General features: G+C 47.8%; 5 protein-coding genes and 1 long non-coding RNA gene across 8 annotated transcripts; 2 read left to right on the top strand and 4 right to left on the bottom strand.

Moving 5' to 3' along the window:
• Positions 1-9,138: 9,138 nt before the first annotated feature.
• JPH3 (junctophilin 3) lies at positions 9,139-54,613 on the top strand. The gene is made up of 5 exons (XM_041459070.1): positions 9,139-9,619; positions 23,663-24,440; positions 39,127-39,251; positions 43,917-44,836; positions 54,457-54,613. Exons 1-5 carry the CDS (start codon positions 9,238-9,240, stop codon positions 54,535-54,537), a joined length of 2,286 nt encoding a protein of 761 aa, XP_041315004.1. The 5' UTR covers positions 9,139-9,237; the 3' UTR covers positions 54,538-54,613.
• A 1,063-nt stretch (positions 54,614-55,676) lies between these two features.
• LOC121349008 lies at positions 55,677-57,729 on the bottom strand. Its single transcript, XR_005954450.1, has 3 exons — positions 57,578-57,729; positions 56,553-56,620; positions 55,677-55,801 (listed from the first exon to the last, which is right to left on the bottom strand). It is a non-coding gene; the product is annotated as an uncharacterized LOC121349008 (long non-coding RNA).
• A 1,458-nt stretch (positions 57,730-59,187) lies between these two features.
• On the bottom strand, positions 59,188-79,575 carry KLHDC4 (kelch domain containing 4). 2 transcript variants are annotated; one of them, XM_041459013.1, is made up of 12 exons: positions 79,122-79,575; positions 78,068-78,159; positions 77,197-77,275; positions 76,269-76,367; positions 74,157-74,293; positions 68,787-68,879; positions 68,262-68,421; positions 63,925-64,006; positions 61,997-62,205; positions 60,518-60,929; positions 59,977-60,099; positions 59,188-59,725 (listed from the first exon to the last, which is right to left on the bottom strand). In XM_041459013.1, exons 1-12 carry the CDS (start codon positions 79,218-79,220, stop codon positions 59,541-59,543), a joined length of 1,770 nt encoding a protein of 589 aa, XP_041314947.1. In that variant the 5' UTR covers positions 79,221-79,575; the 3' UTR covers positions 59,188-59,540. The 2 variants fall into 2 exon arrangements, with proteins under 2 accessions (XP_041314947.1, XP_041314949.1); XM_041459015.1 differs by lacking the exons at positions 76,269-76,367; positions 77,197-77,275; positions 78,068-78,159; positions 79,122-79,575 and adding an exon at positions 75,613-75,733.
• A 19,789-nt stretch (positions 79,576-99,364) lies between these two features.
• SLC7A5 (solute carrier family 7 member 5) lies at positions 99,365-129,494 on the bottom strand. Its single transcript, XM_041458721.1, has 12 exons — positions 129,279-129,494; positions 128,928-129,082; positions 125,939-126,895; positions 114,833-114,958; positions 107,516-107,621; positions 107,094-107,138; positions 105,535-105,658; positions 104,313-104,416; positions 103,594-103,690; positions 102,998-103,147; positions 102,008-102,185; positions 99,365-100,281 (listed from the first exon to the last, which is right to left on the bottom strand). Exons 3-12 carry the CDS (start codon positions 126,519-126,521, stop codon positions 100,226-100,228), a joined length of 1,569 nt encoding a protein of 522 aa, XP_041314655.1. The 5' UTR covers positions 126,522-126,895; positions 128,928-129,082; positions 129,279-129,494; the 3' UTR covers positions 99,365-100,225.
• Positions 129,495-135,044: 5,550 nt separating this feature from the next.
• CA5A (carbonic anhydrase 5A) lies at positions 135,045-144,711 on the bottom strand. Its single transcript, XM_041458988.1, has 7 exons — positions 144,553-144,711; positions 143,303-143,500; positions 139,437-139,555; positions 138,388-138,483; positions 137,860-137,922; positions 136,434-136,589; positions 135,045-135,520 (listed from the first exon to the last, which is right to left on the bottom strand). Exons 1-7 carry the CDS (start codon positions 144,680-144,682, stop codon positions 135,386-135,388), a joined length of 897 nt encoding a protein of 298 aa, XP_041314922.1. The 5' UTR covers positions 144,683-144,711; the 3' UTR covers positions 135,045-135,385.
• Positions 144,712-156,648: 11,937 nt separating this feature from the next.
• Positions 156,649-267,286, top strand: LOC121348930 (BTG3 associated nuclear protein). 2 transcript variants are annotated; one of them, XM_041458947.1, is made up of 13 exons: positions 156,649-156,783; positions 167,245-167,385; positions 168,193-168,287; positions 169,476-169,675; positions 182,541-182,663; positions 184,467-184,642; positions 192,721-192,960; positions 206,405-206,572; positions 212,608-212,738; positions 214,731-214,793; positions 216,643-216,687; positions 262,787-262,930; positions 266,238-267,286. In XM_041458947.1, the coding sequence occupies exons 2-13, from the start codon at positions 167,316-167,318 to the stop codon at positions 266,307-266,309; spliced, it is 1,527 nt and encodes a 508-aa protein (XP_041314881.1). In that variant the 5' UTR covers positions 156,649-156,783; positions 167,245-167,315; the 3' UTR covers positions 266,310-267,286. The 2 variants fall into 2 exon arrangements, with proteins under 2 accessions (XP_041314881.1, XP_041314880.1); XM_041458946.1 differs by having other exon boundaries at positions 214,722-214,793.
• Positions 267,287-284,120: the final 16,834 nt, after the last annotated feature.

Below are 284,120 nucleotides of genomic sequence, written 5' to 3'. Positions count from 1 at the left end.
GCAGGTTTCTTCTCCTCACATGATGTCAGCATTTCCTGACAATCCCAGCAGGAACACGCGGGTGACAGATGTCCCTTAATTATCGGCAGCGTTCCCGCTCCTCGGGCTCAGACAGAGAATTCTGAGCCTTGAAATGAAGGCCCTCTTTGGTGTGGGTAAGCCTGGCTACCTCAGGTTTATCCACAGGCATCTTTCAGCTGTGGGAAATTGGTCACCTTGGGGTTTGTGCCCTGCCAGGGGGTGTCCCAGAGCTCCCGGCAGGTGAGGAGGGTGGGAAATCCAAGGGGATGGGAGTGGCTGGGACAAATAAGGGGATTTTCCAGCTGGGATGAGAAAGGCAAAGAAGAGCCACTCCCTGTGTCCTCCTTGAGATGGACCTGGGGTTTATTATGGACAAACAGCTCGACACTCATTTTTTGTAGGGTGATCCAATAAAGTAAAAGGGCAAATTAAGTGTGTTGGGGGGGAAATACCATTGTTTTCCCTTGGTTTTATTTTTCACTTTCCAAGAGCACAAAAAATGTACCTCTGTCCCTCAGCAAACATGAGAGAGGGATGGAGGGAAGGAGGATGGGATCCCACCACCTGCAGAACCATGTCCTGCTCCTCTTCTCCGTGGCTGATACTTCCTTCACAGCCCTTACATGGGAGAGCTGCTTGATCTTACTGAACACAGCTGCTGGGTGTGTTCCACAGCACACAGGAACTCAAATCCATCATCCCTCATCCATCCATCATCCATCCCCATCCATCCATCCATCCCTCCATCCATCCCCATCCATCCATCCATCCCTCCATCCATCCCCATCCATCCATCCATCCCTCCATCCATCCCCATCCATCCATCCATCCCTCCATCCATCCCCATCCATCCATCCATCCCTCCATCCATCCCCATCCATCCATCCATCCCTCCATCCATCCCCATCCATCCATCCATCCCTCCATCCATCCCCATCCATCCATCCATCCCTCCATCCATCCCCATCCATCCATCCATCCCTCCATCCATCCCCATCCATCCATCCATCCCTCCATCCATCCCCATCCATCCATCCATCCCTCCATCCATCCCCATCCATCCATCCATCCCTCCATCCATCCCCATCCATCCATCCATCCCTCCATCCATCCCCATCCATCCATCCATCCCTCCATCCATCCCCATCCATCCATCCATCCCTCCATCCATCCCCATCCATCCATCCATCCCTCCATCCATCCCCATCCATCCATCCATCCCTCCATCCATCCCCATCCATCCATCCATCCCTCCATCCATCCCCATCCATCCATCCATCCCTCCATCCATCCCCATCCATCCATCCATCCCTCCATCCATCCCCATCCATCCATCCATCCCTCCATCCATCCCCATCCATCCATCCATCCCTCCATCCATCCCCATCCATCCATCCATCCCTCCATCCATCCCCATCCATCCATCCATCCCTCCATCCATCATCCATCATCATGGAATGACTCTTAGCAGATGGAGAGCAGGTTTAGATGAGATTTTAGGAAAGGATTTTGTGAGGGTGGTGAGACCAGAGCAGCTGTGGCTGCCCCTGGATCCCTGCACATGTCCAAGGCCAGGTTGGACACTGGGGCTTGGAGCACCCTGGAACAGTGGAAGGTGTCCCTGCCCAGGGCAGGGGTGGGATGGGATGAGTTTTAAGGTCCCTTCCAACCCAAACCATTCCAGGGTTGTATTCCATACACCTGCCTCCTCTCATGTGTCCCTTCCAGCTGATTCCAGCCGTGTTCCTTCTCTCCTGAGAGCACATGGCACATCCATGCTCTGAGGAGCTCCCAGCCTGCCTGTGAGTGATTCCCACACTCCCCAGCTCCTTCCTTCAGGTTGCCTGAGGAATGCTGGGGAAAATCCAGCCCTGGGTGGAAAAGATCCACCTGCCCTAAGGAAAAACCATCCCAACCCATTTCCTGCTGCAAACCTTTCCCTCCCATGTGCTTGGCTGATCAGGATCAGCTTCTTTGCTGCTGTTTTTGTGCCTCTTGATTTCCACACGGAAACTGGCTCTATTTTTACCCGGCTGAAGCTGATTAGATTGGCAGTAATTGGCAGGATAAACAGACACGTCCTGCGTGCAGCAGGTTAATGCGATACAGGCAGTGACCAGGGAATGCTCTCAGCCCATGCCCAGCACGGGGAGCACAACTGAGGTAATTTATTGTCCACATGCCTGGAACATGCCCATTATCCAGCCCCATCCTTCCTCTCCCTGCAAACCCATTTCCCCTCGCAGGGTTGTTGCACAGTGCCAAACGTTTCATCCTTTTCTCCTCAGCTCTTCACAGCCCTGCAGAAAAACCCAAGGACACACAGGAGTTTTCCTTTCTGGTTAACCCAGGTCTTGGCTTTTCCTGACCTGTGAGATTATTAGCATTGAAGCAGCCACATATTAAAAAAAGAAGAATGCTACTTACAACTCCAAGGCTGACCTCGTCCAAGTAATGTAATTTCCCACCATTTCAATCACTTCCATAAGTTCCAATCTTCCAGAAGATTAGCAGCAGTTCTGCTTGCTGCAATATCCTTCTGGGCTTTAATTGGTTTTGGGAGTAATTTAGCCAGAGACCAAGTGAAGAAAAGAAAACTTAGGGGCAACATCAGGTGATGCTACACCCCTGGAATTCAATTCACTGGGGGAAGGATGGAGCAGGAACAAAAAATAAAAATCATTCTGCTTTCCAAAGCTGCACATTTCAATTTAATGGTGGGAGACCTTGGGAATATTTTGGCTCTTGTGCTTGGTGGTGGCTGCACCTGGTTTAATCCCAGGAGAAGAGTGGAAGGTGAGCAATCCTCAGAAAGGTTACGAGCCAGGGAGGGAGGTGTCCTGTTTATTCAACACCTGTACATGCAGCAAGTTTGAGCCCATCTCAGAGGGCTTCTCATCCCTGCAGCTGCTGCAGGATTCCACAGCCACCACTGACTCCTCCCCTGCTGCCAGAGAGGTGATTTTTGGGGAGTCCCACTGTGCAGGGCTCTGAGTTGGAGGTAGGGAGTAAACCCCTCCTTTTTCTTCCTGCCTGCTCCGAGCCCCAGCCTTTGCCTCCATGCAGGTGGCACAGGCAGGATACTGGAATCATGGAATTGTTTGGGTTAGAAGGGATAATAAAACAATCCAGTCCCACCCCTTTCCATGGGCAGGGACACCTTCCACTCTCCCAGGCTGTTCCAGCCTGGCCTTGGGCACTGCCAGGGATCCAAGGGCAGCCACAGCTTCTCTGGGCACCTGTGCCAGGGTCTCCCCACCCTCACAGGGAGAATTTCATCCTAATATCACATCCAAACCTCTTCTCTTTGGGTTTAAAACCATTCCCCCTTGTCCTGTCACTCCATCCCAGACCTGTCCTGCTGGGTGCCTCCCTCCTTGTTTACAGCTGAGCCTTGAGCCCTCTCACTTTTGCAGTTGAATTTATTTCATGCAGGCCCTGTTGATTTGGTATTTTTCCCAATCCATCCATGGCAGGGACCGAGCCCAGGGCTGTGTGCAAGGCTGAGGAATTCCATGGTGTGGTTATCCCTACCTCACACCCCCATCACCCCACAGGTGAAAGCCAGAGCTCTCCACTGCCTTTTCCCTCAGACTCCTCTTTGCCACTCATTACACCACCCTCTCTAATTACCAATTATACTGCCCTCCTTTAATTACCCAGCTCAGCCTTTGTGGTTCCAGCAATTGTCCAAGAAACCTCCCAGCCGTAAACACTTCAGTCCCACAGTGTCCTGTCCCCCTTGGAGCGTGGTGCTGGCTTTTTCCCAACCCTCTGAACTTTCCCAGTCCTCTGGCACTTCCAGTGGCTCTTCCAAGGCCTCCTGGAAACCACCATGAACTGTCCACACAGCTCCTTGGCCACCTCTTCACAGCCCTCTCAAGTTACCTGGATGTGCTGGGTTAAAACCACTGGGCTCCATCAGCTGGATGCTCCTGGGCTCTCCTGGGCAGTATTTCCTTGGCATGTTGTCTTTTTCCCCACCAAACTCCAGGATAAATCCCTCACTGAGCATTCCTGCCTTGTCTGTGTCATTGATAAACCTCCTGTTTCTGTGTGGGATCACCCCACTGCTCAGAGCTCATGGAAAATATCCTTCTGTCTTTAATTTCCCCAGCTTCTGAGGTTTATTAATTACAACCAGTTTCCCTTTTCTTCCTTTTGTGTGTTTATATTTTGTGTGTCAGTCTCGGCAGCTCTTTCCCTTCCTTTCCAAGTGATGTTGGTCATTTCAACAAAGATTCCTGCCTGTGTTGCTGCTTTTTGGATAAAATATTCTTAAAGGTTTTTCCCTTTTCATCACAAGTTTTAGTTAAAGCCCTTCTCTGAATTCATCTGACTTGTAATTATTTTCTGATTTGGTAAACAGGACCTTTTAAAGTGGCAAGTAAATATATAGATTTTTATACATTACTGCTTTAAGCTTTACTTCATTTGCACATAACAAATAGAATCAAGCCACGAAGGCTCATGCCTGGCCCAGTGAGAAATCCACCCTCACCTGCTGGAGTGAGGATAAATGTGGAATTCCCTCATGCTGGAGACAATCTTTTTTTTTTTCCACTAGGATAGTATCTTCCCCCCTCCCCCAAAGTTCTAAGGATATTTTATTTTGGCAGCTCAGGACCTCCAGCATCCACCGCTCAGCCAGAATTCCCCAGGGATCCCAAGGTTTTTATTAGATATTATGGATGTGGCTGCTTAAAGGAGCAGAATGTGTCGAGTCCCTGCTGCAGACCCTTCTTGCCTCGTGCTTTATTTCCCAGGATATTGATCCAGAAACTCTCTGGATCATTTATTTCCTTGTTGTTAATGATTCAGAGCCGCTCCCAGCCAATCCCAGTGGGATGCCAGTCAGGACTGGCAGGTCAGGACCTCCAAGCACGAGTGGAAATCAAATGGAGAGGGTGGTTACAGCCCAGGGCTGCAGCATTCCAGGCAGGAATTCCCTGCCACCCTGAGGCACTGGGAGCAGGGTTAAGGTGTGGATTTAATGGCTCAGTGATCTCAGAGGTGATGGAGAGAGAGTTTATACAGGAGCATGGAGTGACAGGACAGGGGAGGAACGGCTTCAGACTGAAAGAGGGGAGAGTTAGATGGGATATTGGGAAGGAATTCCTAATTAGGATGGGATACTAAGAAAGTGAGGCCCTGGCACAGGTGCCCAGAGCAACTGTGCTGCCCCTGGATCCCTGGCAGTGCCCAAGGCCAGGCTGGACAGGGCTTGGAGCACCCTGGGATAGTGGGAGGTGACCCTGGCATGGCAGGGGTGGCATGGGATGGGCTTTAAGGTCCCTTTCCACCCAAACCAGTCTGGGATCCTGGGATTCCAGGATTCTATTCAGCAATTCCACCTTGTTCCACTGTTTTAATGCAGCTATTTTTCTTTGCATCCTGTCATTTCCCAGTTGTAATTTATTTAAATTTTTTTGGAGTGTGGACTGGTTGCATCATTCCTCCTCCTTTCCATCACCAGCCTGGTGCCCCCAGCTTGGCTGGCAAGGATAGCCCCAGGAGCTGCTCCCTTTGGAGCTCTGCATTTCCACCATGGATACAAAACACCCACTGCTCCCACTGCCCAATCCTCCTTTTTCTTCCCCCATCCACACTCAGTGATTTATTAGAAGCTGATTTGCCTTTTATTGTATTTTTTCGTCATTATTTTTTTACCCCAAACTTCATCTCCTCATCCACACATGCACCAGGTATTTAAAGAAAAAACCTGTCAGCCCTATCTGACACCATCTGCATCCTGTGGTGGAAAAGTCCCTGCAATTAGTCACATCTCCTGGAGAAATCCTGCAGCCCAGCTTTCCTGACCTGGCATGGCAGGAGGGAAAAGCCCGCTGGCATTCAGGGCTGGTGTGAAATCCAATCTGGAATTTCCTCTCCCTCAGCCTCCTGCACATCAGCAGCACGGAGGAAATATGAACTGCTCTGGAGAGGACTCCCAAAGCTGCTCACTAGGGCAGGAGTTTTTATTTTAAACTAAACCCTGACCTTTGGAGAAAGTCTGGGACAAGCAGGTTTATTTGGGGAGAAGCTCAGGGCCAGCAGTGTCAGGGTTGGCCACCACACCACAGCTACTCTGGCACCTGTAAGGGTCCATCCAGGCCCTTCCCCTGGCATTCCCACACTCAGAGAATCGTGAAATGATTTGGGTTGGAAGGGATTTTACAGCTCAGCTTTGGGTTGGAAGGGATTTTACAGCTCAGCTTTGGGTTGGAAGGGATTTTACAGCTCAGCTCATTCCACCCCTTAGGGACACCTCCCACTGTCCCAGCTTGCTCCAAGCCCCGTCCAGCCTGCCTTGGACACCTCCAATTTGCTTTATTTGCCTCCTAACGTGGCTTTTGGAAATTTTTGGAGCCTCATGGAGCCCACCTTAAACCCTTCAATGACCAGAATGTCCCTTTCTGACCAAACCCTCTGCTCCAGCCATGTCAAGCAGGGGACACCCCAGGAAACCTAAATCAGCTCACGACCAGAAGATTTGTAGATGCATTTTTAGAGTGGAACCTGCCCATTCCTCAGCTACAAAGGTGCTGTTCCCAAAATAACCCTCATTTTAGAACCACACACCATCCTAACAGCAGATCCCATTCTCCTCTCTTCCTTCAGCAGATTGTTGGGAGTTTCTTTTTCACCAGTACCGTTAAACTTGCTGTTACTTTAAGCACCTGCTTTATGAGGAGCAGCATCCCACGTTGGTCAGAGGGGTGTCACACCTTGGTGCCTGCCTCAGATCCCTACACCCCACCAAATCCCCCCCAAAAGAACAGCTGGACAATAATTAGTTGGCTAATTAACATGTAAAATGACTCTAAGTGTTTAAAACTACTGAGAAAGCAACAGAAGGGGACTGGAATTTCTTTTGTTCCCTGCCAAAATTTTTATATGTGTTTAAGCAACTTCAGTTCTGGTGTTTTTCTTGGAAACTTTGGGGGTTCCCACCCAAATTCTCCCTCTGTGAAAAAAAAAAAAAAAAAAAAAAAAAAGGAGTTTGCAGTTGCCAAAAAATGCAGCACCTGGAGTGTGGGATTTTTAGGGAAGGAAACAATAAAGCCCCCCAGTGTATAATGAGTCCTTGCATTCACAAAGGACTCGGTGTAGTTTGAAAAGACATTTTCTACTGGAAAGAAATGCTTCAGTGGGAAAATTTCCACCCACTCCAGTTGCATCTCTTCCCTCCAGCTCCGAGAGAGAGAGAGGGGAAGGTTTTCTTCCAGAGGAGGGTGGTGATGTGTTTCCATGGATGGACAAGAAAATGCATCGAGAGAGAAAAAAAAAAAAAAACAACCAAAAAAACAACTGAGTGGGAAGACACAGCCTGGAAGTTGCCGGTGGGTGGGCAGTGAGGCAGGTACCGAGCACAAGCAGCCTTTCCAGAGGGGATGCACAGCCTAAATCCCGCGGGTTTCCATCACCAGCAGTTACACACAGTTTGTTGTTTGTTTGTTTTTTTTTCCTTTGAGTCCTGGCCAGGCTGGGTCTGGCTCAAAACCACCACTCCAGTAACGCCGGTGGCGATGGCAGGGTGCAAATCCGAGATTTTGGGGAAGAGCCGAGTTTTTCCTCCATCTCCCAGGTTTTGCTTTATAAGCACTTGTGAGCATCTTTTAAATTACTCTCCAGCAGAGCTCTCCCTTTAATCCCGGTGCGTGAATCCCCTGGTGTGTTAACACAAATATATCGATATTTGCAGGCACACGGACCCGCACACGCGTCCCGCTGCCAAAAAGATTCGGCACGTTCCGGTCCAGGGGGATGCACCAGCGGACCGGACCCCGCCTGCTCCAGGGACACAACGCGAGCCGCCGCCGCTGCCCGGGGAGGATTCCAGGAGAGAAAAAACCCAGGGAGAAAACAACCCAGGGAGAAAAATAATAATAAAAAAAGCAGTATCTGCGGAGCGGAGCGCGGAGGGCCTCCCGATGGACTGGGAGCAGCCCGATGGGATGCGCTGTGCCGGAGGGAGGGGAGCGGGCTCGCCGCAGCCCGGCTGGAGCGGGAGCCAGCCCGGAGCGCTGCCCCGGCCCGGGGCGAAGCACAGCGCGGCCTTTCCTTCCATCCATAAACAGCCCGTGCTGCGGCTGCGGCGTGCGGAGCCGGCACGGAGCGGGCTCTGCCCGGACGCTCGGGCTGGCCCATCCCCGCTGTCCTCCCACCCAGCTGCCCACGGGGACCCCCGGCTCCGGCGGGAGATGCCGGCCCGGGAGCCGCGGGCGAGCGGCGGGGCTGGGGAGAGCCGGAGGATAAATAAAACCGGAGGGATAAATAAAACGGCGGGAGCATCCCGGGAGGCTGCGGGGGGCTGCGGCCCTGCTGGCTGCCAGGCGAAGGCGACGCAGTTCCTGTCTCTTTAAATCCACCCCGAGCCCGGCGCCGGGAGCCGAGGCAGAGCAGAAAGCCCAGGCTCCCGCTCATTAACGAGCGGGATTTATCCCCGTAGGGAGCCGCCGAGGAAAGGGGTGGGGGGAGGCGGCGGGGCGAGCCCAGGCCCCCCCAGCACCCCGCAGCCCCCGGGGCCGGCAGCCGGGCTCGCCGTGAGCATCCTCGGGCCGGGATGCGGGCTCGGCCGGGCGCGGCCCCCCGGCTCTGAGGTTTGCGGCGCGGGGGAGGCGGCGGGAGGGGGCGCGGGGCGTGCGCGGTGCGGGAGCGGCCGGGAGCCGTGCGGGAGGGCGGCGGAGGAGGCTCCGCATTGCTGCTGCTGCTGCCGCTGCCGCTGCCGCTGCTGCTGCTGCCGAGCCCCGCGATGCCGCCGCGCCCGCCGCTGCCCCCGGCCCTGCGCCCCAGCCAGCCTTTTTTTTTTTTTTTTTTTTTTTCTCCTTTTCCCCCACCCCCGTTCCCTGCCTTGGATGGTTTTTAGGTGGAGTCGTTTGCACCAAAATCCAATAGCTGCTGCTGTTCTTGCTGCTATTTTTTTTTTTTTTTAATGATCCTGTTTCCACAGCAGGGGAAGAGAGAACTGATCCTCAACATACTCCCAGAGAATGAATAATCACAAGAAACTGGCTTAAGCAGCTCCCTGGATCTGGTGCATGATTTCAATTGAGTTCAATTTGATTTAAATTTTTAAATTTTTATTTATTTCTTTTTCCCCAAGTCATCGTTCACATTTTATTTCCTGCATTTCTTCCTATTCTTTTTTTTTTTTCCTTTTTTTTTTTTTTTTTTTTTTCACCTTTCGGGAGATTTGCAAACCGAATTACATGCATGTCCAGTGGGGGAAGGTTTAATTTTGACGATGGAGGGTCGTACTGTGGAGGCTGGGAGGACGGAAAGGCTCATGGCCATGGAATCTGTACCGGCCCGAAGGGTCAAGGTGAATATTCGGGCTCCTGGAGTCACGGCTTTGAGGTGCTGGGGGTCTACACTTGGCCCAGTGGCAACACTTACCAGGGCACCTGGGCGCAGGGCAAGCGCCATGGCATTGGCATGGAGAGCAAAGGGAAGTGGGTGTACAAAGGAGAGTGGACCCATGGATTTAAGGGACGGTACGGGGTCCGGGAATGCACTGGAAACGGGGCCAAGTACGAAGGCACCTGGAGCAATGGATTACAGGATGGCTACGGGACAGAGACCTACTCGGATGGAGGTAGGTGATGCATTGATCCCTTCCTGGTGGGCTGGAGGGTGGTGGGGAGAACCTCCCAGCGGGGTTTGGGTTGGACTCTGGGAGTTTGTAACCTGCTGCCTTGGATCAAGGGATGCTCCCACCCTGCAGGAGAGAAGGAACCAGCCCAGCGTGGCACCGGCCCAGCTCTTTGCCACAGGTAGCCCCATATGTTCCATGGGGTCTCTGGGCGCTGGGTCCTCCCTCCTTCCTCTCCTGGAGTAGGATTTTAGGATGTGGAAGGGGCTGTGCTGCTGGGGGGACGCCCAGCTCCGGCCCAGAGGGGTCGGAGCACGGGGTGGGCCAGGCCTTGGGGACACAACCCAAGTTGCACATGGGATTGGCACTTCTGACTGCACCACTGGAACCTGTAGGATTTGCATGGGAACGACGCGGGGCAGGATGGAGGCGAGCGTGTGTGTGGGGGGATCCGGGGCGGATGGGGCAGCTCCAGTGCTGCCAGCGCTCCCAGCCAGCGCCGGGGGGCTCTGCTCCTCCTCCAGCCCCTCCAAAGGCAGCCCCACGCTCAGCCATGCCAGGGAAAAGACTTTAATTCAGACAAGAGTCTTACATTCCTAGTTTACGGCTTAATGCTTAGCGTAGGGGCTCAGAGGGATCACCAGAGCTCTTCTCTGCCGTCAACACGGCTTAACGAGATGCTGAGGGAAAACTGGGATTAGAGGAAAAACAAGAAAACCCAATTGGAGCGATCAAACCCCCAAAAAATTGCTGGGCTAACAAGCTTTAGGGCTGAACTGGGAGAAACAGCTGGTGCTGTGCTGTAAGTGGCTGTATCATCCTCTCTCCTGGGCTGGGGCTACTTCCACAATCGGAATTGCCACCATAATCCGAGGCAGGCCTACCTGCCGGCAGCCAGGGGCACTGGGCTCCGCTGGCCCCTGCTTTTCCCGGGAATGGTGGCCTCCTGAAGCAGGCTCCGGGGTTATTTTTAGGATGTTATGGTTTTCCATACGGCTCCGGTGAGGAAATTGCAGCGTCGGGGAGCTCCATCGCAGCCCTGCCGAAAGGTGCTGCAAGACCTTGCTCTGGAAAAGCCAGTTTGCTGCTTTGTGGTTGCACAGGGAGGGGAGGTTAAACCTCACCTGCAGCTGCTTTTTTTTTGTGCTCTCGCAGGGAGAGGCGGAACCACCTCGGGATTTTTAATGATAATTTGGTGCCGGTTGTTTTCTGCCAGAGAAAAAGAGAGCTGCAACCTTTTGTTTCGGCTGCCTGGAAGGATGCTGGGGACTAAGCTGGGATGTGCCGGGTGTGTGTTTGGAAGCCATGGATAAATCCCAGCAGTCCTTCAGTCAAAAATAAAGCTTGGGCAGGGAATCGTCGCCGTCTCCCACATCCAAGGCGCTCAGGAGGGGCTGGGGGGGGATTTCTGCTTGCTCCCAACGTGGGTGCTGTCTCCTCCTGGCACCCAGCCCCTGCCTGGGAGGTTTGAGGGAGGACAGACACAAGTCTGGACTAACTACAGGTCTCTGAGGGCTGGGTGTTGCAGGGCTGGCCCTGTCCCCGGCCTCGCACGTGCCCCCGCCCCGGCACACTCCCCATCCTCTGCAGCACAGCGTTTTTTAGGGAAACCTGGGCAGCATCCCCACCCTGGGGTGGCTTAGCAGCACTTTCAGCGTTTTCTGAGAAGCTACCAGAAGCAAAGAGCTTTTCCTTCCATCTTGTCAGGCCAGCCCAGCTTCCCTGTGCTCAGGGACCCGAAAGCGACGTCGTCGTGTGTTTGTGATTTCAGGAGAAGGGAAGAGGAGCAGTGCTGGGAAAGGGCAGGGTCTGTGGCAAAATGCTCCCCCTGGGACTCTGCAAACCTTCCAAGGAGGAAGGAATGCCGTGCTGGGGAAATGCAGAGTGCTGGTAACTGTGGATGCTGCTCCACACCAGCTTTCCCCACCTCAGCTGGGCCACAAACACCCCCAAGGCCACTTCCACCAACTCAGCTCCCAGCACCCAGAGGCCACCTCCCTTTCCCGGTTGCCTGGCTCTATTTTTGGTGGAAACCACCAAAGCCGGGCATCTCCAGCCTTCTTGGACACCAAGCCTTGCTGAACTTTGTGTGTTTGTGTCCCAGAGGCCGCTGCGTGCAGGAGCGGTGGCACCGGGGAGGCAACTGTAGGGAAGGATGTTTCTCATTAATCTATTCCAGTTATTACCTCCAGCAAACTGAAGTATCCAAGAATCCTCGCCCCAGCATCTGTCACTTGCCACCCACAGATAAATATTCATCCCTTGCACATCTTTTTTTTTTTTTTTAGCTCCCCAGCCCTGGCTTGGGGATGAGGCCCTAAATGCGCAGCGAGGCTCGGGGAGCCCCAGAATCCACGGATTTTCTCCCGTTTTCCCATTCCCTGGCACGGCAGCGGGGAAGGGCACGCTCCCCGTGCCCCAGCACTGTGCTGGGAGGGGTGTTGGTGTCACCGCCGGGCTCTTGGGCGCGTTGGGTGTCGTGGGTGGCACACGGTGGCCTGGGCGCTCCTGCCAGCCCCGCGGGCGGCGCGGGCAGCGCCGTCCCCACGCGCGGCTTGCCGAGCTCACACCTCCCACGCCGCGCACGCCGCGCGCCCCACGCCCGTCCCCCCACGCCCACCGGCCCCCCACGGCCTTCCCACGCGCTCCCTGACCCCCGGGGAGAGCAAATCCTGCTCCCCCGGCCCGGGGGATTCGTGTCCATCCGTGCCGCTCCCCCAGGAGCCCGCGCGTCGCCGATGGCCCTGGCATGGCTGGCACGCGGCCTCGGCGCCGTCCCGCTGTCCCCCCGGCCTCACGCACTCAGACACCCCCAGCACTGCTGCTACAGCCTCGTCTTGCTGCCAAAAAAACCTCCTGCCCCCCTCCAGAGCTCCTGATATTACATAAAGCAGCTCCCAAGGGTTGCTCGGTCGGGTGCTGGAGTTGAAGCACTTGTCTGATTCAGCCCAGCTCCGGAGTGGGAGCTGGAATTGCTCCCTTGCTCCAGGGAAAGGGGCTGCATCCACCTGGACCAGCAGCTGTGTGGGGCTGGGGATGCTGGCACTGCAGCTGGGGGCACCTGGGGCAGAGGGTTGGAGACCCTCTTCTGGTCAGGTCTGGAGATCAGGAGGCATCGCAGCTGCTTCCTGCCTGGGATGTTTGGGGATCTCAGGGATTTCACCCCGGGGACAGCTGGAGCTGGAGCTCCAGACTTCCCATGGGAATCCTCTGTATTGGGTTAGGGTTGAGCTGCTGAAACCATCATGGCTGTGGGAGTGGGTGAGGCGGGGTGGCTGAAGGGAGCCCCCAGTCTGGTTTTGCCCTTTCCATCCCTAGCAATGCTGTTTTCCTCCTCCTCCCACCTCTTCCCAGCTGAACAACTGGGATCCTGAACCAGACAGGGGCTCTGGCATGGGACCAGCCCCATCCTGGGCACCCACTGCCCAGCGTCCCTGAGGGAATGGGACAGGTTAGGGATGCCTTCTGTGAGCCAGCCTCACCCTGTTGCCAGTCTTCTCCCATCCTGAATGTCCCACGCTCCCTAAATCCTAAATCCTTGTTTCTCGGGAGGGCTACCCCGAAAGGGCCGGGCGGTGGCATGGTGGTGTTCATCTTGTGTAATCTCCGTGCCCACTCACCTAAAATGAATCATCCTTTGATAGGTGAGGGAAATATAATTAGTGTTTGCATTGTTAGCACTGGCTGAGTAGGCAAGTGGGTTTTCTTGGCCCGGGCTGGGAAATATTCCTGCCGTGGGGAGAGGGAAGCGGAGCACTGGGAGCTGCCCTGCCAGCCTGTCCTGCTCCATGTCCCACTTTCCCACCCCTGCAGTGGCACTGGTGACACCTCTCCTAGCAGGTGCACCAGGAGCTACCCACCAAATGGCTGGGGAGTGGTTGAGGAGGGGAAAAGCATGGAATATTTCCCAAAAGCCAGCATAAAGGGCTGCTCTGGGGGGATGGAGCAGGAATGCTGGGCGGGACCTACCTGCCTTGGAGGGGGCTGCATCCCCTCACCTGAGCTCAGCCATGCTTTGGGATGAGCCACCACCAGCCAGGAGGGTTGGAATGGGACATCTTTAAGGTCCCTTCCACCCCAAGCCATTCCCACATTCCACAGTGCCTGGTGCCTCTCCCCAGCCCTGCCTTCTCCCGAGCTCCTGCACAGGGAACCCAGGAGAGAGGGCAAATTTCCCTCAGGATCTATTCATAGCACAGATGTCAGAATTACCTTAAAAGTACCAGCTCTTCCCTTGTTTTGCTGCCGGGAAGGAATTGTTGATGCACTTTAAACAGTGGGCGGAAACAAGCAAATACAAGAGCGCCCTGATCCTCGATCCTCCCGTTCCTGCAGCACCCAGAGCTGCTCCTAACAGCCCCCCAGAACCTGATAATCAATTTAAAAAGTCAAGATTTTGGTGATGGAGCATCTCGCTGTCTGGGCTGGGTCTAGAAGCTGCTTGCAGTGGTTCTAGGAGAGCAAAACCGGAGACGTCAGGAGCTGCCGAGCACAGAAAAATGAATCAAAATACTAAATGAAGATTCTGACCAGCCTCATTAAAAATAAATGCTATGAACTCATGGTAATTACTTCTCTCACTGGAACATGCTGCTTAGTTTCAGGTACAGCTCAGGACAGAGGAAAAAGGATTTTGACCTCAGAGAAAAGAACATGAGACAGAAATTGCCAGACAGGCCTCACACCCTCAGTCCATCTTCCCGAGCCTTTTATCCAGGCTGAGATTCTCCAGGGAATTGTGCAGGACCCCAGCCTTGGGCAGCCCATCAAGCCCCTCTCCCTGGCCCACAGCAGAGGCTGACCTCAGCCCTGAAGCACAGCGCTCATGCCATTTCACTGGGGTGGGTTCTCATGGCTTTGAATGCAAATCTCAGGATATTTGCATGTGATTTGATATCCCATGGAGCTCCTCGTGGTTGGGTGACATCTGCTCCTGGAGCTGAACATTTTTTTTTTTTTCCCTTTAGAAGCTCCAGCTTGTGGAATCATGTGATTTTGCAAGATTTTTCAGCTTCGGTTTGGAAGCAAGGTTTCCACCCAGGCTATTGCAGAAAAGTCATTCTTCCAGGCTTGGGAAGCAGCAGACAAGAGCTAAAAATGCCTTCTGTTTAAAAATGCCTCGATTTTAAAATGAACCTGATGAATTTTGAATGCTTTGAGTCAGGTAACGCTGACGTAGATGAATGAGCTGTATTAAAGCAGGCGTGACTGGGAGATGGAGGAGCTGGGCAGGGTGAGCTTGGGGATGGTCTCTTAGGGGTGAACTCTGGGGTTTAGCATCTGCCTGGTGAGATTTTTTGTCTCTTTGGGTCTGGTTTTGGCATTGATTGAACTCCTGAGCAGGAAAGGGGTTTTTTGCAAGAGTTTTCAGGAGTTACAGGAGAGTCCTGATGGTCATTTGCCCCTAGATTCAGCTGTTTAACTCACAATTAAAGTATTTTTAACAAAAAAAAAAAATAAAAATTAATGAGCTTGCAGAAAACAAAACTTGAAAGGCAAATGTTTATATTTTGGGGCTTGATATTGGCTTTTCAAAGACAGATTCTGGCCTTTGCATCAAAAATCCTTACAAATTGCATTGGATGCATGAGCATTCCCCAAGAACAGCCACTGCTTTCCCAACATTATTCCCTGAAGAGGTTCCACTCACTCTCAGCACACAGCAGAGCATCATGAATTTTCATGAATGAGTGAACAGCCAGAGCAAGGCCCCTCATTTTGCTGATTTCCACAAGAAGATGATCTCTGCAAAGGTATTATTTCCTGCTCAGGGCATCACTTGTGGCCTGCAAGGTGTTTCCCTGGCATGAATAAGGGTCTGGAAGTGTCCAAGGCCAGGCTGGAGGGGCTTGGAGCAATCTGGGACAGTGGAAGGTGTCCCTGCCCATGGCAGAGATGGAATCAGATGAGATTTAAGGCCCCTTCCAACCCAAACCACTCAGTGATTCCATGATTTATTTCACAGGGAATAAATAAACCCTGTTCTTGCCTCATCCCTCCTGGAGCAGCCTCCCAGCCCTGATCCAGGGGGAGCTGAGCCTCATCCCAGCCCTCTGAGCACCTCCCACACTCGGGGGGGTGCAGCCCCCAAACCCATCAGGCTGGGAGAGGCTGGGAATCAGCCCTTGCTCCTGGATCTCTGCTGGGAGCAGGAGAGATGCCAGAGTTTGGGGCAGGATTAGAGCACGGGGGGATGAAGGGGATCAGCATTAGCCTGATTTCACTCTGCCTTCTTGAGAGAGGCACATTGGCCTTAACAAAGGTGCTGAGCAATATCCTGACGTGGTTTGCATCCCTGGGGATAAAACCTCGTCCTGCTTTTGACCCCAGCTGAATCTGCAGGGGTTCAGCTACCCTGGGAAAACCGTGGCCCCATTTCACCAGGGGATGATGGGGATGATGCCTCCTTGGCTTTCCCTGTGTCTGACAAACCCAGCCCTTCCCACTCCCTGGACAGGCAACAAGAAATGTCTTTCTTTGGTTGTTTCCTTTTAAAAGTTGTATTTCCCCTGACTGCAGGACCTGGAGCTTTAAGGGGAATCACAACTGGCCTGAGAGGCACCATGAGCCCCATCAGAATCAGTGAAGCCAAAATTTGATTGCCTTTATTGTGGGTTTTTGAAGCCTTTCCTTCAATTCTGGCTGGAAAAGGCACTTCCCAAGCAGGTTTGGGGAAGCAGGAGATGCAGCAGCAGCGAGAAGAGGGAGGGGATGCTCAGGACAGGCTTGGTTCTTCCTGAGGAACAGAGGAACAGAGTTTTTCCCCTTGAAGCAAATAGCTGAAATGCCTTGGAAAACATTCATTTCCACACAAGATTTTTTTTTTTTAATGTTTCCAGTGAGGGAGGAGCCTTCACCTGCTGCTTGCAGAGTATCCCTGGGCCAGGCAATGAGGACATAAATGTGTCCCCACGTTTGGGATGGGGCTCGTACCCCCCAGAGGAACATTCTTGCCACCTGTGATTTCCCAGTGATTTTCCCCAAGGAGAAGGGCTCAGCAATCCCTGTTCCATGGGATTTCAGCCAGAAGTACTTTTGTTGTTATTTGCATCCAGAGGAGGAGGAGGAGAAGCAGGAGAAGGAGGAGGAGAAGGAGGAGGAGGAGGATGAGGCGTGAGGCTGTAGAAATCCATCTCCTCCCTGCAGCCCCCGGCTCCTGCAGAGCTTCTGGCTGTTCCAAACCCATCCCTGCTCCCATCCCTAACCCTTCCAAATCCACCTCCTTCCAAACCTCATCCAAACCCGGCACCTCCACTGCTTGATCCCTTTAGATGGAGGCTCCCTGCCCTTAGAAGTACGAGCTGACCGCGCTGACACGAGCTGTAATTCCTTCTCATTTATTGGCCCTCAAACCAGATTTCATTCTGCACCCAGGCAGGAGCACAGCAGCCCCTGGCAGCCCTCATCCTCCTCATCCTCTCCTCCTTGCCCTCCGTGCCTCCCTGGCTGCCCAGGCCTGGCTGTGCCCACCATGTCTGGATGCACCCAGCATTAGCACTATGACTAACACCCATCACGTGCTCCTGCCTGCAGATTAGATTTGCATACTCAAAAATCCATACTTTATTCCTTCCCCTGTGTAAGCAGTTACCAGAGCATATTTTTGGCAAATTAGCAGCCACAGCAGAAGCATCTGACTGTGTTTTTAGCGTGGCTTGGTGCTGGAAAGCCTTGGCAGGGCTGCAGGGGGATCGTTGCTGTGGATTCCCAATCCCTGTGGTGCTGGACACAGGCAGCATTCCCACCTTCCAAGGTGGCACCTCCCAGCTATCCATGCCATGCCTGGGGGGGGTTTAGGGCAGGGTTTGGGGGATGAGAGCAGCAGCTGGGCACAGGGCAGGGCGTGGAAGTCACCCAGCAGGACACAGTGTCCTGGTGCCACGAGGGACAGTGCAGGAGGGGGGTCCTGGCAGAAAATTTGTTCCCACGTCCATGCAGTGACCAGGGGGTTGAGGCAGGGGATTCTCCCCCTCTGAAACCCCACCTGAAGTGCTTTTCCAGCTCTGGGGCTTCCCAGTGTGAGAAGGATGTGGAGCTGCTGGAGCAATTCCAGAGGGGAGCACGGAGCTGCTCCAGGGCTGGAGCCAGGCTGGGAGAGCTGGGGGTGCTCACCTGGAGAGGAGAAGGCTCCAGGGAGAGCTCAGAGCCCTGCCAGGGCCTGAAGGGGCTCCAGGAGAGCTGCAGAGGGACTGGGGACAAGGGATGGAGGGACAGGACACAGGGAATGGCTCCCACTGCCAGAGGGCAGGGATGGATGGGAGATTGGGAATTAGGAATTGTTCCTTGGGAGGGAGGTGAGGCCCTGGCACAGGTGCCCAGAGCAGCTGTGGCTGCCCCTGGATCCCTGGCAGTGCCCAAGGCCAGGCTGGACAGGGCTTGGGGCACCCTGGGACTGTGGGAGGTGTCCCTGCCATGGCAGGGAGGGCGAACAACAGGAATTTTAAGTTCCCTTTCCACCCAAACCATTCTGGGATTCTGTGCTGCTGTGCTCAGGAGTCCCCATAGAGTCAGGCAGAACATTTAGGGGCACATTTTTCCCAACAATTCCCTGGGATGGCCAGCAAGGGTGTCCCCATTGTCACACCATCAGAGCTGAGGCTGGGTGAGCACCCTCCAGCCCTCTCTTTTCTCCCAGACTTTTTCCCTTTGGGATGGGTTCCTGGCTTGATTTGTGTGTGAATCCTCCTGGGCTCTGTGATATTGAGCAGCTGGAAGAGGATATCTGTAAAACTCCCTCCTCTGGTTGGAATTCAAGAGCCCGGCCTAATTATTGCCATCGGACATCTTTAATTAATATGCTGCAGAGGCCAGAGATAAGAGGGGGGCTGAGCACGCCAGGAAGGATCCTTTGCGAGATAAATCAGCAATTTGTAAAACCTAATTACTCTGGCTTGGAAAAGTGGAGGGGCACTTTGGACCACTTCCCCCTCCTGGCTGGGATTTTGGGGAAGGAGAGCTGGGAATGCTGCTGCTGCTCAGCACAGTCCCTGCACCAGGAGGACCTGGCTGGGATGGGACAGAGCTCCTGCCCTTTGGAGCCTGCTGCTCCCCTTTTCCAGGCAAAGCTGGGAAGCTGTGTCCCTGTTGCTGATGATTTTATCTGACCTGGGAATATTGACCCAGCGTGCTTGGGTTTTAACTCAGTGTTAGGGATGGAAAAGGAATTTTTTCCAAACGTTTGTCTTTTTCTGAGGTCAGGTTGTGATAATGACACGAGTGTGTCTGCTGCCCTCAAAGTGCTTCACAACATCCCAAATTCCTACCTGGATGTCTCCATGTGAGGAAGGGGAAGAGGGCAGGTCTGTGCAAACCTCCCGTGGGCTTTATCCATGTGTTTGCCAAAGGGTTCATCCTGCAGGACACAGAACCAGCCCTGTGGGTTTGGGAAAAGCCTGGGAGCAGCCATAAAGCTTCTCCTTAATGGTGTTCCTGGAGTGGGGCCAGAGGGCTCAGTGACTACAAAATGCCAAATCTTGGATATGGGCAGAGCGGGGAGAGAAAACGCAGTCATTCCAACCCAAAAAATCCTTATTTTTATCTCCTTCCAACATCATGGACTAGGTTTATATCCAAGTGCATGATCTTGCCTTAAGCCAGAGGAAGCCCCACATACCTGAGCAGCCCAACATCCTCCCTTTGGGCTTCCTCCTGTGTTGTTCAAACTCCAGCTATTCCTGGGGGAGCTCCTTGGGATGTTTATTTGTTATAAAGCTGGATTTCACTGGAATAGATGCTGCACAGCCCCTTTATCCAGTGGCTGGGCATCACTGTGAGGTTTCACCATCTCTCCATAAGCAGGAAAGGATTCCAGGTCCGGGAAATTCCAGGTCCAGGAAATTCCTCCGTTTGGGACAGCAAGCCATGGCTTGGTTGTCCCTTCCCAACCATGGAGAAGAAAGACCTTGTCAGCATGAGGGAGCAGTCCTGGCACCCCACAGTGCTGTATCCCAGAGGGATGAGCCAGAGCTCCTCCCCTCCCCAGCAAATTCCCCAAAATCTCTGTGGCAGAGGAAGGGAAACACACGGAGTCACTGCTCCTGCAATGCCTCTGATCCCCACGGAGAGCTTTGCAAGCAGGAGCTGCATCAGAGTCCCCAGCCCAGCTGAACTGCTGGAATGCTGCTGCCTTATCCCTGTTCCCAGCAGGGAATATGGAGCTGCAGGGTCCTGCTCACCTCCCCTCTCCTGGTTTGCTGCAAGTTGCAAACCCAGCCCAGCCCTGATTTTGGGGATTTTGGCGTTATGGGGCCACCAGGAGCTGCCCTGCAGGCTCTCAGCTCTCTTCCCAGGGTGGGTTTTAGCCAAATGCTGAGGCAGTGCTGCTCCCTGACTGCTGGAGAACCAGGAATGATGCTGCCCAAGCCAGGGACTTCCTGCTGTCTGCTCTCAGCCCCGCTGCCTCTGGCCAAGGATGGGGCTCTGCACACTCCTCAAGGCCATGGCAATTCCTGCAGGAGCTCTGGAAACAAGCCAGCCCTGCTCCAAGGGGAATGAGCCAAAAAAAACCCCAAATTCAGCATTAGGAACACCGGTGAATGTGTCCAACAGCACTGCCCTTTGTCTTCTCTCCGTGTTTCCACTGATCCCTGTCTTTCCCATGAGCCTGTTCCCTTTCTTGCACTTTGTTATTTCTGAATTAGGGTTTTTCTCTCCAGTCCATCTTTTGGGATGACTCCAGTTGTTTTCTCCTAGCCTCAGGCTGTGCCCTCTCCTTAGCTCTGCTTGGCATGGACGTGGCTTTCCTCACCTTTATCTTGACTTTCCATGTCCAGGGCTTTCTTCTCTCTCTTTGTCCTTTTTGCCCCATGCAAAAGAACCACACAGAGGTGGGATGGATATTTGTGGCATCTTGGAGGCATCCACAGGAGTGCCCTGCATGGCTGAGGGAAGAGGCTGGGACTTTTCCTCCCCAGGGATTCTCCTCCATCACAGAGGCTTTGGCTCTTCTCTGGCTTGGGCAGTACAATGGGTTTGTGGCCAGGATTGCCCTGGATTGCTCTCTGCCTCCCATCCTGAGGGAAGCACCTTCCCCTCCTGCATCCCGACCCTGTGAGGTGCTCAGAACCAAAATCCTTGGAATTCTCCCTTCAGCACCTCAGCAGATGGTTCTGCTCCATCAGAAATGCTCGTTCCACCCCTCCCAGCCCCACCCTGCTGTCCCCACCGTGCCAGATTCCTGCTGCACCTTCCCTTTCCGTGTCCAGAGCTTGGAGCAGCTGCAGCCGGTCCATCCTGGCATGTGAGGGGGAATGTTGTGAAATCCTGTTTGCTCTGCAGGGACAAGGGCTCTCTGGGCTCCTTGTGAGACCAAGCTTTGTGCACATATCTGCAAATGTTGGGGCAGAGGTTAAGCTGAGCAGGGCTCGGGGAGGAGGTGGCTTAGCAATGCAGATCAGATGGCTCCTGCCAAATCCTGGAGATCCAGGCTTTAAAACATCATGAAGTCAGGGAAGGAAGGAGAGCTGCTGGCTGAGGAAGGGCTCAGCTCCCTGACAGGAAGCTCTTTGATCTGCTGGTGGCCATGAAGCTGCCCAGATGCCTTGGTGGCCTCTGGGGCAATCCCTAGGGATAATCCATGCTGCTGCCTCCTGCAGGGAAGAAACGACACCCACGAAAGCAGAGCTGGGGGTGGGGAGGTGCTGCACGGTGCTGGGGGAGGACAAGCAGGATGGAGTGGCTGGAAAATCCACCTTGCCAAGGAAATGCCACTCCTGGCAGCTGTGCCATTCCAGGAGCAGGGATGGGATGGCAGCATCCCGGGCACCTGAGCCTGCCTGGGGACAGGCACGGGCTGCAGCTGTGACCTGCTGTGACCGATTTGCCGCCGGTGCTCCAGCCCTCAGCGCTTTGTTCTGCTCCCTGCCGGTCCCTCTGGTTTCAGCACAGGGCTGTGATCCTTCACGCTGCTCCAGCTGAATCCAGGGAGGTTTTTCAGCTGCACTTTTGCCGGGAGATGAGGAGGCCGAGGGACCTGTGGGTCAGAGATCGAATGAAGGGATTCACCAAGGGAAAGGGAGATCAGGATTTGGGCAGGGTGGGATCTGGTGGATCTCATGTAGGAACTGTTCTCTCTGTGCCCCTGCTCACACTGACATCTTTCCCTGAAACCCACTGTATCCATCTCCAGGGAGGCAGGAGCACGGTGTGAGGACATCCCAAGCCACCCTGAGGGCTCCTTGGCAGGGGCACTTGGGGCTTTGGGGGGGAATCTTTCCCCAAGTTGCTCCATTGTCCTGGTGAGACACTCTGGGATGGAGCCAGAAAGGGAAGAGAGGTGCTGCCAGTTGCCCAGGGAATGCAGGGACACCTTGGCAGGCTCTCCCCTGCCACAGCCACCATCCCAGGCGTGGGAGAGCTGTGGGTGCATGGCACTGATTGTTCCCCATTCTTGGGGACACCACAGGGGACAAGGCAGGCTCAAACCCCCACACAGGACATGTCTGCTGTGTCCCCTGAGCTGCATCTCACAGGTTGTCCCCCATCCTTCTCCCTTCTCCCTGCCCTGCCAGTGCCTGCCCTAATCCCAGTGCTAATCCTATAAACCCTCAGTAAATCCTGCCTGCCCCTGCCTCTCCACGTCCCTTCCCCAGGGCAGGCTCTGTGGGGTCCCCACCTTGGGTCTGCTGGTTTTTTGGGGTGCACAAAGCTGTCACCCCAATAATGTAATGCCATTGGAGCACAGGGAAGGATGCCCAAATCCTGGGGGATTTGTTCAAAGCACTGGCAGCTAAAAGACAGTTGAAGAACCCCAAAGTACACCCCAAAATGTGGCCAGGTGCTGGTTTCACGCTCTCAGGAAGCAGTTCCTGTGCTCAGCATGAGCTGCTCCAGCCCAGATCCCTTCTCCACTGCCGAGCCCCAGAACTGGGCAGGGGAATTCCTCAGGGAGTGCTGGGGTAGGACTGGCCTGATTCAGGCAGGGTTCACTATTTCAGCAGGTCTATTTTGAGGTTCCCTGGGCATGTGGAGGGCTGGCACAAAGGGAGGTCCCACTGCTGTGAGGTGCTGCCTGTGCCCATCCCAGCTCCTCACATCCTGGGGCTGGGACTGCTCCCAGCATTCCAGCAACTCCAGGGCCCGGCTCAGAGCCATCCTCGGGCTCCTCAGCCTGCCCCAGCAGGGCTCACAGTGGATCACTGCATCTCGAGCTGGTCTGGAGAAGATTAAACCGACCTAAGAATAAAAACAAGCCCTTCACTTCAATGGGCTGGGATAAAGCCTGGAATTGTGCCAACCTCTGAGCTCCAGGAGGGGATGGGATTAGGAACCCTGAGCAGATTACCACCCACCCCACATTTCAGTGCACAGGGAGGGTGCTGAGGTCCAGCTGTGCCCCCCGGGCTGGGTGGGCTCCTTGTCCCCCTGTTCCAGTGCTGTGCTGGAGGCCTGTGTGTGTTTCGTGCCACCAACAACCAGTTAAGAAACTCCAGGAAGTGCCCACACAAATGTAGGAGCTCCAACAGGGGCACAATTCCAAGGGGAATATCCAAATGGATCTCTCCCCGTGAGGCCTTTATTTCTATGGAGCTGCTTCCTTCCCCAGCACCCCGGATGAAGGCTCTGTGTGTATAAATAAATGTATTGTTATGCATTATCCATCCACTGTGAGATGCCAGCAGCATGGACAGGATCAGAGTGTGCTCCTGGATAACCATTCCCCCATTCCACACCCCTGCTCCCTCCCTTTCACGTTAGGGATTGATCCAAGGGGCAGTTCCTTGATGCCTTGCCTGGTTTCTAACACCCCCATGCAAGCCTGCAATCTGGAATGGCTGCCCGGGGAGGTGGTGGAGTCACCATCCCTGGGTGTGTTTAACAAAGCCTGGATGTGGCACTGGCTGCCAGGATTTAGTTGGACTCGATAATCTTTAAGGTCTCTTCCAACCTGGTGACTCTGTGAATTCTGTGAATCCAATCAATTTTTCCCTCCACAACCTGACATTGCAATCCCCATCCTGGAGCTGGGACTGGGATCCCAGAGCTGCTCCCGGAGGAGTTTGATGCCATGACCGCCCCTCTCCGTTTGCTTTTGTCTCCCCTCCGCAGGGACATACCAGGGCCAGTGGGTCGGGGGGATGCGCCAGGGTTACGGCGTCCGGCAGAGCGTTCCCTACGGCATGGCTGCGGTCATCAGGTCACCCCTGAGGACATCCATCAACTCCCTGCGCAGCGAGCACACCAACGGCACGGCGCTGCACCCCGACGCCTCGCCCGCCGTGGCCGGCAGCCCCGCCGTGTCCCGCGGCGGCTTCGTCCTCATGGCCCACAGCGACGCCGAGATCCTCAAGAGCAAGAAGAAGGGAATCTTCCGGCGCTCGCTGCTGAGCGGGCTCAAGCTCCGCAAGTCCGAGTCCAAGAGCTCCTTGGCCAGCCAGCGGAGCAAGCAGAGCTCGTTCCGGAGCGAGGCCGGCATGAGCACGGTCAGCTCCACCGCCAGCGACATCAACTCCACCATCAGCCTGGGCGAGGGCGAGGCCGAGCTCTCGGTCATCGAAGACGACATCGACGCCACCACCACCGAGATCTACGTGGGCGAGTGGAAGAACGACAAGCGCTCGGGCTCGGGCGTCAGCCAGCGCTCGGACGGGCTCAAGTACGAGGGCGAGTGGGCCAACAACAAGCGCCACGGCTACGGCTGCATGACCTTCCCCGACGGCACCAAGGAGGAGGGCAAGTACAAGCAGAACATCCTGGTCAGCGGCAAGAGGAAGAACCTCATCCCGCTGCGCGCCAGCAAGATCCGGGAGAAGGTGGATCGGGCCGTGGAGGCGGCCGAGAGGGCGGCCACCATCGCCAAGCAGAAAGCGGAGATCGCGGCGTCCAGGTAAGGGGGTTCCTGCCCATCCTGGTGTGTCTGAGCTGGGATCCCGCCCTGGGGGCTTGGGATAAATGGGGTGAGAGTTAGGAGGGGTGCTGCTGGAGGAAAGCAGCCCATGGTGAGCATCTGCAGGTTGGTGTTACGTGGACCTCACTTGCCCAAGCCTTGCAGTGCTGTTCAAAACAGGGTGGATCCAAGCCCAGTTGTCCCTCTGGTAATTCCCGGTGGGCTGGGGATGCACAACCTCCCCAAATGAGGCAGGGAGGCCACGCAGGGTCACCAGAGCAGGGCAGCCTGTGCAGGGGGTGGTGGCACCTTGGTGGCTGTCACAGGCTGAGCGCTGTCACTTAGGGGATGCTGGGTTGTTTATCCCATTTTTCCCTCTCCTCTTGGATGAGCAGAAGAGCTCCTGAGTTTGCCCAAATCCTCTGCCTGACTCACAGCCAAAGGCTGGCCTGAGCTGGGAGGATTCCCAGCCATTTCCATTCCCAAAAGGGTTTTTTTGAGTGGAAAACCAGTCAAATATGTGGCTTCAGCCCTGGGGAGGCTCTGCTGGAAAACAGCAGATCTGGGTGCCCTACAATGCCCTGGGCAGCCCTCATGGAACTGCTCAGAGATGCAGAGCTGGGATCTGCTGAAAACCAGCAGGAGGGGAGGGGGAAACGAGCCATGTCTAATTTAAATTGAAATAAGGTCCCAGCTCAAAGCAGGACCAGCTCAAGCACCCTGTAGCTGACTCCCAAAGGCACCTGGAGCTCTGTGCCTTGCAGGAAGCTCCCAGAGCAGCAGTGAGATGAGGAGGAAAAGCTCCTCTGGAGAATTCACATTTTGGGGTGGTTTATTAGAGCATGTCATTCCTTTCTGTTTTCTGAGCAAGGGCTATATTTAGCAACCAGGCTGGGAAAAAGGGCTGGGGTTAGGGGAAAAACCCAGGTATCCTCAGCCTCCTGTGCTGGATTAATTGTTGGGTCTGGAATATTTGTATGCAGAGTCACACTTGAAATCTTTATCAGCAAGTCTGCCAAGGGCTTATCTGCAATATGAATGAGCCTCCCGGGCCTGCTTTGGGAGCACATTTGGGCTTGATGATGTTTTTGAGCTGATGGTTGGAAAAAAAATGAAAAGTCCCTCTAGAACATCAGGTAGGAAGCAGACTGCAGAGGAGTGGGAAGGCCAGATCTTTCCCTGTGGTCTGGGGATGGATGGGAATGCCTCAAAAGGCTGCAATCCTGGAAATATGGAGCTCCAGGGTGCTGTGGGATGGATCCTGGAAATGTGGAGCTCCAGGGTGCTGTGGGATGGATCCTGGAAATGTGGAGCTCCAGTGTGCTGTGGGATGCTGGGTCTGAGAACCTGAGCATCCTCAATCCCCCAGTGGTGATGATCCTGGAATGCCATGAGAGTGGGATTGGAAGAGATGCTTAGTGAGCTCTTGACATGTAATATTCCACCTCTAATTATGGGAGAGAAGGGGGAAAAAATCGAGTCAGGAATGCCAGTTGTGAACAGCTCCCTGCCCTGCACTGACTGGGTGGCCCAGGGCTCTGCTGGAGGAGTCCAGGGAGGCTGGGGAGTGGAGGGTGGAGGTGGAGAGTGGAGATGGATGGGATTAGGTGGGTCCAGGGAAGGATTCCTTTCCAATATCCCATGTAAATCTCTGCTCTTTTACCTTAAACCGCTTTGTCTGAAACCTCCAATCCCTCAGCTCGAGCTCTCCCCCCTCGCGAGGCTTTTGGCAGAGTCCCTGAGCCTGCAGAACCAGAGCACAGCAAGGTTTTACATACTGAGATCCAGCTGGAAAAGCTTTCTTATTAATCTTAGTCCGATTTCATTTTAAAGCTTCCTAATGAAGGAACCCTCCCCTGCAGTGCCCACACCAAACTGCATCGTCCAAATGCCACAAAGCAGAGCTGGGGGAGAATCCTGGTGCTCATTCCCGAGGTTTTGGGGCTCAGGGTTGGAATATCCCCCTCTAATGCCAACATAAACTCCAATTTCCCAGCACCTGGCGTGGCTGTGGCTGTGTGTGTGTATTCTTTTCTGTCTGAGTTCACTCTGCAGCCTTTCCCTTGGTGGGGGAAAAAAAAAAAATATGTGCCCACCCACGGCTTTCATTAAATTTGTAAGAATTCAGTATTTTTGAAAACTCTGCCGCTCTGTCAGATTTGGTTGGAATTGGCCAACACGTTCAAAAGTTATTAGTGTGGGAGTGATGGCATATAGATATATAAACAGCACAATCACAGGAGTGAGCCCCATTTCCTGAGGAAAGTAGGCTAAAAACACAGTGTGCTGGAGACAAGGAAATTGCTTTCCCAAAGTTGTTGGAGTCTGAGTAGAGCACAGTGATATCTGCACCTTTAAGGGATTTCTTTTAGGGTCGAGAGGAGATTCTCCTAAATGTTCTTTGCTGTAATTTAATGGGAGAACACACAATTCCCTCTGATTCTCTGGAATTGTTCAGTGAAGTGAGCGGGGAGGAAGGGATGTGAATGAGGGTGAGGAGCTCCTGTTGATAGCAGCTGGCCCATCCCTGGGAGGGTTCAAGGCCAGGAGAAAGTTTGGAGCAGCCTGGGGTAGGGAAGGAGTCCCTGCCCATGGCAGGGGTGGGACTGGATGAACTTTAAGGTCCCTTCCCACCCAAATCTTTCCATGATTCCATAGCCAGTTTTCAGAGGGAGACAAGGAGGGAACTCTTCCCCAGCCTGTGTAGAAAGAATGTTCAGGGTGTTCTCTGCGTGCTCTGGGAGATTTTCATTCCCTCTCAAATCAGTCAAGAGCCTGCACTCTTTCTGCTGCCACCCTGGAAGGACGAAGGACGCACTGGACACCCTGAGCCCCATCTCATTAGTGCTAATTGACACCTCAGGCAAATTATCTGTAGGCTCTGGTGTGTCATCATCCAGTAAAATAAAATATGCAGGCAACAAAGGTGGGCCAGGGAGCTCATCCCAGCCCCTGGTTTTTGGCACAGCCATCTGCTGGGGGGAGATGGGTGCACAGGGAATGTCAGGGGAGATCAGGGCTGACTCCTGCTCTCCAGGATGGGTGATGGCAGCTCAGACAGACCCTACATCTGTCCTGCTTCCACAGTTCAGGGGTTTGGAACTAGTGGCTGGGCTGGCTATGGCAGGAGGGACCATCCCTGGATGAGTCCCAGGGATGGGTGGCACGTGGCAGACACTTCACTCCTCTCCAGCATGGGGGATCTGCTGCCCAGCACCTTAAATCAGAATTCCTGGGAGCAGCCAGTGCCCCAGCTCCCAGAGGGAATGCTGCTCCCAGGTCACTCCTAAGTAATGCTCTCCCTGGCATAATTATAGCCCAGCCTTGCACCAACCAGGAGAAAAATATAATTAAAGCTCCACCGTCTCAGGAGGAGCTGGGCCACAAATTAGCACAGTGTCATTCAACTCCAGACAGGGAAACTGGAGGGAAATAGGAAAAGGAAGGAAATAAAGGCAACCTTTCAGTGAGGAGGGGACAAGGGGGATGGTTGGACCCATCCTGGATGCTCCTTTGGGATGCTGCAGCCAGGGCTGACGTGGGGCAGGAAAAGCCCCCAAGAGCTGAGCAGCAAAGTGCAGGAGGTTCTTAGAGCCAAACAGGTATTTTTGTGAGAAAAATGGAATTACAGCTCAGGCAAAACCCAGAGAATAGCAAAGCTGCTGCAGCCGTGCTCTGAGAGTCACAGGAGTCTGTAAAATAATACATGTGAAAGTGTTCTTGTGCTCAGTAATGTCCCCACCGGCTCTCCCCAGCCCCGGTAATGTCCCCACCGGCTCTCCCGGTCCCGGTAATGTCCCCACCGGCTCTCCCCAGCCCCGGTAATGTCCCCACCGGCTCTGCCCAGCCCCGGTAATGTCCCCACCGGCTCGCCCAGCCCCGGTAATGTCCCCACCGGCTCTCCCGGTCCCGGTAATGCTGCTTCTTAATGCTCTGCCAGGCCTGAGCCCGCAGCTCTGCCATTGTCTGTGCTGCCTTTGATTTCGGGTTGTTGCTGCTGCTTTTTGGGTGCCTGGGGGTGCTGGCTGCTGATCCCAACCCTGCCTCGTGCTGCCCCAGGGGCTCCTGCTGTGGATGGAGAGGGACAAGGAGAAGGAGGAGGGGTGGGAGTTAAGGACCCCCAAAGGGTTTTGTGTCCCCTTTTTTGGGTCAGGGCAGCAGGGACACACAAAGCCAGCATGGGGCAGAGCTGAGCTGGCTGCAAGGATGGGCTGAGCTGATGCCCAGGTAGGGCAGGGACTCTCACCAGCCCCTCTCTGGGCAATTTTGAGTCCAGGGAGGATTCCTCTGCTCATGGCCCTCTGGAGAAGTGCTGCTGCTCCCTGCAAGGGCCCTGCCAGCAGCTGGAGCTGGGGATTTGCAGGAGTCACCTCTGCCCATGAGCTGGGCACTGATGGGGTCACTGAGGGCATCACCTGGAGCCCCCAGGCCTCGTGTGGGGTGAATGTGCTCCCTCCACCCCTTCCTGGTCTCCCCGTCCTTTCCTTGAGGGATGCAAAGGGTCAGGGAGGGAAACACTCAGGGGTGACTCCAAGGCTGACAGCAGCTGGGGCAGGAGGTGATTCTCCTCACAGCAGCTTTTCCTTCTTCCCCCAGCCCCCTCTGCCCCAAACCTCCCCTGTGCAATGCAAGAGGAGCAGAGCCTGGGCTGGCAGCCTCCACCGGGCTCTGCTGCTGCTGGAACTGAGCATTCCCTCCTTCCCTGCCACTTCCCTGCCACCTCCCTGCCACCTCCCTCCCTGCTCTGCCGTGCTGCCAGGGGTCAGGGGATCCCATTAGGGATCCCATTAGGATCAGCTGTCGTTCCCGCTGGGATTCAGCCGGGATGACAAGGACACCCCTGGCTCACGGCAGGCACATTCCCACCTCCAGCCCGGGCTCGGCCATCCCGGAGTGTCCCGTCCCTCCCTTCCTCCCCAGGTCCGGCTCCTGCGGGATGCGATGCGACGTGAGCACCGTGGTTGTTGACGTGCTCCAGCCATGCCAATTTAATAACTTCCTGCTCAGACGGGATTTGCAGCCTTAAACCCTTTTGCGGCCGTGTCAAAAGTCCGGAGCAGCCTCCAGGCTTGTGCAGGGTCAGCTCGGTGTGTCCCCAACAGCCACCCCGCCACGGGGGACAGCCTCCAGGGCAGGGCCAGGCTGGACAATGAAGTGCCTTTTGTAGGGATGAAGATTTGCGAGGTAATCCGGCTGGAAAAACCTCAGCAGATCATTTGTACTCCTGGCAGAGCGGCTCAGTGGGGTTTTGGTTTTCCCATCCCTCACCCACCACCTTTGATCCGAACTTGGCCATTCCCACCCCTTCCCTCTCCAGCAAGCTAAACGTGAGCCAGAACATCCCGTACCCACAGCCCCGGTGTGTGACAAACATTCCCAAAGCCATTCCCAGCTTTGCGGGCTCTGCTGAAGCCGCACAGACATTCCCAGCCCCTCGGATTCTCGCTGTCCCCGCGGTTCTGTCCTTGTCCCCGCCAGGAGAGATCTCCCAAACCCGGTGCTCTGAGCAGTGCCAGTCCCGCAGCCAGACACAGCTGGGAGGGACGGCTCAGCCACAGAATGGGGCAGGAAAGGGGATTTGGGATGCAGGAGGGGTATTTGGGATGCAGGAGGGGCATTTGGGGTGCCGGAGGGACGGCTGAGCCAGAGAATGGAGCAGGAAAGGGATTTGGGATGCAGGAGGGGCATTTGGGATGCCAGAGGGACGGCTCAGCCAGAGAATGGAGCAGGAAAGGGATATGAGATGCAGGAGGGGCATTTGGGATGCAGGAGGGGCATTTGGGATGCCGGAGGGACGGCTCAGCCAGAGGACGGAGCAGGAAAAGGATTTGGGATGCAGGAGGGGAGAGCCGGGATGGGGGAGCGGTGCCAGCAGCGGTCACCTGTGCGGGGCCAGCAGATGGAGGGGACAGGGAGGGGTGGCACGGGCTGGCAGCGATGCGGGGAGCACGGGGGGTGATTCAGGGCTGGCAGGCAGCGCTTCCATGGGAAGGGGCTGCCCCGGAGCGCCGGGCAGGAGGCGAGGGCAGCGCCGGGAAAGGAGAAGCTGCCGGCTCCTCTTCCTCCTCCTCTTCTTCCTCCTCTTCTTTCTCCTCCTCCTCCTCGTCCCTGGCATCGCACCGCAGCCCATCGCAGTGCGGATCATCCGAATTAATTTAATCCAGCCCTTCCCGGGGGGGAAAGGGACCATTCCAGCCCCCGGAGATCCCCCAGGAACCTCCTGCCTGCCCGGCACAAAGTGATGGAGCCTCTTCCTGCTGCTTTGGGTGGAGCACCCATCACACGGGGAGGGAAAGCAAAATACACCAAAACCACAACACAAACACAAAATACACCAAAAAACACAACACAACACAAACTGCTTTTCCTTTCTGCTGTTTTTCCTTTTCCTTTCTGCTGCTTTTCCTGCTCAACGAAACTGCAGCGCTGCTTTTCCCTGGGATTTTGGGCAGGGAAGGAGATCTCCCTTCCCCTGGCAGCTGCCGCCCTCTCCATCCTCATCCTCACCCTCCCAGGGGTGGGGGGAGTGCTGGGATAGCCAGTCCCCCAGCTGGGCCCAGGGCTGGGAGGGGAGATGCTGGCAGCCCCTCCTGCTGTGTCCCAGGCATGCTGCATCCCAAAATTTGAGGGTGGAGAAAAACCAAGAGGAAGGGCTGGGGTCTCTCTGCTGCTTTCCCAGCTCCTGAGAGAGGTCTCCGTGCTTTTTTTCTTCTCCCAACTCCCATTTTGGGTTTCCTGGTTGTTCCCACCCTTTTCCCTTCAGCAACGTCCCCAACACCATCCTTGTCCCTCCCCACACCTTTTCCTCCCCAGGGAGAGGCAAAATTAATATCAGGAGCACAAGCAAGAGGAAAACACAGAGCTGAGCCAAATTATTGGGTATTTTCCTTGCTGGTTTTCCTTCCTCTGAGTTTGGGATGCTGGAGGCAGCACAGGGAATGAGCTGGGGTATTCCAGGCTCTCCTTTCTCTTATTCAGGTTTGAAAAGCCCCAGGCAATGAGGTTTCTGTCACCTCCTTCCCACAGGACAAATGACAAGCTGCCCTGGCTTCCTAATCCAGGAAATTAAAGGATTTGACTGTCGACCCTGCTAAGCAAATTTCCCCCCTGAAAATCCCACGGGGATTTAACCCATGGATCGGACTGATTATCCCTTTATTGTTGTGACTGAGAAAGTCCCAATTCCTCTGGTGGCACCTACTTCTCAATTTTGGCCCCTCTCCACCCCCCTTTTTCCATGGTGGGCAGCTTCCTTTGCTGCAGCCCTCAAAGCCACCCTTTCCCAAGGCCACTCCCGGTGTTTTCACCCACCTGCCTCCCCCAGAGCTCCACTCCAAGTGACAGATGGCCAGGGATGAGGCTCCCTCTCCAGATGTTGATTTTCTGGCCAGCTGTAGACAACACCCAGGGCAGCATCTCCCTGCAAAGCCCATCAGGTCTGTCCTTGCTGGGGGCACAAAGTTCAAAGGAAGAGAAATACAGGAATTTGCCTGGCCCTGCTTATTCCATGTGTTTCTTGGCCAGGGAGATGCTGGGAGCATCCTGGTGCCAGATGTGCCTCTGGGTACCAGCTCCACCTGGCCCAGCCTTTTAAAGTCGATGGATTTGGATTTTCTTGTCTTTTTTTTTTTTTTAAGTCGATGGGTTTGGATTTTCTTGTTTGTTTGGGTTTTTTTCAGCAAAAAACAGAGATAAAATACAGAAATCCTTTTTGGGATGGTGGGAATAATGTGAGCTGGAGACAATCCTGGCATTTGATGCTCTCATCTTTCTCCACTGGGAATGACCCAGCTCAGGGATGTGGTTTGAGCTGTTTCTCCCAGAATTTTGGGGACTTGGCCCATCCCTGTCACCCCAGTCACTGAGACTTTGCATCTTTCCACGTTGTGAATTCAGTTCTCCAGCAAAATTCCTTTTGGCCACTCCAAGGCAAGACACAGGACACAAGGACACAGCCTGGGATACTTTTTTTCCCTTTACTTGGACTAAAAAATGAAATTTCAGTGTAAAGTGGCAAAAGATTCCTTGGTGAATTCACTCCCCATTTGTAACTCCAAAAATATAAAGATGGGGAAGGCTGTGACTCAGGTGCCTGGAGCAATGAGCTAAACAGGACCTGGCTCCAGCCCTGTCCCCATAAATTTGGGAGACCTGGATCATTCCATGTCCCAGCTGTCCACAAGCTCTCCCAGCTGCCTTGTAAATGATTCCCCCCCTAACGTGACATTTCCTGCTGTAAAAAACTACAGGGAAACTTGGATTTGGCCTCCTGACCACAACATTTTCTGTGCTTCTCTCTAATTTGCTTTCTTGGGCAGCAAGAAACGCAGTGAGGGGATTTTTTTTTTTTTGCCCAGTATTAAAGGGTTCGAGTGTTTATTTTTCCTTAATTTCTTTTTGCCCAGGATTAAAGGGTTTGAGTGTTTATTTTTCCTTAATTCTCTTGAGTTGTGACTTCCAGAGCCATTTTTTTCGGAGCGTGCCATCACCATTCCATCCATCCCAGCCATCCCACCCTTCCCTGCTGCTGCTCCCCAGAGCCCAGGGGTGATCCATCCATGCTCCCAAACCCAAATCTCCATCTGGAGCTGCCAAGGCTGGCTCTCTCTTTGCTATGCACAGCACCTGCTCCGTGTCTGGCTGCAAAGAGCCCCAGCAGACGTTCGGGGCTGCATTACGTCATGTCAGAGGTCACATTAAGCAGCTTTTTTTTTTTTTTCCCCTTAATTAAGAATTCCAGCCATGATGGGGCAGGGGGGAGAGGGGGAAACAGAGGGGAAAGCAGATGGAGGGAGCAGGCTGGGAAAAATGCCTGCGCTGAGCAGGTAAATGGGAATTTCTCCACAGCCAGCTAATTGGTGTGTCTAATATTGCACCCCCTGAGGACCAGCGCGGTGCTGCTGCCTGCACAAATCACTCCCGGAGAGCCTGGTGCAATAACAAGGAAACCGGGAGAGCTGTGGGAAGAGCCAAGCTGGAATTAGGAGAGGGTTTGATCGGGGTAATAAACGCCAGATAGGGAAAATAACAAACAGGTTGTTAATTGCTGCCATCTCCTCGTTCCCTCGGGGCTGTGTCTAGACAGAGCCTGGCTCCGGGCTGCGCTCATCCCGACCCTCCGGAGGGGGATGGATGCGGGATGCGGTGCCCGGAGAAGCCCCTGGCATGGGAAAGGGAGGCAGGATGGGCACTGCAGCTGTGCCCTAAATCAGAGAGGCTCCCGCAGAGGTGGAAACCAGACAGTCTGCAGTGGTTATTAATAATTCAGTCCCAATTTGTCCCATCTAGGAGAGCACGAAGCCCAGCCAAGCCTCCCCTCCTGGCTGCCCGGAGCAGGCAGAGCCTCCCGGGGCTGTTGCAGCGATCGATTCCAGGCTTTGCGAGCTGGGCTCGCCTGTCCTGCCCCATCCCCGAGCGATCCCAGATCCTCGGCAGAGCCGCAGCAGCGTCCCCAGGGCTCGGGCTGGTGGCCGGCATCCATCCCTCGGGGATGGTGCTTTGTGTTCCTCGCTGGATGCAGTCAGGGCTGGATCCTGCTGTGCCACAGGGACTGGAAAACAACCCCCGTGGAGCCCACACAGCCGAGGGATTCCCGCTGGGGAGGCTGCACTGAAAATCTCCTTTTCCTCACCTCATCCAGACATCCCTTCCCAGCCTGGGTTTTCCAGAAAATCTCTTTTTTCTCCTTCATCCCTTCCCAGGACAAGGTGCATCCCAAGGCTTTCCTGACCCCAGGGTTTGGATGAGTGAGTCTCAAACGCCCTGCAAATGCTCTCTCTGAATTTTTCCTGAAGTATTTCCTTGCAGCTGGCGTGTGTTTTAATTGAATTTTGCCATTTGAAAAATACATGAAGCTCTGTAATGGAGGGAGAGAAAACATTCCCTCCTATAGGAAGATAAAGATGCATCTAAAGAGAAAAAAAAAGAAAAAAACAGCCCCAAAGCTGCCTGATGAAGTATTGACCTGGAGACAAAGTGGATCAGATGGAGCCAACCTGGCCCCTTAGGAGAACTTGAGGCTGTTCATTAGGGATGAGCTCACTGCCAGCTTAACTCCATCCTCACCACTCCCAGAGAAGCCTGTAGGAAACATGCCAACTTCCAGGTTTTCCATGAAAATAGGGACCACGGGGTCCTTTCGTGGGCTGGAAAGGGTTTGGGACTTGTTGCAGCCTGGTGGTGCTCCAGGAGTTGGGATAATGGGAGAGCTCTGGGTGTGGGGGGGAGGAGAGCTGAGCATCTCCATCCCTGCACAGGATCCCAGCAATAAAGCAGGAATTTCATACTTCCCTCAGGGAAGCGAGAAGTTTGCTTGGAAAAGAGCAGCCAGAGCTGCCATGTGAATTTTGGGAAATAGCCCTTCTTTCCCAGAAATCTTACCCATAGGATGCTTTTTAACATTCCCAATAATTTTTATTTCTCTCTGTGTTCAGCACAGAGCTCCCTTTGACCCCAAGCATGAGTTTGCTCAGTGTCTGCTGCCTGGTTTTTATTGGAATGTATTTTCTGTACAAAAACGCTGGAAAATAGGAATAAAGGGGGCAAGTCCCTCCCCTGGATGGACTCAAACAGCAAATGGAGAAGGACTCACCAGTGATCCAGGTTTTTTGTGGCTTCGGGTGCCATCCTGGCAATTCCAGGTGTCACATTCACAGCTCTGAAACCTTTCTGGGCTTCTGCAAACTCGCTCTAATTTCCAGACTAATTTTAAAGCACTTTGTCCCACTTGTTCTCCTGCCAAAGCATTCCTGGAACCAAAACACCTCTCAAGCCTCACCTGGTTTGAATTTTGCTTCCTTCCTTCCTGAATCCCTGAGGGTTTTGCTGGGAGTTCACCCCTTTTTGGCTAAACCAGCCCCGCAGTGGCTTTGCAGCAGAATCCTTGGATCCACTCCTTGCTCACTCCAAGCCAGCCTGGAGCCACTGTTAGAATTCCTAAAAAGCCAAGTTCTTCCTTGCAAATCAGTTGATTCCAGCTTCTTATAGATTATCTGGAGCTGATAAACTTGGCATTAGGAAGCAGGCCCAGGTATTATCCCTTCCCCTCCCAGCTCTGGCCAAATCACAGGAGATCTGCAAAGATTTCCGGGAATCTGGTTGGTTGGGATTTTTCCCTGCCTCCTGCCAGCTCCCCTTGCCAGTTTGACCACTTGCCCGTTCATCCTCCGAGAAGAGTGAGTCAGCTTGGCAAAAAATTAATAAATAAAATATTCCAGGCCAGCCCCAGCAGGGACTCCCTGCCCTCAGACCCAAACTGGGGTCTCAAAAGCCACAAACCATCCTGGTCTTCCCTCCCTCTGACTCTTCCCAATCCCAATCTTTGCCTCAACACCCTCCTCCACCTCAGCTTGGATGGTGAAATGCACTAAAATCCTGGAATCATAGAATGCTTTGGTTGGAAGGAGTTTAAAGCCCATCCCATTCCCCCCCTGCCATGGGCAGGGACACCTTCCACTATCCCAGGCTCTTGGATTCATCCCAGCTGGAGGAGGAGGCTGGGGATGCTCAGAGGTGGGAGGAATTAAACAGCTCCTCTTGCATCACTCTTCCCTCCATCCCTTCATGAGCCCACAGGAACAGGATGATCTTTAAGGTCCCTTCCAACCCAAACCATCCCATAATTCTGTTTTATGGGGAAGGCCTCAGCCTTATTTTCACTGTGGTCTCCAGTTTGGCGTCTCCATCCCAGAAAAAAATTTATGGCAGTGCTTAGGGAAGGAGGAACAGAGCAATGAGATCAGGCCCTGTCCATGTGTCAGGGAAGAAAAAACCCCACTTTTCCAGGGAAATAAACTCCAGGCAATTAAGTGGGAATTAAGATTTAGCACACGCCACGAGCAGCAGGCATGGAGAAAGAAGACAGCTGGTAAATTTAGGATGTGACAAAGTCATGCGAGCACTAACTGGATTACTGGCATTTATTTGGGAATACTTATGGATTTTATTATGCAATGTATGGATCTCCATAATTCTGCTTTTCACTCCTGCCAGCGTCTCAGGGAGCTTTACAAACAATTAATTGGTGACGCTCCGGGGAATCCAGTGTGTCCCATCTGCTCTGGGGAATCCAGTGTGTCCCCTCTGCTCCAGGGAATCCATCTCTCCCCCAGTGTATTTGGATCATCCCTTCATTGATGGGATTGATTTTTAACCTTTTCTGAGCCAAAGCCCCAAGTTTTCATTTTCTAAATTCCCTGCACTTCCTGGGCTGATCCTGGGAGTCTGTGGGGATGAGCAGATCCAGGAGTCTTTGGAGTGAGTTTTCCAGGGGTGGAAATGCATCCATCCCCCAGGGGTGGTGATTTTAATCCATTTAGGTTGGACATCAGCAGGAATTTCTTCCTGGAAGGGGTGGCAAGGCACTGGAACTGCGCAGGGAGGGTTGAAGTGCCCATCCCTGGAGGTGTCCCAGGAATTCCTGGAGGTGGCACTCAGTGCTCTGGGCTGGGGACAAGGTGGGGATGGGGCACAGGCTGGATTTGGTGATCCTGGAGCCCTTCTCCACCCTCAATGACCCCGTGATTCCATCAAGGAGTGCTGAATGCCGCAGGGAGGAGCAGAGTCCGGGCCATCCCAGGTGCCCAGCCCAAGGTGGTGACTCCGTGTGGGCTCCTCCAGCGTCACCTCCTGCTCTGCCACCACCCCCGTGTGCCCCAGCCCCTGGAACAGCACAGGCTGCTGCTCCAGCCTCCTTCCCTGGCAGGCAGAGAGGGCTGAGCGGCTCCAGCCGCCTCTGCAGGGAGGGTGTGGGGAGCAGAGTGTAATCCCGGCTGCTGAGCACAGGCCAGGCACTCCCAGAGCTGTTCATCCTCAGCTGGGCCAGCAGGGACCTGGGGAAGGGCTGCAGGGAGGCAGGGACAGCCCCAGCCAGGGGATAAATGGATGGAGGAGCTTCAAATCCGCGTTCCCGAGAAGCTGCCCTGGAAGATGCCAGAGGTTTAAGGAGCTCAGAGAGGCAGAATGTGAATTTTAACCTCCTGGTGGCTCAGATGGTTTAATGCACAGGTTTGATGCACCAGTGTTTCCCATAGAGCATGCTGGTGCCAAAAATGTGGCTGGAAAGAGACGTGGAGAGGGACTGTGACAGGGCATGGAGGGACAGGAAGAGGGAGAATGGCTTGAAGCTGAAAAGGGGTGGATTTAGATGGGATATTGGGAAGAAATTCCCAATATCTGTGAGAGTACTGAGGCCCCCAGCACAGGTGTCCAGAGAAGCTGTGGCTGCCCTCGGATCCCTGGAAGTGTCCAAGGCCAGGCTGGAATTACCTGGACTAGTGGAAGCTGTCCCTGCCCACATCAGGGGTTGGAATGAGATGGATCTTAAAGTATTTTCCAACCCAAACCATTCCATGATTCCGTGAAAAACGGGAGCAGTCTGCACCTCCTCTCCCAGCAGTTTGCTGCAGCTCCTCCTTGGGGCATCCCTGCTCCTCCTCAAAGAGCAGGACTGGGATACCTGACAGGGAATGGGCTGTGACACCTTTGTCCCCTCCTCTGACCCCACCGAGTGCTGGGCAGGGAGAGCTCTGGACTCCAGTTGGGTAAAAACCCATTTAAACCAAATTTTTGAGTGCATTAATCACAGATAACCCTCAGGACCTGCAGCAGCATCACCACAGCCCCTCCACCACCCCCAATAACTCTGGAAAACAGCTCAGATTTTCTTCCAGGGCTACTCCAAAGCAGCCAATGGCTGGGAATAAAGCATTTATTAGAGCAAAGAGACCTGAGAAGTGTCAGGAGCGAACACAGGTGACAGCACAGCCACACTCACACCCTGTTCCCCAGCCCTGGTGATGCTTCCAACCAAAGCAGGCACATTCCTGGCCCTGTTTTCCATTTTTAGGAGCCTGTCAGAAATGGCACTCCCTCTCCACGCAGATGTCGAGAAATTAGAGGGAATTCAGAGAGAGGCAGAAAAAAATGATTAAAGGAGATGGAGGGCCTGATTTTGGAGGGAAAAGAAATCAGCGGAGTTATTTATAACCCTGCCTGCACTAGGGTGGGAGCAGGAATTTTTGAAAGTGCCTGGATAGCTCGGATAAGGGGAAAAGGGGGAAAAGCAACCTCCGGAGGATGCTCTCAGAGAAGCTGTAAATCCTGAGTGATGGGATGAAATGCCATCCAAAAAAAGCCTTTGGGGAATCATCAGCGAGTGCAGGGGACAGTTGTTGATCCAGAGGGAAAAGTGCCCTGATCAAAATGTGTGAAGGGATGGTGGAGGCGGCTCCAGAGCCGAACCCCCCGCTCCTACCTCTGCTCCCAGTGTTTATTTACATCCAGCATTTTACGCAAAACCTGGGGGTGGGCGTGGAAATGTTCTTTTTTTTTTTTTTTTTTTTTTAATCCCCAAAAAACGGGTTTGGTTAAAAAAACAACCAAACCAGCTTTAAATTCAACCCTGGAGGCTCGTGGGAGATGCACGGAGAAGCTGCTGGGATGGGGTGGGAAATGGGATGGAGGGACCCTGGGGGAATAAATCTGAATTTCCTGGGTGATTTCCAGGCTGAGGAGCAGCTCGTGAAGGTGTTGGAAAATCCCCCATTCCCCAGCCAGCCCCAAGCTCTGCTGGCAGCTCCTCCCTCACAGCCAAAGGGTTTTGGAGGAACCTGTGGGGGAAATTTGGGGTTTCCTGTGGCAGAGAGGAGCTGCCTAACGGGGTGCTGGTGTCTCTGTTGCCTTGCAGGACCTCTCACTCCAGGGCCAAGGCGGAGGCGGCTGTGACGGCGGCGCAGAAAGCGCAGGAGGAAGCGCGGATCGCCAGGATCACTGCCAAAGAGTTCTCACCTTCCTTCCAGCACAGGGAGAACGGTCAGTCCCTGCCAGGCCCTGCCCTCGCAGCCCTCACACGCCCCAAGCCCTCCAAACTGCCCTGGCTGGAGGCTCAGCCTGTGCCCGCAGCTCCCCATCCCCACCGGAGCTCCTGGAGGGGGAAAGCTCCATGGAACACCAGGGTTTGGGAGATTTAGGGCAGGGCTGTCAATATCCAGCAGTTCCACCTTGTTCAATACTGTTTTCCCAGTGTTTTTTCTTTCTCCCCAAGTTTTTAGTTCATAGCCCTTGATGGTTGCAAAGAAAGAGCCCAACAAGGGCTCTGGATGCAAAACAGGTGATCCCAGAGGTCACCAATGACTTTACACCCATGGCTTGTGCAGTTCCTGATTGCTTTGGAAAATTTGAACCCCGTGGGACCTGACCCTTCCCTCGGCCATGCAAATCAGTCACTGGGAAAATCCACATTTGATATTCCTTCCTTCCTTCCTTCCTTCCTTCCTTCCTTCCTTCCTTCCTTCCTTCCTTCCTTCCTTCCTTCCTTCCTTCCTTCCCCTCCCTCCCTCCCTCCCTCCTTCCTCCCATCATTTTCACCATTCCTTGTTGATTTATTCACATTTTTGCTCACCAAAGGCTCGGGGAGGACAGAGCCCAAGCCGAGCCGGGGTCGGCCCGGGGTCTGCAGCCGACTGGGAATGGGACGCTCTAGCCCCCCCAGCAATAATTAACATCATAATTAAAGTGTGGCTGGGTTTATAGAGAAGTTTTCCAGCCCCGAGCCCTCCTCGGGAGGCGGCTGTCATCGTTCTCCCCCTCCCAGCTCAGCGAGGATTACTCACTGGCTTTAATTGCTCCAGCGGCTGCCGCGGTGACTCAGGGCTGCTCCCGAGCTCGGGGACAAGGGACCATCGGCTCTGCTGGCCCAGCCCGGCCCGGTGCTCGCCTCACCGCGCTGCGGGGGCGGCCCGGGGTATCCCATGGCTCAGCTTTGGGGCTGCAGCAGCCTGAGCCGGGGCACATCCCCAGGCAGGGCCGTTCCGAGCATCCCCTGCATCCCCCGCATCTCCCGGCTGCGGGAGGAGGCTCAGCCCGCTCCACACCCGCCCATCCCTCCTCCTGCCCAGCCCCATCTGTACACGGCAGATCTGAGCTTTCTCGCAGGGCTGCGTGCTCCCAGGGGCTTCTCCAGCCCTGAGATATTCTTCATCTCCATTTCCTCCTGCCAGGAGACTTTGCTGGTTTAAATCACCTCTTGGAAAGATATTTTTAGGTAATACATTTTTTACTAGCTCCTGGACGGGGCCGTGGCGCTTCACTCGTGCTGGGGTTTGTGTGGTTGGAGCTCTGTCTGGGGGGTTGTGTGAGAGGTGAGAGGAGGGAAGGAAGGCGGTTCCACTTAGAGCGCATTAAAAAACAAGCACAGCATCCCAGATGTGCCGGGAGAGCTGGCAGCGCCCGCGGAGCCGCTCGGGCAGGTGATGGGTGCGAGTGGCTGTGTCACCCACAGAGCCGCCACCTCGGGCTGGGCACAGCCGGGGCGGGGATGAGGGAGCTGCCACCACACTGCGGGCATTGCAGGGGCTCTGTGTGCCCACCCTGCACAGGATCGTGGGTGCTGGGTGTGCCCCCATTTTTCAAAATTTTGAGTGCTTGATGTGCCCCCCATATTCAGAATTATGGGCGCTGGATGTGCCCCCCTTATACAGAATTGTGGGTGCTGGATGTGCTCCCCTTGTTCAGGATTGTGGTGCTGGATTTGTCACCCTTGTACAGGATTGTGGGTGCTGGCTGTGCCCCCCATATTCAGAATTGTTGGTTCTGGACGTGCCCTCCTCGTTCAGGACCCTGGGTGGTGGCTGTGCTCCCTTGCAGGGTGCTGCAGGTTCCAAGTGCCACCCACAACGTGCTGTGGTGGGTGCTGAGTGCCACCCACCCCCTGGGTGCTGGCTGTGCTCCCTTTCCACGGGATGCTGGGTGCTGGATGTGTTCCTGGCAGGGAGGTGGGTGTAGGTACCACCCACCTGGCACAGGGAGTGCCAAGGGTGCTGGGTGCCCCCCTCGGAGGGGTTTGTGGGTGCTGTGGGACACCACAGAGGGGTCTGTGCCCACCTCACCATCAGCCCTGGGCACCCCTGGGCAGCTGCATCTCCTGGAAAGTAAAAACAAAACAATTCCTGTTTTGTATCCTGGAAAGTAAAAACAAAACTATTCCTGTTTTGTATCCTGCAACGCCCTCTCGCCCACGGTTCCCATGCCCATCAGCTGTGGGCATCTCCAGCTGCCCATCAATCCCAATTCCTGAACACAGCAGGATCACCCAGGCTTGGGTGGTGCTGCAGAACCGAGTCCCCCCCGGAGACAGCAGCACACAGAGCCAGAGGCTCCCAAATCCCAAACGTGGCTCCTCAGCTTTGGCTTTGAAGCCTCGGAGGCTGGGCTCGGCTGCCTCCATCCCGCTGGAAATCCACATTCGGTGCTCTGCATCCTCCTTCGCTCTCACAACCCTTCTTCCAGGAACATCACGTGCCCGGGGCTAATTTTAGCTCCGGATAATTGTTGCACATCCTCGGGTGCCGAAAGGGCCCCGGTGCATCCGCGGAGTTCCTGCGCAAGGAAACGCCTCCATCCCTGCGGGTTGTGGGGCTGGGGGGCAGCAGTGCCCCAGCTGTGCCCCAGCTGTGCCCCAGCACCCCCGGTCCTGCTCCTCCCAGAGCCCCAGCCCTCAGGGATTAACCCAGGAAAGGCAGAGCCCCCTGCGGATTGGGGCTGGGGAAGGTTTGGGATGAGGGGGATTCAATGACATCTCCCTGGTGTGGCTGTGGGGAGCATCTCTGGGGCTTCTTGTCCCCTCTCTGGGGCTCTGGGAACAGCAGCAGTGGGTGTAGCCAGGCTGTGGCTGGTTGTGGGGCTGGACATCAGCTCTGGAGGCCTTGGAGCTGGTGGGAAGCCTGCAACTCCCTGGAACTCCAGCAAAATCCCTGAACTGGGGAAGATAAAGCCCAAAAACCAGGGACACCCCAAATCCTGGGTGAGCCTGTTTCCACAGGTGACTTTCCAGCTTTCTCACATTAAATCCTTTATTCCCTCTGTGCCTCAGCTTCCCATTTGGGATCTTGGAAGGTGGCTGGGACAGGAATGACTGGGAAAGAGCCCCCAAAAATCTTGTCTTTTATCCCAGAGACAGATATTCTGCAGAAAAACAGAGGGGTGAGCTCCACCTTTCTCCTCAGCAATTTCCCACCAATACCAGGATTTTTCAGGGGCTCTGGATAAATCCCAGGAGATTCAGTCTCCCACATACAAACAGGGAAAAAATGAATGCTGGACTATGCGAGTATCATCCCAAAAACTCGAGTCATTAGGAGACCATTTCCCATAAATTGCTTGGGTAGATTTCCAAGCAGTTTTTTTACTATTTCTCTCCCTGCCAGTGCTCCAATGGAAACTCCAGCATTCTCTGTGTGTATCCCAATCCTGGCAGGGGTGAAGACACATCCCAGCAGCTCCCCAAAAAGATCCAAGAGAGAAAATTGCTCAGCAGAAGTGGAGAGACCCGAGCAGGCACTCCTGAGCATTTATTTTTAACGATGGCACGAAAATTGAGCTCTCCCTTTTCAAGACTTTTTTCTTGTCTCACCATAGCAATCACAATTAGATGCATTTCAGGGGCATTAGGCACTTAATATATTTATCAAATTATTCACCTAATTTAGCATGGCTTTAGCTGGGAATGACTGGAGAGGGGGAAAGGAGAATTAACCACTATTAGCTCGCTTGAAATCATTTGGTGTTTCATCAGTGATGAACACGTTGGAGGTTTTTGTTCCGTGTTCCTCCAGCAGCAGAAGGCATTCAGCCCCTCCAGAGATGCCCATCCCAGGGTGACCCTGTCTGGGAAGTCTCTGAGCTGAAGGAATGAGGAGCCTCCAGTGGGATGAGGAGGATGGGGGGTGCTGGCCTCATGTGGCCCTGAATGGGGCCAGCCCAGTCCTTCCATCCCATCCTGGGGCTGAGCATGGAAATCTCCATGTCCTGCTGGGCTGCGTGGGGCAGGAAAGCTCTCAGATGTGAGATTTGTGGGGTTTTTCTTGTACGCCTGCCTAGATGTGGCCATTTCCATCCTGCACCTAGCAGATGAAAACTGAGGTGGTTCCCATGTAGGAGTGCGGTGAGGGCTGTTGGTGTGGAGTGATCCCAGTGACACCCAGGGTGATCCTGGTGACACCCAGCACACGCAGGGTGATCCCAGTGGCACCCAGGGTGATTCTGGTGTCCCCCAGCACACCCAGGGTGGTCCCAGAGTCACCCAGCACACACAAACACAGAACATAGGGTGTGCCACCAGCCACATCACACATTTCCCTTCCCATGCTTCCACACTGGGAACTGATAGGAAATGTGCTCAGATGGATCCCAAAAAACCATCAGAACCTCTTCCCAGCAGCTCTGCGTTGCTGGTGGCTTCTCCACACCTCTGGGGTTGGAAAACCATTGCTGCAGGGCAGGGCTGAGGGCAGCTTTGGTGTCACACCAGTGCTGCCAGCAGTGTGACACTGCTGTCCCAATGCCACCCCGCTGCTCCCCACTACCCAAACCTCTGCTCCCTGTTCCATGCCACGAAAAATCCTCGGGGCATCCACGCACCAGAAATAATCCTGTTGTCTTCCCCTCTCCCTTCTCTCCTCTCCACGACTGCCCCCGAAGGGCTCGAATGCCAGCGGCCGAAGCGGCAGAACTCGAGCGATGACATCGAGGTCCTGTCCACCGGGACGCCCCTGCAGCAAGAGAGCCCCGAGCTGTACCGCAAAGGGACCACCCCGTCCGACCTGACCCCCGAGGACAGCCCGCTGCAGAGCTTCCCCGCCAGCCCCTGCTCCACGCCGCCCCTCGGCCCCTCCTGCAGGAACAAGAGCGCCCACTTCTCCAGGCAGGTCTCGGTGGACGAAGAGAGGGGCGGCGAGATCCAGATGTTGCTGGAGGGGCGTGGCGGGGATTACCTGCGCCCCAACAGCTGGAGCGAAGAGAAGGTGGGCGGGAGCCGCGCCGGGAGGAGCGGGACGATGCGCAGCGGGCAGCTGGGCTCCACCGCTGGCCCCGAAGACTACAGAGGTCGGAGCGGGGGACACAAACATTCGGCCTCCAACCACAAGCCGAGAGAGAGGTGGACAGATTCCCCAGCCACGGTTTCATGGACTTCCCACCACAGGTCCCACAACCACAGCTCAGGGAGCTCCAAGCTGCTTGAGCTGGACGAGGAGAAGATGAGCAATTACGAGATGGAGATGAAGCCCCTCATGAGGATGGATTCTTATATGCAAGAGATTCACACCCAAAAAAGACACTACAGCAAAGGGGGAGGCTGCAGGAGCGTGGCTGACGAGCACCGCGGGGAAGAGCGGGGCTTCGGGGTTCAGAGACTGAGGTCTAAGTCCCAGAACAAAGAGAATTTCAGGCCAGCTTCCTCTGCTGAGCCCACAGTGCAGAAACTGGAAAACCTGAGATTCGGGGACAAAGCTGAACCTCGGCTACTGAGGTGGGACTTAACCTTCTCCCCACCACAGAAATCTTTACCTGTTGCACTAGAATCTGAAGAGGACAGTGGGGATGCGCTCAAATCCAGTACGGTGAGTGAGGGGACTGGGTGTGGAATTCTGGCCTGAAAGCCTCGGGCTGTTGTGGGGCTGAGTGGAGCGGGATGGGAGGGAAATTCGGAAAATGTGAATTATCATGGGTTTGTGCCTTGAATCCCCTCTCCTCCCTTCTTCCATCCTGCTGGATGTTGGTGTGGGGTGTTCCCTGCAGACTGTGGTGGGAGCAGTAGGGTTTTCCCTGGAGGATGGAGTTTGGCAGCCCAGCCCCTGGGCCAGCAATAAAAAATCCATTATTGCTGGGAATTTGGTGGGAAAGCTGCAGGAGCAGGCAAGGCATTGGTGATGTTCCTTGGGTTATGGTTATGGCCACAGAGCTTCCTGCTGCTCCAGCTCCTTGTGACACATCCCACCCCAGGCTCCTCATTTTGGGGGAGATAAGGACACTTTGGGCATGAAGTGGCTGCTGGGAAGGTGTTCAGGAGAGAAGACAGAGTGATCTTAAAAGCTGTTGCAGAGTGGAAGGGAATAATCTGTTCTCCACGAACAGAATTAATGGGCTTAAAGTCAAGGAGGGTGAGCCATTAACCATGGCTAATGAGGTGAGGGCTGTAATGAACTGCCTGGAGAGGGGGGCTCTGAGGTTGGACATCACCAGCTCAGACAGGACCTGGACAGAGCTGAACCTCCTCAGGAGAAGGCTGAGCTGAGTGGGTTTTAGGTTTTTTGCAATCTTGTTTTTTGAGGATTCCTGGATTTCCCATTAGAAGCTTCCTCACTTGTTGTCCCTGTAGGTTTGGCATTGACAGGAGAGGTGATAGGGTCTGCTGGGAGCCCTGGGGAAGCCACCACTGCCCCAAACTGTCCCTTGTCAAGTCAGTGCCAAACAGAGGGCAGGGCTGGAGGTGTCCCATGAGGATGCCCCAGACCTACCCAGGAGAAATGGAAAACCTGTCACGCTCAGGAGGTGACATTTCAGCAGGAAGGAGCTAAATCTCCCTGTCAGGGGAGCACAGGATGGTGCCTGGTCACGAAACTGAAATGAATTTGTCAGTCAGGCCGAAAATTCAGGCGAGAGGCATCGAGGTGTGTGAGGTGTGGTGACATTTGCCATGGCTGCAGTGTCCCTGCTCCTCCAGCACCTGCCAGCAGAGCCAAGGTGCAGAGAGAGGAGGGAGCAGCTCAGGATGCAGGAAGGATGGATCTGCCCCAGCTTCCCTGCTGGAGCTGTGGATAAATCCCCCACAGAACAGCCTGGGTTGCAGGAAGGATGGATCTGCCCTAGCTGGAGCTATGGATAAATCCCCCCCAGAGCAGCCTAGAATGCAGGAAGGATGGATCTGCCCCAGCTTCCCTGCTGGAGATGTGGATAAATCCCCCCCCCAGAGCAGCCCAGAATGCAGGAAGGATGGATCTGCCCCAGCTTCCCTGCTGATAAATCCCCCCCAGCAGCCCTGGAGCTCTCTGCCTCCCCGTCCCTGGGCTCAGGCTCAGCAGCTCCCACCCAGCACCGAGGGGAAGCTGAGCACGGGGGCTCCACAGAACACATCCTGCAGCCCTGGAAAACCAGAACCATGCAGGCTGTCCTTGCCTGCCTGGGAAGCACTGGAGACATGACAGGCAGCATTAGGAGCCTGACAGGCTCCCAGAGGGGAAGAGCAGCAGCAGTAATTGCACAGACACAGCCCTGGCAGGGCTGTGGGATGCACAGATGTTCCAGCACCTTTGACAACACAACCTGGGAGACAGAGGGTCCCCAGGAGGGATGAAACCACAGTTTCTCCTCGCTGAGAGCCACGTGATTTTGGGGAGATCAGTGGCACAAGCAGTCCTGGACTGTGTCCCCACCCAGCCCATCAGATGTGCTCCCACCTCAGAGCTGTCACAGTAAACCTCTCTCCACAAGGCTGGAGGCAAACTGCCACCAACACATTCCTGGCTATTCCCAGTGAGTCCTGGCCACTAAGGAAGGGCCCAGCCTGCGTGGAGAAGTGCATGGAAAAGCCATTAGGATGCACATCCTACTTTGGAAGTGCTGGAGCTGTGGAGCAGCATGTTCAGTTTTCTCACATTCATAACCGAGGGAGGAACAGATGGCGAAGGTTTGGGAGGAAGCTAATGTAATACAGAGGAAGAGATAATATGTGGATTTAAATAACCCACAATGCCAGCAACAATTTGTTCTAGCAGGAATTGCACAGTGCTAGCAGGGTTTTGTTCCAGTGCCCTGGCAGAGAGGGGGTGGCTGGACAGGAGCAGGGGAAGGTGTAGGGGAGGAATGGGAGGTGCAGGATCTGTGCTCCAACCTCCTGCCCAAACCTGTGCCCTCACCTGCCATCAGAAGCATTTCAGACTTCAGGGAGTGGTGAATCCCTGAGGAGGAGGAGGGGAAGGCTGAGGGGGAAGGATTAATCCCACAGACCCCACATCCATCTCCACGCAGCACAGGACACTCACACACTCCATCCTGCAACCCCCCCTGCATCCTGCTCCAGCTCCACATCCCCCCACAGCAAATCAAGGCTCCCCAATCCTCCCAAAAGCCCAGTTCCCCATGCTGGCCTGAAATATCCCTTCCCTGCGGCCTGGCAGGGCAAGACAGCTGTGGGCAGGTGTGTGAGAGCCCACACTGCTCCAGCCTGCTCACTGCCTCTCCTCTGGGTGCCAGCAGTGCCAGCTCCCTCAAAAGGAGGGGCTCAAAGGGCAGCTCCCACCAGCTGGGCTCCCAGAGAAAGGAGCTGCCATGAGCAGGAGGGATGCTCGGAGCTGAGCGTGGCTATTTTTGCCCTACCTGAGGTATCCCTGAGCAGAAGTGAGGTCACCCTCACAGCTTAGCTTGTTTTAAAAATAATCTGCCCTAAACCAGCTCTGCACAAGCTATCCATGAGCCCAGGGCTTGGCTCTGTGTTGGAGTGGCAGCTCCAGCTTCCAGAGGCAGCACACCTCTGGCAGTGCTGGAATGGGTGGGGGGTGCAGGTCTCACAAAAACACAGCCCAAAAAAATCACTGCTCCTCATTCCTGTCTGAAAAACAAGCTGGGAGCCACGGGGCCTTGAATCCAAGTTTTCCAAAGCTACACAGGCAGGGATGTAGACTCCACAGAAGAGTCTGTAGGAACTTTGTTCTCCTCTGTCACTTTTCCCCAGTCCTTTAAAAGAAGCTCCCAGAACCACCCCCCTTTGTTGGGGTTGCACACCAGGAATTGAAAAACCCTCGCATAAAGGTCATTTCTTGAGGCCACGGCTCAGTAACGTCAATGAAATTCAGCACTGCTTCGTGTTGGCTCTCAGGGGATTTGGGGGTTTTGGGGTCACTGAGCCACACAAATGCTTTAAAAGACATTTAAGGCCACCTAATCTCTCTGTGCCACTGTGGGCACTGACCCCAGCACCCAGAGGACAAACTCTGAGCAATTGTCAGCACTGGGGCAGAGGAAAACAGGAGCCAGTGTGGCAGGACCAGTGCCAGTGCTGTGGGATTTAGGGATTTATGGGAACGTCCCCATCCTTCCTGGCCTTAAAGGCCCACAAGACACAAAGCCTGGGCCTGGATGGTTTCTTTGAGAACTAAAACGGGAAAGGAAAAAAGGAATTGAGAGACTGGAAAGGGAAAGGAGCTTCCTAAAACGCCAGTGAGCGTTTTACCCACAAACCACAGCCCGTGGCAGGGCTGGGGAGGAAGGGAAGGGAGCAGATTCTGCTTTCCTTCAGGTGCTGCACATCTGCTGCTTCTGGAAGGGAGGAGAAGCGTTTTGGGCACGGAGCAGCTCAGTGGGAAGGGCCGGGCTCGGGCACCGCCTGATCCATCGTCCCCTGTCCCCGCTCAGCAGCGGCCAGGGGACAGAGTCCTTCAGGGACTCTGGCTGAGGGCACCGGGGCTGTGAGGGGGCTCCAGGTCCGGCCCCTCACGTTGCTCTGTCTCACTGCACCGCAGGAACACGAAGGCAGCAGCCCAGAGCCTTCAGGGACCTCCCTGCTCTGGCTGAGGGCACCGGGAGTGTGAGGGGGCCCTACACCCGGCCCCTCACGGTGCCCTGTCCCATGGCATCCCAGGGACGCGAGGGCAGCAGCCCAGAGCCTTCAGGGACCTCCCTGCTCTGGCTGAGGACACCGGGGGTGTGAGGGTGCTCCAAGTCCGGCCCCTCATGGTGCTGTGTCTCACTGCACCGCAGGAACACGAGGGCAGCAGCCCAGAGCCTTCAGGGACCGCCCTGCTCGGGCTGAGGGCACCGGGGGTGTGAGGGGGCTCCAGGCCCTGCCCCTCACGGTGCCCTGTCCCATGGCATCCCAGGGACGCGAGGGCAGCAGCTCAAAGCCAGCCCCGGCTGCTCCCCGCAGCATCACACGGAGCAAACCCCAGCACAAATGCAAAAATTCACGGGGAAAGAAACGCAGCAGAGGCTCTAAAGGCATCTCCCGGCTGAGGGATCTCCGAGAGCCCCCCGTGCCCCCGCGGGGGTGGCGGGGAGGGATCCCGGCAGCCTCTCCCTCCCTCCCTCCCTCCCTCCTCCGGCAGCGAGCGGCAGAGGGGCGGATTTGCCAGCAGCTATTGCGGGCAGGTTTCGCTGTCGCTGGGGAAGGCAGGAGCAAGCAGCCAATCTGCAGGGAGCTGCCGAGCTGCCGGAGCCGGGGGTGCGGGCAGGGGGCTCGGCACAGCCTCCCCCGGCACGGGAAAAGGGATGGAGCCCGGCACCGGCACCTCCCCGCTGGATCTCCCCTTGTTGTTGCAATACGACAAGAAATGAACGACGCTCACACGCTGAGATGTCTAAGGCAAAAAAAAGGCACGTTTATTTCTGACTTGGGTGTTTATAGAATTCCAAAAGTGACCGTGGATTGGAGGATGAAATTGCTACCTTTCCAACCACACTGGTCAAACCAACAGCCTATCAGTTCTCTTTTCCTCCAGAAAGGAAAGCAAAACAATCATTATTTATACGAAAAGTGCGTGAGAGACTCCATTACAAAAATGTAAATATCAGAAGGCTTAGAAGAACTTTAGAAGAACAGGGTGACATGCTTGCCAGAGCTGCCAGGTTATTCCTGAGGGGATTCATCCCAGGTGGAGATGAATTTCCCTTTTTCAGGCACCTTTAGCCCTAAAGGTTGTAAAATGAGTTAGAAATAAAACCTGGGTGTTTTCTCCACCCCAACCTGTTTGGGGTGTGAAGCTTCCCTGTGCATGGAGGTGTTCCCATTTGGCTGCTTTGGGATCAAGGGACCTAGGGACTTGTTTGGCATTAACCTCCCTGGGATTAAACCCTGTGATTTATCCCTGTGGCCTTTCAGGTTTTCCCATTTATTTCTTTCCCCATTGGGAGCCATCCCCAGGTATCCCAGCACAATCATTCCTGGGTTTTCCTTATTCCTCTCAGCCAACCAGATTCACCTCAATCCCAGCTGGCAACCGTGTGCCCAGACAAACAGAAGCCAACACTTCATGGCAGGAAGGAGGAAGAGGAGTCCTGTTGCCATCACAGCTCTGGAATGGGGCAGGGCTGAGCATTGCTGCAGGGGTTGTCTCTTCTTAAGACAAATAATAATCACAAACTGTTCCTCCTCTAATCCCTTTCGTGTTCAGACAACCTGAGGTAAATAATCTTCAGAGAGAAATGGGATGTTCAACTCGACAGGGTCCTTTTCAAAGCCTTTTCATCTCCAGGGCCTTTGATGTACTTGGGAGCACCTTCCTGGCTCTGCTCCTATCACTGGATATGAGGGTTGAGCCCAATTCCATACCTTAGCTTGGAAAATTTGGGGCCAAATACCAGCTTTTGACTGCATTAAGAACTAAATTTTGACTGCTGTTTTTAGAATAAAAATCTTAAAATGAGAGCTTCAAACATCCCTAAACAAACACTGAGCTCAGTCCCAGCACCTGGAAGGTGAGGACTGAACCAGGGGTGACAAATCAGTTCTTTAAGAGGCTAAAGGATCTCTAAGAGGATAACCTCTCATTTTTTTAGCCTTTTTTCCCCCCTAGAAGCAGGTTTTCCATCCCACCCAACTCACTTTCACTCACACAAGCACTTCTAGCATCTCCTGGGCCCCTTCCTGGAGCCACGGGAGCTGCTGCAATCCGCTGGAGAAAGCCAAGTGGCTCCCTGATGTTTTCTTTGCTAAATGCTTCTTAACTATTTCACAGAGCCTGTTCCTGGCAAGGATGTGACAATTCAGCACAAATGTCACCAAGCTGCTAAGTTTGCAGCCCTTTCTGCAGTGCTGAGGCTGGAAAATGGTGCATATCTTTTTTTTTTAAATTTTTTTTTTTTTTTTTTTGCTGATCCAAGTCCTTAGTAATTACACTTAATAGATCCCGGAGGGATTCCTAGGTAACCTGCACTCTGGTTTCCATGGCAGAGAGGCAGAGCTTGTACCCTGTGATAACAGATAATAATGGATTGCTAATGCTTAAATTAATTATGCCACAATTGCATTTGTAAACCAGCTGTCCATCGTATTCCCAGAAAAACTCCGGAGTTGCTACACAACAGTTCCAGGACAAAAACAAACAAGGCAGAGGGGGCAGGAATTACTCTACAGCTACAATTACCGTTATTACTCCTGGGCCATAACCATGGCTTATTCCTATTTTAGTGTTTCCATGGGGTTAAGGTCTAAGTTTCTGTTCTTTAAGCTTGGAAACAAAGTTTAAAAATCCTTGAAGATCCAACCTGTTGATAGAGAAGGATCCTTTTGCCCAGCTGATATTGGTGTAGATTCTCTTTCTTGGCAGATGTTTTCCTCCTCCTGTGAAGGACTCCAGGGATATTATTGTAAAAAAAATTGAAATTTGGCCCCATCAAACTGTGACAGCAACAGGCAAAGCTGCAAATCAGGGGCTGTGTCTCCTCTTTTTAAAGGCTCCTGTTGGAGGTTGGAACACAGTGGGAAGGGTTTAAAAGCCACTGGTTTTAAAGCACTGGTTCTTTGCTGCAGCAAAAGGGAGTTCAGTGCCCTGCAGCCAGGCTGGGCTCAGCAAAGCCTCTCCCCCAAGCTCAGCTCCAGCACTGATCCATCTCCTGCCCAGGCATGGAGCAGGAATGATGCTCAGTGCTGTCACATCTGCCAGGCCATCCCTGCCATGGGAGGGGAGAAGGGCAAACCTTCCCCCTGAGCAGAGGGGAAGGCAGTGAGACCTCATGAGACAGAAATCAGGCAGACAGAAGCATTGAGAAGTGCAGCAGGATCCATAATTGTAGCTAAAACAGAAGCTTTGGAGGGGCAAAACTGCAGCTGCCATTCCCTGCCATTCCCACCTGGACAGCAGCACAGGGAAGAGGGGGTTAAAAATAGGGAGCTGTAAAAAGGAGGCAGAATTTGTGTGCTGAATTTGAGTTGGTTGGTTCCCACCCCAGCCTGGTCATCCTGTTCCTGGGATGGGAAATGTGGCAGATCCCATGGCTGCAGTGGCAAAGGAAGGATTTTCTCCTGCCCCTGCCCTGCCCAGGGCTGCAGGATGCTGGGATGAGGATCCCAGCCTGAGCAGAACCTCTGTGCACGGGGATCCAGGGGTGCTGCTGTGAGCAGGTGTTGGATCCCCCCAATTTTCCAGCTGAGGGCACAGCTTTGATGCCCTGTGTGTAAATCACAGAACCGCAGGATCATTTACCTGGAAAATGCTCTGGAATTGAGTCCCACCATTCCCCCAGCACTGCTCTATGTCCCCAAGTGCCACATCCACGTGGCTCCAGGGATGGGGACTCCACCACTGCCCTGGGTGAAGAATTACTCCCGAATATCCAATCTGAACCTCCCTGGTACAACTCGAGGCTGGTTCCTCTTGTCCTGCTGCAGTTTCTTGGGAGAAGTGAGCAGTGAAGGCTGAGCTCCCTCCCCAAAGGGCTGGACCTCGGCTGCATCCCAAAGTGAGGGAACAGGGAATTGGAGCAGGGGCAGCACTGGCTGTGCTGTTTTGGCAGGGAATTCCTCCATGGAACAGCTCAGGAATGGGGCTGAGCCCTCTCTGGCTGCAGGGCCGGGGCAGGAGCTCGTTCCGTGCCTCGGCGGGGCCGTGCCAAGGCAAACAATGACACTGATAATCGCCTGCAATCTGTTATTATATTACCAGCAGCTCAAAAACCCTAAAACCCAATAATCTTCTGAAATGCAGCTAATCCCTCCCAGCGCCAGCAAGGCTGGGCTTGGCACGGTCGGGCTGGGGAAGGGAAGGAGCAGCGAACAGGGGGTGGTTGCTGCCTTTGGAAGCTTTTCGTGGCACAGGAGGAGAGGTTTGCCGGGAGCAACCAGCCCTGGATGGGTACCTGGCTGCTCTCCGCAATCCCTGCCTTGGCTTGGCTGCCTTTGACCCTGTTGCTAAGCTACAAATATGCCTTTCCAGCAGGCTCCAGCATCCTCGCTCCCACCCACTCCCAAACGCCAGCTGAATCAGGCTGCTCGGAACAGAAACCATCCCCGGGCAGCCGGGAGCTACTTTTTCCCGTTCCTTTTCCAGCAGCTCCGCAGAGCCACCCAGGAAAAGCTCCCAGGGGGTGCCCAGCCCTGTCCCCACTCCATCCCAGCGACGTGGGGAGCGCCAGGAGGGGGCAGGAGCCTGGGGAAAAGCGTTTGGAGCATGCCAGGGCTGGGATGCAGCAGGAATAGCTGAGGATCCCAGCGGCTCCAAGAAAAAGCAACCACCCACCTGCTGCCAGCAGCACCCGCCCTGTGCGAGCCACGCTCGCGCCGTGGCACCAGGGATGAGGTGCCAGGCTGGATGAGGTGCCAGGCTGGATGAGGTGCCAGGATGGATGAGGTGCCAGGGATGTTTTCCTGACCGGTGTCCTGCAGAAGGATGTGTTGCAGGGCTGGCTGCAGTGCCCTGATGTTCCTGGGATGTTGGTGGGGTCCCACGGGATTGTCCAGCACGTGCTCCAGGGGAAGCAATGGATGTTCCCCAAGGGACTGAACCATTTCTGGGATGTTCAGCCCAGCTGGGGTGGGGGTGTGCACAGGGCAGCTGCAGTGGGGTTCCTGCAATACTTTCCAGGTGAAATCACAGAATCCTGGGATGATTTGGGTTGGAAGGACCTTAAAGCCCATCCCATCCCACCCCTGCCATGGCAGGGACGTCGTCCACCATCCCAGGGTGCTCCAAGCCCCGTCCAACCTGGCCTTGGACACTGCCAGGTGGTTCCCAGGAGCTTCATTCGGTCCATATAAACTCAGGAAAGGTTATTAGAGCATTCCCAAAATACTGCCTGAACATGGACCCCCATGTGCTGGCCTGATGTCCAGGATACCTGGAAAACAACTGTGTTTACTGGGAAATGTCCTGGACACTTCAAGCCATCCCCAAACCACTCTAAGATCCCATATAACCCGCTTTTTTAGTTTGGTTTTTTTTTTTTTTTCCTTTTCATTGACCACCTAATAAACAATCAATTTTAGTTGTGTTTTTAAGGCCAGAATTCCTATGGAAGTGGCATGGGATGGTCCATGATCCATCAGGGGGTACAGCCAAGTGTTTGTTTGGCAGCTTCAAAAATCCTCCAAGGGTTCCTGGGCACTTTGGGAGGTGTCACTTGGGATCTGTTCATCCCCAGAGCTGCCTGGACTCCCCAGAGCAGATTCTCCTGGATTCTCCCCAGATTCTCCTGGAATCCCTGCAGAATTCCAAGGATCCATCTAACTCCTGTCTTTCTTTTTCTCTTGCAGGGTTCAGCTCCCATCCTGGTAGTCATGGTGATCTTACTAAATATTGGAGTCGCCATTTTGTTTATTAACTTTTTCATCTAATTCAAGACTGTCTTGTTTGCAAAAATAACAGTTACATGTATGAATGGGGGGAAAAAAAAAAACAAAAACAAAACAAAAAAAAAAACCAGAACCAAACAACAACAACAACAAAACAAAAAAAAAAAACAAAGGGAAAAATCGTAACTCGAACTGTCCTCTGACAATTTCCAAGTCTTTTCACAGAAGAACAACAAATGATCGAGTCTCACTCACAGTTTGCCTTTTTTCCTGGGTAATGTTTTTTGGATTTTAGCCAAAATTCTTTGCTTGTATAACACTATGCTGTGTGGCATGGCAAAATGCTATCAACACTCTGCCCCCCCAACACTGGGAAGGATGAGAAGGAATCCCAACAAAAGAAAAAACCTTGTTTCCCTTCCCTTCACCCCCCCCCCGCCCAAAAGGAAATAATTGTCTTTGTAACAACAGCAATGAACCCCAAAATGGAGATGAGACGAGGGGACCATGGGGAGAGTTTGGGTGGAGTGGGGACGGGTTCTGGGATGCTCCAGGCTGAGTTTCCCAGGAAAATGCACAACAGCTTTAATGATAAATGGGAGAGAAAAGCAAAATCAGGCTTTTCACCTTTTGGAAATGGAGGAATGCTGCTGTGAGAAGGAGGAGAGGAGCACAGGGAAGGAATGAACCCTGTCTGGATGGGAAAATGGCAGAACAGGCCCTGTTCTGATCCTCGTTTATAAAACAAAAATTGGCTTTTTGCAGAATTCTTCGGGGCAGGGGGGGAATAGGGAACACGAGGTGTGAGCAGCAGCCCCAGCACCCTCCTGCCTTCACTCCTCCTCCCCAGGCTGCTCCTCACCCATGGCAAGGCAGGAAAACCACCCAGAGCTACTTTTAATTCACAGCCAATTTCTCCTGGCTAAAAATTCCCAAAAAAAAAAACCTTGGAGGCACCTCCAGCAGCACAGATGGAGTGGCTGGTGGTGCCGTGCTGGTGAGGAGCATCCAGCCCATCCCAAAAAATGTGCACAGGGAGCAGGGTGGGGAGGTTCAGGGGACAGAGGGCTCAATTCCAATCCACTGAGGATGACAATAAAACAAAACCAAGCAAAAATCCAACTGTTTCTCAAAGGCACCTGGGGAGGAGCACCTGGAGCATGTCCCAGAGAGGAGGAGGAGGAGGGTGGTGGGTTTGTCTCTTACATCTTGCTGTGGACTGTTTCAGACATCATGCTTGGGCTCTGAGCATGTAGTATTTTGCACTTTGTAATGCAGGATGTATATTCCAGCTTCCAACATGTCCCTGTATTAAAAAAAAAAAAAAAAAAAAAAAAAGGGAAAAAAAAGAAAAAAAAAAAAAAAAAAAAGAAAAAAAAGGGAAAAAAAAGAAGAAAAAAAAAAAAAAAAGAAAATCAAACCAAACATCATTGGCAATGGCAGCCTCTAAAGATGTATTTTCTTTCTTTTTCTTTTTTTTTCTATGTCACTTAATTTGTTCGTTTCTACCATCTTTGTACTATGCCTGCCTTGATTTTTGTCCCCTCCCTGTCCCCACGGATAATCTGCATACTCATTAAAGATGCGTATCCCTGTTCTGAGCTGTCCTGGTGCCGATCACAGCGTGCTCACAGCTCCAGCCCTGGGCAGCGGCGTTCCCAGAGCTCCCATCCCTCCCCTCGGTGCTCCCCCACCAGCAGCTCCCACGGCTCCTTTGGGATTTGGCAGGACCAGGGACCAAATCCCACCCTCATCCCCCCCTGCAGCTGCAGCAGGAGAAGGGTGCAGGAGGGTGGCAGCTCCCGAGGGGGGTGAGACCCTCCCAGGAGATTTTGGGGGTGGGGAAGGAGGGAAAAGCCCTCCCCGACATTCACGTCCAGAGTTGTTGGATCCAGCCCGGACTCGTGGACTCAGCTTTGCTTTGCTTCTGTTTTAGCTGTTTCTCTGCTACCTTTTCAGCAGATTTCTTATTACACTGCACTGGATTGCTATATTTTTAACCAGAAATAAACTAAGGATTAGAGCATGTGCCAGTTAAATTCAGTTCTTTTCCTTACATGGTCTGATTCCCTCCTGTCGCAGTTTTGCTTCCTCTTCTCCTTCCTTTTCCTTTCCAGGCACAAGGCTATGGGTGGACAGGGGAAAGGATAATTTTGAAATTCCATTTTCCACAGTAACTGTCCATCATCTTCCCACCTCTTCCTTTTTTTGTGTTGTTTTGGATTTTCCTTTTGGGTCCTTAGTCATAATTTTTTTTTCCCCTCTTCAAGGCTTGCTGCACACTTGAACCAAAAAACCCATATATTGGGATTGCAGCCTTGGGAATTCACCCCTGGGATTTGGATTTCTGCTTCTACTCTTTGGAAAGACTCTCGAGGATTTTTTTTTTTTTTTTTTGGTGCATTTGAGTGCAGGGCACAAAGGTCCTGTCAGGAGCAGGTTAAACAGAGCCCTGCAAACACAGATATTTAGATATCTGTAAAACAGCACCAAAATGCCTCTTGTTATCCATCAAATAAAAGCACTGGTGGTTTCCTGACTGGATTTTTCCCCCTGCTGCCTGCCCAGTTATTCCTGCTCTTGCCCCTGGACCAGCACAGGATTTTTCAGCTCTGTTCCACTCAGTCAAGCTGAAGTTTGCTCAGTAGGAAAGACAGCCACAGACTAATATTAATTGGCTTCCAATCCACACGGTCCAAAATAATGATTCCTTTCTTAATCCCGGGGAGCTGAGCAATTTGTCTCAGTCCTGGTCTTTTCACATTTGCCCAAGGCCAGAAATATTCCTGAGAAGTAGCCCAGAGAGAGAGGTAATTCAGTGTATTTCCCTGTCTTATGAGCCTGGCTCCTGCAGATCTACCTAAGGCCCATAGAAATGCCCATCAAGGTGGGCCATAAATCCAGGGAAATTATCCAGCCCTGCTGCTTTATGTCCAGGCTGGCAGCTGCACTTGGTCAGTTGAAGGTTTGGATCATTTTTTAAGGCTGCACTGGAATTTTTATGTTCTGCCAGCACGAGAAGGAGCTGGTACAGCAGAGCCATTGGGAAGGGGGAATTTGGGAAGGGAGATTTGGATCCCACCTGTGTGAGAGGGGCTGCTCCAGCACTGCATCCTTGGGAAAAGCAAGAAGGAAGGAAGACAAACCCTCTGTGCCACATCAGCTGCTCCCAGCCCATCTGGTGTCTGGGTGGTTGTACCCAAGACCCAGATTCCAGCACTCCCCAGAGCCCCAGCTTGCAGAGATCCCGAGCTGTGGCAGCATCCCTGCCAGGAAAACAGCCAGACTGCATCGGAAGGGGAGGAGCGACAGGAGAAACAGGGTGGGACCCACGGCGAAGGGCTTAATTGAGACCTAAGGACTAATTACACACGGCAGCTTTGGAAGTCCAGGGAGGATGGAAAGCCGGGATTTTTGGAAGCTGTCACCCAGAACGGGGTGGCTCCAGAGGGCTGTGCTGAGGCAGGATGGAGCAGGAATGGGATGGGATCTCCTGAGCTGGGGGTGAGGGGTTTGCAGAGAAAAGAATCCTGACAGCTTTTCCTGCTTTAGGGAACAGCTCAGCTCCTTGCACAGCTCCTGAATGACTGCAGCAGCTGTGGGATCATCGAATCATGGAATGGGTTAGGTTGGAAGGAATCTTAAAGCTCATCCTGTCCCACCCCTTCCATGGGCACCTTCCACTGTCCCAGGGTGCTCCAAGCCTCATCCAGCCTGGCCTTGGGCACTGCCAGGGATCCAGGGGCAGCCACAGCTGCTCTGGGTACCTGTGCCAGGGCCTCCCCACCCTCCCCAAAACTCTGCACAGAAAGATGTGAACTTACCCAAGTGAAAGAACAGGGTGAGTGACTGAGCAAGCTGAGGGATTCCTTCCTGGATTAACAAGAAATGCTTTTTCACCTTTCGAGATCATCAATAAATGCTTTGTTTTCACTTTTCCCAGATCATCAATAAATGCTTTGTTTTCTCCTCTCCCAGGTTATCAGTAAATGGTTTGTTTTCACCTCTCACCTGTTATTTCATGGGGAAGGTCCCTCCCTGCCAGCCATGTTTTTATCTCACCAATTAAAGCTCCCTGTCAGCTCTATTTAATCTTCCTTCTAATTAGCCCGGCAGATCCCAGCCCTGCTCTCCGGAGAGCTGCATCCCCAGGGATGGCCCTGCCACAGCAATACCCAGGGCACCTGGAATTCCCTGCACAAGGACAGCCAGTCCTGGTGGCACCTCCAGGCATCACTTGGCTGCAGCAGCACACACTTGGATCCCATCTGTTGTCCCCAAGGACACAGCACTGCTCTGCTGGGAAGGAAGGGATGCCTTGAGGAGAGGGGTTGAAAACCAAAGCCTTGGAGCAGCTCACTCCTTCCTGGCCTCAGTGAGGTCTGCAGGTGGACATTTCACTGGTCATCAAGAGGTCACCTGCAGGACAACTGGGCCAACAGGGGGAAGAACTGAACTGGGACATTCCACAAAGGCAAAACTACAATGAACATGGAAAAGGAAGAGGTTTCTATGAGTGCATCTCACAGGTAAGGCAGGAAAGGATTCCCAGGTTTTTCCAGGCATCTCAGAGCTGCTGGTGCACTTTACACTGCCTGCAGATGTCACAGCAGGAACTGCAATTCCTCTTCCACACCAGGAGGAAAACAAGAACAAAAGCTGGGATGGGAATTACTGAGCAAAACAAGGTGATATAACCAAGTGAGTTTATTGTAGGAAAACCTGGAGACATGTCCTGACCCCAGTCAGGAATCTGGGACCAGTGAACCATTGTCATGTGCACAGTTGTCCTGAAAGACCCCAAACAACTTTGCAACAACAAAGTCAGTGTTTTACAGCCCAGAACAAGCAGAACAAGTGCTTGGACAGCAATCCTGTTCCTCAAGAGCCTCCCACAGCATTCCCAGGAGTACCAGTAGATGCAGAGCATCCCTCCAGGATGGTCAGCCCAGAGCAGGGAAAGGCTGCAGCCAGCATGGACATGGGGCTGAGCTCAGCAGGGCTGGCCGCTGCTCCCAGCACGTTCCTTCACTCCAGGAGCAGCCTCAGGACATCTGGATGGGATCTTCATAGAAAGTCTTGGCCATGGCATGAGCCACCTTGAGCACCTTCTTGTCCTTGGCCTCGGGGCCCATGTGGCTGCGGGCCAGCCCGAGCCAGTACTGCTCTGTCCTGGCCAGGTACTGGGCCTGGGCCTCCCCAGGCTGCACTGCTGGGTGCTGCTGCTCCCCTGGGCAAAGAGAGGCACACACAGGTCACACACAGCTCACCAGGACCACGTGAGGCTGAACGTAACAGCCTGAAAATCTACCAGCAAGCAGGAACATTCCTCTTTTATTCCAAAAGGAATGTGTTAGGAAAGCTGCTTCTGCTGGAAACTCACCTGGATGCCAGGGAGACCCTTCCAGGCTCACAGCACAACCAGGCACTGCACTAACCCCACTTCAGATTAGTATGGAGACAGCATTTATTAGTAATTACCTTCCTCATCTTCACTCTCCTCTTCAGAGCTCTCCTCTTCTTCTTCCTCCCCTCCCTCTGCACCTTCCACATCATCATCCTCCTCTTCACCTGACTCTGACTCCTCCAGCCATTCCTGGGTTTCTTTGATGAGAAAGGAAAGAGAAGAGAGGCACAGAGAGAATTAAGGTACAAAGAGATAACCCCAGGTTACCCCACATGCTCTGCAGGACCCAAGCCCTTCACTGCCCTGAGACAGTGGGGACAGGCAGGAGCATCCCAGTTCCCTGGAGGAGTGGACAAAGCTGGCACAGCAGGATTCCCAGGATGGCTCATGCCACCACAACTCGTTTACAGCTCTTGGATTTCCAAGTCACAGGGCAGAGCTAACTCTGCAGTGACCCCAAAACTCTGGGCCACACAGGTAAGACACTTTTCCCTATCCAGAGAAAACCTCCACTCTAACGCTCTCCACCACCCATGAGAAAACCCCACAGTTGTTTTTTTCCCCCAGTGTTGCTGCCCTGAAGGCACAGGGAGAGCTCCCAGCAGCAGAGCTTACTTGGATCCATCTCCAGCAGCACCTTCCACTGGTCCATCCTGTGCAGGTCGATGCTGTGCAGGTCACTGAGGGTCACCTGGCGGTCACCCACCTCGAACATGCCCCCATAAACGTAGAGGACCCCGTGCTTCACTGCCACCATGGCACTGGAGCGTGGGCATGGCTCCACGGGCTGGCCGAGGGTTCCACCTTCCTCCTCCTCCTCCTCCTCCTCTGAGCAAGACCTGTCCTTGTCTTCTGCAGCTCCAGGGATCACCTGTTTGATGGTCATGACGGTGCCATCTTCTGCCACCACCTCCTTGACGATCTCCAGGGGGCCCTGGGGAGGTGGCAGCTGCAGCTCCTCCCCTCCAGCAGCCTCTGCCTCAGCCTGTCTGCCACGCCTGCGCTTCCTCCTCTCTGATTTTGGGCCCTGAGAACAGGAATTGAAGGTGATTTTGTGGGATTGCATGCACCTAACATATTCATACACAGAGGGAAGGGACAATTCCTATTTTTCATCACAATTTAAAGTCTCGAGTGAGCAGTGCAGTTCCTCCTACAGCATGAGCTTCTCCCAGCCTACAACAAGGAACAGTGAAGATCCTGGAGAATCCAGGGTGTGGAATTGTTCCCTCTGTTAAGAGAGGAGCAGCTCTTCTGCTCCCAGGTGCCACAAACACACAGAGGCCACTGTTCTGTGACAAGGGAAAGTAACCCACGATTTCCTGAAATCACAACAATTGCTGGGTGCTAAATTACAGCCCATTACCAGGCAGCACTCCAGGTCTTGGAAGAACTCTCTGAAAGGGCTGGGAAACAATCAGTTTGGGAAGGCTGAAGCAACCAGCTGAGTGGCTGTTTGCCTGTTATTATGGGATTGACTTCTCCATTTGGAGAACAAAGCCAGGAAGGGGCAGGGGGAAGGAGAAGCTGAACCAGGTTTGCACCTCCCTTGGCCTGTGAGAGTGGTTCAAACAAAATCAAAGAGCTGAGCTGAGCTCTGAAGCTCTTGGTTAATATTTCAAGGTTAATATTTCATCTCTTCTGGTAGCTCATCAGAACTGGGGAGAAAAGGGAGGGGCTTGATCCCAAAATCTTTTCACAACAGCTTTGAGTGAACTCTCATGTCAGACTCATCTGGCCTGGAGAGGATTTTCAGCAAAACACCAGAAATATGTTTTCAAGCTGCTTTGCTTCGTTTTGCATTCCACAATAATGGGGCAGCCTGATTCCTGGAGGAGAGGGATTGCTCAGGTGCACCCTGAGCTACCAGAAATACAGGATTCCTTCAAAGAGAGAAAAAACCTTGCTCCATCCCTGGCAATGTCCAAGGCCAGCTTGGAGCTCATGGAAGGTGTCCTTGCCCATGGCAGGGGTGGTATAAGAGAATCTTCAGGGTCCCTTCCCACCCAAACAATCTGTGAAATCCCAAAGAGGCCAACCCAGCCATAAATGATGTGCCAGGCGATGAAATGACTGAATTATTGAACCTCAGACCTTGAGCTGTGCAGGGAACCAGCGGTTCTTCCCGATGTCATAGAAATAAATGTCATTGAAGAAGTCCCCCTCAAGGCTCTCCTCCTCCTCCTCATCGTGCACCCCCCCAAAAAGGAGGCAGCGGTTGTTGGGAGCAGCGGCCACAGCAAAGCCAGACCTGGGGCTGGGCTTCACTCCAGAGGGGCTGAGCCTGCTCCAGCTCCACCTGTCTGAATGGAGAGAAGAAATGTGAGCACCAGCAGAGGAGAATCCTGCCTGGTTTGTGTATTCCAAGGCTCTCAGAATTCCAGCAAAGAATTCTGATGCCTTGGAAAGCTGAGCTAGAACAGAGGCTGGGCAGAGCTAAAGAATACAGCAGGGATTTATTAACAGGATCTCCTCAATGGATCCACCTTGGGCAGCACAAGAGCCCAGCCAGGGCTGCACCCAAGATGAACCAAAATGGTCCCAAAATGAACCCAAGATGAACCCAAATGGTCATAAAATGGACAACCAGTCACAAGATCTGTCACTGTGACCAGCTCTGCTCCATGTGCACATTGCAGTTCATTGTCCAATTCCAGCTCAGCCCCTGCACTCCCATCCTGCTTGTTTTTCTCTCTCCAGCCCACGGGGTTTGTGCTCTTGGGCTGAGATTTGGATCATTTGTCCTTGGTGCCCAGCTGGAGCAGGAATTGTTTTGTGTCCCTGCTCTGTGCACAGAGCTCACCATCCCCTGATGTGAAGCTCAGACCCACACACTAAAGCAGCACAGAATCTGAAAAATATAAAAGCTAAAACCTGAGGCATGAATTCCACGCCCTGTTTTGGATATTCTCATGGCATCTTCAGGGTATTTCCAGCGCTTTCTGGAGCAAGGAGACTCTAGAAACTGTCTGCACCTTTACTGGAATGTGGAGCTCAGATAAGGCCTGATCAGATGCAGCCACCAAGCACCAAAAAATGTCCCTCAGTTATCCCATGGAGCCCTCCCACCTTCCATCAGTTTTCTCTAGCTCTTCTGCCAGCCTGCACCGTTGCCTTACCCCCAAAAATAAACACAGATCATCCCAAAAAGCCCCAACCAGGCTTTAAAAGAGGGCTCAGCAGCAGGACAAGACTTGTGCTCTATCCCTCTGCTTTTCTCCAATCCCTTCTACTCTGACTTCAGAGCAAATCCCTGAAATGCAGCTGGGAGAAGCACTGCCAGGCCCTGTGCTTCCAAAGGAACTGCAATCCCAGCAAGGTAAAACTATAAATAGGAATAATGCAAACAGGACCTGGAGTCCAGACAGTGCTGGTGAACAACCCTCCTCCCCAAATCCCATCCCAGACAGTCAGGTTTGGAGAAATCAATCACAATTTTAACATTTTAGAAATTCAGCTCCAAGAAAATTGTCCCACTGCCTGAGTCAAGGAGAAAATCTCCTAAGGAAAGTGATGGAATTCCTATTCCAATCCTAGATAACCAAAGAGCCACCATGGATCAATCTGTCCCAGAAGGATTGTACCCCATGGAATGGGCCCAGCCTGGAGCAGGGAAAGAGCTGAGTGATTCTCCCTGTCCTGTTCTCAATCCATGAGTCTCCCTTTGGATTTTCTCTCCCTTCTCCAGCTGGGGAGGGAGGGATGGAGCAGCTTTAGCAGGTCCCTGGCATCCACCCAAGAATACCCCACCACAGGAAAATTCTGCAATCCCAAAGATTTTCTGTTGTGAACAGGAAAGTACTGATCAAAATGTCCCAGAAACAGGAATTTGGAAATGTTGTTTTAATTCCCTCCCACATACAAACTGATAAAAAAAATCACCAAATTCTCTTTTCCTCCATTTCTGCCTGAGCCAACACTGGGGCACAGAGGTTATCACTGAGAGGGGAATTTGGTTCCAGGTTTTTTGGTGTGTTATTCCAAGGAAGGGAGAGGATTTGCATTCCCAGGGCAGTGCTCACCTTCCTCCTTGCCTGCCCCTTCAGCCTTCAGCAGGAACATATCTGTGTGCAGGGTGCCTTTGTCCACATCTTTCTTGATCCTCTGCAGGGAAGGGAAACACAAGGATGCTCAGGAAACAGCTTCAGTGGCCAAACCACAGAGGGATCCAACTGGAAATGCAAATACTGGCACTGGGCAAGGAGAGGCCCCTCTGGAGCATCAGGCAGCTCCAAACCATGGCATTCAAAGCAGGGATACTCCCTGGGATGTGCCAGAATTCCTGCCTGTAGCAGCAGGAAGGGCTCTCCAGGCTGCAGCACGGATTTCTGGGGATTTGTGGCTGTATGGAGACTATGGGATGCAGGAATTTTGGCACCCAGAGCAGAAGAAATTGTCACAGGAGAGTAAAACCAAGTGGTTTGCAAACAAAGGAAGGGTGGGCAGCACTGAGGGAACAGAAGAGCCAAGGTCCTGCCTTTTACTCTGCCCCAGACAGGACCAGGTGCTCTCAGGGCTGATTTAACTCCTGTAAAAGGAGCAATTCCCATTCCCCAGAGTGGGACATGACAACCTTCCAGGGCTTGCAAAAGGCCCCCTGGGATTCTGCCCTGGATGTTGAGCAGCTCGGACCTGCAGTGACCTCATGTGGCCCACCCCTGTGACCAGCCCAGGCTGTGGGTCTCTGTCACCCCCCTGAGCCAGCACAGGAGGGGCAGAGGTGACAGCTCTGTCCCCCATGCAGCTGGCAGCTGTGCCATGCGTCCCACACAGCCCTGAGCAGCATGTTCATCCCCCTAAAGAGAAGCAGAAACTCCACTCCCATCCCTACAAAAGGCAGCAGCAAGGACAAGGTGAAAGCTCAGCAGAAGCCATGAAATGCCTGATTTTCAGTGTGATTTCCCTGCTCCTCTCCCTGGAAGCCCTGGATTCCAGTGCTCATGGCAACACAGCATCCCAAGGCAGCTCTGTGCCACACCACACGGGAGCTGTTAATAATGTCATTACCAGCCATCCTTCCTGCTTCCTTGTTATTCCCTTCCTCCTGGGATGAGGAACTCTGCTCCCAGGATGCCAGCAGTGCATCCCAGCAGTGCATCCCTGCAGTGCATCCCTGCAGTGCACCCCAGGGTCCAGCCCTCAGCTCTATGGAAACTACAGGATGCAGGAATTTTAGCACCCAGAGAAGAGAAATAAATTGTCACAGGGGATTAAAACCAAGTGGGTCCAGCCCTCTCCTGCTGCACACGTGTACCTGGCAGGTTTTGTTGTTGCTGCAGGGCCTGGTACCCAATTCCTGGGACTGGTGTTCAGTTCTTAGGGAGAAGAGAGGGAAGTGTGCTCCAGGCACAGCACAACCCCACCCAGGTGAAGTGTGAGGAGCACAGCACTGCCTGAGAGGCAGGAGAGCAAACACAGAGAGAGCAGCTAGCTGCACAGCCATCCAAGCTGTGTGGAAAATCCACATTCCTTTCTCCTGAAAAGCTCCCTGTAGTAAACACACTGTGTGTGTAATATGACAAAGCTCCCTGGGCTCAGAAAACCCCCATGAGGTGGAGTGGGAGTCAAGTTTTTGTTGTCACAGGCACTTCCAGCTGCTGGAGAGATCCATCCCCTCCCAGGCAGGACAAGTCAGCCCTGAGCAAATCATTCCATCACTCACAAGAGGCTCCTGCTCCCCCCTAGTCCTTGGTGCTTTCCAGTTCCAGGTGTTTTGTTTTCCAGCACAAAACTGGCTGGGATACCCACAGTGGGCAGGCTGTGCTTTGCACATGCAGGCACGGTGGGGAGGTACAAGAGCCTTACAGGAGGCATCAGCTGAAAATTCCAACTCTGCTGCCAGCCTGCAAAGGAACCGAGGCACAGAAAGCCTGAGAGGTGGAATCAGGATTCTCCATGTGCTAAAATTGCCTGATAGGAGATCAACAGTGTTCAAAAACATCCAAATAGCAAAAGTGTTCAGCGGGCAGAACACAGAGGGAACCAGTCCCAGCAGACCTTACAATCCAGGCACTCCACATCTCCCAGCAGAATCCACTTCAGCTTTGTGATGACTGCCACCAATAAAAAACCAAAACAACAACAAGATCCCACACCCCAGCTATGTCTGGCATCCCAAAGCCCTGCCCACGTGTAACTCCTGCCCTCCCCTGGCCTGTAGGCTGCACCTGCAAGGTGGAGCAGCAGCAGCTCCAGCCCCTCTGTTGCCTAGCAATGGAGCTTCAGACAGCCCAAAATGCAGCTCGCTGCAGCAAGCCCCATCCCCAGCGCAGGAAAGGGCTGAGGACATCTTTAGGATCAGCAGGAGAGCAGGTCTGAGCTCCTCTGGGCATTGTGAGGTCTGTTCTAGGCAGAGCTGGCAGCACCCACAACATCCCCTTCTGCAGGAGATGACAGAAATTGTCTTTATCATCTCCAGGCTGCTGATGAAAGAGAAACAGAGACACCACTGTGCTGAGAATCCTGCTCTTTAAAATACCAAGCACCAGCATCTCAGTCACACCCAGGGTTGGAAAGCTCCTTTTTCACCATTTGCAGCCTGGTTTGCTCAGGAAAATCCACAGCAAAGGTGTGTGGGGACCAAGGTGCTGGCCCTGGCTGTCCTGCAGTGACAGCCAAATTATGTCCCAATTCAAAAAGAAGAGCTATTATGATTTTCCTCCCCTCTTCCCTTCAAAATTTCCCATCCCATGTGTGACTTAGTCCTGCCTCTCCTTGGAATACTCTGCATTTGATGAATGGTGCTTTCCTTGGATATTTGCCTGGTTTCAGATGTGAAAATGTCTTCAAACCTCCCAAAATGTCTTCATAGCAACCCTGACAGGAGTATCCTGACCCTGTAACTGGAGACAAGAGTAAGTCCTCTCCTGTAGCTGCCCAACTCCAATTAAGTATTGTTTTCTCCATGTCTACCTTCTCCCAAGAGTATCCCAGGCAAACACATTTTCTTCACTTCAAAGCAAACCCAGACACTCAGCTCCACAATCAGCTCTAAGTGAAGACACAATGAGAATTAAATAGCCACACATTAACAGAAGTGGGTCTCTCCTGGAGGGGCCATATCCTGCTGAATTTAATTTTCAGGAGCATGCTGAAGGCTGCAGAGAAAATTCTGTTCAGAGCTTTGGTCAGTTTGTGCTACAAAAGCAGAGCCTGGCAGAAATGGCCCATCAGACAGAAGCACACAGAGCTCTCCACATGACAAAGGAAGGAGATTTTTAACATCTGTGAAAAATGTCTTGTTTTAATGGAATGCCTGTTTTGCTTTAATGGAGTGCCTGTTCTAATGGAAAAGCTGTTTTCCAAGCTGCAGTGAACTTCTCCCAGCTCCCATCCTTGCCCAGTGCCCTGCCAAAGGCTGAGAGCAGCTTTGCATTCCCCCATCCCTCCTCCTCCATTTTCACCAGCTCACAGCAACCCAGAGCAGCAGTGGAGCAGACCCAACTGCAAACATGTGTGACTTTTATATTCCCATGGGGCACCTGGAGCCCAGCTGCTTCCAGAAGAGCTCCACACCTAGCAGAGCATGCAGGCTCCTGCTCCCTCCCCACCCTCAGGAGTGAGGACACAGCACAGGGAAGGGAAGAGGACAAAGCCCTTCAGGTGGAGAAGGCTCTGTGTCGTTACTGCTGCCGAATCCAAGGCACATCTGATGAGGCAGAGCCCAAAGCTCAGGCCCTGAGGAGGCACAAATGCTTCTAAATATACAGAGAGACCAACTCCCTTCTCTCCCCTCTCCCTGCTTCCCTCCTTTGTTCATGTATTCCCCTCAGAAGAACAAGGCGTCCTCCTCCCCTGCTGCCTTTCCACGGGAGCAGCAGGATCCAGGGCCTCTGCCTGCATTCCCAACATGAAAAGCTTCTGCAGGAGCCTTCTGCTCAATGAAACACTTCCTTCCTGCAGCCCACCATGGACACAGGGATACCTGCTCAGTGAGGAATGCGCTCTCTGGTATAAAATCCCAGGATTAACGGAGCAAGGAGCAGAGCTGGGGGAGCCTGTGCTTGTCAAAAGTCTTTTTTGGCTTATTGAGTTTGCTCTCTCACCTCTGCCACTGATGGCACAAAATAAAAGTCTCCTGGCAACTGCTGCTTTTAACCTGCAAGTGCTGAAGCACAAAGGAATACCTGAGAATGCTTTAAGTTGCCAAAAAAATGTCATTTCTCCCAGTTGCTTATTCCTCCCTCAGTGACATCAATTCCTTCTGTTGGATAAGAACATCATGGAAAATAAAGAAATCACCTGAACCAAGATTAGTCCCTCAATCAGCAGAACTGCATGAAAAAAAGGCAGAATGAGAAGATGCCTGTTTTGGTTCCCAGCCTGTGGACAACACCTGACAGCACAGAGTGTCCCCTACCTGCTTGGAGTAGCCCCCATAGATGATGATGTTGCCCTCAGGGGTGGGAGTCATTTGACAGCCAGACCTTGGAGCAGGCCCCATCCCTGCAGGAGCCAGCTTGCTCCAGGTGAAGGAGTCCAGGTTGAAGGCGTACACATCGTTGTAGTATATGAAATCTCTGCAGAGAGCACATGGGCACAGCACATTTTGTGATGGGGACGCTCAGGACAGGATAAAACAGCATTTCAGAGCTCTGCTCACAGCCCCCATTTCTACAAGACAAGGATCTGACAAGACTGAGAGACCAAAAGTGCTGGACTGAGCTTTGGCTACAAGGATGGGCAGCTGCTTCAATGCTACCATGGTTTCTCCCACACCTGAAGACTTTAAATCAAGATCCCTTGTCTTTCTAACACAAAAATCCAGTTCAGTCCCAGTCCTGCTGAGGACAGCTCTCCCATTCACACCCAGATTTCTGTTACTGGTGAAATTTTGTTGCCTTTTTAAGGAGGACTTAAAATTCGAGCCACCCCAGCAACCCACCTTGCACTCTCATGGAAACCTCCAAAGATGATCAGCTGCCTTTTGCACACAACCATCCGATGTCCACTTCGTCCAGAGGGCCCTCCTGGTGCCCTGAAACACAAAGAAATTCCATTTATCAAAATCCCCTGCCCTAATAGTGCCTCAGGCCATTTTTACTGCAGCCATTGGCAGCTGAGCTGGCTGAGCTCAGCCTCTCCTGGAAATGGGCACCATTGGAACGAGGTGGACTCAATCCCAATCCCTGCTCTTCCCCAGGACAGGATGGGTGCTCTTCCTGGAACTCTGGGGACTGCAGCACAGGCAGTTCTATTCCTAGAGATGAACCACCCTAAGAGCACCCAGAGTCTTTCCATGATGACTCAGGAGCTAATTCTTCAGGAGAGTTTAATGAACAGCACTTCACAATTGCAGGGAAGACACTCCAAACGGAGATGTTTTCTCCAAGCACCAAGAGACAAAGCCTGGCTCCGACATCCCCCTCCCTCAGTGTCTCAGGAAATCAACACCACCTTCACTCATCCACCTGCAGTTTGGGTATGACTCCAAACCAGTGAAAACACTTCATGAATTACCCAGATTTCCTCAAGAACAAAGGCACTGCAGCAAAACAAGTCATCATTATCAGCATTATCCCACTGAAGGAGGGCAGGGACACATGGGATGTTGGGAAGGAATTCTTCCTGGCACAGGGTGCCCAGAGAAGCTGTGGCTACCCCTGGATCCCTGAAGTGTCCAAGGCCAGGCTGGACAGGGCTTGGAGCAGCCTGGGATGGTGGAAGGTGTCCCTGCTCATGGAGGGGGAGGAATGGGATGGGATTTAAGGTCCCTTCCAACCCAAACCATTCCATGACTGTGTGACTCACTCCATGATCCTACACACTCAAAAGCAGTCACACATGCCTGTTGTGCTCTTCCAACCTTTCCTGACCTTTCAGTTAAATGTGCAGCTTCCATTTCCAGGAACAAGAAACACCCCCTCTATCTGTCCCATCCACAAGGCTCCTGAGGAGCTGGGCAGCTGGACACCATTCCAACATGGATCCACCCTCCTTCCTCCTCCTTCACCCCCAGCATCACACAAGAGACAACAAAAACAACCCCAACAACTTGCCAACACAGCCAACTCTAGACCAAAGAGGGTTTGCTGTGATGAATCCATCCTGCTTTCCCCCACTGAGGAGTCTCCCAAAGCTCCCAGCTGGCACCACTGAGCCCAGCAAGACTCCTCCAACAGGCAGCCCTAAGGTGTGGAAGTGACTGCACAATCAGGGCCTAAATAAATAAAGATGAAAACAGCAGCAAAACCCAAAGCCATAACCCCCCAGCCACACTTGGAGTGGCAGCAGGGAGCTGGGAATGTGGTGATGGATTTCTGTGGAGAGAGAAAATGAGGGCCCTTATTCACCATGGAAAATGACAACCTCACCCCGGTGATAATGAGAAACTCCACCAGAACAGCAGCGTTTGGGGAAGACTGAATTAATATTGATTGCTTGGACTCTTTATTCTAACAGAGAGGAGGTTTTTCCAAGCATTTACTGGATCTTTAAGTATCACCCTGCAGAACAGCACCTCTGGTATTAATTTCATCAAGACCTGAAATCATTATTTTCTCTTGCTGTAACAAAGCTCCCGTGTCATTACTCCAAAAGATGGCACTTTTTAAATCATCTTTTTATTTTTTTAAGGGGAGGATGAATTAAACCCAACATGAGCATTAAAATCCTCTTCTCAGAGAATATATTGTGCCTTGTTTCTCAAACAGGTTTCCTCTGAGTTCAAAATCAATAAAAGTTTATTCATTGATGTGTTTTAATAAAGCTCCCACCAATGTAGATTTAACTCCAAGGCACAAATGGCACAGTCAGGCAGGACTGGCAGTGATGCAGAACCTCATTCCCACTCCAGGAGGATCTTCCTGCAACTTGTTTCCCAAACACAAACTATTTCCTTTTACCTGTTTCAGTGCTCCTGGTCCCAAACATTTTGGAAATGGCTTCCCAGACTTTGTGATTAATGCTCTATTTCATGGGGTTGACACCAGAAGGCAGACATGTAGGAGGGAGCTGTAAATTCTCCAGACTTTTTTTAAAAATAGATTAAAAACTCTGGCTAAGGACTGGCTCTGCACATGTACAGCATGAGGCTGATCTGAGCTGCTCCAAAAGAAATTTTCTTTTGCCTGTGGAACTACTCTGGATTTGTAGTAACAAACCAAAGCTGAATTCAGCCCCCAGATTCATTAATTACTTGTCCCAGTGGCTACAGACTGCAGGAGCTGCCTCTTCATCCACAGGATGCTCAGGTGAAGCTTGGGAATGCTCAGTAATAATAAAAATGGGATGAAGAGAACATTCCATCACAGGGGCACTTGAGGACAGAGCACTTTTATCCTGCAGAGGAATCTGAACTCAGGATTTGTGATGTTTTACACCTTTCCCTGGAAATGTCCCAGTGTTGGGGTCAGTGACACACACAGATCCTGTCCCTTTGTGTCTGGACACTCAGGTGGAAGTAGAGAAAGGAAAACACAACTGGCACAGGGCCCAAAATCCTCAATTCCAACCCCCTGCAAAGTCAATCCACAGTTGTACACCTGGATCCTGATCTACCAAAGAACAAACTCATTTGTGGCCTGACCATCTACTTGATTTACACCAAAACACCCTTTTCTTTAAGCACCTCCCACCTGCTGTGGCAGAAGCTGATTTTTCTGGTGAGCAAGAAGAGGCATCCATCAGACCCAACCCTGTGCTGGGCCATCCTCCACTGCAGGGACTGCTCCAGTTAAACAGACACTGGTGAAACTGGGAAATTTACACCAAATCCCACAGGAAGCATCACCAGCACTCCAGAATCTCAGTGAAGGGAGCTGCAGAGGAGGAATGTGGCAATTCCCAAGCACAAGTCCCAAGGATGCTCCCTGTCTCTCCCTGAGGGAGGGCACTGGGACTCAGAGAGCTGACTGGGAATGTTCTCTCTAGGAAGGAATGAGGCAATTAGGTTAAAATATTGCTGCTCCAAGGCAGGGTAACAAACAGTTCATGGACTGAGGAAACCTCGAGCATCACACACAAGATAAGGTGGCTGCACTAAGTCAAAGTCAGCTGCTGGCACGGCTTCTAACGGGCTGGGATTTGCTGTGTTTGGATCATCTTTGTGCATGCAAAATGCAAGGAAACACAGCTAAATCCTGCTAAATTTAGCAACTTTTAACTCTGTCAGGCAGCCTGGCACCACTGTGCTCTGTGCTAGGAGAAAATGGAGCTGCACTTCCCCAGCACAGGGAAGTTTTCAGAGTTAGTCAAGGTTTGCTCTTCCCAAGTGTTTCAGAATCAAGCCCCTCACGGCACCAGGGTGGGTTGTGGCAGGAATTGTAGGCCAGGAAGGACAACCTCATTGTCTAGAATCTGAACTGGGGGGCTGCAATAACCAGATTTCCTAGAGTTTCATGTTTATATCACAGCAGGGTCATCTTGGACAAACCAACACATCAAACCCACCTGGAATGGGGCACTTGTGATCCTTTCCAAGGGAACAGAAAAAGAAACTTTGCCTCTCTTGTCCAGACATTTCTTCAAAAATAATTCATTTTATTACTTTATTATTTGCACTAAAATGACATTTTCTAAACCCCAGAGTACTCTGTACCCCATGTGTGTCACCTGGCATTTATTCAGGTAACACTGGCAGCACACTGGATACATGGAATTATTCCTTGGTCTGTGTGAAGGCTCTTGGCACCAGGGATGGCTCCTCACCATGACCCCAAAAATGGGAAATGCTGAAGGAAGTGAACTGCAGGTGTCATGATCAGAGTTTGAAAAGAAGCAGGATAAAATCCCTTGTAGAACTCACCAATCACCTCTGTCCTTTCCTGTTTCCCTTTCCAAGCAGCCTCCTGACCAAGATGCTGTATGGAAAAGCAAAGAGGCAGCAAAACCTGCATTTTTGTGCTCAGCCAGGTCAGCATTAAAACAAAGCCATTCCCTCCCTTTGCCTCATTAATGCAGCTCCAGGAGCAGCCCAAGGATGGGGAGGAGATGTGCTTTGTCTGATTCCAACACTGGGACCAGAGCATGGGTGTTCCCAAAATTCCAGCAGGGCTGAAGGACAGAGGGCCACCCAAACAAGGCAGGAAGCTCAAATAGAGTAGACTCCAAATTCCCACTTGTCAGGCACTATCAATGCTCCCACCCTGCAGGGAGAGGGAAAAAGGTGAGACAGGCACAGTGAGTCACTGTGTGACCTCAGGATTGAGTCCCTGGCTCCATCCCTGCACAGCTCATCCCAAACAGCCTCAGCTACTTGTGCAAGGACAGCAGGCAGAGCTAACAGACCCCACAGCCTCTAATGCTGAGCCAAGGGAAAAATTCCTGGGAAAACACCTACTTTGAACACATAAAGGTGTAAATAGGGGTTGAAATGGGATCAACCTGGACAGATTTGGTGTTCCCATCTGAAGGAAGAAAATGGAGCTCCTAAGTGATCAAAAGCTGCTGCTTTTCTGCTGCACTTTGAGGGTGATCTGGAGCTCCAGCCCACCCAAAGCTGTGTCCTGGTACAAGACAATCCCAAAGTCCAAGAGGAAGCCAATGCCAAACTCAAACCCAAAGCCAATCTCCTGCCTCTCAGTCCACTGGATATCACTTTATATATATATAAAACTCCTTTTTCATGCAAATACAAACAGGAACAGCCAAAGCAAGGAGTCAAAGGTTAAAGAAACATCAACAGAGGACTTCGGGCCAGATCCACTGAAAATATTTACACTTTCACTCCTGTCAAAAACTTTTGGCACCTGTTTCCTTTGACAGGCCTGAATTACTGGCGTGTTTATCCTGAGGAATCTCAAGGCAGCAAATGCCAGGAGTGAAGCTGGGTGGATACAAACTGCCTTCTCCAGTGGTGTTAAAATTGGGAGATCCTTGCACTGGCCTTGTACAGCCCCCACTGGAGGAGCCCAGGAAAGCAAAGCACCAGTTTTGGACATCTGCACCTGCCAGGGTTGGGAACAGAGAGCTGCTTGTGATACTCTTCCCTTCAGTTAAGCAACACCAAGGCACACCCACACCCCAAAAATCAGGTATGAAATAAGCCAGCTTTGGTCTCAACAGACTTGGAACACATCTCTCATTCCCACTTCTTTCTGGGGGTGTCTTCTCCACCCCTTTGAGCATGGGCACCTCTGTATTTAAGAGAGAGCTGGGAAATCACAGCACTGAACCAGGAATCAAACTTGGATCACACTGGCACAGCTCCTCATGAGGCCAACACCAAAGAGTTACTGAACACCAGGATCTCAGGGATCAGAAATCCAAATTTCTTGGCAAAAGAATGGTCCAGACACGAGGGCCCAGCACTTACTTGATCTGCTCCCAGGTCTTGGTGGCCAAATGCAGGACCCAGAGATCTTTGTAGTGGTAGAACTGCTCCCCGTTGGGAGAGGCAAACTCGCCGCCGAAGATCCAGAGCTGCCCCCCAGCCGTGGGCACCACAGCTGCCTGCAGGACAAGGGACAGCTGGGTCAGAGCAGGGCTCCAAACCAGGCACAGAACTTCCCCCTGTGTCGAACACACAGCTCCAAATCCCAGGGAACAGCAGCAGCAGCTCCCTGGGGCTGAAGGAAGGAGAATTTGGATCAAAAGTGTTTAGCACATCTTCTCTAGAGCAAGGGAAAGCTGGCCTAGGAGCTGGGCTCTTCCCACCTCCTGTGGGAAGTTCAAAGTTTCCTAGGAAACATCTTGGGATTAACGTAACAAAAACTGTTCAACTCTCTCTGTTCAAAACCAAACAAAAGAAAGAAAACAACAACAAAAAAAACCCCAAATGCAGAAGGAAATGTGCAGCATTTGGACAAGAGGAGAGACTTACTGCTTTGATTGTGCCATAGCAGAGAGGGGGTTTTTTATATTTTTTTTGCACAGAGCAGCACCAAAACACCTCTGGCATGCAAGGTGCCAGTTAAAAGCAGGGAGAAGAGCAAGACTCCACTTCACTGAAGTTATCTGTGCTAGGACCAAAGAAGAAGGAATCCCAAGGAGGAAATGCTGTGGCTGTGCAAATTTCGATTTGTGTTTTCTCCAGGGTACCCATCACAGCTCAACATTGGGATAAGCCCAAACATGAAATGATTAATGAAGAAAATCCAGGGTGTGCTTTCAGGCAGGATTTGTGGGAACATGAAGTTTCTTAAACAAAGGGGATGTGTGCCTGAATTCCATGGGCATCCAGTGCTTAAAAGCTTAAAGGGAAGGTTTATGCTCATACTTGTGGGTGACCTTTCCAAGAGCTGGCTTGAAATTCATGAAAAAACCAAACCTTTTTCCTTGAACAACTGCCAAAACCTGCCCATAGCTCCTCTCACCTCAACTCCAACAGTGGATTGTGTGTCAGAGACCAGGGATGACAAATAAAACTAAAAACATGCACCTGGCACCCAAAGGCACACTTCTGTTTAGCTCTGAGCTATGCATTAAATATAAAGCCACAAGGAAGACAAACCAGTCAGCTCATGAGGCTGAATCCTGTGAAACCATAATTAATTATCAGACAGAAGCACTGCTGAAGCAGGACTCCTCAGTTTATTGTTGTTGCAATCCAGCTGCAGCTCCTGAGCTGCTCCCTTTGGACTGAGCTGCTCGACAGCCACCTGCTGGCTGCTGGAATGTGGCCTCTGAAACCAAGCTCTATTTTAAACAGCACAAAGCAGCCCAAAAATCAAGGCAGAACCTTTCAATTCAAGGATACACAGCTCAGAGCAACACTGGCACTTAGTAACATAACAAAGGGAGACGAACCTAACTGGGGGGTTGGATCTTACCAGGGAGCTTTGGGATGGGTAGGAAAAGGACATTCACATCCTGTATGGCAGCTTTGGGAAGGCAACAGTCACCCACTGGCTGCAGCAGGTAAGAAAATCTATCAGCTGGTGAGGGCCAAAGACCTGCAAAAAATACAAGTCTTTGGTCCAGGTTCTGCTGTGCAGGTGTTCACATAAAGTAAACAAACCCAAATTCCTCATCCTCACAAGCAGCCAGTGACCTGGATTTGCAGAGAGGTGGAGAAGAGCCCAAGTGCTCCCTGCTGGCAGCAGTGGGATGTTCATGGATGAGGGTTGTGGCCATGAAGGGAACAATGGATTTTGGCCAAATTCCAGTTTGGAAATTCAGGGCCCCTGGCATTATGGATTTGAGCTGGTCCTTGTACAATACAGCAAAGAATTAATTTCTGAAGAAGAATCGTTCTGCCAAATCAACAGACACAACCCCAAATCTTCATTCCACACTGAACACTGCCAGAGGACACCCAGTGACCAGAGCACCTTGGACAGAAAAGCTGAAGTGACACCACTGGCAGCCCATTATGAGGAGAACAAAGAGAGGCAAGAAACCCCCAGGAGGTGCAAAAATTCAAACCCTCCTCCCAAAATCACGTTCAGAACAATCCCAGCTGCTGCTCGGGCAGCCAGAGCTTTACCTGGTGAGCACAACGCCTCGGAGGTGGATTGGGGATGTCCAGCTTGGCCCAGCTGTTCTTCCTGATGTGGTAAATGTACAGCTCATTGTACAGGTAGGTCTGTGAGACAGGGAGAGGAAAGAGCAGCTCAGCCCAGCTCAGCTCTGCACGAGGGGATTTGGGGTGAAGATTGCAAACACAACCTCCTCAGAGGGCAGGGAAGGAGGACAGCCAGCTCCTGCACTGCACTGGGAGGCAGCAACTCTTCCACTGGGCTGGAATGTTCCTTCCCAAGCCCTTGGTGACAGCTTGAGATAGGAGGACTTAAAAAGCTGGAGCTTAACACAGATGTTCAGGTTAAAGCTGCACAACTCCCGAGCAAAGAACAGCTCCAGGAGGTAAAAAAGCAGAATTAGCTCAGCTCATCACACTGGGTAACTCTGAGGTGGCCAAATATCACTGCCAGGCTGGAGTTTTCCAGAGCAGTTTGTCTCCAGGAGAAAAATAACCACTTGCAACCTGCAGAAATTCAGGAAAAAGGAGTGTTCCTGAGTGCAATAATTTGCTGCTGCTCCCATCTCTAAGGCAGCCAGCAGCAAAGGTGCAGAAATATCTTGTTTTGAGAAGGACAAGAGATTCTTCACTAGTTATCCCAAATGAGGGGCAGATATGGCTGCAATTAAGTCTGGAGAAATTATGAAGCCCTGAAATATTGATGCTGAGACAATCACTCTGACTCCTTAATGGGTTCCAGCGTGTCTCCTTCCTGCCAACTGCTCAGCCATGAGACAGAGCCATGGCAGAATTAAAAGGCTATTTTGCTCTCATTCAGGGACAAATGCATATTTTATGACTCTGCCTTGAATTTCCCTTCAAATGAGACCCGTGCAAATTACAGGAAAAGGAGGGAGGGGGGAGATAAAGAAGAAGAAAATGAAGTATACATTACTTTTTGGCCATTGAAATATTCACCTCCAAAAAGGATCAGCTCGTCTCTCTCAGGGTGAGCACAGAGGGAGCAGTTCAGCCTGAAAAAAAAGAGGATGGAAAAAATAAAAAAATATGTGAAAGTCCTTAAAACCCTGAATCTTGGAGCCTTTAACTCAGGCAGCAGCACCTCTGCCCTCCAGCCCCAAAGGTCTCTCCATCATCTGCCAAATTACCCTGCTGTGATGTTCACCCCAGGGCTAAAAACTTCTCCAAAGAAATTAATTTCTTCCAAAACTTCCAGCAAGATGAATGGGGCACTGTCTGAGAGGCTCTCCTATTTCAGGAGCACACGTTACTCTGTGATTTAACTCCCCCTTTGACGTGAGCTCCTGAATTTTAATGCTGGGGTGGCAGGAACAAAAATGACTTTTATGAGGGCACAGAACTCTGGGCTGTCTCCTCTCCATTTATCTGTGTCATTATTCTGCACTTGCTGCTGGTCACTGCTCTCCTGAACACCCCAAGTCTGTGAGCCCCACTTAACAAAGAGGTTTTCACCTCATGACACGTCCTTTTGCCTCTGAATTCCCTTCAGCCCTCTAGTCCAAACCCAAAACTTCCTCTTCACTTTCATTTTCCCTCAAAGCCCTGAAATCTAATCCTGCTTTGCCTCTTTTGTGCTGATGTGGTGGTTAAAAAATTGATTTTGATGCCCAAAACCAGGCTTGTGGTCTCTTTTTAACCATGAATTTGGTATTCCAGGTGTTAAATAACTCCAGATATCATCTATATCTTCCACTCTTGGGAAATAACTTAACATAAAGAAATTACATTAAAAGCACTCCCAGCTGCTCTGCAAGTGGCAGCCAAAGCCTCACACAATCTCTCACCTGGGTGAGGGGGGTGGGCAGGAAGACTCAATTACTTGGGTCTTTTTAGCATCCAAACTCTGGAATTCTGCTATCAGGGCTTCAAGATCCTCCTGGAAAGAAAAAGCCAGACATGAGCAGCTTGACATGCACAGGAGCACACATGAAAGCAGCACTCACTCACAGAGTTTCCCTTTTTTAAAAAGAAAAATAACCGCCCAAATGTAACTGGAAACTCTTTTATCTCCAGAGAAACCTCGTGCACCTTTATTCCCTTTCAACTTCACTCGATTAAAATCAAAATGTGCCCCCCAAAACTGCTGACAGGCCAAGGGCAGAAGCAGGACTGCAGCAATGGGAGGTTCTGAGCCAGGGTCTCTCCTACCACCCCATTCCAGGTCACCTTGCTGAAGGTGTGCTCCAAGCAGAACTCTCCAAAGCCTGGGAATTTTGGAGCATGGAATCAGCTGTCCCTGCAGCCAGGAGGCTCCACAGGGGCACCTTCCAAGCCTTGGAGCTTTGAATGAGGCCATTAACAGCACTTTTTACCAGGGAAGAGTCACTGCTTTGAGCCTTAAACACAAGCAGCTCCTCTAGGAGCACGAGAAACAAAGGCTCTCATCTGCTTTCAGGACCAGAAGGATGAAGGAGATGGAAAAGCAAAAAAGAGCCTTAAACTGTGTTTTCCTCTCCTTTTACACCTGCTGTCACACACAAGGGATCAGAGGGGATTTAAGCAAGATTCTGCTTGGAATCGGAGAATGAGGGACCTTAAATCCCACCCAGGGGCAGGGACACCTTCCACAATCCCAGCTGGCTCCAAGCCCCGTCCAGCCTGGCCTTGGGCATTCCCTGAAGTCCAGCTTCAAGGAGGTTTGGACAAAGTTCTCGGGCACATTGGGATTGCTGCGGTATCTCCGCAGGGCCGGGATGATCCACGTGGATCTTCCAACCCATTACATCCTTCACTTTCCCTGGGCAGCCCAGCTTCCCTTTGGATTCGCTCCTTTGCTCCCAGCGCTGTCCTCAACCTTCCCCTCAAGCCCAGAGCGGCCCCCCCCCTGGCGCCACACACCTCGTCCTTCTTGGCTCGGCGGGACACCTTCTTCTCCATCTTCGCCAGCGTCTTCTCGGCGCCTTTCCCCTTCTTGTCGCGCTTCCCCTTCTTCCCCATGGCGGCGGGGCCGGGATACGCCGGGATTCCAGCGGGATCACAGCGGGACGGGGCCGGGATACGCCGGGATCACGGCGGGATCACAGCGGGACGGGGCCGGGACGAGATCACAGCGGGATTCCAGCGGGATAACACCGGGGTCACACCGAGATATCCCGGGATTGCACCGGGATTCCAGCGGGATCAGAGCGCGACGAGGCCGGGATACCCCGGGATCACAAGGGCATCACAACGGACCGGGCCGCGATATCCCGGGATCACAGAGCGACTGGCCGGGACACGCCGGGATACCCCGGGATTGCGGCGGGATCACACCGGGATACCCCGGGATCACATCGGGCCGGGATACCCCGGAAGGCCCCGGCATGGGGCCGCTCCCGGTGTCGCGCGGCAGCGCCCCCTGCCGGCCTGGAGGACTGATGGCGCTCAGGGCGCGCTGCGGGAGCTCCGCGGGCTGCGGCCGCTGCGAGCCGGCGTCAGGAGCCCCGCAGGGCCGGGGAGAGGGGTTCATGCAGCCCCGCACACCCGCTGGCACAGCCCTGGCATGGCTTGGACACGGCGGGGTTGATGCTCGCCCTGAGGAGAACGTGGAGCCCACAAAATGGCCCCCTCCCCTCACACAAAATGGCCCCCCCTCAGGGGAGGGGAGGACGTGTCTCGAGGGGAGGGTCAGGCTCTGTTCAGTGGTGCCCACGGACAGGACAATGGCCATAAACTACACCGCAAGTTCCACCTCAGCGTGAGGGTGGCAGAGCACTGGCACACTGCCCAGGGAGGTTATGGAGTCTCCATCTTCGGGGCCATTCCAAACCCACCTGGACACGTTCCTGTGTCACCTGCTGCAGGTGGCCCTGCCTTGGGGTGGATGATCTCCAGAGGTCCCTTCCAACCCTAAATATCCATGATTTTGTGATTAGGAGGAATTTCTTCACAGAAAGGGTGGTTAAACTTTGGCAGGGCTGCTCAGGGAGGTTTGGGGTCCGCATCCCTGGGGGTGTCCAAGGAATTCCTGGACGTGGCACTCAGTGCTCTGGGCTGGGGACAAAGTGGGGATCAGTCACAGGTTGGATTCGGTGAGCCTGGAGCTCTTTTCCGACCTCAGCGGTCCTGGGATTCTGTAATTTCATCACCTGAGACATGAGCCAGGCCTGGGGGAGGCCCTGTGCAGAAATAAAATGAAATTAAACCACGGGCAGAATTCCCCAGGGCTTGGGGCACTGTGCGAGTGTTTTCATTTCCAGCTGCAGACCTTTGGGAATGGGATTTATCCAGGCCACTCTCCAAATCCTGAGTTGTTGGAGAGCCAAAAGAAGTACAGGCACTGTCAGGCAATGCCAGGCAGCTGCTTTTTCCCTCCATGGTGGAGAAGGAATAATGATCATTTATGTGGTATTTCACGCAGAAATGCTGAGCCCAGGGAAAAATTCCTGGGAAAACACCTACTTTGAACACCTAAGGGTGCAAATAGGGGTTGAAATGGATATTTCAGCTGCAAGTTCATCCCACTGTGTATCAAAATTGCCACCATGATTGTTTCTTGTGGAGGAGAAGGAATAAAATCATTCTGTTTTTCACCAAATTCCCACAAAACCCCTAATTTCCTGGAAGCAGAGGGGTTATCACCACCCCAATCCAGCGAGGATCTCCACTAAGGTACAGTTCAACACCCACTGATTTATCCCAAACATCCAGCACGTGCCATGGAATTGCAGGATGGATCCTTTGCTGGGAACATCCACCTACACTTGAACCTGGGATCAGGGAAAAACACAGAGGGAAGAGCTGGGAAAGTTATTTTGAGGTTGCAGACAATGCTCACCATGGGCAGCACTTTGTATTTCTGTTTGTTCTGAAAACATTGTGGTTCCAGCTCGAGCTGCAGCGTGTTTATGTGCAGGAAGGGGAACAGAAACCCCAGAGGCACCGGGGATGGGACAATTGCAATTCCCAGATGTGGGAGCTCTGCCGAGTTCCCTGGCGCTGCAAACGGGCTCGGAAGTTTCCCCGCTGCTCCTTGGGCTTCAACCTCAAAGAGACATCAGTGTGTGAAAACACATCCCCTCCTGGTGTCTACAGGTCAACAATTCCTCTGGGTCCAGATCTTGCAGCACTTTTTAGGAAGGCTTTGAAATGAAAAAGCTGCATTTTTAGGAAATTAACCCTTAAAGGCTGCACCTGCTGAGGGAGTGAGAAGTTTTTCACCTCCCGCACACCCAGCTCCACTCACCTCCTTTTGGTGCTTCATCATTCGTGGTTATTTCCATAAGTTCAGAGATTCTCTGAGCTCAGATTGCTTTCTCACCCCTTTATTTTCCATGTTTCTGGTGCAGTTTGGGATGGGGGGTCATTTGGAGCTGGCTCCCACGTGAGGCAGGACATTGCCTGGTGTGAGTTCTCTGATCTCTTGAACTCCCCAGTCCGGCTTCTCACGGGGGATGTGAGAAAGGAGGATGGGGGGACAACCAAAGCTCTGCTTTGAAAATGCAAAGCACAACAGGAGCGTGAAACAGGGCAGGAATTCCTCTGGGAATTCAGCCCTGCTCCACTACTGAGGATTGCTGTGTCCACAGTGGTGACTTCAGGGATGAGTTTTCCTCAGAGGACGAGGGTAAAGATGAGACTGAATACCTGAGAGCATCAACCTGCCCTAAAACATCAATTTAAAACTGACTCAGGTGAGCTCTTTCCACAAGCTTCCTATCACCCAGGATGGGAAAGGCCACTCCACATTCCCACAGTCTCACCAACATCTGCACACAGCTGGCAGACAGCTGTGGCTCCGAGCTGGGGCACACACACACACGGAGCTCCCACGCTCGTTTTCTGCGGTGTCTCAGGTTTGGTCCCTGCTTTGTTTGGAGGAACACAGGCTGCACTTTGGCTGCGTTTGCACATTTCGTGCTCTGAAGTCATCCTGTGCTGTTGTCTCTGGCAGCCCCTCTCCAGCTCTGACCTATACAAAGCCCACGTGGTTCGACTTTGTTATTTTTTTATAGTCTGGAATATGCTCATTCAACAGGATGGTAAATCCAGCTGTATCAGCAAAGTAAAGAATAACAGGCATGAGAGCCTCAGAAAAGGCTCAAAAGCTTTTTCCCACAAGTCTTCTTTGTGCTCTAACACTTGATTTATTTTTCCCTTGTTAATGCTTTCTGAAGCCAGTAGCAAGGAAGGAATTAATGCCACAGATTAAGCGGGAGGACATGCTGACAGAACAGGAACTAAATCAACCAAAAAAGCATTGCAATGGTTGGAATTGCTGGTGTTGGAGAGTTCTGCCTCTGTCTGTATGGAAAGGGGAGGATAAAGATAAGCCCTGCAAACAGAGAGAGCTGTGGGCTGCTGATGGTGAGTGTTTTATAGAATCATGGAATGGTTTTGTTGGAAGAGATCTTAAAAACCATCCCATCCCTCCCCCTGCCATGGCCAGGGACACCTTCCACTGTCCCAGGTTGCTCCAAGCCCTGCCCAGCCTGGCCTTGGGCAGTTCCAGGGATGGGGAGTCAAGTGATGCTGGTGGATACACTGCAGTGGGAATGGGGAGCACTGCCAGGGAACACCAACTCCCAGCAGTGACACCTGGGAACACGGGGGTGTCAGAGAAGTTCAGCACAGCCAGGGCTCAGAGTGCCCTGGGACATGCCAGCATGTCCAGGAAAAATGATTTTCTTTCACTGCTGTGTGGTGAAAAACCCAGAAAATCATGGAATCATTAGGGTTGGAGCAGGCCTTTAGGATCGTCAAAGCAGCACTGCATTCACTCCTAGCCATGTCCCCAGGTGCCACATCTACGTGGTTTTTACACAGTTACAGGTATAAGGACTCCAACACTGCCCAGGGCAGTCTGTGCCAGTCTGTACCTGACCCTTCCCAGGAAAAAATGCCCCCGATATCCAATCTAAACCACCCCTGGCAAATCCTGAGGTCATTTCCTCTTGTCCTGTCGCTGGAAGCAGCTTCATGCAGGAAAACTTCACAAAATGAATCAAAATAACCTTTGTTCTCAAGGCTCAGGCTGCCATTTTCCTCCTCCACACAGATAAAATAGGGAGAAAACCACCCAAAATGTGCCCTCCAGGCTGTGGTGGCAGCCAGAATCGGTCATCTCCAAAGGCAAATCCAGCTGAGGGACAAAGGTTGTCCATAACCAGGGTTCACTTTGAAAAAGTTGGGAATTCTTGTTTTTTCTCCTGGCTGTGCTGACAGTCCAGCAGAGGCCCCTCATTCCCTGCTTATGCCGGAGAACCTGGAGCTGGATTGGGAGCTGGCAGGTGGCTGCTGCTCCATTCAAGGCTCATTTATAACCAGGAGCTGATAACATCTCCCAGCCATTGAATTGGCTTCCTGGATTTTCTGTTTGGAAATCGGTGCTTTAATATCTGGAGAACAGAGGAAGCCAAGGAAGGCAGAGGCTTCCCTCGAGGGAAGTACAAAGCGTGGCTCTATCCAGATACACGTCCCAAGGGACATCCATCTAAATCCATCAGCAAAGTGCCAGGCTTGAGGCCAAAAATTCCCCATGAAGCTGTGGAAGCCCTTACTTTTGCCATTCCAGTAGGATTTCCTTGAAGTTTCTGCACTTTTTGAGGGAAAAATCAGAGCAAATTAATAAGAATGTTGGAGCAAAGGAGTCTGAGACTCCCCCATCTCTGATCTCTGGCTTTAACTGGTTATGGGTTGGCAGAAAACCAGAATTACTGATTTGAGTAAAGCAGACCCTGTCTCTGACTGTGCTGGGATCCTGCATGGAGCACCTTCTGTGCCAGAGCAGGGAGATTGTGGAATTATTTCAGCTCTTCACCAGGAGCAGCTGCCACAAGAAAGGGTTCTGCTCCCACTGTTCGCTGGCTTATCCCCACCCTCTAAAGCACCCAAATCCCAAAATTCCTTCAGGGAAAGGCTCTGGTGGCTCAATCCCAGCACACGTGTGTGCTCACATCTGAGCAAGCACAGGAGGACAGGGCTCTTGGAGGAATGGCTGTTTCCATGCTGCTCCAGCCAAACGTCCTCGTGGAGCAGCCAGATTTCTCTGCCTGTGTCACTGCCCTCCTTTGCTTGTCCTCTCTCAGACAGCAGGGGTTGAAGCAGGGCTTTGGTGCCATTGTTTCATCAGGGCAGCTTTGGGGTGTTTCTGGTGGTGTCACTGAGCTGTGACAGGATTCACCAGCCCAGAACCGAAGTGCTTCTGATTGAAACGCTCCAGCAGCTCTGTCCAGCTCTTGTCACATTTTCCAGAACACTGACCCCCATCAATCTGCTCCTGCCGTGTGCCAGCACCACAACAGCCATGAGAAAGCAGAAATCTTACACTGTCTTTATGTCTGTCCCGGATCTTCTTTAATTAGGCTGGTGAACAATTAATTAGGCTACCTAAGCTTCTTTAGAGATGCTTAATCTTCCTGGGCAAGCAGGGCTCACAATATCAGGGATGGATCCAGCTGACACCAGCTGAAACTGCTTTTCCGTACCTGTCACCAGCCTTGTTTTGCTCTATTCCCAATTTGCTGATGAACAAGTTTTGATATTTTTCCACTTATTTATGTCCCAAGCTGACCCAGAAGCACTTTAATGCCAGCGTCATTACACAGGTCCCTGGGGTCAGGGGTTTGTAGGGGCACAACTTGGGGCTCAACCCCGTATCTCTGAATCCCCTTTGAGATTTATAAAGAAATAATTGAGTGAACCTGAGAGAAATTAAGTGAGTAAAAGGAAACCCTGGAAAATCAGGGGTGAGGATGACAAGTGAGTCCCGGCCAGTGAGATATATTGCTCAGAAAACAAACCAGCCAATAATACCTTAAAATCCACTTCCCTTCTGCAAAGGACCATTTTTTCCTCGCCAGTATTCAAATTCGGAGTCTGATGCAACCCGGGCTGGAGTGGAGTCAGGCTGCAGTGGCTGCGGAGCCCCACGAGGTGTCAGCGCCAGTGCAGCCCCGCTGCTGCTGCTGCTGCTGCTGCTGCAACACCCGCCCCGGCCTTGCATCAGCTCCGAGCAGGGCTCGGCGTTCAGGGATGCGGATATCCCGGCTCCAGGCACAGCCTGGATTCAGGGATGGGAATATCGCCTGGATTCGGGGATGTGGATGTCCCAGCTCCAGGCACAGCCTGGATTCAGGGATGAGGATATCGCAGCTCCAGGCACAGCCTGGATTCAGGGATGAGGATATCCCAGCTCCAGGCACAGCCTGGACTCAGGGATGTGGATATCCCAGCTCCAGGCACAGCATGGACTCAGGGATGTGGATATCCCAGCTCCAGGCACAGCCTGGATTCAGGGATGTGGATATCCCAGCTCCAGGCACAGCCTGGACTCAGGGATGTGGATATCCCAGCTCCAGGCACAGCATGGACTCAGGGATGTGGATATCCCAGCTCCAGGCACAGCATGGACTCAGGGATGTGGATATCCCAGCTCCAGGCACAGCATGGACTCAGGGATGTGGATATCCCAGCTCCAGGCACAACCTGGATTCAGGGATGCGGATATCCCAGCTCCAGACACAACCTGGATTCAGGGATGAGGATATCCCCTGGATTCAAGGATGTGGATATCCCAGTTCCAGGAGACTGGCAGGGAAATGTTCTCCAGTGAGCAAAGCATGTTCAGATGGAGAAATCCTTTGTATTTCAGTTTGTCCAGCATCAGGACATTTTTGGGAATTTGGCAGTGGAGAAAGTATTTCCACTATTAATCCCATTGCTCTGCTGAGAATGTGTCCAAGCACATTCGGGGACACCTCCTCTGCCATGAGGTGCCTGCACAGCCCAGGGCTGGTTTTTGGGATACACCATCTCCAGAGAGCTGAGGGCTGGTTTTTGGGATACACCATCTCCAGAGAGCTGAGGACTGGTTTTTGGGATACACCATCTCCAGTGCAGAGCCTGCAGTGGGTGCTGCACAGGACTGGCCACAGTCCTCAGCACTGTTTGCCCTCAAAAAGCAGATACAAATTCACTTAAAGATAACATTAAATTCTGTATGGACATCCAGTTATCTTACAGCCAACACTCAGTTCCCAGCACAAACCCTTCCTCACAGGGCTGAGAATGTTTTAGAGATGTTTCTCTTAGATGGGGAAGGAAATGCTGGGGGCAGATGAAATCAGCAGTGAGACACAGCCAGGCTAGGGCAGGGCTTAGTGTCCTGCTGGCTTTTGTTACAATCCAGGAAAAAATGCCCTCATCCAGCTGTTCTCCAATACCAATTTTCCTCTGTCACTTGCTGAGGGAGCCTTAGGAACCTGGGCTCAGTGGCTTACCTGTGTTCAGGGGGAGCAATCTCATGGCAGGGAGGGTGAGGAGGATTTCTTATATTTTATCAGAAAAAAGGTTTCATTTAAACATCACAGAAAAATCAATGAGTTCTAGCACAGTGAGACATGAGAAGAGACTGATTGTGGAATTTTCAGAGCTGTGTCCAAGCCCCTGTCAAAGAGGGTTGGAGGGAATCAAGCTGTTCTGTGGAAAGGCTGGATCTGGATCATTTCTCCCTGTCCTGCCATGCCCAGCTGAAGAGGTAAAGGACAGGGCCTGACCCTCAGTGTTTGATTTTTACCTCCCTCAGCCCTGACAACAGTGCCACTGATGCCATTAATTCTGATTTATCTCCACAGAAACCAGTGCCCCTGGCCTGATGGGTGAGCAGGTTTTCCCACATCTGATTGGCATTGCTTTTCCCGGTGGTGCTGTGACAGCCTTTGGGATCAGATGGATTTCCTGCCCTAGTGATGCTGTCAAGGCACTTGACAAGGCTTTACCAGTCAGAGCAAGGCTGGGGAGGGTTTGGTGAGTTCTGCTCCAGTTCAGTCTGGTTCCCCGAGCCCCTCAGTGGAGATAACTCCTTACCTCTCTTATCTTGCTCAGCATTTACCCTCAGGAAACGATGACCCTGGCAAGATTCCTTGTGGTTTTGCAAAAGGAAAGAAAATATTTGTTCATTCTCAGCAGCTTAAGAAGGTACAAGTGGGTGTGTTAACCACTCTCTGAGCAGGAATGTTCTCCTAAAGCAGTAACCTGCAGGAGGAGGAGCTGCTGTGCTGGGGTCAGTGCAGGAGACATGGGAGAGCTCTTCCCCGTGGTTAAAATGATGTTGAATTTCCTTTCTCACTCTTCCCTGAGAAGACCCAAAATCTCAGCAGAACCTCTAAGGATGAGTGGCAGTTTAGGGACCGTGCAATGTAAATAAAACTTTGCTTTTCCTTCCAGCAGGACATGGAGTGTCATCTGCAGAGCCCCCCACCTCCTCCCAACACTGCTCCTGCATGACAGCCCGCATGGATTCAACTGCAGCAATTTAGATTTTAAAAGATGACATCATGAACACGTCTCAGGGTGTTTTTACAGACATGATGTAACAGGTGATTGTCCCATATCTCTCTATCACTGACTCAGATTTAAAAGAAAAGGTCTAATTTTAACCTGCAACCTCAGTTAAGTGTTTCCATCCTGTTCTCTCTGAAAATAACCACCTTGGTTTCCTGATCTGTCATTTCTGTTGTTAGAAAAGACAGAGTCACACAGGAAGGCCAGCCCCAGGTGTCAGGGACTCATCACAGCTGGAGTTTTCTGTGCTGCCTGCATGGAAAGCAGGGGTTTCATGATGACCACGTGAACAACAGCCTGACCCACCACACTCCATCCATCCATCCCACTGATGAGGCAGGTGGGAATTAGATCCCATTGCAAAACCAATATTTACTCAGCTCCCTGCTGGGCAGCTCTGCCTGGCTTTTCTTGGAGTGCAAACGGGGTTTCTATGGTGGCTCCTGGCACCCAGCACAGCTTCACTCTCCCCACAGGGTAAACTGGCACATTCTGGGGAGAAGCAGCCCAGGAGGGATTGGCATTGGGATTGGGATTGAGATTGGCTCTGGCAATTCTTCAGGAACTGGTGAATATCACACAAACACATGGAGCAGGGATGCTCTGAAGTGCAGAGCAGCTGTGAGGAGGGGCTGCAGCTCTGCCCAGGCACAGACTTGCCTGGAGAAGGGCTCAGCTGGAGGCAGGCATGGGCTGGTGCTGCTGGCCTCATTCCTCCCAAATCCCTCACCTTTGTCCCCTGCAGCCCGAGGGAAGCAGGGTTTGAACAGGCAGTGCATTTTTACTGGGGAGAGGCAGTGAGTCAGGCCCAGCCAAAGCTCTGCCTGCACCCTCACAAATCCCTTCAGCCCCAGGTGAAAACATGGCAGCTTCACCCAGGTGCTGCAGGCAGCCTGGGCTGGCCTCAGAGCAGCTGTGTCCAGAGCCTTCCCTTCCCCAGGTGCTGCAATCCAAAGGTTGTGGCCCAGTGCTTGCCATCACTCTTTGGGGTTCTCTGTGCAGGGATTTCTTCCTCCTTCCCAACACCGAACCACCAACAGGGAATCTCCTCCTGAACTTCCTTTTCCTGTTTGTAGGATCAAATCCCTTTTTGTTTCCAGGCCAATTTTCCTCTTTGTCTCCAGTTCCACAGCTCTTCCCAGGCTCTGTTTCTGTCACACCTGGCTGGAGCCAACCCCCCCTGAGATCCATTTTGTCCTTGCTGTGTTCTCAGTCTCCCCCATGTGCATCAGGGGGATGGATCCCCATCCCAGCAGGATTTAGGAATGGGGCTGGAGCAGATCAGCCCTCAGTGATCCTTGCAGGGTCAGGCCTGGCGCCTGCGAGGCTGTGGCACACAAAGCAGCGTGTGCAGCTCCACAGAAAAGCTGGAATTCATTTAATACAGCCAAGGAAAATCAAATGAAAGCCTCCTTCCCTGCCTAATCCCCTGCATGAATCAACAGAGCTGCAGCATCCAAAGGCTCCAGGCTGGAGCCTTTTTCCAGGTGGAGAGCAGGCCACAACAGGCAGCTGGGAAAGTCCAAGAGTTGCCATAAATTCTGTTCCTGAGGGAATCTTCTTCTGCAGCACAGCTTCCCTTTCCTGAGACAGCTCTGCACTCAGCAGCCTCGTGGCTCTAAGTCCCTCTCCTCAAAATAAAAAAAAAAAAAAAAAATTTAAAAAAAAAAAAAAAAAAAAGGAAGAAGAATCAGAAGAATCTGCAATTTTGGGGGAAAACGGGGCAGAGCCAACTGTTTCCTGCTGTTTTTTTCTGATGCAACAGTCCCTGAGGATGCTGCAAGCCCCTGGCCAGAATGAGGAGAGTGTCAAAGTGCTTTTCAGGCTGATTTTTCTGTGTGAAGGGCAGGAGAGAAATCCAGATGGTATTTGGCCCACACAGCAAGAAGCAAATCCCAGGGAGAATATTTTGCAGGATTTGTGGGTTTATCTTGTTTGCCTTGGGTACAGGAGCTCCTCTCGGATTTGGTTTCGTGAATAAGACAGACAAAAACCTGTTTAACCTTTGCTCAGCAGTGATAGCACCTGCTCAGAAATTCCACGGGGTACTAGGAAAAAGGCTGATTTTGCTTCAATTTCTATTGATTTTAATTAAATGTGGAAGATGAAGAGAGAATGGTTTGAGGCTTGCAGGATTTTTGACTAGGCAATACCAGGCTTCTGGTTTTTTCTAGAAAATATTACAGGTACATGAAGAAAACAAACATAAACAAGGGACAGAAGGATTTTCCATCCCCAAATGCTCCTCCTCAAGAAAAAAATTGTCACCAGCAAGAGTAACTTTTGATTAATCAGAGGGTCTGGCATACACTGGGATTAATGTGGCTCTAAATGACTTTCTTCTGTGAGCTGGGATTTTTCTTTTGAACACTTTATTTCCTCTACCTGTGGAAGGACTCCCCAGTTAACACAGCCCAGAGCTCTCCATGCAGCTGCTCCCCCAGGATCCTGCTCTCCCCTGGAATGGGCTGCCCAGAGCTGATTGCTGCAGCACTTGCACAGCCCGAGCCATCATGTGAGAGCTTAAACTCCTTACATTGTGGGGAGCCAGTGCCTCTTGGAAAGCCTCTTGCAGGCAGCTCTGTCAGTGTGGATTATGGGGGGCTTTTTCCCCCTAATGCAAACCCAGGGACAGATCCCATTTAGGAGGAGCAAGGCTGTGGACAGACAGACAGACAGACAGCCAGGAGACTGCAGCCACCAGCAGGGAGCTCAGCCCAGCATTCCCAGCCCTGCAATTCCTGCAGTCCACCAGGAAAGATCCACCATTCAAAGATCCAGCTGCCTCCAAACATGCAGGAAAAGCTGGGATTACCCCAGAACCTTCAGCTTCATCTTCCCCAGAAATATTCCATGGGCTGCTGGCTTTAGAGCCACCAGGTGATACCAGGTTTCTGGTTTTTCTAGAAAATATTAGAGGTACATTAAGAGAAAAACATAAAAGGAAAAAGGATTTTTCCATCCCCAAATGTTCTTGCTCAAGAAAAAATTGTGACCAGCAAGAGTAGTTTTTGCCCTGGTGCCTTTTGGCTGCTTTTGGGAGCTGGGGCCAGCAGGAATCTCCTTCAGGTCCTCACAGGCTCCAGGAGTGTTTGGAATATTGTCCACAGAGAGCCTGGCAGGGCTGAAATCCCAGTGACTGAGCAGGAGCTTCACCCCCACCCTGCTCCTGGCACAGGCACCACGGCCCCTCCAAACATCTGAATTGTCTTTTAGCTGAGCTGATGGCTTTTTGCTCCCAGATCCAACATGCAGCAGCTCATTGCAGCACAAAGCTCCCGAATTCCTGAGGTGCCCAGACCTGATTTCTGTGCAGCCCAAGGGATGAGGCTCCCAGCTGGTTACACAAGTGCAGGAGCTGCGTGAGCAGAGGGGCAGCCCTGCTTTTCTGGGCAAGTCAGAGCAGAAATGACCTCACTGAGATCCAGAGCCAGGCTCCTGGAGGTGTTGACCAAACCAGCCAGGAATGGCTCCAAAGTGGAGCTCACCACGCTCCTGGGGTATTGCAACATCCCGAGGGTTTGCTTAGGCTCAGGGCTCTGTGCCTTTCATTCCTCTCACTCATTTTGGGATGATTCTGGGCTGCTCTGGAGGCTGCAGATGGATGTCACCTATGCTGTGACAGTCCCTGGAGAGGTCCCTGGTGGTGCTGGCACGATGCAGACACGTGGGGGTGGATTTGGGTGAGCTTTAACCTCCAGCCCCAGCCATTCCATGGTTCTGAAGGCAGGCAGCATGGCCAAATGCACTCCCACCCCCCTGGTGGCTCTGTGACCTGTGGGTGTCTCTGTCACCCTGAGGGACAAACACAGTGACAAGTGATGCCAGCTCATGCAGAAAAACTGGGAGAGCAGGGTGGCATCCTGGAGCTGGCCACTGCTGTGCTCCTGCCCTGGCTGCAGAGGCAGACAGGCAATCACTGCCAAAAGGAGGTGCTGGAAAGAGCTCTTAATTTAAAAAAATGAATTATTTTCCCTACATAATGTGCCCATAATCCTGCCTGTTCCCATCTCTTGGGCACTGTCCCTCACTCCTGCTGCCTCCCCAGCTCCATCCCTGCTCTTTGCTGGCTCCCACAGCTCCAGGTGCACACGTGGATAATTTGGCTCAGCTCCCCCAAATCCAGGAATAGGCTCTCCAAGGCATGGATTGCACTGGCCTAAGGCAACAGGGACATTTTCCCAGCAAACCCTGCCTGCAAACTGGTTTTTGGGGACAGGGTCCTGCATGGCCACCCCAGGACAGTGGCTGAAGGACACATTAATTAAATCAGGAAAGAGGCTCAGGCAACAGGAATTGCCATTTCTTGCTGCCCTGGTCTCTGATTCGATGGAGGGATCCAAATGTGGATTCACCTTTCCTGTTGTGCAGCTTGGATGAAGAGCAGGGGAATTTCCAGCATTTATTGTTCCAACTGATTGAGACAGAGCTTTCAGTCTGTTCTGGGAGGATGAGCAAGGCCTTTCTCAGTGGGGGAAACAGAGGCACAGCCAGGAACAGCGGTGGTTTCCGTGGATTTCCAGGTCCCTCCTGCCCACCCTGCTGCTTCCTGTGCCACCCATTCCCAGCTGGGAGAATTGCAGTCCAAGACAGGCAGGAAATTTGCATCTCCAGGAATTCCGCAGGGGGAAAACCATACAGGGATCTCTGAAAAATCCCTGTTACATTCCAAGGTCTGGAATCAGGGAGTTGAATAGATCCTTTTGTTAAAGATCTTTAACACCCATTTTTCAAAAAATCCTGTGCTGCTGAGCTCTGACACCTAAAAAATAATCTAATGAAATAAAAATAAATCTCCAGCAAAATCAGCTGGAAAGACACCTTTATTTCATGGCTTTGCAGGTTAAAATCAGCAAATCCTTTAAAAAAATTGTAAAAAAACTCCTTCAGGCACTTCCATTGCCTCAATGTTAAAGGAACAATTTTGTTACTGGGTGTTATTTTGCCGCAAGGAAGTTTGTCAACATCAATGCTCCTTGTCTCCAGTTTCCCTCATACCTGGAGCTCGTTCTCACTGTATGAATTTATTTCCCTCCGAGGATCCCTTTATTAGTTCCAGCCACAATTCCCTGTCAGCTCGTTGTTTTGATTTATCTGAGCACCCTTGAAGCTGTTCCCGGCCCGTGTCACACCCCGCCCTTCAGTGGCTTCTTCCCAACCCAAACAGATTTAGGGCCTTTCATCTTCCACACAAATCTTCAAAGGAACAACAGTTTTTATGTGTTTTGCAATTCCCTCCAGTCCTGGGACATTCCCACCTGCTGCTCCAAGGGCTCACCCTTCCTTGGTGGCATTCCCTGTCCTCCCACACAGGAGCTCCTGGGTTTGGGGAGAAAAATATCCTGGGTTTGGTCTGAGGGTGGGAAAATGTCAGCCTGGCTCCCTGTGTGTTTTCCAGAGGGATGTGTTCCCATGCCTGCCCTCTCCCAGCACCTCCAGCCCCCAGGACAAAACCAGCAGCCACAAGAGCAGAGCTGGGGACGTGTCTGGGGCCACATGTGGCTCCCATTCCAGGAGTCCTTCCCAGGAAAAACCCTCCAGGAGCCTTCCTCTGCCACGCTGGCACCACTGATGGATCCACATCCATTCTCTGGAGGCGTTTCCAGCTGTGGCTGCTCCATCCCTGGGGGTGTTCAAGGGGCTTGGAGCAACCTCCAAGATGAGCTTTAAGGTCATTTCCCACCCAAAGCATTCCGTGGCTCTGTGAGGGCACAGTGGCACCAGGGAAAGGTCAGCTGGGGGGAGCCAGGAGCCAAAGGGCCCTGTCTGGTGACCAACCATGATCTGGAGGGAATGTGTGGAGCAGGAGTGTGATCCCACAAAAAAACCCTTTTGTCTGTGCTGTGGGAGCTTCAGTGCACAAAGCAAAGTGGTCTGAGCACATCCCCAGCCCCAGGGTGTGCAGACGCTTCCTGCCTTTGTTGGGTGTCCAGGTCCTCTCCTGCTCCCACCCAGAGCCCAGCCCTGGAGGGGTCACTGGTGGGGCAGGAGCAGCATCCCACAGATCCAAGGGGATTGCCCAGATCCAGTGGGATTTCACTCCCTGGCTTTGTATTTCCTCGTTCTCCAGGCCCTGCCAGCCTGTCCATCTCCTTTTCCAGGCCCCGTGTGCAGGAGATGATCCCTGGGTGAGCCCTGCAGACCTCCCTCTGTTAGTAACTACTTCTGTCAGTGCTCCCTCTCTCCCAAACCAGAATTCCCTTTTCCAACCCCCATGGGAAGCTCAGTGAGTCCCTCCTTGTCACTCCTGAACTGGCTGTGGAATTTGTGTGACATTTGCTCAGCCCATGTGGCACCACTGAAGTCCCACTTCACTGGGATTTCTCCACAGCTTTTCCTGCCCATTTCTTCCTCTGGGATGTGTTTGTGTCCCAAGGGAACAGCCCCAGCACCACCCTCTCCTTTAGGAAGGAAAACCTTGGAGTTCTGCCCTCTGCAACCCAAAATCAAATCCTCCACCAAGCCCTGGGAGCCTGAGCATCCCTGCCCTGCTCCTTTCCCACTGAAACTCCTCTTCTCCAGCCTGAAATGGACAGGGAAGAGGAATTGCAGCATTTCTCCCATAAAAACTTGGTCCCTTCCTACTGCTGGACATTCCTTTTGCTGCACAGAACTATGGACACACCCTGGGAACTGGGATATTCCTCCTCTGCTCCCTCCTCGTGTCCAAAGTTCTCCCACTTCCCCATTCCCTTAGTTTTAACCTCAGGAAAATGACCTAGAATTTAAAAAGGAGGATGGAGGCATGGATGCTCTCATTGCTCCTAAATCCAGCTGCAAGAGGAGTATTTGGAAACCCAGGTGCTGATGGATGTGGGATAATCATGGAAAAAGAAAACTTTTTGAGGCAAAGACCGGCAACCAGAGTGTTGTAATTCAGCTTTCTTTGTTAAAAAAACAAAACAAAACAACCCAGAACATAGAACAACCCAAACATTGAACAGATTTGTTAAACCACAGACATAAAAGAATCAAGAAATACTACAAAAAAAAAATTACATTGCAAGAGACATCTTGTTGTCCAAGGCCATTGGATTCAGGAGCTGCTGGCTGCCCAGCCCTCAGTCAGTGGAATTGCTGTGCTGCCAGGAACACAAACATTGGGAATACACAGCACTTACTGGAGAAGAATTAAGACTAAAAGATATTTACCCCTTTCAAATAAATATAGTGTCATCTACAGATATATTTAAATTAGTAAAACAGGTTTTTTAAAGCAACCAAATATAACAAAATCGTAAATCAGGTTCAGGTTTTCTTGTGTATGTTAAGAGCCTTTTTTTTTTCCTGTGTTTAAAAAAAAAAAAAAAAACAACAAAAATACAAAGCAAAGTGTCTCTGAAAAGTCAGATTCTCCACCAGGAGTGAAGGTCACCCTCCCTTTGTTCTGAGGGTGGGAGCCAGGTCTGGGAACCACCCAAGATCCTCCCTCTGCAAGGATTTTGGTGGAGCTCCCCGTTCTCTGAACAAAGCAGGAGGTTTTTCCCGTGCCTGCCGTTGATCCCAGCACAGCCAGAGCCCGGGATGAGGGAGAGCCCCTGTGCTGGGCTGAACCTCAGCCCTGGGGAAGAACTCAGGTGTAGCTATAAAGTCTCTTTTAGGCAGTCTAGAAATTAATTCAGTGTTTAAAAAAATACTTTATTTATACTCATTACCACTTCCACAGCTGGAGAAAGCAACACCCCTTCTCAGGCAAGGAATAATCCTCTGGATATGGGATCCTTTGGGATCAGGGACCCCGAGCCACGTTTCCTACCACTGCACCAGCAAACTGGGAGCTCTGGGTTGCACCAGCAGCATCCCCCACAAATTCCCAACCCAGTTCCAGTTCCAACTGGGAAGAACTCGAGCCCAGGCAAAGCCAGCACAATCCTGGGTGTAACTCCTCAAGGAGACACCCAGAATGAGGAATCCCTGGAGCTTCCCTCAGCACCAAGATCTCCAGGATGTCCTGGCAGGGATGAGGAGCAGATTCCCATCCCTGCAGGGATGAGGAGCAGATTCCCAGCCCTGCAGAGATGGAAGAGCAGATTCCCAGCCCTGCAGGGATGAGGGAGCAGATTCCCAGCCCTGCAGGGATGAGGAGCAGATTCCCATCCTTGCAGGGATGAGGAGCAGATTCCCATTCCTGCAGGGATGAGGAGCAGATTCCCATCCCTGCAGGATCTCCCTCCTTGGCAGCCAGGCGTGGCTGGCTGTGCCTCATCCCAGAGCTGGGGATGCTCCCAGGCTGGGATTCAATCCCAGCCAGAGCTCGGCACCAGCCTGGAGCCACCCTGCCCTGGGGCTGCCCTTTCCCAAGCTCCAGGAGCTGCTTTGTTCCAGCCCTTTCCCAATTTCATGTCATGAGGTTGCCGAGTGGATGGAGGAAGAGCTGGCATCCCACGGGAGCAGCCCAAGTTGTGTAAGGACAATGTCTGGCAGTTTCAAGGGTTTGTTTTGTAATTTGATTTTCTATTAGAACCTGAGAGCGCCGTGGCCTCGGCTGAAGGCACAGGTACCTTCCCAGACTGGGTGGAAACATTCCCTGGGATTCCCTGCAGCCACACCAGGGCTCTGCCACTGGGAATATCTCTCCAGGTTTGGGAAGTCACAGCTCCAGGGAACAGCCCCACCACGGAGCAGCCCCTGGAGGAGCCCAACTTATTCCCTTGCCTGAGCCACCCACTGGGAGAGGACTTGGACAACAACAAAGCCACTTCCCAGGAGTTCCAACCCAGCTGAAGGGCCTTTAAAGTTTGTTCAACTGTGCCAGAGTCCCTTTGAACTCCGTGGCCACCGAGGGGCCGTTCCAAACAAAAGCCTGTTTACCAGAACACGGTGTCTGAGATGGAAACCACTGCAAATTCTGCAGGAAGTTTTAAAAAAAAATCATTAAAAGTCCATCAGGATGACATAAATCCCCCTGGTTCTTGCAGGGCTGGTTCCCCTCCCAGCTGGAGGAAGGGTTCATTTAGAAAGAGGAACCCAACGGGTATGGAAGTGCCTGGCCAGCAGCTCCTGCTCTGTTTAGCAATCCCTGCGGGATGCAATTCTGTGAACACCCAAACAGCTGCCAGCCTGGGAGCCTGAACTCACAAACAACTGGAGAGGAGCAGGAATTGGAAGCTGGGGTCAGTTCAGGAGCACGGGATCATGGCACAGCTATGGCACCCTGACCTTCAAGGTGTTTTCCAACCTCAATTCCATGGACAGAACAGCTCCAGCTGGGCTTGCAGGGAGCTGTCAAAGGAACAGATTCCTGTGGAACCTCTTGTAGGTCACTGTGCTTGCAGGGTCCTTGTGGGGAGGGTTCATCTCCCTCCCTGTCTGACCACAGGCTCCAAAGAGCACAACAGAGAAACAACAGGAAAAATCCCAGCTCCAGTGCTGGGAAGGATGGGAAATGGGGAACTGTCGCTCCTCTGCCCTCCCTGACATCTCACTCCATGTTTGAGGAAAACAAGCAGCAAGGATGTCTTTCCCCGGGGTGAATTCTCCCTTTTCCATACCCAAACCCATCAGAACAGCACAAGATGGGGGCAGATGTTGCTGATCCAAGGGAAAAGCTGCCACAGCAGACAGCAGAGGCTGTGGCAGCTGTTTCCATGATTGCAGAAACGACTTGTTGTCTTTTCTTTCTAAAATGAAATTCAGTTTTATCCCTTCCCTCATTATCTCCCAAACCTCCAGGAAAATCCAACCCAAGCTCTTCCAGCTGTGCCACCAAGCTCTGGTGGAGGGCAGCTGTGGGGGATCAATGACTCCAAGGTGAGAGAAATCAGCTTTCTGGCAGATCAACTTTGAGATGTGAGCTGTGGCTGACCAAATTCAGCCTTTTTGTGGCTCTGTGCTGGTACCTGGTTCAGTTTCTTGCTAAACCTCTATTGCCAAGGAGATGCTGATGAGATGCCCACGAAGGTGGGGTCAGTGCCAGAGCCTCAGTTTAGTACAAGAGAAAATCTTCAAGAGCAAGTGAGAAATCATGGAAATCCACAAAAAGCAAAGCAAGCCAGTTAAGGATTTAATTAAAATCCATTGATTGCTTAAAAAATAGTTTTTAGTGTGACAGCTCCTCTTTCAAAGCAGTGTGAAAGGGTCACCAGGACACTGGGATGGTCATCACCTGATGGACAGTGTCCAAGCCAGCCTTTGGGAGGTCTGGCCCCAGTCCTGAGCTCTCTGTGGAGAGAGCTGACTGCCAGCTGATTTTGGGTGGAGGTGGCTGAGATTCCAATGCCTTTGCTTTGCATCCCAAGGAATTCTGCTGGTGGGTTTTTGCACTGAGAGCCCCCATGCTGAACCCAGGCCCTGCAGGAGCTGCCCTGAGACCTCACAGGCAAAAAAACCTGCAGCATGAGTGGCTGCAGGACAGACTGAGGTCCCCTCTCCATGGAGCAGGTCCAGCAGGGGCTGTGATCTCCCATCACTGCTCAAAACCATCTCAGCCTTCAGCTGGAAGAAGCCAAAACTCAAGTTCAGGTTTTGTGATTCATGACCTTATTTATGCCAAAGCCTCTCCACTGGCATTGGATCTGAGATGCTCCAACTCATTGCACTGGCCAAAAACCTTGGGGTCTGCCCTCTGGATATTCCCAAAGCAGCTGCAAATCCTCATGGATTAACTCAGCTCCCAGAAAGCTGCGTTGGGAATCTCCACACTGTCACTGGGAATCTCCTCGCTGTCACTGGGAATGTCCACTGTCACAGAGCTGGATTGGGAATCTCCACACTGTCACTGAGCTGATCTGGGAATCTCCACCCCAGCTGCCATGGAGTAAAGAGCTGATTGTCTCCCCTTTTCCTGCCTCAGAGCAGGACACGGGGCTGGCAAAGTGGGAGTGTGGAGCTGCACCTGGACACGGCCACACAGCTGGGCAGGAGCTGCCCCTGCCCCAACACACCTGCAGTGCTGCAGAACTTCCCAGGACAAAGCCTGAGGAGTACCATGGTGTCCTTAATGCCCCTTCACCCCAAAGAACTCTGCTACAAGGAGAATCCACGGGAAGCGACAGCTCCCGGAGCACCCCGGCTTCCCAACGGCCAAGATTTAAAAAAAATGGGAACTAGTTCACCAAGCCACCTGCACAAAGCACAAGCACAAAGATCTGCAACAGAGACAGCAAAGCAGCTCCAGTGGGGAAAGATCAGAATTCCAGGTGAGAATGAATTCCAGGTGATGTCAGAGCACAGAGACACAATGAGCAAATGATTCAGGAACTGCAGCTTTTCCAAAAGGTGACACTTTGGACCAAAGAAAGCAACGTGTCCCTAAGGGGACAGTGCTGACTAGTCAGGAACTACAGGAATTCTGGGGGTGCTCAGGGATGGGATGGCACCACCCACAGCAGCAAACCAGGATTTCACATGCAGATCATGGATTGTGCTCAGGGATTGCTCCTGGAACGGGAGGGTGGTGCTGGGATCTCATCAAGCCAGACCTGATGCACGAAGGAGGATCAGGCCCAGGCCCTGCTCCTTAGAGCAGAGCTCACTTTCCTTACTCAGAGGTGGGGAGGCCCTGGCACAGGTGCCCAGAGCAGCTGTGGCTGCCCCTGGATCCCTGGAACTGCCCAAGGCCAGGCTGGATGGGGCTTGGAGCAGCCTGGGATAGTGGAAGGTGTCCCTGCCATGGCAGGGGTGGCACTGGGTGGGCTGTAAGGTCCCTTCCCACCCAACCATTCCATGATCTCCAGCAGCCCGAGGTGGCTCCAGCCAGCCAGAACATCTGCCCTTCTCCACAGCCCAGAGCCAGTGGGTCCCATCTCCGTGGCACATTCCAGAGGAAACACAGCAGGACAAAGGGAACAGCGCCAGGCAGTGCACGGAGAGACCCCAGGGAATGTGCCAGGGCAATCCCCACCCTTTATTTCTCTCTGCTGATGGTTTAGGGGCAAACATGGCTCCCTGAGCAGGGCCATGAGGAGAGAGAGCACAGAGCTGCTCATCCCATGCTGGATGAAAGCCTGGCACAGAAAAGCATGGAATGAGCAAGCCAAGGACTTGGCCTCAGCTGACTGCAGCTCCTGGGTTTCCCAGCAGGAACTCCCCCCTCAGTGCTCATTCCCAGGGATGGGCACTGTGGGGAAGAGCATCCTGGAGGACTGGCTCAGCAGCAGGGAGCTGGCTTGGATCTGAGAGTGGTGATCCAAACCCAAAGGGTGGCAGGGGCCCGAGTGAGGAGCACAGTGACACTCACATGAGGCCCCCCCATGTCCAGTGTCCAGCAGCACATGGGGGTGTGGGTTTGGGGGAGTGAGACAACACCAGCCAACCTCTGCTTCCCACCCCCACCCAGGCCAGGTAAGGCAGCTCAGAACCCTCCCAGGGCTCTGTGGCAGCCCCAGCCCTCCCCAGGCACTCTGAACACTCAAACCAGGCTCCAGCAGATCCCAGAGCCAAAGCAAAGGAGCCCCCCAGAGCCTGGCACAGCCCTCACACACACACAGAGGGCACTGGCAGCACCCCCCTGGAAGTGCCCTTTGGAATTCCTCCTCCTGGCTCGTACCAAGGACTTCTGGCTGCTCTGCAGGGCTGGGAGGGGCTGGAGGGGCTGCAGGAGGTGAGCAGAGCCTCGGGGCAGTGGTGGCAGCAGGAGGCAGCTCCGGTGCCTGGGACTGGGGAGTGAGGGGTGGGATCCTTGTGTCATCTCAGAATAACGTTGTGCGTTTCCTCGAGCTCAGAGTCCCTGCTTTTCCTGCCTAGGATTCCTGAGGAACCACTTCCATCAGCTTCTGGCACAGCACGGTGGTGGAGACTGCAGAGAAAGCAAAGGAAAGGTCAGGGATCACCCCCAGCAGAAACCTGGGTCCATGAGGGAAGGGCTGAGCCCTCTGCCTCCCCACCCTGACTCCTCTGCTCCCTGCTGCTCCACCCTGCCTGGAGATCACAAACTATTCCTGCACGGCAAAACTAATCCTAAGCACAACCAAGTGAGGCTCAGATCAGTTAGAGGTGATCAGATTATCTGCAATGTATCAATAAATCACTTTTACAAGTTCCTGTGTTTCTCCCCCTGGACATTTGCAAAATTATCACTGTCTGTTCCCAGAATATTTTCAATATTCTCCTTACAATCCTTTGGTGGAGGAAAACAATGAATATGGTAATTTACCACCCAGGCATTGCAAAAATGACTTTTCCAGGAACTGAGCCTAATACCCAGGATAAAAAAAATGAGTGTGGGACAGAGGGACAGAGAGAGACAGGGGAAAAGAAGAATAACAAGTGCTGAGTGCTGCTGAAAGCTTTTCTCTTCCTCATGAAACACCCAGCTAAGGCTGGGCACTTCTCCTTGCCTGCTTTTCTAGGTCAGCCCCTTGCAGCAGAGCAGGGAGGCAGCTGCTGAGCTCAGTTACTTGGGCAGCAGGGACTGACTTTCTGGGCTCAGCTGAGGTTCTGTGTGCCAAGCACAGCCTCTCCATCCCTCCAAACACACCCTGGCCTTGTGGCAGCTGGTGGGAAACCTTGGAGCAGATACCTTAAAAATAAACCCGAGAGAAAGCATCCAGGGGAGCTTCCCTTCCCTCTGCTCTGCTGCCACAGGGGGATGCCAAGGAAAGCTTTGCCTGGATCCCAAATATCAGCACTGCCTAAGCCATGGGTTGGGACTAATTGTGGATTTTCAGCTGTCAAACTGAGGCCAGCTGTGCTCAATCCTTCCTACACCACTGGAAGGGATTCTTTGCTGAGTACAAGCTTGGCCCTGAGCTCTTCCAGGAGCAGGGAATTTTGCTCTGCTGCTAACAACCTCTTTGGCAGGATTAAAACCCCCCAAAAACATGGTATTGGTCCCAGACTTTGCCATTACTGCATTCTGGATGCTTGGCACACATGGCAATCATCAGGATAAACTTGTTCCCATGAAAGAAGAATGGAGCAGGGCCAGGATTCTGGAAGCTCCTCCAGAGGAGGAGAGCCTGCACTGCCAGCTACAGCACAGCACTGGGAAACTTTTTGGGAGCCAAAGCTGCTCCTCCTCCCTGGAGATACTCACAGATGCCTTGGAGAACCCACTTGGGCTTGTTTTGCCACCAGACCCCGAAGAAGTAAATGGGGATCCCACTGAGGATGATGGCAAAGCCGATCCCACATTCCTTGGGCGTCATCCAGAAGGAAACGGCGATGAGGAACAGGCAGGCCAGGATGAAGAAGATGGGCAGGCAGATGTTCACCTGAGCAGGGAGCAAGGGACAGCTTAGGAGATGTGCCAGGGGAGGCTTTCCAGGAGTTTATCCAGCCTGGGAGGGACAGAATTATCGGTATTGGTCCCAGACTTTGCTGTTACTGCACATTACTGCATTCTGGATGCTTGGCACACATGGCAATCATGAGGATAAACTTGTTCCCATAAAAGAAGAATGGAGCAGGGCCAGGATTCTGGAAGCTCCTCCAGAGGAGGAGAGCCTGCACTGCCAGCTACAGCACAGCACTGGGAAACTTTTTGGGAGCCAAAGCTGCTCCTCCTCCCTGGAGATACTCACAGATGCCTTGGAGAACCCACTTGGGCTTGTTTTGCCACCAGACCCCGAAGAAGTAAATGGGGATCCCACTGAGGATGATGGCAAAGCCGATCCCACATTCCTTGGGCGTCATCCAGAAGGAAACGGCGATGAGGAACAGGCAGGCCAGGATGAAGAAGATGGGCAGGCAGATGTTCACCTGAGCAGGGAGCAAGGGACAGCTTAGGAGATGTGCCAGGGGAGGCTTTCCAGGAGTTTATCCAGCCTGGGAGGGACAGAATTATTGTTCCCCCATGGCCAAGAGCCTTTCTCAGCACCTCTTTGGATCTCAGTTCCATAATTCCGGATCCAAATCATCAGCACCAAACACCACAGCCAGCAGAGGCACAGCACAAGCTGGGGCTGTTTCCCAGGGGACTCCAAGCAGGGCACCCACCAGAGCAGCCCAGCTTTGAGAAGAAAACCCCAAAACCTACGGGAAGAGCCAGCAAAGATTCCCTTTGGGAAGGCACCAGTCCAGGCCTGTGGGTTTGTCTCCCTGTGGGTGCTGCTGCCTGGCATGGACCTGAGTGTGCCATGGGATGAGGGAAAAACAGCTTTTGGGGGAGAGGCACCGGGGGCTGACAGGATCTTGGCCTCGCCCCAGATGGTACACGGGGCTGCCAAGCTGGCCAAGGACACCAGGGACAGAGCTCGGCTGCTTTAGCAGGAAACTATTTTAGGGGAATTCCATGGGGGAACAGAGTGTTACACTGAGAGCCACAGCCCGGGATCTGTCCTGGCACTCATGGAGAGTAATCCCACCCTGTCCCTGTCCCCCAGAGCTCCCTCACTGTGCTGCTCCCAAGGCAGCTCTTTGTGCTCCTGCATGGATTCAGCAGCAGAGACACCTCCTTTAGCTACAACACAGCACTGCCCTGCAATCCCAGCCCCTTTTCCATGCAGGACCAGCAGCTGAGCCTCCCCTGCTGCTGGGGAGGGGTCCCCTGGCAGTGCCCACCCCGTTCTCACCTTGATGGGCCTCTCCAGCTCCGGCTTCTTGTAGCGCAGCCACATCATCCCGATGATGGCCAGGGCCACACACAGCCAGTTGAAGAAGCTGAAGAAGTTGATGACTGAGAAGATGTTGTTGGAGAAGGCATAGAGCAGGGTCATGACACACTGAATCCAGGGAAAAGGCCATTAGGAAAGGCAGCAGACAAAACCATCTATGTTACAACACTAAATGGGGATATTTAGGGGAAATACCTGCCAGGAAAGGGATCACACTGACTATTTTTTACTTATTTAAGCTATTTTCAATTGGTGCCTGGAACCATTTCATAGGGTCATGCAATGGTTTGGGTTGGAAGGACCTCAAAGCTTAAAGGACCTCTAGTTCCAACCTCCTGCCATGGGCAGGGACACCTTCCCCTATCCCAGGTTCCTCCAAGCCCTGTCCAGGCTGGCCTTGGATACTTCCAGGGATGGGAAGAATTCAAGACAGAAGTGGACAGTGAGGACATGATGGGAAGGGTCCATCTCCTGTGGACATGCAGGAATGGCTGTGGCTCCATTGCAGTGGGATCCCAGCCCTGCTCCATCCCCTGCCCGGCCCCAGGGCTCACCGTGAACACGAGGGATGGGACGGGGGTGAGCAGCCGGGGGTGGATCATGGACAGGATGGAAGGCAGGTGCCCCTCTCGGGATCCCACGAAGAACAGCCTGGGAGGGGACACAGAGAGGGGACACAGTCCAGTCACAGCCCTGCAGGGCTCTGTGCTCAGCACAGAACAAGTGGGACCAGCCCCAGCTCAGCCCTGGTAGCCCGAGGCAGGACTGGAACAGCAGGACTGGAACAGCAGTCCCTGCTCACCAGGGAGGCTGGACATGGCCAAGGAATGCAGGAAGGATGGATTTCTACCCTGCTCTCCAGGGACAGCAATTAAGTGACTCCTCAGGCAACCCAGGGATGTGTCAGAGCCAGAACCATCTCAGTCCTGCCCCTGCCCAGCCTTTCACCCCTTCCCGAGGGATTCTCATCCCTGAAGTTTCCCAACTTTCTGCTTCTCATGAAAGGCACTTTCTCTCGAGCCCTGAGCCTGTGTCTGGTTCTGTTTACTGACCTCACCAGGACTTTGCCTGAGGAACAGAAGATTGACACCACTGAAAGGTTGCCTTTAATCTGGTTTTAAGTCTGACTTTGTCTTCCTGCATTCCCCACGTGGCCTCCAGGCCCTCCAGACTTTGTGTCTGCCCACAGCCACTCTCTGGAGGAGAACTCCAAAGGGTGAGGAACTGAGCACAGCTTGTAAACAAAACCCACAGGATTGAGCAAGGAACCTACCGGGAAGAAGTGAAAAGAGATCCATTGACAGACCCAAAGCACGAGAGCCCAACAAAGACAGGGATGATCCAGGACATGACACCGAGGTGGTAGTTCCCAAAATCCTAAATGGGGGACAACAAGAGACATTTCACACTCACAATGTCCCAAAAAACTCAGAGCTGCCTACAAAGAGTATTTGGAGAAATCTCAACAAATGCCACAGCTCAGTGCTGGAGCTGTGACAGTCTCCCATATTCCCACATGCTGCTCCCCTTTCCTGAAAAAGCAGACTGTGGAATTGCTAAAATACATCAGCAGCCAGCCCTTCCCTCGGGGCCAGGACACGACATTTATCCACCAGCTATCGGAAAGTTCAAGACCAAACGGAAACTGGGAGGAAACTCAGACAGCAGCTCCTGCCAAGTGCTGAGTCAGGAGCTGGGACCCAGCCCTGGGGACACGCAGGGACCTGGCCCTGCAGCTTTTTGTCGCAGGCTGAGCCTGTGCTGCTCCACTGCGGGTTTGCACCAGCAATATGGGATTGATTTCCAGCCCCTGCTGCTCCACACCAGGGCTTGGAGAACCTGGGATAGTGGAAGGTGTCCCTGCCTGTGGCAGGGGGTGGGATGGGATGAGCTTTCAGGTCCCTTCCCACCCAAACCATTCCAGGAGTCCCTGCAGCACAGGCTGTGGCTGGAGCAGGGCCTCAGTCCCAACCCAAAGGATGGAGCAGTGTCACCTGAGGGGCTCAGCTCATCCTGGGCTGGGAGATTCCCCCTGAAACCCTGAACAACCCTGGTCAGGCTCAGCCTGCAAGGTCTGCTCCATTCTGAAGCCATCAGGGTTCCTGACCACACTGGCATTTTAACTAATAGAAGTATTACTTTTCTCTCTTAATTAAAAGAAGGAAGACACAGAGAAAGAACAATCCAGTTCAGTGTTGACTGAGTGACCTTTCCCCATAAATATCAAGCTCTGGGAACTGATGGGCAGTCACAAGGCCAGCAGCAACCTTCCCTAGCTCAGAATGAAGAGCAGCACTGAGTGCCACCCTCACTGCTGCCCAGGATAATCCCCTCAGGATCACGCTGTTCTTCCCTGCTCTTTATCTCCTGCTCAACATCAGGGATTCTACAAGCAGCCCTGAGCAGCCTGGAACAAAGCAGGAGATGTGTGCAGTGATTCCAAGGCTGATTTCACCTGCCCTGGGATGAGTCAGGCTGGAGCAGCGGGGTCTTACCACAGCCACGGCCTCGGACGTCAGCATCTGCTCGGTGCTCAGCGTGGTGAAGTAAGCCAAGTTGGTCAGCACATACACCAGCGTGACGACAGGCAGGGAGATGATGATAGCCAGGGGCAGGTTTCTAGGAAAAAAACATCCATTGTCCTGGAGCAGCTCGCAGGAGGGAGCTGCTGGTCCCAGGGATTGCCAGCTGCCTGAGCTCGCTTTGAGCCGCTCTGTTCTCTGGCTTTGCTGGTGTGCAGCACTCCAGGCACACACTGCTCCCATGGGACAGGGGATATCCACAAGGGAACAGGCTGCCCAAGGAGTGGGGCACTCCCCATCCCTAAAAACACGTGGATGTGGCACAGCTGGGCACTCTTGAGGCCATGGTTAGTGGTGAACCTGGTGCTGGTTCACAGCCTTAAAGGGTTTTTCCAGCCTCAAGGACTGCATGGCCCCTGGACAGCCTGGAGGCTGCAGATGGAGAGGGAAGGATGATGGCAGAAGGGATTTTTTGCATGGAGAGGCCCTGGCTGCCTGGGCAAGCAGGAATCCAAGATCACTTAATTAGAAATACCCAGTGGCACCAGCACAGGGATTCTCTCTCGGCAAAGGAGCTCCCTTGTGCTGGGGGGATTCCTGGGGGAGATGGGAATCTCAGGGATGCACTGGGCAGTTTTAGCCTCTACCTAAACTCAGCTGTCTGGACTCAGGGAACTCAAAGAAAAGGAGCTCAGGCACAGCCTAAGTAGGTCTGTGAACAGCCTGTGTTGGTACAAACTTGCCTTTCCCAACAGTTTAATTTCATTTGTGAAGGGAAAGTGCAAAAGGAAACCCTGCTTGGTGCCACTCTAATTGCTCCAGCAGAGCTCCAAGCTGCAGGAGCAGAGTCAAATACCACAACTGCATCCAGCAGACATGAAAATAATTGCAAAATGCAGCCCCCCTTTTGCTGTTTCTCTGGGAAGGGGCGGATCCAGCCCCGTGCTTCCCAGCAGGACCAAAGCACCCCCAGGGTCAGCCAGGATGGGCTCTTGCACAAGTGCCCCCGAGGCTCAGCTCCCAGCAGCTCCCAGACACCTTCCCAGGATCCCAGAAAGGATTTCTCAGCACTGTCCTGCTCTGCTGAGGGCCCCAAATAACCCTGAGAGGCACAGGCAGAGCAGGAAGCAGCTCTTGCTCAACAGGATGGGAAGAGCACGGGACAAACACATGGAGAGCAGCACAAACACATGGACAGCAGCACAAATGCCCAGTGGGAGTTGAACCAAGGCAGAAATAAAGCCCTGAGTGCTCTTTCCTGGCCCATAACTCACAGAGGTGTCAGGCCAAGGAAGCAGAGATTTCTCCCAGCGCTGATAACATGGCACGGGAGAGCAGGGAAAACAACAGCCCTGCTCCTGCAGGGATTATTGTTCCCTGATTCCAGGGAGGTGGAAGGTCATTAACTCATCTTGTTTTCTCTTTTTTCAGATGAAGGCCTTGGCTTCCTCCTCTGTTAAACACACAAGGAAGGGGCTTCCCCAAAACAGCAGCTTTTCCCCCAGGGAAATCATGCCAGGACTCATGCCTACCTGTAGGGATTTATCATCTCTTCTGTCACAAAATTCAAGTAATTCCTGTAATTTCAAAAGGACAGGGGTTAATTCTGGTTAAATAAACCCCTCCAGGTTAACTCGTCTGCACAGGGATTCCAGGAGGGGCACAGACACTGATCCTGTGGGAAAACTTAGGATGGCTGATGTCCAAGGCCAGGCTGGACAGGGCTTGGAGCAGCCTGGGATGGTGGGAGGTGTCCCTGCCCATTGGATGATCTTTAAGGTCCCTCCCAAAACCCAAATCATTACATAATGAGGATGGCTACAAGTGTCCTCTTTTCAGAGCAAATTGAGAGCAGGTGCTCAGAGGACTGACAAAGGAGCCCTGCAGGAGCTTCAGTTTGGAACTGGAGTTGGAATTGAGCTCAGTGTGGAAGGAAGAGAGGGCTGTGCCTTACCATCCTCCATAGGCAAAGAGGCCACTGTACAGAGCCAGCACGATGTTCCCAACGCCCACCTTGGTGCCCTCGAAGGATTTCTCAGGGGTCAGGTTTTCCACGTCACCTGCAGGACACAAACCCTGCTCAGTGCCATGGGCTCTGAACCCCAAAGGCCTCTGGAGAAACCTGGAGGCAAGAGCTGCTCTTAGGATGAAATTATTTTAATTATCACCCCGCTGCTTTTTGGGTTATGTTGAGCACGGGCTCATTTTCCCTCCAGTTTTCCAGGGATCAGTCCAGCTGGGTTCACCCCCACATGATGACCCCAAAAACTCATCTCAAGCAAGGACTGACTCCTCCAAACTTTCTCACGCTGCGACGTGCTGTCACCAAGGTGATGTCCCAGGGACATCCTGGGGACCTTCCTGCTGGAAGATGCTTTGCAAACAGAGATTGTCACATTGTCCTCTCAACTCCAGGCTGCTGGCCTTCGATAAAGCCCCAGGATTTCCTGCACTTCCACCAGCCACCCAAACCCCCAGAAACCCAGGATTTCCTCCAGTCCCACCAGCCACCTGATAAAGCAGAGGCCTGTGGCAATCCCTTTGATTGAGGGAAGTCAGGTTCTAGGGGTTTGGATATCAGAAGTCACCTTCTTTATGGCCTGATGATCAAAAGTTCCTGTTGTGGATCTGCTTTTGAAAGAAAATGCCAGAAATAGAAGATTTGATTGTGCCTCTGGTCCCAGCTCTCCCCGAGCAGCCCCAGGTTTATTTATTTTGCTTTCAAATGCTCTGCAGTTGTTTTGTTCCCTGTCTTTGATGGAGGGGCTGGCTGTGGGACAGGGATGGCAGAGCCACGCTCCCAGAGGGAGTGCAGGGAACGTGGTGGGATCCAGAGGGGCACCTCTCCACCCAGGGGGAGCCCATGTGATTCCTCTTAGGACACAGAGCTCTCCTAATCACCCCAGCAACTGCATCACAAGGCAGTCAGCAGGGCCTGCAGCTTAACCCTTCATCCCTCGGCACTGGGCACCCAGGAGGTGCTGCTGGAAAGGCTCTGGGATGCTCCAACAAAGCTCAGGTGTGCAAGGCTCCTCCTGCCCAAATCCCAATCCCAACTGCTCTCTGCTGGAGGCACCTCTTTCCCAGCAGCTCCTTGCATCAGAAAGGTCTTCCCTGCATCTCCCTTGGGATGTGCTGGATGTATTTGATCCTCCTCAGCAAAATGCACCAATCCTTTTTAAAAACAAATCGGAGTGCAAGAGGAGAGCCAGGAAATGCAGAGACTGATAAAAGGCTGAGCTTAACCTCAATTCCTGCCTTGCAGGTTCTGCACAGAATCCCAGTTTAGCCCAGGTGAATGAGAGGGCTGAGCAGGAGGGGTGGAATGTGATCCCCTGCATCCGTCGGGCTCAGCTTTCCCCACCTCATCTTCTGCCCTTCCTGAATAATTACCAGTCTGGTTCTTTCCAGGCCTTTTGTTATGGGAATAAGAGACACATTTTGTTCACAGTGCCTGCAATTAGCTACTGCAACAGCACATGGATGGACTGGGAGAGCAGGAGGCTCTCCAGCATTTCAAACAGCCCTCAGGATATATCTCTTCTCAAAGGTTTCAGGCTCTCCATGTTCCCACCCTGATCCATGGACCACCACCTTCACCACCCAGGAGGATGCTCCCATCTTGGGAGCAGCACTCCATTTCTGGTCCAGAGCTCTTCCAAAATCCTCCTGGTCTGTCACAGGCAAAACCCTCTCAGGCCAAATGTTCCTTCTCCTGAGGCAGCCAACACCTCACTGCCCTTCCCACCTCACCTTAGGAGAGCTGGAGCTTCCCAAAACCTCCCAGTGAATTGTTAAATTTCCCATTTCTGTGCCCCAGGGTCAAATGGATTTAGCAACATGTCAGGACACAACGAAATAACCAGAGGAGTGCCTGTATCTCACCATCCACAGCATAAAAGAATTCTTCCTTGTATCTAATCTAAACCTGCCACTTTAAAACCTCATGCCCTCAACAAGCCCTGCTAAAAGATCCCGGAATTATTTAGATTTGATCCTAATTTGGACCTTTGATCCAACCCCACCTTGTGAAGCTGGGGTGTGCAGGGGGAGGATGGAGAGCGGCTGTGCCACACCATCTACACAAGCTCCCAGGCACTCCATCCTTCAAGCCTCGACAATTCCAGCCCCAGGCTTTTGGATCTGGCTGAAATTAAGAGTTACAAATGTGCAGGTGAGGCTGCCAAGCACGGCCTCGGGGCATCCCCAGCTCATCCCGGCCTCCAGGCACTGCCCTGCCCGTGCCCGGCACCCCGGAGAGCCGGAGCCTGGTTTGAACCGGCTGTTCCACCGCACTCTGCTCTACAATTAACCAAATTAAGGTAACGAGCTGTGACACAAAGCCCATTTGCGGCTCCTCCAGCTGCCAAGACTGCGGTAATTGTGCCGGGTCAGCCGGGGCCCTGCTGCGGGAGGGCTGAGGGAGGGCCCGGCCCGGCTGAGGCGCTGCGTGTCTGTGCCGGGCCCTAACTTCAGAAATGTTCATTTGCTCCCCAGTCATGTCTAGTCTGGTTTTAATAGCACAGCGATCTTCTCCTGCACAAAGCATTGCAGGATAATTAAATATTTTCAACTTGCCCCAACAGCGAGGAGAGGGAACACGGCCATGGGGAGAGGGGGCCCTCAGCACGGGGTGTCTGCACCCAGAGCCCCAAAGGAGGAGGAAAAACAGCGACAGTTCAGGGAACTGAATCAGGAAAAGAAGCGTCTGACACCTGATCGATCTGCAGCAGGAGGCTGCTGTGATTTAGAGGGGAAGAGTGTGGCAGCTGTCCCTGCTTTCCTTGTCCCATCCCTGCTACCAGGGGAGGATGAGGAAGGAGCCTCCCTGCCAAGCTCCCTGCTGGAGAAGCATGGCAGGCGGTGGCATTTGGGATGCCAGGGGCACAGCAGCAGCAGGGAGGGCTGTCCCTGCCATCCTCCTGTGCCCTCCTCAGGCAGGGATGTTCCCCATCCATCGGGTTTGGTCCAGGGAGGATCCCTGGAGGGAGCCAGGCTGGGCTGAGTGGGGACATCCCCCTGCTCAGGGCTCCAGACTCCTGTCCCAGCTCCAGCCTTGCGCCAGGAGCCCTGGCTGACCATGGAAATCCTGGACTGCTTTGGGTTGAAGGCACCTCCAAGTTCCTCCCATCCCACCCCTGCCATGGCAGGGACACCTCCCACTGTCCCAGGGTGCTCCAGCCCTGTCCAGCCTGGCCTTGGGCACTGCCAGGATCCAGGAGCAGCCACAGCTTCCCTGGACACCCCTGCCCCAGGGCACAACCCCAGCCAGCTCTGCCACCCCCACCCCAATATTGCTTGTAAAAAGCTCTTTAAAGGTAATATTGTGGCTGGAAATCCTGAACACTGCTGGGAGGCTTCTGAAAGTACCAGAAGGATGATTCAGACCTTCAGTGAGCAGAGCTTGGCTCTTAAAATGCCATTTTTAGTACTCCAGGTGCAAGGAAACGTCTGGTACTGTGGGGTTGAGACATCTGGGTGCTGCTTTCACTTACCAAATCACTTTTGCTACAAAACACCCCTTGGCCTCTGTATTTCTCCCTGGGATTTTTTTTTTAGTAGTTTCCAGTCCACATTTTTTTCCCTGCCTTTTTTTTTTTTTTTGGGTGAAGAATCCCATGATTGAGAGAGAAGGAAGGAAAGTTGAGTCTCTCTTCCTTTCCTCCCAGACTTGAAGCATCCTAGGACAGGGGAAGGTGTCCCTGCCTATGGCAGGGGTGGGACTGGAGGAGCTTTGAGGTCCCTTCCTACCCAAATTATTCCATCATTCTACAAACAAACAAACACAAAAAAAAAAAAAAAAAAACAAAAAAAAACCAACCAAAAAAATAGCCCAAATTAAACCCAAATCTTCTGCTCTGGAGTTAAACCTGCCTGCTCTGTCCTTAAGTGACCCCGAGCTGCTCTGGCAGATGCAGCTCTGCATCCCTGACAGCCCAAGGAAGGGAGGCAGGGAGAAAAATGCTGCTGCCACCAAAAAGCTCCTGGAGGCACCACAGACCAGGAATTTTACAGCCAGGATAAAGAAAAGGGACAATAAATAAAGTGACAATAAATCCAATAAAAGCAATAAAATCAGTGTTAAATTCTATTTCTCTAAGTCCCAAAGGCCCAATTCCAGGTTTTTAAGCAGAACTGCTGGTGAGAGATCACAGCTGCATCCCTGCTCCAGCTGCCTGAGGGCACAGAAACATTCCAGAAACCCTGAGGCATCATCCACAGGAATAAATAGATGTCAAACATGTCAGTGATATGTTTATTTCCAGTTTTTTGACACCAAAACCTTTCCTGAACTTCCTCACTGTAAAAAGTATGAGGGTGTCCTAAAGAAATACCCAGATTTTTTGACCATTTCAGTCAGTTTTAAGGGAAATTTTAAGGTGTGGGTATGGGGAGGACAAAACCACACACCTCTGTGTCACACCCAGGGCAAAAATATCCCTGAAACCTGCTGTCCAAACCTTCTTCATGATCCAGTCCCAGGTATCCCACTCCCCAGCTGAGGAATATGGCCAAAAAATACCCAGCTGGACAGAAAGCCAATTGATAAGAGTTGGTAAAATAAGAGAACCAAAATAAATCTTGTTTTCATAATACTGGAGAGAAAAAAACTCTGATTCTGTATTTTAAGTTATTTCTATTATTTGAGTAAGTTATTTCTATAAGTAAGCTATTTAAATAAGTTATTTATTTCAAATTAATTAATTAATTTCTATTATTTGCAGGCTATAATCTGGGGACCATACATAAGATTTTACAAACCAATACCCAAATCCAGGACTTTTCAAACCACACATCTCCAGCCCCAAAAAGGCTTTTGAAAGTTTCATTCTTGGATTAATAAAATAATTTCATCCCAAGCAGCTGAGTTCCACTGAGTCAACCTCCAAGCACTTGAAAGGCTGAGTAGGAAACCAACTTCCAGCCTGCTCCTTTGGAAAGGGCAGGGAAGGAGTGATGGGAAACAGCTGCTGACAGGGAAATGTTCTTCTGTGGGGCAAAATTGCCACAGAGTCCTTTGTCCTTGAGAGATCCCTGCTCTTCTGCAAAGCAGGAAAAGAGCCAAGCAGAGGATAAAAAGAGAAAAAGCCAAAGGCTGAAGGTGGGAGGTTAATGCAGAGAGATTTCTGTGAAATCACAGAAATTTCCACATTTGAGCAAAAAATGTGGTGTTGCTCCTCTGGTTTGTTTATGGATACTGGGAACACAAACCAGCAGTGGGACAGGAACCAGTAAAACCAGTTCATTGTCCAGAACCTCCCAGGAATACACAACCCCATCCCCCTGAAAACCAGCTGGGTGCAGATCTCACCCCAAAAGTGCTGCCAGCTTGGATGGGGTCACCCAGCTGCTGGTGGGAAGAGTCCTCTTTGTCCAAAATAAACAACACTGGAATGGGCACAGGGTGTGGAAATGTGGGACAAAGCTGGAGGACAGGGCAGTGCTCTCCCATTGTCACTGAAAAGGGGAATTTTGGTGCTTTTTTTTGAATTAAAAAAAAAAAATGAAGAAAAAAGACAATTTCTTGCTGTATCCCTGCTAAAAGTACAGTACCTGGAATGATTGAAAGGAAAATGGAGCAAGGTGCAAACTGCAGGTGGGAGCTGAGGAAGGGACAGGAAAGGAACTTGCACATTCTTAAGGACTTTTAGCAGAGAGCCTGGAACTTCCCTAAGGAGATTAATAAAATCCATGCTGGAGCCCAGGCAGAATCCCAGCTGTGGAATTCTGGACAAGCAGGAATGGGCACTTGGGACAAAGTGGGAACCAGGATCTGCTGTGGATCCTGAGGATCCCACTCTGATCCAGTCAGGTTTGAGGGCTGGCTGCTCAGACAGGAACAAAAGTCTTTGCTGACAGGTGTCACTGTCCAGGAATTGCTTTTGATCTCCCTGCCAAGGTGGATCAGCAGAAAAATAAATCACACGGAATTCTCTGCCCTGCAAGGTCTGCACAGCCACCTGAAACTTCAAAGGAAATAAAACAACTCCTGGGACACATTAAGGGGAAGGGGAGTTTTATTGTAACAGGGCAGAAATCCCTTCTAGGTTACAGAGAAGTCAAGGGAAATCTCATGGATTTCCACCTGAGGAAGCAGGGCAGAAAGTGGCTCAGCTTCCCCAAAAAGGCCAAAAGAACAGCACATTCTGAAGATGCAAATTAAGATTCTATCTGCAAACAAAGCCCAGTTGTAAAGATCTTCATGGTAAAATGTTAACCAACTAAAAGAGATTTATCATGATTTACCCTTTTCCTCCTGGGAGGGAATCAAAAGGTCCAGCAGAGCAGGCTGGGGAGCTGGGCAGAGGGAGGAGGTGTGTTTTGTGATAAGCCTCAAACAATGTCCCTGTTGAGTGTCTGCACTGAGTTGGAAGAAAATAAAACCTCTGACAAAGCAAGAAATTCTGCAAAGACAGCACTGGCTCCCAGAGCTGAGACAGGAATTAGAGACCCACGAGCACACACAGACACACCCTGTGCAGGGACATGAGCCCCTGGAGATTTATCCCCTTTCAGCAAACAAGGACAGGACTGTTCCCCAAGAAACATTTATTCCCACAAAACTTGCACAAAAAAAGCCACACTTTGGTTTAACTGTGAGTTAATCAGGTTTGGAACAAACTCAGATGGGTTTGGAACAAACTCAGATGGGTTTGGAACAAACCATCTCCCTGCTTTGAGAGGATTTTATGGGTGCATGAAGCAAACCAGCAGAACCACCAGAAAATCTGCTTTATCTTCCCATTTTTATCTCCTTTTCCAGGTGCCAGTGCCAGCTGAGAGCTCCAATGTCTGTTCCTCGTGGGCTCTGTGTCCCTGGGTGACCCAGAGCTGGCCTGAGCCACTGCACACCTGGAACAGGATGAAGGGAAATGTGCAGGGGGAGTTTGTGGAAGGATTAAGATGACTGGGAATGGTTTGCACATGCAGATAATTCTCTGTGAGCAAAATGTTACAAAGAGATTTCCCAGTGCAGCAGCACCAACATTTTCAATCCCAAAGGGAGAAGGCACAGTCTCTGTGTAAGTGGAAAAGACCTCAAGTGGTTTCAGGAGTATGAAATCAAGCCTGGCAGTGATATAAAATATAAAATCACACAAATAAAACACAAAACCCCAGCCTTTGGCCAAGCTGGGAACATCCCCCAAGCACCTGAGAGAACAGGGAGGTTTGTAAAGCTCTGGAACACCTGGGGTTGGAGTCCTGGGCTTTGGCCCTCACCCTGCTTTACCTGCACAGCCCCAAAAGGAGGAAAAGGAGCAGAACTCACCCTTTGCCAGCTGCACGAAGCCCAGGATGATGATGAGAGCCAGCGCCAGCAGCTTGGCCGCAGCAAAGGCGTCCTGCACACGGGTGGCAGCTTTGACACTGTAGCAGTTCACAGCTGTCAGCAGCACTGAGGGGACACACAGGGACAAGGTCAGCACCCAGGGAGACACACCAAATGCACCAAGAATCACAGGGAATCTTTAGGAGGGATACATGGAAGGAACTCCTCCCTGTGAGGGTGGGGAGGCCCTGGGTGCCCAGAGAAGCTGTGGCTGCCCCTGGATCCCTGGGCAGCCAGCTTGGATGGGACCTGGGGCACCCTGGCGTAGTGTCCCTGCCATGGCAGGGCGTGGAATGAGATGTTCTCCAAGGTCCTTCCAACCCAAACCATTCAGTGATTCCCTTTTGCTAAAACAACCAACCAGAGCCTCTTCCAGAAGAAAAACTCACTGAGAGCTCTGCAGCCTCACACTTCTCAATTGCACCTTTATTTTGGCAGGAAGTGCTTTGAATAATGCCTGCGGTCCTTGGGACATGGAATGGCACTGCTCCATGCTCCAGAAGTGGCAATGACACTTTTTCCATCGGAAAACACTCCTGAGGGCTTGTAAATAAAAGGACTGACTGCAGCCCTCAGCACCAAAGTGCCTGTCCCATCAGCCCAACTTAGTGCTGCTGGTGTGTGGAAACCCCTCAGGGAAGTCAGGCTGAGCCTCCAGGACTGATCTGTGGTGATTTTATAACAGCAGCACCCCAAAGGCTCTGAGGCCACACCACCATGATCCTGCCCTGCCCGTGGGCCAGAGACAAAAACCTGCAGGGCACTGGGGCAGGTGGGAAGGGGAGCTGGGGAAAAACCCATCCCTGCTCAGCCAGCAGTGCCAGGGACGCTGTGGGGCAGTGCCAGGGCTCCTAGGGATGCAGGAGAAGCTCTCCCAGCATGGCACTGCCTCCCCAGCAGTATTTGCTTGCTGAGAAGCTCCTGCTGCCCACAAGTTGCCCTGTGGTTAATGCAGCTACTGGGGATTAATTCCTGGTATTTTCATGCCACATTCCCCCCAGCTCCTCTGTATCTCACTCCTGGCAGTGTGACATCCCTGCCAGGCAGGGCACAGCCTGAACTAGGCTTTGAAGCCTCTGCTTCTGCTTGAGCTTCACCTGCTGAAGAGCAAATAATGGCAAAGCTCTGCTGCCCTCACAAATCATTGACTATTTTGGTGCCCTGCTCCCTCCCCAGAGCCTGCTGCTTGTAATGGACACAGGCAATGTCACACTGAGGGTGACAGTGCCCACATGCTGCATGCCCTCCCTCCAGCCCAGTGACCCCTTGCTGTCCCCCTGGCTGTCCCCTGGCCAGCCCCAGCCTGAGCACTCACCAGCAGCTCAGGGAAGAGCAGATCCCAAACCTCCTCCTGGAGCTGGAGGCTTTTCCCTGCAGGATCCTTTCCCAGCTCACTCTGCCCCTGTGCAAAAGCCTTCCCAGAGCCTGCAGCTCCTTTTCACAGGAGCTCTTGATCAGAGCCAAGCAACTGCTCCCCAAAACATCCCAGTGCCTCTCCTGAGGGTGTGAGCTGGAGCTGCACGCCTACTTTAGAGCCCAGAGCTGACCCCAGAGTGGGTGGGGTTGGAAGGATCTCACAGATCCAGTCCCAGCCCTGCCATGGCATGGACACCTTCCATTGTCCCAGGCTGCTCCAATCCCCCTCCAAGCTGGCCTTGGGCACTGCCAGGGATCCAGGGGCAGCCTGTGCCAGTGTCCCAGGATCCAGTGGCTTCCAGGATCATTGGCTCCTTGCCCCACCCTCCCATCTCCAGGATCTGCTGCCATTCCAACACAGGAGCACCTCGAGTGTGGAGAAGTGAGATCTGCGTGTCAGGGAGGAAAGCACATGATCCAACCCATCCCACATGGGTGACAGCCAGCAGCAAACAGGGACTGGAGAGGGATTTGGTGCCGTGCCCTTGGAGCCCCTTTGGGAGTGTGGCTGAGGCTGAAATGACCCTGAGCTGTTTCTGGGGAAGCAGAGCCGTGCTGGGGTCACAGGACAGCACGAGCTGGGCTCTGGCCAGGAGCAGGGGTGAGTGACTGTGGTGACAATATGCCACACCACTGTCCCTGAGCCAGGCCCCTCCAGGAGATATGGGACAGGGACAGGCCTGGAGGGTTCCCAGCCTGGACAGCCCCGTCCTGTGGGGTCACAGCTCTGTCCCCACAGAGGGACACTGACACGTCTGCCTCTGGGGACAGGCCAAAGGGACACGGTCAGACAGCAGCGAGGAGGAAACACAGCTTAACCAAGTGACCTTAGAGTGCTACAGGGGACAAGGAAACACAGGGAATGTCTCCCAGCAAAACTCCCAACTCAGCCAGTGAAAGCACCTCCTGTGAATCCTCAGGGCAGCAGCCTCTGGAGCAGGATTCCCTTTGACCAGCGATTATGCTAAAAATAAATCTGCCCTTGTTTACGGAGGGATATTTGGAGGATGAGCTCACCCATCTAGAACCACGCTGCTGCTGTCGTGGTGAGGACAGCCCTGAGAGGTGTGACAGTGACATTCCCTGCCCCATTTAGACATTCTGTGTCTGTGACAATAACTGCTTCACCCCCACTTCAACACTCATTTTTAGGGGCTATTTTCCCTGCTCTGGTTCTGTACAGAGGCCCCTGGAGGGTGGTGTTGAAAATAAAAGGCAAAAGTCTCCTACACAGTCCAAGTGTCTGTGTTCAGCCCCAAAGCCCCATCAGTGCCAGATAAACAGACTCCCTAAAAATGAGAAAACACTTTGGGATCAGAGAGTAAACAGGGCTGGAAGTTTCTGCCGTGGTCATCAGTCACATTTCCTCTGCTTTGCTCTTCCCACTTTACAATAATGTTTGTCTTTCCTAAAGGAGCACAGTGGAGTTACTCCACTGAATCCCCCAGTCTCGCCCATCAGGAAGAATCCTACAGACAACAAACAGGATGAAAGCTTTTCCATAAAACTCCAGGACAAATTCCAGTGGCTGCTGAGCTTCTCAGGAGGCTGGGATTTCTTAGGGCAGCAAGTTTGATTGCTTTGATCCCAGATCCCTGGCAGGCAGGGGCTGTGGGATCCTCCTGGCAGCGCTCCCTCACCGCGGCTGAATCACTCCAGGAAAAACACAGCAAAGCTGCACAGCTCCACCACAAATCAGGGCACTGACACAGAGAGCAGGCTGTGCTGCCCTAATTCCTGCAGTGTTTTCCTAAGGCTCCAGCCCCTGTCAGCCAGCAGCCAGGCAGAGCTTTGGAGTGACCCATCAGGGCTGTGCTCAGGAATCATTCGAGGAACAAGGATTTCAGCGTGACCTGACGTGCCACGGCCTGGCTGAGCCAGCAGCCCCTCTCCAAAGCTTTACGTAACGGGATAATAAATGTTAGAAAGCTGAAGGGATGGCAGGTGGACAGGGGGTGACTTTTCAGAGAATCCCACACTGGTTTGGGTTGGAAGGAACATTAAAGCTCCTCTTGTTCTAATCCCATGGGCAGGGACACCTTCCACTATCCCAGCTTGCTCCAAGTCCACTCCAGCCTTGGACACTTCCAGGATCCAGGGGGAGCCACAGCTGCTTTGGGTATCTGTGCCAGGGCCTCTCCAATCTCACAATAACAAAAGTTTCCCCTACACCTAATCTAGCTGGGGTTATTAATTACTCATGACTCTGTCAGGGAAGATCCTGGTTTTTGCTCTCCAGGTGCTGTTCATCCCTTCACCCCTGGGACTGCTCCAGCCCAGCCTCATTCCGAGGCAACTCAAACCACAGAGGGAAATCTGAGTTTCTAAATACACCAGCAGATCTGGCTTCAGTATTTCCTCTGTCCTGCAGTCCCTGCTGGCTTCAGGCATCTCACTGAACCTGCTCCACTGGCACTCACCTGCACAGGCAGGGAATTCCCCATTCCTGATAGGAACAAGGACAAACTGATTAATGTGACACCAGACCCAGGACTTTACCCACAATTCCCATTTTATAGCTGTATCCCTTTGAAGCTGCCTCCCAAGCTCTTTCCCAGACACAACTCCTAGAGGACAACAGGAAAAACTGCAGACAGATAAATGGATCAATCCCTCCTAGAACACATCCATGGAACAACAGCTCCTGCGTGTCCAGGGAAAGGCAGGATGGGAGAGCTGAGGCTGTGCCCAGAGCAAACAGTGGGAATGGAGCTGGACACAGCTGAACCTGGGCTGCCACTTCTGATGCAAGAGCCCTGGCAGCACTCCTGTCCCACAGGCACAGCTGCAGCTTTCCCAGGACAAGGGAGATGGACAAAGATCCAATTCCACATGGAACTGCCTGGGGGTGACAGGAGCTTGCTCAGCCCAAGATCCTCCTCAGCTGCTCTGCAGGTGAAATCTCTGGAATGAGCACAGGAATGAATTCCCAAGGTACTGGCACAGCTGCCTGTGGGGTCACACACACTTGCACAATGTCCCTTTTGTCCCTAATTTCACCTCCTGGGCCCGACCGGTGGAGCTGGCAATGTGATTCCATGTACACCTCTGAACATGGATAAATGTGTGGAAGTAGCTGCCTTTAAGGCACTAAACTCATTAACTTGCTCTTAATTTCCATGGGATTCCTGTTTGTGGTATCACAGGACCCAGTGATAACACGCAGCAAGTTGGGAAGTTATGGAAATAAAGGGAAATTGAAGGGAAAATGAAGAGAAATCCCCTCCATCAGTTTCCCTGCCAGGAAAACAAGGACTGTGAACTGTTCTATCATGTATGACTCTGTAACTCACATTTCCAAAATGCCTGGCCCTCGCCACTGTAAGATGATGCTCCCATTTACCATCTGCCACTGGGTGATGTTGATTTTCCCTCACAATTACTCCCGGAACTTTCCTTTCCCCACTCCACAACAGAAGCTGCTCCTTTCCGGCCACATGAAGCGCAGGTGACAGTTAATCCACACAGGACAAAGGAAAAATTAAGTTATACTGACCAGAGTGGATTAAACCCATGGGAAAATCAATTCACCAAGGAAAGAATACCCCACCAATTTTGTATTCCAGCAGCTGGGATGTTACAGTGTCTCCCAAAAATCTATGGTGACTGTTTCCAACTGCACATTCCAACATGGGACAGGCAAGGTCACAGGCAGAAAATGCTTCAGGATATTTCAGGTACTTGGCAGGTATTGACTGGAGACTTTTGTGCCCTGCAAGGTGGGGAAGGGAAAAAGCAGAGGGAAAAATCTTTGCAGATATTTCTGCAAGGACAAATCCCTGGAGAAACTTAACACCCAGGGCAGTCAGTCCTGGAAATGGAAAGGCCTGGGGGCACATGAGGCTGTTGGAAAGCTCCTGGCCCCAGAGCAAACATGTCTATATTAAAATCTACTTATAATAATCAACATCCCTGGCAATGCTTCCCGGTTCTCTTTTATTCCTCTTCCCAAAACAGCAATCAGGGAGTGGGTGCATCCACAAAGGAGAAGGCAAACTTGCCCTGCCAAGGAGTCTCCAAACCCACATTGAGGCCAGGAGCTCTGAATGTCCCAACAAACAACCCCAGGCACCCTGAACAGGTCAACACCCCTATCCCACAATAACAGCAGGACAATGACACAGGAAAACTCCAAAGAATTCCTCAGTGTTGGGAGAGGTGGCTCCTATCTAGAGGCAGGAGTTGCTATTTTGGCTCCTTAGGAAGAAGGCTGTGATTTACTGCCAAGGTTTCCAGAGGACATGAGACAGCAATTCCACCAACAGGACCCTTTACCTCAGGAAGACAAACAAAATACAGGGAGAAAGATATGGAAAAGCTCTTTCTCCCTATTTCTCCCATTCCCAGCATATTAACCAGCCCAAACTACCTCCGTGCTCACCTCACAGAAGCATCTTCCCAACAGGGAGCAGCACCTGCTGCTATTTTATGTGCACGGAATTCAGCTCTGCATCCTGGCTGGAAAACCTGAATTTCCCATCCCTTGGACTGGACCTGTGGCCACATCTGACCCTGGGACTACGGAACTCTTGGAATACTCAAAACAAATGATGCTGCTTTAAATGAGGCTGACCCTGGAGGGGTTTTCCACAAAAGCCTTCCCAATTTGTTCATGCCAGAGAAGAAAGACTCAGAAGGATCTCAGTGATAACATAAATCATTCAAACACAGTAACATTTAATGGGATAATTGTTGTGAGAGCCAGGAGAGGGGGGCTGGAATTGCAGTGGCTGCTCCCTGCATGTTTCAAGAGCCCTCCAAGCTCTCATTGATTTCTGGAGAGTCCTGCGAGTGTCAGAGCCTGTTTTCATTAATGCTGCTCTAATTAAACACAGATTAAAAAAGCAACCTCAGCCTTGCAGCCTCTGCCATCCAGCAGGGATTCCACAGACCCCTTCCTTCCACTCCACTCCAACAAGGGCAATTTGCTGATGGAGCTTTAGTCCCTTAATCCACCTTTCTGGAGGAGGAAGAATAAATCTTCAAAGCTTCACACCCAGCTTGTCCTGGCTGATTAATTAAAAGCAGCAATGCTGCAGAACGAACCCACCTCAGGCAGACAGGCCCTGGGTGTGTTTTGTGTTTGCTCTTCACCAGTTAATATCTGATGAGGTGAAAATCCACACACCTGTAAAAGAGCTGAGCCTGGCAGCAAAACCTTGGTGTCAAATAAAGACACTCCTGCATCCCACAGGATCTGTGGGTTCTGGGTGGAAAGCTGACACTGGATATTCACTCCTGGACAACCTGGCAGCTACCCTTGCTTGGATTCCTTCTCTCAGGAGCATCAGGCACTTCCACAGGACAAGGGCTCTCAGACCTGCCTCCTGCTCATCCTTCCACTCTCTGGCTGCTCAGAACAGAAGAGACAAATGAGGAGTTCATCAGCATTCCCTGCAATTCCAGCCCTGCAGGAGGAATGCCCAACAGCAGAGCCCAGAAGCAGTGAAGGAAGTTTAGATAAATTTTGAGGAAGATTAAAATTCCCTGGCTTTGATATTGCTGTGCTGGGGTTATTAGTGCCAGATTTGCATATCTAATTAAATGTCTCTAAGTGAGACACAAATTCAGAAGCAAACTGTCAATCTGCTGATCTGACAGTGAGGAGCAAGAACAAAATTAAAACAACAGAATATCCTGAGCTGGAAAGCATCCATAAGGATTAATTACCGAGTCCAATCCCAGTTTTCCACTGTGGAGCATATTTTCTTGTCAGGAAATCAGGGAATTCTAGAAGCTGTGTGTGGCTCTCAAGGTGTGAGGATGTGTGGGATGAACAGCTCAGGCACTTGTGGAACACCAAGAACCAGCTCAGAGCTGGCAGCAGCCTCATTCCTGTCTCCCTGTGCACAGGGAATGGATTTACTGCACCACAACCCAGACCTGGGAAGGTGCCTCTGTGCAAGCAGGAAATCTGCAAATTAACAGTGGGAAATGAGGAACAGCCACAGCATCTTTAATGAATCAGTTTAACACTTTCCATCCCTGAGTCCTCTCTGGAACACACAGGGGGCACTGGTGATTTTTACTGATTTTTGTTAGGATTTATCAGCTTGAAATTGAAAAAATGTTCATGAAAGTGGCAGCAGGATGGAAAGAAAACCTGAGCCACTCACACCTGAGACACAGCACACAATCCAAAGTTGAATTCTTTGCCATGTCAAATATTGACACTGTAATGTAGATCATTGAATATGCAAATTCAGCACCTAATAACTGTCCCTCCAACCACGACAGAAGGGGTAAATTGGTTTAGAGATTAACTCAGAAGTGAGAGAATTCAAATTATTCCTGGGTTTTCACACAAATGCACAAACTCTGTTCCCCCTACAGAAGGGGTAAATTGGTTGGGATGAGCTCAGAAGTGAAAGAATTCAAATTATTCCTGGGTTTTCACACAAATGCACAAACTCTGTTTCCTGAACTTCCAATTTTCGTGTACCAAACACAGATGGATTTTGTGTTATGACTTTTAAAGTATCAACCATCCAACCTCACAGCTAAAAGAGATGCTCAAGTTTCTGAATCACCCAAGTAACCTGCAGCCTGCAAAGTCTTCAGCCAAATTTTTGGGGAATATGAAATGAGGCAGGCTAAGGATGAACAGCCTGACCCCTCCTGCTCCAGGAAGACTTCCCTGGAGTGGATTCCCAGCTTTTATTTGTGGCAAACACCACAGGCACTCCCGGTGCCCATGAAAGAAGCCCTGCACACCAACTGTGTGTAGATTACAACCTCCAGGGCAGAAAATACCCATTTGTAGGTAAATTCTCCTTACCACCCACCTTGTTTTCCTCAGCACCTTCCAGGGGAACAAAATTCCCTCTTCCAACAATTTTTTCCTTTCACTCAAGGCTGCGATTTAGATTCTCTTAATGCATTAATTCACTCTCTGAAGTTCATGGTGGCAAATTCTGAACAACACATGATTTATTCAACCCTTCAGCAGCAGCAGAGTAGAAACAAATAACTTCAGTTATTCCTCCTCTTACTACAAACTGTGCAGCCAAGTGCATTTTGTGTGGAGATACAAACTTTGCAAGGAATAGAGCTGGGACTGTTCTGCAAGGCCGGATTTTGGCTACTGTACTCCAGCCCCAGGTCCCAAATTCCTCTGCTGCTTCCCAAGCTGCTCTCCCCATTTTGAGGTAACTCATTCATGTATGTGCTACAGCCTACGCACAAATAGGTCATTTTTTTTCTACTCCAGAGCTTTTGAAAAGAATAAAAAGTCTCTCTCTGGGCAGTTTCTGTTTGAACAAAGCTGTTTGTGAGTCCCCACAAGTGTTGTGTGGCTGCCTGAGCCCTTGGAGCAGATTTATTTCATTTATTGTTCCTGGGTCACGGTGTGGTTTTGGCACCGGGGAGATGAAAAGCTGATTCCAAAACTCAAAGTTCCAAAAATCAAAGTTCCCAAAAGCTGCCCTGCTGAAGGCGCTGCAGGATGAAGAAACCTCCTGGAGCAAAGGAGACAACCCCAAACTTAACCCAAAGCATAAACAAACCAAGAGCCAGCAGTGCAAGGGGAAACAGAGCTTAAAGGAGAAACACATGGGGATGATGCAGATTTGAAGAACTCCAAACCCTTCCCCTGGCAGCTCAGGAGAAAGGTTCAAGAACAAATTCTGCCCCAGGGAAACCCTAATTGCTACCAAAGGAAGGCTGGAGACTTTCCTTGGAGGAGCAAGAACAGGAATGAGAGCTGGCTCCAAGGAGTTTCGTGCTGCAAATCCCCACCAGCGAACAGATCCCAAGGTGGGCAGGTCTGTTTAGCCCTGCCCTGGGAACAGAGACCCGTTTTGGGAATGATCCTGAAGATGAAAAGTCACTTTTGGTTAGAAACACATCCTCAAAGGCTTTGCCTCCTCCATCTGTGCTTGCACGGCAAAACTTTGCCATAAGACAGCAAGAAAACCTTAAATTATATCCTAATTCCTTGGTTTTTCAGCAAGGAACACAAATGCCACGTGCATCCCAGTCCCTCTCCTGAGGAAAGCACAGTGCAGACTGGCAGCAAAGCTTGAAAATCAAATTTCCAAAAGGCAATACACCCATCAGCAGGACTATTCCCTGACCACCTTACAGCTTTCTTAGTTAAAAAAAATTGTTAGATTTCCCTAATAAACACTCTCCACACTGTAAAAAATTTGGATGGAAATCCACATGCCTGCCCAGGTACCTTTATATTCCTAAAAATTCAGCTGGGGACTGAGAAGTTTCAATCTTGCCTGAAGAAAGCACAACCCCGTGCCATGCCTGTTATCTATCCTATAATTAGCCATATAATTTACCTCCCAAAGCCCGGGTCAGGCTGGCTCTGAGACATTTCCAGACAATATATCTTCCCATAACGACCATGTACTGCAGCTTTGGGATGCCTGAGATCCTCGGGGGGGGGAAGGAATCTCACACAATCCCAGGAAAGGGCAGCACCAACGAGCAGCTTCCTCCTCATCACTCAAAATGCAAAAATGTAGAGACCACCTGGCTGTGATTTTGTACAGTGGATAAATGATTCATAAAGCTCTCACAAAAATTATATCTTCTCCCAAAAAACATCTTTATAATGGCATTAAATTCCAGTGGAGCAGAACAGATTGAATGGGAAATGAGGAGGGAAAAGGCAGGGCATGGTCCTGTATCGGGAATTTGGATGGGGTGACTTTGCAGTCATCAAAGAAACAGCAAATAGGATGAAAATAGGATTTGAATGGCAAAACTGCAGACCCCAAAAGAGCAGAGAGGTGATAAAAAGTGCATCAGAAGAGATATGTGTGCCCAGGTTGGCATCCCCGGCCCTGAATTCACCCCATCGTGACCGAACTTCTCTGCAAGGCACCGCCCCAGAGACAGACAGACAGACAGACAGTTTGCTGCAAAAAGAAACCCCACAACATCAGGTTTTGAGCGCGGTATCAGCGCGCACACGGCCGGGAAATACCTCCTGTCACAACTGGTGCTGAAAGCAGCTCAGCTCAGGGGCGTGTTCAGCACCAGTTGCTGGTGACAGATAATTGTTATCCTCACCCAAAGCCGCACACCAACGTCCACCGGCCCTGCAGAGCCTGGGAACCAGGGGGTTTTACCCTGCATGGTCCTGTGGGAAAGCACAAGAAATCCTATTCCAGCTCCCGGGAAAAACGCACGCTGCATTTATCACATACTGCTCGGGAATCAGGGAGCCTCACTAGCCCACAGCTGGGGTTTGGGCAATTTTCTGCTCAATTTATTACGGATGGAGCCACATTTTCTGCTGTGGCTATTCAAAGTAGCCAAAAAACCCCCAGGATGCAGCCAGCGTAGCGCAGGAGAGATGGTGCAGATCTTTAGGGGAAAGTGATGGGGAGTGAGGAACCACGTGGAGTAGGACAGCGGGGACCTGCAGAGGGTCACTGAGTCATGGAATGGCTCGGGTGGGAAGGCAATTTAAAGGTCATCCCGTCCCATGGGCAGGGACACCTTCCACTAGACCAGGATGCTCCAAGCTGGACACTTCAGGGACCCGGGGGCAGGACAGCTTCTCTGAGCACCGTGTGCCAGGGCCTCCCCACCTTCCCAGGGAGGAATTCCTTCCCTAAACCCCATCTACCCCTCGTGCCTGTCAGCCGAACGCCACGAGCCGCTACTTACGGACACACAGACAGGCCACCAGCTTGGCAGCCTCGTCGGGCACGGGGCAGGTGGGGAAGATGGGCTTGAGCAGGTAGGTGGCGAACACCAGAGCCACGATGTACTGCGAGGAGGGCCGGATGATGAGCAGCTCTATCCAGAGCTTGAGGAAGGCGGGCAGGGAGCCGTACACCTCCAGCATGTAGGCGTAGTCCCCGCCGGACTTGGTGATGGTGGTGCCGAGCTCGGCGTAGCACAGAGCGCCCACGATGGAGAAGGCGCCGCACACGGCCCAGACCACGAGCGAGAGCCCCGGCGAGCCGGCCTCCCGCAGCACGCCCGTGGGGGTGACGAAGATGCCGGAGCCGATGATGGTGCCCACGATGATGGCCACGCCGTTCAGCAGGGTGATGTTCCGCTTCAGGGTCACCCCCTCCGCCGAGCCGCAGGGCGATGGCGAGCGGGCACAGCCGTTTTCCTGCGCCCCTTCCAGCATCTTCTCCCTCGCCTGCTTCTCGTCCTCCTGCGCCAGCGAGGCGGCCGAGCCGGCGGGGCTCCGCTTCTTCACGGCATTGCCGGGGGAGCTGCCGCCGCTGGCGGACATGGTGGCGGAGCGGCGGGAGCAGCGGGCGCGGCCACGCCGCCACCTTCGGCCGCCCCTTTTGTTCCGGCGGCGGTGGGCCGGGCTGCTTTCCGGGGGGAGGAGGAGGAGGAGGAGAGCGGCAGGAGGAGGGCAGGAGCGGCGGGGGATGCTGCAGCGCCCCCGGGGTGCGCGGCAGCCGCTGGGTGCCCGCTCAGCCCCGCATGGCTCTCAGCACGGGCCCCTCCGACCGAGCCCCAAAAGGGGACAGAAGGAGGCAAGTGCCACCCCGCAGCTCGGCCCCGGGTGGCACTCGGTGCCCGCACGGGAGGGGTGTTAGGGGCGCTTCTCCGCCCTGCATGGGCGCTGTGCGTTCGGTGTGCTCTGTAAAGGAGTTCCTGTAAAGGAGAGCGGGTCCTTGTGTATGTATACATGTATACACACATGTATGTATGATATACAGGACATACACACGTGTATGTACGATATACAGGATATACACACGTGTATGTATGATATACAGGATATACAGACGTGTATGTATGATATACAGGATATACACATGTGTATGTATGATATATAGGATATACACACGTGTATGTATGATATACAGGATATACACATGTGTATGTATGATATACAGATGTGTATGTATGGTATGTATGATATACAGGATATACACATGTGTATGTATGATATACAGATGTGTATGTATGATATACAGGACATACACACATGTATGTATGATATACAGGATATACACACGTGTATGTATGATATACAGGATATACACACGTGTATGTATGATATACAGGATATACACATGTGTATGTATGATATACAGATGTGTATGTATGATATACAGGACATACACACGTGTATGTATGATATACAGGATACACACAAATGTATGTATGATATACAGGATATACACACGTGTATGTATGATATACAGGATATACACATGTGTATGTATGATATACAGATGTGTATGTATGATATACAGGACATACACACGTGTATGTATGATATACAGGATACACACAAATGTATGTATGATATACAGGATATACACACGTGTATGTATGATATACAGGATATACACATGTGTATGTATGATATACAGATGTGTATGTATGATATACAGGACATACACACGTGTATGTATGATATACAGGATACACACAAATGTATGTATGATATACAGGATATACACACGTGTATGTATGATATACAGGATATACACATGTGTATGTATGATATACAGATGTGTATGTATGATATACAGGACATACACACGTGTATGTATGATATACAGGATACACACAAATGTATGTATGATATACAGGATATACACACGTGTATGTATGATATACAGGATATACACATGTGTATGTATGATATACAGATGTGTATGTATGATATACAGGACATACACACGTGTATGTATGATATACAGGATACACACAAATGTATGTATGATATACAGGATATACACACGTGTATGTATGATATACAGGATATACACATGTGTATGTATGATATACAGATGTGTATGTATGATATACAGGACATACACACGTGTATGTATGATATACAGGATACACACAAATGTATGTATGATATACAGGATATACACACGTTATACAGGACATACACACGTGTATGTACGATATACAGGATATACACACGTGTATGTATGATATACAGGATATACAGACGTGTATGTATGATATACAGGATATACACATGTGTATGTATGATATACAGGATATACACACGTGTATGTATGATATACAGGATATACACATGTGTATGTATGATATACAGATGTGTATGTATGATATACAGGACATACACACGTGTATGTATGATATACAGGATACACACAAATGTATGTATGATATACAGGATATACACACGTGTATGTATGATATACAGATGTGTATGTATGTATATCCTGCCTCTCCCAGCTCCCCCAGCCCCATCCTGCTGTACTTTTCCATCCCAGTTCACAAGCACAGGGCAAGGCCCCGGTGCTGCATCACCTGCACCTCTGCAGAGGCGCTGCGGGAATCAGCCCCTCCTGGCAGACACCAAAATCGCCAAAAAGGCTTCTCTGAAACATTAATGAGTCACCAATCTCAAATTTGACAGATGGCAAAGTCACCAAAATGCTTGTTTGTGAAACGAAAATATAAAATAATTCAGTCATCTGGCAGTCGTGCAGGCAAAAAAGGCAATGTGTGCCTCACTGAAGGCAGAGGTTCTGCATCCAAGGAGAATCACTGGGATACTACAGTAATGCCCAAGGAGCCAATCCCTCAGCAAACTCAGATTCCCTCTTGCCCTGGTGGGAGGAGAGGAGCTCAGAGGCTCCAGCCTGGAAGCTCTGATTCCAAACATTCCCTCTGAGGGTGGAAGTGGTACCTGTGAGGAGCTGCCTCCCAGGCAGTGCTGCCCGAGCTCCAAACCCAAGGCTGGTTCATCCTCCTGGAGCCCCCTCTGAGCACAGTTCAGACAGGCAGGAGGTGGGCTGGAAGGTTTTCTCCAAGAGAATTCCAGGGAAACGTGAGATGGACATCCTGGGGGGAAAGGGCACATTTCAGTTACATTTCATTTCCATCATGACCACTTCCAGCCATTCCAGAGTCCCAACCAGCCCAACCCTTGGAGCACTAGTCCAAACCTGACATCTAGTGGCTGCTCAGGGGCTCAAAAATCTGCTGCTGACTTCAGGTAAACATCCAAATTCTAGAAGAGAGCAAAAACAGAAATTACCTTGGCACTAAGCACGTTCCTCCAGTTTTCAAGGAGAAATGGGATCCTGAAGAGACTGAAAAGACTCTGACAATTAATTAAAAATAAGCAACAAAACATTTATCACAGGTTTTCTGTAACCTCAAAAGCCTTTTTTTACTTTACATGTTTACCATTACAGGCCATTTTTGTTACTGCATTTCATGATTTATCCCAGGACCGTGAAATTAGGAAAAGAACCAGATACTTACAACAAATGGGATTATCCCTGTGTCAGCCTTGTTACATCAGGATACAGCAAACAGGACAGGGATTGAAATTAAGTATTTGCTTCAGTTGTTTCCAGATGAATACTCAAACTCAGTTATATATTTGGGGGAATAAAATAATTTATCAAAGGATTTACTTCTCCAGTGCTCCAGGCCAAGCTCCTTAAGGCAAATAATGACCTAGAACCAGGATGTCCTGAGCTGGAAGAGACCCACAGGGATCAAGTCCAATTCCTGGCCCCAAGAATCCCACCATGGGCATTTTACACCTGATATGAACCCACACAGACATTTCCGTGAACTCCCACGGGAATGGGACAGAGTTATGTTGTTCTAATTCTTCCAAAGGGGAATTTCTTCCTGGACTCACAGCTGAGGACTGGAAATGCCAGGCTCCAGAGGCCATGGGACGGCAGCCACTGAACTGCCCTGTTCCAAGCCAACCTCGTGCTTGACTCTATTGCAAATTATTGCATGGGGTTCATTCTGCAACTGTTTTTCCATTTGTATTCCTGAGAAAACACCAGCCTGGCACTGGGGTGTGTTCCCAGAGCCGATATCTTCAAAGCACCTGCCAATGGCGGTGTTGTTATCAGCCCGTCCCTGAGCATTACCTCTCCTCAGGCCCCCGAGTTCTTCCGCAGGATCTTTGAAGACTATTTGATTATCCAATCAGCTCTCCATGTGCTAACACTCAGAGTTTGGCACATCAAAAAGGAGGAGGGAAGGAAGGATTTGTCAGAAGCACAAACAATGAGCAGGAGCAGGAGCAAATGGGCCATTTGTGAGGAGGGATGGGGATGTTTTGAACCACTTATTTGGAAAAACTGCCTTGATCCTGCTGGCATAAATCCCCCATTTCTTCAGCAAAACCTCAGCTGTGCTGATAAAGACCTCAGAGCTGCTTTTCCTGCGTAAATGGAAGCGGTGGCAGCTTCTAGAACCATTAAATGGTCACAAGAGCAGAGCTGGCCTCACGCCTAACCCAGGCCACTCTCTCTCCAGAAGAAAATGGGCTCCCCACCCACCAGCACACTTGGGGAACCTTCTAGAAACATAACCTACAATTATTTTAGAGGGTTTCCTTAACCAGGAATGGCATCTCCTGTTTTTCTTAGCAAAAGAAACTTCTTTGAATGAATCCAGCTAAACAAAACCTGTCTGGGTGACAGCTGGACTCCAAGCGTGGTTCAGCTGTGAGACAAATTAACACTTATTTCACCCAAAGTTCATGGAATCATGGGACGCTTTGGGATGAAGGGACATTGAAGCTCATCCAGCTCCAACCCTGACACCTTCCACTGTCCCAGGGTGCTGCAAGCCCTGTCCAGCCTGGCCTTGGGCACTGCCAGGGATGGAGCAGCCACAGCTGCTCTGGGCACAGAGTGAGGGCCTCCCACCCTGACAGGGAACAATTCCTTCCCAAGATCTAACCTAAACCCACTCTCTTAGATCAACTTTTAATTTGTATCAGTAATTTAATCGACTTAAAGGGTTTTTTAGGGTTATTTGATAGCATTTTTGTAGCCACAAGCACCAGCTGAGTCACAGCACACAGCTCAAGGCTCAGTTTCATGACAGGACAGAGGAAGGAGCTCAGCTGACAGGTCCAGCTCAATGGGCAGTGTCCAGTGAAGGAGTTCAGGAAAGGTCCTGGAAGCCTGGAATGCGATGGCCTGTGGCATCTGGCTGGGTGTGATCAATCATGGGATACCCTGCAGCAGCACAGAGAGCTCTTTGTGCTTTCATTCTAACACAGCTCAGCAGAGTCTTTCAGAGCTTGGAAGTATCACAGAACATCTGACAGCTGATCAGACTCTGCTCCTAATGAACTGGGGCATTCCCAAAGAGGAGTTCTAATCTTTTCTGATAGGAAATCTGATTTTTTTTTTTTAACTTGAAAAGCTTAATTACACAACGAGATACAGGCATGGGTTTCTCTGTTCCTTTATTGTAGTTGCACACTAACAATGTAAAATGCAGCAGCTGAAGGGTTCTATACATCAGGGAAAAACTCTGGGGAAGGGCCTGTATCCCAGGAAAACATAAAACATTCCCTGTTCCAGGTGTTGTCTGCAGACAGTGATTTCAGTTATGGCCAGGCAGGTAACACACATTAAATACACAACATCATAAAGGCCACAAAAACAAAGAGATGCACAAAGGAAAAAAAAAAAAAAAGCCAAGATGTGCCAAGAAATACAAGTTAAAACATCCCAAATTAAGGCATGAGGAGACCCTTCATCCAAAGCAGAATTCCAGTCCTCTAAAACCCTGTGGAGATAAAAGCAAACTCCAATTCTGCAGCTTCCAAAGCCAGGGGAGACCCTCCTGTCATCCCTGACAGAAAAGGCAGCACAAAAGTGGCCAGGAACATGTGAAGAGTGAAAGTTCTGGAATGCAGGAGCAGGGATCAAGCATTCCAACACCAGAGGAAGTTGTCCCCACTGTGAAGTCACCCAGGATGAGGTGAGAGCAGCATTTCAGAGGAATCCTGAAAGGCAGCTGGAGTCAGACCAGCACAGACCTCCAAACCTCCTCCTGCCTTTGCAGGGAGTTGTCCCAGAATCATTCCTGTGACAGTCTTTAATTCCTGGGACTTGCTGCCCCAGGAATGCCTCCCAGGGCAGTATTTACTAATAAAGTGACTCTTATGCAAGGAAAATACAAATATGTGCTTTGGCCCTTTTGTATTGTGCCACCCAAAAGAGCCCAAAGATTCCTTTTTAACTTAATTGTGCATAATCAGCTCTAACCCAACAATCAAATAATTTTTCCACACAGATCTGAGAGAATAAGGCACAGGAATTCTATCCCATCTCTTGATTTAAACACAATTATTTTCCTAAAGTTTACATTCACAAGGTAAATAAAGTCATTGTAACAGGAAAGTTAGAACTGGAAAACAAACAAACAAACCTTAGTGTGTTCATTTCCAGATTAATTCCAGCAATCTGCCCTGTAGCTGAGCTCCTGCCTGCCTTTAGGAGATGCTAAAACACTACACATAAATGCAGGGCTCAAAGAAGTAACAGCAAAATAAATGTAAAACCCCTATAAAACTTTTTTTTTTTTTTTTGTAGCAGAGTATTTTTTATCTACATTAACCCTGTTTCCAGGTATTTGAAGTGATCAGTGCTGAAATTGGACTTTCTTCATTTTCTGTCAGTAAAAATAGGTGTGATTTGATGGAAATATGGACACAGCTTAACTGCATCACTGAGTAATTCACTATTCTCTAACAAAGCTTCCATGGCAATACTTGAACAAAGCAAATCTCTGTGAGAACTTTAAATAAATCTCTCTGAGAACTTTAACTGGATCACTGGGAAGGGAATATCCCACATTCCCTCTGATGGATGAAGGGTGGTTCAAAAGGGATTTACACATCCAGGAGGAAAATCTGATTGAGTGGAGCAAACCATGGAGAACTCAGAGGCTGTGAGGCTGCTATAGAGTTCCAGAGCAGCTGAAGCTGAACAGTTAAACCCTGGCAGTTCCCTAAAATAATCTGGTTTTTGGGTTTGTCAGGAAAGCTGGATCAACTAGTGATTTTTCTCAGTGGATCAGGGAAATCCAAAATCTCAGTGGAAATTACAAAAGCAATTTAAAAACTGAGCTTTTAAAACAAAAGCTTTTAAAAGATTCATTCATAAATGATAAGGAGATTGATGCACCTACAGCCCAGTGCTGCTGAGGCAGCTCTGGTTTTAAATAAAAGGCAACATTAAAATGTCTTTGTACTACAATTTTTTTCTAATAATGAGTAGAAAATATCTAAGTTGCTGCCATCTTACTCCAGGGTCCTCCTCAGAAAGTGTCTGCAAAACCAGCACTGAATAAATATCTCAAACTTCATGACAGGATCATAATTATTATATATTCAGGCAAAAAGTAAAATAATTCTTTTCCTGTTCCCAGAACTGTAGATATTCCTTCCAGCTTTGTTTTGGAATGTATCATTCTCCAGCAAAATCATCATGTGGTTTTGTGGCTAAAAATCTGTGTGATGACGGCAAAGCCTGCAGAGTTCAAATGAGATCATGGAATCAGAAAATCATGGAATGGTTTGGGGGGAAGGGATGTGAAAGCTCATCCAGTGCCACCCCTGCCATGGCAGGGACACCTTCCACTGTCCCAGGATAATCCCAGCCTCATCCAAAGGGAGATAGCACAACCAAAATGGAAATGTTCCCCCAGGCAGGGAGGGCTTGGGGGAAGTGCTGAAACCAAAGAGCTGAATTCCCAACAGGAAAAATATCCTGCACTAGGATGGAGGGAGATTTCCTTCCTTTCAGCACCCAGAGTCACTCAATTGAAGTGACCACAATGCAGGGGACAAAGGCACAACTGTGGCACCAGAACAACAGCCTGAGGTAGAGCTATTGAGGAAGGAAAGGCAGGATCTGGGCACTCAACTGCTTCAACAAGATTATCTCAAACGCTTAAAATCATCAGGGTCACACTGAAAAGTGTTAAGGTGCTTTGAAACTGAATACTTGGACTTCAAAAAAACCAAAGTACCAATTGGAAAGGTCTGGATTGCCAAGCCAGGTCCTGGCTTCACTGAATCTCACCAGGAATCAGAGGGAGGAAAGAGACTGGACCCACGGAGATCACACAGGCAGAGCTGCTCCTCATCAGAAATCTGGGGCAGGAATTTAATCTGCTAAATACAGCAGAGCACAAAGGGCCAGAGAGAAAGGTGCCTGAGAGAAAATTAGGTTTAGTAGGATGTGAGAGGTCAGTGATCCCTGGGGCTGCTGGATCACAGCTCCTGGGAAAGGCTCAGAGCTGGCAGCTCTCACAGCAGCTCTGCTTGGTCCACAAATCAATTCTAACCCCCACTGGACCTTGTTACCACAAGGTGCAATAAAAAGAAACTGGTCCCCACTGCTCCTGAAGCTGGGCAAGTGTTTTTATAGGAGAATACATCTCAAGGCAAAACTTTGAAGAGAGCACTGGTGCTCTCTGAGTTACTGAAATAAAAGCCCTTTCTCAGTGCTGTGTTTTGTCCACACTCTCTTAGCACTGATTTGAGGAATTGGTTTGGGTTTTTGCCCTCCTAATCCCACTGGAAGGGTCAGCTGGGCCTTATCTAATCTTGCTTTCCTTTGATGTGATCAGTTTCCTGGGATCAATTGAACATTTTCACTTAATTTGCTGATCTTGAGGTACTGGTGAATTTTCATCTCCTCCCTTCTCCTGATAGATTATTAACACAGAAAACAAAAGCTGCCAAAGCTTCTACAGTTGTTAAGAGGTTTTAGAAAAAGTCTTCTGGCTCCTGGTGTCCTTACAGTGGGCATTCTGTGGCACCCACATCAAACATAGAATGTGCAGGCAACAGAATGGAAAGAGATCCTGGAAGTCATCTTTGTCCTTCTCCTCTCATCCAAGGAGAAAGGAAGAAGGCAAAATGTCTCTGAGACAAGCTGGTTCCCTTCTAGCTCTCTTCCCAGACATCAAACAATTCCCCAAAAGGACCTGATCAGTCCTGTACTGATATCAGCAGTCCTGTATCTTTCTTTTCTTCCCACTTCCTCCTTCTTAACAATTTTTACCCAGGATTATTAATTCATGCAAGGCACTGAAAGAGCATCTGAAGAAACACAGAACAATTCAGAGAAGGAGCAGGGGACGAGCTCTCCTGCCCTTATTTTTAACTGTCTTAATAATTCCTTCTTGACTCCCTGCCTCAGAACAAGTCAATTCATTAAGGGTTAATATCCCTCACGTCTTAAAAAAAACAGCACTAAAAACCCCCACAGCTTCCCTAGGGACAGCCAAGGAGCACTGGCAGTGGGAGGGCACGGAAAGAAGGGGAAATGCTGGAACATGCCGAGGGTGCTGGGCCAGCTAGGGGCTGAGCTGGGGGCGGAAGGACGAGCGCACGGTGCGGTTCATCAGCGGCTGCAGCGGGCGGAAGTTGTCCACCATCCTCCTCTCCTCCTCCCCGTCCGACGTGAACAGCAGCGTCCGGAAGGCCTCCAGCTGGGAACCACAAATGGCCGCTCCGGTCACTGCCCAGGAATCCCCCACTTGGGGAATTCGTGGCAAAGGACAAGAGTTTCTTCTTGGAGAGGGGGGTAAAATCAAAGGTAGCGCTAGGTTTGAGTTCTGAGGGGTTTTAGCACCCACGTTTGCTGGTAAAGATTGTCCCGTTATCCACACTAGCATGGAAGGATTATCAGTCATCTGCTATCCTCAGGGAAATTAAATCCCAAATGTGGCACACCTGAGACAGCTATTGCCACCCAAATACTTCATTCAACCTCCATTTACAGCCTGCCTGGCACCCAGAAAAGAGGGAACCCCAACAACCCTCAAGTTATTCTCCTCTCACTGGTTTATAACTGGGATTAAAATAAAGCAGCAGATCAGCTTTTAATGCTCACAAGGCCATTCCAATGGTAAGTCACTGCTATGAGAGTAAAGAGCCAAGAAAAAAAGAGAAAAAATTCAATTTAAAGGAATGCTACATTGCCTGCAGTTCTCTGTTAACAATCTCCATCTGACAAAATCTTCCCTTTTTCCCTTCCCTCCGCAAAAAAGGCTGCATCATGCTAAAGAGAGCAAAATTATGAGAATTCCAATAAGTTCCTAAAACTCCAAGTTTTCAAGAGGCAGCTTCCAGAACTGTGTATCACAGATCAAGATAAAACTCTTGAGAATAGATGGAAAAGTTAAATAAAGCTGGAAAAACATCTTGGAGAGGTCTTAGGTCTTTCAGTATTACTGGCTGTTAATGCCAGGATTCCTCCCCAAATCCTGGGTTGAAAAAGTCACAGATCTCTGAAAACACTGAGAATTTTTGTCTTTTCCCAGAGAATTGCTGGTAAACAACTGGTTCTGAGCATCTCTGTGGCAGCAAGAGGTGTGATCTGAAAGGAAAATTGAGATTTACCTGATCCTCATCCACCTCGATTGGCTTCTTCTTAATGATCCATGTGACTGATTCAGTGAGGGGGGGAGTGGTCAAGGAGCCAGCGTAGGTCCAGTAATCAGGGCAGGAAGGGATCAGGCATGAGGGATCAAAGACATCAAACTCAATCACAGTGTCCTAAATAGCAGGAAAAAAAACACGTTTAAGGATGGTGTTTTGAGAAAAAAAAACAGAAGAAAGTTGAAAAAGATCTTGACAGTGAGGTTAAAAACTCTGTGTTGTGTGTGCGTGGGAAATGGGGTGTTGGGAATATTAATAATCTTATTATTTTAAATCCCTCAAACGTGTGTAAAACTGGGGTTGAGGTGTAAGGGGCACCTCCTGAGCAGACAGAAGTGAAACATTTCTGCTGTCCCCACAAGCCATTAGGAATTCAGTGCAGGAGAAACAAGGAGTGAGAAGATTCAACAGCCCAAGGCTTTGTGGGAGCTGGATGCAACCAGGAAAAAGAGGGAATAAGTGGTGGAATAAATTCAGGTAGCTGTGTCAGATCCTTAAAAGACTGCAAACAAAAAGTGTTTTACTTTTCACCATGTGATTTTAGGCAGCAGGAAGAGGACTGAAGTTTTATTTAAATCAAATAGTCCCATCTCCAGAATGTTCATTCACATGTGGGGTATCAGAATGTAGGAGCTTCAAAACCCAGGATTTGACATACAAACACTGCTCCAAGAGGAGTTTCAGGATATACTGGGGGGATCTTGGCTAAATCTCTTTTAAATTCACATGCTGTAAATTATTATATTATCACAATAGATGTACATTCAGATTTGGGGAGGTCTTGTGGCACTGAACTGACATGTTTGGTGTTTATCTGGCAGAGCTGTCACTGCTGTGATATAAAAACCTGTTTTATTTGGATTTTAAGAACTCCTTCCTGTGAGAAGCAGTGGCACAGCGACTTCAGCTGGATGAGATTAGAAGCTGAAGAGATCGATGTGTTTTTTTGAGAGTACTTTCAGAAGGGAACGGGCACGGGAAGGAGGAATGTCCATGCTTCTGTCAGACTCAGCGCTCCCTCTCCTGGCAGGAGCCTGCCAGGAACGATCCCATTCCCTCCCGCAGAAAATTCAGTGTTTATAAAAAAGCAAATAACCTCCTCGAAGATCAGACACAAATCAAAAAGCCTTAATCCCACAGTAAATAAACACCCACTTGAAGAATGTCCTTGTAAGGGAAACAGTCTCAAGAGCAGCATTTTTTCAAGAGGTTTGGAAAGCTTCAAGTATCCAATTCCTCCTGAAAAATCAGCTTCCCTTCCCACTTCCAAGGTGTCAGTCAGCCCCCCCGGTAAAATTTAAGGAAGAAAGCTTTTCTGGGTTTTTTGTGGTTCTCCAAGTGTTCTTCCTGCTGAGTGACAATGGGTGGGACACCTCAGAGCACTGACCTTGTGTCTGACTGCTGGCAGGGCATCCACCAGGGTCTGCAGCCCCTCGTGCCGTGCTCCCAGCTGCAGGGACAGGGAGGAGTTAGAGAATCAAAAGCTGATCAATAATCAATCAGTTCTACCTATCAGCCTTAGTATTTTTTCATAACAACAATCACAGGATATATAGGGTTGGAAGATCTCTGGAGATCATCCAGCCCAAGGCAGGGGCAGCTGGTGGAACACATCCAGGTGGGTTTGGAATGTCTCCAGACAGGGAGGTTCCATATCCTCCCAGGGCAGCTGTTCCACCCTCAACAGAAAGTTCTTCACATTGAGGTGAAACTTTTTTTAGTTTCTGGCCATTGCTCCTCATCCTGTCACTGGCACTAATGAACAGAGCCTGGCACCATCTTCTGACACCCCTTGGGAACATTGATATGGATTGATGGGATCCCCTTTCAGCCTTCCCTTAATTACCCTGAATTGCCTTTAACAGAATGCAAACCGAAAGGCCTCATCACAGCTGGTCCCACAGAACAAAATTACCTTTAAGAACACTCCAATAACAGCCAGGCCATTCCCTTCCATCACAGCTTCCTCAAAACTCGGGTACTCCACAGCATTCCAGTGCACCAAATGCAGCTGAAAGAGGAGTGAGGGAGAAATCAGCCCCTGCCCAGAGCACAGACACCACACCTGGCTCCTGATCCTGGCTGCACTTGCTCCTTGGCAGGGTGAGGCACTGCAGGGAGCTGCTCAGAAACCACAGAAATGAGGAACAAAGTGCTCTTGGTGCATAATGGTCCTTCCCTTCCTTTTTTCTCTTTTGCTTTAAACAATAGTTAAGACCCACTGCATTTAAGAGATTTTGTCTGTGGCAGTCTGCCTCCAGGAATGCTGGTCAAAGGCACAGACAAAGCTCAGTCTTCCATCTCTTTCCTCTCTTCCCAGAAGGAGCAGAGCACCCTGTCCTCCTGAGAAACATCCTGCATACAACAATCTTCCTCTGCACTGCTGACAGCCAAGACATTGAGGGGTTTGTGTGATAAATAAATACCCCAGCCCAAAAACTGAGTCACAGCCTCCCTGTTAATGAGGATCTTGCCCAGCTGGCAGCATCACCATGAACACACCAACAGGAGAGAAACTCTCCTTAAAAATAACCCATCATCACTTGACAAATTCTTCTCCTTTGGCAAAGAACTGTGGTCAAAGCTGTCGCAGTTTCACATTTTCACTGACTTAATCCTTTTTATTGACGTTTTCTTCCTTAGCAGTTACTTAAGCATCAAAGTTTTGCTATTTTAGTAACTGTTCATCAGCTGCAAACAGAAAATAAAGTGATGTTTTTAAGAGTATATGTTTGTTTCTCTGAAAAATTTAGTAACAATAAACAAAGTGATTTTGCACTTTCAGCAATGGGGCCAATGTCCAGTTTTCAGGCTGTTCTTCTCCAGAAAACACAGTGGAGATTAATTTTTATAGAATAAAACAGCAGATGAGCCGTAGCGCTTCAAAATAAACTGCAACTCCTCAATTTGGGAGTTTCCACAGACACCTGAGACATTTGCATTGTTGAGGATTTCATCTCATACCTCTGCTGGGTAAAATTTACAGTCAACTGTGTGCTCTGAGCCCCAGTCATTGACAGCTCCCCAGTGGAAGTGGAACTGCTTTAGCCTGTACTGGTTTTCCAAGGGGCCTCCAACGATGACTAGAAAACAAAACAAGACACACACGTTAATAAATATGATTTAGAATTGGCCAGACAAGTAAATCCTCGGAAAAAAATTTGCCCATGATAAAGTGTCAGGTGGAGCAACTCAAACAGTGCCTACCTACACTTTGCCATGACCAAATCACTCAATCAAGCAAACACATTGTGGTTTTCCCTGCACCAAATGGGAGATGAGTGAAGTCTCCTCATCCATCTCCCCTGAGGGAATGTTTTCCCAGTTGACAACAAGTTTGGCACAGTCACAGTGATGAGTGTCATGTTCTCACCCCTCTGTCAGAGCACGAGTGTCAGGGCTGCCTGACCAGGTGACACATCTATTAAATGTATTCAATGACATCCCTACAAGGATCTGTGAAAAATGTTGACCTTTCTCATGACAAGACTTCAAAAAGCAAATATTGCCAGACAAATCAGTATATTGAGTCAAACATTCAAACCTCCTGAAAGCTACAAAAATCCAAACATCTTATTCTGCTTCAGCACAGCTTCCAGACTGCACAAGCAAAGGTCAGCCAGAAATATGTTTTGTTGTGCCTACAAGCTGTTCAGGAAGGATTTAAACATCCAGACTGCCACTGGGCAAGTTTCTGGAAGATTTAATGCCCTTTTCATCAATGAGTAAAGGTAAAAGTTCAGTCTGCTCTCCTGATTTCAGAAGGTCTCTCATCCTTCTGCAAACACATGAATGAAGTCCATGCCCAGCTTTTGGCTTCCACTCATTCCCTCCTACCTGGACCAAAACCATCCTGCAAAGTCATCTTGCTAATTATGAAATGAGAACATCTGGTAAATGAGAAACCCTAATTGCTTCCCAAGGGCTAATAACACTTATGGAATCAGGGAACCATTTAGGTTGGAAAAGAGCTTTTCCAAGGGTTCATCCAGCACTAAACCATCAGCATCTGCTGATTTTTACTGAACTGTAGGACATGGGAAAGTTCTACAGCAAACTTTGGTATAAAGCACCTAATCCCAACACTGCATTTGGAAATAAGTTAATCACTTCCATGCTAAGGAGAAAACAATGAGAGGCATTAAGAGATTTTCTTGGTTTTTTTTTTTTTTTTTCCTGAAAGCCAGCCAGCAGGTTTGAAATCCTAACCAGACAGGCCTGTCTGTGAAAAAGGAATAAATTAAAAGGAGCTGTGCAAAGTGACATTGAATTAATTTCATCCCCTGCTGCTGAGCTCTGGGCATGATTGCAATGCTGACCATCACTGGGAAATCACAATGCCCATCCCTGGAAGTGCCCAAGGCCAGGCTGGACAGGGTTTGGAGCAGCCTGGGGTAGTGGAGGGTGTCCCTGCCCATGGCAGGGGTGGGATGGGATCAGCTTTAAGGTTCTTCCCACCCAAACCATGCTGGGATTCTGTGCTGGAGAAGGGGTGGGATAAACATGTGGGTCACACAGCCAAGCCTCTCAGAAGTGAAGTTTCTGTTCTAACGTGATCCACTCCTGTGTATGTGATGATGCAAACTCACAAATGACTAAAAATTTGTGTTATTAACGACATCCACTTGAGTATTTGCCTCACTAATAACTTTAGGCACAGACACACATATGGAGAGACTCAAGTTCCTGTAGCAGCCACCAGAAAGTGACAGGAAACAAACAGGAACTTCAGTCCCTTTCGGAAGCATTTCTCCTCAAATTACAACCTTGACAATTTCGAAACAAAACTGAAGTTTAAGGGGCTCTAACAATAAGAACCACTTCAGGTGTTTCTTGCAGCCCTGGCTCTGTTTCAGCCTCGTTTCTGGTGGCACCACAGACAGACAGACCACATGCTGTACATACCTTCCCCTCACCCTCTTCTTCCTCCTGCTCTACCTTCAGCTTTAGCCCAAGTCTTGCAAACCCCATCTCAGGATTCAGGCATTTCTGTCTATCCTGGGTGTCTTTCTCATCTTCTGTTTCGAATGTGGTGCTTTTGTTTGTTCCCAAGCTTTCTCCTCTGGATTTCTATGATTGTTAGACAGAAGCTGGCAGTGAGAAAAACCAGAAAGAGAGAAAGGTGGAGGAGAGAGGCAGGCACCTGAAAACTGGGGGTTACACAGCAACACCTCACTGTCTGTTGCTCCTCTGTCACTGACTGATTGATGTCATCCTACCCTTGATGGACTTTAATTCATTTAAGGAAGATGAGGATGATGAGAAGGCAACAAAAGTTTACAGGGAAAGATTTACCTGAAGGAAAGTCTCACAGAAAAAGCAGGTAAGATCTTCCAGAGGTGAGCACCAGTCTCAAAGGCCTGGTGATTCCAGCCTTGCGCCTTTATTGCACAAAAACTGTGCCTGTGCAATTAAATATTGCATAATTCTGAATCCCCTACAGGCAATTCCTCTTTCCACTAAGCACTTTTCAGGATCTTATCCTCAACAGATAGTGGGGTGTGGCTTATAAAGCAAGAGGCTGTTTAATGAAAAGCAAAGCCAATCTAAAGTGAGCAAATTAAAATCACTGATGAGGTAACAAGTGATGTCTGTCCCCTAACCCAACCTCATTGAAAAAAACAGCACTTTCATGATATCAGTGCTTAAATGAGCAAGGGCAAGGATATTCCCTATTCCAAATGGATTATTCCCTCTTGGAAATGATATTCCAAGTGAACAGCTAGAAACAAGAAAAACAAAATGAGTCCCAAACATCACACAAGCTCCCTGCATTCCACCACCACCGTTTTTTGCTGCAGTGTTTTATCAGCCCCGTTCCAAACATCAACCACAAATGTTGGTGTTGTGAAGACAAAGTGTTTGTTTGTGTGCTGGAGGCTCCCTCCCCAAGGGCATTGCTAAATCCCTCAGGAAGCTGGAGGAGCTCTCATGGTGAGCACTTTAAACATAAATTACTCCAATCCAACAGGTTCAAACTTGCTCGGGGTCCTTCAGTTTTTCCCTGCAGGACAAGCTGAGCAATCCTGTACTTCACAACAGTTCTGACCAATTGCTAGCAGCTCACCCACCCTTATGAAATACCTTCATATTCTGCAATAGCCTTTGGTAAAAGGCAGCTTTTAGAAGGAACAGTGGACATAAAATCTGGGATTTGGGAGCAATATCTTGATCTTAAGTCAATTTTTTTACTCTATGGAGCCTTTAAAAAGGTTGAGCTGCTCAGGTCAGAGGTTTATTCACATGAAATTGCTGCAATGCATGGTTGGATTTTCCATGCTCTCTTGCTTCCCCTAAAACAACAGGGACACACACACACCTGCTCCCGAGGGCAGAGCTCAGTGTTATTTCATTCCCTAAAACCCCACGGAGATAAGCCTGTGTGCTTTCCAACTGCAACTCATTTGGCTGCTGATTTTTTCAAGTGCAGTAAATATCTTTATTAACACCGCAAAAGATAAGTGGCAGATTACTTCAATAAAGAGCAGTGAGGGAATCAGGTTTCAAATTGAGTAGGTACACATAGAAATGACTGCATATTGACTTGTGTGAGTAAAGTTTATTACAAAACCTACAGCAGGGCACTGAGGCTTGTGAAAGGAGTTTCAACACACAGCAGGGGATTTGAGCACAATGCCCATGGTAATAAAAACACTGTAAATGTGAAGCCTATATGGAATTTCTTCATCGTGATTCCCACCACTTTAAACCCAGCATTTTTACTCTACTTTCATTTTCAACATCAGGTCTTGCATCACACAAGTATTTCTCCTCTCTTGCATTAACGAGACATTAAATAGCTTCTTTTTCTTCCCTGAGTTTTTACTTACTTGATCTGTCAGTAGAATCATCAAACTCCACCAGGAAGGAGTAGCCATTGTTCCAGATGTGAAGACAGGTGGTGGGGTCGTAGCTGATTTTCAGAGGCTTCAGGAAGGGATCATAAACACTGTCCCTCCACTGGATGTTGATGGGAGACTGGCGGGTGCCTCCGGGAATTGTCAGCGGGCTCTGCCACAGCGGATGCACTGCAAGATGAGGGGCAGAGTCAGGCTGATGCAGGATACAGAACTTTCTGGCAAGAGAAGGTGCTGTGTCACCAAAGGCTAATTCGAGTCAGCTGGTGCCCAGGAAAGCAAAAGAAAAATAAAACATTCCAGCTGCATGACTCAAAGCCACACAAGGAAGCGCAGTAATTTGACTTAGAACCATGTCAGTACCTTCTGCCTTTGCAGAATGCTCTGCAAAGAAATTGTCCCCTCATCTGCCAGAAAGAGAGAATGTTTTCCTATTATTGCCAGATTTTAAGGCAGCTTTGTTTTACAACTTTCTTTTCACACCAGCACCATCAGCTGAGCTGGGAGCGCTCCAGACATGGGATAATTCCCACTGGGAAGCAAAACATTCTCTAGAAGAAAACACAAGCACAGGGGTTACTCCACAAAGGGGGGTTCAGAGCTCCTGCACAGGAGCTGACCCTAACCACACCGATCCTGACCAAACTGCTTCGTGCAGACGGCTCCTGCTGATCCCACACCTGTCAAACCCAAACCCAGCAATTTTGGGGCAGCTTGGGTCCCTCGAACTGGCACAAGCAGGTCAGGTACATGAATGGTTTCCACAGGACTTTATTCTGCTTAAAACCAGAACTGCCACCTGTGTTCACACCGCGACCCGCACACAGTGCCTCTGCCCAGCCTCAAATCGTGATGCTTCGAGCATCACTTTACAGGCTACTTCACTAAATACGACTGCTCAGGGTCTTGTAAACGAGCAGTTGAAAAAAAAATTAAACCTTCAAACCACTCACACAAGAGGTGGCCGAAAAACTTCCCTCCCGCCCCGGTTTCCCCTCAGTGAGGCGCAAACTGCGGAGCTCCGTAAGGTCAACTCAGGCAAAGGCGGCACAAAACACTCCCTGTGTTTCAAACACTGTCACTTCCTGATGTTTCAGCCGGGGACAAAGCCAGGCAGAGCTCGGCGTCCCTTTCCCACACAAAGTTGGGCAGCGCGGGGCGCTGGCAGCGATGGCGGGACAGCGGCAGGGCGGGCAGGGGGGCTGAGGGAGAGCGGCACTCACGGGCGTCTCGCAGGCGGTAGGAGCAGCAGGCGCCGAGGCTGCACCGGCGGCTACCCCGCCGTGAGGAGGAGGACGAGGAGGAGGAGGAGGTGACGGCGGCCGCCCAAGCGCGGCGGAGCAGCGGCAGCATCGCGGCGGAGATCGCGGAGCCGCCGCCCAGCCCGGCCCGGCCCGGCGCGGCCCCTTCCGGCACGGCCTCCCCGCCATGGCCCGGAGGCGGGCTGGGCCTGCCCTCGGCGGCCGCCGAGCCTGTGACAGCCCCGGAGCAGCGGGAGCAGCTCCGTGCTGGGTGGGGATGGGCATTTCCCGTGCTCAGGGTGGTCCCCATGGCCCTGTCAAAAGCGCGTCCCCTCACAGCAAGCGTGGCCCTTCACATCAAAAGGGATTCCTTCGCACCGAGAACACCCCCTCAAAAAGAGTATCGCCTCACCCAAAAAAGCGTCCCCTCACGCCAAAATAGTGTTTACTCCCTCACACCGAAGCGATTCTCCTTTATCAAGTGCTTTCCCTCACAGAGTATTTGTTCCCTCTCATCAAAAGTGATTCTTTCGCAACGAGTACATCCCCTCACACCCAATGAGCATCATCTCACCCAAAAAAGCATTCCCTCACATCAAAAGTACATCTCCTCACACCAAAATAGTGTTTATTCCCTTACACCAAAGTGTTTCTCCTCACACCAAATGCATCCCCTCACACCAAAACAGTGTTTATTCCCTCACACCAAGTGCATCCCCTCACACCAAAATAGTGTTTATTCCCTTACACCAAAGTGTTTCTCCTCACACCAAATGCATCCCCTCACACCAAAACAGTGTTTATTCCCTCACACCAAGTGCATCCCCTCACACCAAAATAGTGTTTATTCCCTTACACCAAAGTGTTTCTTCTCACACCAAGTGCATCCCCTAACGTCAAAAAAGTGTTTATTCCCTCACACGCAGAAAAAAAAAAAATTGCAGAGGTGAGTGGCCCTGGCAGCAGGGTCCCCTCTCCAAGCCATACTTGGAAAAGTTATGAAAAGTTAATATTTGTGGTTACTTTTCTTGGCTGGCACAACGGCAGGAGGCCAAAATAGTCCCACCTTGGATGGTTGAAGGGTCAACTGAACTGACCTCAGTATTCACCTGACACTGCCCGAGGCAGAGAAATCTCAATGAAACTGGCTAAAACCTTCATCACTCCTTCTGTTCCAGCTGCCAGTAAAGAACACATAGCAAAAAATAAAACTAAAGAAAAAAAGGAAAACCTGTAGAAAGCTGAGAGCACAGAGATAAAGCAAGAGCTCTAATTTTTGCCAGTTCTCCTTGGGCAGCCAGGAGCAGAACACCACACTTAGATCCTGACCTTCATCTTGCTGCACAACCATATTTCTTAATTACTCTTAGAATAATTTTCAAAATCTGCATTTCTCTTTTGGGGATTTTTTTTTAATCTTGTACTTTTGAATTTTCACAAGGAACCTGATGTAACACTGAGAATGTTTTACTGAAATGAAGACAGGACCAGATACTCAACTAGAGTCAACCAAGAAGTGTTTGCCCTGTTTTACCAACATTGCATAAGAAGTTTCCATTGCATTCACAGTATAACATGTTTAAAGTACTGAGTTGAGTAAGAGCAGGTTGAAATCTGACCAACGATTTGCTTTGAGTGGCTGCATGATCACAAACAGCTCATCAGGAGATGTACAAACAGCTTGTGATGTCAGGATGTTAAACTCGGTTTAAATTTCATTTTACTTCCTCCCTGCAGAATCTTTTTTTGTAGCAAACCCGCAAGCAAATGAATTTTGGGTTTGACTCCCAACATTTTTTAGGGTGGCTAATTTACTATTCTCAACAGAATGCTTCCTGTAGCTTAAAAAGATGGGTAATCAAGGAGATTGAAAAGAACTGCTGCCCTTGAACATCATGATCCAGTCAGGCTTAATCACAGTTTAGCAGCCTATTGCTCATGGTTAGGCAACTCTCTAGGCAGCTCCTGGTCATCAGGCCAGCCCAGATGAGCTTCAGGTGTTTTATATTCAGTATAAACAAGAGATACTGGGGCTTATTCTCATCTACCAACAAACTGCTCTCATCCCTCCACCATTCTCTTTCCATTCTTCCAGGATGTGTCCTCTAAATACAACTGATAACCTTGGGCAGCTTGGAAATTATGTCTACACCTGGTTGTGAAATTATAGAAAATCACAGAAAATCACAAGCACAGAAAATTACAACCATCCCTTTTCTGTATATTGAAGCAGATGAAATAAAAAGCCTCAAATTCCACTGCTTTGCATTGTGCCACCATGGAGACAACCCAACTTCATGAAGCTTTTTGGTGGTTTGATGCTGCAAAATTTTGAAAAATTTAGAGTTTTTCACTAAGCTGAACAGCACAAGTCACTTCTTTTGGGCTGAACTGCGCAACAAAAAGGAAGTTTATGGCACACTGTCAGAAATGATGGGCTGGTGAGGTACAAAACTAAAGAGAAATAACTTAAACCTGCAACACTTATTTCCCTCCTGTATCTCTCACAGAATCCAGTTTTTTACATGCACATGCTACTTTTTCCTGAGCAGGAAGTTCAGTAAAACTTTTTCACGGTGGGGACCAAGTTCCAGATGAAAATAAAAGTTTTAATCTTTGAGAAGAAAAAGATCTGTTGAATCAAATGCTTTGATTTCTTTACAAATGAGATAAACCAGGGCAAACAGTAGGAAAAGCTGAGAAACCCCATCCAGGGGAAGGAAATAAAGCCCTGTTTGCCATAGCAACACATTCTGAACAAGAAAATAAAATATACATGTTGCTGAAACTCAGTAAAAAACCGTTTTAAACTTTAAAGGGCCACAGTTCTGCTTCAGCCACTGGGACCAAATATTGCAGAGGAAATCCAAGATAGGTTGATTTCCTTGAAGCTTTTTTGGTCTGAATCAAGATTTTGGAGGATAACAGCGCTGCTTGGCTCAGGCCCACCATGACAAGGTGCTGAAAGTTCTGCTGAATTGATGTCAGATGGGGGCTGTGATTTAGGCCAGTTTATTGATAAACAGCCCAGAGCTTTTTATCAAACAGATGTAGCTGACAGGGTGCTCCCAGCTCGACAGGGGAGCACTGCAGATTGGGAAATGCTGGGTTTTCCTCTGCCTCCACAGTGTTTGGCTGAGATAGGAGCCTGGCTGAGGAGGCAGTGGCTGAGCCCAGATAAGGGGGAGGTAATTCCAGCTGGCGAGGTAAAGCAAACAGAGGCTTTATCTACTCCTGTATAAAAAAAAAATTGCTGAAATTATGCATGCAGGCTTAGGAACTCGGCGTGGAAAGGGCTTGGAAGAAAACTCCTGGACAATTTGGGGAGGCAGTGCAGTTATATGTGCAGGCCTGGAGATGGCACACCTGGATTGTGTGGCTCTGCAGGACTTGTACAATTCTTTGGGGGAAAAAAAAAACCCAAAACTTGAAGGATTCTGCTTTTCTTGTAACTACTTCTAAAAGGGCAAGAAAGGAAAAATTCCTTTCAGACCTGCTCTGCTAATAATTACTAAATTGGGCATAAAAATCCCCATGGAGAGCATTTCCAGCAATTATTCTAAAAAATGAATGTCCAAACCCTCCAGGTGTCATTGCAAGATACCTCAGAGCTTGGCACAGACACTCCCTGGTCCTCCACACCACTGGGAATTTTGACATCCATGCCACAATTCTCCCCAGTGTTTCTACAGTGAAGTGCAGGAAAAGCCCTTTGTCCTTGCAGGGTCAACAAGGGGAATCCAAAAGCTGCAGAAACTGTCAGCCTCTGAGTTGTTTAAACCTGGTGTAACTGTGGAGTAACCCCCAGGCTGCCTCACTCAGAGCTCCTGTCCGCTCCCTGCCTGCCAAAACCAGCCATTCCAAAGACAGGGATTTCCCAAATCAGTTTGTTTTGGCATTTCCTGCACGAATGGCACAGAGGAGAGAAAGGTTGAAGGAGTCAACAGTATCTAGCTCAAAATGAGAAGAGGAATGTGAATAAAAATAACTACCAGTTGTGGCTCATTCAGTCAGCAGTGGTGCTTGGACAGAACAAACTGATTTCTCCTTGGAATGGGATCCCCTCTTACCCTGGGTAACCATGAAATGTTCGAGGAGGAACCCAGCTCTGTTCTTTGGCAGAAGTTATTATGCTGAACAAATTTACAGAGGAAAAAAATAAGAAAAAAAAAGGTTTTTCTAGCTGTAAGAATTTACTCTTTGCTATTCTCCAGCTGACATTATCTGCACAGCAGTGAGTAGACACAATCTCTGGCTGGCCCCATATTATCTGAAAGCAAGTTAATCAGTATTTTAAATAACTAAATCCTTAACATCCTCCAGGAGTATCTTGCACTTCAAAGTGAATTATTGGAGGTCTGTACAGCACATTTGGAGGGGTTTGTGGCTTGTTCTAGGCCTCATTTTCCAAATCAAACATTGCAGTGGCTATGAAATTCCAAGTCAGAATCAATTTGTGCTAAATGTGTTTTGAATTATGCTCATGAACGGTTTTCATTGAAAGCAGCCAAGCCTCCCAAGTAACGATTGCTTTTTGTCACAGGTTGGAGTCACAAAAATCCCAGTGCCACTGACAGCAGAAATAAAGAACAAGGTGGAACCCTGAAATTTCACAAAGTATTTTCACTTCTTCCATTCTAGCCACTCTTTTTCCTTCAATCTTTCAGCCACATTCCCAAATCCCCCTTTTTAATTCACTAGCAAATAAGAACAACACTCAACCCCACCACCTCCCTTCCCAGCCCAGCCTCTCCCATTTTTCACCGATTTGGAGGAGAAGCGGTGACTTACAGGCAGCGTTCCTGGTGTTTTTCCGGGAGCAGGCAGCCAGGCTGCAGGGCCGTGCTGGCACAGCCCGGAGGGTTTTCAGCAGCTTGGAGAGACGCCCCAGGGCTCTCACCTTCACCCCACTCATCGCCGCCAGGGCACTCCAGACCTTCACTGCTCCCTCAGCAGAGCCTCCCGCAGCCTAACAGCCCATCAGCACCGCAGAGAATCAATCCCACGTGGATGCAGAGCCCCACTGATGGTGCCCAGGCTTCTTTATAAATAATTTTGAGAGCACCCTTTGCTGGTTAAGAGGTGGAGCCGGCCCAGGAGTTAATTTTCAACTTGTCCCTGCACTGTCTTCTTCATTGGCTCTCCATTCTCTCCAGAGGCTGGCTAGTTGATGATTATTCCACATGGGCTTCCCAGAGGTGTTTTTCTCCCCTCATCTGGTTCCAAGAACAAAAAAGGATTGCAGGAAACTCCTCTTTGGTATGCAAGGAGAAAGTTCTTATCACTCCTTGGTGTATACACGCTGTGAATTTGAATAGTTGTATATTTGAATACTGATAGCCAAGAGATGCTGTCACGAACAGCTGAAATGCCCCGAGCTGGTGCTCAAACTGAGGAGTTCCCAAAATCCAGCAGCTATACAAGGCTGGGCCTAGGAAAGGAAACATTTCAGCTCTGAGCGTTTGCTACAGCAGCATTGCAGCCTCCAGGTGAGGAGCTGCAGACCAAGGGATGCCAACGACAAGTTTTCTTACAAAAACATCCCCTGATTTCATATAGGCTAAAAATAGTAGCATAAGGACCCACAATTACTCCTCTGCTCATACTTGAGCCCAGATGAAATTTTTGTTTGGGAAAGGACAGAGGGAGATATTTTCCTGACCCATATTTCTGACAGAGGGAGATATTTTCCTGACTCAGGATAAGAACAAGAATGTTACTCTCTTGCTGTTTCCAGGGGCACTTCCAGTAACTTTGTTACCTTATGTGAAAATCCTCCCTGGAAATCCCACGCTTTAATTGTCTTTGGGATGTTTGCAGTTCCTCCTAACTGAAAAAAATCCACACCAACATCACGAGCACATCCAAGTCAGAGCTGCAGTTTTTCAGGCCAAACACAGAAACAGAGGAAAGGAATTGTTCCCATAAAATTTTCCCAATGTTTCAGATTATTACCAGACAAATAGGAATGAAAATGAGGAGCCACTGAAAATGGAATTATCCCTTCCAAGGACAGGGAGACAAGGACAACCCAGCACAGTAAAGGGTCCCCCAGCAGTCCCAACCCCTGTGAGTGACAAAGTGACAAAGTGGGTCCAAGGTCCAGCCCAGGAGCAGAGGAAGGAACAAAAGGAGGCAGCAGAAAAGCCAAGCAGCAAAAAATTATCCCAATTCCTTCCCAGAGACAGAAATAAAGACAAACCTGAAACCAAGAGCCGCAGCCCCAGAGCTGAGGCTTAAATGGGCTCCTGGCCCATTGTGGTGGGTGGAGGCTGCAGGTGAGGATTATGGAGGTCATTAAAACTTAATTTAAAAATCCCTCAGGCTCATGGCAAAATTAAATTGTTTACACAACCCATGTGATTGTTTTTCTCCATTAAATACCTGAATGGATATACTTCAAAAACGCCAGAATCCATCAATGACAGAGCAAGAAGTGATAATGATAACAGTATTAACAGTCTGCAATGAATGCCTCCTCTTTTCTTAATTCATAAACTAAGAAAATTAATCTGTGAAATATTTTTCAGTGGCTTTGATCTGTGTTCTGGTTTATTTCTTTTTAACAAAATAGTGTTTTGAATTAGAAACTTTTTGGCGATATTTTCATGAAACATCTGCCTGTCTGCCATCTCTTATCACACAGGGTGTCAGGGCAGGGCTCAGGGAATCCTCTTTGGTAGCCTGAAGTGGCCAGCTGAGCTGTGCTATTTATTATTCCAACCCCTCCTGTTTAGCAGAGTCTTCCTTCCTGCTTGTCATTTATTCCCTGAGCTGCCAGCAGTGCCTGTATTGTCAGCTCTGAGTTCTGCCCAAAGAACTGAAACATCAACTGCTCTTCATCTTTGGGTAATGTGGGTGAGGAGTGTGACTGCACACAATGAAAATGTGCTTCTTTTTCTTCACAGAAATGAAACAGGGGAAAATTTAGAATTTTCTTGCTGTCACCCATCTGACTTTTGCTGTCAGTGCCTCCAGACTGAGCAGAGAGGATCAATGACTGGGATTTTTTTACTAGAGCATTGCTAGTACTTGTTTTTTTATTACCATTGTTCATATAAATTGTGTTACTTGCAGAGGGAAAATCACCTCCTCACTGCAGTGTGTCCAAGGAATCTGATCCCCACGCATCCTCCTTGGAAGGGTGTTCCTGCCCTAGTGTTGTACTCAAACCCAGTAATTCAGCAAAAAATACAGTGTTACAGATTTACTGTAATTAGATATCGTGGAAGTGATTTAATAATGAACATTTTCCTCACCTAATTATTGTCTAATTGTGAGGACACTCAGTCAAGTTGTGGGAAGCTGCCTGGGAATTTTGCTGCTGAGGAGTGGAAACCTCTGTGGAGTGACTAAAAATGTCACTTAGTGCAGGTTCTCCACAGAGCCAGGCCATCCCTGGGTGCCCTTGCCCCTCATTTCCCCGAGGATGGGCTCACACTTCCCATAGCAGATTTTACTTGAGAGAAGCTTTTTTTTTTTTATATCCACATTTTGCTGGGACAGTGAGCTGAGCTCAGAGGCCTGGGAACCACCTTTAATTGTTCATTCTCTCTCTTGCACTGGAGTCCCCAATCAGGACAGAACATTCCAGATTTGTCCCCATGAGTGCTGAGCAGGGGGAATTCCTGAGAAATGCTGGGAAATTCTGTCTGATACAGACCATGGACCTTCATCCCTGCCAGGGAGCACTCCAGGATCTACTGGAGAACACCTGGAATGCGAGAAAAACTCTGTCTCCAGAGCTTTGCAGTGCTCAGGCTGTAGGGAAATGCAGGATTTCACCATTCCAAGGGTTGAATTTGCCTCTGGATGAGGTTCTGGCTGACCTGAGTTGCCCCGAAGGGCAGCCCTGCCCTCCTGCCTCTGCCACGTGGAGCTGTGTGGAAACCTGCTCAGGGACGTTCTGCCACCCTGGCCACAGCTGGACATCTCCACTCAGTTTATTTTACCTCTCACACCTGAAATGTTGGAGTTATAAATAATTTTGGATGTGTCGAAATGGATGCATGTCCAGAATGAGGAGATGGTGAAATTCTGCTTAGAAGCACAGAAGGATAAAATCCTCTAAAATCTCTAGGTGGAATGAATCCCCTTCAAGCTTTGATAATCCTCCAAAAATACTGAGATGATAATGGTAGCTGACCAAATAAATATGGTCTGGGGCAAACCTGAGCAGAGCTGGGCAAATCTCAGCTGGGCAGGGGAGGTAAAAGGGCAGAGAAGAAGAGAAATCTTCTTCTGGATTCTTCTTCTCTTTTCTTACAGCATCTGTGAGAGATCCTGGAAGATCCCAGCCAAGCAAAGTGTAAACACAGGGCTTGTGCCAGAGGCACATTTGTTGAAGGGAAGGAACCTCCCATCATTTGTTTTGTTGTTTTGTTGTTTTTTTTTTTTTTTTTTTTGTTTTTTTTTTTTTTTTTTTTCCCCAGGATGTGTCGAGGGATATGGAGGAGTCTGTAAATAAATAAGAGAACATCGAGGTTGTGCCTGACCCTTCTCACTTTGTTCCTCAGACTGGCAGAAGTGACCCTACAGGACCATGGACTTTGACCAGGTGGCAAAACGTGTCACAATGCTTCTCTCTCTGCTGAGGGGATTCAGGGCCTTTTCTTCCATCCCTGTTCATGAAAATCAGGAGTATTTGCATTGAATAAAATGGAGTTTACTCAGCAGAAACAAGAATGAGATCAGAGTATTGATACTGAGGTAGCTGAAGTAGGTCCAGGAGCAAAACCCACCTGATGCTGCCCTGTTTTCTGTTACAAACCACAGAACAGTTCTGAGGGGATTGAAAATGGATGTGGCATCTGAAAATTAAATTATGAGCTTCTCCTCATATGCTGCTACAGCACATTTACAAAGAATATCAATATTCTCTTGGCTGAAGAGGTATTTTATGTAACTTTTCCTTATGCTTCACAGTCACAATATAGGACAGGCTGTGTTCATCAGGCTGGTTTATTTCCCTTTTCAGTTACTAGAGATATTATAGAGAAAATGAATAAACCCAAACGGAAATAAATAATAAACAGGGGAGCTTCAAGTACTCTTTTTACTTGGATGTAATTGGGGATTTTATCCTTAGGAAACAAAATTATTCTTCTAGCAAATACTCTGGAGTGACTTCTGTGCCCTGCTCACATCTCCCCCATCCCCTTTTTCCATGTCCTCGTGTTCTGCACTGAGGATAATTGTGGATGTCTGTCATATGTTTAAACAAAAGCTTTGTTTGGCAACCTTTCTTTTTCTGCTGCAGCTGCAAAATTGTGTGCACAGTGTGTTAATTTTTTACCTTTGATGCTATGGGAAGGGTTTTTTTCCCTAATGAAAAAAAAAGGAAACCAATGAATGAGATCCCAATCTCTCCTGATCCGCACAAAACATGTGAAGGCAGCAACTTCCTTAGAAAACAATAGTAAATGAATGCTGAGACCAGGGTGAAATAAGCTGGATACTTCCTGGAAGCAAATTACTCCTCATAACATGGCAAAACACAGACATAAAATGCAAGAGACCGAAAAAAAAAAGAGCATGAAAATGTGAGGAAATAAACCAACAAAGAAATCCCTTGTTTTATTTGGGACAGCAGACTAACAGGGCAACAGGGGGTATTTTCTCCTGTAAAATTAAAAAATTAAATTATATATTAGCAACCTGAAGTTGTCAGTTGCTTTTATTTGAAAACAGGAAATTAAGAATGGATTTGATGTAGGCACTTGAGCAAATTATCATGGTTTAAATCAGAATAACCCTTCAAGTGCATCAAGTTCTTCTTGGCATTTGCTCATAGGCAGACTTATCCCAGGGTGAAGTGAAGCCCTCATTCACTAAATGTGCATTACACTGAATTTCTTTCAGTTATTGCAGAAATAGTGCCGGGAGCTCCATTTTGGCAGCAGCTGAGGCTCAGGAGATTGTGAAGCACAGGAAGCAATTACCCTTTGGTCCGTCACTCATTGGTACTGGGAATGAAGGACAAAAAAGCCAAATCTGGCCCTTCAGATTTAGCAGAAAAATCCTTTTCCTCCTGCTGTTCCCAGTGTTTCCAGTCAGACTTTGTGCTGCATGAAGTGTTTGTCGTTTCTGGCTGTGCAGTCTCAAGGAAACACGGGGTAAACCAGGATAAAGGAGCCTTTCTATGATTTATTTGTGTCATTCATAATTTTAAAAAGAAATGCTCCCTGGTTTGGAAAAAAAGAATCCAAACTCATTTCTCTGGTAAAGAGGGAAAAACTCTTCCAAAGGATGAAGTAATTGTGGATTCTCAGCTGCTGGATCAGGGTGGACGGGCACTTTCTATGATTTATTGGTGTCATTCATACTTTTAAAACGAAATGCTCCCTGGTTTGGAAAAAAATCCGAACTCATTTCTCTGGTAAAGAGGGAAAAACTCTTCCAAAGGATGAAGTAATTGTGGATTCTCAGCTGCTGGATCAGGGTGGACGGGCAGGAGGAGTTGCTGCAACCTCCCTTGGGATAAATTGTTTTATTTGTTTATTCTGCTGTTATCTCTGATCACAGCCGCAGACACCAGCTGGATCCTGCCAGTATTTCCTGCAGTTAATTTGAGCTAAATTAACTTTGGGTAAATACCATAACTGTTTTATGACAATGAAAGATTTATGTTTGTGTTGGGAAATGATTCATGGCTCTCCAGAGGAGAAACACCTCACACCTCCAGCAAACAGGAGTTAATAATCTTTGGGATGGCAATATTATGAAAATATGTGAAAACAGGGCAGCTTTTACATCAGGCTGGTTTAGGATGGCAAAAGCTTTTACCAGCAGCTCCCCCAGCAGCTGGAACACAGATATTTGTATCCCTGTTTTTCCAGCTGGGACCTGCAATTCCTTGAGTCCAGCAGAAACTCTTTAACAAAACTGTTGCAGGGCAAATCGGTGCAGCAAAGCGTGAAATAATCCAGTGTGAAAAGTCAGATTCTAAATAGTTTAACCTTTGAACTGCCTAATCTGCTTGTGAAGGGGGAGAACATGGTAAATAAATCAACAGGCTCAGCTGAGCACTCCCAAAGCTGCATGAGGGAGCAATTTCCCAACACACCAGGCCTGCAGGTGTCTGGAGAATGACTTACAGCTGAGCCAGAGTGGATTCAGCTGTGTGACATGGCACTGGAGAACCCCATTAGGCATCATATTTAGGAATTTTTATTTGTCTTATTTAAGGGATGTTTTAATGCAGAAGTCTGAAAGTTGCTGCTGGCTATGGTGAAGCTGAAAAGTGAAGTGTGGTTGGTCTTTATTGGGCAACACTGTGCTATATAAAGACATAAAACCGTCAAATCTTTGTCCTCTTTCAGAGCCATTTGCATATGCTTCCTCCATGCTTCTTTTTTGGGGGCTTTTTGCATATTTTTATCATCCCCAGAAGGTTCACGGAGCATTCCCCACCTTCGCCCAGCCCTCCTGTTCTCACGGCACACACAGGAGTGACAGAGGAGCGAGGCTGATGAGCCAATTTAGCAAATTCCCACTTCTGCCTGCTGCTCAGCGTGCTCTGGGCACGGTGACATTTCTGTCCTGAGCACCGCGGTGACATCCAGCTCACGTTTCTGTCCTGAGCACCACGGTGACATCCAGCTCACGTTTCTGTCCTGAGCACCACGGTGACATCCAGCTCACGTTTCTGTCCTGAGCACCTCGGTGACATCCAGCTCATCCCAGCTCCGTGCCCGGGAGCTGGTGGAGGGGGTGGAATCTGATGGAAGGAGCAGATGATGGTAAAGGTGTGAATGATTTTCGAGGTGCAGATTCCTGTTTAATCTGCCAGCTCTGCTGGCCAAGCTCTGTGGACATTGAGGGGCTGGAGCATGTCCAGGGAAGGGAACAGAGATGGAAAGGGGCTGCAGAGTCCTGAGGGAGCTGGGAAGGGGCTGGAGAATCCGGAGCTCTTTTCCACCCTCAGTGATCCTGTGATTCCCTGGTTCCCTGACTACACTTCCCGGCACGCCCCGCGCCACCCGCGCGTACTACAGGTCCCGGCGTGCTCCTGCGGGGGCGCGCGCGCTGCCCTCTGGGACTCGTAGTCCGATCCCCGCTGCGGCGCCTCGGCGGGGAAGGGCGGGGGCATCGCGCGCGCGGGCGCGGCGCGTGCGCGGCGCGGGGCCCCGGGCCGGATCTCTCGCGAGGAAGGACGCCATTATCGCAGCCGCCGCACAAAACACCACGAGAACTCGGCGCCCGCCTCACACGGTAACGCGGCGCCCCGCGGGCGGGAGCCTCCGCTACGCGGCCACCCCCGGCCGCCCGCACGGCCCCGCACGGGGACACCGAGCACACACCGCGCACCCGCCGGGCTCCCCGGGCCGCGAGCCGGCGGGGAGGGAGCGGCCGAGGCGGGGGGGCCGCGCGCCCCCCTCCGCCTCCCCCCATCGCTCTCATGGGGGTCGCCCGTGATTCGAGATCGGGGAGAAAATCCTCCCCGTGAGGGCGCTGAGGCCCTGGCACGGGGTGCCCGGAGCTGCTGTGGCTGCCCCTGCATCCCTGGCAGTGCCCAAGGCCAGGCTGGACAGGGCTCGGAGCAGCCTGGGATGGTGGAAGGTGTCCGTGCCATGGCAGGGCTGGAACGGGCTGAGCTCTCATGTCCCTTCCACCCAAAGGTTTGGCGCTGCCCCGCTCCGGGGCTCGGCTCTCCCGTGCCGGGCTCGGTGTCCCGCCGTCCCCCCGGGATGTGTTTGGAGCCGGGCGAGGCTCGGGCTGGGCTGGGAGCGCTCCTCCATGCCGTGCCCTGGTGCAGCAGGGTCCGTGCAGGGACAGGGACCAGCCCCGTGTGTGCTCATTCAGTGCCTGACAGGGATTTCCACATCCATAGCAGGCTTGGAGCTTTCTATCCTCTCCATTCCAGCCAGTTGTTAAGACATTGAGTGCTTTCGATGGGATATTGAGAAGGAATTCTTCCCTGTGCGGGTGCTGAGGCTCTGGCACAGCTTTTCCTGCAGCTGCCCCTGCATCCCTGGCAGTGCCAAGGCCGGGCTGGACAGGGCTCGGAGCAGCCTGGGCTGGTGGAAGGTGTCCGTGCCCATGGATGGGGGTGGAACGACATGAGCTTTAAGGTCCTTTCCCCCCCAAACTATTCCAGGATTCTCTCAACACACTCGGTATCCCTATACCCTTATTTGCAATTCAAGTGTTGCCTCCTTTTTTTTCCCCCCCCCCCCCCCCCCCTTTTTTTTTTTTTTTTGTTTTATTTTTAAATCCATCCACAGTGGCAAGTTGTGTACTTCACCAAATATAGTCATTTTATCCTGCTATGGCACGGATAGTTTATGGATCAGTTTATTTTTGGAGCTCTCCAGGGACGACTTTTTGAAGTAAACAAGGGTTATTAGCAACTGAGAGATTGCTTTGGTGGAAGCAGCTTTAAAATGATATTTTGAAGTGTTTTTTGGTGCTTTCCTGCCTTCTGTGTGAGGTTACCTGAGGTGTGGTGCCCTGTTGATACCAAGATTTCAAGAGGCAAACCTGATATTCATATAACTTCAAATATTTCAACCAAGATTTTAAAATATCAAACAAAAAAGTGTTTGAATTTCATAGCAGTGACTCTTGAAACAGAGAGTTTTCTCTGTTAGGAAGTTTTTGTATATATAATTATATATATATTAAGTAGTTGTTTCTAGAAATGCACCAGAATAACAAGACTTTGATTTTCCCCATCATTAAATGGAAGTAGATCCATTTCAGTAATAGATGTTAGGAAGAAAGAGTAATTAATTTATTGAGAGAATAAAAAGATGGAGGTTGGATTTGGGAAACATTCCATCTTCTCCAGAGGACACAAACATTTTAGAGCTTTGTTTTTTCAATTTATCATCTTTTCTACAGCTGGGTTTTCTGTCTGAGTCACCCAGCCATGTGAAAGTTGTGTGGTTCCAGAGCAGGTGTTGATTAAGGTTCTTTTAAAGGACTAATTGATTAATAACATCCAGAGTAATTTAATAAAACCATTAAGGGTGTGGTGCTAATTAGCAATGCTCACAGCTGCAGCTTCCAGAGGCACCTGCTCCAAGAAATAAGTTAGGAAAAGGCTCCTTTCCTGCCTGTGCTGCTTTTACCATCCTTTTTCTGGACTTGTGGGTGATCAGGTGAGGAGAATGAGCTTTTAGTCACAGCTCAGAGCTGCTGATTGTGGCTTTACCTTGGCTTGGGAAGGAGTTGGGGTGTCCCATGGGATTCACACCCAGGGAATTCCAGGGAGAGGCTCCTGTTTGCCAGGACTTGAGTTTGCCTCTGGTTTTTCTCTTGAGCTTCCCCCTCATCTTGTAAAGCTTGCTGGGTGCAGGAACAACACATGGCTTTAATGTGTCAGAATTCCAGGGTTTTCCTTCATTTTGTCAGAATTCCAGGGTTTTCCTTCTTTTTGTTAGAATTTCCAGGGTTTTCATCTCTTTCCTTGAAGGAGCCCTGGAATTGGAGTTGCTGGGATTGAGCCACTTTTAGGAGGAGACAGAGCAAAGCCAGTGGTTGGAATTAAAACCACAAAATGTCTTTGTATGCAGAACTTTGCCAATAAAATTTTGGTCACAGGTTGATTTCCTTTAGTTTAAGACTTGATATTTAGTTATTGACAGTTGAAATAACCTTATTTTCTTTCTTATCCATATCATTGAAAGGCTAATCATCACTTTTTTTTTTTTTCCTTTCCCAAGTAAAATAAAAGGAATAAAATGTCTTCACAGTCACATAAACCACTTGTTTCCTTGCAGGTTTAGGTTTTTAAAGGTGCTGGAAAATAGTGAATTTTGCAACCAGTTAGACTGAAAAACATACAAAAGGTTTAACTTCATCACACCCTTGGTATGTGGGACTTGAAATAAAATAATTTGTGGTGGTGTCTGTTGAACAGAATCATTTGATGTTGCTTCCTGTTTGTAACCCCTGACTTAGAGCACTTAAGGGAAGAATATATTCAGTTCAAACCTCTGAAAATCTGAGTTTTACCATGGAGAAGAATGGAGGGAATTGATGGCAGTGGGGAGTTCCCCTTCCCATCCCTGCTCCTCAGGTACAGACAGACCAACCTGATCCTCTCTAGCACCCTCTCAACTGAAGCTTTGGGGAGTTTGAAGCTGAATTTAGTTGGGATTTGCCTTTTAATTACAGGGAGGGGAGCTGCCAAGCCTGGATCAGGTGGTGTAAATGAAAATGCAAAATTTGGAGGCAGGATGGGGGGTCAGGCTCTGCTCCCAGGGAACAGGGACAGGAGCAGAGGGAACGGCCTCAGGCTGGGCCAGGGCAGGCTCAGGGTGGACAGCAGCAGGAATTTCCCCATGGGAAGGGGGTCAGGAATTGGAACTGCCCAGGGAGGGTTGGAGTGCCCATCCCTGGAGGTGTCCCAGGAGTTCAGGAGGTGGCACTCAGAGCTCTGGGCTGGGGACAAGGTGGGGATGGGGCACAGCTGGGTGAGCTCCATCATTCCGGAGCTCTTTTCCACTCTCAGTAATCCTATGAAAACAATTCAGATTTTGAAGAACTGCTGGTTTCATGTTTTCCTACTGAAATGATGGTCTTCAGTTTATTTTCATGAGATTCCAGAGCTCTTTTCCACTCTCAGTAACCTATGAAAGCAATTCAGATTTTGAAGAACTGCTCGTTTCATGTTTTCCTACTGAAATGATGCTCTTCAGTTTATTTTCATGAATATTTTTGGCAAGAATTTGAAAATCCTGCTATCTCTCTGTTGTACAGCAGTGCTAAGGTCTGGTTTGGCAGTTGGAAAGGCTTTTTTCCTTGATGCCTGAAGCAGGAAAATCCATTAGAAGACTTTGGAGTGAGCAGGTTGTATTTGATGTTGGCTTTCCTGCTTTTTTGTAGTAGCAGCAGCCTGTGCCAACACTGGGGGCTGTCCTTGTCTCCTCTGGAATTGCCAAATCAGAAACTTTTTCCAGTATATTGAGGACTAGCAGTGCACATATTAGGAAAAAATGAGAAAAAACCATAAATTATTATTCTCTTTTGTTGCTAAAGGTAAGCTGCCAGGCCAAGAGAGAATGGCCCTAGAGAAGGAGGGATAAGTGGGATATTGGGAATGAATTCCTCCCTGTGGGTGGGGAGCCCTGGCACAGACTCCCAGGGAATTGTGGCTGCCCCTGGATCCCTGGCACTGCCCAAGGCCAGGCTGGACACTGGGGCTAGGAGCAGCCTGGCGTGGTGGAAGGTGGATGAAATTAATCCTGGAATTTTCAATTTCCTGGAATAATAGAATGGCCTGAGCTGGAAGGACCCACAGGGTTCCTCCAGTCCAGGGCATTCCCAAATTCCCACCCTGGCCATCCCTGGCAGCGCTGTCCAACCTCTCCTGGAGCTCTGGCAGCCTTGGGGCTGTGCCCATTCCCTGGCGAGCCTGGGCAGTGCCCAGCACCCTCTGGGAGAAGAACCTTTCCTGAGATCCACCTAAACCTGCCCTGGAAGTCCTTGCAGGATTTTTGGAGCTGTTCCCAATAAAAATCCTCCACCTAGTGGCTGAAAACAAGAAAACAGCGGGACGGGATTTGCTGTCTGGGCAGGTCTGCTCTCACATTTGCTGCTTTTCAGCAAACCCTACAAATTGTGCCTGGTGTGAATGATCCCTGTCGGGAATGATCCCACCAGGATCCAGAATTCCAGCCTCTGCCTTAAGGCCTGCAGTCTGCAAGCACTTAGCTCCTTGCCCGGGGTTGGGCTGCAGAGTTCAAGGGGATTAAATGGCTGTAAATTGAATTCAGGCTCCGTGTGTGTGCAGGCACCTGGAAGCAGAGCTGGGACACGTGTGAACATTTCCTGCCCAGCTCCTGGGGAATAATCCCATGCAGGCAGTGCCAGAGGGGGCTGGCACATGGCAGCGGGGTTTGTACAAGATCCACAGGGAATTTGGGCTGGAATTGCTGCTTTGTGTGACCACCCACTGCCATTCCTCGTGCCTGGGAGGACACTGGGAAGCAGGGAAGGCATTCCTGGGTTATTTGTTGGGTGTTGTGTTAGGGTTGATGCCAGGGTTAGAAGAGTTGGGAAAAGACATCCAAGCAAAACAGCGCCTTGTACCAGGTGGAACGAAAAAAAAAAACCCTAAAAAGCAAATATTTCTAAAAGCAAAACAATAAACCAACAATAATAATGGCAACTTTTGTGGTAATACTTGAGAATTTCTGCTTCCCTGGGAGGTTTTCTACTCCAGCAAGTTTCCAGCTCCTTTATTCCTGGAGCAACTGTTTCCTTTTTTTGGTTGCTAGCTGAATTTTATCACTTGCACTGGAGTCCATCACCATAATACCTCTGTGAGTGATATTTATTTGATATATCCATCTCCAGAATGTTGTGGCTGGTGTCCTAGTTTTCCCAGATAGGGAATATTTTTGTCTTTTTTTTTTTGGAAAACAGACGTTTTTCCTGATCTTTGGCTGAATCAAAGCTGCTTGTCTACAATTACACTCATTTTTAAGCTGTTGAACTGAAATGTTTGTGTGGTTTCACTATGAAATTTAATTGAAACACAATGTTTTTCCTTGCCTTTTAAGGTGGATTGAGGATAAGGGTGACGGCCAAACAGATGCTAAGAAAAAATATTCTCATTTGTAGTTTTGGGTAGTAAGAAGGAAGTGTAAATCTGATCTCTTCCTCCTGAAATGAGTTGTAATTCACATTGTGGTGGGCTGCAGAGAGCTGGGGCTCAAAGGAGGCTCTTGGATTTATGGAGCTTTGTGCCCTTCGAGCTCTTAAATTGTTGCTTTTATTGTGTTACATTTGCACTGGTGTGTCTTTTTTGGGAATTGGTGCAGGAAGGCTCTGTTCCAGCCGCCAGCCAGGGTGATTTTATCATGGAGGAAAAGCCAGGCTCTGGGTTAGAGAATTGCTGCAGGTCACAGAGAGACTGAAATGAGAATTGTTGTGTCCTGGGCTTTGTAACTCCCAGGAATAACCTCATGTGTGGAAATATCCCAGTGTTCCCACTTGTGTCCTTGGAGCTGCTCCAGAGGTTGTTCTCCAGGACCCTCCAGAGGGGTCACAGCTGTGCCAGGGGTTTGCAGCCTCCAGAGGGGGATTCTTCTTCCTGGAGACCTTCCCAGGGACAGTCCTGTCCTGTTTTTGGGCTGCTGCTTTGCTGGGGTTCCATAGTTTGCTTCCCAGGTGGAGTGAAGTGGGGATAATTCCATGCCCAGAGACAGATCAGTGCCCCTCTGGGCTGTTTCCCTGCGGGGATGAGACCTCAAGGGTTTCAATAAAAACCAAATTAATGAGTATTTTCTCCTTTGCATCTTCCCTGGAGAGTGTGGATGATGTCTATCCCATAATCCCTGTGCAGCTTGAGGTCATTTCCCTGCTCCTGGAGATCAGCCCTGGCCTGTGCTGGGTTTATTCCTGTCACTGGGCTGGGCTTTGTGTTCACCTACTGTGGAAAACCTTGAAAAGTCTCACTAAACCAGAGTTTTTTGCAGGACAATGACCTTTGGCTCAGAAAAACGGGCTGCTGAGCTCAATTAATTCATTAAATTCATTTGAGGGGAATGGTTTTCAATAGACAGGGGCAGGGAGAGATGGGATATTGGGAAGGAATGAGGGTGGGGAGGCCCTGGGTGGATTTCCCAGAGCAGCTGTGGCTGCCCCTGGATCCCTGGAGTGTCCAAGGCCAGGCTGGACAGGGCTTGGAGCACCTGGGATAGTGGAAGATGTCCCTGGGGTGGAATGGGATGATCCTCAAGGTCCCTTCCTACCCCAACAATTCCATGGTTCCAATGTGGATTGGATGTGGATTTTTGGAACAGAAATTCCATATTTGAGCTTTGCCTTTAATCAATTAGAAGGAAGAGTGGGATGAAGAGGAAGAACATTTGAGGCTCTGGTGTTGGGCAGAGGGAAATGGCATTTCCCAGCTTTTCCCACACAAGCAGCAGGAACGTTTGCCACAGTGCAAGATGGAATCTGAGGGAAAGTTTTTCATTTATCAATAGCACTGGGAAATGTCCAAGAGAGCTCAGCTGCTCCAGCCAGAGCAGTGCAATTCCACACTCCAAGCAGAGCTTTGGAATGTGTTTGGGTTTTTTTAAAGATGATGTTTACCCTGGCTAATTAATATGAGAGGAGGTTTCTGGTTTGTGCATGTTCTCCTGTGTTAACAAGGCCTTGGATGGGTTTGATTATCCACTTTGGAATGCTGCCCCGTGACCAGGGAAAGCCATCAGATATTTCAGTAAATAGCTTTGTTTACAAGGGGCTGCTCAGAAGAATTATTTGGAATTAATGTTTTAAAATAGATTAATTAAATTACATTAAACTTGTGTGTGGAAAAGCTAATCTGGAATTCAGGTGAATTTAATTTAGTTGCTTACAAATATTAATTTACTTAATTAAACAAAGGCTGATTGAATTCTGTGTTAAGTGTATCAATTCTGAGTAAGAGTATTGGCAGAGATATTTAATGTAATTTATCTAATCAGCTTTAAATTTATATCTTTAGTTGTGTGTGATGAGTTTTATTGAGTATTCCAGTACTGGAGCCCCAATTCCAGGCAAGTGCTTACAGGGATGCTCAAGGTTTTTTGCTCCTGTTTTTGAGGGAAAATGAGATAATTCTTAGTTGTAGTTTCATTTATCCAGCAGGAGCAGGTGTCTGCTGGGATTATTGGATCAGAGGAACAAAGTGGGGTCTGGCCTGGGGTGGGGAAAGGGGGGACAGTGGAAGAGCTGCTCTGGTAATGGGCTGCAAGAGCTCTGAGGGGTTAGAAACGTTTGGGGAAGCTGGGATTTCACAAAATTGGTTATTGAGGGTGGGAAGGAGCTCTGGAATCACCCAGCTTTCCCAGCTCCCTCAGTATTCTCCAGCCCCTTCCCAGCTCCCTCGGGACTCTCCAGCCCCTTCCCAGCTCCATTCCCTTCCCTGGACATGCTCCAGCCCCTCCAGGTCTCTCTTGGAGGGGCCCAAACCTGACCAGAACCCTCAGCCGTGCCCAGCACAGGGGACAGTCCCTGCCCTGGGGCTGTGGCCATGCCAGGGCTGGTGCCAGCCAGGTGCCAGTGGCCTCCTGCCCGCCTGGCACACCTGGGCTCCTGTTCAGCCCCTGTCCCCAGCATCCCCAGTCCCTTCCCAGCTTTCCAGCCTGGAGCTCCAGGGGTTGTTGTGAGCCAAGGGCCCTGTGGAACCTCATGGATCCAGGCTGGCCCCTTTGGAGGCACCCAGGGAATTGGGAGTGAAGCGGGGAGGAAATCCCTCCAGGACACACCATAACCTGTTCCTCACTTTCAGAGTTGGAGGAGCCCCTGGAATTCTCTGGGAGAATCCAAAAGTGCAGCACAGATCCACCAAAAGCACGGGGCTGGAATGGTGTGAGCCTGGCTGGCCAGGAACTCCTTTAATGGAATATTTTCCAGTGCCTGGTAGAACCTTCCTCCCCATCCCCTCTCCCAGACAGGGCAAAGTGACCATAAAATATTCCTGTGTTGATCCAACTTCCATGTGCTGCTTGGGGAGGAGAAGTGGGCACGTTCCTTGGCCCTGCTGTGGTTTATCCCCAGCTTCCTGACTTTCTGTTAATATTTCTTTTTTATAACTGAAAATTTGTTCCTGGGAATAGTTCAGCACTGGTGGCTCCATGCCAATGTACATACACTTAATTTAGATTTAATGGGGACTAGAGTTTCAGACAGGAGGTGGAAAAAAGGGGGAATATAGAGCAAATTTCAAGAAAAAGAGTGTTTTACGTGAGGAAACGCTGGTAAATACTTCACTGAGTAAAGTACATGGAAACCATAATGGCAAAGTTACTCTGAATTTGTTGACTGAAGCTTTTTGAAGCTGATAAACTCCTCTAACTCTCATCCTGCTAAATTTTATCAGGCTTTCCCCCTTGGTTCTGAAAGCAAGGTCAGCCCACTGGTAAAATTTACTGTTAGAATTGGGAATTTGGGAGAGGGACTCTTTATTCAAGGTGTGAGAACTGCAGTGGCTGCAGCTTCCTTGGGTGTTGCTTTCCTAATCCCCAGGGTTCATAACAAATTTATTTGTTATTTTGTTTGTATTTCTTTGTTTCCCTCTTTACGTTTTGATCCAGGATGGCAGCAGAAGGGAATTTTGTCCTGGCTTTGAAAAGGCAGAATTGTGGCTGATTTCTTCCAAGTTGTGTCTGACTTAGTGAAATTGGAATAAAATTCATTTAAATGGAAATAAATACTGGTGTTATGAACACACATTTCTCTGTGTGTGCTGTAGCTGCTCTGCCAGTTGTAGTTTGGTGGTTGTGCCCTTGTTTCCAGGCTCTGGGACAGAATATTTGGGTATTCCTGAGGTGAAGCTGAACACTTTCAGCCTATGGCCCCTGAAAGGTGGATAATGGATGCTGGAAACAGGAAATCATTTGAAAAACCGTTGAATTTAGTGTTTTTTTAAATTTAATTTTGAATGCACATGGTTGGATCGTTGAGTTGTCTGTGCAGAGCCAGGGGTTGGATGATCCATGTGGGTCCCTTCAAACTCAGGATTTTTTGTGCTAAATATGTGAAGTATTAAAGTGGATTTATACATTTTTACAATTTAATTGCAATACAATTATTGCAATTCCTTCAGAGGAGAAATTTGTTGCTATGAGTGGTTTCAATGCAACACGTGCAGCATCAGTGAGTCCTGTCATAACCAAGTAAATTACAGTGACTCCTGTAAATAATAAGCTTTTTAACACTTGTGATTTGTTCTAATTTGGCCTTTTTTAGCGCTTGCAGTGCTGGATGTGTCCCCTGAAGCCGAGGGCAGGGCTCTCCTGGTGCAGGCCACGTGTGACAGGATGGAACAGCACAGCTGCTTTGTTCTGCTCAGCCTGGCCGGGCACCAGGACTTCTCAGAAATGGCAAATTTCACTTGCCAAAATGGCATCCACAAGCACGGGAGGACTGCCAGGGTTTTTGGGCTTGCTGCCACACTCTGTGCTGGCCCAAAAGTCTTTCACCATGAGCAGAATTTCAAGTGACTCAGTGCTGGCAGTGCTGGTATTTTGGGTAAACAGTTTGGACATGTGGGGAGGCCTCCTCAGAATCCTTCTCTAGGTTGTGTTGCTCTCCTAAAAATTTATCCTCTCCATGTCTGGCCTGATGGATTTCTTGGGCTCCAGTGGAAGAGGAAAATCATTGTGCATAGTTGGATTTGATTCCATGTCCGTGTTAATGGATGAATTATCATTTCCATCAGTGAATCTCCATTTATCTCTCCAGTGTTTTTTACTCCAGGTTAAAAAAGGGAAAAAAAAAATCCACTGATCTCTTGGTATTCCTTGTCCAGCCCTTTGTAAAATGGGAGAAAGCACAGCTAGGAGAGATTGAGGTGATTCTATTTCAATTTTACAAGTTGAAAGTTTCTCTTAAAACACTAATAAATAACCTGGACTGAGAATTCCAGGGGAGCAAGGCTCTGGTGTGGATTGGAGCTTTGTGAGCTTTGAGAGTGTGAACCTGAAAGTTCTCCTTATCCCTGGGAATGAGCAGGGAAAGCAAGGAAAGCTTCAGCTCCTGGGGCAGGGAGATTCCTCCTGGGGGGCTGCAGGAGCTGAGCTGCGGATGCCACTGCATAATCCCTTGTAGCTTGGTCATTTCTCTGAGAACTGAATTTTTGATAAAAGGAAAAGGAAAAACTGAAGGCCTTGATGCTGTCTGAGATGTTTCACAAATATTAACCCTGTCCTTGCTGCTGTTTTGCAGGAGTGCATGCCTGGGCCAGCTCTGCCCTGGGGAGCTGCAGTGGTGCTGAGGGGTTTTGCTGCAGGTTCTGAATGATGTCAGAGCAGGATTTGGCAGATGTGGTTCAGATTGCTGTGGAGGACCTGACTCCTGATAATCCAGGTAGGAAGAGATTTCCAGCAGTGCCCATTAAGTGGAAATCACTGTTGAGCTTTTCTTTAAAATACAAACCAGGGTTTTGTTCCAAAAGGTGCTTTTGAAGCCCATGTCCTATGATTTCCAGAGCTTCACTTGTGTATCTCCAAACCCTTTAGATCAGATTATTTTTTTATTTCACTTTTCTCTTTATTGCCTGTTTGTTTTTTTGTGCAGGGATAGACGAACCCCAAAAACAATGAAATATTCCTGCAGTCTTGTTTTTTTTCCATGGTTTAGGCTTTTCCTCCAATGGGAACTGTTCTCCATGCATTAGGAATTGTTTTATGTGTAAGACACTTTGTCTCATCCATTATTAAATTCTTTGGACAGTCAAATTGAAAAACACTTCTGAAAGTGATATTTGGATATCACTTGCTCAGAAATTGACTTCCTGAGTGAAAATATATTGAGATGTTGGTCCTGTGTGGCTCTTGCAAGTAAGAACAGTAATGGAAATGAGAGACATGGGCCAAAAAACTGCTTTTCTGATACAAAATGAAAAAGTTGCTCAGAAATGATCCCAAAGAGTTGGAGAAGAAGCTGGGACCTGCCAGTCCTTCCAAAGTCTTTGCTCAGCTTGGTAGAGGAACTCAAACCTGGTCCCATCACCACTGTCAGAGATGTGAAGAAACCCTGAGCAAGTGTCAAAGAACACATCAAGTATCTTAATTAAATTTACATGCTTTTGTTTTCTCCACTTACTGTATTTTTAATTTGAGCTTTGTCCTCTCAAGCTCTAAACTCTGGCAATGCTTTTTTTTCCCTTTGCAGTTGTGTTGGAGAACCATGAGGTGGCAGATGATGATGTGGAACCTGCCCTGAAACGTCAGAGGATAGAAATCAACTGCCAGGATCCCTCTATTAAGGTTATTTCATGCCCTTTCCTGGGTTTCATTTTAATACCAATTAAGTTTAGGGGAAGTTATTATAGTAATATAAAATAAACTGTTTATACCTAATACTGGAATTATTCTGGTAGGTACTTGTGCATTTTTGGGCATAAATTTTAAAATCTGGATAATTGTCTAATTTTCCAGTGTAGAATTAGTAGCAAGAATTTCAAATGCAATATAAATATCATCAGAATTAATTCCACTGTCCCAAAACTTCAGTATTGGGACATTTTTTGATAAAGTAAATGAAGTTGACCAAAAAGATGAACTTGAGGATGTATTTGTGTTACAATTTGTAGATACTTTCAGCATGTTTGAAGTTATTATTTGAAGCTAACAGCATTCTCCTCATAGATAATTCACATTTAATTCTGGCTCAGGAGTTCAGAAGTCACCCTGCTGTGATTTAGGGTTGGTTTTTGCCCTGGAGTGTGACTATCTGATGAGTATTTCAGTGCCACAGACACTGTCCTGTGTAGTTCTGCATTTTTGGGGTGATCCCAGGAGCTGGAGCTGTGTGAAGGAGGGGTTTGGGGTGCTCAGTGACTGCAGGGCCACAAGATGGCACAGCTGCTGTTTGCAAAGCACACAGAGTGCAGCTCTTCCCTTTAATGGACTGTTTTCCCAGGAGAACCCAAGTGGAATATGTTTTCTTTTAAAAAAGATTGCTTAGCAAAACAGATTTTATTTATTTGCTTTTCTTGATTTGCTGTTCAGCAGGAAGCTGAAGTGACTGGCATTAATTGTCTCTGAGATTTTTTGTGTTGATACAATTTCCACTGTAATTTATCTGTTTGGGCAGGAAAAAAACTTGCTAACTTTATCCAGGAGGATGCATCCAGAGATTTATAATCCTTTTGTTTTCACATGTGGACTGCAAGGCTTTGGCAAGCCATTAGAAATGATTTTGCAGTGGATGAAATCATCCTGACAAAGTGCTTAGGTGAAAATGGCTTTGGCTGGGCTGCTTTTGGCTCCCAAATAAAGATCTGGAAGAATGTGAGCCTGCTGAAACGCTCCTGGATGTCATCAGGGGTGGATTTTGTCACTAGACAGGCTGTGAGTTCCTTTAGGATTGCTTCCCAGTCACGTTTACCCGGAGCTTCCTCAGGAGTGGGGATAAACTCGGAGTGTTCAATGCAGCTTCTTCTCCCTCCCCAGTCGTTCCTGTACTCCATCAACCAGACCATATGCCTGAGGCTGGACAGCATCGAGGCCAAGCTGCTGGCGCTGGAGGCCACCTGCAAATCCCTGGAGGAGAAGCTGGACCTGGTCATGAACAAGCAGCACAGCCCCATCCAGGTGCCCATGGTGGCCGGGTCCCCGCTGGGCGCCACCCAGACCTGCAATAAAGTCCGATGGTAAGGACACAGCACTGCCCGCTGCCCTAAAAACCCCCAAATCCAGGAGCTGGCCATTTCCTACTCTCTGTGCAGCTGGCAAGAAGCTGGTGGTGGAGGTAGAGTTCATTTTTCTTCTTGAGGGTAATTTTCGTAGCAGTTTGGTGATGTTGCTCAGAAGCAGATGCTGGTCCAGGGACAGTTTGAAGCTCTCCCCACTTTTCATCCTGACTTAAACCAGACTCCTTCATCCATCCCCTGGAAAAGCCTCAGCAGCTCTTTCAGACAGGTTTTTGAGACTTGCTCTGCTTTTATTTATAGCTGTTTTGACTTAATGAGTTCATCATCATTCTAATTGCTTCTCATTTTACTTCTCTTCACCAGAAGTACAATGGACTGTGTTTTATGAGCTTGTTTGCTAAAGAATCCTGCTAGAAAAAGATCTGTGCTTATTTTGGAGTTAGAAGCTGGAGATGGAAAATCTGTTGAATAATCTAATGCACTTTGCTGAAAGAGCAGGCTTGACCTGCAGTCCCTTTGTGTCTCACTCCCCTAATGTGGTTTTAAATACCTAAATCTTGATGTGTCTGTCATCTTATCATCGAGGTGATCCCAGCCAGAGAAATCTGCTTAACAAAAGACTCTTTTCTCCAACACTTCTTCCTCCTTTTTAATTTTTTTATAGCTGGAAAACACTTCATAGTGCTCTGAATAACTACTTTTTACTCTCCATTACAAAGGTGTGCAGGCATTTAATTTTTCTTTTAAGCAGGTGCTGTGTCTGCTTTTACCTCAGCTTTTGAGGGCTTCATACACTGAAAAGATTAATTATGGCTGAGTTGTGTAATAGAAACAAAGTACATGCAGTAAGGACTTGGATCACAGAGGAAGTAACCAGAGTTTTACACCAGGGCTTTTGCTAAATACTATTTTCTCAATAATTAATTCTTCAAGAACCTTCTTGAAATCTGGGCTGATTTTTTTTTATTGTTAATTTAGAGATCTTCAAGTTCTTGTGCACGAGCTGAACTTTTTGCTGTGGTTTGTGCACAAAAGGCTTCAGAAACCTTTTCAGGAACCCACGGCCCCTTTGGGACCCTATTAATTCATGCTCAGTGAATGCTTTCCTCTGTAAATTGTACTGCTTTGAGTTTCTGAAGGAATTTGTCAGACCTGAGCTGCTTGGTTTGGTTTGGTTTGTTTTTAAATCTGTGCAACCATCAGAAACTGTCCTGGCTGTTGATAGTGCTTCATCTTTTGGTTTGGGTTACAGATTTTTGCTGACAGCTCCTCAGCCAGTCTGACCATCATTTAGATGGAAGTCTTGAAGAAAGCAGGAATCTCTGCCCCAAATATTTGTTGCTGTTGGTCTGAAGTTGCACATTATCAGAGGTGTGATGCCAGGAGAGCACTGAAGGCTTTTTGTTCTGGAGCAGACTGTGGCCTGTGGGACTCGAGAGAAAATAGGGCTGGATGTTGAATTTGGCACTGGGGACACTCCATTTGCACAGGGACAGAATGTTTTCCTGAATTCCCTGTCTTTCATCCATAAATCCCTTTATCACTTGTTGATTGTTTCCAATTAAAGGCTGTTCCATTGTACCTTCTGTGTCCTTCCCTCTTCCCCATCTGTCACAGAAGGCAGAGCTTCCCATAGGTTTGGGATAGGGATTTGCAGATTGTCCACAGGAATGGGATTCTCCAGCCTCCTTCTCCTCCTCCTGCCACCAAACTCGTGCTGGGTTTGCTGCTGTAACAAAAAGTTGTGGTTATTAAAGGCTGTCAGGGAAGATGGTGCTGCACTGGCAGGAGAGCAGCTCTTGGGGAAAAAAGTGGGAATAAATCCAGTAAATACCTTGGGATCCTGGCTGAGAATTGGGCCTGTGGGAATCCATGAGCTGGGGGTGCTGGTGGGTGGAGGGCTGGCCTCGATTCTGCCCCTCAGGTGAGACCCCACCTGCAGAGCTGCCCCAGCACAGGAGGGACCTGGAGCTGCTGGACAGAGCCCAGAGGAGGCACCAGGATGAGCAGAGGATGGAGCAGAAAGGCTGGCAGAGCTGGGATTGTTCACCTGGAGAGGAGAGGAGAAGCTTTGGGGAGAAGCTTGCAGGACCTGGAAAAGCTGCAGGAAACATGGAGAAGGACACGAGCTGGAGGGACAGGACACAGGGAATGGCTCCACTGCCAGAGGGCAGGGCTAGCTGGGATAGTGGGAAGGAATTATTCCCTGGGAGGGTGGGAGGCCCTGGCACGGATTCCCAGAGGAGCTGTGGCTGCCCCTGTGCAGGCACAGAGTTTGGGTGATTTGGAGTGGGGCTGGCCCAGCCCCATCCCCGGTGGGTCCAGCTGTGGAAGCAGCTGAGCAGCACTGACAGCAACCACGGAGTGCCCAGGTGTGCTGAGCAACCATCCAGGGAGCAGAGGGCACCCAGGGGCAGGGCTTGAACGTGGGGGGACAAAAGGCTGGGCTGAAGGACACGAGGAGCAGATGCCAGAAGCTTTCTGAAGGGACAGGATGTTGCTCTCTAGGGCAGGCACCTGAAGCCTTCTGGTGAGGTGTGGTGTTACTGTGTATGGGGGAATGCTTAAAGCCTTCTGAAATTGAGTGCTGTGCCATGTGCTGTGACACCCCTGGAAGTGCCCAAGGCCAGGCTGGAGGTGTTCAGCTGTAAATGGAGGAAATCCAGGGGTAAATGGAGCTCAGGTGTTTTCCTGGGCCTATGCTTTTATTGCTACAGGTGAAATACAGACCACAAGCATCTGTTTCTGTTCCATATGCATTTGTGGCTAATTGACAACAAGTATAGAGATAAAAACATTTATATTTTTGTCTTTAATGAGAGTGGGACAGTAGTAAATGGAACTGTAGATTAATTGCACTCAATTAATGAGCCAAAATCCATCCTGGTGTCCTTGAACAAAACTCGTTGGGGGTTGAACATTGGCTAATTAATGTGGCTAATTAATCCTCAGATGCAATTTTGTACCAGATGGGATGTTTGAATGTACTGTATTTTTGTAGGTGTGGATCATTGAAATGTTTGTTTTACCACTGAATTTAATCAGCAGAACAGTTTAATTGAATTTGGAGAACAAGACTTGTCCACCCACTTTGCACTGTGCCATTTGGCAAAGCCTTCCTTGGCTCCACATCCCCCAAATTCCAGAGCTGTCTTTCTGCTCATTGTTTCCTTGTTTGCAAGTGGGTTTGGGGTCAAATAATGCAAAATTGAGAGTTGAAATGATCTGAAATTAGGTTGTAAAGCAGAGAATGTGGTGTGGAATGAATTGTAGGGTGACTGTTCTAGATTTAGTAAAAATACTGTTGCTCCTGCATAAAACCTTTAGGAAAACAAACAAACCTAAAGAAATATAATCAAGGTATTGGTGTATAAACCCTAAAATAGCCAGAATTCTATTTTTAAAATTTATATATATCTATATATTTATTCTTTCTGTGAGTTACAAACCCCTTGGCCAACCTAATTGCATTTTTATCAGGAGGATTTTTACTGATTATAATAAACTATCCCACTATGCTAATCCAGACTTTTAGAAGAAATAATAATTCCTCAGTCCTTATCAGTGAGCAGTGGCTGCTGAGTCTCTTCCCTGTGTTCACTGCAGTTGATATTATAACTCATTAGGAGATGTAAACCACTTTATATCCTTTTATTTCACTCAGTGATAAATAAATTAACATTGGGAACCTTCAGGATTTTTGCTAGTTTTAACTCAATTTAAGAGCTAATTGTTCCTTCCTGGAATTGCTTCTGAAGACCCTGAATTTGCAGGAAGATTTTAATTGATTTATTTGGCAACAAAGATGGATTGAGGAGCAGAGGATCAGGCAGGGTGAAAGGTTTCTTTTCAAGGTGCAGGTCCATGAATCAGCCTGGAAAAACATTTCCCTGGAAGCTGATTCAGCCCTGGAGACAACTCAGCAGTGCCTGGGGTGAGGAGGAGTCAGAGAGTCAGAAATTCGGGGTGAGCTGTCAGGGTTTGATTTGGAGGAGCTTTGGAGTTTGCAGGAATTCTGCAGCAATCCAGGTTTATTTCTCCTTGGCCTTTCCTGGGGCCCCACCCAGCAGCAAATGTGCAAACAGTGAATTCTGGGAGGCCTGGACACGACCACAGCTGGACTTTTGTCCTTGTTTGGGATGGAGGAATGGGATGGAGGAATTCCCAACCTTTCCCTGGCTGTCAGCAGTCTCTGTCACGGGAGCAAACGTTTGTTTGGAATTCCATAAATAATTGCAAACAATTTTTTTGAATGTTTGAGTTCTGGGGTCACAGCTGGGATTCTCCCAGGTGGAATTCAGGGGCTATTTTCCTGAAGGATTGAGGAGGAAGGGGCTGCAGGAAAATGGCACAATTGTTTGGGGTCTGTTCTCACCACCTTCATTTTGGTTATGCTCCCAGTGGGGAAAGAGAGTCAATATTGACAATGAGAAAATCGTCATTAACACTTCATGAATTAAAAAATCCTGCTTAGAATCACAAGATTTTTAAAGAGTACAGAAGTGGAAGCAAAATTTGGATATTTTGAGTAGAATAATTTGGTAAAGTGAAATTTCAGTTTAGGGGGTAAGAATTTGAATGGTTTTTCATAATTTCATGAATTGGGCCACAAAATTGTTGCTTTTCCAGCCTTTTGAGTCCCTGTTTTCAGTTCTGATAAAGAGATCAAGGGGTTTCCACACATCATTTGTGTATGAACACTCTGTTTTCAGGTTGAGTTTGTGAATTGTTTTGTGTGGTTTTGTACATGAAGGAAGTCAGTGTTTGTCACCTTGGTGTCAGCACTGAGCAGTGTTTCACCTGCAGGAATTGTGCCTTGGGATATGTGGTGAAAACCCCAAATTCCTTCTTGAGGTGTAGTAGAGAAGTTTGTCTGAAAATTACAGTTCTGTCCTGCATTCAAAAATTGAGTTTATAAACAGAACCAGTGAAATAAAGGCATTATTAGGTTATCTGTCAGCTCCTCTTTCTTTATCCAGAGTTCTGTTGTTTCTTTGGCTATGGAATGAAAAAAAAAAAAAAAAAAAAAAAGCCTCCCAAAACAAGACATCTTTAGTTCCTTGGAAAACATGACAGTGCTTTCTAAAATCTCCTAATTTGTCGACAAAACTTGTCAGCCTCAACCTCTTGGGGTTTAATTTTATTTTGCCTTCCTGGCCCCATGGATTTAATGGAGATTTCTGTGATCTGTTTGATTTATCAGTGACACGAGTTGATTATTGAAAATAAGGGCTGGGATTTTTATGAATTCCAAATTCCCCCAGGATAAGGAGAAAGTGGTATCTTGCATTAATCAGCTCCCACAGCAGAGTTCTTGTGGAATTTCACATTCCAGGAGTGTTGCACTCAGATATTGGGGAGCCCAGGAATTTGTTGATGAATTGGGAGGCAATGTCTGACTTGCAGCATTTCAGGGGAGAGGGAAAGGTCAGTTATGGACCGAAACCAACAATTTACCATCATCCTTTCAGCTGGGTTTTGCAGAGCTCAATAATTCCTGCATGGATGGGGCGGAATTAATTTATAAAACTTTTCAGACTGACCAAGATTTGAACTGTGGATTCCTTCTCCCCACTGCAGTTTTTCTAAAGTTAATGGTTTCTGATGAAATATAATTTCTGAGAGTCCAATAATTCAACTGAGAGCTGAGCAAGTAGCAGCTGATGATTTAGGGCTGAGGAAAGGATGGAAAAAGTGTGGTTTGGATCTTTTTAATTGCACTGGTGCTGTTTCAAATGTGCCTGTCAGGCTTAAACCACCAAAAGGAACTTTTACAAAGAGGTGGTTTTGAATTCTCAAAGAGAATTTACACTGAAAATCAGATTTTAGGTCATAAAGCTCCTTCAGGTTTCAGACGTGTTACCAGGTTTGATATTTTACTTTTTTGCTAGGAAATTGGGCATTTTCCCTATTAACTTAGCTCAGGATAAATGTGAAACCCTTTGGTTTGGGAGGTTTGCAGGATTGCTGTTCACTCTTAGCCACATGTGGATAAACAGTTTATTTATTGCCACTCAGCTGAAACACTTGCTTTGGGTCAGAGACCTCAGGGAATCCTTTTAGTTCCATTTAGAATCAACATCCTTTCATTGTAAGGGTTTCTGGGAAGGGAAAAAAAGAGGAATACATGGGAATCAAACAGGATTTGGGTTTAGATACAGATTAGGGGGGTATTTCCCACTCTAATTACTGTCTAAGAACATTTTAAATCAATTATAACACATTAAAATGTGGGTTAAGCTTGCCAAATCCCATCGATGAGATGAATTCCAGGGAAAGCAGAACATTGAATTCCATGGCTCCATGAGCACAGCCAGGATTATTATTATTAAACATACAACACAAAATATATTAATAATATTAATATTATTACTATATAATTATATATATATATAAAATATATAAACATATTATTATTATTCCAGGAATAAATGAAAAGGTGCAGGAAGTGGAATTTGGTTCAGGCCAAACGCCTTTGTAGGGCTCATCTTTGTTTTCTGCCTAAGCAATAAAAAAATTATTATATTTAATGAAAGTGGGCAGATTTTTACCTCATGGATGTTGAAAATGGGATCATGTTTAGTGCAACTCTAAAAGTCTTTATCTGTTTGAAGCAGAGCACTGGGTTGTGAAAGCCTGTGTTACACACAATATATTTAATTTATCGAGCAGACAATAAACAGAAGGGGGCAGAAAAGCCTTATTTATTCTTTTGGGTTCCAGTCTGGCAGAATTTAAATATTTTGAATGGTACATTCACTGGGAATTTGAAAATTCAGCAGTAAAGGCAGACCCTGGAAACTTTTCCTGTAGTTTGGGGAGTTAATTCTGCCAGTGCAAGAAAATGAATGAAGAGGAGAGCAGGGAATCAATTAGTGATTAAAGGGACAAGGTTTGGAAATGGCAGGGATTTTGGTGGTGTCCCAGGATAATTTGTGTACCACTTTAGAGCAGTTTAAAACACCAGTAATTCTTTTTAAAAATCCAAAACCTACCAGTCTTGCTTTTGGCAAATCATATAATAATTGAAATTTAGTAATTTAAAACACTCGAGTTTGAAAAAAGAAATAATTTATTTCTTTCAGCGGGCTTGGAGGGCTCCAGTTTTACTTGAAGCAGGATGGAAGGGAGCAGTAGAAGGATTCCCAAGGATGAGCCACCCTAAAAGGTTGGAATTGCTGATCCTGGAGGTCTTTTGCACCCTTTGTGGCTCCAGAACCTCTCCCAGATCTCGCTGAGGTTGGAGCCCCTGTTCCATCTGCTTTCCTTGGCAGCAGCTGCCACTTAACTGCTGCATTTCCACCCCTAAAAACCCTTGGAATGTCTTTCCAAACAGCATTTCCCCCCTTTTTTTAGGAACTGTACGTTTTTGCATATCTTGAGCTCCATCTCTTTGTTCCATGAGCAGGAAATCTGCTCCCAATAACTCCTGAAATTGTGTTTTTCATACCAAGGGAAGAGCAGGATTTCTTTAGGGTGCCCTCAGGGCATCTGGAAATTTAAGATTTAATCCCTAATTTCATTCCAAGCATCCTTGGAATGGCTGGAAAATGTCTGTGGTGGTGGCAAGGGCACAGAGCTGGCTGGGAACTTGGAAAAGCAGAATTACCTGGTGGGAATTATTTACAAACCCCCAGAAAGGACTCAGGGGTATTTACAGGAACCTGATATTGTATTTATTTGTTACCTGGTGATCAGTGAGGCTTCACTTCCTGTAATTAATATATTGAAATCTGATTTATACGCTGCCTCCTCCACCCCCAAGATTTTAGTGCTTAAATCTAAATTTAATTTAGTGCTTAAATCAGACTTCTGCTGATACCAGAATTTGTCAGAAAATCAGGAAAATCAACTCCAAGTAACTAATAGTGTAATGAAGGACTCCAAGTATTTCCTCCTGATTCAAACTGTGTTTTCCAAACATCCAGAATTTCTATTTTAATCAATAATTTCACTCCTGGAACCTGCTGAGGATGGGGGCAGCTGCCTCATTTCCCACTGAGCACAATCTCCACGTGCTGCAGTGCTGCTCCTTATCTGGCTCAGGAAGTTAAGGCTCAAAGAAGGGTAATAACTGTAAATTTCTTCCCAGACTGGCTGAAAACAAGATATCTCTGCTGTTGTATTTTTATGAGTACATTTATCTTCCAAAAGGGTGGCATTGACCTGCTGGTTATGGCATGACCCGGCCTTTTCTTGGCCATAATCAAAAGTAGAAGATTGATAATTAATGTAATTTCTAGCATTTTTCAATCCTGGTTATGTCACATGTTGCCTGGATGGGTTTTTCCCCAGTTTTTTCCCCAATTTTTTCCCCTTTTCCTTTTTTTCTATTTTAAAAAGTTTTTTCTTATTTTTTTATTTTAAAATTTCTAATTTTTTTTCTTTTTTCCCCCTATTTTTTGTGCTTTTTTTGCTATTTTTTAAAGTTTTCTTTGATTTTTTTTTTCCTTTTTTATTTTGCTATTTTTCCTTGTTTTGTGTATTTCTTAGAGGCAAAACATTCCTTGTACCCTGTGTCACCACGCTTAATCTTTACGGTTTCAGCTGTGTTCAAAATGAGAGATTTTAAAATTTTGTTGTATTTTTTTTTAAGCCAAGACTTAAAATAATTAGTGTCCCCATTGAGGTGGTGGAAAATCCCCAGAGGAACAAGCCTGGCTTGGGAACAGGAGGGTTTGAGTTGATGAACTCTTTGGAAATGTTGTCATTTTGGAATTTGGTTCTCCAGGTGGGTTCAGCTTTTCTCAGAGCACAATAATCCCCAGGAGAGTTTAACAGCTTTAAAAATTGGATTAAAATTAATTTTTTTAAAAAAATTAAATTAATCTTAAAGCTGGTAATTGATGTTTTCCTGCCTCCAGCCAGCCATAGGCTCCTCTGTAGCTAAAGATGGATTTTGTAACTTGGAAAATCTCAGATTTGTACTGAGTTGAGTTGAAAATTCTATGTTGACTGTGTTTAAATTGTTTGGATAAAGCATCATTTGCTTTATCTTTCATTATAAATTGCTCCCAGGCCTCTCAACTCTCAGCTCCAGGAGTTTTTCCAGCCCTGCCTGGTGAACTTTGGCTTGTCCTGTTCCTGGGGTGTCTGCTCTGGGGGATGTCCAGAATCCAAAGAGAATTTTTAATCCTCAGCTCACTGAAAATGATGGATGCCACTGCTGCTTTTTTGGCAGTTGCCTGTGCCTGAACCATGAATTTGGGAATTTAAATTCTAATTGTTGAGGTGCCTGTGCACAGTGTGCTTGTTGACAGGTTTGTTCATTTGGGGGCATCAACCCAAAGCCATTTCAGGGATTCTGTGCCAGTTTGTGGCTTTGCTGCAGTGGGAGATCCTGGGTGGCTTTTCTCCCTCCTTTTTGGATAGGGATCCTTAACTCTGTCAGCAGCAGGCAAAGGAAGCAGGTGGCCATCAGGAGGAAGGAGCACTGGGACATTATCTTCCTAAATAATGATGAAAAGATGTAAAAAGGGGCTGTTGTTAAGGATGAACACGAGTGTTAGTGAAAGATAAACTGGGGATAAAATAAGGAAACCGGCACATTGTACACCAATATTTGTTATATTTAGATTTTCTCCCTGCTAGGGATAATTGTGATATTCCTCCACACATGAACTGTACATTTAAATTTTAGTTTAAACTGGGAAATACCAGAGTTCAAGGGCTCTTTTCCAGCCTGGCTTTCCTTTAGGCTGGAGAGTTTTCCAGCAGGAATTCCAGCTCCTCTTCCCATTAATGCTTCTCCATGAGCTGCTCCATGGGGAAGAACCTGCCTGAAAATCTCACTCCTAGTCATTTTCAGTTTTTTAGAGAAACATTTTTGATCCTCATGGAAAAGAGAAATGTCAGTTCATTCCTTCTGCCTTGATTTTTCTTTCTCTCCAAATGGAAAGCTCGGCTGGGAAGAGGAGGAGAGGATGGTCCTGGCATTGCCAAAAGTTCTTTTCTGTCTCTGGCTGCACTCTGGGTGATTGGCAGGTTATTGGCAATGGAACCCCAGCCTTTAAGATGAATGATCAGATCTGACTCACACATTTTCCATACTGAAAATGACCTTTGGCAGCAATTTCCTTATGCAAAATATAGACTGGCCTTTTGTATTTAAAAAAAAAAACTAAAATCAGAGGCTGAATACGCAATCATTGGTTGGCATGTTTATTTTTTAGGAATATTTTCACCTGTAATTTGACAGCTTTTTCAGTAAACTGCATTAAAAAATTCCCAAATATTTGCAGGTTGCATGCATTTAAATTTTTTTTAGAGAGTTGTGTCCAAGAAGAGGCAAATTGCTGCTCCAGTCTCTCCAAGTCCTAATGCTTGTGGGGAAAGGAATATGTGAGCACAAATGGAAAGTTCTGGGGCCTGTGCAGTCACTCTGGGTCTGTGGAACTCCCCCTGACCCCTGCAATATTTTCCTTCCATCTTCCCCCTGAGTACTGGCAGCACTCAAAATTGCTTCCATTGGGGTCTGAGGGAATATCCAAAGCTTTCCTCCTCCTCCTCCTCCTTTGTGTTCTCTGTGTTTTAGTGCAGAAGGAATGGCTAAAGCTGTTTCATCTTCAGAAGAGGTGGAGGAATTGAAGAAAGTAATTGGAACAATCCAAGGACGCACTTGGCTGTAATGAATTGTAATGGTGTTTTGTCAGCTTGGCCCAATATTTTGATTTTATGTAGAATTCCATTTTTTATTTTGTGTCTATTCATCAGATTTCTAAATAAATCTGAAAACAGGGACTGGAATATCTCACAGGGAAGCAAATGCTTTATCACCCTCCACAAGTCCCTGCCAGGAGGGTGCAGCCACGTGGGAGCTGGGCTCTGCTCCCAGGGAGCAGGGACAGGATGAGAGGGAGCAGCCTCAAGCTGCTCCTGGGGAGGTCCAGATTGGACATCAGGAAGAATTTCAAGCAAGTCCATAAAAATGAACATTCCTAAAACAAAGCAACCCCCCCAATTCCTTATTTTATGCCAATTTTTAGTGCTAAGGCTTTTATTTTTTTCTTCAGATACAAACTTAATAAGAGCAAAATGCTAAGGACTTTCTCAATGTAATTTTATTGCATTTATCTCTCCAGTTGAAATTAATTATTCAGAGTCTTCATTAAAAAGAAGCTTTGGTAAGTGACATTTTAAACAGGCCTTCAGAAGTGATTGCAAGGGAGATGCTGATAAAGAACAGTGTCTGAAAGGAAGTGTAAAATACTTGAACATTTTCAACTGGGATGTGAGAACTTGCAGGGCAGCTGTTTGGATAATTTGGGAAATGTAATGAGCACACACACGATGCTTCTGGCCTGGGAGCTGCCAGCACTGCCACATCTCCCTGTTTTATCAAGTGTTTGGGTTTTTTTTTTTTAATGTTTGGTGCAGAGAAAAGAGATAGAAATTTTGTCTTTTTTTTTCCAAAATAAAAATGTCCGGATTTTTCCCCTTGACCAGGTGACTGGGAGTGCCCTAAATCCTGATTCTCCAGAGAATAACAGGAAAGCAACAGAAACCCCCATTTCTTTCTGAAATCTGAGATCCACATGCACACGAAGAGCTCTGGCAGAGCCTGCCCTTGCCTGGGATGAGCCAGAATCTCCCAGAGCCTGCCCAGGGCTCCCTGGGTTCCCTGAGGAATCCCAGCTGTTGCCAGCAGCACATGCAGTCCCTGGCAGGGGAGGCAGGGCATTGCAGCCTGGGGCTTTTGGAGCCAAAAAATCCGGGGTCAAGCATTTTGTTTGTGCCAAAATTGGGATCCATTCATCCTCGGCTCCACGACAGGGCCTTATCTTTCCTTGATGATGGATAATTTGGCACTTGAGGCTTACACAGACACGAGAATGTTCAAGTGTGTGCTCTGCTGCAGGAAACGCACTTGCTGTCACCAGATTGGCTTAATTTGTGTTTCAGCAATTAGCCAGGGGAAAATAAATGACCCCCAGTCATGTTTTGGATGTTGGAGCAGTGACAACAAGAGCGAGCTGTTTACTGTGGGGAGAGCAAAGGGGAGCTAAACCAACATTTCTCTTCCTCGGTTCTCCCTGAGCACAGCAGGAACACTTTAAGTCTCAAATCCACACCTGGGAATATTGAGTGTGGTGTGGCAGTAATGGGAATAATCCCTGCAAACAGATGAGGTGCCCATCTGCATGTGCAGACAGTTGTTTGTTTCATATTTCCTTTTGCACTCCAGTGTAGACTTAGCCTGTCTCAAGTTTTCCTTCTGCATTGTCATCAGGAGTGATAAGAGAAGCTTTTTCTGGTTTCTCACACATGAAATGATTTTGGTGTTTGGATTTAGGTTTTTTAATGTGTGAAATGCACACAAGAAGTAGTTTAGTCTTGTTTTTATTCAGTTACAGTCTGGTCTTGTTTGCTCTGATGCTTCTTGTGCTGCTCATCTCCCCACCCTGGAGGACAACACATGCCCTTTTAACCATGCTCATCATCCACTTTTGCAATAAATCCTTTCAAATTCTCTTTTCCCAGGAATTATCCTACAGAAACTGGTGCATTACCATGTAAATTGACCACAGTACCTCTGCAAACACTCAGATTCTCCCAGAAAGAATTTGGTGGAGCTGTGATTTACACACTTCCCCCTGTGTGTCCTGAATTGATGAATTCCTTATTGCTTCCCCAGAGGTCGTGGATTTTCTATAATTCCATAGGAGCCATCCATCCTGTGGAGCAATCAGAGTGCTGGAGGTGGTGCAGGTGTCAGCCTCGATGGATTGCCGGCATCAGCGGTGCCGGGAGAGGGACAAGGCCCAGACCCTCCCTGGATTACTTAAACCAAAACCCTCTTCGTGGATTATTTATAAGCTTTGCTCCTTTACATTCCCGTTCCCTCTGTGATTTTTTTTTTTTGCAGTGTTGTCCCTCAGACCACGGTGATCCTCAACAATGACCGGCAGAACTCCATCGTGGCCAAGATGGTGGGGCAGGAGGAGCCGCTGAGCAGAGCAGCAGATTCCCTGGAGAACATCCTCAGCAAGTGAGTGCCATTCCCTGGAATCCTCCCTCCTTCCCTCCCTGGGCAGGGCCAGTTTCAAAGGCCACAACTGGAAGGGAAAAACAAGGAATCCTTGAGGTAATAATGGGGGAAAAAATTGAACCTGGGCTTGGATAGATTCTCTTGCTTCCCTCTTGATGGGAGAGAACATCCTGGAGGAGCTGGGATTATCTCTGTGTTAAGTTAAAAAAGGGTTTCCCGTAGCTGTGGATTTCTGCACAGAGGCATAATCCCTTGGGAGCACGCCAAAATCCTGTATTTAACCAGCTGAAGGAGGAATATGCAGTCCAAGGAAAACTTGGACTATCTAAAGTGCATTTTAAACAAGCAGACCTGGGGATTCTGGGTGGAAAATTGTTGTAATTAATATATTTTTATAAGTTACTTGGAGGTTTCTTTTGTTTTGTGCACGGGGCCTAGACTTTTCGATTGAACAGATGTAGGAAGTTGATACCTAAGTTTTTTTTATTCCTTCTGCTACGTGTGACCCAAAGGGCACAGTCTTAACCTGCACAAGGGGAAATTTAGGTTGGATGTTAGGAGAAAGTATTTTACTGAAAGAGTGATAAAGTACTGGAATCATCTGCCTGATGAGGTGGTGGAGTCACCATCCCTGGATGTGTTTAAAAAAGCCTGATGTGGCTCTGGGTGCCATGGTTTAGTTGAGGTGGTGTTAGGGCATGGGTTGGTCTCTTCCAGCCTGGTGATTCTGTGTGACTTTTTATTCTGCTGGATAGCTCCCAGTTCCACAGGAGCAGAGTGGTTTAAAGGAGCTGATTTTATCCAACACATTTATTTTGCGATTAGCACTTTTAATTCCCTCACAATGACATGCAGGCCCATGAGCTGAACTGAGTGATGCTGGAATTTGGATGTTCCATGCTCATGTTCTTTCTGAGGGGCTTTTCTCTGGAGGGTGATCTGTGTTGGCCCTCACAACGATGTGCAGGGCCATGAGCTGAACCAAAGGACATTGGAATTTGGATATTCCGTGCTCACATTTGCGCTGAGGGGCTGTTCCCTTGAGGTGACCTCACAACAATGTGCAGGGCCATGAGCTGAACTTGGTAACTCTGGAATTTGGATATTCCATGTTCACGTTCCTTCTGAGGGGCTGTTCCCTTGAGGTGACCTGCATTAGCCCTCACAAGGCCACGAGCTGAACTGACACTGGAATTTGGGTATTCCATGCTCACATTTGTGCTGAGGGGCTGTTCCCTTGAACCCTCACAACAATATGCAAGGCCATGAGCTGGACTGACACTGGAATTTGGGTATTCCATGCTCCCGTTTCTACTGAGGGCTGTTCTCTAGAGGAGACCAGTGCTGGCCCTCACAAAGACGTGCAGGGCCACGGGCTGAACTGCCGCTGGAATTTGGGTATTCCATGCTCACATTTGTGCTGAGGGGCTGTTCCCTTGCACCCTCACAACAATATGCAGGGCCATGAGCTGAACTGCCCCTGGAATTTGGGTATTCCATGCTCATGTTCCTGCTGAGGCCTGTTCCCTCAAGGACTCTTGTTTCTACTGAGGGCTGTTCTCTGGAGGAGACCAGTGTTGGCCCTCACAAAGACGTGCAGGGCCATTGGCTGAACTGCCGCTGGAATTTGGGTATTCCATGCTCCCGTTCCTGCTGAGGCCTGTTCCCTCAAGGTGACCTGTATTGGCCCTCACAATGATGTGCAAGGCCACGAGCTGACCTGACACTGGAATTTGGGTATTGCATGCTCCCGTTCCTGCTGAGGGCTTCTCTCTGGAGGTGACCCGTGTTCCTTGCCCGCAGCGCGGTGCCGGGCCGCCGGCAGAACACCATCGTGGTGAAGGTGCCCGGGCACGATGACAGCCACAACGAGGACGGCGAGAGCGGCTCCGAGGCCAGCGACTCCGTGTCCAACAGCGGCCAGGTGGGCAGCCAGAGCATCGGCAACAACGTCACCCTCATCACCCTCAACTCTGAAGGTACGTGGGGTGCCAAGGGGAGATTTTGCCTTTTTTTTTAATGTACATTTCATGTATCCTCAGTACTCTTAGTGTGCATACTTGTAATTCCGTAGGTCTGATAATCTAGCACAGTCCTGGTGTTCTGTTAGGCCTCACATCCTGAAGGCCTCACATCCTAAAGGCCTCACATCCTAAAGGCCCCGTCATGGGAGGCCGCAGAGCCCTAAGGTGTCTTGAGAAACCAACGATACCCTGAGAGGCTGCCTAGAACAGAGGCTGGACAGTGTTCAAGGAATAAAGTAGGAATTTGGTAAAAGGCCTTTAAAGGATACACCTTGGGCAGTACAAGAGTCTGGCCAGGGAGTCGGGCTCTGCTCCAGGGAACAGGGACAGGAGCAGAGGGAACGGCCTCAGGCTGGGCCAGGGCAGGCTCAGGGTGGACAGCAGCAGGAATTTCCCCATGGAAAGGGGGTCAGGGGTTGGAACTGCCCAGGGAGGGTTGGAGTGCCCATCCCTGGAGGTGTCCCAGGAATTCAGGAGGTGGCACTCAGAGCTCTGGGCTGGGGACAGGGTGGGGACTGAGCACAGCTTGGACTCTGATCCTGGAGTTTTTTTTCAGCCTCAGTGATTCCAGAATTTTTACTGCTCTGTCAGCTGTGCTAGGAGCAAAGCTGCCAGCATCAGGAGGGTGTTTGTTGTGTAATTCCCTTTCTGCCTTGGTCTGGCACAGATTTGCACAGACAAACATGATGTGTGACCCGTTGATGTGCATGTAAATTCTGAAGAAACACCTAATCCATTAATGTCTGCAGATCTGATTTCCCTCAGACCTCTGGAGCACTCATCCATTCAAAATCTCTGAGATTGATGAATGCTTTGAGGATCAGATCAGTGACCCCCCTCCACCTGCCCTTGCACAGAAGGGAATTGCTAAGTGACTTCACCTGCAGGGTGGCACAAATACAATTATTAATAAAGGAAGAGATGGAGAATAACAGGGCTGGTGTGCAGGGAGAGGCCAAGTCACAGCAGCCCTTGGCTTTCATCAATCAGCTGGGGCAGAGGTGTGCAGAGGTAAAACCTGGATGGAGATCCCAGCCCAGACTGAGACCAATCACCAGGTGTTCAGGACAGCTCCACTCTGTCATCCTGGCTCTGGAAAGCACAACTGAACTGTGCTTAGAGTTGGGTTTGTCTGACATTGAGCTGTGGATATTTCCAGCATTTAGGGAATGAATTTCTATAAAGGCATTCTTTGCTCTCTGCTGGCTTTAATGTAATTGTGATCCTTTAAAAATTAGTGTTACTGCCTTTCTGTCCCTGAAAAATAATGATTCAGAAGCTTGAGCCCAGTTCCAGTAATGGTGTAGAACAAGGCTGGTTTTTTGCTGGCTGAACACTGTGACTTCAATCCATGTGCTTTTTAAAATCCAGTCAATTTTGACATGCTTGTGTTCTTACTGGTGTTTTCAGAGTGCAGGATCTTCTCACTTCAAACACAACAGTGCATTTATTTAATTGTGAACATTCTAATTAGGCTTAAAAACAATGAGCTTTGTACAGTTTAGTGTTATGTGCAGAACAAGGAGCACGGGAAGAGCTTTTTTAGTTTCACTGATACACTTTTGGAGCAGGAGAGCCATTAAGTGTTATACAATAAACATGAGGACATTTCTTTTGTAGTGGTTTATTTTATAAAGGTTTATTTTGTAATGGTTTATTTTATAATGGTTGCATGGGAGGGATGTGATGGCCCAATGTTGTTTTGCATTTCAGTTTTCACACACTGCCCTTGCACCTTCAGGGTGGTAAGAGAAGGAGAAGTTTGGTCCGTTCAGTTCTTTTGAGACTCTTTTCCTGTGCTTTCCAGAGTTCTTGTGCATTTTAAAGTTCTGAAGATTCTGAATGCTGCAGCTGGTCTTTAGTGGCCTCCTTGCACAGAACTTCGTTTGTGAATCAATTCTTTGGGCCTTCATAGAAGACATGGAATCATTGAATGGTTTGGGTGGGAAGGGACCTTAAAGCCCATCCACTTCCAGCCCTGACACCTCCCACTGTCCCAGGCTGCTCCAAGCCCTGTCCAGCCTGGCCTTGGGCACTTCCAGGGATGGGGCAGCCACAGCTTCTCTGGGAATCCATTTCAGGGCCTCCCCACCCTCCCAGGGAGGAATTCCTTCCCAATATCCCATGTAACCCTGGAGTGAAACCATTCCCTGTGTCCTGTCCCTCCCGTTTCTCATGCAGAGAACCCCGAGCTGGAAATGTGACCATGTATTTTTGGAGCAGATAAGGGGAGACTGGGTGTTAATTAAGGGATGACTGATGTTTATTCCAGAGAACACTCCTCAGTCACGTCTTGTCTCCTCAACTTGGCATCTGAAGCAGTCATTTGATAATGGCAGCATTAAACAGCACTCAGGATTTGCTTTCCAAATGGGAATCCAAGCAGCTCTGTGTCCCAGACTTATCTGTGCACAGGATTTTCCAGCTCAGGCAGGCTCAGTTCTCACCCGTGGGATGAGCACTTGGAGCTGTTTCCTGCCAAGCTCCACAGGACAGGCACAGACAGTGAGAGGAGCTGGAGCAGAGCAGGAGTGAACCTTTTGTACCCTAAAACACAACGATGTGGTGCTGATGTGGAGACACTGATGAGCACTTGTGAAAGCCAAAGAAAATTATAATAATTGAATTGCTTTGGGTTTTTTTCCAATTATTGGGAGCCAGCAGATGAACAAGTTTCTTGCAGGTGTCTGCCACAGGGATATTTGGAGTTAATGTTGGCCCACCTCCACCCAAATATAACAAAGATATATTAAACAAGGAAAAAGGGCAAAATCCACATTAGAAATCTGATTTTCTGACATGAAACACATTTTCCAAGATTTTAAAAAGCTCTTTGAGTCCATGGGTTTTAATTTTCTCAATTTTTTCTGGATCTTTTTTTATCTAAACTTTTTATCTGATCACATCCTTCCATGAGTCATAAAGCAAGGGAATCTCTCTTGGATTTCACCAAAACTGAGCCTTATTCTTAACAAACAAGTGACCTCACTGATTTGTGCTGAGGCTGAAGAACCTGTGAGTGCAGGGGCTGTTCCCAAAATATCTCCTGGTCCTGGATCCACAGGGAGTGAGCTGAGACTGGGTCTCCTTCAGCCACATCCTTTGTGTGCTCTGGAATATTTACCTGGAGCACGAGATTCTTCTGGGTTTGAACTGAAATAGGGCAGGGTTAGGTGGGATACTGGGAAGAAATTCCTCCCTGTGAGGTTGGGGAGGCCCCAGAATGGATCTCCCAGAGAAGACTCACAAAAAATCAGTAAATGTGATTTACTGTGGCTGCCCCTGGATCCCTGGATAATCTCCAATGTTCCTTCCCACCTAAACCATTCCATGATTCTGATTTTTCTTTGATATTCACAAGGAAATGAAACCTTTCTTTCCCCCCACAAGAACAGTCCAGTGAAAAACTCCAGCTCTATGCCCAGGTTGTGTGTGTTGTTCCTCAGGCAGAATTCCCAGTGTCTGAGCTGCATTTTGTGCTGGAGGAGGTTTTGCTGAATGTGACTTTAAAGCTCTTTAACCTTTCTTTTAGCACAGCTTTCAATCCCACTGCTGCATCTGGAGGTGAAGTTACAGCCTGGTTGTCCCTCCCTTCCACAGACTTAATGATTTTTAATTAATAAAGTCAGTGCTCTGGAGTCTCTGCCAATTAATCACTGCCCCTGTGAACTTCTGCTAATTGACAGGAGCTCATTAAAAGATCACAGAATCATGTAATGGTTTGGCTTGGAAGGGACCTTGAAGTTCATCTCATTCCAACCCTCCACATGATGCTGATGTTGAATCTTCTATACATCAGCCAAAACATTATTTAATTTCTCTAGAAATGGAGGTTTATTTTTCTAAGTTAGGATTTGTTTTTTTGGGGTTTATTTTAATTTTTTAAGGATGAATTAATCTTTCTGCCTCTCTGCACCTACCAGTCTTTTGCTGCCACTGCCAAATTTGCACCCAACCTTGAGAGTAAAATAAACACAACTTCTTGGAGTGATGGAACATGTTAATTCCAGTATTTCTGTGGGCAGGTGTTCTCTTTTGTTTTCCCTAGTTTTAAAGGAATGACTGACAGCTCCTGGGGCTAGAGCAGAGCCTGGCTTTGCTTTCGGGCTCATGTCAGACTGGGGGAGCCTATCCCAATGGAAAAATGGAACAGCTCAGTGTCTGTCACTTCCCTGGGTGGGAGAGCACGTCCAGAGCAGGCCCTGTCTGGTTTTTGTTCTCTTGACAGGGCTTTTTTTGCTGCTGACCCCACACTGGCTCCTTCTGTTCCCAGAGAATTCTTGGTTTGCGTGACAGCCCTTAGCACGTCCCCAAACAGGGATGGATGGTCAGCTGTGCTGGCAGATAAAAGAAATGCAGCAAAAAAGAGTCAAAACCAGCACTGGGAAGCAAACTGGGTTCAGTAGAATGGAGATAAAAGCAAATTTTGTGATGTTGCAAAAAGAACAACGGAGAGGAACTAGAAATTGGTGTGGGAGGAATGAGGCTGTGAGTGCAGAGAGGAACTTGGATAAAGCTGGCAGGGCTTTCTGCACTGGGAGGAGAAATGATCAGGAGCCACTTCTGTGGTGATCTGGTATTTGGTGTAAAAAAGGGTAAGGAAGCTCCTTTCCCCTGAAAGGGCAGCAGGGTCCTCAGGAAAATTCACAGAATCAGGGTGGAAGGGAGCTCTGGAGATCACCCAGTCCCAGGCAGGGACACATCCAGGTGCGTTGGGATGTCTCTGGAGAGGGACACCCCACATTGTCCCTGGGCAGCTGTGCCAGGGCTCTGCCACCCTCCAGGAAATGAAGTTCTTCCTCAGTTAATTAAAGAAAGGAAAACAGGGCAAAACACAAAGGTGTGTGATGAGCTGAGCTCCAGGTGAGTGTGTGCAGTTATGCTTCACTGAGCTGAAGGGAGGGGTGTTCTTTGAGTGTTCTCTTCCTCCCCAGCTGACACTGGCTGAGCTTTTGGAAGTCTTTAAAGAGCAGCAGCAGCAGGGTATGGCTGTGCAGTGCTGGGGGGTGGAGTCTGGCTTTTACAGTGCATGCACTAAATAATCCACCCCCTCCAGATTCCACCCAGATATCACCTCTAAAGCCTGATAATGCACCTAAAGAACCATTCCACATGCATTGAAGGATATTTGGGTGCTGGGAGACTGCAGTGATCCAGATTTAGCCAATAGTGTTTATGTATTTAATTGCTCAGAGGGAATTTCCATCCAATTCCCAATCTGTTTTCTCCTTCCTTATCCATTCTCCTCCACCCCACACCAGAGCTCAGGGTGTTTGTGCCTCACTCAGAACTGGCCCTGGATTTCCTCTTTCCACCAGATTTTTGGGTGCCAGTCCTGTGTTTGCTCCCTGCAAAGTACCAGATGTGTTGGCAGGAATGATTTTGATCTAAAATAAGGAATAATTCAGCTTTTGTGCCCTCACAGAGCTGCAGTGGATTCATGGTTAACTTCAGTCATGCTTAATGCAAAATGGTTATAAAATAAATTCCCTTTCTGTTTGAAAGGAGGAGGAAAATGCAAGAGATAATTTAGTGGGGGGATTGTGGTCATAGGTCAGAATAACAAGATAATGTCTTTTTTTCCAGGCTGGGAGCAATAAAAGAACAGTTGCATGTGGTAAAAACAGTATGTTCTGGACTCTGTGCCAGCAGAAAAAAGAGAGGATTTTGCAAATTGAACAGAATCTTTGGTTCATGTAGGTTAACAACATTTGTTAAAAAAGTCTGCAGGCAAAAGGTGTTCCATAAGGAGTAAAAATTCCTATATCCAACAGCAATCCTGTGAGCTGTAAGGCAGTAAGGCTGTGATAGGCTGGAGGATAATTTATTCAGGCTTCCTAGAATTTCTTTGAAAAACGTACACATTGATCCAGAGATGTTTTTGCTTTGCCAGATCTGCCCAAATTTTTCTAACCCAGTCCATTTATCTTGAGGAACAGCCTGTTGTTTTCCCTGATAATGGTAACCAGACTTGTGGTGAGGCCAGACACAGTGGCATGCAAAACAAGGCACAGCTCATCCAAACCACTTTATTTTTCAGATGGCACCTGGTACTGGGAGCAGAAAGCAGCCAGTGTGACCTATCCTGGCTGAGGATAAAAAAGAAAGGATCAAATTAAGGCAAAAAAATACAAACAATTTGCAAGTGTATAAAAATATATTCAGGACAGGGCATGAAGTTCTGATTTCAGCAGGAAAAAAACTTGAGGGATGAGTTGCTACATATGTCAACAATAAATAGTTTTCCTTACAAGTTACTGAATATAAGGAAGAAATCCTTCCCTGTGAGGGTGGGGAGGCACAGGGTGCCCAGGGAAGCTGTGGCTGCCCCTGCATCCCTGGCAGAGCCCAAAGCCAGGCTGGACAGGGCTTGGAGCAGCCTGGGACAGTGGAAGGTGTCCCTGCCATGGCAGGGGTGGAGGAGATGAATTTTAAGGTCCCTTCCAGCCCAAGCCTTTCCCTGGTTGTGTGGCTGTGCTCGTGCTGATAATCTGCTGCTCGCAGTGATAAATCAGGATTGCACAACCCAACGTTTGCCTCATCCTGTCGTTACTCAGCACTGAGAACTCAGCCCTGACATGTGGGGTGACTCAACCCAAAGGTCATGCTGGAAAAGCAGTTTGGAGTGTTTGGAGTTGCTTTTATGTTCTATTTTATTGAGTTCTTCTGGCTTGTAGTCTGAAAAACCCTAGGGCAGGATATGGAAATCCAGATGCTGCTTGCTGTGGGTGCTGCTCGGTGTGAAAAGGAAACGCTGTTTGACCTGAGCTCTGTCACCTCCTGTGGGGACTGGAAGGGTTATGGAAACCAGGAACTGGGGACTTTGTATCACAACACCCTGCTCTAAGATCACTTCATGGAAGAAAAGTCATTAATGTAATTGTAACTGAACACTGTTCACAATAAATTACTGTAAAGCTCTCTGTGGAAGGGCTGAGTGACCCCTCAGTCAGCAAACCTTGTTTTACTCCACAGTTGAGCAAACATGGAAATCAAATCCAAATGGTCCGTGTCAGTGGACACTGAAATATTGCTGGAGTGTTTCCTACCCAGCTCCTATTAGCAGTGTGAGGAATTGTGGAGGTTTGGTTTATGTCTGGAATGGGAGACTCATCCTTGGCTTGTGTTCCATCCTCCACTTGAGGTGGGGTTGGTCTTGAGCTCTGTTCCAGTTTCTGGTTAGTCTTGAGTTCATCAACTTTTGGCATTGTCTGCACAGGTTAATTGAAGTGAGGTTCTAAGATTCCTTTGAATTTAATTAATTTATTTAATTAAATCCCTAGTATTCCTTTTTTTTTTTTTCACTGAGAAACTGGGAAAGAAATAAAAAAGCTTCTTAATATATTGAGTGTGTGTGTAGGTAGGTATAGCTGTAGTACTGATGGAGGATGATTAGTGATTGAGTAATTATCCTTCTGCTGGGCCTGTTCCTTGGGAAACTATTATTTAGAAAATAATATAGTCAGTAAATATGAGAAAAACCCAAATTATGTTTGGGATCTCTGGTTACATCCTAAATTATTGTCATTGCTTGATGTACTCCTTTTAAAAGATTAAGCAGGTTAGTGTTCACTATTGATTATAATTTCCTAAATCTATAATCTTGCTTAACCTTGCTTTAATCTCATGGGTTTGGGGTTGGGGAAAAACAAGGTTCAAAGCTGTTAGCTGCTTGAAATTTGCTGTGCTTTGAGAATATCCCAGAGTTGCAGTAACCTTCATTTTTAGGGGATCAGAGCACTGGGCCTGGAGTGGTTTCTCAATGAAAGAGGTCTCTGAGAGCGAGCTGGACACCTGGACTGGCTGCGCAGTAGCTGTGTAGGTCAGAACATGAACAGCAATAATTTTTGGTCACTGCTGGGGTGAATTTGGGTTTCTTTTTCTCAGTGGCCGCCGTCGCGATCCCACCGCGCTCACCTGGGAAAGCCTATGGACACCAGGAAGCAAAGTGGGGGAGATGATGCAAACTATCAAAATCTTGGCTGTGACCTGAGCCTGCCTCCTTGCTCAGCCTTTGCCCATGTGTGTTTCAGAGGATTACCCCAACGGGACGTGGCTGGGCGACGAGAACAACCCCGAGATGCGGGTGCGCTGCCCCATCACGCCCGCCGACATGCTGCACATCAGCACCAACTGCCGCACGGCCGAGAAGATGGCCCTGACCCTGCTGGATTACCTCTTCCACAGGGAGATCCAGGCCATCTCCAACCTCTCGGGCCAGGGCAAGCACGGCAAGAAGCAGCTGGATCCCCTCATGATCTACGGGATTCGCTGTGAGTGAAACGTGCGGGTTTGACGTGTGGATAAGGCAGGAACGGATGTGTTAAATGAGATTTTAAGAGTGGGTTTGACGTGTGGTGGGGTGTTCTGGTGGCTTTTGTTTATGAAGAAGGCTTAGGGTTTTTAGGAAGAAATCCTAAAGGGCTGGTTTACTTCAGTTGGTGGGTATTCACCAGAAATTCCTCAGTCTTTTATTCTGAATTCTGACATCTGTGCAACCACCAGCTGTGAGTGTAGTAAATATTGCAGAAATAATTCATAACACAAATTTCAGTACTGTTCAAGTGCTCAGATCACCGTGGTCTTGAACTGTAGTTTTTTACTTCCCATTTATGTCTCTTTTTTCAAAAGACTTGCTGAGATTGTGATGGGAAAAGTTGGCAATCTCAGGATCATAAAATCTGGATTCACAGCAGGAATGGCAGGACGCTGTTGGATTTCTGTCTGCTCCATATGCACCAGTCTTTGGATTACTTAAGCTGTTATGGAGCTGTGAACTGATATTATTTGTGTTAAAGGCACGATATTTGTTAATTTAAAAGGAATCAAATGTGGTTTTGTATAGAACAAAGGCACAGCCACTGGTTTGAAATGAAAAGAGGAATCTGGACGTGAGCATCGTGTTCTGCTGTGGTGACTTCTAGTGAATACATTGAGGACAGCCAAGTCTGCTCCCTATGCTTTATTTCCAAGAAACTAGCATAATCGGGATTTTGGGAGAGGTTTCTTCTGCCAGGTGGTGGTTGAGCACTGGAATCAGGGAATGGGCATGGCCCTGAGGCTGCCAGAGCTCCAGGAGCATTTGGACAGTGCTCCCAGGCACAGGCTGGGGCCAGGAGTTATCCTTGAATGGGATTCTAATAAACCAGGAGGTCTTGTTGTTATTGTTACCAAATTCTTTATGTTTTGTGTAGTCACCAGTGGATCTGGAGTGGGAATAATTTGTTCTACTGGTGAGTTTTGTATGGAATTGGCAATTTGAAACTCCAGGTAAGGCTTAGGAACAGGTCAGCAAGGGATTATTTGGGGTGGTGTTTAGAGAAGTGCCTGTGGAATGGCTACAGGAAAGGGAATGTCAGTGGTGTTTGGTGATGGCAGGAAACACGTTCCTCTTATCTGCTGCTGTTTCCAGTGGTTTTCAAGCTATTTTTGGGGAAATTGAAAACCAAATCTAACCCAGTCAGGTGGCTGCATTAGGGCAATTTTTGCTTCATTATTTGCCTGAAGCAGAAGACTTCAGTCTTCTCTTACAAACACATTAAATATATATTTTTAAGAGAGATGGTAATTCAAATTAATGCTGATCTCCAAAGCCTTGTTGTCTGCTGCTCTCATCAGTGTCAATGATGTTGCTTTTGAAACACAGATTTTTGTTGAAAGTTTTTAGAAACACTAAGAAATGGATCTTGCACCAGTGTTAAAGCAATTCTTTTCCCATCCCTCAAATCTGAGAGCACAAATCACATGGGTCAGTTTGTGACTGGTTGTGGAGGAAGATGAGATGTTTGCCAATGTGAGCATGGGGAAGGAATGTGTCCATGTGACCAAGTGCTCAAGCTGGGGATTATGTCATTTCTGTGAGGCATTCTGACCATGAAAATACTGGATTATGGAAGTGATCCCTGCAGCTGGAGGAGGTCTGGAATGGCACAGATGTGAGAGCAGGGGATCATGAGCAGCCATCAGTGTCTGACTTTGGTGGCATGAGCACGGTTTGGGATCCAGGTATCTGAAACAACTTCATTCCTTCCTGCTGTTGGCTGCTGTGTTGTTTTCTTTTGGGAGCCAGGCCATAAAAAACTAGGGATTTCTGGAAAAAAATAGACCCTGTGTGGATCTGGCCAGAGAAGTCTGGTTTGGGCAGTGAAATGTTGATTTGCTACCAGCAAGGACAGAGAATCCTGTGGCAACCAGCAAAGAAAACACACGAGAACTTGATGGAGCAGCAAATGTAACAGTGAGAACAGTGGTCCAGGAATGATGATTTCACTTAATAACCTCATGTGTCATCACTGGGAGTAATTAAGTGGGAGTGGAGTTGGATTCAGCAGCCTGGAGAGGAATGTGGAGCACTCAGCTCTTGAGGATGGGATTGTGCCCACGCTCAGAGTTTGTGTGTGCCATGATTCCATCCCTGCATCCCTGTCTGGGCAGAGCCTGCCATCCCAAATCCCCTTTCCCTGTCCACACACATCTGCTTTTCATCCCTGAGGTGTTCTCCCAGAAAATCCCCCAAACCCGAGTGTCCCTGGCATGGGAACCCCTCAGTGCTGGTCCCCACAGTGGAATTTGCTTCTACTCTGAGCAGATGATGCTTTGATGACTTAATTCGACCAGAAATGAAAAATCCAATGTCATCAGCCTGGCCTATGCCAATCACAGCCAGAGGAGCCCAAGGAAATAGAAAGGATTTTATTTTTCCTTTCATTTCAAGTTTCTTGCAGTTTGTCAGTGGAAAGATATTCTATCCTTTTTTTTTTTTTTTTTTTTCTATAAGAAAAACACCAAGTAAATCTGTATTTAATAGAGAAAGTATTTTGTGTAATATGCAGAAAGTATAGAAAATGAAGAGATGTGTGTTTATTAAAAATTCTTGATGCTCTGCACAAGGTTTACCACAAGAGGAGAGGAAAGTTTATCTTTGGAAGTCTAAATTTTCACTTGTGGTAGGAATTTGCTTGTGGGGTGGCAGTGGTACTGAGGAGAGCTTTTGGGCAAGAAACCAGAATGATTTAAACACAATCTCTGTCATTAAATAGCTCATTACCTCAGCCCTGCTAAAAATGGAGACTTCTGCTGGTGAAATATAATCCAAGAACATCCTCAGTTGTAATTTTCTTTGCCTAACAGAAAATACAGGTTTAGCTCTTTGGAGATTTTACAGCAATTTCCACGAGCGAGTTGGAAAAAACAGATTCCCAAATTCAGAATTTTGCAGTTATAAGAAATGGTGTAATAGAAAAGATGATTTTCTATGGCATACTGGAGAGAATGGAGAGGGGATCTCTGAAGCTCAGAGAAGAAAATTTATCAGTAGTTCTTATTCTTCAAAATAATCAAAGTAAATGAAAACAAAATAAGATTAGTTACTTATAATATATATTTATATATACACATATTTTATATATTATTGTGTGTAACTTTGTGTATTATTTCTGTGCAAGCCCCTTGCTCTGCACATGGGTTTTTGCAGACTCTCACCAATCACTTTCCCACTTACTTGTCAGTTCTGGTTAATTATTCCAAGAGGATGGAAGATCAGAACCTGCACATTTAATGCAGAATTTCTGGCTGGATGGAGGAAGGAGATCCAAACTCATGAATTGCATTAAGGGGAACCTGTGCCCTTGTGTTATTGGACCCCAAAATCCTTATTTTGGCTCCAGACAGCATCTGGTGCTCAGGGAATGATTTATGCACATGGAAATAACTCTCTTGTTAGGGACAGGATTGTTGCTGAGAAAAAAACAACTCAAAAACTTAAATCCCCTACCCAAACCCTCCAGTGCTCACAGAGGGGAGGAAACTGTGCTGAAAAATTTGGGTGAATTTTCCCATCTGCTTCCACTCTCAAAGAGTGAATTTTCCCATTTCCCTTTAATTTCATCCAGAATGCATCCCTGTCTTTTAAATACCATAAACCACAGTGTTAGCTGAGAATACCTAATGATAAAATCTGATTTTTAACTCCGAATGATGCATTTTCTGCTTCAAATGCCAAATAACTTCACTTTTAAAGACACAAAAACCCAGCACAGAAAGAAATCCCTCATCAAAGCTTGGTGCTCCTGTTATATAAAACATTTCTTGCAGTAGGGATGGGAGCATTTCTCCTACTGCAGGAGTTGAAAGAGATGTTAATAAACTCTGAAAGGACTTGTGTCCTCAGCAGAGGCCAAATGGAATTAAACACTGGCTCTGCTTCCCAAAAATCCACACACCAGCTCTGGAGCTGCAGCCCACACACGGCTGCTTAATAGGAACCACATTTGGCTGTGGAATTGATGTCAGTGGGATGAGTTTATGTATGGAGAGAGAAAGAGAAATAGAAATATTGCTGCCCACAGCCCGGGCAGGTTGGGCTGCTTGAAGCTGCCACTGGTGGCGTGGAAAACGTGTGGGGAGCTCAGCACTGCTGCTCCAGCTTTTCATGGGAGTCTGAGCTTAATAACAGCAGGATAAACAGCAAATAGATCACATTTCTGTCCTTCTTGGGGATTATCCTGCTTGGAAATACTGCAGGAAGGGCAGGAAGTTCTCATGGATGAGCTGTGCTCAGATGTTTCTCACCAGAGGGTGTTTTGTGGGACACTCCAGGCTGGTGCTGTTTTTAAGATGTTTATTGTGGAATCCTGGAGTGGTTTGGGCTGTGTGCACCAATCACTTTATATTTATAGTTATAGTTATTATTTACATTTGTAATTTATATTTATATTATTTGTATTTATATTTTAAAGATCCAGTGCCACCCCCTGCCGTGGCAGGGACACCTTCCACTGTCCCAGGCTGCTCCAAGCCCTGTCCAGCCTGGCCTTGGGCACTGCCAGGGATGCAGGGGCAGCCACAGCTGCTCTGGGAATCCATTCCAGGCCTCTTCACCCCTCCCAGGGAATGATTCCTTCTCAAAATGCCACCTAACCCTGTCCCTGGCACTGGGAGGCCATCCCTTGTGTTCTGTCCCTTCAGATCCCTGGAAATCATCTCTTTCCAGCTTCTGTCTCCTTCAGGTGCTCTAAACAAATGTTGCAGTTACTGAGGACATACACTATAAATACAGAATGTCATCAATGTTTTCTATCCTTTCACATTCTCACTTCTAAAAGCCTTTTTATTACTGCATTTTTATTAACTCTACCAATTTTCCTTTTTTTTCTTATTTCCTTCCTAATATTTATATGCTTTTTTGGCCTATTTTGTCTTCTTTTAATTTCCTGTTTATAATTTTGAGCTTCTCTTGTCTCATTTCTGAATATCCCACAAGTCCCTGGCTGTCAGAGTACTGAATAACATCCCATGGTTTAGAAGTGTCACACCAACGTGCCACAGTCCTGAACATCAGCAGTGGTAGAGGTGCATCCAAACCTTGGATTCCATCTGGAGACTGCTGGAGAGCCTGAGGAAAAATGATCCAGATTGGCATTTTGTCCCGTGTCTTTAACATTTCAGCAGCAGCAGCAAGTGGTGATTTCTGTGATTGGGATATTGGTAATTGTTGGTTCAGTGCCTCCCCAGCTCCCTCAGGAACCAGCCACGATGCTCTGGAGGTTTGGGGCAGTGGCAGAGCTCAACCCAGCAATTTCCTGAGGATCCCTGAATGCTGGCCCCAGCTCAGGGTTCCTCAGGCTATAGGATAAGAACTCCTCTTCCCAGCCCTGGTAGCCTGAACAGGAGTCCTGTGGTTTGTGTCTGCTGGATGAGCTAATCCTGTGGTCCCTGGAAGTACTTTTTGCCAACATTTTCATCTCCCAGTGTTAAATACCATGGGCTGTAGTTCTTGGGAAGTAAGGAGTGACTGCAGGCTGTTCCTGGGGTGTTATCACAGCACCCTGGAACTGTTTGCTTTGGAAGGGACTGGGATCTGTCCTTTCCAGCCCCTGCCTGGGCAGGACACTGTGCACTGCTCCAGGTTGCTCAGATCACCCTGTGGGACACTCCTGCTGCTCAGCATGGCTCAGGGCAGGACAGCTTTCATTTGGGGTGGAAGGGTTGACTTTGCCCAGTTGTGCAGCAGCGTGCCCGTGGCAGACTGGGGGACTTGGGCAGGTCCTGCTGAGCTTTGTGCTGCTCACAGCCCGGGCTCTGAGCCTTGCCAGGGGCTCTGCACCCCTGGGACCTGGGCTGCCTTGGCTGGGAAGGCCACGAGTGGTGTCACCTGCTGGGGACAAAACCAGGCAGGGGCTGCAGAGCTGTGGAGCTCTCTCCTGCTCAGGAGCAAAGTCTGAGAGTTCAGCACATCTTTAAAAAGCAAGAAGTGAAAGAAATCCTTTCTGCTGGGCTTTTCTCCTCTCTGAAGGGCTTTAATTTCTGTTGGCCTCGTGCTGCTGCTGCTCTCCCGCGTTGTGTCCCTCAGAGCTGCACGAGCCTGGCTCCAGCTCTACAGAGCTGCTGCTTTGTGAATCAATTAAATGCTGCCACATGCAGGGCACTGATAACCTCGTTTGAGGCCAGGCAAGAAGATAATGGGAGAACCCATTGAGTTTATCTCAGCACCACAGTTCTCATCCATGGCATCAGTGCTGGCCTTGCTTTCAGCTGGAACTCGCTGCTGCCTGCAGTTTGCTTCTTTCCTGGGCACTTCTCTTGATTTCAATTATTTTCCTGGCCAGGCCCTGTTAATAAGCTGAAAAAAAAGGCAGCAATTTTGGGGAAAGAAAATAAATTGTGTGTTTTCTCTCTCTTCCTCGCTTCTCTTGTTCTCTTGCGTTAGACAATTGAGAAATTCAATTTTCCATTCTTGGCAAAGCCATGGTGGGGCTGTCAGTCCCCACTGCTGTGTGTAACTCCACCGTGTGTGATGTGCTGTCAGGCACTGGTGAGTGCTGGGCTCTCCAGAAACCAGAAAATGAATGTATGAGGTCACTTGGACCATCTGTTTCCACACTCCTTCCATCCCTCAGTGCTTCTCCCTTTTGGCCAGACGTGGTTCGAGTACGTGCTGAAGTGTGCAGGTCTGCACTGCTGCAGAGGCAGCGAGCACAGTCCTCAGGCTGGGCACAGAAAAACAGCTTTTCAGGCCTTTGAGGGCTCTTTCAGGGGTGTATGAAGAAGAAAAAGGCAAGTTTGAAGATGGGCTCTTTGAGAAGCTGCAGCTGTTGTCTCCGCTTTCAAAAATGGGGGATAAAATAGGAATAAATGCAGGATTGGTTTTCTTTAAATGATGGAAAAAACTAGAAGCAAATGCCATTTGTCCAGTGTCATCACTCTGGTGTAACTTGGGACCTGGAGCAGAGAACAGGAAGAGTTTTCTCTTTTCAGATTATAAACCCTTTGTTGGTCCAGAATTATTTACTTGTAGGGGTTGATTGATTAATTTATAATAATTGTACTCAGGTTATTAAACAGCTGTGGATGTTCTGTCACTATCAGGAAAGGGATTGAAGGATCCCTCTGGGAATTCTGTAACGTGGAATTCCAGGAACGCCACAAATGTTCTGTTCCTGCAGGGATTAGTTAATTCTGCAGGGATGAATTAATTCACCTGCCCCCATTCCCTGCTCCTGCAGCTCCATAATCTTTGAGAGCACTCGCTGTGTCCTGTGGGGAGTTGGGATGGAGCAAACCCAGGAGCAGATAAAAATCCATCTTTTCCTGCCACACTGGGAATTTGACACCCCACTAGATGGCAATATTTGAATGCTGATGGTTCCTTCCATAAATCAGAATAAAGCAGGTTCTGCTCACTGTAAAATAGGTAAAAATAGCCTGGCTGCTTTTGAAGAGAGGTGCTGAGGTGTGACTGAGTGGAGGAGCTCTCCTGCTCTGGAACAGGATCCCTTGGTGGAATTTGGAGACTCTAGATCCCAATTAACATTAATCTTTAATTTTTAAAACTTCTGTTAGAGTTCTTTTAATTTGAAGAACAAAGGCATTTAAAATAACTTAAATTTTCATGTCTCCTCTGAATCTGTGTCTTGTTAAAGATGAACTATTCAGATAAGTATCCTAAATAAATATTAATGAGCAGAGTAATGACTTGGTAGCTGAATTTGCCTTCCCTCCTCCCTCTCCCCAAGTTCCCAGCAGCTCCTCCTGTCTCTTTTTGGACGTTGTGGATCACAGCAATGTCCTGGAAAGGGATTTTTTTGGTGCCAGGATGGATTTTCCAGGCGTGTGACATTGGAGGAGCCTGCAAGGCTCTGGCATCCTTCCCCTCCTGCATCCCAAACCTAAACATCCCAAAGTGAGCAGGGGGAAGTGCCTCTCAGCTGTGGAGATCATCCCCCAGCTGTCAGAGGAATAAACAATTCCTGGTTTGCAATGATTTCAATATGGGCAGGGCAAGCCCTGCAGGAGCTTTGGAGAATCAAAGCCTGAAGGCTCAAGGGGGAATTCCAGAGGTGCTTCAGCTTTTCCTCTGCTCCCTCTGTGTTTAGAGCAGCAGATTTTGCTGTCATGTGCTCTTGGTTTAATCAAAAAGGCTCCAAATTTATGACCCTGCTGAGAAAAAATGAATTTTGGGAGCCAAAGCCCCAAAAAATCAGCCCCTTCTCATCTCTGAGCAGGCAGGAGCCTTTGTTTTTTGAAGGATCCATCATGTTCCTGTCAATTTGAAAGGATTCTGTCTATCACTTTAAGATAAATTCCCCATCCCTGTGCTTTTCTTTAAGTTTTAAAAATTAGAGGGAGTTGGAAAGTGAAGGAGCAGTGACCCAAATCTGCTTGGATTCTGTATTTAATAGAAATATATTTGTATTTTATACATGTGGCTGTTGGATTCTGTGCTGCACTTTCCCAAATGCACCAAAACCAGCAGGAATTTCTGGGCCACCTCAGCCTAACTCTGCCAAGTCCATGAAAATAATGATTTACCTTAGAATTTTCCAAGGAAATCTGTGATTCCTGGAGAATGGGAAGCAGCAGAAACTCAGGGGGTGCAAATGAAACTCCTGCCATGGAGTTTGATTTTTAGGAGCTGGTTCTGAATGTGGGATGAGGATGGAATATTTCATGTCTGGTTTTGATCTCTTCCTCCTCAATTTGTTCTTAATTTGATTTCTTTACAGATTGTGGGGATTGTTTTGTCTTTTGTTCCTTGACTTCTGACCTTTGAGAAAGAGAGGATTACTTCCCCAGGAGCGTGGTTTTCCTGGAATTTTCTCAGTTTATAATTAATCCTGGTTTTTAGGAAACTCCAACCCTTTCTCTCCTTATTTTGTACAGCAGATCCTCCAAAAATTTGGGAGTGTTGAATCATTTCAGACACCACCTCTGTGTTTGTACCAAATCAAATATTTTTTTCCCTTGCGTTTCCTAGTTTTTATTTCCTTTAAAAACCACAGAAAGATTTATTTCAGACCTGCTTGTGTTGCTGTTTTTAATTTTAATTGGACTCCCCCAGCTGTCTCCCTGTGTCTCTGATCCCTGCTGCACCTGTTGCCTTTTAAAGCTGACTTGAATTTTCCTGATTTTTGCCTTCTTCCTGAGCTTTTCCTTGCTAAGATTGGAATGTTGATCCTTGATTTCCCCTTTTCTCCCCTGTGGCTCCCTGAATTCTCTTTGCAGCCCTTTTTGTCTCCCAAGCTGCAGCCAGGGTCTCTCTGAATAAATCACCCCAACTCCTGCAATTTATGAAATAACTGAATTATTTGTAAGTCTCTGGTGTGTTTCTTATGGAAAGCTTCCTTCAGGAAATGAGATTCCTCCCCCCAGAAAAGCAAACTTTGGGTTTTTATTGTTTTAAAACAAGGACATCTCTTTTTTTTTTTTTGAGGCACCATTCATGAAAAGATCACTAAAAACACACTCAGCCAGTCTTAAATCATCTAAATCCTGTTCTTTACTCTTCTTTTATGGGCATCCATCTTCCAAATCATTGTCTTTTGGTCCAAGTGCTGATTTATATTCCTGCCTGGATTTTTTCTGTGCTGTTCTGTGGCTCGTGGATGCTGTGCTGTGCAAAATGTCAGCGTTTGATGCAGCTTCTGAGAGTAAATGATCCAAAAAACCCTCCAATCCCTTCTCCCTGGAGCATTCCTGTCCTTTCTCTCCTCTGGATTTCCCCAAGTGAGAGGTCTCATTTCCAATATCCTGATTTCTGACTGGGTTGGGTGTGGGACAGGCTGGGAATGAGGCAGCTGGGAGCTCTCCTGCCTGGAATCATTTGTGGGTAGGGAGCAGTCGGCACGCTCCACTTCTGCTATTGTGTGCACATGTTTGGGGGATTTCTCTCTCTCTTGCAGGTAAATCATGTTTTTAATGCCACTGGGAACTTTTTATCTTCTTAAAATCTCCTCCAGTGCCTTTAGATTGAGATTTTTCCTGGTAGGAAATGTCTTGCTAAGGACCTGGTTGTAACACAGCATTTTGGATTGTGACAGCGACTGCACGGATTTTGCATCTGAAATTCATTTTGTTTTTTTATCAGTTAGTTTTGTGCTTTTGAGTTAATTTTTCAGGCCTGATTTGCACATAACCAGGTCTGCAGTTGAGGTAAAAATCTCTGCAAACAGCACTGCTTGTCTGGAGCAGTTTGTCACCCTGACAGCAACTGGGAATTTCATGAATGAAGGGAAAGAAATGAGGATGCCTGGCTTGGAAAATCTGTCCCTGATGGTTTAGGACTCTTTAGCCTAAAATCCTCCTGTCTGCCCCTGTCCTGGTGAGGCTGTTGTCTGTTTTCCATGGTTTCCTCTGGAGCTGTTCTCTCCGTGGAGCTGGTGGTGTCTGCCAGCATTTTCTGGCCATTCCTTAGCACAGAGTAATGAGCAGGAGGGAGAATCATGGAACAGGTTGGGATGAAGCGATTTAAAATTTATTCAATCCCAACCTTCCAGTATTCCAGGCTATTCCAGCCTGGCCTTGGGCACTGCCAGGGATCCAGGGGCAGCCACAGCTGCTCTGGGCACCCTGTGCCAGGGCCTGCCCACCCTCACAGCCAAAAATTACTTCCCAAATTCCCATCTAAACCTCTTCCCTTTCAGTTTCCTGAAGGTGTTTTCCTTCCTTCCCTCCATCAAGCACTTTTGGGGATGTTTTGTGTCCCAGCTCTGGTGCTCAGCCTGTTCCTCACACTGCACCTGAGACTCCTGTCCTGAGTAATTAATATCACTTTTATTTCCCTTTGAGTTGAGTGGCACCCTGGAATATCCCATGGATTAAATCCAGTGGCACCCTAGAACATCCTGGAACATCCCATGGATTAAATCCAGTGGCACCCTGGAACATCCCATGGATTAAATCCAGTGGCACCCTGGAACATCCCATGGATGACACTGGAACAGTTCCACCTCCCAGCCAGGCAGCTTTTCCCTGGGTTTTTCTCTGTCTCAGCCCAGCCACCAACCCACTAGGAAAGCCATTAAAATGCAGTTATGAGTGAAATATGGACTTTTTTCCTCCAAACTCACCCCAAGCCTGTGCTGGTGCTTTCTGTGGGGCTGCTGAGGCTGGGGCAGGAGTTCAGACACATCTGGGTTTATTTGGCACCCCTGCAAACATTGCTGAGCATTTCTTGCTCTGGGGAATGGCTGAGGCTGAGCACTGTGGGCTCAGGGCTTAATCCAGAATGTTCTCTGCTTTTGCTGACACCCATGGAAAGGAAACTTGCACAGCAGCAAATTGGAATTTCAGCCCATTTTCCTCCTTTCCCAGTTTGGAGACACCACCCAGGGTTGTAAAGTTCTCTTAGTTCTTGCTGTCAGTTAAAAGTGAGAAATCTTGGGGGATTTCAAAGCACTTTTGAAGTAGATTTTGGAGTCCAGTGTTTTCTTCCTGTGTGTTCTCTCCTGTATTTCAAATTGCTCCTACAAAAAAATAATTAAAGCATTGAAAAAATAAATTTTATTTTAAAAAATGATGCCACAAGAGATCCAGTTCTCCACTTGGCTCTGTTAGAGCCTGCAGATTTCAGGCTTTGAGGACTCTGGGCTCATTTGTAATGCAGAGGAAACTGTGGAGCTTTTAGTTTGTGCAAACCTGGAATTTTGTGGCTCCAGGCTTCAAATCATTTGTCTTGCAGGAGCAGCCCCATATCCTGTTCTTTAGGTTCTATATACAACAGCTTAAGTAAGTCCTTCACAGGATTAGGAGCCCATCTGAGAGGAAGATGGAAAGCCCAGTAAGTGGAAAAGTGGAAAAGATTATTTTACTGTGCAGGGTAGGGAAAGGAAAATGAGAATTTTAGAGATTCTTGAAGCTTTGCCCTGTGGAGTAAAAGCATCTCTGGCAGCCTTGGCTTGTTCACTGTTGCACCTCTGAATTTTGAAGTACAGAAGGTTTAGAGTATTAACATATTCAATGTTCAGAGAGCTCTGGTTGAATTTACAGGGTTTAAATCAGAGAATCCTGAGATGGTTTGGGTGGGAAGGACCTTAAAGTTCATTTAATTCCATCCCTGCCATGAGCAGAGACACCTGCCCTGTCCCAGGGTGCTCCAGCCTGGCCTTGGGCACTCCCAGGAATCCAGGGGCAGCCGCAGCTTCTCTGGGAATTCCATCCCAGCCCCTCTCCACCCTCACAGGGAAAAATTCCTTCCCAATATCCCACCTACCCCTTTTCTTTCTCAGTTTAAAGCCATTCCCCTTGTCCTGTCCATATAAAAATCCATCTTCCTCTTTTTTAGATTGGCAAATAATGGATTTTTCAGGTGGTTTTTTTTTCATTCTGCAGCCGTGGGGGCTTGGAGTTTTTTGCTGTCCAGTGCTGGTGCTTTAGGAAAATCCAAACAGCTCCAATGAAATGGTGAAAGTGCGGAATAATTCAAGTTGACAGTGCACAACATTCCCAGTTAAATTCCCAGTTTTAAAGCCACTCCTCACTGTGTTTATGGAACACTTTGGCAACTCAGCACCAGGGGCTGCAAAGTTCATCCTGAGGCTCTTAAAGTGCCTGAATTCTGGGAGCAGCTGTGCAGAGGATCCTCATTTTGGGCTGTGTTTTTTACTGGATTTGGATAAATTTTGAACTGAGCTTGAAAAGAGACGGGTTTTTTTCTTTCTTCTTCAGCAGGAGGCATTTTTGTACAGTCAGACTTGTTGTGGGGTACTGTCAGGGAGGAATAATCCTTGCTCCAGCTTTGTCTCTGGAGTGTTGGATCCTCCTCTTGGTTTGTAACAATGCAGCTTCCACAGACCCCAGTGCAGGTGATAAAATTCCATGCAATGCTGGCTTTTTTACTTCCAGAACTGTGCATGTGACTTTTTGGAATAAATTTTGTTGAAGTCCTGTCACTGCTCAGCTTTGGAGCTCTTTGCACAGGTGCAGAGCCTGGTGTGTGGGACTGGGTGTGTCCTCTCTGTGTTTTCTGGAAAATACAGGTTGGTGTTGATTATTATTGTCAGATTATGACCTTTTCTGACCCAGAGATGGGGCAACTGAGAGGTGTTTTCAAAACTTTTATTCTATTTTCAGTCTCATGAGAAGGGTGAGACAATACAGATGTTATAATTCACACCATCACAATTAAGAAGTCAAATATTTCCTAATTACAATACATTATAAGTGATTGTTGGCCTATCAGCTTTTGCCACACCATACTGCAAATGCCTTACAGCCAAATTGCCCCTCATGGGTCCTGCTGCAATGCATTTTTCATAGTTTTATTTCTCCAAAGTATCCAGTCTTTTCTGTAAGGCCATCCTTTTAAACTTGTTTCTATTTCCAGCTCTCTCTCAACAATGTCTGTCCTATTCCATGGCATTTCTAAGGTATATTTCTAAGGTATTTCTATGATATATTCTGCTGTATTTATACAATTATCTCTTTTTCCCATCATTCCAGGCCACCTGTTTTACAAGTTTGGCATCACAGAGTCGGACTGGTACCGCATCAAGCAGAGCATCGACTCCAAGTGCAGGACAGCCTGGAGGAGGAAGCAGCGAGGCCAGAGCCTGGCTGTCAAAAGCTTCTCCAGGAGAACCCCCTCATCCTCCTCCTACAGTGGCTCAGGTACAAACCAAAGCTTCCCCCCCAGTTATAAATCCCTCTTGGTTTCCAAGGTGAATTTTAATTTGGCTGCCTGGCTTTGCTGAGGTGATGACAATGTGGAATCCTGCAGTGGTTTGGGTGGAAGGGACCTGGAAGTTCATCTAATTCCACCCCTGCCATGGGCAAGGACACTTTCCACTGTCCCAGGTTATTCCAGCCTGGCCTTGGGCACTTCCAGGGGTCCAGGGGCAGCCACAGCTTCTCTGGGAACCTCCCCCCCCTCCACAGGGAACAATTCCTTCCCAATATCCCACCAAACCCTGCTTTCTGTCCACCCCCATGGATTCCACTCCTGCAGCGTTGTGCTGTAATTTTGTATTTTTACCACGCACAGTTCTTTGAGGAGAAGGTCCAAATATCCTTGCAGTTGTTGTTCCTAGGAGGAGTGAAGTGACTAAATCCTTCCCAGTGTGTTCACACCATTCAGTGGGACGTGCTAAATGCTGTTCCTGAAGTGTTTTCCTCTGCAGACATGAAATGTGCTGTAGGTGATTCCATATTTCCATCTAGGTATGGAGGCCTGGATAACAAATGAAAAATCCTGACCTCAGGAGTGTTCTCTGAGGACATTTCTGGCTCATGCTTTTAATATAAAGCAGTGTTCTGGGACTTTTGTACATTAGATATTAAAACCAGGGCTTTGGAAGGCAGCCCAAAGAAAAGGAAGTCAGTTTATTTGCCTGCATAAAATTTTTGGTTGCATGTTAACACTAACCACTGTATCTCATGCAAAGAATGACAAAATCTGCTTTCAATGGAAAATTTTATGTGCTGGAACAGGGAATCCCATCCAAAAATCTCAAATTAAAACAACTAATCAATGTAATGATAACCATAAGCCCTCTATGCTGATGGGATTTTTACTTGCAGTCTTTCAGCAATCAGTATTTCGGGGTAAAAAGGCAGCAGTAGGTGGATGTTACAGCCTGTGCTCATTAGCCTGTACTCCTTGAGTGGTGCTGAGATTTATTATTCAAATTATTCATCTTCAGTCTGTTTTGGAGGTTTGGAGACACCTGTAGAGATGTAAAACTCAGAGCCAGTGGATTCCTGTCTGCTGTAGGATCACGAGTCTGGGTTGGTTTCTTGGCGTGGTTATCCCATGGGATCCCAGCCTGCTCTGGGAGGGAAGGGCCTTAAAGCTCATCCCATTCCAGGGACCCTTCCACCATCCCAGGGTGCTCCAAGCCCTGTCCAACACTTCCTGAGGTATTCCCAAATCCTGGCACTGCAGTGCTGGAAACCCTTCCCTATGAACGGGAGGACTGGGATTTTCAGAGTTGTTTTTAGCAGCAATTCATTTGCCCAACTTAAAAAAACATAAATATGGCATCCTGAAACTCACTCAGCTGTGCCCTGACTTTGCTTTCCCTGGCTCTGAGGAATTTTGGGGATGATTGAGCACACTAAGAGCTTGTCACCATCCCTGGAGACATCAAAATCCACCTGGGTGCAGCCCAAAGCCACCAGCTCTGGTAGGCCTTGGTTTGATGAAGGACATTGGGTTAGATCATCTCCAGAGTCCACTTCCTACCTCATTTATTTGGGATTTAAAATTTTTTAAATGAATTATTGCACACACAATTAAAAATTCTGAATTATTTGCATCGCAACAGGATTGTTGTTCGAACTCACTCCTCTTGCACTTGTTGGAAATGCCAAAGCTTTGAGGCTTGTCCTGCTTGCTGGGATTAACAGTTCCCGGAGCACGTGGCTTTGATTGGAGCGTGGTGAAAAGTGACAGCAGATTTCCTCTCTGCTCTGTTCATCACATGGCAAAATTAACTCTGGAAATGACAGCAAAGCAGGAGGCTGAGCCCACAGACCCTCCAAGGCTTTGGAATTTGCTGTTCAAGAGGGATCAACCTGCAGGGAAAATCATGTCTGGGGAGCCTGGTGGGAAAACACAAATGGAATTTCTTTGTCCTTCCCCCCCAGAGATGTTAATTAAGATTTTTCTGCACTTAACTGACTGTTAAATTCAGGCAGAAGTTGCTTTTCCTGATTCTCCCTGGCTGTTTGTTTGAATCCATTGCCTTTTTTTGGAAAGGAGGTGTTGATTGCTGTGCTTTGCTCTGCTCTTGGAGCCAACAGTTCAGTACCTAAGGTGTGTTTTCCCCATGTTTTTTCCCACGCAGAGACATCCATGTGGCTGTCATGATAATTTCACTGGATATTCCTCTGGAAATGGTTGGAGTTTGTACAGGGAATGCTGTAGGAAATGAGGGGTTTGGGAGGAGGATTAATTGAAGAGTGCCTTCTTCCTTTCTTTTCATTTCTCTTCAGATTGTTCAGGCTGTTATCACAATTTTCCATGTTGGAATTTTTAATTAGTTCCCTGACTTTGGGATTTCTGTGTAGATTTAGGCCTGTGCTGAGGTGTCACATTAAAAACTGGATGTGCAGCCAAATCTTCAAAGCTGTTCCACACAACTGGGGCTGAGGCAGGGGGAGGTGATGGTTTACAGCTTTATTTCCATTGTTCTGGAATGCTTTTTTCCTGCTTTTTTGGGGTTTTTGGATGGTTAATCCACCCACCCTTCCCTTGCTGGGGCTACCACGAGGAGATTCATCCCTGTTTGTGAGGAGAGGACTGAGGGTGGAGCTGGGCACCAGAAAACAATTTTGAATTCCAGAATTCCTAAGTGGGAATCCCTCCTGCTGTGGAATCTGTCTCTTCTCCCAGGGAATAAGGGGCAGGATGAGAGGAGATCTTCTTAAAGTTGCACCAGGAGAAGTTTAGGTTGGAATCAGGAAGAATTCCTTCATGGAAAGGATTGTCCAGCATTGGAATAGTTTGTCCAGTGCAGTGGTGGAGTTTCCATCCCTGGAAGTGTCCAGGAATCCCATGGATGTGGCACTTGGGGATGTGGTGGGTGGTGACCATGGTGGTGGTGCTGGTCCTGATGATCTTAAAGGTCTTTTCCACCCTTAGACAATTCCATGATTCCATGAAAATGAAAATCCTCAACAGATGAATAGGAACAGATTAGAAAACACCAAAGATTCTGCCTTAAAAAATGATTTTAGCTGAGAATTAAACCCACATATCCTTGAAGCTTCTTTGGGAATGCTCTGCAGGGTTCATGCCCCAGTTGTCCCTAGGGAACTCGTGGAAATTCTGGAATTCAGCTGTGGCTGCTCCTGCCAGGGATTCTCCAAGAATCCCAATAGGAGAAGCGAGGCTCGATGGTTTCCAGGGATTTCTCACTGCTGACAGCTCCTCTCCCCACGCTGCCTGTGCTCCTCCTGGCTGGGTTTGTTTGTAGTGGGGAATGTTTATAAAAGTGGATAAATATTCCCTTTGTCTGCTCCAAGATGAAGAGGGGGGAAAACAGGACTCAGAAAGGATGTTTTGTTTTAGATGTGGCTGAATCCTCTCTCTTTCTTCCGAAGAGAGAAAAAAAAACCCACCAAAAATTCCCAGAAAATAAAGAAAAAGCCACATTTTTGATTGTTGCAGTGAAGCCAAATTTAAATCTGTTTATAGGTGACCATAGGAGAAGTTCAGGGTGATTCTATCCAGGCTATGGCTCCTCATGCATCCCAAAAAGCACAATACTTTCTGTCCTCTGAAGCCAAAAGTAATTTAAAAATCAAGACTTTTGGGCCTTACAGTTAAAAATGCATTTCAATATGTGAATATCATAAATATATTAAAAAATACATCTTTTTCTGCTGCAGGTTTTATTTATTTGATAATCTTTTATCACATAACTTAATCAGAAAATAAATATTATAAATGAAGGATTCTGTATGTGCACACTGTGGTTTGGCTGAAGATGAATTGTAATTAGCTCAGTTGAATTCCATAGGGAAAAACTGGGAAACACAAAGGAAAGACCAAGCCCTGAGGGAATTTGTATCTCAGAATCCTGAGGGGAATTTGTCTCTCAAAATCCTGAGGGATGCTGCTGGGAACCCTGAAGGAGCACATGATAGCCATGGATTTTCTCAGTCATACCAACAAAATGCTATTTGTAAATTAAAAAAAATATAGAGAAGTGAATTGCATCAAGTATTAGGAATAAATGAATAGAAATGGGTGAAAAAGTGAAAGACAGAGGCTCAGGTAAGGATTTTTCCAGGATATCCATTCCTTCCAGCGGCCATGACAAAGCAAATGGCATCCCAGATGGAAAAATCCCGTTTTTATTTGGTTAATAAACGCCATTTATCATTTATGTAGTTTAAAAATGCCATTTTTATTTGGTTTGGGCAGTTTTTTCTGCAATGTTCAGCACTTTTCAGCCAGTTGGGATTCCTCAATCCCACCTGGAATTCTGTGCAGCAAATTCCACTCTACACCAGAGCAGGAAAAGCTGGAATTGCACAGGGAGCACCAAGGCTGCATTTAAGGAATTAGAAAAGCTCTGCAGTTACCTGCTGAGACGTGAGGGATTAAAGGAGTGCCCAACAGGCAGAAAAAATGTGGATTTGCTGTGTTTCCCTTGGTTCCTGTGGAAATTTGTGGCTGGAATTCTGTGTTCCAGCTCGTTAACAGAAGCAGAGCTGCCTGAATTGTCAACCAACCCAACTTTTCAACAAATAAATAAATATTAACTTGGTGGTTTGGAGTTCCCAGTTCCCATGCTCAGACCTAAACCTCAAAATTATCTTCGTGCCCAAACATTTGCAGACAGGAGGAAAAAAAAAACCCTAAATGGCTGATTTTATTAAAGAACATTCCCATTAAAATATTTGAGTGAATAAAGCTCTTTCCTGCAGAACTAACAGTGTGTTTGCAGAATAAATCTTGGAGTATTTAGTGGAGATATTAAAAATTAATGGTTTCTGTCATTTTTACTTGCCTTTTGCCTCTTCTGTTTAGAAGAATCCTTTCCCTGCAGCTGGAAAACCTCAGAATGGATCTATGATGTGTCCATTACAAGTTTTTACCCTCTGGAAATCCCACTGAGGTTTTCCTGGTGGTTTTTGTCCCTGTTACATGAAGATAACTCCCATTTTTTATGTTTAATGTTCCCTTTTCAGGGGCATTTCCACTCTGCAGTGTGAGTTCTGTTCAGATTTAACAAATCAAGAAATCCACCTGTCATTTTGAGGTTCAAATATACAATTCCACACCTCACGTGTGTCAGTATGAATTGTAGTGGATGGATCTTGGAAAACAATTGGGAGATTCCCTTTATTTATAATAATAAATTATAAATAATCGATAATTATTTATGATAATTGTAATTATAAATTATCATAATAATGAAAGTATAATGACTAAATATCACTAATAAGTAATAATATTAATGACCAATACTATGTTAATTAAATATTATATTTATGTATACATATATTATTATTTATATTATAATTATAAATATGTATAATATTAATTTCATTTCTCACAATAATTTCATTTCCCACAATAGACAGGATGGGTTTTTAAAGGCGTTCTTGGGGTGGTGGTGGCAGAAATAGTTCTCAGGTGACCAAAACCCATTGAATTCCTCAGGAAAGCTCTGTGGTTTTATTCTGATGGGACTTCTCCAGCTGCAGAATCTGGGATTTAGATCCCAAAAAGTGCTTTTTTTTTTTTAAGCAGGAGTGTCCCTGTGATATTTTCTGAAAAATCCCTTTGCCAGGATTTCTTCGAATCCTCAGAGAAAAATGTAAATAATAATGATCTGATTCTCTTCTCCTGTTAATATAATGTAATATAATATAATATAATATAATATAATACACGTGATATAATGTGATATAATATAATATAATGTAATATAATATAATATATATTCTCAGAGAATCTTCTGAGAACATGGAGTCAGATTCATCTCTTCCCTTGTCCTGGGACCCTCACAAAAGCACACAGGAGCTCTGCCAGCCTTTGGAATTCTGTGGGGTTTAGCAAACATCCCCCATGCACAGGACCATGAATGCTGAATGACTGTGCCCATGGATGTGATTGCCATGGGGTTTTAGGAGCAGTTTGGAGGATGCTGCACATGAAATAAACGGGAATTTGGTCTCTTTTGTTGCAGAGGGCTCGCAGAGCTCGGTGTCAGCCTCCAGTGAGCTGCAGCAGAACCAGCCCCAGGCCCTGCACTACGCCCTGGCCAACGCCCAGCAGGTCCAGATCCACCAGATCGGAGAGGATGGACAAGTGCAAGTAGTATGTGCTCACCTTCCCTACATCCCTGCTCCAGCTGCAGGCTGATGCTGGGGGAAATCAGAGCCTGCCAGCGCTTCAGGTGTCCACAAAACAAGTGCTGCAGGCTTATGGAAAAAAAAAAAAAATAAATTGAGTTATTTGACAAAAAAATTCCATGCAGGATTTCCTCGCACAATCAATGCACTTTGGTTATTATATGGAGAATTATCAGCCTTTTCCTGGCTGTGTTTACTTAGTGATTTATGCTTCAGAGGTAGTTCTGGTGTGATTCCACAACAAAATCACATTTATTTATTTGTTTTTCTGTAAAACTGCACTCTCAGGCACTTTTGAACATCTGGGAGCTGAGTCCTTCCCATGTGTGTTTGTTGAGCTCTGTGTCTATCAGTGAAAGTTCTAAATATTGACATTTTTGAAGCCTGACACTCCCACCACCACTCAGACCTGATGGTTTTTATCTGTGGTTTTAGTGTACTCTGAAAAAAAAACCACCTTCACTTTAATTCTTGTGTCCCACAGGGTGCTACAAGGATTGTTTGAAATTCAAATTCTTTTTAAAAAGCGTCCTCAGTGAAATAATTCTCTTTGTGCAGGAACTGGGTGGAAATCTTCCTTTTCCATTCACTTTTGCCATAACTTTTCAATATTATCCTGGGAATTTCTTTGTCTTTTGAATCATATTTAGATTTTAAAAGTGGATTTTCCTATGGATCTGTGGGTGAGATTTAACTGGTGACTGAAAAAAGTCTTGAAAGACAAGACAGCAAGGAAAATGACATGAAGTATGTGACTTTATAGAAAAGATGGTTTGTTTATAGATGGAAGTGATAAAAACTTGCCTCATTAAAAGACCTGGACATATTAATTATCCTCCAAATTGTGGAATCCAGGGAAAAACCTGCTATAAATGGATCTTCTAAACATTCCATCTTTTTCCTGGGAGCACTGAGAGTTTGATGTGAAGAAGGGAAAGTGATTTTAATCTCCCCCTGGGCTGGGCAGTGCTATAATTTTCTCTCCAGCCCCTATTGTCAGAGGGACACTTTCAGTGTGGTTTTTCTCCCTATAAATAGGCAGTTTCCTTCCAAAGGAAATGAAACTGTTGGAAATAGAGGGATCTGTGTGTCTTTGAAAATCACAGGCAATTGTTCTTGTGTTATAAAATCAGAGGGGCCTTTGACAGAATTCCAAATGATTATCTTTCATCTCATGCAGGCATATTAAAATGAACACAAAGCTTTATAAAACCTCCAGGAGGTTATTTAGAATCCAATCTCCCCTCAGGTAAATCACAGTGGCTGGGCTGGGCAGGATGCACAAGGAATTCCAGCCACTCTTCTCCTTGCTGGCAGCAAATGGGACCAGGAGAGTGGTGGGAATGGGCAGCAATTCCAAATATTACAGGATAAAAACCATTAGGGCAGATTCTCACCAACATAAATCAGGGGAATTGCTCAAATTAATGATTTCCTGCCAGATCCCAGCAGCTGAGAGTCCTTGGCGTGGTCTGTGCTCCAGTGAATGAGCAAAAATAGGTAGAAAATGAGATTGGAAACCTCACTCTTGGAGATATTTACTGTTGGTATATCTGTTCTAAAACAGAGTTTTTCAGATATTTAAATTGAATTAAAGTTTCAGTCAACAAAGCAAGTCAACCCCAGGCTTGGTATGCCAGTCAAAAAGGCAATAGAAAAATACACTTGTTAGATTGTTATTATTATTATTATTATTATTATTATTATTATTCCTCCTGTTTTCCTTCCCCTGAAGTGGACATGAGCCAGTCTTTGGTCCAAGTCCCTCTGCTTTTATTTCCATCCAGAGCTGGGGCAGTACAGGTGCACTTTGTATTTTTAAAACTCCCCAATGGTTTCATTGCACGTTTTGCTTCTCCCCATGAAACTCTGCTGCCTGCAAGGCAGGAGCTGCTTCCTGGAGCTGTGATTTTCCTCTGATGCTCCTTGGTGTTTTCTTTTGTTGTGGATCCCACAGGGCCATCTCCACATAGCCCAGGTGCCCCAGGGAGAGCAGGTCCAGATCACGCAGGACAGCGAGGTGAGCAAAGCCTGGGGGGCTCCTGTGGGACCCTGAGAGCTGAGGGAAAATGAGAAATGGGCTGGAACCAGCAGAACATGTGCTTTAGAACCTGCTGCTTCAGTCTCTGGGGTCTTGGGGGCTTCTTTTTCAGTATTACTATTTATATTTATTTTAATTTTATTATTTTGATTTATTTTCCCCTCCCTCACTAGCCAAAACAGCTCAGTGTGTGTTAATTGTTGCATAAGGCTGATGATCTTTGGAAATTCAGTACTGACAGAGTTTAATAGGAAACCAGGTGCTTGCAGTGCTTAAAAATGAAATTATTCTGTTTAGGTTGATGAACTAAATGTGGTCAGAACACTCAGGGCCTTCAGTGGTTGAACAGGAGTTGGAGAAACCTTCAGCCACCATCTAATAAAGAAATATTCCAGGATGCATTTACCCTCCTTTCCTGACCAGTTTATCTGGCACTGCAGTATTTGCACTTCTTAAGTTTTGTCCAGAAAAATAGTCCAGTGGATTGGGATGGCTAAATGGATATGGATAGCTGGAAATGGATAAATTCAATCCTAAACCCTCCAATTTTGGCTCAGCTCCCAAGTCCAGGTGGATTTCCCTGTGTATTTGCTGCAGTTGTTGATTATTTAAAAATCTCCTGACTGCTAAAACTGCTCTTGGATTTCTCATGCACTTTGTTTAAATGCAGAAGGAATAGAAAAATCAGGTTAAACATTAATACAGGCAACAATTTGAATCTGTCCCATCTCCCTGTCAGGGTTTTTCCCTTGCTGGGAAGTGGATCTGCCTGGCTTGGTTTAATCCCTGTCCAAAGAACCCAAATCACAGCTCATAAAACCACTTTGTGAAGGAATATTGTTAACACAGGCAGCTACTGGAGAATAAATATTATCATAAAAATTCTATAAATATTATAGTTAAAGGCTTGTCCTTTGAAGGGCCTGTCAGGCCTTGAGAGGGAGAAGAAAGGATTAAAATATCCTGGCTCTAAAGTGTGGGGCTGCCATAAAACTGAGGGAGTTTTTGGGTAAAGAACCACTAAAAACTGATGATTCAGCAGAGATTGCTGGACTGGGTCCTGAGGTTCCAGCACAGCCTGGATCCTTTGGCTCTTCTTGTCTGGGGGACTTTCAAAGGCTGCATTTGTCCCTGACAGATGAAAACATCTGGTTTTAAACTGATGACAATGTACACAAGTGAGAGAGGAGCTGCCAGCAGGAGAAACTGCACAAAAAAGGGGATTTTGTCCTCCAAAATGTGCTGTTTCACTGTAAGGCTCTTTTGGGAAGCTGCCTTTCCTTAATCCAAGTGTACTTTTGGAAGGACATCTGTGAGCATGTGAATAAAAACTTCATGTCATAAAGATTTCCTGATTGGACTTGGGAGCTTAAAATACTTTGATTTATCGAGATTTTTAATTGTTGTTGTTGTTATTATTATTATTATTATTATTATTGTAATCCCTGTAATAGAACTGTGTTGGTTTTCAGTATGAAATGAGGATAAATAAAAAGCAAATAGTAAATGGCTCTGCAACCCTGTAAAAGTGTTAGATTGCTAATTCTGGGATAGGGCTGGATTTCAATTTGCAGGTTTATATAAAGAAGGAAAACCAGAAGTTTTACCTCAGAAAATTTTGCATAAAACCAGATTATCCAATAACTTCCAAAAGCAAAACATGCTGGTTGGGAAAGGTCCTTGCTGTTGAGGCTGAGTGGAGCTGGATTGCCTAAAGAACCTTCAGCAGAACTTCCTAAATTCACAGATTTCCTTCTCATTAAACAGATTTTTTTGCAGTTTTTACAATCCCAGACTTGTGCTGATTGTCCCTTCTCTCCTTTTCCAGGGAAACCTGCAGATCCACCAAGTCCACGTGGGTCAGGACGGGCAGGTAGGAGCAGCACTGGGTTCCAGCAGCATTTTCCTTGGTCTTTGATGTTCATTGGGATAATCCCCATTTTTAGTGCCTGTTTTAAAGAGCCAAACCTGCTCTGGTGAAAGAAATAACATGAAAAAGGCCAAAAGCTGATGGAAATATTTCACATTTGGCTCAGCTTGGTTCAGCATTCCTGCAGGATGTTTTCTCCCTCTGTTTTCTCCCTCCTTTGGCCTGTCCCCTGTGCAAGGAGGAGCTGGGTTGAGGACAGAGTGCCCAGGGTGTTCCTGTCTGCTCTCCCCCGTCCCCAGGAACCCAACATTTATTGGAGCAATTACTCTTTTTATTTACATTTTCTCCTTTCCCATGGCATGGCTGTCCTGAGGGAAGCAGATCTGCTCTTGTTCTTGTTGATGAGAGGTTTTATGAGGTGTTCCTGCAAACAGCAGGTGAGGAAAAGCAGCTTTTCCTTGGCTGAGGAGTCACTGACCATGGGACTGAGCTCAGCATTCTCAGGATTCCCAGAACTGCTCACATTTGATCTCAGACACACTTAAAATGTTAAATTCTGCTAAAACAGAGCACAAAAACCCTCCTGCAAGAAGCTTCCAGGCCTCATGAATTAGAGTGTGATTATTATTATGTTTAATGTTGGTCTATCTGTTTTAAAACTGAGTTTTCCAGATATTTGAAGGGAATTAAAGTTTCAGTCAACAAGGCAAGTCAGATTCACCAGGAATTGTTTGGTTCCTGGTGAATCTGAATAAATTGAGAGACATTTGGGATCCTGTTGGGATGGAGGCTCTGCCATCAGCAGGGTTTGGGGCTCAAAGGAGCCCCCAGCACTCTGAACTTGACAGTATTTGGATTTGAACAAGAAAATAAATCCTGGAAATGTTCTTTGCTCAGGGCTGCCTCAGAGGTGCGTTTGCAGAAGTGAATCTTGGGAAGGTGATTTTTTGGAGATGTTATTTTGGTATTTATTGGGTTTTTTCCTTCTCTGTGAAATATTGCTGTCCAAATTACACCTTAATACTGGGTTGTTTTTATAACTTTCGGAGTGTGGCACGTAGATTAAATTGAATTTATTTGTAATTAAACCTCACAGCGTTATTTTCCCCTTGCATTTTCTATTCCTGTGGAAATTTGTGTGTCCACAAATTTGTGTGTCTGTGCATTCACAGGGCTGTGTCATGGATGTGAGACAGGGAAGAAAACCATGATTAATGATCTTTTTTTGGATTTAAATGATGTTATCTCTCTGTACTATCACTCAGATTTGGGATAACCTCTCTCCTGCCTCAGTGGTTGTTGGCTGTACACACGTGGATGGGAAATCAGTTTGACATCCAGGTTTAAGGAATTTTTTTTAACTATCTGTGCTCTGAACTCTGCTTTTAAACTTTGGTTAGAGCAAAGGATGAAGTGCTGGGTTTTTGCTTTTTCCTCACTCACTCAGCTGTGTTTTGGTGTGAAGAAACTTCAGTGCCTTGAGCATCACCAGGAGCATTCCCAGGAGCCCTCAGCTCCTCCAGAAGTATTTGCTGGGAAACTGGTGTTTTTAGTGGGTTAAAAACCAGGAGCAAGCAGATATTTTGGGGATTTTTGGCATTAATTACTGAAAGCTTCAACAGCAGCTGAAGCCCTGGAGGGGGGTGAGCAGAGGGGAGCTCTGGGGCTGCTGTGTGGGACCTGTGAGCCCCCAAAACTGCCCAGGAGGAGGAGTTAAAGCAGCTCAGTTAAACCCTGCTGGTGGTTTAAGGCTGGGAGTGGAACTGATCCCTTTTCCTTGGCACCAGGAGTGGGATGAGAGCTGGGAAACGCAGCACAAAGAAACTCCTGCAGTTTTCCCACCTGTCCATTATTTTCCAGGCTTTTTCCTGGATCTTTTGAAGCCTAATTTGGATAATCAGGAATATGGAGAATCAGGAATAATGTGGGGCTTCTGTTGCTGAGTGTTCTCAGCTGAATAATAAATATATCCTCACTGAAGACTGAATGTGAGCCTGGCTGCTGAATGCTCCCTGTGACTATTTCCCAGTGGAAATTCCTGTTTTCCAGGATTTTCTGGGCACAGAGCAGGGGCTGGGGGTTCCCCTGAGCAGGTGAGGTTTGGTGCTGCAGCTTCTCCATCCCAGTTCCCAGTGAAAGGTTCACAGAGCAGGAACCTGGGAGGTTCCTGGGAGCTGAGGCAGAAAACAGCACAAACCTTGATGAGAAGTTAGCAGGGAAATCTCCAAGGTTCAGGTGTTCAGGTACCAAATCTTGGCTTTTCTGCAGAATTTTGCTGATTGTGCTTTCCCCCCTCTTGCCTTCTGTGTCCTGGTGGTTGCTCTGAGCTCAGATTTTGTTTTTCTGGCATCCCTGTGCATGGAATGAATGAAATCATTCCAGAGGAGCTCTGTCTACCTCCACATGTGTTCTATTAGCTGGAAGTTTCAGATTTCAGTGCACGTTTAATAAAAACCCCAAACTGCAAAAATAATTAAAGCTTCACATTAGCTGAGCCTTGAAACCTCAGAAAAGTGGGAATTTCTTATTTTTATCTTTGCATTTTATCCTTAGGAATTACCAGAAATTTTCACTTTTGTCTCCTCTGATTACCTGCCCTGCTTCTTTCCCCACTTCCATCCTTTTTTTCCTTGGAGTTTTGATCATCCCAGGAGATGTTCAGTGTGTCCTGTGCCTCAGGGATACACTTGGGATATAAAAAACAGGACAACTCTGGGAGTTTTCCACTCCTTAATTCTGTTTTTGAGCCATTCCGTGTTATACACCCTCACTGCCAGTGTTTCTCCAATTTAGGGATTAATTAAATGGCACCAGGGAAATGTTCTTTAATTATTGCCTGGTTCTTAAATGGAAAAGTTGATGTCCTTTAAAACCTAAAGTAGGATTGTGTGTGTTCAAGGAGAGCCAACGATTTGTTCTGCTCAGGAATGAAAAACTGGGGACAATTGCAGCATTTAATTCACTGTAGGGGAGTGGGAAAAAGCAGGAAAATCCAGGATGGGGCTGGCAGGAAAAAGCCAGAGAGTGCAAAGAGCTTTTGGAGGAGATAAATCAGGATTGCTTCAGCCACGTTGTTTTGCCAAAAAAAAAGTTGGGATTTTCTGAATTGTGGACACAAGTGTGTCCCAGGTGAGCCTGGAATCAAAGGGGTGCTCTGGGAGAGAGGGAGGGGATCCCATCCCAACCCATGGATCCCATGGATCCCATGGATCCCATCCCATCCCATCCCATCCCATCCCACCCCATCCCATCCCATCCCATCCCATCCCACACTTCTGCTCGTGGGTGAGGCTTTGGATGGAGCAGGAATTGCATTTTCTGGCCCTGAACTTTGCCTCTGATGACTTCAATAATGCAATATTATCCAAAATGGAATATATTATCCTAAAACTCCACATATAACCCCAAACTGAATGTATTATAGCAAAAATCAATGTTACTTTTTAACAATGTTAAATGTTGTTAATGTTAATTTTTTAATTCAAAGTTTTCCACTCCCAGACCTGTTCATTCCCATGTTTTTATTCCAGTCTGGAGCAGGGATCCATTGGCACTCCCTTGAAGAAATTTAAACCTCTCAAAATTGACCTTTATTTCATTTACCAGGATGCATAAATATTCTCAGAGACTACTTTTCCAGATATTAAAATATTATTAAAACATGGCTATTTAAATTATCCAAAAATAAGACAAGAACCTTCTAATGCAATTTTTAACTTGCACAAATTTAATTTGCACAAATTACATACAAATTTGATTTGTATATAATTAATTTAATTGGAATATTCTGGATTTAAATACACTGCAATCCTTTATTTGAGTTGCTCAGTCACAAATTAATCCAAGGGAAGAATTTTTTCCCTATCCCCAACCCAGGAGCAGCAGAGGGCAGTAGCATTAAGATGATGCTGAGTTGTTTTCTGAAGGAATGAGAGGGAATTTGGAGGGGGAGAATTGAGCTGTGGAAATTCTGTGCTCCTGCTGCTGCTGTGGAATTCCAAAAGGTTTTCCCAGTTCCAGCACAGCTCCTGGAATAACACACATGGAGAAATGCTTGTTACAAGAAAAAATTCAGTTAAAAAGTCAGTGCAGCTCAGCTGGAGCTTAAAAACTCCTTGATCGTTTTGGAAAAAAAATTAGTATTTTTAACTGATAATTCTTCAGGAATTGTAATAAATTGTCCTAAATTTGCTCCTGGTTTTAGGAGCAAAAGGGAAAAGAATAGTGTGGAAACAATTGTGCTTTGTACAAACTCCCTGTGAAATCCCAGAGTATTTATGGAAACTCTATTTATGGGTAAATAAAAGTGTTTAAATATTTAATTATACTTAAATAGAAGCATTTTGCAGACAAGATTTTTTGGGTTTTCTTGAGGATTTTTGTGCATAAACTTTTTAACTTGGTGTTCATAGAGCTGGTCCCCACTTTGTCCCTCAGAGTAATTAATCCAAAACACAAAACTCACCCTGTTTAGTTCTGAAAACTTAATTTTTAGGTAAAGTAGTATTTTAGCACATTAAAATGGAGAAATTTTCTTTTAAAGCACTCCTAAAACTTAGGATTAAAAAAGGCTTGAGGGAAAATTCTCTGAGTTGTGATCAGTGTCATCCAAAATATCCCAGGAAAATTAATGTTGTAAGGAAAACAGGAATATTTCTGTTAAATCTGGCTTTAAAATGAAGTATAATAAAATATTTACATGTACATATGTGCATGTAGCACAGATTTATGCCTGATTAATTTGTACTTTCACTACAGAATTTAGGATGGGTTTGGAGAAAGCTTGCACTTAATTTGGAAGCTTGAAATAGGATAAAACAGTGCCCAGGAGGACAAAAACTGAGCTCCAAAACTGAAATAAATTGGGCCCATTAAAAAAATTATTATTATTATTATTATTATTATCATCATCATCATTATCATTATCATTATTATAATTATTATCATTATTATTATTATTCATTACCATTTTAACCATTATGATAATTATTTTTAGTATTTTTATTTTTATTATGTAATTATTATTACTATTATTTCCTTATATTTCATTATATTATAATTATTATTAATAATTTAATGATAAAAGATAGAATTCCTTTACTCCATCACAAAGGACAGACCTGCAGTGACACCCAACCAAACAGAAAATAAGGAAAACCTTCAGGAATTGGGATGGCAAAGACATTTTCTGTGGTTACAGGACTCAGGTGTTACATTAAAATGCCATTTTTCATCCGTGACAGAGTGGATCCCTCTGGAGGAGGTGAGGGGGCAGAGGCTGGGCTGGAGCTGAGCTCTGCCCTGCATTTCCAGCATTTCTCCTTCGTGGCAGCAGCTTTCCCATCTCCAGGTCCCAGTCCCAAGTCCCCCTCTCACCTCACAAATCTCTCCTTTCTCTTTGCCTTTCTGATCAAAAGCAGTAAAATGCGCAGAGAAGTGGCAAAATCCGCTTTCATTTTCATTTGATATCAAACAGGAATTTATTTTCTCCCCTCCAATGACTTTTTTTCCATTTGTGGAAGGTTCTGGCTGCTGGGAAGAATGACCAGAGGTGATTTGTTAATCTGTTACAGGCAGTTCTTTGATAGTCCCTCAGTTCCAAGCGATCTGTGCTTGTAAAACAAGATTTTTTAATGAAGCCTTTGGAAAAGGAGAATATTTTCTGCTTGTTTTTTGATTTTTCTCCTCAGAGAAAGTGGGTTTGTTCCATTAAAATTCCATTCAAGCAGACAGGAGCATTTATAATGCTCCAAAGAATACCTTCTCTATTTTGGAGTATATTATGTTCTTTATTCACCCAAATCTTGTTTTAATATTGCTGTAAACTTAATAAGAAGAGATGAGATAGGAAGTGATAATCTTTTAAATATAAGGAAAAATCATTTTCTCCACCTTGATAGGAGGCAGAGGTCTAAGCTGCCTCTTATTAGAGCTGTTGCTAATAAAAATCTCTGCTTGTAGGCTGGCAGTGCTCACAAAGCTATCAGGGCTCATCTGGAGAAATCATTTCTTTTTTGTTTTGTTTATTTTTTTTTCCTGCCCTTCATTTATGATTTTTCTCATCACGTGATGCCAGCCCTGTGCTGATGCTCCACATTTCCCTTATCCCATCCCTGTGCTCCAATCTCATTTATTTGGAATATTTGGGGTGTCTGGAGAGTTCCCTGCTTGGGAATCACTGCCCACATCCCAGTCCCAAGCCAGGTGGGATTTGGGGATTTTTAACCTGGAGAAAAGGAGCTGAGGGGAAATTCCCTCTCCCTTCCCACTCCAGGAAGCCCCACAGGGAATCTTGAGGAGTTCAGGGTTCCCACATTTTGTGTGGCAGGGTTAAATGGCATTTTGGGGTGGTCACGAGGGCTGGTCACAGCTTTGGGAATCTGTGGTGACTAAAAATGGGAAATGGCTCCTCTTTTTCATCTTCTCTCTGTTAAAAAAGTGCATTTTTGCCAACTTCAGGCACCAAACCATCCCTTAAAGAAATTCAACCCCAGCTGAAGGATCAGTTTCTCTTTTTCAGTGCAGATCTGTGTGATTTACAGAGATTTTTAACAGGGCAGTGTTAAATACAGTGAAATTTGACAATTGATTGACTTTTGTTTGTGTTCAGAGATTTAATCCTTCACGTAGTTCAACTCCATTTCCAGGCCAACTTTCCAGAATACTTCAAATATTTCAAACTAGCTGAGCAATAAATAAATGTTATCTACAGAATTCTGATAAACTGAAGAAGGATGATCCAAGATCCTGAATTTGGGATTAGGTTTGCACATCTATTAAAATAAAGCCCTACCAGATGAGCAGTTTAAGTTGCTTAAAGATGATCCTCAGTTGTTTTCGGAAAGAATGAGGAGGGAATTTGGAGAAAGGAGCTGCTCCTTGATTTAGACATTAAAATCCCCCCTCAGCAGCCCAGTTTTAATTCCTGCTCTCAGCTGCTGTTTTAATTAGCTGGGATAGATTTCCTTTATTCAGGGAGGAACATTTGGAAAGCCTGCTTGGAAAACCATCTTCTGTAGCCATTTCTTTGGTGTTCTGTGACCAGAATTCCTCTTGTGGAGTGACGATTTGGAATGCTGAACTTGCTCTGTTTGGTTCCCAGTCTGCTGGGATTAATTGGCTCCTGCTCCATCAATTATCCACTCAGAGCTATCAGATCCTGCCCGGGCTGGAAGCAAAAGCAGAGCTGCTTCAGCCACTTTGCCTTTGATACAAACTCTGGGCTCCCACCAGGTCTGACTGAATGAATCTCTTTGAAAAATTGCCTTTTGAGTTTATATTTTTTATTTTAATAACTATTTTTATTCCTGAAATCTGTCACTCTGGAATGTTGCTAAATGTTTGTGCTAAGCAGCACGAGTGAGTTCAGCAGGAGGAAGTGTTGGGGTTATTGAATTTCCAGTGAACTGCTGTGGGTGGCAGAGGTGGCACTGCCCATGAGAGACCCATCCCACAGCCATGGCACAGGAGAGGTGCCAGGGGCATCTGGACAGGGTGACAGGACACAGGGAATGGCTTCAAACTAAACTAGATGGGATATTTGGGATAATCCTTCCCTGGCAGGGTGGGCAGGCCCTGGCACAGGTGCCCAGAGGAGCTGTGGCTGCCCCTGGATCCCTGGCAGTGCCAAGGCCAGGTTGGACATTGGGGTTTGGAGAAGCCTGGGATGGTGGAAGGTGTCCCTGCCATGGCAGGGGTGGGAAAAATATGGATTTTAAGGTCCCTTCCAACCCAGTCCATCCTGGGATTGTCTGAAATCCAGCCCAGCCTGTCCTGCACTGAGTTTGGGATGCACCAAAGCCTTGGGTGTGAGAGCTGGGAGGGGAAGAATGCTGAGATTGTAGGAAAAAGTCCTAAAAATGATTAGGAATTCCCTAAATTATTAGGACTGTGTTGGGAGATTTTTTGTCTTTGAGTTCAGGTCAAGGCCTGACTTTCTCCTGTTCTTTTGGAAAATATCATTATACAGAATATTTCTCAAGGTACTTCAGGTGTAAAAGTCTCCATTAGAGATGCTCCATTGTGAAGATTTAATGTAGAGGTTTGTCTTTGAAGTCCTTTCAAAGGTTAAGATTATTTTATTCAAGGTGGGGTTATTTTGTGGAACAAATAAAATCCTTTCATTTTCCATGTGTTGAGTAATGCCTTGTTCATTTTAATGGGAAGCCAGTGGAATCCATTTGGAGTCTGCTGTCAAAGTTGATTTCTTTCAGCCTCTGTCCCTGATCTTTAGAAGAGCAGAACTTGGTCTCACTGATGACAGTTGGATAATGAAAAAGGAATGACAGCTCTCCAGAGCCAGAGCTTTCCAGAGTGAACATTCCATGTTTTTAACAGTTTTAATCTTATTTCCTGTTCCATTAATCAGGCTGAGCCAGATTGTTTTGTAAGGATTTCTTGTTAGGTTGTTTTTTCCCTGCCTGATGTATCAAATAGGAAGGCTTTTCCTTTCAGCATTATATCTCAGATAAATATCAATTAGCAAATTACAACAGTGGGATCCAACTTCCCAGACTTTGTCAATACATTTTGACATTCCTCATTTTCACTCCTTAAATTATTGACATTTCCAGGGAAATCTGTGGTTTTATCTCTTCAGAATTTCCTCTAATGAAAAACTCAAATCCTCTTAACTGTGGATTAGTGCATAAGTGTAAAAAAGGGAAATACATTTATAAAGAAAATCAATGATATTTAAATTATTCCCTGGAAGTGAATAAGATATCTTTAAATCTGTTTTGCTTTGATGGGAAAACATAAATCAGAAGTTGATTTTCCCAATGATTCTGCATCCATGGCATCCATCAGCCTTAATCCAAACATTTCCAAGCACTGATGATGAAGAAGAGGACTTTAAAAGTCACATTCTTGAGCCATTGGGCTGGGCTTTATTAGCCAGACCTTGCTGTCAGTACAAGAAGTGCCATTCCTTGTGAATTTTTTCTGAATTCATTCAAATGCCAGATGAATTCCAAATGTTGATTTTGTGAGGGATGGTGTTTTCTGTATCAAGGCAAACATTTTATTAAAATGATAAATGGCTTTGTCATCTGTTTGCATTTTGCCTGTAATTATGATTAAAGCAGAAATTGGTACAAAATGTTTGAATGAACTAAAAATCACTGGGTTCTTTTTGACCCAGCAGAGTGCAAAAAGCAAAAGCTACAAAAATTCCCAGACTTCCTTTTTTTCCCCCCTAATTTGGTAAGTTATTTGTTTCAGGGGGGAAAAAACTGCAATATCATGGAATCATGGAATGGTTTGGGATGAGGGGATTTAAAGATCAAGTCCCACCCCTGCCATGGGCAGGGACACTTTCCATTATTCCAGATTTTTCCAACCTGGCCTTGGACACTTCTAAGGAGGGGATATCCACAACTTCTCTGGGAAGCAGTAGAAGTAGGGAAATATGGTAGCAAAACCACAAAAATAATTTATTTTTCAATATCCAGCCTCAAATAGATCAGAATTAAATATTCTGTGAGAGGAAAAATGAAAGTAAAAATTATTTTCAGCGTTAAAAAATAATTAAAAATCCAGTTGGCTTCAGAATCATCTTAAAAAAGGAGGAGGGATTTGGGAGCAGCTGCCTGGGATGTGTTTGGCTCCATGCTCCATTAAATTTTATGGCTGATCTGACATTATCTGCTCCAGAGTATCCTGGCAGCAATCAGCCCTTCCAGGCTCGTGTTCAGGAGTCTGTGCTCAATTTTCTCCTTGGAGCTGGGATGCAGGTGGGCTCAGGTGTGTGCCCTGCTCAGCTGTGTGCAGCTGGAGTGCAAATCCCAGGAAAACAGCAGCACTCCTGGCATTTTGTGACCTATTCCTAGAGAAAATTGCTTTAAAATTCAACTTTTCCCCTCGTCTCTGCAGTTCTGGGCAGTGCAAAATTCTGAGGGTAACATAGAGGAGAATTGTTGGGAGAACTGCCCCTTTGAAAGGAAAAAATTGGGAGCAACAATTCCCATTGTTTTTACTCACCAATAAACAGGTGCTGCATGGAATTCAAAGAGAATTTTAGGGAATATTTGGTGTCAGGACTCTGTGTGCTGCTAAATTAAAAAGAAACATTTTGTCTCGCTGAGCAAAGTTTGACAATTCATTAAATGAGCTGGAGGTTAGCACAGAGTGGGATCCTGGAGCATCCCAAGGAATTCACATTCCTCAGCAAGGGAGGTGATTCTGGCTGGGGTATTTCGGAATACAAACATTTTGTAAGCACTCAAACCATCAAGTTCAGCCCAGCCCTTGTCAGTGATCAATAAAAATGATGCTCTCTCCATTGGGAAATCCTGGAAATATGTAACACTTAAATAGATATTTATGGATATAAGAGGTTTTAGGGATGAATTCCAAAGAAAAAGCCCAGGGTTTGTTTTTGGGGTTGGACTCAGTGCTGGCAGGCAGCAGGAACCTTTGAGTTTGAGATTTGACAGAGTTTTTTGGGTTGACAGAGCCAGTTCTTTGGTTTTGCCCAGATTTTTTGGGACTCCAGTATTTTATTCTGTGTGAGTACCTTGTTCTGTATTCAAATTTTCAAGTTGGTTTAGAATTATTTTGATGCTGGTGTTGTTTTGCCTGTGAAAAACCAGGTAAAAAATTGAGTTTCTGCTCTTAGGATTATCTAGAACTGCCTTGAGAATGAGCTTGAATAAACCCTTCATTTTTATCCCGTTCTGTGACCTTTCTGAGCTGCTCTTTTCAGGTCAAACCTCAGACTTTCTCCACTCCTACATTTTATTTACAATATTCATCCATATGTTTAATCAGGGCTTGGTTTCTCCCTCAGGAGGATCTTTGGCACCTTTTTTCTTGAGTTGCTCCAGGAACAATTTGGCTCCTGAAGGATCTTTCTGTGTTGGTTTGGTTCCCCTGGTCTGTGTTCTTTACCCATCCAAGGCTGCCTGGCTCCTGCCTCCCTGCCATTCCTCCTGGAATTCCTGCTGGAATTCCTGCTGCTTTACTGGGGTAATTCCTGGCCATGCTGGGTTTGGAATCTGCTCGTGCCACTTTTAGGGGACAGCTCCCAAAGACCTCCCAGCTTTTTGTAAATTCACAGGGATTTGGGCAACACCTGTCTGTGGTGATTCCAGGGAAAACCGTTGATCCCAGAAAGGTTCTGGCACAGCAGCACAGATGTGATCTCACATGATGACCTCATGTAAAAATCACCATGTTGGAAAGAGATCAGGGAACATCAGGATGCCCTTGGGATTTTTCCTGCTCATTTTCCACGTGCTGGTTTGATATTCCCATTCTGCTTTGATATTCCCATGGTGGTGGCGTTTCCACTGAATTATTTGAGGTCATTTTCCTCATCAAGATCAGATTTTTCATCATAAATCAGCCCTGTCATGTTCTATAATCAGTCCTTCTCCCACAGCTTCACTCGAGAGCAATGTGAGAGCTCCAAAATCTTTAATTCAGGAAAAATCTGCATTGTTCCAGCCTCCCCTCTCCACCAGCAAGGTGAAATATTTGGGGGACAGCACTTTTAAAAGCTAAATTTTTGGGACAAAATACACAGGGTGAAGGTTATTTTGGGTTTTTCTTATGAAGCCAACTTGGAACAGGAAATACAGTTTTAAAAAAAGCCCAGCCCAAATGTGCACATGTGATTTTTCAAGGATCTGATTGATGCCTGAATTCCATGTGGTCCAAGGCATACAAGGAAAATTGAGGGATATCCTCAGTGGGAGAGCAGAGGATTGAAACATGCACTGGAGTGAAAGTTTGGTACAGGAGAAAGCTGAAACAAGAATGGACTGAGCCCAGCTCCAGGGAATAGGGCTGGGCAGGACTTGCTGCTTTGGACACACTTGAGCCACTTTATTTTCTTTTAAAAGAAAGAAAAGGAAAAGAGAAGGTAACTGGGAAATTGGGTCAGAGAAAGGGGAGCAGTGCTGCATTCCAGGAGCATCTGAAACACCAGGAGATGCAGTTTTACCCTCTAAGGCAGGAGGTGCTAAAAGTGGCTGAAATCACAGGAAGCCCTGGGACTGAGCAAAATTCCACAAGTGTTTTTTCAGTTCTGAAGGGTTTTTATTGTTTCTGTGGTGAGAGATGTGGTTGTGATCATGAGCTCGTGGAAGAGCCTCAGGAGCAAAAAGCTCTTTAAAACACAGGGATTTTCCATCAAAACAAGGCACTGAGTTAGGGATAAAACTGTGGCTGCAGCTCCAGGATCATGGAATGGTTAAAGCTGGAAGGGACCTTAAAATTCATCCCATCCCACCCCTGCCATGGCAGGGACACCTTCCACTGTCCCAGCTGCTCCAGCCCTGTCCAGCCTGGCCTTGGGCACTGCCAGGGATCCAGGGGCAGCCACAGCTGCTCTGGGAATTCCATCCCAACCCCTCCCCACCCTCACAGGGAGGAATTCCTTCCCAGTATCCCATCTAGCCCTCCATTCTTTCAGTTTAAACCTGTTTTCCCTCATCCATGCCATTGTCCAAGTCCATCTCCAGCTCTGTCAGAGCCCTTTAGGTGCTGGAAGGCTGCTGGGCTCAAGGAGGAATTCCAAATATTCCAGGAAAAAAGACCTGGAGCCACAAACCACATGGATCAGAGAGCTGGAGCTGAGCAGAAATAGATTTGTGAAATATTTCATTTTGAATAATCCAGCAGCTCTTCCTCCTCACGAGGACAGGAGGGTCACAACAACATCCCCTGAGAGACACAATTATATTTTTATTTGTGTTTTAATCACTTTAAACCAGACAGTTTTGTCAGATTCTCATTGGAGCTCAGCTCAAGCCCTGTTGAGTTTTGCAGCCTGGTTTTGCTCACACAGAGTAGCCATGGCCAAGGGACAGCCCAGGGGGACAGTTGGGGCTGCCAGAAGGATTTCTGGACTGGGTTCATGTTTGTTGGGATCTGTAGCGTTGGGTTAGAAAAATCTCTGTTGAGCCTGAGCAGTGCTGTCACTATTTTGGAAGTGCTCTCAGATGGGAGGAGTGATAAATAATGCTCTGGAATGATGGTCAGTGCTCTGGGAAGGGCCCCACGGGCGAGGCAGGAGGTGCTGTGGGGCTTCAAGCCAGGATGTCCAGGTTGAGACACAGGGAGAGGTCTGGAGGCAGAAGGAAAGGGGATCCTGGAGTGGGGTGAGCCTGGGGCAGAGGAAGGAGTGAAAGCAGGGAGGAGGAAGGAAGGAGCACTGATTTTCCATGTGTTTCAAAAGAGGTGTGAAATCTCTTTGGAAAAACCCAAGTTTAAAGTTTCAAAAAGGGACCAGAAAAAAAATCTCCATGGAAGGCAGCAAATCCATGGGTTGGATGTGGAACCCCTTTGGAGAAGCTCAGCAGAGGATGCAGAAAGGTCACCCTGGAGGTGTAGCTGCCACTCCTGGGCTGGCCTAGACAGGGGAGAGATGCAGAAGAGATTCCTATGTCTGGATCAGCAGCCAAGGAATGTGAGGCATAAAGATAACTTGTGGGATAATTATAAATCCACAAATTCTTCACCCTGCTCCCCTCAAAGCAATGAAACACAGGAAGCACCAGCACTGAGACAGGACCAGAATGGTCTAAAAATTCTGCCTTTTTGTATTTTACCTCGGTGTAATCAGGAGCCAGAGCTCAGGAACTGGGATGTGGAGTTGGTATAGAATCAGGAACTGGGGTGTGGAGTTGGTATACAATAATTGTTCACCAGTGCAGTGAAAAGGGGGAGGAGGGTTTGGCTGTGCTGCAGCTCTGGGAAAAGTTTCCATGCTGCACTGGGAGAGTCCAGCTGAGGCCTGGCCATGAGCTGGTACTGCCAAAGAGAGCAGATGAGTGATAGCCCAGTGGAATATGGAGATTGCTGTTTTGACTGCTGCTCCAGGATTCCCAGTGAAGCACAGGACTGGGAGACACTGGATGTTTGCAGCCCTTGTTCCTGAAGCTTTTGCCAGGAGCTCAGTGGAACAAAGAGCAGAGTTAAATTTAGTCCATGACAACCTGATCAAAACCAACCCCACAAAGGCAAAGCCTGTCCAGCTCCAGGCCCAGCGTGGCCTCCAGAGCTGCCAGAGCTACCACAGAGTTGGGATCTTGTGGAAAATCTTTCCAGCTCTTGCAACGGGAGGCTTGAGGCAGCTGTGCTGCTGCTCTCCAGTGTCAGTGTGAGCTCAGCAGGCCTGGGAATGCCTAAAGATTTTATTTAAGGTAGAAACTTGGGGTTTTGTGGAGTGGTTTGGTAGGAAGGGACCTTAAAATTCATCTCATTCCACCCCTGCCATGGCAGGGACACCTTCCACCATCCCAGTGTGCTCCAGCCTGGTCTTGGACACTGCCAGGGATGCAGGGGCAGCCACAGCTGCTCTGAGTACCTGTGCCAGGACCTCAGTACCTTCACAGAGGACAATTCCTTCCCAAAATCCCACCTAACCTTGCTCTCTGGAAGTTTAAAGCCACCCTGTCCATGCAGAAATTCCTGCTGGTGTCCAACCTGAGCCTGCCCTGGCCCAGCCTGAGGTCATTCCTGTTCCCTGGAGCAGAGCCTGTCCCCCTCCTGGCAGGAATTTTTAGGGAGCAGAAAGCCCCCCAAGAGCCTCCTTTTCCCCTCATGGCTCCAGCAGTGGCACAGAACTTTTTCCTTCTCAAACAGGAATAACGTAACCACAAAAGCCGCAGTGAATATTCCGTGTTGTGTTGGTGTCAGGGCTGAAAGCTGCTGGAAGGGCTGCTCAGCCGAAATCTGCTGGAAGGGCTGCTCAGCTGTGCCTTGGAGGGGGGACGTGATGTTCAGGCCTTGGAACAGCTGGGCTGGAGCCTGGGCAAGGTGCTGGGAAAAGCTTCCTTCATCACCAAGCCAGCTGGACAGGCCAGCCCTCGCTCCAGCAGTGGTTTCAGCACTGAGGGAACACAAACCACCATGCTGAGCCCAGCTCCTTCCATTTTCCCCTGGAGCTGATCCTTTCATTCAGACAAACCAGCCCTGCCAGCTGTGAACGACCACCTGTGTTATGCTGCCACTTTTTATGCTGCCTGCCTCTCCTCAGGAGGAGAAGATGACACTTCTGGAGGCCTTCAGCCTTCATTTCTTCCCTCTAACGAGATCAAGCTGCTGCTGAATATTTCCCCTTGTTTTGTGTCAATTAACACCGGGAGGTTGCTCTCTGAGCAGCCTGGGACAGCCTTTATCTCCTGCATCTCCAGGGCCGCGTTTGTGCATCAATATTTGTCAGGAATTGTCTTCCCCACAATTATCTGTGGAGCAGATTTTCTTCATTAGGCCCAGCAGCGCTGGAAGATGCAGGATTTCACAAGAGAGTAAACAAAGGCGGGTTTGTGGTGGAGCACTGGCCCCACGTTCCTGTCAGTCCTGTGGTTCCCTCTGCTGCAGCCTCATTGGAGCGGGCAGGGTGAGGATGGGAGATACCACAAATGTCTCAGCATTTCAGAGGGAATCATTCCCTTCTTGGAATAACTTTAATAGAAAAGCAGCGCCCGACCTGATGAGAACAACGTGCGAAAAAAACCTTTTCTTCCTTTTGTTTTTTGCCTCCTTGAAATGGTTTTTTTTCCAGACTATTTTTAGCCGTGAGCACTTAGAGAAAGCTTTGAAACCTCGGAGTTGTAACATTTGTGGAATTAGAGCACTTGGAGGAGGTTTTTTTTTAAGGAGCAGTAAAGTTCCAGCCAATTAGAAAAGAAAATTATTTGTGTCTGGGATAGTTTGCTTTAGATTTTAAACAATTTCTGCAGCTTATGGAGGGTTAGGAAGTGGTTGGATTTCCTTCTGAAGAGATAGAACAGCCTTTTTAGTATATTTCACAGTAACATCAGATTACATTAAAAACGTAAGAGGGTTTCTAGCTCAGCAGAGCACTCAGCACTCCCTGGTTTTGCATGAAGCACTGGATTATATTGCCTCACATCTTCCTCACTTACTCTGTCATTCCTTGGACGTTTGCTCTTGATGATTTCAAAACAGTGAACAAGTGAAAACCACGAGTTTTTCACCAGTTCAGTGAAGATCAATTTAGTGACTCCCATTTGTAAGAGAGCTATTGACACACTTTGTTGTTTTAGGACTTGGATTTATAGTTCTTGGGGATGGAATCCATTCCTTAATGCCATATAATCCATGGAGTGTTGGTCACAAAGCCAAAAATTGCTTCTGCTGCCACTGCAAAGTGTAACTTAAGAAAAGTCCCCTCACTGATGGTCTGAGGGAGAACAGCCACCAAAAGTGGTCACAAAAAGAAAATATAAAAATGGAGGCTCTTATTGCATTGTGGAGCTTCTTAATATGTGATATTTTATCAGTTTAAAAGCTGAGTCAGTCCAAAATGTACATATAAAACATGAACCCACACAATGTGCAGCCTGTGGCAGGGAGTGAGGGTTTAGTTTGGATTTTAGGAAAATTTCCATATGGAGAAGGTTGTAAAACAGCTTCTGTGGGCAGCCCCGGGCAGTGGAGGATTCCCCATCCCTGGAAGTGTGGAAAAAACATGGATGTGGCATTGGGACAGCTGCTGGGTGATGATTGGTCTTTTCCACTCTTAACAATTCCACGATTCTCTGATTATTGTCCTTGGATTCATTTTGCCAGGTGGGATTCATTCTGGCAATTTGGAGGAATTTGGGGGCAAAACTGGTATTTTATAGAAAAACTGAAATGCTAACATTTCTGACTTTGGAAAGGACCTTGATGCTGCTCTGCTCCAAATTTCTGGGCTTCCCTGGTGCTTTGAGTTTGGTGATGTGACCCTGTTAATAATCAGGAGATTGTTCATCTGAATTCCACTTTTGAGTGGGGTTTTTTCTCTCTGAGTGTCCAGAACTGGTTTTTTACTTCGTAGGATTATCCCTGGATTTATGCAGCAGTGAAAAGAGAGCTGGATGTTGTCCTGTGCCAGCTGAGTTCCAGGGAAGCATAAATGGGATTTTGGCCCCTCAGGCATTTTTAGTGGGAATTTCCTGTGGCTCCCCCATTTACTCCCAGTTTTTTTTGCCTCTCAGGTTGCCCAGTGCAAACCCCACTGCAGACAAACTTTGGAAGTGGCTTCCCTGCACCATCCCATTTTTAGGGCACCTCGAGCTGTGTAGAAAAAAATCAGAACATATCCTATGTAGGAATTCATAAAGACCAAAGAAAACAGAGCAAAACTTCCCTTTGATTTACAGGTTTACAATGATTTTCCCCACACAATCTTTTACTCCTCCGTGTCAGGCACTCGAGACAAAATCCTGTCTTTGCTGATGAGACTTGGCCAAAAGTCAGCTGGAAAACTCTGCTATTTATCCATTGAGGAAGCAGCTTTTACAAACTTTCCTGAAGGAATTCAGCTAAGTGTTTTCTTTAAATGAATATATTTCCAGAGCCACGTTGTTACAACATCTCGGGCTTCTGGAGCTGCTCCTTCCAGCTCCTTGAAGATCTTCAGCAATTAGGCTGCACTGATAAAGCCAGGGGGGCTTATCTTGTCTCTTCTTTTAGCTCAGAGGAAATAATTTGTGCATTTTATCAAGGATAAGAAGTGGGAATTGTGAAATCTGATCCCACTCCTGCCACTTGGTGACCCGGAGGAAATTGGTTCCCCACAGCATTTCAGCCCTGCCTGTGTGATAGGTGCTGCTGGGCTCGTTTTCCAGGGAATTCTACAGCTCCTCCAGGATTTCAAACCAATCCCAGCCATTTTTGTGTATCACTTTTATTGAAATAAACTAAAAATGAGGTTATCTGGAGCTTACAATAACTGTGAAATCTTTCTGCTGGAAATCTGTGTGTCCCACTTGTTTGGAAAGATTTTCTCTTCCATTATTCATTACAGGGGCCTTAAAATTATACTCCAGTGACAAAGCCTCTATTTATTTTTAGACAATTGGCATCCACTTCTGGCTGACCTAGAATGTTTCTTTGATGACAATGCCTGTGATCCAGCTGGGTTTGCTGAATGGTTGCATAAACAAAGGCAGATAGTAAAATGTGGGAAAGAAAAGGCTATTTTTATTATATTAGAGACTGTCCAGCCAGCTCCAGGCCCAATTTTAAATGTCATATCTGTAACACTGCACTTCAACTAAATGTCCTGATCATCTCCAGAATATCTCTGGAATTTTATCAGTATTGGATTGCAGGGTTAGGAGGAGACTAAGAGAAAAAAAGTTCAGAGTGGAGGTGATCCACAGAAAAAGACAATCAGTTTGGTATCTGGCCTCTTCCTTCCTGAAGAATGTAGGTTAAATACATGGAGCTGGGAAGAAAAGTCTGAGCTTGATGTTTTCTCTAGTCCCATTTATTCATTTGTTGGCCAATTTGTGTTTCATTGCAGCAGCTTCATTTTTAATGGATAATAACACTGCCTGTGGGCAAAGAATTCCAGGTAGGAGCCAAAAAGAAGTTTCATTTTAACTCAAATCATGGAATCACAGAACAGTTTGGGTTGGGAGGGGTATTAAAGCTCATCCCATTCCACCTTCCGCTGTCCCAGGTGGCTCCAAGCCTGTCCAAGCTGGCTTTGGACACTGGCAGGGATTCACAGCTGCTCTGGGTGCCAGGGCCTCTCCACGCTCCAGTAAATCCAGAGGGGGTTTCACTGCACACCATCACCATCCACATTTCTCCCAGCAGTTCAAAAAGAAGAGCCTGAAACAGTTACTGGGGCAAGAAGGTGTCAGAGGGCAAAATCTGCCTTCAATTCAAGTTCCAGTGTCAATTTAGGGGAAATTTCTGTGTTAACAAGACTTAAGACCAAGTGGCAGAAAACTGCCTTCCATGGATTTACATTGAGGTTCCACATTATAAATTCTAGGACTGGAAAGAGCATCCTGATATTCCAGTTCTGGCCTCTCAATTGTCAGGGTTAACCTCCCTCCCTGAGGGAGGGATTGGTTGGATTTTAGGAAAATGTTCTTCCCTCAGGGAAACTGGAACAGCTGCCCAGGAAATGATCAGGTACCAGAGCTCAAGGGATGTTTGGAATTTTGGGATTGTCCAGGAGCTAGACTCTGTTATCCCTGTGATTCCCTTCCAGCTCAGGGTATTCCATGAGCAGCTGCAGGTTCTCCCTGGAGCTGCCAGCAGAGAAGGAGACCCCAAATCCCGGCCTCCTCTGGGTTGTGGCCACACCTTGGGCCAAGAAAACCATTGCTGCCACTGGAAAAACCAATGGCATAGCCCTGGAGCTCCAGCAGGAGTTTCAAAAGCAGGAAAATCAGTTGGTTTCCCAGGTTTTTACATGTCTGGACAAGGATGTTTTTAGGATGTGTGGATTCCCCAGAAGTGCCCCAGCTTTTAACCACAACCCATCAGCAGAGATTTATTCCTACCCCATAAAACAATGAAAGCACCCAACAATGCTCTGCAGGAGCATCCTAAAATCAGAATGATCCTGTTTGTCTTGGATTGGGAACTTTGCAGGATTTATTTAGGAGCCTTTTTGTTTATCTGTTAAAAACAGTCTTTCAATCAATGCTAAGCTCGATGGCTTCAGTGTAATTTTCCATGCTTCAGACTTGCTGAAGTAATAAATAAAATGTAATAAGAATAAATTATAAATATTTATAAGGCTATTTTCGGCTTTTATGAGGTTCTTAGGATTTTGAATTTAATATCCCAGCCAAAGCTGCTCTCAGAGCTCTTCTCTTCCACATCCAAATGCCTGCTCAGGGTTTTGCAGCCGGATGGAGTTTGGCTGCCAAAGCTGCACCTGTGGGGATGCCAAGGAAAGCATCCAGTGGGACAGAGCAAACACAGGCAGCAAACCTGGCACCCACACCAGGGCACGGAGTTCAGCTCCCCCCAGCACACTGCAGCTCCCATCCTCGGGCCCTTGGCTCTCCAGCACTCACTGCCACGGACTTGGACACACCAGATGTGTCAGAAAAGGTTTTCTGAAAAATATCGGGGAGGAAAAGGGAAAAAAAGGCAAAAATAATTGTAAGGTTTCTAGAAAAGCTGTTTTTAGAAATGATTTTTCTGTGCTTGCATTTTAATCATCAGTAATTCCACTCAATTTGCTTTAACCAATATTTTCTGTGTTTGTCATTTAAATTTGGGCATGATATAGATGGAAGAAAAAGTGGGGGTTGGTGCTAAAAAAGCAATAAACACAATCTTCATTTTGACTTAATTGAAGGACCCAGTTCTTGCAGAAGGACTCTTGAAGAAGTTGATTCTATTCCTTGTTAATTAATAATAAGCAGAGGGTTTGGGACCAGTGGTTTAAGGTCAGGAGTGGCCAAGCCCTTGGTGAGACATGAGACATTTGGGGTCCCAAAGCATTCTGTGGTTCCATGAGATGTGGGGGTGATGGTCCCAGCAGAGCTCCCCACCTCCCCCTCGAGCTGGGCAGAGAGGATCCTGTCCCATGAATGGAAAAACTGAGAATTCTCCTGTTCCAGAATTCTCCTGGAAAAAGAGATTGCTGGAGTTCAGTCCATCATTAGACCCCAAATCTACCAAACAGCTGATTTTTCATGTTAACCTTTATTTGGGGAAAATAATATCCCACAGCCTACGTGGAAAAAAAGGAACCCTTGGCAATACCCTTATTAAAGCTGATTTTTGCAAAGCTTCAATGAATTCCTGCCAAAGAAGAGAGCAGGTTGGATGCTTTTTATTGTTAAGAAATGGGAAAGTAACAAATGTTTCCCTGATCCCTGAAGTAATTCATTCTCTGGGTAACATTCTTCATTGATAACTACATTTTTTATTTTGAAGAACGATCCCAAACCAAGCCAGAAGTTAATAGATGAAAGAAAATTTGCAGAAATACCCTACTGAATACATGGTCTCTGTTAGGATTTGCCTGTTTATTAATATCGTGCATAAAAGTTTTTAAACCCATGTGGGTGGAAATAGGATTTTAGTGTATTGGTAAAATCCATGGACTTACGTAAAAATACTCTCTAATTTACTACCAGGCTTTTACTGCTGTGTCTAAGCAGTAAAAGGATTTTGAAAGAGAAATTTTTCTTTTCTTGATGTCAAACAGATGTGTTAAAAATATTTTTTTATTATTTTTTATGTAGATTTTACTAATAGAGGGCATTTTTTTCCCATAGATTGAACTTTGTGATTTTATCTGATATCGATACTTGTCAAATATGGGGGTTATGGGCTTTGAAAAGGTGTTATTTAGATATTTCTGCAAAAAAATCATAATACAGAGGGGGAATGAAATATTTTTATTCAACTTGATGTAATTTTTCTAATCTTTTTCTCTTTTAGAGAGTGATTAGAAAGTTAGATTTTTCCCTGTAGCCACTTTGCAAGGAGAGTCCTCTTGGTGTAACAGCTTTGAAGAGTGAAAGTTTAAATCTTTAATGCCTCAGTTGTGTGGGAGCCGTGTTTCCAGCTGGGTCTGCTTTATTTCAGTGACAATGTTCAGCTCTGCTCAGTAATGCAGGGAGAAATATGGATTTGGAAGGAGCAGCCTGAAAATTTGAGCAGCAGATAGAGAATTGCCGTGAAGAGGGTGCTCACATTTCAGGGGGAATGTTCAGGATGAGCCATTTTAGAGTGAGGAATCCTCCTTACACTTAGTTTAGCTCCTGCATCACACCCTGAGATAGAGGAGAGCATGAAAGGGGTAAGAATTTATTTTTTAATGTTTAATAATTGTGGTTTAGTCTCAGTTCTCTCAGTTGTTTTTTGCTGCGGGGGCAATAAATTCATCTGGCAGGCTGTGAAATCTGTATTAGCAGTTTTTAATAGCCTCAGCATTTACCAAAATGAATAATTTGGGGGTTCTTTTTGTTGATTGATTTGGGTTTTAATGGGTTATCATTAATATTCCTGTCAGTCCCTTCAGCTGTCAGCAGACATCATGTGCTGAAGATCGCCGTGGCATCAGCATCAGGGGTTTGGTCACTTCTAAATAAAACTGAGTGGCAGTGCTTAGATGTGGGTTTCCATCCTACAATGAAACCTTTCACTTCCAAACTCATCTTCGTGCTGCTCGAATTCCTCTTGGAATTCTTCTTAATTTGCAACAGCAACGCAGAACCGTTGAGTGTTCCGGGAGCCTTTTCCAGTTGTTTCAATGCCTTCATTTAAAGAATATTCCACTCTTTATCCATGTTTTTCCCCCTTGGCTCTCTCATCCCCTGCATCCTCAGCTGCCCCACCTTTCTCAGGTGGTTCCTGCTGTGGATTTTGGAGCCAGGGGATTTTTGTAGCTCGGGACGAGCACAAGAGCCACGGTGGAAATGGGGATCTGGGAGCGGAGCGGCGCTGGGGGATACACGAACCAGCTGTGCTGCCAGAGCTGAGAAATGTCCCCTTGCATTTGGGAAAGGCTGCACATGCTGCACAAACAAAGCATCAAAGCTCAAAAGTGTCTTGTGATGGTGAATTAAATCAGGGAGGTGTGAGGAGGTGTTTTTATTCGGCACGACCGTGCAGCAACTGCAACCCCGCTGTGCCTGCTTGTCCCGGGAACCCTTCAAATTCCCAACCTCCCTTCCACAGGAGAGAACTTGCAGGTCTCTCATATATTTCACTGCTTTTCTCTGAGCCAGTTTCTCTATTTTCTTTGGTTTGTTTCTAAGGTTGAGAAGCTGAAAGTTGGACACGTATTTATTTATATGCATAACACTAAATTCTGTTTTCCAAAATGGCATTTCCTTGTTTCCCAAGCCTTTCACATCGGTTTAGGCTGACATTACAAACCTGGTCTTGGTTTATTTTCCACGAATTTACAGGATTAGTTTGGAAATCATTGTGACATTAACTTGTGCTGGTTGGGGATGAATTTCACCTGCCTTTGGGATGCTTTTTAATGTTCTTGCATCGGTTTGGGTTCAGCATCTCTCAGGATGTGCTCCTTGCACTGGGATCTGCTTTTCTGAGGGTTAAGGTTAAAAAAATTCCTGACTATTTAAAAATCTTGAAGTGTTTCTCCTCACATTTTTGATGCAGAGTTTTGGACTAAAGATTTGCCGTCTCACAGAAAATCTAACTCCTGTTCTCAGCAGAACTTGTAGTTAGACTGGTATTAAGTTATATTTAAGAAGAAAAACATTCTGCAAACAGTATATTTTAAGTGAAAATATTGTGAATTACTTCACCATATTCTCTTTTTCACCAGTAAATATGATACAGCCGAAACAATGACTGTTTTCCTCCTTTAAGTTGTTAAACAGATACACTCTGTTCCTGCTAAATTGTGTGTAAATTCGGATTTCTGGCATTTCTTATTTAGGGGGGAGGGAAATCACTCAAAACACCCCATAGAAATTAATTTTGTGAAATCACTCGAGGGGAATTAGGTCCATCTGCTCAGAGAGTTCAGCTTTTCAAAATTCACTTCCACAAGAAAAGAAAAAGGAGTCATTGTTTGACTCGAGAGATGCTCGTGCTGTGAGCTGGGGTGTGTTTTTGTAGCGCTGGCTGTGAGCTTTTGGAGGAAGAGGATTGTTTTTGGAAGTGCCTTTTATTTCCTTGCAGATAAAAATGGGTAATTAATACATTTTAATGACGTGTGTAAAGTAATGAGTGCAGCTATGGACAGATGATGTGCAAGCTCAGAGCTGGAGACAGAATTCCAAGTGAGGAGACACAGAACTACAAGGAAAGAGACCTAAGTTCAGCTCATGTCTGTAATTATTCCCATGCACTTACTGAAACAGGAATTTAAAAAGATATAGATACTTTCTGCCTCATTCAGTTAATATAAAACATGGAGTTGAACTAAAATCTGATTTTTGGGCCCCAGTTGAACCCGGAGAGTCTTTTGAGACAGAATTAGGACTGAATCTCTTCAAAATGTCTTGCATTGATGATTAAAAACAAGGAACCTGCTAAAAAATGATGTATAATATATCATATTGATATTATATAATTATATATGATATTATATATCATATATTATATGATATATAATCTATTAAAAATGATGTATATTATATAAATCAAACCCTAGCTTTGCCCCAGCACTTTCAGGCTGATTTTCAACCTGTGCTTGAACTCTGGTGAGGGGGAGAGATTTGGGGAGTTAGAAGTTTTGCCAGTGAAAAATTATGTATATTATATAAATCAAACTCTAGCTTTGCCCCAGCACTTTCAACCTGTGCTTGAACTCTGGTGAGAGGGAGGGATTTGGGGAGTTAGAAGTTTTGCCAGTGAGTTTTCCCTTTTAAAATCCTGCATTTCCAACTCCAAGGAAGTTCCCAATGAAATCCCTGTTTCCCTGAACCATCAGCGCAGAGGCAAAATCCAAAATACTCCAAAACCGCCCTGGTTTCATGTCCAAATTTCAAGGCCTAATTAAGTAATGGCCGCAGGGGGTTTCAGATCCTTTGCTTGCAGCTGGATTTCCAAGGGCAGAATAACAGTAGCAGGGTGCTAAAGAACTGCTAAAGATTTATTTTTGTGGCTTTGTGTGGCTGCTCTGCTGAACTGACAGTTCCAAACTTGGCACCAAATGAAAAGATGAACTTTGGAGTTTGTCCAGAGTCACCAAGGCCTTGTGTTGAGCCTTTGAACAAGGCTTTGCTAAAAGGGCCTACGTGGGACCTAAAGGAGCTCCAATTTATCGGTGGGGATTTTATTTTTTCTTAAATATTTTGTTTTCAAAATTGTTAAGTGGTTTTTTTTTTCAGAATAGTTTTGTTTTCCTTTTTTTTATTGAGGTGCTGTATTCACCCTTTAAACAAGGCCTTGCTAAAAGGGTCTTTGAGGGACCTAAAGGAACTTCAATTTATTTGTGCTGATATGTTTTTTTTTTCCTTAACCATTTTTTTTCCAAAATTGTTGAGTAGGTTTCTTCTTCTATGTAGTTTTTTTTTTCTTTTTTCTCTCCAAATAGTTTTTTTCCTTTTATTTGAAGGTCTTGGGTTCAGTTTTTGAACAAGGCCTTGCTAAAAGGGCCTACTTGAGACCTAAAGGAACTTCAATTTATCTGTGGTAATTTCTCTTTTTCCTTAAATCTTCTGTTTTCAAAGTTGCTAAGTAGGTTTTTTTCTATGTAGTTTTTTGCTTTTTTTTTTTCAAAGTAGTTTATTTTCTTTTTTTCCAAGGCCCTGGGTTCAGCCTTTGAATAAGACCTTGCTACAAAGGCATACGTGGGACCTAAAGGAACTTGAATTTTTCTGTGGTGATTTTTCTTCCTTCAGTCTCTAATTTTCAAAATTCTTGTATTTTTTCTATGCACAGACTTCTGTTATCTCTGAGTTCATTTGGGTCTTTTTATGGAAAAAAAAATCATATATGTGAAGCTTTTTTCCCCGTGAGAAGACTTGCCAAGGAAATCTTTCTTGCAGTTATCCAAAGGAAAGGTCATTTTTACAGCGAGACTTCAGATCTGTATTTTCAGACAACTCACAAACACACAGCCAGCAATAGCAGGGGCATCTTTCAACTTTAACCTTGTGTTCTTTAAAATTTGTTTAACCAGAAAAAAAGAGAGACATTGGAAGAACGTTCATCTTTTCCACTGAGTGATTCTTTGGAAAACTCGGATAACAAAGAGGGGGAGAAATGGGAATGTTCAGCTTTTTAGTTTGAATTTAGATAAAAACATTCAATTAAAACCCCCATGAAATATATAACTCGCTCCTGGTTTTTTAGCCATGTGACTTTAATTGGTGTTTATTTCTGTAGGTTAAGGCTTTAGAAACTTCAGCAGGTTTTATTCCAATTTCTATTGAAACTAAACCCAAATGTTTCTTTATGGAAACCATAAAACCAATATTTCAGTGAGCTTTTCCTGTAAATATTTTATTTCCCTGAGTTATTTCTTGCTGCCTTTAGCTACAAGTACTTAAAACAAGAAACAGAGCTCAGGAATGTCCTTGAAAACAATTCTTCATCAGGGACGGGCAGCAGCTTCCACAGAGAAAAGAAAACCTGAACCACTTAATGCCTCTGTTAATTAAATTTTCAGTGATTTCTCAGCCTGTTGATGGATATTTGGGGGTACTCACTCCAGGAAGCTTCCAGGTGGGGGAGAGGGGGCTCCCATTTGGCTTTGGCTGCCTTTGAGAAGAGATTTTAGGGGATTAATGGAAAATCCAACACAAACTCCACGCAGAGGCTGTGCTCCTACAGGAGCTGCAGGGGCTCCTGGCTGGCTTTGTCTTTAACACCTGAAAAGCTGTTTTGTGCTAAATAAAAAGTGGATTTGGGATTCATGGGCTAATTTATTGCTGTATGTTGTGCTTTTCTGTTAGTGATGATTTATGGAGCAGAGGGATGATATTTGTGGTTTATAACAATGCACGTGGCCAAATTCTCTGGTTATTAAGGGGGAACATCACAAATTTAAGTTATAATTCTAATCTTTCCAGAATCCCTCCTGCCTTTCTCCTCCCCTTTATTAAACCTTACATGTCAGAGGTGTGAGAGATGAGGGAGTGAATCAGGGTGTCCCAGCGGGGTCTGGGGAACATTTTCCATTATTTCTCCCCAAGCAGAGGGTCCAGACCTGGATCTGTTTTTGGCATCAGCCCCACATTCCGGGAACATTCCCCCAGAGCCAGGGGAATAACCAAGGAGTTCTGTTTGGATGTTGGGAATGTGCAGCATGAACGGAGTCGGAGCTGAGACTGAGAGTGAGATTTGGGTGTTCCCATAGCTTGGGAGTCGTTTTCCACGGAAATTCCTGAGAAGGACAGAGCCAAAGTGAGGATTAGGGGGCATTGCTGTTCCCAGTCAATAAAGCTCCTAATTAAACGGGGAATGTAATTGAGTTAGAGAGGAAAATATCAGTAGAGGATATTGATTATCATAACCTTTAGGGTTATGTTCTGAAGGGCAGATTTATTACCAAAAAAAAGGGAGTTTTGTATAATTTTCAGGATGTTGGGACTCCTTTGGTGATGTGGGAGAATGAAGAATAACGGGGGAAGAGTGAAATTGTGTGAAGAGGATTTGGGTGGGTGTTACATCCAAAAGACTGAATTATCATTGCCAGCACTCAGCACAGACTGGAGCAGGTTAAAAATGCATGAAAATGTGAATACATTAAATTTCTGTGATGTTTTAAAAGTATAATCCAAAAATTGTAAATAATAACAGGAATAACTTTGATAATTCTCCTAAACCCATCCTTCAGAGATTCTTTCGGGCTGCTTTCTGCAAGGACATTCCCAAAAACTTCTCTAAACTAACAAAGTTCTGTAGATTATTTTAAACCAAATAAACCCCCCTGTGGGCAATATTTGACAGAACCCAGAGGATTTAATTTATAGTTCTTAATTCACTTTTGAGCCTAATTAGATTGCATTTAATAAAATCACTTGAATTATGAGTGAGAGTGCTGAAGGTTTTAATGGAGTTTATCCCTATATTTTTACAAATATCCCTGTATTTTATAGGGAAAAAATTATATCTATCTCTATATTTTATCCCTATATTTTAATATATATACATATAATTTGCAGGGAAAAAATATATGTATTTCTGTATTTTATCCCTATATATATGTATATGTGTCCCAGGATTTTTTGGATCTCTGACTATTCCAGCAGATCAGAAGCACCACACAATTCTTTTGTTTGCTCAGTCCATGTAAAATCAACCAAATATTCCATAGATGCTCACTCGTTGCAGGAGTGCAGCTGGAAAAGGAAATATCCAGGATTTTGTGTGGATATTTTGTATCTGTATTTTATCTTTACTCATCTCTGACTGCAGCTTTTCCAGTAATGTTCTCTGGAGTTGGGGATCTGGGGGGCAGAGGAGGAATGAAGGAATTAAGGAGGAATTTTGAAGAATTAAGGATTATGGAGTTACACATTTGCAGGAAAAGCTGGAAAAGCTGCTCAGGGCTTGGACAGGACACAACTTTCCGTCTTTACCTTAATTCCAGAGCTTCCACAGAACTTTTGGGAAGGGCACCTTGTGTTTCCCTGCCTTATCTCGTGTGCCTGTTCCTCATTTTCTCAGCTGAATTATTTTTTGGGGGTGAACATCAGCTCCTCACATTCTCCACGCTTTCATTTCGTGTTGTTCCCTTTCAAACAATCGGGAATTTTGCCATCAGTTTGACAGGACCTGGATCAGACCTTGGAGTTTTCAGCTCCAGCTCCAAAGCTCATCCCTGCAGGGATTTAAAAGTGGATGCAGAGCTTGGGGACTTGGCAGTGCTGGGAATGTTGGACTCCATGGCTTTGGAGGGGCTTTTCCAACCTAAACCAATTTAGGATTTGGGGATTATTTGAGTTCCTTGGTATTTTCTGCTTTATGGTCTCCAGAGTCATTTGTAGATCCAGTATTTGTTGTGTGATGTGGAGGGAACAGAGCTGGGAAGGGTTTGGAGCACCAGGAGCAGCTGGGGGGGCTCAGCCTGGGGAAAAGGGAGGCTCAGGAGGGAACGAGGACACGGTGAGAGGAGCTTGGAGGGGATGTTTAGGCTGGATATTGGGGAAGTTCCTTGCAAAGGGCTGCCCAGCCCTGGCACAGCTGCCCAGGGCAGTGGTGGAATCCCCGTTGCTGCAGGGATCTAAAGCCATGTGGATGTGGCATTTGGGGTCGTGGATCCATTCCCTTGGCAGCTCTGGGAATGGTTGGATTTGATGATCTTGGAGGGCTTTTCCAGCCTTGGCAGTTCTGTGATTCCATGTCAGATCAGGGTTGCATTTTCCAAGGTCCAAATCCCTGGATTGTGTTTCACTGGAATTTTTGTCCTGCATTTGGAGCAACACAACCCTTATTTCCATGGGATTTCCATGGGGTTTTGATGGGATCACCTTCCTGTGCTTCCCTCTGGAGCTGCCAGGATCCCTCAATCCCACTCCAGGCCAAGCTCGTGCTGCCTTATCAGTTCAACCTTCAAGCATCCCCAAATATTCCCTGAAAACCCTTCTGTCCTTCTCTCAGGAGCCAGAGGAATGAAACCCCTGGGAAATTCCCTGGGATTTGGGAGGAGGGGGAAAATCCTTCAAATTGGCAAAATGTGCTCATATGACAACATCAGGTCTCCCGAATTTATTATTGTTTTTCTTCAAAAGAGAAATTAAGGAGCATCTTGAACCACTTGTCCTAATTGGCCGAGCCAGTGAAATCCATATGGATGCACATTATCCATAGAAAAAGTGGGGGATTGGAAATATTTCCCCTTTCTGACAAATGGAACCATTTGTTGCTCATTTTTCCCTATCTAAACAGAGCTCCCGAGGTTGGGAGAGCCCCGGGAGGGAGAGGAGGGGATTTCTTGGCACGGGAAGATTGGCTCTGCCTGGAGTTTTTCCCCCTTTTTTGCTGTTCCTTCAAATCCCCTTGAAAAAAAGGGGAAAAAATCCATGAGACAAATCAAGCAAAAGAGAAACCCCTTTTATTCTTACAAGGGTTTTTGTTCATCAAGCTGTGGAATACATGGAAAAGTGCTGGATAAACCTTCCTGTGTTGGCTCCCGGAGGGATTTTGTGGAAAAAAAAGTGGGAAAAACTGTGGAAAAATTATAGAAAACATTTTACAAATACAGATAATAGCAATTCTTACAGACCAGGTGCTGTGAGCAGGGCAAGGAGGATAAAAAATCAAGTTTGAACAACAAATAATATAATTAAGGAAGGATTCCACAAGCAAAACTGCTCTTTTGGCTTTAAAATTGCAGATTTTTTTTTTCCTGTGGAATTAATACCATTAAGGTAAAAGTTTTGTGCTTTTCAGGAACATTTAGGATTAATTTAAATAACTATTGCTGTGTGCAATATTGCTGTGTGCTGATTTGTCACATAATATTCCCAAATATACAGAATTTAAGAGCATCTGAAAGAGAACAACTCGTGGCTTGTGGTTATTTCCCTCTGGGTCAAATATTTGGTGTCAAACCCAGATTTTGGGTTTTTTTGGTTGGTTTTTTTTTTTTTTATTCATTACATGTAAAAATTAAATAATCATAATTAGCAGATCAAAATTGATTTGCTTTCAGCTGAATGGAGAATGTACATTTTATGGAACTTTTTAATAAGAGCAAAGAACACTTGAGGTGCAGTATAAGGAGTATAAAATTTCCAGTTTTAAAGCAGAACTATTTTTGCTCAGTGCTGCGGGATTTAAAATCCATAAATATGCAGTTAGACAGTAATTAGAGTGTATCCCATTAATTATATTTTTATTCCATTAATGACTTTAACTGCCTGAATGTTTTTTTACTCCATTACTGATTTTAACTCCACCTTTTGCATTTTAACAAACCTCAAGGAAAAAATCTTGAGGAATTATCACAGATATTCCTCCTTAAAGTGAGATCCTAATATTATAATTCCAGACGTGAATCAATTAATGAGGAATTGTTTAATTAAAGTTCCTTCCTGATGCAGTTCTGTGACTGTAAATCTGGATTTGTAGGGGGAACAATGATTATTTTCCCCAAAAATTGCCAAATTTGGATGCACTGAGGTTCCAAACTCGGAGGGGACAGGAAATGTTCCAGGACATAAAACCTCAACTTGGATAAAAATCCCTGTAGTGGGGAACTAAGATAAGAAATCAGAAATTCTAGATTTTTTTTTTGTCTACGTTTTTGGGTGTTTTCTCTGATTTTGGATGGATTTTCTCCTGCTTTTCCCGAGGAAGGAGCCACAGGAGGTTTCTGCTTTTGGGGGAAACTGCTGATCCCACGTTCCCTGAAGAACGGAGTGAGCTCTGAACCCTCTACCCATTTTCCCCCCTCTTCAATTAGCAGGGAATGATCAGGAAAAAAACTTTGCTTTGCAGGGAATGATCAGGAAAAAGAATTCCAAAATCCCTGAGCTGTCAGTTACAGGAAAATTTGGGATTTTCAGCTTTCCTCGGTTTGGAGCTCCCTGCTCCCAGGGCAGCTCCTCTTTTCCAGGCTCTGTTCAAATACTTGGGATTCAAAAGGATCTTGATGTATTTGTGACAGTTTTTCCCTCAAAATCTTTGGGATGGATTTGATTTCACTGTTCCATTTCAGCTGAACAAATTCTCCTTTGTTCTGGTGAAAACGAACAGGAAACTTCTAATTGAATTTTATCTTCTCCATTTTAACTTTTTAATTTAATTGACACAACAAACAGATTTGGTTTTTGTGGTGGCAAATTTGGCATTTTACGATTTCTGTGTTTAATTTCCACGCTGAATAATCAGATTTTTATGCCCCTTGTACCCTTTTAATGGATGAGGTTTTACTATTGATTTTTGATGTGCAAATTCCTTAAAGCTGCAGCGAGCTCGAACCTCCTCGAGAAAAACTTGTTCGTGATGAACCCAAGTCCAAAGATTTTTGAAAAATATTTCATAGATTCTTGGCAGCTCTTCTGAAGTGAGAACCAAATGAGAGCAGGGATAGCCCCAGGTCAGCTCTGGGTGTCTTTTAATGAGTTTTGGGTTTAATCTCAATATCTCAACTCGAAACATTTGCTTCTTGAAAGCAGAATATTTAATACACTGAGCAGTTGCTGACAGCTGCATGGAAAAGAAAAAAAAAAAAAAGGGAATTTGTTTCCAGCTAAAAATGAAATGCTTCAAAATGTTTTTATTAAAAAAAATCTCCACGACAGCTATGGAATATCTTCATCCTTGGATTTTGTTCGCTCTGTCGTAGCCGGGATTTACAAGCTCATGAAAAGGTTACAATCCCAATAAAGCCCCACGAGCAGGGAATTAGGGAATTACTGAGTCTGTAAAACCTTGGCGGTGTTTAGTGAGGTGTGAGGTGAGGTTGAAAAAAACCAGGGAGTAAGGACAGGGAAACCTTTTGGAGTTTAAGGAGCAGGTGGCCAAAGGTCAGGGTTAAACTCATTCGGGGTTAAGCAAACTCGGCTTTGTTAGGTCTGGGTTAAACGGAGCCAGATCCTTCCTGACAGGGAAGTGCAAGGAATGCACGGAATCAGAATTATCTGACAAGTGCTGACCAAACCTGCTCCTGGTGCTGCTGGGGTTGTGTGAAACAAGAGTTTAACAGGGAATTTCAGTGATGAAGATTTCCCCCGCAAAGTTTTCTCTTCATTTTTGCCTGTCAGGAATTCTGGGAGCGGGATTCAGTGTCTTTCCTTTCCTTTGGAATATCTGCTCAATATCTGCTCTTTGAAATCCTCTCTCGTTTTATTTGCTTTGCATTTGTCATTCTGATGTTTCCCCAGCTTCCCACAAAATTCTTTATTTCCACGGGATCGCTCTGGAAAACAAAACCCCACCACCTTCATTTAGATTAGTTTAAAATCCAGTGTTTTCCATAAAAAATCCAGGTGGATTCGTTACATAAGGGATCTTACATAACTTCTGAGCTTTCCTTGAGCTCAGCTTCTCCCAGAGGGATCCTTCCCCAAGTCCTTGCTCGGCCTCGTGTCTCCACAAACACGCGGCTCATCCTGAGCCAGCTTCCCAAATCTTGGACATTTCCCGGGAACATTCCGTAGCTGGGCAGTTCCTCTTATTTACCTGGGATTGCAGGGGTGGGAGCCATGGAATTACTCAACAATTAAGTCACTCATTAGGCAGATATCTCAAAGTCCTGTCGGTTTTCAACAAATTTTGGGGTCGTTTTGCCACCCCATAAATAAAAAAAATAACGGCAGCGGTGGGAGATAAACTCCCTGAAATATTCCTCGTTGGAAATTCCTGGCTTTCGATAAAAACTGCCAATCGTGCTGGGGAGGGATTTGAAAACAGGACTTTCACAGTTGGAAAAAATCCTCTAAAATTGTTAAGCTGATCTTTTTAGCAAATTGTTAATTTGATCTTTTAAAGTGGTAAGTGACCAACACTCCCAATAATTTAGTAAAGAAATTCAGGAACCATTCCCTTTTGTAAGCACTGAGAGAGTAAAAACTTGGAAAAATGGAGGGAATTAACAGCTTATTACTCATTTTTCTTCCTGCTTTTGAGGTCTACGAGAGATTTTATCGAATTAAACTTGAAAACAACATCACCCACCCTTCCCAAATATCCTAAATTAGGATTTTAACCCAGCCTTGGCTCTCCAGGGTGCCTGGCACTGCTCCCTTTGACTCCTTGGTGGCCAAAATCCACTTGTGCTCCGGCTTGGAGTGGGATCCGGGCCAGAAATGTTGAAAATGTGGGATAAGCGTGAGAAATGTTGGGCTATAAAAGAAATAATTTCTTTATTTCCAGGGAATTTCACATGATTTGTACCCTCAGCATCACCCAGGCTCGAGGCTCCCTCACCCTTTGGCTTGGTAGGATTTTGTTTTCCTTGGATAAAATCCTTCCCCGGTTCCCAAGCAGCGAACAAACAGATTTAGACAGAAAACCCGCAATTGTTTGTTCTTTTCAGGCTCAAATCTCATTTCCAGCCGCAGGAAAAACAATAAAATGGATGTTTGCTTTCTTTTTTTGCCCCTCTGGTGATAAATATGATTTATTTAGAATTTTCTCGGGATATCTCAGCTATTCCAGTGGAAGCTTTGGAAGGAGAATGTTGCTTTCCCTGCACTATTGGCTGCTGCTCAAGTGCTTTAAGTTTGTGCAGGAATAAGGATTTTAATTTTTAAATTAATTATTTTTCTTAATAATTTCCTTTTAGAACTAAGTGAAATTCCTGAAATTTTTAATTCTTGTAATTATTTTAATTGTTTCTCACTGCAGAACTTTCCCCCCTCTGTTTTAAGCCTTAATGACTCCGGCACACCAAAAATAAACTGGAATTCTCCCTCCTGCAAATTATCTTACAGTAATCTTTGCTGCACATCACATCTGTGAATTTTCTCAGCTGTTTATCAGGACAGAAATCCCATCCCCTGGGTAGAAAGGCTGGATTTACCTTGCCATGGAATAAGAGGTTTGGATGCCGGGTTTGTGGAACGGCAGCGCTTGGCAGTGCAGTCTCCAAGGTTTTATTTTTCCTGGAGCGCTCCGTATTCCGCTGGAATTTTTATCCTGATGATTGCCTTCAAACTTTTCATTTTCTCCCTTAATCCCTTTTGTGGAGTCTCTGTCCCTGCTCTCATCCTTGCTCTTGGATTCCTCAGAGAAGTTTCAATCCGTGTGAGCACCGGGCTCCGCTCTTCCCACGTGTTGTGTGGAAACATTCCCGGATTTCTCCCTGTGCCATGAGTAGAATTATTAGGGATTTCTCAATGTTAAGTATTTCCACGTGCACCTTCCTCCCCTTCAGGCTTTTGTTTGCAGCATCCAAATAATTCCAAACTTCCCTTGTTGGTAAAAAAACATCCAGAAATTCCAGATGGGTTTTTCCAAGGTCAAATTGAATTTTTATAATTTAATCCTTGCACTTATTGGTCTGAAGAAGGAATGTTTATTAGTAATAATAAGCTCATTAATTTATAGTTTTGCTAATTATTGGTGCAAAGCTCAGGTAGAATTTACTCCTGATTTACTCCTTCCCAACAAAGGGTTAGATACAGAAGGAGCAACGAGACCCCTCTGTTTCTCTCTCCTGGTCTCTTATTAATTAAAATTCCCTAAAAATCCATACAATAACATTATGTTTTATAATATAGATGGTATATTAAATGACATCTTATAATTTCTTATAGAAAAAAATTCATATCCCCCTAGATATAACATTGTTATCTATTATTTCTATAGGAAATAAATATTATTCTATCAGGTATATTATACAACAAATTATATTATGATTTTATATTTTATATGAATATAAAATCATAATATAATTAATTAAGAATTAATATTGAGATACTATGTATTATATTATTAAATATATACTACATAAAATAAAAAGATAAAATAAAAAATAAAATGATATATGATATATAACAATAGAATAATAATATTTTTTGTATCATATATATATTTTATACAATAACCATTTCCCTGTGGCCCAACACTTCAGAAATGCCTTCAGGAATGTCAGCAGCAGCAGCTTTTCCATGGAGTGGGATGTGGAATGTTTGAAGCCGTGTGTCCATCCCCACGGAACCCCCAGCTCTCAAAGGAGCTCTTTGTAAATGAGGTGGGAATGGCCCTGGGGGGTATATATCATATATAACAATAGAATAATAATCTTTTTTTTGTATCATATATATATTTTATACAATAACCATTTCCCTGTGGCCCAACACTTCAGAAATGCCTTCAGGAATGTCAGCAGCAGCAGCTTTTCCATGGAGTGGGATGTGGAATGTTTGAAGCCGTGCATCCATCCCCACGGAACCCCCAGCTCTCAAAGGAGCTCTTTGTAAATGAGGTGGGAATGGCCCTGGGGGGACCCTGGGAATGTCCCCAGGTCTGGGGATGGCAGCACATTTCTCCAGGGCAGAAATGGAAAATGCTGCACGGAGAGGGGAAATGTCAGGAGTTGTCAGAGGTTCAGATGAAATCATTCCCATTGTAAGTGGCACTGAGCTCACCCCAACAATGCTGAGCTTTCCCTGGAATTGCCCCCTGACATTTGGGACGTGTTAATGCAACGTTCAGCAGAGTCTGGGGGTGGATCCAGCGGGATTTGCTGCTGCTGAGCAGGAATTCCAAGAATTCCAGCAGGGAAAAGCACAGGGGGGACACTGGGAATGGGATTGCTCCACAGGCGCAAACCAAGCTCCACTCCCTGGGATCTGATCAGCTCCTCAGGATTATCTGAGAGAAGGAAAAGGCTCAGTGATCCCTTAAATACAGATTTGGGATTGCAGGTGGGGCAGGGGTTTGTTCCTATCAGATCAGTGGGAATGTGGATTTGGGGGATCTGCACCAGCTCCAGGAGGTGGGACAGGATTCCAGCAGCTCCTGCTCCATCTCTCTGGACACTCCAGCACTGGAACTAACCCCTGATCAGTCACATCCAGGCTGAAAATAGGCAGAAATGTTTATTTCCATGGATTTGGAACATGAAATTTCTCCCAGAGACTCCCAAACCTTTTAGAAGTTCTCCTGTTCACTCTTTGTCTGCTCAGTTCTGGGTGCCACCATTTGAATTTTAAAATCTCATTTAAAATCTAATTATCAACTCTTACTGCTCTTCTTATAACACTGCCCAACCATACTCTGGCATGTCCAGTGCTTTAATATTTATTTCCAATTTTAGGATGGATAATTCCTAAAGATTTTTAATCTGACTGCACATAAAAAGGAGAAAAAAAAATTGAAATGGATCTTTTTTCAGTGCTGTTTCATACCTTATCTCCTCTGTGGTTTATTTACTGTACAGTGGCTTTCTTTGTGCTTTGTGTGATCCAATTCCTAAGCGATATATTCAGGAAAAAGCTCCAAGTAGGTAAATAAAAGGATCAGAGGGAATTCTTGGTCAGCTGCAAATCTCCTTGGAGAGTCTTTTATCCCTTTCTTTCCTGTGCTTTTATCTCCTTGTTATGACAAAAGCTTAAACAGCACTTATTGCCTCCTTCTCCTTAAATCCCATTTCTCCTTTCTCCTTAAAAAGTGTGAAACTTGGATTTGAGGGGGCTTGGGGAGTGATTTTTGAGGGATAGAGTTTGGAGTTGTTGGGGCTGTTCCATCCTGGCAGGATCCAGCCCCAGATTGCTCCAGAGGAAAATGTTGGTACCAGGAGCAGAACAGGCTGCAAAAACACCTCGTGTTCAGCCAGAAATTGTGAATTAATGGGGGAAATGGTCCCAGAATTTCCTTAGGAACTGGGAATTCAGGGGGGAAATATTCCCAGAATTTCCGTAGGAGCTCGGAATTCAGGGGGGAAATATTCCGAGAATTTCCTTAGGGAATTCAGTGGGGAAATAGTCCCAGAATTTCCGTAGGAGCTGTGAATTTAGTGGGGAAATATTCCCAGAATTTCCTTAGCTGTTTTTAGCTGGGAATTCTGGGCTGCCTGTGCTGCCAGCTGGAGAAATTCAGCATGAGGGGGCTCAGTGACACCAGGGTCATTCTGGGTCTCTCCATGAGCTTCTTTTGCTGAACTTCCACACTTTTTGCAGGATTTTTAAGGAAAAAAAAAAAAGAAATGGTCCCAGAATTTCCTTAGGAACTGGGAATTCAGGGGGGAAATATTCCCAGAATTTCCGTAGGAGCTCGGAATTCAGGGGGGAAATATTCCGAGAATTTCCTTAGGGAATTCAGTGGGGAAATAGTCCCAGAATTTCCGTAGGAGCTGTGAATTTAGTGGGGAAATATTCCCAGAATTTCCTTAGAAGCTGTGAATTTAGTGGGGAAATATTCCCAGAATTTCCTTGGCTGTTTTTAGCTGGGAATTCCGGGCTGCCTGTGCTGCCAGCTAGAGAAATTCAGCATGAGGGGGCTCAGTGACACCAGGGTCATTCTGGGTCTCTCCATGAGCTTCTTTTGCTGAACTTCCACACTTTTTGCAGGATTTTTAAGGAAAAAAAAAAAAACCCAGCATGTTCTGTGTTAGATATGAAAAAGTGCTTTTTATGAGCACGAGCTCGATGGAATCTTACATTAACGGGATCTTGGCATTTTGCACTCCCAGGGAGCGTCTGGATCCATGTGAGGGCTGGAAATTCTCTCGTTTGTATCAGCCCCAGACTCGAGCAAGGCCAAATGTGGGTGGGTTTTGATTTTTCCTCCAATGCTGAACCCATTTTCAGCCCTTCCTCATCTCCACAAACAGCCAGACGCAGTCAGGCTCAGACTGGAGGATGTGTGAAGAAAAATCTGCTCATCTAAATCAAAATAATTCATCCCTTAATGGGCTGGGAGGAGGAAGAACTTTCCCTGACACTCTCAAAACTCCTTCCCCATCCCACAAATCCCTGTCAGCCGCAGCTTGTGCTCCTTCCCTCTGCACAGCTTTTGGGATAACCTTATCAGGTTATCACTTTTATTGCTGCCTGACTCCTGATGGATGTTTGCGCCACCACAGCTGCCAAAAATGACGGTTTATGTAGAATTAATCCATTTATTCAGCTCTCTTTGACCAGCATTTCCCTCTCTACTCCAATAGCTGGAGTGTTCTAAGAATTAAAAAATTTCCTACCAGACTTCTCACGGATTAGAGGAAAGTTTGGAGTTGTGGAGGGAGAAGATTCCCAGCAGCCCAGGGAACATTCTGTGTTCTCTGCTTGGAGAAAACCACATTTTTGCTTTCAGAACTGAGGGGTTGATTGTAAAAATAAGTACTTTAACCTTCTAAAAATGGATTTTATACAGCTCTGGTGAACTTTAGTTCCACTTCCACTCGTGTGGCCACACACACGCACAGGACCTGCTTTGGAGTGGGATTTTCCCTCCTTTTCTCTCCATTGAGACCGAATTTCGGTGGGTAGAACACGAGTGAAGCTGAACTGGCTGCACACAACTATTCCTGAGCACAAATATGTGTTCCCAGCCTTTATTTGAGGTTCTCTCCTCGTTTTACAGTATCCCAGCTGGGTATTAAAGTGAGCTCCAGAACTGGCAATGGCTTGGGGAAAAGCAGATGTGGACTCAGAGCAAACAACACTTCTGGGTCCAGAGCTCTCCTTGATGTCTGCTTCAAACTCACACTCCAGGAAAGAAAAATAAAATCAAATGGAGGGGCCTTCCAAAATGCCTTTTCAAACATGCAAATGACGCTGGGAAAGTTTAACATGTATGCAAATGTAATCTGGAGAGGGGAATTAAAGACCTTTGGCTGGCCTGGAGGCTCAGCTGGTAGCAAAATAGAAATTTCTTGCTGGATGGGAGAGCGAGGTTCAAGCACAGGCCAGGGATGGCTGGGAGCTCCACGTAGGTGAAACCTGGAGCTCTACAGCAAAGCCAGGGGTTCCGAGATGTTCTGGTTCCTGTAATTGCATCCCCTGGATGTGGCTGGAGAGGAAAATGAACACAAAGGGTGAACAGAGGGGTGAGGAGAGCACAGAACCTCGGAGAGCCCCAGCAAGGGTAAAACTGCCCTGACAACTCACATATGGTTGGAGTTTAATCCACGGGGGAGAACAGGCACTCCACGCCCGTGCCAATTGTTTTCCACCCCCAAAGCAAAGAGATTTTAATGATTTATAGCAGAACAGGGTGGATGTGTTACCTAATGGCTTTAGAATGACTCGATGCAGTTTTCGAAGCGATGCAGGAAGTGCAGTGAATAAACAAATCTCTTCTTATTCCTCTTTGTTCCCGTTTGAAACAGAGCTTTGGTTCTCTGCTAAAATCCGAATTTCTCTGGGAGTGCTTTCCATGCAAGCAGAAAAAAAAATTAAATTTTAAAAATCCCCTCCAAAAAAAGGATTTTATTTGCAGGCTCAATGTGGAATGTAATTGGCAAATCCCATTTTTGAAGGATTTGTACAATTCTTACATGTCAGGCTACTGGCTTCAACTTGAGACGAGTCCATAAAGGAGGAAATTAATTCAAGGAATCACAAATTCATTTGCAAAATTGGGAAAGCATCATGTGCAGCCTCAGAACTTGTAGTACATGACTTAGTCAAACAAACTGACACTCTCTGAGGAGTCATTTCTATTTTATGGCTGGAAATTAGAAAAAGAACATTTGCATCATTGCAAATGCTTGGTCTGAAAGGAGCACCAATTCCCAAGCTTTTGTCCAGGGGATTGGAAACATTTGTCCACTTAGTGCCTTGGCAAAAGGGAAGAACCTGTGGAATTCCAGCAGAAATGATGTGGCCTCAGGTGGAGAAAACGGAGATAATTCATGGCTTATCTGTGAGCCCTGCTGGGAATCTGAGGGTGCTGATTTGTGCTGATTCTGAGCTTATTAAATCCATCAAAACCCAATATTTTAAAAACTGCAGCGGCTGTGTGGAACAACATCCACCTCCATGGAGGAAATCCATCAGCTTGCCTAATTGCTTTTCTTCAGGAAAAGCCTTTGGACATCAGAGATGATTTTCTGGGGTGGGAGGTGATGGATCACTTCTAATATCCAGCCCATCTGCTCCAAGTTCTGGTCACTGCCAGAGCCACACTCACCTTGCCCAGTGCCAGTAATTGAAATAAAATAGATAAAACTTCTGTTCCTTCGGACTCCTCGGACATGAACTTTCCTAGGAGATAAAAGCCAGGATTGGAGCTGCAGCTGGGTGTTTTAATTCCTTTCCTACCAGTATCCTGTAGCTTGTGTAGGAGCGTTTGGAGAGGTGCAGGTGTTCTCTCATATGGTTTTCATTCCAAACCCCATATGTTTGTTTTTAGCCGAAACTCTGGGATTCATATTCCCCCTCCACATGGAAATACCCCCATAACACGGAGAACTCCTCGTGTTCAGAGCTCTGTCACTCCTGTCACGAGATTTGGGTGGGAAAGGAAAACCAAAGACAACAGACAGCTCCAGGTTCTGCATTCCTTCCCTGTGCAGGAAACCAGGGAATCAGGGAGCATCTTCCCAAAGGGAGTGGCTGTTAAAGAGAACAATCCCTGAGGGACCGACTCTGCTCTTTAACTTGGGTCAAGTTTCCACTTTTCCTTGTCCTTGGGAATTTTTTTTTCCATGAATTATATCCAGAGGAGGGTTTTTTTGGTGCAAGTTCCTGTTAGAAACTCATTATTGTAATTCAGGTAATTCTCCAGAGCACTGTTTGCTCCTTTAAGTGCTCTTTAATTGACAAGCACTGCCTTAGAACTTTCTCCAGCTCCTGATTTATAGCTCAGGCTCCTCACTCTGGTTTTTCCCTCCACCCTCCTCCTGCTTTTCCTTTGAAGCCACCACGAACTTCTGATCCTGATGGATGGAACTCCAGCTGGTGACATAATTCCAGAATTCAAGTGGAGGAGGGAGAAGATTCATTTTCTTAGGCCTTTTCCTGAGCTGTGCAATCCTAGAACTTCTCTGTGTCTCCGTGCTCATTTTCCCCATCCATATTTCTCCTGGTTAATGGGATCCTGTCGGGGACAGTAGGAGCAGTGTTTCGTTACTCTGGCAACAAGAGCCAAACTTTCAGATGTTATTTTGCTTCTATTTAAAAAAACCCACTGCCAGTTATGATGTAAACATTTGCAGCTCCCCCTAAATCTCTTTTCTTTCTGGAACTGAAGTGAAATGACCCTTCTGAGGGCAGAGTGAGGGATTGGAGCAGACATCTCCCAGCTGTGTGGGATTTGGGGAGATCCTCGGTGATCTGCTCAGACTCTTCTTAAGTGGCATATTTACTGCCAGCCTCATTGGAGGGGATGGAGCTTCTCAGCAGCACTGAGAGGCCAAATCCTCCCCTGAATTTATTTAGGAAAAGATTGGATGCTCTTCCTTCTGCAATTGCCTGAAGCCTTCAGCAGAATGTCATGGGAAGTGCTGAAAATACCCCGGCATTTCTCCTGACCATTTGTTTCTAGCAGAACTAATCCCACCAGGACTTTGAGACCAGGGTGCCATTTCAAGCCAGGTTTGTATTTTTCAGATGAGCAGGGATTTGCCGCATTTGGATGGAAAGGGAGCCATTCCTTCAGGAAGGAGGGATCCTCTCCCTCTTGGCTGGGGCACCCACAGATTTCCCACCAGGCAGATGCTCCATGAGTCACCCTCAGTTATTCCTTGGAGTGACCTCTCCTCTCCCAGTCTGGTCACCCGCAGGAGTCTGCATCACCCTTTGTCTTTGACTCCTTCCTTGAGCTCTTGCACTCAGCAGCTCCAGTTTAGGAAGATTTCCCTGACTCTGGAGTATTTTTCTCTGGATTATCCAGCCATTACTCAGTTGTGCATTGAATAAAACCCAACAATAACATTTTGCTGGGAAAAAAACCCAAAAAACATTTAAGCCAAAGGCTTCTTTAGTGTTGCTCAGAACAGTGAATTATCCTAGAGATCTGGAATTGCCCACTCCTGAAAACTCTTCCTTTGGGAGGCAGTTCCATGGGTTTTGCTGTGCTTGCTGCTGGCACTGACCCATTTCTTCACAAATTCTCGTAATTGTGTGGATTTGGGGACTCCTGAGTGACCTTAACGCTCACCCAGATCCACCCCTGCCATGGGACACCTTCCACAATCCCAGGTTGCTCCAAGCCCTGTCCAGGGGACGTTTCCAGGAATGGGGAAGTCAGAAATTCTCTCGGAATTCCATTGCAGCACTTCCCCACCCTCACAGCCAGGAATTCCTTCCCAATATCCCATCCATCCCTGCCCTCTGGCACTGGGAGCCATTCCCTGTGTCCTGTCCCTCCATCCCTTATCCAAAGTCTCTCCTCATTGTTCTTGGGGCCCCTTCAGGCACTGCAAGGTCACAGTTTGGTCACCCTGAAGCTTCTCCAAGCTGAACAATCCCAGTTCTCCCAGGCTTTCCCTGTAGGAGAGGTGCTCCATCCCTCTGAAGTGTGGGTTGGTTTTGGGAAGAGCCCTCAGGTAACTCCAGAGCCATCCTGAGGAGTTTCCCTTGGAGCACAATTCCCCAGGAGGATCTCAGAGCAGGAGATGAGTCAGAGGAACCATCCAGATTTCCTTTCTTCCCAACATCCCCTTGAATTTGATACAGGGAATGAGATGAGGTAACTCCTGTTTCCATAACCAGTCATTTCTACTGAAATTCCATCTGTACTCAAACTGCCAATTAATTGTAATTATAATTAACCTTTGCACATGTGCTGGTTTCAAGAGGATTTCCAGTGGAAATCTGTTTGGATTTGATGCATTTGACATTATTGTTCAGGGCCTGAACCCATCCCTGCCAGAAATCAAAGCAAATCCACACTTTGCCATCACTCCTGTCACTCCCCCCGACCATGGCAGGCAGGAAAAGGGACATTTTGGGGACATTTAGGTGGCTGCAGGTTGTGTTCCTTGTGTTCCCATGTTTCTCCAGGACAGGGAGGGAATCTCAGAGCTGGGACGGTTTATTCTTCTTACACAATTAAATAATGCCCCTGCTAAAAACACACTCTGGGATTCTCCTTTTGGTTTCTCCCCACTCCATGGAGCTGAAATCAGTTTCCTTTTCCATGCCTGTGATTTTGGGGAATTTCCAGGAGGTGCTCCCTGTTCTGTGGCTCTGCTGGGGGCTCCCTAATGAAGCTTTGACAGATTTAAGGTCACTTTTCGCAGGGTTCCACTCAGCACTCCCAGAAATGCACAGCAGGGACAGTTCTTCCACTCTCAACTGCTTTGATTTATGCTGAATTTATTTTCATATCGGCACATTTCATGTCAGAAAGAAATAACAAATTTAGGTACAAGCTGTTGTTGGGGAAGGGAAGGTCTCCAAGGAAGCAGCTCATGAAATTCCCTCACTTTAAGAGCAGTGGATGCTTCTTATTTTGTTTTACTTTAACCCAACACACTTTTCTTTCCAGAGCAATTAATTGGGATATTAATGGGAATAAAGCACCTGAAAGCTCTTGCAGTGGGATTTTCTGCAAGGCCCTTCTCCCACAACCCTGCATTTCCTTCACAGTGGAATATTTGAGGATGTGAGCAAATAAATGAATGTTTTGCTGGCATTAAATGCAGGAGATGGTTTTAGTTTAAGGCTCCAAAAGTTTCAGACTGGAAAGAATCAGGGACAGGGAGTTATCTTTTTGAAAAGAACTCTTATCAGCAGAGCTTCTTATCATTTGGAGGAGCTGTGTTTGTCATTTGAATGTGTTTGGCCATCAGTGTCCCAGCATTTTCAGCTTCCAGAAACATCCACTCCTTCTGGGATTCCAAACCTCACTTTGGTTTAAAGAAACATTACCTTTTTACTGCATTCCTCCTGGAGAAATGGGGAAAAAACATGGAAAAAAGGCACCAAAATCCCAATAGATCTTATTTTTGAGCTTTTTATGGGTAGGCAAATACATGTTCTTGATGAGATTAATAAAAGAACTCACAACAGTAGCAAGAATGGTTCAAAAATGGGGTTTAGAAGGTTCAAAATGGGGTTTAGCAGGTTTGAAAGTGTTATAGGAACTGAACCACATTTGAATAATTTTGGAAGAAGTTGAAAGAAAATTTCTTATATTTTATTCTTTTTTTAAAAATTCCCTTTCGTGCCTTGGCAGTTCAATGTTAAATGGGAATTATTTGTTATGGGATAAAATGGACTTGACATGGAAAGAAAGAGAGCAAAGAAAGTAGCTGGTTTTCATTGTTTATATTCATTTTATTATGTTTTGTGTGGTAAATATCTCACTGAAAAAGGATCAAAATAGAGAAATTTGGGAGATCGATTGTTTTCATGTCCCAAATCACCAAGACTTTGATGAGAGTATGACAGAGGGGAGAAAAAGGGGGAGAGGAGAGGGAAGAACCTGAAGAGAAAGGCAGATTCAGGTCAGTGGGATGACACGGGGAGAATGCCAGAACCCTGGAATGGTTGGGCTGGAAGGGACATTGGGGTCACCCCATGTCATGGACAGGGACAGCTCAGGGAGAATCCCAGAACCCTGGGAAGGGACATTGGGGTCACCCCATGTCATGGACAGGGACAGCTCCACTCTCCCAGGTCCTCCAGCCCAAACTATTCCAGTGCTCTGTGCTCAAGGGGTTGTTCAGTCACTCCCAGCCCTTCTGAATTTTCCAGTTGAGAAATAAATGAGAAAAAAAACTCATTTCAAACCTGCAGGGGATCAGTGGGACATGGGGTGTTCCTGACAGCACCGGGTGCTTCCAAAACTAATACTGTGGGATGAGAGAATTCAGCTTATTCCTTCAAAGCAGCCTGGGACATCCTGGAGCAGCTTGGTGCTGGTGCTGTCTCAGAACACCCAAGATCCCAATGAAATCCTGACAACACCCTGGAGGTCATTCCTGGAGGTCACCTCCTCTTCCTCCCACGCTCCCCAGGGAAATTCAGGTCCTCCTCCACGTCCATGGCCACCCACCCTCAGATCAGCTGAGAAATCATCCTTTGGTCAGCAGAACCTTTGTGAACAATGTTATTTTTTGCTCTTTGTTCTCTTCTTTTGGTTTGAAAGATTCCTTTTGTTCGTTGTGTTCAAATGTTTAGAAATCCCTCATTTGTGGCTCATAAAAGTTAAATCTGGATGTGGGGCTGGGTTTGAGAAATGCAAGGGGGACTTGTTATTTTTTATATACATTTATTTCATTCTGATTTTTGATTCAAGAAGGGAATTAAAATGAGTTTATCCCAAGCCCATTTTTAAGTGCTTTGAGATGGATCAGTTTTTCTGTGGGTTTGAAGCCTGTGAGGGACTTGTTGTCTTCTCCAGCCAAATGCAGATGGGATAAACATCAGCATTAATTAGGAATTCCTAAATCTACACCTTCCTATTGATAGGAATATAAACACTGCTGTAATGAATGCCTTGGCTGTGGGAAGGAATAGCTTGGATTTGGGTGTTCATGCAGAAAAACCTTGCTCAGTGATTCCTGATGGTATCACACTCACAGCAGGATCTGTCACTCTGTCCCAATTAACTTGTCCTAATTAACAAAATTATCAATCCCACAAGACCAAATGCATTGAGCATCCAGTATGGGAATCCATCTGCTCCCTGTTTTGTGGGAAACCCTGCTGGGAGCAGCTGGGACTGGGGGACAGCTTCTCTTGTGGTTCCTTTAGTGGGTTTTGGTGTTGGATCTGGGTTTGTTTGGAGGTTCATGGGGTGTTCCTGGTTGGATTTGTTTGGAGATTCATGGGGTGTTCCTGGTTGGATTTCTCTGGATGATTCATGTGATGTTCCTGGTTGGATTTGTTTGGATGGTTCACAGGGTATTCCTGGTTGGATTTCTCTGGATGATTCATGTGATGTTCCTGGTTGGATTTGTTTGGATGGTTCATGGAGTATTCCTGGTCTGGGAGATGGTCTGACCCTAACGTGAAGACAGTTAACTACAGTTTATATGGAGTTCAGAGCCATGCACTAATGCAGTATAGGATTTGAAAAGTATGAAAACTAAAATCTTAAGGCATCAGCCCTGCTGGGCAGGGAGCTGGGACCAGTTGCCCTCTGTGCTCCTCCTGATGCCTTGAGAGGCTGCCTAGAACAGGAGCTGGACAGGGTTAAAGGAATAAAATAGATATTTATTAAAAGGTCTTCAAAGAATACATCTTGGGCAGTACAACAGCCTAGCCAGGGCAACAACCAAGATGGACCCAAGATGGACAGAGGTCCTGAGTTCTCTCACTTTTATAAGGTTTGGTCCATTTCCATGTTGGGGTTAATTATCCACTCACAGCTCTAGGTGATGCAGTCCCATCCTCCCAGTTTGTTCTCCTCCATTCCCTGTTGTTTGCACTTTTTGGGCCTGAAGCTGCAGTGACGTCCTTGGTTCTGGGCTGGAAAAGGATTGTTGTGTGTGACTGAGCTGTGAGGAGAGCTGCTGACACTTGATATGTGTTCAGAGTTATGTACCAAAGCAGTCCAGAGTCTGAAAATACAAAAGCTAAAACTTAACCATCACTGCCAGCCTGCCTTGGTGGCATTCCAGCTCTCACCTCTCTCTCCTGCCCTCCCACAGGTGCTGCAGGGGGCTCAGCTGATCGCCGTGGCCTCGGCCGAGCCCGCGGCCGGCGGCGTGGACGGCTCCCCGCTGCAGGGCAGCGACATCCAGGTGCAGTACGTGCAGCTGACCCCCGTGACAGACCACGCTGCCACCAGCCAAGTACGAGCCAGCCCTTCCCTCTCCTCCTTCTCCTCCTTCTCCTCCTTCTCCTCCTTCTCCTCCTTCTCCTCCTTCTCATATCAACCCACAAATACAAGCCGCTCATCATCCTATTCCCACACCATAAACCCCATCATTTATAATAAGAAACATCATTTTTTTGAAGGTAGAATTGATTCTTAACTGCTCCTGCTTTGACGTCCTTGCTCAGTGCCTCTGGAGAAGTTATTTTGGTCACTGGTGTGTCCTTGAATGCTGAGAGCCTCCCAAAGGACAGCACCAAAAACGTGGCTGCAATCAGACAGAAAGTATTTTCAGACTGAGGTTTCCCTCAGAAAAGTCCTTCCCGTTCTGACAGAAGTTTTCCAGTTGTTTTGATCAACAGAAAGTCCAGTTGGAAGTGAACACTTGATCCTCTCTGATTGAGGAGGAATTATTGGGGATTTTTTGGTCGTTTTTAATCAGTTCAAACAGCCGTGAATCTGAGGCTAGAAAAAGTCTGTCATCAGCTTGAAGCTTTGGTGACAGCACCACAAAGTTGATTTAAAACAGTTGGAAAACGTTTTTCTGAATTTGGTCACACGTGGTTTTGAAAATCCCACTCCGTGGGCTTCTCCAAGTGGTTGTGGAATTCTTTTTGCCTCGGCACTGCCCTTGTCAATATTTTATTTTTAACAGTGCTCTGGACACTGAGGGTGTTCCGCAGGGATTGTGCCTTGTTTTTTATGGATCCTCCATCACTGCTGCTCCTGTGGATTTAATAAATCCAAGAACAACGGGGATACCCTTAGCTGGGAAGGACCCACAAAGACCATGACCCCAGATAAGCACAGCAGGCCGTGAGAGGTGTTCCTCATGCTGCTGTCCCCTCTCCAAGCCTGGAGAATTCCCAAATTTCCCTCCATGGGCTTTCTCCTCGTGCTTCCTCCTCATCCAGCACCTCCTCAGGAAGGAATTCTGGAGCAGAGTTCCCCAGGAGCTCCTCCCTCTGCAGGGACACTTGGCACCATGGTGGTTTTAGGATGTGGTGAAGCACAGAGCTTTCCAGGGAAAGCAGGGCAGGAATGGGACAGCAAAAGGGCAGGGAAGGAAAAGCAGACAAGCACCAAAACAAGTCAGCCATAAATATTTCCTCACTCTGCACCAAGTGAAAACTGAGGATCTAGAAAGCAGCTGGAGAAACCAACTTGGTGTTTGCACTGCTCTGAGTTTATCCATTGTTAGGAGCTTTTTTTGTGGATAAAAATACGGAATTTTCCTGTGGAGAAGGATCTTTCATCTAACAGGAAAAGTCTTATCTGAGGGAAGGGAAAATCCAAGTGAGGCTGCACTGACACTTCCACCTGGTTCTTTGTCAAGGTGCTGAGAGGTTCCCAAGGATTTTGCAGCTCTTTATCAATCAAAGCTCATTAAAGTGGAATTTATTTTCCACCTGGGTTGGATCCTGTGCCAATTTCCTGTTAGAAACGGCACAAATGTGGATTTATTTCATGTCTCACTACAAGGTACCAGTTTTCTGCCCTTTTTTTTTCCTGAAATGAATTCCTGCTCTGAGTTCTGCTGGAGCAGAGCAAAATCCACTTCAATTTTGTATTTTCAGTCTATTCATGAATGATTTTTGCTTGGCTTCTTTTCATGTTTTGACAGCAGTTTGCAAAGTCTAGAAATACAGAATATTTGGATTAAAATTCTGTGCTCAGACGCAATGCTGGTGGTAAATTTTGTTAGATTTGGAAAAAACCCACCATCATTCCAAATATAAATTCTTGTAATCCCTTTAGGTCTGAGCTTGGATCAATATTTGGTGTTGCTGTTGTGCTGATATTTGATAATTCTATTTACTCAGTACACTTTTCCTCTAAATGGGAAAGAAAACTTTGAGGTTTATTTAAATTTTTTTGTGCTATCCAATTTAGCAATCTCATAGATTTATTCAGCACCTTGGCATGAATTTATTGAACTTTTAAGCAAACACAAAATACCCTTCAAATTAAACAGGGAAAAAATTCCTGTAGCCAAATGCAATTACTGGCAAGAAGGCAGAGAGAAATAAATTAATTTAGGAGCAGCACTTTAGGATTTTGAACTTCTGGTGTTTTAATTTGAATAATAAATAAGCTGGGACTGTGCAACAAAACCTAAAAGCTGGGAATTCTGGTGGATTTTCTCCCCTTGTGGATCTTTTGGCAGGTTCAAGGCTGGAGCACAAAGCAGGACCTCAAATGAGGCTTTTTTTATCACCAAAATCCTGTCAGAGAGAGAATTCTGTGGCCAGGGTGCTGCACAGAGCATCCTTTAGAGGTGTTTGTGAGGGAAAATCCAGCAAGGGCAGATCTCTGGAATGAGGGGGAGTTCAGAGGGAAAAAATCCTGAAATCCTTGCCCTGGGCTTGGAATTCTATCCGTGCTGTGATGGCTGCTGGCAGGGGAATTTTTTTTGGGTGTGAGGGGCTCTGTGCAGGCCAATGCAGCTGTTCTGGATGCTGCTCCTCTCACAGCTCTGCAGGTGCTTTCCTGGCTCCCAGGAATTTGGATTTTTCCTCCTCAGTTGTTCCTGGTAGGCAATGAGTTGGTTTGTAAAGAGATTTTTCCTTTGGAGGTTTCAATCAGTTGTGCTCACCCGTAATTCTTGCTGGTTTTCCTTGGGAAGTGAGGAGGATCAGGCCTGCAGGAAGAATTTCCTATGAGGAAGAGCTGGCTGTAGTCCTGCTGCTCTGACTTCACCCTAAACAGGGAAAGGCTGCAGTGGGGAAAATCAGCATTTTTAGACCCTATCCTGCTCCAGCTGGGAAATTCCAAGGACAAAGCCAACAGTGATTTCCCTGCCCTTACCCCCAGCAGCTCTGGCACTGCAGAACTCCCTCCTGTCTTTTCCATGCTCATCCTTGGTGCCCTTTCCAGCTCCCTGTTCCCAAAATCTCTCTGTTGGGATGAGCCTTCCACAGCTTCAGTTTGGTGCCAGACTGTGTATTTATTTCCTTTATTTGGAGCTGGTTCTTTCCCTGAGAAGAGAGAAGGAATAATTGCCTTGGTGCCACTCATGATTTTGTAGATGTTTATCATAATTGCATTATTTCAGCTTCCTCATTAGGCTTCATGGAGACTCTTGATGTTATTTTTGGTGCCTTTGTGAGTGTGTTCCCATTCCCACTGTCACAGAGCCCACATCCATGTGGATTTTGCTCTGGAATTTTTTCCACTGGTATTCACAAGAACTTTATATTTGTAGAATAAGCTCTCATTCTCTCGGTTATACCAATAAAAAGCACTTTTGGATTGATTTCCTGCTGTCCCATTCCCCTTTGCAGGGCACTGATTCCCTTCAATCAGCAATCCAGCCAGAAATGCAGATAGAACACGGAGCCATCCAAATCCAGTGAGAGGATTGTGGAATGTTGGGGAGCTGGCAATGAACTCCAGCCAGAAATGGAGTGGGAAAGGCTGGAAAAACCTCCCAGACCTCAGACCCTCCAGCCATGCCCTGCTCACCCACACCTGGGATAATTCCAACTTCAGTCAGAGCTGCATCACGACACCAATCCAAGTCCTGGCCTTCAAACAAAACCCCGTGGGCTGCACTTAAATCCACTCAGAGAGGACAAAACAAATTTTTCATGGGGAGAGGAGGAACTCTCCTGCATCCAAACTGTGAGGCTCCATCCCTGCCCACCCCGTTGGTCCCTCCTGTGAAAATGGAATGTCTGCAGATGTTTGGGGCATTGCTGCCCTGCAGTACCTGCTTTGCCACGTAGGGAGAGTTCCAGAGCTCAGATATTTTTCACTGTTGGAACAGCCTTTTTTTTTAATTTGCTATGGTGTTTATAACAAAAAAAAAGGAAAATATTTAAAAAAAGGAAAATTCCCTTGACAGCAAGTCTTGGCCTTTTGCTGGTGTTTTCTGTTCAGTGTCATGAAAACTGTATTTGCAGAAGACTAACACTTTTGTTTGTACTGTTGCTTAACTACTTTTCTAGGGGAAAATGCTTTAAAAATGCTGTAATTACGCATTTCTAATGAAAAAATAAATGTGTATTTATGAATAGTGCAGCTCTAAGTTGCTCTGCCTTGGGAATGAGTCCGGGTTGGCTGGGTAGGAATGCTGTCCTGGAGGAGCTGGGGATGGATCCACATTCAGCCTCTAAGGAAGAACCCAATCTCAGACATTTGATTTTCTAAATTCCCAATCCCAGACCATTTTCTTTTCTAAATTCCAAATCCCAGACCATTTTGTCAGCTAAATTCCCAGTGCAAGAAAAACGGGATAGTTGAGTTTTTGAGTGTGTGAAATGTAACGAATTTATGAAATAATTTTATGTAATGTGAACAATTCTGAGCTCTCTCCCTTTCAGTTCCTCCTGCCTTCCTATTTGTCCAGCAATTCCCCAGAGTGGGATCCATCCATCTGAACCCAACATCCAAGATCCAGGTGAAATCCCCTTTCTTCTGAAAGTTCTGGGAAATTTTGACAAAACACCATTGTCCTATTTGCTAGTCCTGAGTGCAAAGGAAACCTGTTTGCTGTCACCTATTTATTTTAATGATGCATGTTTTGGAAAGTAGGGTTTGGAAAATTATAGAGGGAGGTGTTGCTTTGTATTTGATTTCCAGCTGATTTCCCACAGAGTCATTCCCAATATATGGCTCATAATGCATTTAATGAATGGATAAACGAGGTGTGGCCACAAATCTCACGTGTTGGAATCCAGGATAATTTGAATTTTTATTTTTTTGGTTACCAAAGGAAGGGTTAAGCACCCCCAGCTTCTGGGAATGTTGTCCCTGGTAAGTGTTACACTTTCTATAAATTCCTCCTTCTCTTTAGGATATTTCTTGACACAGAAGCACAATGCAGACAACCACAGCTTGTGGAGCTCGGGGTCTGCAGCAGGCCAGGAATTTGGCTGCTCTTCAGCTCCTTTTTGAGTGCTGTTCCTCAGCCTGGGGGAACTTTGAAGAGCTTGGCACCCAAAGAGAGGCCTAAAAATAAACTCAGGCCTGGACATTTTAATAATCATGGAAGCATGGAATGCTTTGGGTGGGAAGGGACCTTAAGGATCATCCAAATCCACCCCTTGCCACAGGCAGGGACACCTTCCACTATCCCAGGTTATTCCAACCTGGCCTTGGACACTTCCAGGGATGGAGCAGCCACAGCTTCTCTGGGAAATCCATTCCAGGGCCTCCCCACCCTCCCAGGGAACAGTTCCTTCCCAGTATCCATCCATTCCTGCCCCCAGTGGGAATCCATTCCCTGTGTCCTGTCAGGTAGAGTTGGGAATTCCCCTTCATTCCTCTGGTTTGTGAACTGAGAATTTTGTCCTCTTTGCATTTTCCAGCTGAAGTTCAGGAGGAGGTTGAGCTCAGGAGGCTTCAGCACTGAGCCAGGAATTCTGGTGAGTATTCCCTGTCCCTGCTCCCTCTCTGGGGGTTGGATCTCTCTGTCCAGGCAGGAAACGTCTCCAGGAATGTTGGACTGATCTCCCTGTCCAGGGAGGAAATGTCTCCAGGAATGCTGGATGTGTTTTCCAGGCTGTGCCACCTACAAATAAATCATTCCCCAAATGAGTAATTCAGGGATGGATTCCCTCTTGGGAGATTCTGAGCAGGGTGAAGGCACCTTCACCTCGAGGTGGTACCAATTCCCCAAATGAGTAATTCAGGGATGAATTCCCTCTTGGGAATGTCTCTGAGATTCTGAGCAGGGTGAAGGCACCTTCACCTCGAGGTGGTACCAAAACCATCCACAAACCAGGAAGAAATGCTGGAAGTTTTGGAAGCTAAGGAAGCAGGAGCTGCTGGGGGCCCTGAGGGTCTGCCTGGCTCTGAGTTTGGGAGGGTTGGTGTTGGTTCACCTCAGATGTGGTTCATCCTTGAAGACAATTTTCAGTAAATCCCCTAGAAACACTCAATTTACATCTCCTCTTACTCCCAGTCTCTGCTTTTCTAGCAATAACATTCTTTTTCCCTCAGCAAGCCTTCCAACATCCTCATTTTCACTGTTTTTACCTCCTCACACTGCTTCTGTCCAAGAGAGATGGAGACCAGGATTCTCCAGAGGACATTTCTTGTGGGGTTAGACTTGGATCAGCTGCTTGTTTTGCTGGAATTCATTCATGCCCTGCAGAACCCAGTTTTCCTGGGATGATTTTGGTGAGAGCACTATTTTGGTGTTCAGGTTTTGGAGGGGGGGAAGAGCCTCTGGTTGCTCTACTTGGCCCTGCTGGTTATTTTCAATATTCAGTTCACTAAAGCCACGACCATTTATCCTGATTTTTACTAAAATTCTCTCACTGGACCATTACTAAGACCCTTCAGATCATCTAATCTTGAATCCTGCCTGAAAAGAAGAATCCTTAAGGGTTTCCTGATTAAAGCTAAAATATTCTGCTTTGATGGATTGTACAGCAAGAAATCAGTCTCAGAAAAGTGAGGGATGTGGGGAATTTCTTTCCTGCTTTTTCTTCCCTGTTAGTTTTGTCTTGCAAAACAAATCTATAAAAACCATCACCCTCCTGTGACCCAAATAAAGGAGAATGTCTTTGTGAGCTGCATTTTCAGGCATTTCAGCATTGACACTTTGCCTGTAAAGCAAAGAATTCCATCCAAAAATAAAAAAGCTGCTCTGGTGCTCGTCTCCGTGGTGGAGCTCCTGCTGTGTGGAGATCCTCTGGTGGCCCTGGATTTTATTACCCAATTCCATGGATATGGAGTTGCCTGTTAGAGAAAAACACCGGGAGAAAACCAATCCCTACAAAAAACCCCAACCCTGAACCGCTGTGGGATCTCAAACTCCTGTTAGCAATCCCTTCTCCTGCCGAATTCCCAATTATCCCAGCGCTGCAGATTTGGAGCTGGAGCTGTTTCCCATTATCAGGGATAAAAATGTTCCTTTCATTCCTGGTGCTCCCGAAGCTCTGCCGGGAGCTGGGCAGGTTCAGAGGAGCCTCGGCAGTCAGAGCTCATTTCCTGGGATGGAGCTGGGAATGAGGGAATCGTGGAGCTGGGAAAAGTGAGATCCTGCTCCATCCTGCTCCCTGTGCTGCTGCAGGCACTCAGAGCTGCCTGACGCTCCTCCAGGATCCCAAAAAATGGGAATTTCGGCAGGAGGAGCCGTGCAGAGCCCACAGTCCAAGGCAGGGCTCAACTCTCCTCTTTCTCCAGGTGATTTTCAGTCAAGTCTTGTTCCTTATCGTGATAAATCAGATGGAAATGGATAAAAACCTGTTTTTCCCCATTTGTGTCTCATACAAAGTTTAATTCAGCAGCAAATGTCTCCTTTCTTCAACTTTTTTTGCCTTTTGAAAATTCTACTTCTCTGAGTTTTCTCCTCTTTGTTTCCTTTCAATTTTTCCTTTTTGTGCAAAGGAAAAAAAAGTCTTATAGTGATAAATAAAAAAATTTCATCTTTTGGGCAGAAAATATATCTTTTATATATTTTACCTATTTCTTTCATATATGGATTATTTTAATTAACCAACAGACAGGGCAAAGTTCTGCAGATCTGGTCCCTCTGTTTAATCTATGTTTTGGGTGTTTAATTAAACTGCCCAGTTCCAGCTCTCCATCAGGTTTATGATGAGGTTTTATTTTATATAATTATTATAATTTATTTAATTTATATAATTTTCCAGTAAGTGGATTATTCCAAGTTTTTCCTGTGAGTTAAAGTGGTGCTGAAACACAACAAAAACCTGGATGGTGATGGACTCTCCATTCCATTTGCCATTTTCTTGCTGGGAAAAGCAGGAAAAAAACTGGGAGGTGTCCAGCACTGCTTGAGTGGCTGAAAGGTATGCTTCAGATATTTATATATGGAAACATATATAATTTATAAATATATATTTATTTATATTTCTTTTTATAACTCTGTGTATTTATCTATTTATTTATCTAGATTCATGTTTAAAATATTTTAAAATATATACACTACATATTAAATATAGGTGTATTTATTTTCATATGCACCATATATCAAATATAAATTTATTTTTATATATAAATATGTACAATATATAATATATAGTGTAGAATTTATGTATACACACCATGTATGCAATATCTATATTAATTTTTATATATGCACCATGGATACTATATATATTTATTTTTATATTAATACACCATATAGGCAACATATATTTATATTTATATGCACAGTATTTATATTTATATTTATATTTATATTTATATTTATATTTATATTGTTATTATATTTTTGTTTTATTTTTATTTTTGTATTTATTATATTCTATTTCTATTTCTGTTTCTATTTCCATTGCTATTTCTATTTCTATTGCTATTTCTATTTCTTTTTTGTATATTTATAATAATAAATATTCTTATAACAATATTATCAATAATATTAATAATAGATATTATTATAATAATAATTGTTTTTATATATTTCTATATTTATAAGCCCCATGCACTGCTGCATTCTGAATTCCATTAATCAGGAAAAACTAAAGCAATTTTAGCCCTTCATTTCATGCACAGAGAAGATGGTTTTTACTGGGCTGATTTAACAGCTCCCGAAGTGCCCCAGTTGGAAATCCCAGCCTTTGATGCTAATTAGGAACATTTTCAGTCAAAATCCAGATTTGTCCCTGCATTTCCCACGTGGCAGTGACCCCAGCCCTCCCTTTGGGAGCCCCCAGGTGATGGCCCTGGGAATTCTGCTGCTCCCAGTTTGGGTGGAACAGCAAACTCCGGCTTTGGTGCCTTTTCTCCCCAAATTCCTGCTCCCAGCTCCTCCGGGGTTCAATCAGCCGGGATTTGTCCGGGAACGCCGCGCTCTCCTCGGGGCCATCTGCCTTGCACAATTCCTGGGATTTTACAGCCATTGCATGACTCAATCCTCCCTCAACTCTCTTAATCCCCCCGCTCTAATGGGCTCCCTGCTCTCCTCAGCAAAACCAGCAGAGAAATTAAAGAAAAAAAAAATAAAAAATCCAAATGTTCAGAAAAGAGGAGGAGGGAGGAATCCAGGGAAAAGCGAGGCAAAAAAACCGAGGAGCAGTTTGGTGGTTTGGTTGGATCCCTCCCTCCTTTTCCATGCTCAGGTTGCCTTTCCCTCCTCTCTGCAGCCCAGGGAGGGGGTTCCTGGGAAATTCCTCCTTTTCTGGCATGAAACAGTTCCCCAAATTTCCTCATTCACCCCAGGAGCAGCAGCGCTGGAGGTAGGCAGGGGCGAGGCGGAGGGGAGCGGCTTGCGGGGGATTTTCCATCTTTTTTTCCCTTCCCCATTTTGTTTATCCCTCGCTGGGTTTTGCAGGAGTCTGTAAACATCTGGGGGGATTACATCTGGTTTGGGTTCTGCCTGAAATTCCTGGGAGTTTCGTTCAGTTGAGGGTTAGAACGAAACCAGCAGCTCCTCTGGCAGGTTCTGCCTCAGGATTTTCCAAAAATAAACTCTGCATCCCCACACGTCCCCCTCTGACACTTCCCTGAGTTTTCATGGAAGCTTTCTTGTGTGGCAAAGAGCTCGGTGAACCTGGAGTTTGGTGACAAGAATGATTCCCTTTTATTTTTTATATTGTAAAAAGTGGAATGTCTTAATTTTCCTGCCAGAAAATTGAGTTTGTGGGAATATTCTCTTAAAAACTTGGGAATATCTTTGCATGGATTGACAGTTTTCCACGCTGATCCTTTCTTTGAGCAGACACAACACTCTTGGCACTGATAAAATCCATTGATAGGAAATGGTTGAACATTTTGAGGTGGGGTTTTTGTGTCTGGTTGTGGTTTTATTTTGGGATTCACCTGTGTCATTGCCTGCTCTAATCCTGCTGCAATCCCAGCTCTGTGCTGCGCAGGTGTCCTGGGATTTGAGGTCCCTCAGGCTCTGGGCTCCAAGTCCAGGTCTTGGCAGCTTTAATCCATGTGAAAATTCATCAATTAAAATTAAATTAAAAATCTCATTAGTGGAGTTTTGCTGTTGGGAAGAAAAATTGGGGAAAAGCTTTTCAGTTTGGGCAGGGAAGGAACTGCAGGGGAGATCCAGGTGGGAACTGAGGCAGAGGGATTGGCAGTGTGGGGAGGAGAAGGAGGAGGAGGAGGAGCAGGAGCAATGCCCAAACAGCTCTGGAGTGGAGAATTCCTCATCTTCAGGGCCCTTCTGCCACTGCCAAGTGTCACCAAATGCAGCCCCATGGTGCCATCAGGTGCCTTGGAATGGGAATGGGAATAGGAATGGAATGGAATGGGAATAGGAATGGGAATGGGAATGGGAATAGGAATAGGAATAGGAATAGGAATAGGAATAGGAATAGGAATAGGAATAGGAATAGGAATGGGAATTGGAATGGGAATAGAGTGTGGCAGCCTGGGATGGGTGTGCAAGGCTGAGCCCCTGGATCCACACAGTCCAGAGTCCCTGGATCCATTCCCAGGCTCTGTCCCTCTGTTCCCTCCCTGTCCCAAAAAGCACCACCCAATAATGTGGGAAATATCCTAAATTTAGAGAATCAGGGATCATTCAGGTTGGAAAAGACATTCAGGGCCATCAAGTCCAACCATCCCCCAGCACTGCCAAGGCCAGGGCTGGACAACCCTTCTGGGGAAGAAATTGTTCCTACTATTGAGGAATAAATGTCTTGCTCATGTGAAGTTCTCAAAGTAGGAGGGTTGAGTTGGGCTAAAAGTGCTTTTTACTGGGTTCTGACCAGAGGAACAATGGGGTCTTGTCCCCCTAGTTTGTGGGGGACAGCAAATTTCTGGCTGGAAATCCACGGACTGATCAACAGTGTAATAAAAAAAATTTGAGATAAAAGCAATTTTAAAAAGCTTTGAAACCTTTAATCCTTTGGGGCTGGTTTCTGAAAGTCTAGAATTAAAAATATCATAATTAAAAAGAGCTCTCCTACAGCACAAAGTTAATAAACAGAGAACACCCAAGAAAACACAGATTTTTCTCTTAAAATGCCCCCTTTCCATCTTCCTTTTGTCCCTGATATTTTGGTGGGTGCTGACCAGACAGACCCTTCCAGCAAAAGGAGGGTTAACTCCTGGAGAAAGGGGGTGGAGAGGGAATCCCAGCTTGGAACTTGAGACTTTCCAGCTGAGAAAGAAAGATTTGGAGATGCAGACGTAATCCCAGAGCTCTGCAGTCAGCTCCCTGTCACAGGAAAAGCACAAAAAAACCAGCCCAGGGTGCAGGGCAGGACACGGAGCAGCAGTGCCACCACCTCCTCCAGGGTGAGTAGGGAAAAACTTCCCATCGAAACTCTTGGAAAATGCTTGGAATATTGGGAATGGCTGGGTGGGAAGGTCAGGAGCAGAGGTGAATTCGGATTGTTTGATACCAGATGCAATAGGTGATCTCTTAATTCAGGTTTTCCTGAGCTGGGGGGGTCTGGAGCAGAATCTCTGCCCTTTCCTGCTGTAAATCCAAAATTCCCCATGAGCTGCCAAGCGCTGCAAACAAACTCATGGAGTGGGAATGCAAATTTATGTGGATTTCATCTCAAAATGGGAGCATTTTTGATTTGTGTGGCTTAACTCCTTCAGCTTCAGCTGCTCTCCTTATCTGCCTGCTCCAGCTGCAGGATTCCAGGTAATCCCTGCCTTCAGGATGGGCTTTCCTGAACTTTGGAGCATCCTGGTGGAGCTCCACACTTTGTTTGCTGCCTGTGGGATGCTCCTGCACTGAGTGGGGGGGTTTGTTCTCCGGAGCATCCAAGGATTTTCTGATTGATCCAGACACCAGGAAGGATGGGAAGAGGGAAGAGATGCTGCAGCTTTGGTTTCCAAACCTGCCAGGTGCATGGGGATGGGATGTTCCAGCTGCTGTGTGATTTATTGCAGTGTTTTTATTGCTATTATTATTATTATTAATAATATCAATATTTATGGAGTTAACGCGCTCGGCTCCCCGAACCGTTTCACGCTGGGTTCTGTGGGGATGTGTTTGTGAAACGCCTGTTTTCCATTACCAAACTGGGAGATAAACGAAGATGACAGTCACATTTTCCTAACATAAATTTCTCCCTTTCCCCCTGCTCCTTGGAAACCATAAATCCCAGCAGCCTGGCTGCCTGCTCCAGACATCAAAAGGCCCCGGCTTTACAAGGCCTGCTTGCCTGGGTCAGGTCCTGTGCAGGAGAGACACAGATGATCCAAATCTTCCACATGACAACAGAAAGCTGGGATGGGAAGCACAGTGAAAGGAGGAAGCTGGACATTGTGGGAGGGAAAGGAAAATCTCCTGAGAGGACTTGTCTCAGCTGATGCAGTTCAGGTGGTGGGGGGAGATTTTCCTGCTTTTTCTGGCCAGTCAACATCTTCCTGTTTTCCTGCTCCTGCCCTAAATGTTTTCAGCCCTAAGAGCTCAACCTTTTGAGCTGAAACCCGTGGCCAAGTTGTTGTCTCATCTCATCCCCATGAATACAACATCCTTTGCTCTTGGCCTCTCTGGACTCTGCCTTTTGCCCAGATCACATCCATTCACAAACTTCCTCTCCTTGGCTTCTTCTTCCCTGGCACATCAAACACTCAGCAGGACTTTTGCTGTCCTCACCCCATATCCTGCTCTCATTTCAATCTGCTCCTTCCCCCCTGCTGCCCCTTGCCCTTGGCAGGACCAAAATTTCAATGCAAAAAGTGAAAATGCAAAATTCTAATGCAATTTCAATGGTTCCTTTAGTCCCATTCCCTGCTTTCCTGGACCTTCTGTCCCTTTGAGCTTGGATCATCCTTCCTTCTGCAGCACCTACCACCTTTTGGTGGGATATTCAGAGTATTTCATCCATGAATCCAGCTCTCACCAGCTCAGAGCTCTGGATCAGTGATATTTCTCTTTTTATTACAATTATGCTAAGAATAAACATAATTACCTTGGAATGATGACACTGAACAAACCCAAGGCTCAAGTTACAGATGAGAAACCTTGTTCTGGTTTTTGCTCTGCTTTAAAAACTTCCCTGTGCCTTGAAGAGCAGCTCCAACCAACTGAGCTGTAGAAATAAACCCTTTTTTACATCTTCAACCTGCTGAGTCCTCATCAACACAGGGAAACCTTCAGTGACCAACACCCCAATGGGTAAGAACAAAGAATCCTGGGGCACATTATTTTAGGTCTTAATATTTGCCATAAATAAATTCCACTTCTAAATAATAATAACAGTAAAAGTAAGAAGAAAAATTAATTGCTTCCACATAGAACCAAGGTCTAAAATCCACTCTTTTCCCTCAGCCATCTCTCTTAAATCCAGACATAAAATTTGCTGTTTCCTCATCCACCTCTTTAAACCCAGATATAAAATCCATTTTTCTCTCATCCACCTCTTTTAACCCAGACATAAAATCCATTCTTCTCTCATCTACCTCTTTTAATCCAGATATAAAATCCCTTTTCCCCCTCACCTGTGGCTGTTCCCCTTCCCTCAGTGCTCAGCCCTGGGGTGAGGATTTGGCTGCTGGGCTGCTCTCAGCCCATGCTCAGCATTCCCATGTCCTGCTCCTGCTGCTCTTCCCAAGCCTGGATTGGGACCTCTCCTAAGGAAGTGTCTGGGTCCTGAGCCTGTACTGGGACCTCTCCTAAGGAGCTGTCTGGGTCCTGAGCCTGGACTGGGACCTCTCCTAAGGAAGTGTCTGGGTCCTGAGCCTGGACTAGGACCTCTCCTAAGGAAGTGTCTGGGTCCTGAGCCTGGACTGGGACCTCTCCTAAGGAGCTGTCTGCGTCCTGAGCCTGGACTGGGACCTCTCCTAAGGAGCTGTCTGCGTCCTGAGCCTGCCAAGAGCCGAGGCAGCTCCTGCCTGGGACACACAGAGCGTGGCACTGTCTGACCTTTGCAGTTCTCTCTTGGGAAAGGGGAGACAAAAAGGCAAGAAATAAAGCAAACAAAACAAGGAACAGCTCTGCAAGTGCCAGAAGCAAAAGTCAGTACAGATAGCAAGTTGTTGGGTTATTTTTTTCTCTCTTCTATTTTTAATCTGCTCACTTTCATTTTTTCTCTGGAGCTTGTGGGAAGGAGGAGTTTCTGGATAAGGAAAAGTGACTGAACTTGTACTGAGACAGAAATAATCTGGGTAATCAGTGCAGGGGAGGGGGACACAAAACTACATGACCACTGAGCTGAAGTTTGGGCAAATCTCTCTTTGTCTGGGACATTTTCCTGCTTTTGCAGAGAGCTCCAGCCCCAAATCCAATCTCAGGGCAGTGTTATTACAAGAATTCATCCCTGAAACCCCAGCAGAATTTGTTTGGATTGCTGATTTCCTCGAGGCCTGGGGCTATGCTGGAGTGGAGGAAATCCACGGGTTAGCACACAGGGTATCCAGTTGCAAGGTCTCTGAGGAGTGGGAAATCACTTCCCAAACGTGCCTAATAGTCCTGGGGTGGAGAAATTATTAGTGCTGATTACACCCTGAACCAACAAAGCATCAAAGCAGATCCCAGCCAGGGATGTGGGTGCTGAAAGAGCAGGAGAATGGATGGGACAGTGGGGAGATAAAGGCTCCACGCTGCTCTTGCTGTGTTTGTCCCTGGGCAGAGCCACAGCAGTGGCTGAATTACATTTCTTTCAGCAAAGCTCTTAACGAGGAGCTTGTAATTGCCAGGAGTCATGTGTGGCTCTCATCCAGGTCTCTGCTTTTTGGGACCCTTGGAAAGATGGAAACCAGCTCATTTTGAGTCCAGACTGACCTTGGATCTCCTGACTCTGGATGTGACAGGTCCAGTCCTTGCTGTCCCCTCCACACGGGATGTGGTGACACTGCTGCTCATCCCCCCCTGAGGTCATGGGGAGGGCTTCACCTGGCCTTGGACACTTCCAGAGATCCAGGGGCAGCCACAGCCTCTCTGGGAAATCCATTCCAGGGCCTCCCTACCTTCCCAGGGAGAAACATAGGAATTTATGATGGCTCTTTCCTCAGAGACCCCAAATCACCACCTTAAATCTAAAATATCCCAGGAGAAACAGGGAAAACTCATCAAGGCCTGAACTCCCTGACTCAAACAGAGGGGATTTTCCTGGAGAATTTGAACTGAATCCCTGCAGGACACCTGCCCTGAGTCCTGTCCCTCCCTGGATGATGCAGGGGCTGCTCAGACACCTCCAGGACAGCTCCAGTCCCTCAGGATCTCTCAGGTTCCTGGACGGAGCTGTGGCTCCTCTGCCAGCAGGGACACTCTGGGTGTCCCCATGGGTGGCTGTCCCTGGGAACAGCAGCTGGGACATTCCCCAAGGAATGGCATCTGCCCTGGGAAACCTTGGTTTTCCTTGGTGGAGATGAGGAACTCATGAGGAGGTGGCACCTGTGGCTCACCCAGGGGGGTTTGGTGCTCCCCTGTCTGGTCTCATGAAATCCATGTCTTAAAAACAACATCCTGGGGAAATCCTGGAGAATTTAACAGAAATTTGTTCCACCTTTTCCCAACCCTCCTTTGTTGATTTAATGTTTGAGGTGCAGCTTTGTCCCAGACAAACCACGTTAACACAAACCCAATTCTGGTCCTTCTCCCCAGGAATTTGTGCTGTTCCACCTGGAAAAACAGGATTCCCTTCAGGAAACCCCTTCAGGAGTGAGAGATCTGCAGAGCTCTCAGCCCCCTGGGCCTCAAGGTTAGTGGATTTTCTGTTGCATCCTTTTAAAAACCACTGGAACTGCAGCAGGATGGGGAATTATTGTGGAGGATAAATATCCCCTGCAAGGATCCTCACAAGGATATGGAAAAGTGGTTCCAAAAGCAAGGTAAGCAGAGGAATTGATACTTTCCCTATTTTATTCTCTTTCATCATCCACCCTGGATGGAGAGGAGCCTAGGTTTGTTTGCACCTTGCATGAGAAATACTTTTTTCTTTTCCTAATGATTGGAATTTGTATAAATTGACAATATCACAAAGGACAGGGTGAGAAAGAGAACTCCAGAGCTGGGTGATAATTATTCTCCTGTTAAAGTTTGCTCTTGAGCTCATGTTAATTGTGTTTAATCACAGATTTAAGGCCAGGTTTCAGCCCTCCCAGGAATGAGGGAATTCCCTGAGTCTCTTCCCAGTCCTGGGTTTTCCTTGCTCAAGGGATGCACTCAGATCAGCAGAGTTTGGATTTTTCTCTTATTTCCTATTTTATCCACATTATTTTAGAAGATGCAGTGCAGAAAAAGGAGGATTTAATGCAAATTAAGGGCTGAGGAGGAGAAAATCCAAACTGTTTTGGCTCTGGGAACTCCCAGGGTTTCCCTGTGGAGACAGGGAGTGAAAAGAAGCAGGAAAGGAAAATCCAAGACAGGGAAGGCACTTGAAGGCCTTTCCCATCCATCCCTCCCCTCTTGTGCAGCACCTCCCACTCCAGGGTAGGAAAAGCACAAAAAGTCAGGAGATGGTGAGGACAGAATTAGTTTTGAATTTGCTTTCCCCAAGTTTTAATAATCCCTGATGCTGTTAATAATCCATTTATATTCCTCTAAAGAACAGAACTAATAAACTTCCTTTTTTCTAAGGCACTGCCTGTTCAGGGGGTTAAACATTCTCCCAGGTGCTATTCCAAAAAAAAGAGCAGGGATTTAAACTCCAGGAATTTCAGTCTGCAGGACAAAAAAAAAAAAAGACACTTATTTGAAGCTTGGTTAGGTCTGGATTTTCAGTGTCTACAACCTCCCTCCCCCCTAAAATAACACTTCAACCACGGTGAGGGAAACCTTGGGCCAAGTTTTACAACTTAACCACATGCAGAAGTGCTTATGCAACTGCTGCCTTCAAAATGAACTCAGATTTCAGGGAAAAAAGGAGAGCTTTGGAACACTGAGGGTGTCAGACTGGTCTGGAGATGTGCTGGCACCTTTGGGGGCTTCACACCTTGGCTTCTGTGCTTTGTGATGGTGCCAGGAGGGAGCTCAGAGGGTTTTCTGTGTCTCCCTGGATGCCATTTAAGGTTGGGCAGGAGGGAACTTTAGGAGATGAGCAGCACCTCCTCGAGTTACTGTCTGCAGGTTAAAGCAACACCAGAAAAAAATGGAGATATATGTATAAAACAAAACAAAAAAAAAAAAAAAAGAAAAGAAAAGAAAAAAAGAGAGAGATATTTGGAGTCCAGGCCCTTTTCTCCAGCTGGTTCCATCTGTGTGGTCTGCTCTGCTGGGGAATTGCTGCTCTGGGAGATCCCCACAGCTCCCAGAGGGCTGAGGGAGATGTTTTGGAGGTGTTCATCAGCTTCTTTCTTCTGGACACCTCAAAATTTGGTGCCTTTGAGCTCCTGGTGGCCCCGTGGCCTTTGGACGTGTCTTTGTCACAGAGTCCCCAAAAAGGAGCACAGGACCAAGACAAAGAGTGAAAGCAGAGGCCTGGAGCTGGAGTCTTGGCTTTTCCCCAGCCTAATGGATATTCAGGGCTGGCCTGGAGCTCTGGGATCAGCAGAGTTGTTTTCCTCAGGGGTTTGGGGAAATCTCCAGCTTGGCTTCTCCAAGGCCGGTTCCTGCCCCGTCTCGTGATGGGATCATCCCTTGAGCAAGAGCAGATGATAAATCCATCACCTCCTGAGATTCTCTACTTTTTGCTCCTTTTTTTTCCCTTTTTCCCTTTCACACAATGGCACCAGGGCCTTCCAGAGGGAGTTTGCAGCTGTGGGCTTCCAAAGGAAAAGGATGGAGTTAATGGGAGCGCTGTCGGCCTCCCCTCAGCAGCAGCAGGTTAAAAATAATTAATTACAAAAGTGGGAGGCTCCAGAGGCCTCTCTGGCGCTGGGCTGGGATGGGCACAAGCTCTTCCTGATGGCCAGGATCCTGGGAATGCCTCCAGTGTCACTTTGGGATCATTTGGAAGAACAGAGAGGGTGGAAGCACAGAGCTGCACACAGGGATGGCTTTGGGTGCTGTTTTGCTGCAGAGAGCTGGGTTTGAGCAGCACAGCCCTCATGGGATGAGCTGCTCCCTCTGAGTGCTCTGGACATCAGCCTCCCTCAGCTGGGTGCCAGCAGGACCAATCTGGGGCATTCTTTTGGCTTTTCCCTGTTGCATTGTTTGCAGTGGCTCTGTGGCTGTCTCTGTCCAGCAGGAAAGGCCTGGACATTCCAGGAGGTGACACAGGGAAGGGGCAGCTCCACCACTGCCTCCAAATAATCTGTTGGATTTGTGTTTCTCTGCTTGGGGCCTGCTGGAAAATCCTTTGCTTCCAGCAAGTGGAAATGCAGGGCAGGATTTATGGGATAAATGGGATAAAAGGGGGCAGATGGATCCTGTGGAACAGCCTCGTGTGTGCCACACGCTCCTTTTGGAACCCAGGCTTTCATGAAAACCTCATTTTTTGGTGAATCACTGAGGCCAATTCCTTCCTTCCCCCTCTGCCCTCTCCCAGCAGCCATTCCCTGCCCTTTGGATCATTCCTGGGATGTGCCAGCACACGGAGCCTGGGCACAACACTGAGGGATTGCTGGTGTGGCAAACCCATCCCATTTCCAGCCTGGGCTTCTCACAGAGCCTCTGGGAATGCTGCAGGCAGGGAAGGGCTGTGAGCAGCCCCAGGGTGGTGCTGACACCCCCAATAAAGCTCAGGGAGCTCTCTCCAACTCCTGAGCTCAGAGCTGGGATTTAATCAGCTCCAGAGCTCAGCACGACCCCGCTGCACTCCCAGAGCTCCCAGGTCGTGCAGAACCAAAGATTTCTTTCAACACCCCAGGAAAACCATGAAAAACAATCTCCAGCTCATCCAGAGCCCACCCTGGCTTCCACCCACTGTTCCTGCCTGGGAGTGTTTGCCAGGAAGCTCCTGGAAGAGAAACCCCAGGGCTGCTGAGCAGGTTTGCAGGAGCTGGGGATGGATGGATCCCCTTGGATCCTTTCGGGATCCAGCCTCTGGGGGCTCCAAACAGACATTCCCTGGAATTTCCCTTGGGCTCCAGGCCTTGGTCTCCTCTGCACTCTTGGGGCAAAGCTTTGCTTTGCTGCACTGCTCTGAATTCTACTTTTGTTAATTCCTGGCAAAATAAAGCCCAAGCAACTCCAGCAGAGCTGGATGACAGCGTGTGCCAGTGGCTGGTCCTGCTCCTGCCATCTGGAGCAACATTTCCTCTTTACTCCCCCCCTTTTTTTTCACCTTCCCTCCCCCCTTTCCTCCCTTTTTTTCCTCCCTTTTTTCCTCCCCTTTTTCCTCCCCTTTTCCCCGCCTTTATTTCCCTGGTTCCTTCCAGGTCTCAGCCTGTTCAGTTCCTGTTCTCCTTCCCCCTTCCTGCAGCAGCTCTGCTGTGCCCACAGGCCCTGTTCCTGCAGAAATGTTGTTGAAGTGAAGCCAGGTTGATATTCCCTCACTGGGATGTGCCTGGGGGATCCTTCCCACTCCATGAGTGCATTTCTGAGCTTTCAGCATTTCTGGGGTGTTGTTTTTTGAGCTGCTTTCACCTGTGTCAGCCAGAAATGGGGTGAAGTGAGCATGGAAATATCCCTGGTTGTGCACTGAGGCCCCGAGCTGAGGGATCTCCTCCATCCCCCTGTGCACACGTTCAATTAATCCCAATAAAAGCCTCTCTGTGGGGCAGGGAGCAGCTCCTGGCTGGGAGGCCCCTGGACTGGGCTGGGAGGGAGCTGAGCTCAGCCAGAGGCAGAAACGCTTCAGTTCTGCTGAATTCCACCTGCCAGATCTCCAGGTGCCTCTCCAGGCTCGGGTCTGGCTGGTGGGGAGGGTGATCCACATGTGCACCTGCCCTTGGGATAATGCCAGCCTTGGACAGCTCCACTGGCTCTGCTCAAGGGGAAAAAATGGGCTTGGAAACTTCTCCTTCAAAACCAGAGCAGCCTTGTTGCTTGTTTCCGTGGGATTTGGTTCCACCAGCTCCCAGGACCTGCTTTCCATGGGGCTGCCAAGCTCTGTCTGGAATCTTGATCTCAGAATGATGGGAGCAGAGCCTGTGCTGAGCCTGTCAGCTCGGGGGAACCATAAAAATGGAACTGAGAGTCCAAGCAAACAAAACCTGGAAGCCTGGAGAGGAGAAGGTCATGCAGACACCCTCTCCATGGCAGGACACTGTGTTTTTTGGGGCTGGGCTGCTCTGCCTGGCTGCAGATCTCTGGCACATCCCAGATGGACTCTGTGGAGCTGCAGGAAGCAGCTCAAACTCAGGATAAACCAGGAGGATGCTTTTGAAGCAAAACCAGGTGTTAACCAAGGCTCAGGGAATGTTTCAGGTGCCTCCTCCCTCCCTGTTCAGAACCCATCTCCAGCAGGATGGAGGGCTCCTTAGGAAATTCCAGGCTGCAAACCCTGGATCTCCATCCCAGGCAGGGAATTTGCTTTGATTCCCTTCTGTCCCTGGAGCAGCTGCCACTCTTACCCCACACAGGGGAGATTCCAGCTCTGCCCAAATCCTGATTTGTGCTGCACTGTCCCAGCTGCTGGATGTGTCTGGAGCCTGTAGTGCCCAGCATGGGATTGGTTTCCTTCCTGAAATCCTGTTTGGGACTGGTGCTGGCAGCCAAGGAGCTGCCAGAAACCTTGTGGAAACAATTCCCAAAACCTTCCCTCGCAGGGCACAGCAGGCCTGGGGCTTTAGGAGCTGCTCCAGAATTCCTGTGGCACTTCCCCACCTTGACCAGGGCACAAACCCCACCCAAGGCAGTGGCCAAGGCCAGGCTGGATGGAGCTTGGAGCCCCCTGGGATAGTGGAAGGAGTCAGGGCTGGAACAAGATGAGCTTTGAGGTCCCTTCCATCCCAAAGCTTTGGGCAGAGGGTTCTGTCCAGGTTCACCAGGTGGGAATGGGCTGGGAACCATTTCTGCAGCCTGGAATGGGCAAAGGCTCTTTCGTCTCCTTCCCAAGCCTTGGCAGACCCTCCCCACTGAACCCCCACTGCTCCCACTGAGCGAATCCAAAGATTATTTCTTCCCTGTCCTGTGGCCCAGCCAGCCCTGGAGGCAACGGGAATGTGGCTTCAGGAACTGGGGAGGGCCCCCAGGATCCCAAATATCCCAAAAATCCATCCAGGGAGGGGCTCTGTGTGCACAGCCAGGATCTGCTCCGGCTCCCACCAGCCCCACTGTGCTGGAACCATCCTGGATCTCCACGTGCAGACAAACTGGGGACAAACCCTCCTCTCCAGGATTTCACCCTCAGCTGCAGCAGCTGGAACAATCCAGGCCCTCCTGGGGCTCGTGGCCTTTCCCTTTGTCTCTGTGTTGGGGAATCAAGCTGATTGCTGTCAGGAAGATAAATGTTGTCTCCAAGCTGTGATAAGGAGGATGAAATCTGTCCTTTGCCGAGGGCTCT

The sequence above is a fragment of the Pyrgilauda ruficollis genome, unplaced genomic scaffold, assembly GCF_017590135.1.
Source record: "Pyrgilauda ruficollis isolate IOZ18807 unplaced genomic scaffold, ASM1759013v1 scaffold13, whole genome shotgun sequence".
NCBI classification, from domain to species: domain Eukaryota; kingdom Metazoa; phylum Chordata; class Aves; order Passeriformes; family Passeridae; genus Pyrgilauda; species Pyrgilauda ruficollis.
Note: the sequence above shows the minus strand (reverse complement) of the source record. Positions and strands in the feature narration are given on the sequence as shown.

Bases quoted from the DNA above. Each gene is read 5' to 3' on its own strand.
- KLHDC4 (XM_041459013.1), bottom strand. From the start codon at position 79,220: ATGGGGAAGAAGGGGAAGCGCGACAAGAAGGGGAAAGGCGCCGAGAAG. The intron at 74,294-76,268 runs GTAAAGCTCTGG...CTTGTCCTGCAG, and splicing joins CGAGGCGTTGTGCTCACCAG to GCAGCTGTGGTGCCCACGGC. The intron at 60,100-60,517 runs GTAAGCTCTGCT...TTCTCATCAAAG, and splicing joins GCTGCTGGAGATGGATCCAA to AAACCCAGGAATGGCTGGAG.
- JPH3 (XM_041459070.1), top strand. From the start codon at position 9,238: ATGTCCAGTGGGGGAAGGTTTAATTTTGACGATGGAGGGTCGTACTGT. The intron at 9,620-23,662 runs GTAGGTGATGCA...TCCCCTCCGCAG, and splicing joins AGAGACCTACTCGGATGGAG to GGACATACCAGGGCCAGTGG. The intron at 39,252-43,916 runs GTCAGTCCCTGC...CTGCCCCCGAAG, and splicing joins CTTCCAGCACAGGGAGAACG to GGCTCGAATGCCAGCGGCCG.
- CA5A (XM_041458988.1), bottom strand. From the start codon at position 144,682: ATGCTGCCGCTGCTCCGCCGCGCTTGGGCGGCCGCCGTCACCTCCTCC. The intron at 139,556-143,302 runs GTAAGTAAAAAC...TTTGTTTTCTAG, and splicing joins TGATTCTACTGACAGATCAA to TCATCGTTGGAGGCCCCTTG. The intron at 137,923-138,387 runs GTAATTTTGTTC...CTGTCCCTGCAG, and splicing joins TTATTGGAGTGTTCTTAAAG to CTGGGAGCACGGCACGAGGG.
- SLC7A5 (XM_041458721.1), bottom strand. From the start codon at position 126,521: ATGTCCGCCAGCGGCGGCAGCTCCCCCGGCAATGCCGTGAAGAAGCGG. The intron at 104,417-105,534 runs GTAAGACCCCGC...TCCCCCATTTAG, and splicing joins CGTCCGAGGCCGTGGCTGTG to GATTTTGGGAACTACCACCT. The intron at 103,148-103,593 runs GTGAGCCCTGGG...CCCTGGATTCAG, and splicing joins TCCCATCCCTCGTGTTCACG to TGTGTCATGACCCTGCTCTA.
- LOC121348930 (XM_041458946.1), top strand. From the start codon at position 167,316: ATGATGTCAGAGCAGGATTTGGCAGATGTGGTTCAGATTGCTGTGGAG. The intron at 214,794-216,642 runs GTGAGCAAAGCC...CTCCTTTTCCAG, and splicing joins AGATCACGCAGGACAGCGAG to GGAAACCTGCAGATCCACCA. The intron at 216,688-262,786 runs GTAGGAGCAGCA...GCCCTCCCACAG, and splicing joins ACGTGGGTCAGGACGGGCAG to GTGCTGCAGGGGGCTCAGCT.